Below are 288,358 nucleotides of genomic sequence, written 5' to 3'. Positions count from 1 at the left end.
ACAATCAGTGGAATTTGAAGTACAAACATCTGTGGCCAGAGGCCCAAAGGTGTCATCCTTTGGTAGAGAGTTGGCCTAACTAACTAGCTTAGCGCTCCAATTATCCAGCAACCATACAGGTCAAGAAGTAAAGTTTGGAGGATGTCTGCATCCACCTAAGTGTCCTCCAGACTTTTGGGGTGTCTCAGCTGGCTGCCCTGCCTGTGAGGTACCTGACCTGTGCTGGTGCTCACATGGGTGGCCTCACAACCTGAGGTAGCTACTGGCTTTCCCATCAAGGGTTCAAGGGGCCTCAAGATGCAGAAGGAAAACAGCCAGGAGAAATTTAGGTATGAACTTCCAACTTTATTCTGAGAAGGAGGATCTTATATAGCAAGCAGAACAAAGGACATTTTTCACATATGTCAGTGATCACAGGTTTTCAATAGGCCAGTACCTCTATGGTGGGAAGAGCTAAGGAATGATCAGAAATGATGAGATACAGAGAGGTCAAAGCCATGAGGCAAGAAATGTTAATTATCTAAAGGTGGTAGGAAAGACATGGCTGCTAAAACAGCAGAGTGAGATAAAGCAGAGAATGGCAGAGTATTGATGTAAGCCATGATAAACAAAGAACTAGGAAGTGGGGTGTGTGGAAGTCTTATTGTTATGTAACTGGCAAGGCAGTTTGTGGAGTATTCAAGCAGGCAACCATTTGGTTTTGCAGCAGAGGAATGAGTTAAATGTTAGAAGTTGCAGGCCTCTGTGAAATCTGGGAGGCTGATAAGAGGAAGCTGAGTCATGAAAAGCATTTCCCACCAAGCTCTATCCCTGAAAGGGAGAGACAGACAGGTGGGAGTGTCTTTCCAGACCTCCATCTCAAGGATGGGTGAGTTCTTCTAAGGTATACCATGCTTTCACATAATCCCACAGAAGTGGAACAGCAGTCAGGAAAGGTTTGTTCTTCCTGCAGGAGAGGACAGCTGAGCCTTAAAGAGTAGCTTGGTGGCTCAGGGGAACTTGATACAAGGTGTAGCCGTGCAGTGGTGCATCTCCTTTATGTCTGTCTGTCTGTCTAATCTCCCTTTCTCACTCCCTCAGTGTTTCCCTCTAAACTAAAGAAAAAGGGGCCAGGTGGTGGTGCACCTGGGTGGGAGCACATGTCACAGTGTGCAAGGATGCAGGTTCAAGCCCCTGGTCCCCACCTGCCGGGGGAAAGCTTCAAGAGTGATAAAGCAGAACTGCAGGTGTCTCTCTTCTCTACCTACCTCTTCCCTCTCAATTTATGCATACTTCTATCCACGAATAAACATAATTTAAATATATGTATATATACATTTAAAAAATGAAATAGAAGTCGAGAAATAGCATAAAGGCTATGGTGCTGAATTCACTAACTTCAAAAAATTTTGTAATATGAAAGGCAAAATGAACTGCATCCAAAAACAGTTACTAGGGGTAAGCAAAGAAGCTCAATTGATAGGGGGCCCAGTGTTGGTGCACATGGTGAAGCACATACACTACAGGGTACAAGGACTCAGGGTCAAGACTCCAGGGTTCAAGCAGTATGGGTATGGGGCCCAGATTCAGGCTTAGAGGGGATGGGACCCGGTTCAAGGCTAGCAGGGGTGGGAGTTTTGTTCAAGCCTTCAGAAGCAGGACCCAAATTAAACCCTCATGGGACCCAGGTTCAAGACTAACGGGAAGCAGGGGCCCCTCACAGGAAACAAGAGCCCCTCACAGGTCCTGCTCATGGGACCCTTGTTAAAGAGCAAAATCAAACCACCATCCACTGCAAGGAAGCAAAAGATGTTTATTAACGAATTCGAATCCGGACCGAGTGGCATCAGACAGCAGTCTGCCAGCTCGACCTCAAACAAAGCTCAAACCACACTATTTATAGGATTTCAGAGCTCACTCCAAGGGAGGGGGTCATGCATAACGAGGATTCTATAATATATCCAATGATACTCTATAGAAAACACGGGGTCCAATCATTTCAAACATTACAACACACTGAGCAACCTATAGAATTTGTCTAATTTCAAGCCTGTATGCAAAAAAGGGTTACCTCATTCTTTTGTCCTTTGCTGGGACCACCCAGCCATCTGTTGGCAATTTATCCGGCCATATGCTGTAACTTATTGGGTTACAGCATCCCTCAGACCCTATGCAAAGGCTCTGATAATGCTTGCCAGATGCAGGATCTTTCAGACAAAAATAACTGATGGCCCTCACTATCTAGGTTCTGTTTGATAAGGGAAAAGGGCAAGGAATTTTCCACCTCACTGGGCAGGAGGGCAGAAAGCAACCATACTTAAAACTTTAAAACTACTGCATGTAACAACCCTGAGGCAAGTGAAGGGACCCAGAGACCACTGACTTTACCACACTCCATTGGCATTAGCAGTAAAACCTGTGGCCAGAAGCCAGCTAGATTAAGGCCTAAGTTTAACACACATATCAGTGGAATTTTAGAAGTAGAAACATCTGTTTCCAGAGGCAAAAATGAGTCATTCCCTAATTCGTAGAGTGTTGGTCTATCTAGATAGCTAATCGTCCGATATCTAGTAACTATACAGGTCAAGAAGTAATCTTTGAAGGATGTCTGCATACACCTAAGAGTCCTCCAGACATTTGGGGTGTCTCAGGTGGCTGCCCTGCCTGAGAGGTACCTGACCAAGACTGGCAAGAATAGAAAGGCCTTCCTCTTCCTGTAGGAGAGGAAAATTGAGGTGAGCCTTAAAGAGCAGCTGGGTGGCCAAGGGAAATTCAATGGAAGATGTAGTACAGCAGTGGTGCATCTCCTTTCTGTCTAACTCTCTACTATGTCTTTCTCACTCCTTCCATGTTTCCCTCAAAACAAAGAATAATGGGGCCAAGTGCCGGTGCACCTGCTTGGGCGCACATGTTACAGTGAGCAAGGACCCAGGTTCTAGCCCCTGGTCCCCACCTTCAGTGGTGCAGCATGGCTGCAGGTGTCTATCTTCTCTGTTTCCCCATTGCCTCTAAATTTCTGCCTACTTCTATCCAATAAATAAATATACATATTTATACATTTAAAAAGAGGAATAGAGCTGGAGAGATAGCATAATGGCTGAGTTGATGAGTATATTAACTTAGCAAAATCATGTTTGTGTTATTAAAGGCTAAAAGAACTGCATAGAAAAAAGTGCCTAGGGGTGTGCAAAGTAGCTCACTTGTGGGGGGCCAGGTGTTGTGTCACCTAGTGAAGTACATACATTACAGAGTGCAAGGATTCAGGTTCAAGCCTCCCATTGTTCAAGCCTCTTAGGGGAGGGACCTGGATTCAACCATAGTGGGGGCAGGACCTGGGTTCAATGGTAGTTGGGACTGGACCAGTGATCAAGACTTTGAGTGTGCAGGACCCAAGTTCAAGCCTTGTGAGGAGTGGGACACAGGCTCAAGGCTCAAGGACTGGACCATTGATCAAGCCTTGAATGTGCAGGACCCAAGTTCAAGCCTTGAGGCAGCAGCACCCATGTTCTAGCCTCAAGGGACCAGGGTGCATCCTGGCAGGAAGCGGGGGCCCCTCACGGGACCCAGAAACCGCTCAGGGGACACAGAGGCTAATCATGGAACCCAGGGATGCCTGGCATTACCACACTCCATTTGCATTAGCAGTACAAGCTGTGGCCAGAAGCCACTAGACTAACACTCTGGGCCTAACACCCCCACCTGTGGAATTTGAAGTGGAAACAGCTGTGGCCAGAGGCCAAAAGGAGTCATCCTCTCATTGGTAGAGAGTTGGCCTAGCTAACAAGCTAGCCTTTCAAATAGCCAGCAACCATACAGGTGAAGAAGTAAGGTTTGAAGAATGCCTGCATCCACCTAAAAGCCCTCCAGACATTTGAGGTGTCTCAGGTGGCTGCCCTGACTGAGAGGTACCTGACCTGGACTAGCAAGAAGAGGAAGGGCTTCCTCTTCCTACAGGAGAGGAGAGTTGAGGTGAGCCTTAAAGAGCAGCTGGGTGGCCCGGGGAAAGTCAATGGGAGGTAGAACAGTGCAGTGTTGCAACTCTTTCCTGTCTGTCCATCTACTATGCCATTCTCACTCCCTCCATGTTTCCCTCTAAATTAAAGAATAAAGGGGCTGACAGGGCTCACATGTTACAGTGTGCAAAGACCCACTTTGGTGCCACTGGTCCCTACCTGCAGGGGCATAGCTTAACAAGTGGTAAAGCAGGGCTACAGGGCTCTCTCTCTTCTATCTCCCTATTCCCTGTGAATTACTGCCTGCCAATAAATAAATATAATTTAAAATATAGATATATTTTTTAAAAGGAATAGAGCTGGAGAGATAGCACAATGGCTAAGTTGCTGAGTGCAATATTTTAGCACATTACGTTTGTGTTATTAAAGGCAAAAAGAAGTACATAGAAAAAAGTTATTAGGGGTGAGCAAAGTAGCTCCCTTGAGGAGGGCCCGGTGTTGGTGTACCTGGTGAAGCATATACACTACAGAGTGCAAGGACTCAGGTTCAAGCCTCCCGAGTTCCATCCTAGTGGAGGCAGGGCCAGATTCAAGCCTAGCAGGGCTGGGACAGTGTTTCAAGCCTGGACGATGGGGTGGGCGGGGCCCATGTTCAAGCCACAAGGGAGCTGGACCTGAGTTCAAGCTTGCGGGGGGAGAACCAAGGTTTAAGCCTCATGGGGCAGGACAATAGTTCAAGCCTCACATAGCCAGGATCCAGGTTCAAGTCTGAGGGAACGGGACAGGAATTCAAGCCTCCCAGGTGCGGAACCAGGTTCAAGACTCGCTGGGGTTTGACTTGTGTTCAAACCTTGCAGGGGTGGAACACTTGTTTAAGCATCAAGTGAGCTGAGTCCGCGTTCAAGCCTCTTGGGGTTGGACTCAGTTTAAAGCCTCACAAAACCCAGGTTCAAGCTTCATGGGGACGTGACCCAGGATCCAGAGCCAGATTGTGGGGGCATTACCTGGGTTCAAGACTTTCAGGGGTTGGATCCTTATTCAAGCATGGAGGGCGCGCCTCTTGTGTTCAAGCCTGGCAGGAGCATGAGACAGTTTCAAGCCTCATGGGGACGGGGCCTTTGTTTAAGCCTCGGGGGCGGGACCTGGGATCAAGCCTCAAATGGGCTGTGCCTGGGTACAAGAACCATGGGGGCAGAACATGGGTTCAAGAGTAGCAGGTTCATGACCCAGGTTTAAGCCTCGAGGAGGCGAGACCCTTGCTCAAGCAAGGCTTGGTTTTAAGCTTCAAGGAGGCAATCCATGGTTCATTACTAGCTGAGGCAGGACCTTTTTCAAGCATTGAGAGAGCAGGCCCTGGTTCAAACATCCCAGGGGGGTGACCCAGGTTCAAGCCTCAAGGGGGCGGGGCATGGGTTCAAGCCTCAAGGGGTATTTTGAAGTAGAAACACCTGGGGCCAGTGGCCAAAGGAGTCATCCTCTAATTGGTAGACAGTTGGCCTAGGTAGCAAGCTTAGCACTCCAATTATCCAGGTCAAGATATAAAGTTTGAAGGATGTCCGCATCCACCTAAGTGCCCTCCAAGCTTTTGGGGTGTCTCAGGTGGCTGCCCTACCTGACCTTCACTGGCAGTCATGAGGGCTTCCTCTTCCTGCAGGAGATGAGAGTTGAGCTGAGCCTAAAGTGCAACTGGTGGCCTAGGGGCATCTGCTTCCTGACTGTCTACTCTCCCTTTCTCACTCCCTCCATGTTTCCGTCTAAACTAAACAATAATGGAGCCAAGTGGTGATGCACCTGCATGGCCGCACAAGCATCAAGTAAGCTGAGTCTGGGTTCAAGCCTCTTGGGGTGGGATTCAGGTTAAAGCCTCACAAAACCCATGTTCAAGCTTCATGGGTACGGGACCCATGATCCAGATCCAGATCCAGATTGTGGGGGCATTACCTGGGTTCAAGACTTTCAGGGACTTGATACTTGTTCAAACATGGAGGGTGCTCTGCTTGGGTTCAAGCCTGCTGGGTGCATGAGACGGTTTCAAGCCTTATGTGGATGGGGCCTCTTTCAAGCCTCGGGGGTGGTACCGTGGTTCAAGCCTCATATGGGCAGTACCCAGGTACAAGCCCCATGGGGGCAGAACCTGGGTACAAGACTAGTAGTTTCAGGAGACAGGGTCAAGCCTCGAGGGGGTGAGACACCTGTTTAAGCATTGAGGGGGCAGGCCGTTGTTCAAACATCCCAGGGGGGTGACCCAGGTTCAAGTCTCAGGGGGGCGGGGCCTGGGTCTAAGCCTCAAGGGGTTGTGTGTGACCTTTGTTCAAGCTTCTTCAAGTGGGGGGACCTGGATTCAGGCTTCAAGGGACATGAGTTCAAGCCTCGTGGGAAGTGGGGACCCCTCAAGGGACCCAGGAACCCATCATGGGACCTGGAGGCAAAAATCGGGGTGCCCCGACCAGCAGGGCGGTGAACGGAGGCTAGGAACCCAATGAGACCTGAAATTAAGGAACATGAGACACAAAGAATGACAGCAAGACAAGTTTCTGATTAAGCTGCAAATTTTTATTGTGTTCACAGGCATTAAAAGGCTTTGGGGAAGGAGAGGGAATGCTGGAGGAGGGGGGAGGGGGAGAAAACTTTAAAGTGGAATGTTCCTTGCAACAAATGGCGGGAACCAAACTGTGTGTTGACTCACTTGTGTTGACTCACTTGATTACTGATAAATGGTTTACCTAAGGGGAAATGGCCTGCCCAGGGGGGAATTAACACTTGTCTTGATGGGTTCCCTTGTCTCAAAGCTTATCATCTATCAAGCAGAGAAATGGCTCCTGGCATATCCTCCCTTTGTTATAATTTAAAATATAGGCAGGCAATGGTGGTGAGGAGCAGAGACCCTAACAGCATGTTTGGTGGGCGTAACCAGAGGAGGGAAGTATTGACCTGATTCCTCCCATGGGGTGGGTGCAAAACCAACCTTTCCGCATCTTATAAGGCTCTTGGTGTCTTTTGGGGAGGGGAGGCAGAGCCACAGTTTCTAGGGAAACAATTTTTGTTGCTGACACCAACCTCCATGCAAATCAGGTTTGCTTCACGGGGGACTCAGAGGCAGATTATAGGGTCCTCCCCCTGCAGTGCTTTGCCTTGCACCCCTTACTGGTGTCCTTGCCCTGCCATGGTTGGATGTCTCGATGCATAATTCTGAGTTTTATGCCATCCGAAAAGGGGGTCTGTCATCCTCAGGTTCAGCCAGGCCTCTGTCAGCCAAATCAAGTCTGTGATAATGTATTTGCAAAGGTTTTAATGCCAAGGAGTCAATCTGCCATTTTATAAAATCAGTAGTCTTATTAAAAATAAAGGATCCTAAGGTAATCATTAACAAAAGACTAATAAGGGTACCATAAGGGGCTCTGTAGTGACTCAAGTCTATTTGTGGTGGAGTCTATAACCTGTTGTAATTTGTCAAAAAATTCATGGGAGGAATATATAGAGTGTCCTAGCGTTCCACCAGCAAGTCTAAGGGAAGCAGTCAGTGGATGTGATGTCCAGGGGAAGAAACACAGCACGTCTGGTCTGGTCAGCGCCAACTGATGAAATTTTTCTTCTTCATAGAGGGTCAGCTGTGGAACAAGCAAAACTAGGAGGCAAGGACCAGGTAGAGAATAATTGGCATGAAAATATAGGATGGTGTTTACCAAAACACAGAGGAGGTGCATACACATTAGAAGTCAAGGTGAGGTTCCTTGAACATGAGGAATATTTTGAGAAAAGTGAGCAGTCAATAAACATGCAAAGATGAAGTCAGCAGTGGTAGGTAAGCAGAAAGAGAAGACTTGGATAGGCTGGTGAGGTTAGCTGGACTATATACTGCCATGGCGTCCTTTGTGGTAAGGACTTGCCATCAGGGACTCTGGATTTTGCGAGAGCAATAATGTCATCCACCATAATAAAAGGAAAACAAACATGGACATCCAGTGTTGAAAAAGAGAAAAAGGATATGTCTCTGTGACTGGAAAAGTGGGTGGCTTTGTCAATGAGGTACAATAAATGGACAATTTGAATTTTTGTAAATATAAAAAAGTTTAGTATGTTACTTCATTGACACTTTAGCCAACTGAATACTGGGGGGTGCATTCCCCTTCTGTTTTATTAATTAAGCTTAAGGGTTTTAGTTTTTCTTGTTTGAGCTGTAGCCCACATAAATTTAGAAAAAATATCAACTGAGAAAAAAAAATGTTTTTGTTTACTAAACATGGGCAGGTGAATTACATCAATGTGTCAGAGAGCATTGGCTTTTATCAATGGAGATTAATCTTAAAAGTCTGAATAGCAAGATCCTAATTAAACAATGCAGGAGCCAGTAAAGTGCTCTCACTATGGCAGGTCAAGCATTACAATTTTAAGAGGCTTATAAAAAATGAGAAAAATTTTAGGATATGAGTGACTTTAGGAGTCATCACACACCCATAAATAAAAAATTTAAAATGTTTAGTTTTAAAGCTTACCATATGAGCAGTCAGTTCTTCATGTGCAGATGTACCTATAATATTTACTTAGGGAGAGAACTTGTACCAACTTAATTGATGATCTAATGGTTAGAATTGGCTTGAGTTCTTTCATATGATTTTAGAAGGCTCTTTATTAGAATATACCAATATGTTATAGAAAATCAATACCTAATGTGTTGACACGATAAAATGTTTACCTTTTTTTGGCATTATTTTAAACTGATTAGACAGTTTAAGCACACTATTATACCTTTAGTTTACTAAGATCTTTACTCATCACAAGGCTATCATGAGTAAGCATAGATATAAATAGATTTTACTCTTTAGAACTCTAATATGGCACTTAAAAGGCTAAAATAAAACCTCATAGTTTAAATGTTCAAAATATTAATTTTGTTAAATCAGGATTTGCCAAAACAAATCTTTTATCAGACCAAAAACACAATGTATTACCTTAATTTATCAAGAATAAACCTCTGGCAGTGTCTTAAAACAAACCAGGTAATTTTTAAAAGCAGAAAGATATAAAGAGGAAAACCAGAGCAAAAGCCTCTGGCATGTAAATAATTAACATAACTATTGTGTTATCTTTTACTAACCCAAGCCAGTCTTAAAAACGATTTTAAGTAAAATGTTAAACTTTGTTTGCTAGGACCTTTGTTTATCGCAAAGCTATCACACCCTTAGTGTGATAAGTACCCATAGGTACTTATCACACTAAGGGTACCCACCTATGAACAAGGGTGGGTACACAACTTAATTGATCTTTCACTTTGGTTTGGATAGGTAACTTAAAAAGCTAAGATAAACCTCATAGCTGAAATGTTAAAATGAATTTTTACTGTTAACATTTCTTTTAGATGACCATTTTACACTAAATAATTTTGTTGAATCACATCTGTTGGAAAAAAAATTATCAGGCCTGGAATATGTTTAACCCTTTTTTTTCCTGGCAAGGCCACTGCTCTACACTGACTGGGTTAATAGAAAGCCATTTCAAGGATGGAATTAAATTAACAAACAGTGGCAGTTGATATTGAGGTGCTGGTAAGATTTATAATTTTTACAAGAGTGAGAGAGACTGTAGAGGTATTTTACCATGCCTAGATATCTCAGAAAATCTTTTAACTAATGAATTGATGTTGATATTAGCTATGAGAAGGATGAAACTGTCCTATATTTTACTCTGGTAAAGGTGTGCCAACTCTATGAGTCAGGATCTTTAAAACTACATTTAACTTAACGAAATCTTATTTAAAACTTAAAACAACCTTTAGTTACTTAGGGGTTAACACACATTAATGAAAACAAGGTTAGCACAGATTTAAAACATACATTCTTGGTGAAAGGAAAATTTTCCCTTTGAAAAACCGCTTTGGTTTTTGGATTCCTAACTCACAGACTATCTACCCAAGAGGGGCGTTAGTGGCTGGGGAATGATTGACTGCAGTCTTTGCCAATCTGTGGAGCAGGAGCTCTGTGCCGTGATTGGCTGTGCGGGCGGAACAGGCGGGCTTAGTTTACCACTGCAGCGCAGAGAAAAATCTTTGAATTTTTTTTTTTTTTAGGCTAAGGTACATATTACAGTTTTAAAGAAAGTGGTCTAATCAGTATTATTGGCCAAGTCAAGGACCGGAGCACAAAATGGAGGGGCGGTGGTGTAGGGAGGCAGTCTGGACAAGGAAGAGCGTAGAGGTTAGGGTTATCCAGTTTGAGCCTGGCTCTGAGTAACAGGGAAAGCCAAAACCGGTTTTGATTTGGATGGTTTAGTTTTAGTTTTAGGGATTGGGTTAAGGTTTTTTGGGGTTAGGTTTTTTGGTGAGGCTAAAAATGTAAGCTCTTCTGTAACTGCAGCTATTTGTTTCATTAATTGAAGCTGCTCTCTCCGGTCAGCAAGGACCTTGCCGAGGGTGGAAATTCCTGTAAAGGGCTCTTGAGCATGCCCGCCTGACAGAAGGATTGTCAAGGAGAAGGTCAGGCTGGAGAACAGGGGCATGGATATAGGGAGGGAAATTAAAGGGAGGAGGACACCAATCAGGATTGTACTATCTGGCAGCCTCTTTTTCTAGCAAAGCCTCATTCCCCATGGGAAGTGCTTCAGGAGAGGGGGGGTTGTAAAACTGGATAGAGTCAGGGGAAAGAATGCTGGGTTTTATCCTCATGTGAATTAGCAATAGGAGGGTCAATGGAGGGAACTTTAGTGAGTGAGGTGGAACCTGTAGGGAGGGGAAAGGGATATTACTTTCATCAGGTGCTGGGAGGCTTTTATTTTGACTGGGTACTGGGGGATCAAGATCAATAATCACAGAAGGGCATGGGGATGGGGCTTTGTCCTGGACGGCAGACTAGAAAGTTGCCAGAGGACCTTTTCACCCTCTGTAATAAGGTTTTTAATATCAGGGTGGTTATTATAGATTTTTAAGATATCATTAATTAAATTCAGGTAACAAAAGGAAGAAACAGGTACACGTTCAGGACCAAAAGACTGATAGTGATCGTTAAGACAGTCACCAATTCTCCTCCAACGCTTCTCATCTATAGTGCCTTCCTGGGGGAACCAGGGGCAAATATTTCCAATATAATCTAAAAACTTCTTTAATTCTTTCTTTTTAACCCTAGTTCCTCGTGTCTTGAGTGACTCTTTGAGTCCTTTAATGAATAAATAGTTTGCTAAATTCATGTCCCATGGTTTTGCTTACCTCAGCTGCTGTGACACTCTCCTCCAGATGCGACTCATGGTCGGGTATCTCCGTGGCGATCTATGCGAGTCTTTGCGTTACCCTATCGGCCGCGGTGACTCAGTGAATTCAGGTAGGCCTACCCTCTCGATCAGCGGAGTTTCTAGGTCCAGAAGGCTTCTTCGCCCCACGTTCCGAGAGCCAGAATGCCCCGACCAGCAGGGCGGTGAACAGGGGCTAGGAACCCAATGAGACCTGAAATTAAGGAACATGAGACACAAAGAATGACAGCAAGACAAGTTTCTGATCAAGCTGCAAATTTTTATTGTGTTCACAGGCATTATAAGTCTTTGGGGAAGGAGAGGGAATGCTGGAGGAGGGGGGAGGGGGAGAAAACTTTAAAGTGGAATGTTCCTTGCAACAAATGGCGGGAACCAAACTGTGTGTTGACTCACTTGTGTTGACTCACTTGATTACTGATAAATGGTTTACCTAAGGGGAAATGGCTTGCCCAGGGGGGAATTAACACTTGTCTTGATGGGTTCCCTTGTCTCAAAGCTTATCATCTATCAAGCAGAGAAATGGCTCCTGGCAACAGGGCCCAGAGTCCACTGACTTTACCTCCACTCTATTGGCATTAGCAATAAACCCTGTGTCCAGAAGCCAGATAGACTAAGGCCTGGGCCTAACACACCCATTAGTGGAATTGGAAGTAGAAACACCAGGGCCAGTGGCCAAAAGGAGTCATCCTCTAATTGGTGGAGAGGTGGCCTAGGGAGCAAGCTTAGCACTCTAATTATCCAGTAACCATACAGGTCAAGAAATAAAGTTTGAAGGAAGCCTGCATCCACCTAAGTGCCCTCCAATCTTTGGGGTGTCTCAGGTGGCTGCCCTACCTGAGAGGTACCTGACCTTCACAGGCAGTCAGGAAGGGCTTCCTCTTCCTGCAAGAGCTGAGAGCTGAGCTGAGCCTTAAAGGGCAACTGGGTGGCCTGAGGGAACTTGATGGAATGTGTAGTGTTACAGTGGTGCATCTCATTCCTGTCTGTCTGTGTACTCTCCATTTCTCCCTCCCTACATGTTTCCCTCTAAACTAAAGAATAATAAGGCCAAGTGGTGGTGCACCTGATTGGGCGCACATGTTACAATGAGCAAGGACCCAGGTTCTAGCCCCTGGTCCCCACCATCTGGGGGAACGCTTCACAAGTGGTGCAGCATGGCTGAAGGTGTCTATCTCCTCTATTTCCCCATTACCTCTAAATTTCTGCCTGCTTCTATCCAATAAATAAATATAATTTAAATATACATATTCATACATTTACAAAAGAGGAATAGAGCTGGAGAGATAGTGTAATGGCTGAGTTGCTGAGTATATTAACTTAGAAAAATTATGTTTGTGTTATTAAAGGCTAAAAGAACTGCATAGAAAAAAGTGCCTATGGGTGTGCAAAGTAGATCACATGCGGGGGGTTTGGTGTTGTGTCACCTGCTGAAGCAAGTACATTTCAGAGTGAAAGGATTGTTGTTCAAGCCTCCCGGGAGAGGTGGGGGGGGGGCTGTATTCAACAATAGCAGGGCCTGACCTGGATTCAGTGCTAGTGGGGACTGGACCATTGATGAAGCCTTAGAGTGTGCAGGACCCAAGTTCAAGCCTTGCGGGGGGCGGGACACAGGCTCAAGGCGCAAGGACTGGACCATTTATCAAGCCTTGAAGGTGCGGGACCCGAGTTCAAGCCTTGCTGAGGCGGCACTCAGGTTCTTGGCTCAAGGGACCAGGGTGCAGCCTCGAGGGAAGCGGGAGGACCCAGAAACTGCTCAGGGGACACAGAGTCTAATCATGGAATCCAGGGATGACTGGCTTTACCACACTGCATTTGCATTAGCAGTACAAGTTGTGGCCAGAAGCCAGCTAGACTAACACCCGGGGCCTAACACCCCCACCTGTGGAATTTGAAGTGGAAACATCTGTGGCCAGAGGCCAAAAGGAGTCATCCTCTAATTGGTAGAGAGTTAGCCTAGCTAGCGAGCTAGTGCTTCAAATATTCAGCAACCAGACATGTCAAGAAGTACGGTTTGAAGAATGCCTGCATCCACCTAGAGCCCTCCAGACATTTGGGGTGTCTCAGGTGGCTTCCCTGCCTGAGAGGTACCTGACCTGGACTGGTGAGAAGTGGAAGGCCTTTGTCTTCCTTCAGGAGAGGACAGTTGAGGTGAGCCTTAAAGAGCAGATGGGTGTCCCGGGGAAAGTCGATTGGAGGTGGAGCAGTGCAGTGTTGCAACTCCTTTATGTCTGCCTACTATGCCTTTCTCACTCCCCGCATGTTTCCCTCTAAACTAAAGAATAAAGGGGCCAGGTGGTGACACACCTGATTGGGGTCACATGATACAGTGTGCAAAGACCCTCTTTTGACCCCCTGGTCCCTACCTGCAGGGGGAAAGTTTCACGAGTGTTGAAGCAGGGCTGCAGGGGTCTCTCTCTTCTATCTCCCTATTCCCTGTCAATTACTGCCTGCCAATAAATAAATATAATTTAAAAATATACATATGTTTTTAAAAAGAAATAGAGCTGGAGAAATAGCACGATGGCTAAGTTGCTGAGTGCATTATTTTAAGAACATTGTGTTTGTGTTATTAAAGGCAAAAAGCACTACATAGAAAAAAAGTTACTAGGGGTGAGCAAAATAGCTCCCTTGAGGAGGGCCCGGTCTTGGTGTACCTGGTGAAGCGTATACACTACAGAGTGCAAGGACTCAGTTTCAAGCCTCCCGGGTTCCATCCTAGTGGATGTAGGGCCCAGATTCAAGCCTAGCAGGGCTGGGACAGTGTTTCAAGCATGGGAGATGGGGGGTAGGGACCCTTGTTCAAGCCTCAAGGGGGTGGGACCTGAATTCAAGCTGGGGGGGAAGTACCTGTGTTTAAGCCTTGTGGGGCAGGGCATTAATTCAAGCCTCAGGAGGGCAGGACCCAGGTTCAAGCCTGAGGGGACAGGACAGGAGTTTAAGCCTCCCAGGTTCAGAACTGAGTTCACGACTTGCTGGGCCTTGACTTGTGTTCAAGCCTTGCAGGGGTGAAACCCTTGTTCAAGCATCGAGTGGGCTGAGTCAGGGTTCAGGCCTCTTGGGGTGGGACACAGGATAAAGTCTCACAAAACACAGGTTCAAGCTTCATGGGGATGTGACCCAGGATCCAGACTGTGGTGCATTACCTGGGTTCAAGCATTTCGGGGGCTGGATCCTTGTTCAAGCATGGAGGACGCTCCGCTACGGTTAATGCTTCGTGGGTGCAGGAGCCACTTTCAATCCTCAGGGGAATGGGGCCTTTGTACATGCCTCTGGGGGCGGGGAGACCTGGGTTCTAACCTCATATGAGCAGTGCCCAGGTAGTAGCCCCATGGTGCTAGAACCCAGGTACAAGATTATCAGGTTTAGGACAGAGGTTCAAGCCTCGAGGGGGCAAGACCCTTGTTCAAGCATTGAGGGGGCAATGCTTGGTTTTAAGCTTCAAGGGGGCCATTCCTGGTTCAAGCCAGCTGGGGCAGGACCTTTTTTCAAGCATTGAGGGAGCAGGCCCTGGTTCAAACATACCAGGAGTGTGACCCAGGTTCAAACCTCATGAGGGCGGGGCCTGGTTTAAGCCTCAAGGGGTTGTGACCTGGGTTCAAGCTTCTTTGAGGGGGTTTGACCTGGATTCAGGCTTCAATGGACATGGGTTCAAGCCTTGTGGGAAGTGCGGACCCCTCAAGGGACACAGGAACCCATCATTGGACCTGGAGGCAAAAAAATGGGGCCCAGAGACCACTGAATTTACCCCCACTCTATTGGCATTAGCAGTAAACCCTGTGTCCAGAAGTCAGCTATACTAAGGCCTGGGCCATCAGTGGAATTGGAAGTAGAAACACCAGGGCCAGTGGCGAAAAGGAGTCATCCTCTAATTGGTGGAGAGGTGGCCTAGGGAGCAAGCTAAGCACTCCAATCTTCCAGTTCTTCTTCTAGCATTTGCCCTTCCGTAGCCAGTCAACAGCATCAGGTTGAGCCTGATGTAAAGTTTCAAGACCTTCTTTGAATCTGGAGAGGTGTTAGTCGTTGACTATGTGGGTCATAGTCTGTCTGTAGCCACAGAGGCAGTTCGGGTCATCTCTGGCTCCCCAGCGATGGAACATAGCGGCACTCCGGCCATGGCCTGTTCGATAGCGATTGAGGAGAGCCCAATCATAACGTGCTAGGTCAAAGCCGGGTTGATGCTTGCAGGGGTCTGTGATGAGGTGTTTGTTCTTTACCTCAGCTGACTGCCAACTCTATTTCCAAGAGACTGGCACAGAGAAGTTCAGTGTAGGCATAGGGGACCAGAATGGGTGATGAGACGTTAAGCGTTGGACAGAGTGGGCGAAGATATCCGCGTATATTGGCAGGTCCAGTCAGGCGTAGACGTGGGAAATGAACTTAGATGATGCCGCATCCCAACGAATATCTGGTGGGGCGATGTTGCTAAGAACTGGCAGCCATGGAACCGGGGTGGAATGGATGGTTCCAGAAATTATCCTCATGGATGAATATAATTTGGAATCGACCAAGTGGACATAGGGGCTACGGAACCATACTGGGGCACAGTATTCTGAAGTGGAATAGCATAATGCCAGAGATGATGATCGTAGTGTGGAAGCGCTCGCACCCCATGAGGAGCTGGCCAGTCTTGCAATGATGTTATTCCTCACGCCCAACTTTGCTGCAGTATTTATGAGATGTTTGTGAAATGACAGAGTGCGATCAAGAGTAACGCCAAGATAGACTGGCTGGGCTTCATGCCGGATTCTCGTATCGCCAAGCTGCACATTAAGCTCACACGAGGCCGAGGCATAGAACTGCATAGAAAAAAGTGCCTATGGGTGTGCAAAGTAGCTCACTTGCGGGGGGTCTGGTGTTGTGTCACCTGCTGAAGCAAGTACTTTCCAGAGTGCAAGGATTCTTTTTCAAGCCTCCCGGGTGGTGCATTGGGGGTGGGGGGACCTGGATTCAACAATAGCGGACCTGGGTTCAGTGGTAGTGGGGACTGGACCATTGATGAAGCCTTAGAGTGTGCAGGACCCAAGTTCAAGCCTTACGGAGGCGGCACTCAGGTTCTTGCCTCAAGGGACCAGGGTGCAGCCTTGAGGGAAGCGGGAGGACCCAGAAACTGCTCAGGGAACACAGATTCTAATCATGGAATCCAGGGATGACTGGCTTTACCAGGGATGACTGGCTTTACCTTTTTAAGGCCTGTGCCTAACACCCCCACCAGTGGAATTTGAATTGGAAACACCTGTGGCCAGAGGCCAAAAGGAGTCATCTTCTCATTGGTAGAGAGTTGGCCTAACTAGCGAGCTAGTGCTTCAAATATCCAGCAACCATACATGTCAAGAAGTAAGTTTAGAAGAATGCCTGCATCCACCTAGAGCCCTCCAGACATTTGGGGTGTCTCAGGTGGCTTCCCTGCATGAGAAGTACCTGACCTGTACTGGTGAGAAGTGGAAGGCCTTCGTCTTCCTTCAGGAGAGGACAGTTGAGGTGAGCCTTAAAGAGCAGATGGGTGGCCCGGGGAATGTCGACGGGAGGTGGAGCAGTGCAGTGTTGCAACTTCTGTCTGTCTGTCTACTATGCCTTTCTCACTCCCCACATGTTTCCCTCTAAACTAAAGAATAAAGGGGCCAGGTGGTGACACACCTGATTGGGCTCACATGATACAGTGTGCAAAGACCCTCTTTCGACCCCCTGGTCCCTACCTGCAGGGGGAAAGGTTCATGAGTGTTGAAGCAGGGCTGCAGGGGTCTCTCTCTCTTCTATCTCCCTATTCCCTGTCAGTTACTGCCTGCCAAAAAATAAATATAATTTAAAAATATAGATATGTTTTTAAAAAGAAATAGAGCTGGAGAAATAGCACTATGGCTAAGTTTCTGAGTGCATTATTTTTAGAATATTGTGTTTGTGTTATTAAAGGCAATAAGAACTACATAGAAAAAAAGTTACTAGGGGTGAGCAAAATAGCTCCTTTGAGGAGGGCCCGGTCTTGATGTACCTGGTGAAGCATATACAGTACAGAGTGCAAGGACTCTGTACGTATGTGCAAGCCTCCCGGGTTCCATCCTAGCAGAGGTAGGGCCCAGATTCAAGCCCTGCAAGGCTGGGACATGTTTCAAGCCTGGAGAATGGGGGAGCAGGACCCATGTTCTTGACTCAAGGGGGCAGGACATGAGTTCAAGCGTGGGGGAGCAGTACCCAGGTTTAAGCCTTTGGGGCAGGGCATTAATTCAAGCCTCACTTGGGCTGGACCCATGTTCAAGCCTGAGGGGACAGGACAGGAGTTCAAGCCTCCCAGGTGTGGAACCGGGTTTAACACTTGCTGGGGCTTGACTAGTGTTCAAGCCTTGCAGGGGAGGGAACCTTGTTCAAGCATTGAGGGGGCAATGCTTGGTGTTAAGCTTCAAGGGGGCAATCCCTGGTTCAAGCCTAGCTGGGGCAGGACCTTTGTTCAAGCATTGAGGGGGCCAGCCCTGGTTCAAACATCCCAAGGGGGTGACCCAGGTTCAAGCCTCATAGGAGCAGATTCTGGGTTCAAGCCTCAAGGGGTTGTGACCTGGGTTCATGCTTCCTCAAAGGGGTGGGACCTGGATTCAGGCTTCAAAGGGCATGTGTTCAAGCCTCGTGGGAAGTGGGGACTCCTCAATGGACCCAGGAACTCATCATGGGACCCGGAGGCAAAAAACAGGGCCCAGAGTCCACTGAATTTACCCCACTTTATTGGCATTAACAATAAACCAGTGTCCAGAAGCCAGCTAGACTAAGGCCTCTGCCTAACACACCCATCAGTGGAATTGGAAGTAGAAACACCAGGGGCCAGTGGCCAAATGGAGTCATCCTCCAATTGGTAGAGAGGTGGCCTAGGGAGCAAGCTTTGCACTCCAATTATCCAGTAACCATACAGGTCTAGAAATAAAGTTTGAAGGATGTCCGCATTCACCTAAGTGCCATCCAATCTTTTGGGGTGTCTCAGGTGGCTGCCCTACCTGAGAGGTACCTGACCTTCACTGGCAGTCAGGAAGGGCTTCCTCTTCCTGCAGGAGATGAGAGCTGAGCTGAGCCTTAAAGGGCAACTGGGTGGCCTGAGGGAACTTGATGGAATGTGTAGTGTTACAGTGGTGTATCTCCTTCCTGTCGGTCTGTCTACTCTTCCTTTCTTCCTCCCTACATGTTTCTGTCTAAACTAAAGAATAATAGGCCCAACTGGTGGTGCACCTACTTGGGTGCGCATGTTACTGTGAGCAAGGACCCAGTTTCTACCCCCTGGTCCCCACCATCAGGGGGAAAGCTTCACAAGTGTTAAAGCATGGCTGCAGGTGTCTACCTCCTCTATTTCCCCAATGCCTCTAAATTTCAGCCTGCTTCTTGTCCCGACCAGCAGGGCGGTGAACAGGGGCTAGGAACCTAAAAGATCTGGAATGAAAGGGACACGAGACATGAAAGAACGACAGCAAGACATGTTTCTGATCAAGCTGCAATATTTTATTGTGTTCACAGGCATTATAAGGCTTTGGGGAAGGAGAGGGAATGCTGGAGGGGGCCAGGGGGAGCAAACTTGAAAGCGGAATGTTCCTTGCAACAAATGGCCAAAACCATGTTTGTTATCACAACTGTGTGTTGACTCACTTGATTACTGATAAATGGTTTACCTGAGGGGAAATGGCCTGCCCAGGGGGGAATTAACACTTGTCTCGAGGGATTCCATTGTTTCAAAGCTTATCTATAAAGCAGAGAAATGGCTCCTGGCAGCTTCTACCTAATAAATCCATATTTATACATCTAAAAAGAGGAATAGAGCTGGAGAGATAGCATAATGGCTGAGTTGCTCAGTATATTAACTTAGGAAAATTATATTTATTAAAGGTTAAAGAACTCCAGAGACAAAAGTGCCTAGGGGTGTGCAAAGTATCTCACTTGCGGGGGGCCCGTGTTGTGGTACCTGGTGAAGCACATACATTACAGAGTGCAAGGATTCAGGTTCAAGCCTCCTGGGGGCGAGACCTGGATTCAACAATAGCAGGGCCGGACCTGGGTTCAGTGCTAATTGGGACTAGACCATTCATCAAGCCTTTGAGTGTGTGTAACCCATGTTCAAGCCCTGCAGGGGGCAGGACACAGGCTCAAGGCTTAAGGACTGGACCATTGATCAAGCCTTGAAGGTGCGTGACCCAAATTCAAGCCTTGAGGAGGTGGCACCCAGGTTCAGATCTCAAGGGATGAGGGTGCAGCCTCGCAGGAAGTGGAAGTCCCTCATGGGACCCAGAAACTGCTCAGGGGACACAGAATCTAATGGACCACTGCTACAACTGGCTTTACCACACTCCATTTGCATTAGCAGTACAAGCTGTGGCTAGAAGCCGGCTAGACTAAGGCCTGTGCCTCACACCCACACCTGTGGAATTTGAAGTGGAAACACCTGTGGCCAGAGGCCAAAAGGAGTCATCCTCTCATTGGTAGAGAGTTGGCCTAGCTAGCGAGCTAGTGCTTCAAATATCCAGCAACCAGACTGGTCAAGAAGTAATGTTGGAAGAATGCCTGAACCCACCTAAGAGCCCTCCAGACATTTGGCGTGTCTCAGGTGGCTGCCCTGCTGAGAGATACCCTACCTGGACTGGCAAGAAGAGGAAGGCCTTCCTCTTTCTGCAATAGAGGACAGTTGAGGTGAGCCTTAAAGAGCAGCTGGGTGGCCTGGGGAAAGTCGATTGGAGGTGGAGCAGTGCAGTGTTGCAACTCCTTTCTGTCTGTCTACTATGCCTTTCTCACTCCCTCCATGTTTCCCTCTAAAATAAAAAATAAAGGCGCCAGGTGGTGACACACCTGATTGGGCTCATATGATACAGTGTGCAAAGACCCACTTTCGAGCCCTTGGTCCCTACCTCTCAAGATTCCATCCCCTCTGCTCCTAAAGTCTTCCCTGATGGTGGAAAAAAGGGAGCTGCTGCCCTTATTTATTATCCAGACCAGCAATATCCCAAACCTCTCTTTACTGAGTTTCCTGATGATTCCCGTCAGTACAAAGAACTTTATGCTGTTTTTCTTGCATTAAAAGCCATACCAAAATCCTTTAACCTTTTTTATCACAGTGTGTATACTGTTAACTTACTTCCATGGCTTTCTTGTTCTTATGTGAGAATTGAGGACAACCCACTTTCCCCTCTTAATTCAAATTGCCTCTATGCTCTGTTCTCGAACCCAACCACTGTACGTTCAACACCTTTGTTCCCACAGCCCTCTTCCTTGTTGCCTATCTGAAGGGAATGCTGCAGCTGACCACCTCGCCTCCACAGGAATTCTCCAAGCCTCTCTCTAATCCTGCTGACTTTCATTCCCTAACCCATGTTAATCTTAAAGGCCTTCTAGCTCGATTTCCTGATGTTCCTTTAGCACAGTTGAAACATATTCTTGCTACATGTTCTTCCTGTGCAGGTCTGATAGAAACACCTGCTATTCAAACTCTTGGGGTTACCCCTGAGTCTTAAAAGCCAACGCTCTTTGGCAAATCGATGTCACCCACATACCCAACTTTGGTAAACAAAAATATGTGTTTGTTTCAATTGATACCTTTTCTAAATTTTTCTAAATTTCTAAATTTATGTGGGCTCAGATGAGAGAAAGCTCAAAAAGCTTATAAGCCTTATGCTCTCCTGTTTTGTTGTAATGGCGTTACCTCTTTAACTGAAAACTGACAATGGGTCTACATTTACCAGCAAACAATTTAAAGATTTTTGTTCCCTCTGGAACATTACTCATACCACAGGCATTCCCTATAATCCACAGGGTCAAAGCATTGTCGAGAGGGCCCATAAAACCCTTAAGGCTCAATTAAATAAAGATAATGGAGGAATGTACCCCCCCCCCAGTATCCAGCTAGCAAAAGCCTTAACTACATTAAAACTCTAATATTTACAAAAACTCGGGCCTACCTCCTATTATTCTTCATTGGAAAACACCATCCACTCTCCCAGCTATTAAGGTCAAATGGAAAGACCCACTTGATAAAATTTGGAAAGGGCCTGACCCCCTATTGACCATAGGGAGGGGTTTCACATTTGGTTTTCCACAGAATTACTCCAAACCTGTCAGGGTTCCTGCCCACCATGTCCGGGAGTAACCGTAGGATGGAGCTGCTATCCCTGAAGAACAAGAAATACTGCAAGAGGACTAGATGCAGTACGGATCCCAGAACCCATAATACAACAAGGCGTAATCTGAAAAGTCTGGTTCACAGAGCCCTCTCTCTTACCCCTTCTCTGGATATCTTCTGCTATGACTGGCCAGTTGTGTTTTATGACCAAAAATTTTTGTATGACCCATTTTTCTCAGAGTACTCTGAAACTTAATTGACTTTATATAAAAATGTTGGATGCAGCCAAAGTTTCTGAAGATGTCCAGAAACATTCCAAAAATTTTGTGTTTTTTTTCCTCTTTGGATTTTTTATATATGTCTTGGTATAAATATAAAGTGCTTAGTCTTTTTTTTATATATTTTATTTGTTTATTCCCTTTTTGTTGCCCTTATGGTTTTATTGTTGTAGTTATTATTGTTGTTGTTTTTGTTGGATAGGACAGGGAGAAATGGAGAGAGGAGGGGAAGACAGAGAGGAGGAGAGAAAGATAGACACCTGCAGGCCTGCTTCATCACCTGTGAAGCGACTCCCCTGTAGGTGGGGAGCTGGGGTTCAAACCGGGATCCTTATGCCGGTCCTTGTGCTTTTCACCACCTGCGCTTAACCCGCTGCGCTACAGCCCGACTCCCATAAAACAATATATATATATATATATATTAATTTATTTTATTTATTTATTCCCTTTTTGTTGCCCTTGTTGTTTTATTGTTGTAGTTATTATTGTTGTTGTTGTTGTTGGATAGGACAGAGGAATGGAGAAAGGAGGGGAAGACAGAGAGGAGGAGAGAAAGATAGACACCTGCAGACCTGCTTCACCACCTGTGAAGCTACTCCCCTGCAGGTGGGGAGCCGGGGTTCGAACCAGGATCCTTATGCCGGTCCTTGTGCTTTGCACCACATGCGCTTAACCCACTGCACTACAGCCCGACTCCCATAAAGTGCTTAGTCTTAAACTGTGTGAGTAAAGGCAGATCTAAATTCATTTTTAAAATGATATGTTTTTGTAACAAAAGTTTTTCACCTCCTGTGTGTTATAACTAAATATTTATGGGTATGTTTCAAGTTTGGTAAACATTTACTTAATGGTTAAAAGTGTAAGCTTGAAGCTACATTATTACCAGGCAAGGTCAAATTAATTTGCTAAAAGTAACTAACTATTTAAGGTAAAAGTCTAAATATTTAACGTGACAATACATCCCCAAAAGTAAAATACAAATTCTCTATACAGGACATCTTTGGAGGGCCCCCAAAAGTGCCCTGTAAGCTAATCTTGTGGAAATTAATCCACAACAGATCTGGCATCAGTCTAACACTGTAAATGTTAAAACCATTGTCACTAACATGCATTAACTCTCTAAGTTACCTGAGAGTTATCTGTTAATAGTCCAAAGTAAAAATAGTTTTAAAAAATTAATATATATATATTTTAACTAAAATTGGTCTGAAGATCCTGCTGTAGAGACTGCTACAGGAGGTCACATTAGATGACCTTTAAACGAAATTATAAAGATACTTAAAGCAATTATAATCACTGACTTATCAATTATAGTAAACTTCTAATTTGTCAAAAGTTTTTTTTTTCTACAAGTAATTGACTACAACTATGTCAAGGCCTTCACATAAAGAAGCATCTGCTCATATGGTAAGGCTATAAGAACTATAAGAAGTTCCTCCATGTACAACTTATGTGAATTAACAACATTCACATATTTTTCTACACTTAACTGGTGTGTCTCGTCTTGTCACTATTGGCCTGCCTTTGTCAGCCAACAATTTAAAGATGTTTCCCTTTATAACATCACCCATGCCACAGACGTCCCTTACTACCCCCAAAGTCAAATGGTTGTTGAGAAGGCCCACCAAACGCCTAGGCTCAATTAAGTAAAGAAAGAAATAAGGGGAGATACATCCCCCCAATATTTAGTTGGCTAAGGCACCAAACCTCTTTTTCTATAAAAAATTCGAATCAGATGCCCTGCTAACCACAGGAAGCAGATTATTTGTGTTTCTTTCACAGGAATCCCAAGAAAAACCATCTGGACCCCTGCACACTCTGACATCACACCCACTAGATGGCACGACTAGAGTGGCACCCCCCCAAAAACCCATGATATGACCTGACATGATCTGAAGAACCTGATTCACAGACTCCAAGGAAAGAACTTTCCTACTGCCTATCTGCCCTTTCTGCTTTTGCTTTGCCTGTCAGGTTTTGGCAGTTCCAGCTCACTTTCTATAGAAAAGCAGAATTCCAGTGGCTGACCTTCCCCATGGAGACAGACGTGCAGCGTTTCATCCCCTGGCATTTCTTCCCCTAGTCGCCTACTTTGGACTAAGACTTCTATTGGACTATCTGGTATACCCTTTGGATGCTTTACACAATTTTTTTTAATATTTATTTTATTCCCTTTTGTTGCCCTTGTTGTTTTATTGTTGTAGTTATTGTTGTTGTCATTGTTAGATAGGACAGAGAGAAATGGAGAGAGGAGGGGAAGACAAAGAGGAGGAGAGAAAGATAGACACCTGCAGGCCTGCTTCACCGCCTGTGAAGAGACTCCCATGCAGGTGGGGAGCCGGGGTTCGAACTGGGATCGTTATGCCGGTCCTTGTGCTTTGTGCCACCTGCGCTTAACCCACTGCGCTACAGCCCCACTCCCTTGCTTTACACAATTTTACAGCAGCTTCCTTCCCTTCATGCTGCTGGATTTTCAAAGACTGACCCAAAGTAGTTCATGGACTTTGCAGCCTGTTGCCTCGAGGAGTATACAATGCCAAATAGCTCCTCTGCTTGGCAGGCCATGCCCTGCCGCCTGCAGGTCCTGTCCTTTGAGGCAATAAACGCCTCCCCATTACTAGACCCTGCCCCCAGAGGCAGGAGATGCCCCTAGATTCAGGAGATGCCCCCAGAGACAGGGAACGCCCCCTTGCCCATAAGCCTTCCTTTGGTATCACACTGGCTCTTACTGCTCCCCTACTTGTCCCTTCCTGTTTTGTTTTAGCATTCAGGTTTATTCCCAAAAGGTTTCTGCTCACCTCTACACTACTATTCCTCTGTCACAGATGGAGTCTTTTACAGACATTGACCCATCTTAATTCGATGACTAGATAGAAAGATAGGGAAAGATGTAGAAAAATTGTGAGGAGATGGTGGAGCCTGGCAGAGCTTAACCTATGAGATGTGTCCTTCCAGGTAAGTCTCTCTCTCTACAGAGGGGTTGAGCACAGGGTGGACACATAAATCTCACAGGGTTGGCAGCCATGTAAGTCTTCCCTCCTCCACAAAAAATCCTACATCTTCCCACCTGAGCATGGCATTCCTTAAAAACATTTACGCCTGCTCCACTCTAAATTTCCTATACTGTGGCCATTAGATAAAAGGAGAGGGGGAGATGCTGAGAAATTGTGCAAATGCAGTCACAGCCACCATGTTGTCCCCTCAGGTTATTGCCAGTTCCCACGAGAGTTAGAGGATATTCTCAGAGTGCCTGTTCCCCCATGTTGTCCCTTCAGGTTATTGCCAGTTCCCACGAGAGTTAGACAATATTTTCGAAGTGCCTTTCACAACCAGTCCTGTCCCAACTCGTCACTCCTGGTTTTTGCCCAATAAATCCCTCCTGATTCTGTCTCTCTCGCTTGCCCACTTTTCACCTCGGTGCATGGATGCAGAGATGGGTGCTGCACGTAACGAGAGGTGGCCATTTTTGCTAGCTCCATGTGGCCCAAACTGCTGCACTCTCGCCCAACTCTGAGGTGCCTGTGCGAATAAAGAATTGTGTTCCCTCTCTGCTCCAGATCTCTCTCTCTCATCCACATCACAGCCTGACAGTTGGGCCCTGGGATTGAGCCTTGAGGGACCCGGATTCAAGCCTTGTGCAACTCAGTTTCAAGACTCATGTGACCTGGGTTCGAGCTTCATGGGACCCAGGTTCCAGCTTCGCAGTGCCTGGGTTCAAGATTTGCTGGGTCCGAGATCGAGCCTCACAGGAGCTGGGTTCGATCATCATGGGCCCTGGGATTGAGCCTCGAGAGACCTGGATTCAAGCCTCACAGGACTTGGGATAGAAATTCTCGGCACCAGCATTCAAGCCTTGTGGGACCTGATTTCAAGACTCACAAGGCCTGGGTTTGAGCCTAGATGGACCCAGGTTCCAGATTCATGGGGCCTGGTTTCAAGACTAATGGGTCTCACATTCAAGACATGTGAGACCCAGTTTCAAGTCTGAGAGGCCTGGGTTCAAAACTCACGGGACCTGGTTCAAGACTCATGGGACCCAGGTTCCAGCCTTGCATGACATGGGCTTGAGCACCCCGGGACCTGGTTTTGAGTCTCACAGAATCAAATTTCAGGCCTCATGGGACCCGCATTCAAGCCTTTCGAGACCCAGATTCAAGACTGGCAGGGCTCATGTTTGTGATTCACGGGATACAGGTTCCAGCCTCATGGTGCCCAGGTTCAAGCTTTGTGACCTCTCTAACAAGTGGGACACGGGTTCCAGCCTCGTAGGGCCCAGGTTCCAGCCTTACAGGACCCTAGTTCAAGCCTTAAAACTTGTAGGATCTAGGTTTGAGAGTCCACCTCACAAGATATCAGGATGCTGTGCTGTCCACTCAGCCATCACAGTTACAAAAGCCAGATCCAGAAGGCCCCAGGGCAGAGCTCAGGTGCTCACACTCAGCTGCTCACACCAGGGCACTCACCTCTGAGGGTGTAATCCAACAAACGGGGGACAGATTATATACCTGCCTGAACACTGATGTTACTATGTGCAAGAACCTGGGTTCAAGCCCCAGGTCCCCCCGTGGTTCTAGGGTAGGGTTGAGATTCAGGACCATGAAGCACTGCTGCAGGTGAAGCAGCTGTTACTCTCCCCCTCTCTCATGTCCCCTTGCCACTCAGCTTCTCTCAGTCTCTATCCAAAAAACAAATAAACTAAATAAAATAATAAATACTAAGTCTTTATAAAAATATAGAGCAAATAGATCCATCCATAACATTGGGAACATACACCATGTGGATAAAATTATACATATATTCGGGAGTCAGGCGGTAATGTAGTGAGTTAAGCACACATGGTGCAAATCACAAGGACCAGCCGAAGGATCCTGGTTTGAGCCCACATGCAGGGGAGTTGCTTCACAAGCGGTGAAGCAGGTCTGCAGATGTCTATCTTTCTCTCCTCTCTGTCTTCCTCTCCTCTCTCCATTTCTCTGTCCTATCCAACAATGACGACAACAATAATAACTACAACAACAAATCAACAAGGGCAATGAAAGGGAATAAATAAATAAATATTAAACATTAAAAAGATCGGTCTGATTTTGTAAAGAGGCCTTGGCCATACCAGAGACTGTTTCTTCCACACACTAGAAATGGAGCCAGTAAGGGTGCCCCAAGGGTGTAATAGCAAAAAAAGGAAGGAAGAGAAGAGAAGAGAAGAAAAAGTGCTGCTGGAATTGCAAGGACTGTTTCAAAGACACAGGAGCTATGAAGTTCATCAAAACACATTTCTGGGTCTGGGTGGTGGTGGTGCATCTGGTTAGTGCATATGTTACCATGCACAAGGACCCAGGTTCGAGGCCCCAGTTCCCACCTACAGTGTGCCATAGTGTAGGGTAAGGATGGGGGGCGTAAGGCCTTAGGTAAGAGGGCAGTGACATTCTGACAAGCTCAGGCCTCCTACAGCCAAGGGTCTTTATCATCCAGTTCTGGTGGTATTATAGGTCTCCTTAGGGAAAACACCCACCACCCCCTGCTCCCTGCACACATGTCAATGTAATATGCACTTCTTTGACATATGAACTTTACATATTAGGAGTAACATTCTGCTCATAACCCTACTACACTATCTTTACCATAATTATAGCAGGTAGATAACTCACATTTTACCTAGACTTTAAGCACAGTCCTTACCCCAAGAAAATGTAAAATCTCTTAATCCCCAAGTAATAATCTAATATGAAGCCTATACTATGAAAACCAAATACTCAGTTTAATTATATCACAAAAAATACATTAAAGAGTGCATAAAACTAAAATAAGATATTTTAAAATCTGTCTTGGAAGCCAGGCGGTAGTGCAGTGGGTTAAGTGTTCATGGCACAAAGTGCAATGACTGGCTTAAGGATCCTGGTTCCAGTCCCCAGCACCCAACCTGCACGGGGTTCCCTTCACAAGGGTGTGAAGCAGATCTGCAGGTGTCTATCTTTCCCTTTCCTCTCTGTCTTCCCCTCCTCTCTCCATTTCTCTCTGTCCTATCCTACAATGACATCAATCACAACAATAATGAAACAACAAGGGCAACAGATGAGAAAATAAATAAGTAAATGAATTAATAAATAAATGAATAGAAAAATTGTTTTAATGAGAGATATACAGAGGGAAACATCAGAACAATGTTTAGCTCTGGCTTATTTTGGTGTTGGGAGTTGAACCTTGGAACTTGAAAATAAATAAACAAATGAAGTAGTCTGGGAGATAGTGGATCATGCTTTGTACTCTAAAGCCTCTCCCCTCTCTCTTGTTAATGAATACTGTTATGCCTTAGTTATAGCAAAATGCTTATGCAAAAAGATTTCTATGCTGGAGGCTTTGAGCTTCCAGGTTCAATCCATGTCACCACTAACAGCTAGAGATGAGCAGTGCTCTGGACTTATCAGTTTCTTTTCTTGTATTTCTTACTAGCTCTTCCAGTAAAATAAATTAAATATTGGACAGAGAGTAGATAGCATATCGGTTATGCAAACAGACTCTCATGACTGAGGCTCCAAAGTCCCAGGTTCAATCCCTCCACCACCCTGCACCACCATAAGCCAGAGCTGAACAGCACTCTGGCAAAAAAATAAATATTAAAAAAATAACAAATAAATATTTTAACTATATAAAATAGCACCACATTCAAAGAGTTATGTAGCATATATTCTTCATAAGCCATTGTCTTTACCCCAGAATGATAAGGGTCATATAAAAATCCTAAACTCAAGTGTTTTAAAATAATTCATGATGAAGGAAAACAAGTGATTCTATTAATTGATGCATATTCCAAAACTTGAAGGAAAGCCCATTTGATATACTCACTCTTCAAATTAGGATTACAATAGCATTGCAGTAAGATATAGATTATGTTCAGGGCTTGACTAAACATCTATTCCAGAAATCAACAGCAAGTTCGAATAATGAATCTCCCTACTACTACTTTTTAAAATGTTATTTATTCATTGGATAGACAGGAAAAGAAACTAAGAGAAAGGCAGGACAGAGACCTACCATACTGACTCACCACGTATGAAGTTGCCAGCCTGCCTGTGGGGACTGGGGCTTGAAGCCAAATCCTTCCAGAGACTAACATGTTCTCAACCTAGTGAGTCACCAGCTGCCTTACCCCCAGTGTTTTTTCTGAAACTTTATTGCAAAGAATAATGCCATGAGCACATATTTCTTACTGATACCATGTTAGAAGTTTACCACAAATAACATCTTCATTTAGGTTTTCTTCCCATGTTGACAAAGGTTTATTAGCATATGTCCTATTAATAGAACTGAACAGATCCCTCCTCATAGACCATGGCATTCACCATCATTCTATATTTTCCTAGAAATTCTATTCAGAGTAATAAGGAAAAATTCACACAGTCTTACACATACACACACACACACACACACACACACACACAAACAAAACATAGCACTGGGAGTCAGGCGGTAGAACTGTGGGTTAAGCACACATGGCGCAAAGCACAAGAACTAGCATAAGGATCCCATCTCGGGCTCCTGGCTCCCCACCTGCAGGGGAGTCCCTTCACAGATGGTGAAGCAGGTTTGCAGGTGTCTATGTTTCTCTCACCCTCTGTGTCTTCCCCATTTCCCTCTGTCCTATCTAACAATGACATCAAAAAAACCAACAATAACTACAACAATAAAAAACAAGAGCAACAAAAGGGAAACTAAATAAATATAAAAAAAATTTTAAAAAGAAAACATAGAATTGCCTATTCACAGACCACTATCACACCATTTTAAATATCCTGCTAAAATTCAAGTTTATATGGAATGAACTAGGTAGAGATGACATGATTTTATTAAAGTGTAAACATTTGAAATCAAGACAACATAGATAAAAATATTTATTACAAAATTTATCAAATAATTAAGAGATCACTCTAATATATGAGCTACCAAGAATAAAACTTTGTAGTTCGGGAGTCAGGCGGTAGCGCAGTGGGTTTAGCGCACATGGAGTGAAGCACAAGTACCAGCACAAGGATCCCGGTTCGAGCCCCCGGCTCCCCTCTTGCAGGAGAGTCCTTTCACAGGCAGTGTCTGTCTTTCTCTCCCCCTCTGTCTTCTCCTCCTCTCTCCATTTCTCTCTGTCCTATCTAACAATGACAACATCAATGATAACAACAATAATAACTATAACAACAATAAAAAGGGCAACAAAAGGGAAAATAAATAAATATACAATTTTTAAAAACTTTGTACTTCACAAATTCAAAATACTTCTGTACCACTTTCCTGCACTTTCCTGAAATATATAGGATTCATATCCTAAAAATTATGAAATTCCTAAAGGAACCGTAATGATCCCTAAATAAATGTTAAGCCATTCATGCTTACTGAATGAAAAAAAAGTCCACAGTACATGATTAACATCTGCTGATTCATGATGATTCCTGTAAAACTTTCCAGTTTCTTGATTTAAAAAAGTAGAAAGAGATCTAAACAGTCACACTGAATATTAAGAGAACCAAAATAGAACAAAAAACTTATCTTGAACAACAAAATCAATCCAGGAGATACACACCTGCAAGGAATACAATATTAGCTACTGATGTGCTGTAAACCTAGGATGTATAGAAATCAATAGAAATTAACTAGTTAGGAAGATAGCAAGAAGAAGAAGAAGAAGAAGAAAAGGGAGAAAGAAAGAAAGAAAGAAAGAAAGAAAGAAAGAGAGAGAGAAAGAAAGAAAGAAAGAAAGAAAGAAAGAAAGAAAGAAAGAAAGAAAGAAAGAAAGAAAGAAAGAAAAAGGAAGGAAGGAAGGAAGGAAGGAAGGAAGGAAGGAAGGAAGGAAGGAAGGAAGGAAGGAAAGGAGGGAGGAAAATAGCCAAATCCACCCAGTGTCAATGATATGGGTAAAAAGAGCAGCATCCAGATGGTGTTTACAACAAGTTCCAACAACAGACAACGGACAAGCAAAGTACAGAGAAATGAAAGCAGAGCCTAAACGAATGGCATATGATTAATTCAAAATGGGTTAAGTGTTGTCTGGCTGGATAGCTTCCTGAGAATGTGAACTTGCTTTCTCATGGGCACAACCCAAGTTTGTGCCTAGTCCCTATCCCACTGAGGGTAGATCCATTGCTGTGCTGTTTTCCTCTCTTTCTATCTGGGGAAAAAATCGGCATGATAACTGTTTCTGACCTCGGAGTTCTAAACAGGTTAACATATGATGTAGGAATTATGGACAATCAGAGGAAAGATGCAATCTTCTTTTCTTATTGCCAACAAAGGGATTGCTGGTGCTGAGTACCGGCACTACAAATGCACCTCACTCACTGACCATATTTCCCTTTTTCTCTTCATTTTAATTAGACAGGATGGAGAGAAATTGAAAGAAGATGGGGTGAGAGGAGAGGAGAGAGACACCTGTGTACCTGCTTCACCAGTCTCAAAGCTGACCCACTGCAGGTGGGTCCCCATTAGCAGGGGAAAAGCTTCACAATCAGTTTTTCTTCTTCTTCTAGCATTTGCCCTTCTTCCGTAGCCAGTCAACAGCATCAGGTTGATGTCTGCTTGTTGCTGGCTTTGAAAGTGACTGGGACCCATGTGGATTCAGTCGGCTAGGAAGGATCGTCAGTTTCCCCAGTAAATGGGTACTCACGGGATGCACCACGAGACGGTCGATCCAATGCATCACAATCAGTAAAGTAGTGCTACAGGTGTCTGTCTGTCTCTATCTCCCCATCTCCTGTCTCTTCCAAATAAATATTTGTAAAAGAATAGAATAAAGAATAAAAAAAGAAATTAAGGAGCAGGGAAGGTGGTAAAGTTTGTGAAACCTGAGACTTACATCCAAAAGGGGGAAGCACACTGCTGTCTCTCCCTGCCTGTCCCTCCCTCACCCTTCACACTATTATACACTCTGAGGAGCACTGAGCTTGGGCTGGGAGACAGCACCAAGGCCCAGATAGATGCCCAGGTCCAAGTCCCTGGGTGTCATGCTGCACCACAGAGAAGAGAGAGAGACAGAGAGAGAGAGAGAGAGAGAGAGAGAGAGAGAGAGGAGATCTGGAGCGGAGAGGGAACACAATTCTTCATTCGCATGGGCACCTCAGAGTTGGGTGAGAGCAGTGGTTCGGGCCACATGGAGCTAGCCAAAATGGCTGCCTCACGCAGCACCCTTTTCTGTGTCTAACCACTGAGGTGAAAAACGGGCAAGAGAGAGAGGGGTGGAAGAATGGTTTTATAGGGCAAAACCCGGGAGTGACGAGCCGCGACAGGATAGGTTGGGAAGGGCACTTCGAGAATATTGTATTAACTCTCATGGGAACTGGCACTAGCCTGAGGGGACATCTGCACAGCAGCTGGGGTGGCACAGGCAGAGTGTAGGCCTTGCAAGTGGAGGCTCTGGGACACATCCTGCCACCTCCCAGGATGGAGGACACAGCTCTGATGCCTGTCCCTCCCCTGCTTTCTCACAACTACAGGACCTGATGGCAGAAAACAGGCTAGTGACTCCTGCCTGAGGCCTCTAGCCCATGGAGCCCTGCTCTGCTGTCCCCTCATACATGAGTCACAGAAACCAGAGCCAGGAGATCCCAGAGCAGAGCTGCTTCTTCAGACACTGCCTCTCTCAGCACCTCACAAGGTGGCTGGGTGCTCTGCTGTCCCCTCAGACCTGAGTCACAGAAACCAGAGCCAGGAGACCTCAGAGCAGAGCTCTCAGACGATGCCTCCCTCTGCACCTCACAAGACACCAGAAGTTCAGGTGCTAACATGAGGAGCTTCTGTATCAAACACAGCAAAGCACCAAGGATACAATCCACCAGGTCAGAGAAACACACTGAGAATCCACATGCTGCTCACCTTCCACAGACCAAGTTACCTGAAGCCATAGGAGAACTGAGAGGCCTGCGGATTAGGAGAGGACTGAAGCCTCAGCTGGGAGGCAGGAAAGCACATTCCTGGGACTTGCGCAGAGAGGGTCAGATCAGGGCACAGGTGCCTCCACTAGGACCTCATGAGATGGCCGGTACTCTGCTGATTCACTATCAGCAGAACACTCTACTCTGATGATGTAATCAAACAAATGGGGGGGGGGCAGGTTGTGCACATGCCTGAACACTGATGTTTCTTTGTGCAATGACCTGGGTTCAAGTCCCAGTCCCTAGAACCTGTGGTTCTAGGGGAGGGGTGAGCTTCAGGACCATGAAACAGTGCTGCAGGTGAAGCAGCTTTTTCTCTCCCCTCTCTAAGAGTCCAACACTTTATCCACTGTGCTACCTCCCAGGTCACATCCCTCTCTCTAGCACCCCCTTTCCACTCAGCTTCTCTCAGTCTCTAGCCAACAAATTTATATATATATATATATATATATATATATATATATATATATATACACATATATGTTATACTCTACTATACTAATTATATTGTATATTAATATAAATGAGTAAATCTTTAAAAATATAGAGACAGCACCATGGAGAAGCTTAGGGCCAGCACAACAGTGACAAGTGCACAGGGCAACCTCCCCTCAGCTGCTCTGTGTGCTGTGTGCTGGATGTCTGTAAGGCCTTTCTATAGAGACACTGGAAGCACCACCTAGATCCAGACTCCTCAGTGTGGCTTTTCCTCCTCTGCCATACAGCAGAGATGAAATTCAAAGTGACCACAGTTCCCACAAATGCTTGAGACCCCAGAGTCCCAGGCTGCTATGTAAACTCCTGAAAAGCTGAATTCACATACATCTGAGAGATATAGCCCTTGCCAGCACTCACAGGGACAAAGGACCTAATTTGCAGGGCTCCTCTGAACCCTACCCTATTACTCTCTTCTGTTTAATATTTTACTCTATTTTAATGAGAGAGATACAGAGAGAAGGACCAGAGCCCTGCTCAGTTCTGGCTGATGGTGGTGCTAGAGATTGGGTGACACTGGTCCCCTATGCATACACTGAACTTCTCTGTTCCAGTCTCTTAGAAACAGAGTTGGCAGTCAGCTGAGGTAAAGAACAAACACCTCATCACAGACCCCAGCAAGCATCAACCCGGCTTTGACCTAGCACGTTATGATTGGGCCCTCCTCAATCGCTATTGAACAGGCCATGGCCGGTGCGCCACTATGTTCCATCGCTGGGGAGCCAGAGAAGACCCGTACTGCCCCTGCGGCTCCAGACAGACTATGACCCACATAGTCAACGACTGCCACCTCTCCAGATTCAAAGGAGGTCTCGAAACTTTACATCAGGCTCAACCTGATGCTGTTGACTGGCTACGGAAGAAGGGCAAACGCTAGAAGAAAAAGGTGCTGGAGATTGAACTTTGAACCTTGAACTTCAGAGCCTCAGGCAGGAAAGTCTTTTGCATAGCTATCAGGCTGTCCCCACAGCACCCTGCCCTATCATTCTTAAATAACAAAACCTTAAAAGTTTCATGGTCCTGAGAAAATACTTAAAGGCAGCGCTAAAAATAATGGAATTTATTTGCCCAGAGAAGGCTTCTGCATTCTCTGTCTTAAAAAGATCAGTCTGATCTGTGAAGAGGCTTTGGCCATACCAGAGAATTTTTCTTACAGACACTAGATAGGAACCAGGTAAGGGTACCCCAATGCAGTAGCAAAAAAAAAAAAAATATATATATATATATATATATATATATATATATATATATATATATGGCATTGGGCGGTAGCACAGCGGGTTAAGCGCACATGGCACAAAGTTCAAGGACCAGCGAAAGGATCCCCAGTTTGAGCCCCCGGCTCCCCACCTGCAGGAGAGTCGCTTCACAAGTGGTGAAGCAGGTCTGCAGATGTCTGTCTTTCTCTCTCCCATATGTCTTCACCTCCTCTCTCATTTCTCTATGCCTTATCTAACAATGACAACAACATAACTACAACAACAAGGGCAACAAAAAGAAAAATAACTTTTAAAAAATGCTGTTGGAATTGCAGGGACTGTTCTGTGCCGGGGTAGCGTTGTGGGCGGGAGAGACAGATGACCAGGGACTCATGGCTGAGCTGGGAAGCAGTATCTATTTATTGACTAGTGGGGATGCAGTTTAACTATCAAATCCCTTCCAATCACAATACAGTTCTCTCCTGCATCTCTCCTGAGGCGAAAGAGACAAGAAAAAGGAAGTACATAGGATAGGGGGTGGGGAGAATTAAAAAAGCGTGAACCAGTGAGGATTAAACCAATGTCCCAGAGGCAGGAGGTGCTTAGTTAACAGTGGTTATGTAAATAGAACACAGTGCCAAGCATGGGGGACCAAACCAATGAAACAGAAGGTGTCTTAGAAGCATACATACAGTTCTGAAAGACACAGGAGCTATAAAGTTCATCAAAACACATTTCTGGAGCTGGGTGGTGGTACATCTGGCTGAGTGCACTTGTTACCATGCACAAGGACACAGATTCAAGCCTCCAGTCCCCACCTGAAGTGTGAAAGCTTCACAAGTGGTGAAGCAGGTCTGCAGGTGCCTCTCTGTCTCTCCCTCTTTCTCTCAATTTCTAGCTGTCTCTATCCAATAAATAAAGATAAATTTTTTTTAAAGCATGTCCATGTTTCAGGTCTTGTGGGACCCACGTTCAAGCCTCGCGAGAGCTGGGTTCAAGAGTGGTGGGGCCTGAGTTCATGATTCACGGGACACGGGTTCCAGCCTCATGGTGCCTGGGTTTGAGCTTTGCGAGACACGAGTTCCAGCCTCATGGGGCCTGGGTTCAAGCCTCACAGGACCCAGGTTCAAGCCTTGTGGGACCCTCGTTGAGCCTCACGGGACCCGCAATCAAGCCTCTTGGAACCTGGTTTCAAAACTTGCAGGACCCAGGTTAGAGACTTGCAGGACCTGGTTCTGAGCCTCCCAAGGCCCAGGATGGAGCCTTGTGGGGTCCTGGTTCGAGCCTTGTGGGGCTCAGGTTCGAACATCGCAGGACCCAGTTTTGAGCCTCACAGGCCCTGGGTTTGAGCTTCACATGACCCGGGTTCCAGTCTCGCAGAACCATGGTTTGAATCTCGTGGGACCCTCATTCAAGCCTTGCAGAACCCGGGTTTGAGCCTTGTGGGACCTGGGTTTGAGCAGGCCCCGGTTCCAGCTTGCCAGGCCCTGGTTAAAACCTTGTGGGGCACATGTTCGAGCCTTGCGAGGACCCAGGTCCGAGCCTGGTGGGACTCAGGTTCAAGCCTCCTGGTTCCGGGATGCTAGCCTTACCTCCCCTGGATTTGAGCCTCGCAGGACCCACATTTAAGCCTTGCGTTATCCAGTTTCAAGACACTCGAGGCTTAGTTTTGAGCCTCTCGGGCCCCGAGTTCCAGCTTCACAGTGCCCGAGTTCGAGCCTCGTGGGACCCAGGTTTGAACCTCACAGGACCCGGGTTCAAACTTCATGGGCCCCAGGTTCAAGCCTCGAGGGTCCCAGGTTTGAGCCTTCGGGCCCCAGGTTCGAGCCTTGAGGGACCTGGGATTGAGCCTAGAGGCACCCAGGTTTGAGTCTCACGGGCCCCAGGTTTGAGCCTCATGGGACCCAGGTTTGAGCCTCATAGGACCTGCATTCAAGCCCTGTGGGACATGATTTCAAGACTTGAGAGGCCTGGGTTTGAGACTCCCAGGGTCCGGTTTTGAGCCTCCCATGTCCTGGCTTCAAGCCTCCCATGGCGCGGGTTGGAGCTTTGTGGGGCCCTGGATTGAGCCTCATGGGGCTCGGGTTTGACCCTCGCAAGACCTGGATTCAAACCTCATAGGACCCTCATGGGTTCAAACCTCACAAGACCTGCGTTTGAGCCTCGAGGGGCATGGGTTTAAGCCTCATGGGGCCTGAGATTGAGGCTTACGGGTCCCAGGTTTGAGCCTCGCATGGCCTTGGTTGGAGCCTCCTGGGGCCCAGGTTCAAGCCTCACGAGGCCCAGGTTTGATCCTCTTGGAACCCGGATTTGAGCCTCACCAGACCCAGGTTTGAGCCTCAGAGGCCAAGGCTTCAAGCCTCATGGGTCCAAATCTCACAGGACCTGTGTTCAAGCCTTGTAGGGCCCAGTTTCCAGACTGGTGAGTCACAGGTTCAAGCCTAGCTGGTCCCGGATTCCAGATTCATAGGGCCTGGTTTTGAGACTCATGGAGCATGGGTTTGAGCTTTGCTGGGCCTGGGTTTGGGCTTTAAGGGACTAGGTTCGAGCTTTAAGGAACCGAGATCAACTATCATGGGACCCCTCTGACAATTGCTTTACTACTCCAATTGCAATTAGCAGTAAAACTGTGGACAGAAGTCAGCTAGACTTAAGACACACATCAGTAAAATTTGAAGAAGAAAAACCTGTGGCCAGAGGCCAAAAGGAGTCATCTCCTAAGTGATAGACAGTTGGCCTAGCTAAATTAATATATTCTAAACACTAGATATCCAATATGCCATAGCAAAAGACATAACAATGGTCTGAGAGTAATTTGGGCAAGTCACCTGTTAAAATCCACTGTGAAAAAAAGCCACATTACACAGAATGCTTAGAAACAACCAGATGGGGGCTGGGCACTAGCACAGTGAATTAAGCAAACTTGGAGTAAAGTGCAAGGACTGGCATAAGGATCCTGGTTTGAGCCCCAATTCCTCACCTGCCGGGTGGTTACTTCACAGGCAGTGAAGCAGGTGTGCAGATGTCTATCTTTCTCTCCCCCTCTGTCTTCCCCTCCTCTCTCTATTTCTCTCTGTCCTAGCCGATAAAAAGACAGCAATAGGAACAACAATAATAATAACAACAACAATAACAGCTATAAAAAACAAGGTCACCAAAGCAGGAAAAAAACTAGCTTCCAGGAGCAGTGGATAGATAGTGCATGCAGCAAGTCCCAGCAATAACCCTGGAAGCAAAAACAAAACAACAAACAAAGGAAAAAACATGGTGGTGTTTTGCTGCCACCTTGTGGATATGATGAAGAATGTATTGGACTAAGAAAAAGACTCGGTATCTTTAGATAATAATATATATGTTTACATGGGACCACATTGAAAAAAAAACTTTAAAATACGAGCTGTGAAGGGTCAGGAGGCAGCACACCTTGCTAAATGCACACACGAAAGTGCACAAGGACCCAAGTTAAAGTGTCACATAACCTGAGTTCAAGCCTCACAAAACCCAGGGGACCCTCAAGGGAAAAGGTTCAAGACTCATGGGACACAGGTTCCAGCCTCAAAAGACACAGGTTTGAGCATTAAGTGACCCAGTTTGAGTCTCGTGGTACCTGCATTCAAGCCTCACTGGACCCGGTCAAGACTCGAGGCCTGGGTTTGAACCTAGAGGGACCAGGGTAACAGCTTTGAGGATCCCAGGTTTGAACTTGGGTCTTGCACACTCAAAGGATTGGTGAATGGTCCAGTCCACACTAGCACTGAAGCCAGATGATGCCCCCGCTTGGTTGAATCCAGTTCCTACCCCAGTAGGCTTGAACCTGAGTCCTTGGACTCTGTAATAAATGTGCTTCAGAGGGGCCACAACAGCGCCCCCCCCCCCCCCCGCCAAGTGAGCTACTTTGCACATCCATAGGCACTGTTTTCTATGCAGTGCTTTTAGCCTTTAGTAACACAAACATAATTTTGCTAAGTTAATATACTCAGCAAATCAGCCATTAGACTATCCCTCCAGCTCTATTCCTCTTTTTAAATGTATAAATACGTATATTTAAATTATATTTATTCATTGGATAAAGCAGGTAGAAATTTAGAGCCAATGGGGAAATAGAGGAGATAGACACCTGCAGCCATGCTGCACCACTTGTGAAGCTTTCCCCAGTAGGTGGGGACCAGGGGCTAGAACCTGGGTCATTGCTTGCTGTAACATATGCGCCCAAGCAGGGGCACCACCACTGGCCACATTATTCTTTAGTTTAGAGGGAAACATAGAGGGAGTGAGAAAGGGAGAGTAGTCAGGCAGACAGAAAGGAGATGCACCACTGCACAACTACACCTTCCATCAAGTTCCCTCAGGCCACCTGCTTGCCCTTTAAGGCTCAGCTCAGCTCTCATCTCCTGCAGGAAGAGGAAGCCCTTCCTGACTGCCAGTGAAGGTCAGGTACCTCTCAGGTAGGGCAGCCACCTGAGACACTCCAAAAGATTGGATGGCACTTAGGTGAATGCAGACATCTTTCAAACTTTATTTCTTGACCTGTATGGTTACTGGATAATTGGAGTGCTAAACTTGCTCCCTAGGCCAACTCTCTACCAATTAGAGGATGACTCCTTTTGGCCACTGGCCCCAGGTGTTTCTACTTCCAATTCCACTGATGGGTGTGTTAGGCCCAGGCCTTAGTCTAGCTAGCTTCTGGACACAGGGGTTACTGCTAATGCCAATAGACTGGGGGTAAAGTCAGTGGACTCTGAGCCCCAATTTTGCCTCTAGGTCCCATGATGGGTTCCTGGGTCACTTGAGGGGTCCCCACTTCCCACGAGGCTTGAACCCATGTCCCTTGAAGCCTGAATCCAGGTCCCACCCCCTCGAAGAAGCTTGAACCCAGGTCACAACCCCTTGAGGCTTGAACCCAGGCCCAGCCCCCATGAGGCTTGAACCTGGGTCACCCCCCTGGGATGTTTGAACCAGGGCGTGCTCCCTCAATGCTTGAACAAAGGTCCTGCCCCAGCTAGGCTTGAACCAGGAATGGCCCCCTTGAAGCTTAAAACCAAGCATTGCCCCCTCAATGCTTGAACAAGGGTCTCGCCCCCTCGAGGCTTGAACCTGTGTCCTAAACCTGCTAGTCTTGTACCTGGGAACTGCTCATATGAGGTTAGAACCCAGGTCCCCCCCTCCCCCGAGGCATGTACAAAGGCCCCACGCCCCTGAGGCTTGAAAGTGGTTCCTGCACCCACCAAGCATGAACGGAGTGGAGCGTCCTCCATGCTTGAACAAGGCCCCTGAAATGCTTGAACCCAGGTAATGCCCCGCAGTCTGGATCCTGGGTCCCGTCCCCATGAAGCTTGAACCTGTGTTTTGTGAGGCTTTAACCTGTGTCCCACCCCAAGAGGCTTGAACCCTGACTCAGCCCACTTGATGCTGGAACAAGGGTCCCACCCCTGCAAGGCTTGAACAAAGTCAAGCCCCAGCGAGTCGTGAACCCGGTTCTGAACCTGGGAGGCTTGAACTCCTGTCCTGTCCCCTCAGGCTTGAATTAATGCCCTGGGTCCTGCCCTCCTGAGGCTTGAATTAATGCCCTGCCCCACGATTTTTAAACCCGGGTACTGCCCTCCCCATGCTGGAACTCAGGTCCTGCCCCCTTGAGTCTTGAACATGGGTCCCGCCCCCACACTCCCCAGGCTTGAAACACTGTCCCAGCACTGCTAGGCTTGAATCTGGGCCCTACCTCTGCTAGGATGGAACCCGGGAGCCTTGCATATACAATAGAGAGTCTTTGCACTCTGTAGTGTATATGCTTCACCAGGTACACCAATATCGGGCCCTCCTAAAGGGAGCTACTTGGCTCACCCCTAGTAACTTTTTTCTAGTAGTTCTTTTTTCCTTTAATAACACAAATGTCATATTGTTAAAATAATGCACTCAGCAACTTAGCCACTGTGCTTTCTCTCCAGCTCTATTCCTTTTTAAATATATATATCCCTCAGGTGTGGTTTGTCTTTCAGGGGTGCCCTAATGCCGGGGTGTCTTTAGGGTCGCACCCAGGTGTGGGGTGTCTGTCAAGGAAGTGTCCAGGTTTGGGGTGTCTTTCAAGGTAACCAGGAGGTGTGCGGTGTTTGTGAGGGGCAGGCATATGGTGTCTGTCAGGGTCACGTCCAGATGTGGAGTACCTATCAGGGTCGCTTCCACGTGCATAGTGTCTGTCAGGTTAGCACCCAGATGCGGAGTTTCTGTCAGGCGCTCCCAGGTGTGGAGTGTCTTTTAGGGTCACTCACAGGTTTTAGGTTTCTATCATGGAAACCCACTTGTGTAGGGTGTCTTTGAGGGGCACCCAGAAACAGGGTGTCTGTCGGTGTTGTGCCTAGGTGTGGGGTGTCTCTCAGTGTCCCCTCCAATTACAGGGTGTCTATCAGGGGATCACTGGTGGGAGGTGTCTGTAGGGTAGCCCTCAGGTGCCTGATGTCCGTCAAGGTGGACCCCAGGTTTGCGGTGTCTGTCAGGGGTGCCTAGGTGTCTGTCAGGGGTGTCTCTAAGGGTATCCCCAAGGCCAGGTTGCCTGTCAGTGGCACCCAGGCACGGGTTGTCTCTCAGGTTTGCGCCCAGTTTGGGGTGTATGTCTGGGTGTTCCATGGCACAGGGTGTCTTTCAGGGACGCCCAGGCATGGGGTGTCTGGCAGGATTGTGCCTAGGTGCTGGGTGTCTGTCAGGGTCGTGCTGCAATGCGGGCTGTGTGGGAGTTGAACCCAGGTGAATGGGGTGCCTGTCATGGTAGCACCCAAGTGTGGGCTGTCTGTCAGGGTCGCGCCCAGGTGCGAGGTGTCTGTCAAGATATCCCTGAGACACGCAGTGTAAGTCAGGGGCGTTCCCTGGTGCCGGATGTCTGTCAGGGGGAGTAGAGGAAAGATGTCTCTGTCTGGGTTGCTCCCAGGTGCAGGGTGTCTGTCATGTGCACACAGGTGCGGGGTGTCTGTCAGAATCATGTTGAGGTGTGATTTGTCTGTGTTGTTCGAACACAGGTACAAGGTGTCTGTCACGTGCTCCTGGACACAAGTTGTTGCTCAGAGTAGCACCCAGGTGTGGGGTGTCTGTCAGAATAGTGTCCAGATATGCGGTGTCTTGTGAAGGTATCCAGCAGGCGCACAGTGTTTTTGAGGGGCAGGAATATGTAGTCTGTGAGGCTCGCATCCAGGTGTGGAGTACCTACCAGGTTCGCTTCCATGTGCGTGGTGTCTGTCAGGTTAGAACACAATGCAGATTTTCTGACAGGTGCTCCCAGGTGTGGAGTGTCTTTTAGGGTCGCCCACAGGTTTCAGGTTTCTGTCATGGACACCCACTTGTGTAGGGTGTTTTTCAGGGGCACCCAGGAACAGGGTGCCTGTCGGTGTTGCGCCTAGGTGTGGGGTGTCTCTCAGTGTCCCCTCCAGGTACAGGGTGTCTATCAGGGGTGCACAGGTGCAGGGTGTCTGTAGGGTAGCCCTCAGGTGCCTGATGTCTGTCAAAGTGGCCCCCTTATGTTTGCGGTGTTTGTTTGGGGCGCCAAGGTGTGGGGTGTCTGTAAGGATATCCCTGAGGCCAGGTTGCCTGTCAGGACCGCCCTGGCATGGGTTGTCTCTCAGGCTTGCTCCCAGTTTCGAGATATCTGTCAGGGTCACCCCCCCCCAGTTCTGGGTGGCACCCAGATGTTGATGTCTGTAGGGTTGCTGTCAGGTGTGGGGTTCCTGTGAGGGTTGCATAAGTTGGGGTGTCTGTCAGCGTCGAGCTCAGGTGAATGGCATCTATCAGGGTTGCTTTCAGGTACAGGGTGTCTGTCAGGGTAGCCCCCAGGTGAGGGTTTTCTGTTAGGTGCACCGAAGTGCTGGATGTCAGGGTAGCCCCCACATGCTTGTTGTCTGTCTGGGCATCCCCCAGACACGGGGTGGTAATGAGTGGTGCAGTTTTTCACTGTCCACACTGAGATTCTCCAAGCTCTGCAGTGACTGTTTTCCAGACTATGGGAGAAATGACTGACTGCGCACAATGCAGGTCACAAGGAAACGGTTTCTGGTGAAATAGACTGGTACACCTGGGAACATCTCCCTGATTCACCCTCGGTTCACCCCCGGATTGGGGTGTGTGTTAGGGTATCCTCCATGTACTGGGTGTCTGTCAGGATCTCCTTAAGGTACGGGGTATCTGTCAGGTTCGGTTCTATGAGCGGGGTGTCTGTCATGGTACCCCCAGGTGTGGGGTCTGTCAGGGGCTACCAGGTATGCAGTGTGTGTCAGGACCACACCCCAGTTTGTGGTCTGGATGTCCCCTGGCACTGGGTGTCTTTCAGGAACGCCCAGGCACGGGGTGTCTGTCAGGGTTGTTCCTAGGTGCTGGGTGTCTGTCAGCGTCGTCCCCATGTGCAGGGTATCTATCAGGGTAGTCTCCAGGTTAAGGGTGACTGTCCATGTGTGCCCAGGTACGGGGTGTCTGTCAGGGTCATGCTGAGGTTCGGGCTGTCTGTGGTTGTTGAACCCAGGTGAGGGGGGTGCCTGTCAGGGTAGCACCCAGGTGTGGGCTGTCTTCAGGGTCACGCCCAGGTGCAAGGTGTCTGTCACGTTATCCCCGAGGCATGCGGTGTAAGTCAGTGCTACGCCACGGAACCGGAACTCTTTCAGGGGGAGTAGAGGAGAGATGTCTCTGTTTGGGTTACTCCCAGGTGCTGAATGTCTGTCAGAACTCTCAGGTGCAGGGTTTCTGTCCTGTGCATACATGTGCGGGGTGTTTGTCAGGGTCATGTTGAGGTGTGAGTTGTCTATGCGGTTTGAACACAGGTGCGAGGTGTCTGTCAGGGGTTCCCGGGCACAGGTAGTTGCTCAGAGTTGCACCCAGGTGTAGGGTGTCTGTCAGGGTATTGTCCAGATTTGGGGTGTCTGTCAAGGTATCTAGCAGGCGCACAGTGTTTGTGAGGGGCAGGCATATGTAGTCTGTGAGGGTCACGTCCAGTTGTGGGGTACCTATCAGGGTCGCTTCCACGTGCTTGGTGTCTGGCAGGTTAGCACCCAGATGTGAAGTTTCTGTCAGGCGCTCTCAGGTGTGGAGTGTCTTTTAGGGTCGCCCATAGGTTTCAAGTTTCTGTCATGGACATCCACTTGCATAGGGTGTCTTTCATGGGCACCCAGGAACAGGGTGTCGGTGTTGCGCCTAGGTGTGGGGAGTCTCTCAGTGTCCCCTCCAGTTATATGGTGTCTAACAGGTGCGCACAGGTGTGGAGTGTCTGTAGGGTAGCCCTGGGTGATGGATGTCTGTCAAGGTGGCCCCCAAGATTGCGGTGTCTGTCAGTGGCGCCTAGGTGCGGGGTGTCTGTCAGGGTATCCCTGAGGCCAGGGTGCCTGTCAGGCGTGCCAAGGCATGGGTTGTCTCTCATGTTTGCACCCAGTTGTGAGTTGTCTGTCAGGGTCCCCCCCCCCTAGTTCTGGGTGGCACCCAGGTGTTTATGACTGTAGGGTAGCCCTCAGGTGTGGGTAGCTTGTGAGGGTCAAACAAGTTGGGGTTTCTGTTAGCATCGAGCCCAGGTGCTTGGAATCTATCTATCAGGGTTGCTTTCAGGTACAGCGTGTCTGTCAGGGTAGCCCTTAGGCGAGGGTTGTCTGTTCGGTGTGCTGAAGTGCTGAGTGTCAGGGTAGCCCCCACATGTTTGGTGTCTGTCTGGGCATGACTGGCACAGTTTTTCACTGTCCACACTGAGATTTTTAAAGCTCTGTAGTGACTGTTTTCCAGACAATGGGAGAAATGACTGACTGCACACAATGCAGTTTACAAGGAAATGGTCTAGCGAAATAGACAGGTACAACTGGGAACATCTCCCTGATTCACCCTCGGTTCAACCCCAGATTGGATTGTGTGTGAGGGTATCCTAAATGTACTGGGTGTCTGTCAGGGTTATTCATGCACAGGGTGTCTGCTACCTTGACAGACATCCCGCACCTGAGGGCTACCATACAGACAGCTGTGCTCCCCTGATAGCCACCCTGTACCTGGAGGGGACACTGAGAGACACCCCACACCTAGGCATGACAGCGACAGACACCCTGTTCCTGGGTGCCCCTGAAAGACACCCTACACAAGTGGGTGTCCATGACAGAAACCTGAAACCTGTGGGTGACCCTAAAAGACACTCCATACCTGGGAGCGCCTGACAAACACTTCGCATCTGGGTGCTAACATGACAGACACCATGCTCATGGAAGCAACCTTGATAGGTACCCCACTCCAGGACGTGACCCTGACAGACACCATATTCCTCCCCCTGACAAACACCACGCACCTGCTGGATACCTTGACAGACACCACAAACCTGGACACTACTCTGACAGACACCCCGAACATGGGGGCTACCCTGAGAGACACCACGCAACTGAGGATGACCCTACAGACACCCAGCAGCTAGTAAGCCTTGACAGACTCCCCGAATGGGGGGGAAATACCTCACCTTGACCGAACCCTGATAGAGAACCCAAGCCTGGGCAGCCCTGATATACAACCTATGCCACGGGGATACCCTGACAGTCACCCCCGCCTGGGAGAATGCCCAGACAGACACCAGGCATGTGGGGGCTACCCTGACACCTAGTTCTTTGGCACACCGAACAGACAACCCTCGTCTGGGGGCTACCCTGACAGACACCCTGTACCTGAAAGCAACCCTGATAGATAAGATACCAGGCCCCTAGGCTTGACCCTGACTGTCACCCCACACTAGGGCACCCCAAACAGACACTAAAGAACTTGGTAACCCTACAGGAACCCCAGACCTGAGGGTGACCCTAAAGACACCAACACCTGGGTGCCACTGACAGACACGCTCGTGGAAGCAACCCTGATAGGAACCCCACTCCAGGACGTGACCCTGACAGACACCATACTCCTGCCCCTGACAAAACCGGGCACCTTGACAGACACCACAAACCTGGACACTATCCTGATGGACAGCCCACACCTGGGTGCGACCCTAAAGACACCCCGGCACCTGGGCACCACTGACAGACACAACACACCTGGGGGCTACACTGACAGACACCCTTCACTTTAGGAAGGTCCTACTGACAACCAGCACCTGGTCACCCCTGACAGACACCAAGAACAGGGTATGACAAGGACAGACACCCCACATCTAGGGGCAACTCGGAGCCACAACCTGTGCCCAGGAGCCCCCAACAGACACCGTGCACCTGGTTTCACAGAGGACAGACAACTTGCACCTCAACATAACCCTGACAGACACCCCGCACTTGTGCGCACATGACAGACACCCTGCACCTGGGGCCTACCCTGACAGACACGCAGCACCTGGGAGTGAACCAGATAGAGACATCACTCTTGGGTCACTCCCTGACAGACATCCCGCACCAGGGCGCAAACCTGACTTACACCGCGTGCCTTGGGGATAACGTGATAGACATCCCGCACCTGGGCGCGACCCTTACAGACAGCCCACACTTGGGTGCTATCCTGACAGGCTCCCCGCACACCTGGGTTCGACCCCCACAGACAGGGTTGCTTTCAGACACAGAGTGTCTGTCAGGGTAGCCCCCAGGCAAGGGTTGTCTGTTAGGTGCGCCGAAGTGCTGGGTGTCAGGTTAGCCCCCGTGAGCTTGGTGTCTGTCTGGGCATCCCCCAAGTTCGGGGTGGTAATGAGTGACACAGTTTTTCACTGTCCACACTGAGATTCTCCAAGCTCTGTAGTGACTTTTTTCCAGAATATGGGAGAAATGTCTGACTGTGGACAATATGTGTCACAAGGAAACAGTTTCTGGTGAAATAGACTGGTACACCTGGGAACATCTCCCTGATTCACCCTCGGTTCACCACCGGATTGGGGTGTGTGTTAGGGTATCCTCCATGTACTGGGTGTCTGTAAGGGTCACTCAGGTGCAGGGTGTCTGTCAGGGTCACCCCCGGGAGTGGGGTGTCTGTCAGTGTTGCGCCCTTTGTGGGGTGTTGTCAGGGTCACCCCCAGACACTGTCAGTGCAGTCAGGAACGGGGTGTCTATCAGGGTCACCACTAGGGGCGGGCTGTCTGTCACTGGCATGCAGGTGCACGCTGTATGTACAGTCACCCCCAGATGTGGGGTGTCTGTCAGTGGCTGTCAGGTTCGCTCCTCCACTTTGGGATGTCTGTCTGGGTGTCCCCTGGCACAGGTTGTCTTTCAGGGATGCCCTGCACACGGTGTCTCTAGGGTTGTGCTTAGGTTCTGGGTGTATCTCAGGGTCGTCCCCAGGTGCAGGGTATCTATCAGGGTAGTCTCCAGGTTAAGGGTGACTGTCCATGTGTGCCCAGGTACGGGGTGTCTGTCAGAGTCACGCTGAGGTGCGGGCTGTCCGTGGTGGTTGAACCCAGGTGAGCGGGGTACCCTGGGTCCTGTGAGGTTCAAACCTGGTCCCACGAGGCTCAAACTCGGGCACTGTGAAGCTGGAACTCGGGGCCCGAGAGGCTCAAAACCAAGCCTCGAGTGTCTTGAAACTGGATAATGCAAGTCTTAAATGTGGGTCCTGCGAGGCTCAAATCTAGGGTAGGTAAGGTGAGCATCCAGGTACCAGGAGGCTTGAACCTGAGTCCCACCAGGCTCGGACCTGGGTCCTCGCAAGGCTCGAACATGTGCCCCACAAGGTTTTAACCAGGGCCTGGCAAGCTGGAACCGGGGCCTGCTCAAACCCAGGTCCCACAAGGCTCAAACCCGGGTTCTGCAAGGCTTGAATGAGGGTCCCACGAGATTCAAACCATGGTTCTGCGAGGCTGGAACCCGGGTCGTGTGAAGCTCAAACCCAGGGCCTGTGAGGCTCAAAACTGGGTCCTGCGATGTTCGAACCTGAGCCCCACAAGGCTCGAATCAGGACCCCACAAGGCTCCATCCTGGGCCTTGGGAGGCTCAGAACCAGGTCCTGCGAGTCTCTAACCTGGGTCCTGCAAGTTTTGAAACCAGGTTCCAAGAGGCTTGATTGCGGGTCCCGTGAGGCTCAACGAGGGTCCCACAAGGCTTGAACCTGGGTCCTGTGAGGCTTGAACCCAGGCCCCATGAGGCTGGAACTCGTGTCTCGCAAAGCTCAAACCCAGGCACCATGAGGCTGGAACCCGTGTCCCGTGAATCATGAACTCAGGCCCCACCACTCTTGAACCCAGCTCTCGCGAGGCTTGAACGTGGGTCCCACAAGACCTGAAACATGGACATGCTTTAAAAAAAATTTATCTTTATTTATTGGATAGAGACAGCTAGAAATTGAGAGAAAGAGGGAGAGACAGAGAGGCACCTGCAGACCTGCTTCACCACTTGTGAAGCTTTCACACTTCAGGTGGGGACTGGAGGCTTGAATCTGTGTCCTTGTGCATGGTAACAAGTGCACTCAGCCAGATGTACCACCACCCAGCTCCAGAAATGTGTTTTGATGAACTTTATAGCTCCTGTGTCTTTCAGAACTGTATGTATGCTTCTAAGACACCTTCTGTTTCATTGGTTTGGTCCCCCATGCTTGGCACTGTGTTCTATTTACATAACCACTGTTAACTAAGCACCTCCTGCCTCTGGGACATTGGTTTAATCCTCACTGGTTCACGCTTTTTTAATTCTCCCCACCCCCTATCCTATGTACTTCCTTTTTCTTGTCTCTTTCGCCTCAGGAGAGATGCAGGAGAGAACTGTATTGTGATTGGAAGGGATTTGATAGTTAAACTGCATCCCCACTAGTCAATAAATAGATACTGCTTCCCAGCTCAGCCATGAGTCCCTGGTCATCTGTCTCTCCCGCCCACAACGCTACCCCGGCACAGAACAGTCCCTGCAATTCCAACAGCATTTTTTAAAAGTTATTTTTCTTTTTGTTGCCCTTGTTGTTGTAGTTATGTTGTTGTCATTGTTAGATAAGGCATAGAGAAATGAGAGAGGAGGTGAAGACATATGGGAGAGAGAAAGACAGACATCTGCAGACCTGCTTCACCACTTGTGAAGCGACTCTCCTGCAGGTGGGGAGCCGGGGGCTCAAACTGGGGATCCTTTCGCTGGTCCTTGAACTTTGTGCCATGTGCGCTTAACCCGCTGTGCTACCGCCCAATGCCATATATATATATATATATATATATATATATTTTTTTTTTTTTTTGCTACTGCATTGGGGTACCCTTACCTGGTTCCTATCTAGTGTCTGTAAGAAAAATTCTCTGGTATGGCCAAAGCCTCTTCACAGATCAGACTGATCTTTTTAAGACAGAGAATGCAGAAGCCTTCTCTGGGCAAATAAATTCCATTATTTTTAGCGCTGCCTTTAAGTATTTTCTCAGGACCATGAAACTTTTAAGGTTTTGTTATTTAAGAATGATAGGGCAGGGTGCTGTGGGGACAGCCTGATAGCTATGCAAAAGACTTTCCTGCCTGAGGCTCTGAAGTTCAAGGTTCAAAGTTCAATCTCCAGCACCTTTTTCTTCTAGCGTTTGCCCTTCTTCCGTAGCCAGTCAACAGCATCAGGTTGAGCCTGATGTAAAGTTTCGAGACCTCCTTTGAATCTGGAGAGGTGGCAGTCGTTGACTATGTGGGTCATAGTCTGTCTGGAGCCGCAGGGGCAGTACGGGTCTTCTCTGGCTCCCCAGCGATGGAACATAGTGGCGCACCGGCCATGGCCTGTTCAATAGCGATTGAGGAGGGCCCAATCATAACGTGCTAGGTCAAAGCCGGGTTGATGCTTGCTGGGGTCTGTGATGAGGTGTTTGTTCTTTACCTCAGCTGACTGCCAACTCTGTTTCTAAGAGACTGGAACAGAGAAGTTCAGTGTATGCATAGGGGACCAGTGTCACCCAATCTCTAGCACCACCATCAGCCAGAACTGAGCAGGGCTCTGGTCCTTCTCTCTGTATCTCTCTCATTAAAATAGAGTAAAATATTAAACAGAAGAGAGTAATAGGGTAGGGTTCAGAGGAGCCCTGCAAATTAGGTCCTTTGTCCCTGTGAGTGCTGGCAAGGGCTATATCTCTCAGATGTATGTGAATTCAGCTTTTCAGGAGTTTACATAGCAGCCTGGGACTCTGGGGTCTCAAGCATTTGTGGGAACTGTGGTCACTTTGAATTTCATCTCTGCTGTATGGCAGAGGAGGAAAAGCCACACTGAGGAGTCTGGATCTAGGTGGTGCTTCCAGTGTCTCTATAGAAAGGCCTTACAGACATCCAGCACACAGCACACAGAGCAGCTGAGGGGAGGTTGCCCTGTGCACTTGTCACTGTTGTGCTGGCCCTAAGCTTCTCCATGGTGCTGTCTCTATATTTTTAAAGATTTACTCATTTATATTAATATACAATATAATTAGTATAGTAGAGTATAACATATATGTGTATATATATATATATATATATATATATATATAAAATTTGTTGGCTAGAGACTGAGAGAAGCTGAGTGGAAAGGGGGTGCTAGAGAGAGGGATGTGACCTGGGAGGTAGCACAGTGGATAAAGTGTTGGACTCTTAGAGAGGGGAGAGAAAAAGCTGCTTCACCTGCAGCACTGTTTCATGGTCCTGAAGCTCACCCCTCCCCTAGAACCACAGGTTCTAGGGACTGGGACTTGAACCCAGGTCATTGCACAAAGAAACATCAGTGTTCAGGCATGTGCACAACCTGCCCCCCCCCATTTGTTTGATTACATCATCAGAGTAGAGTGTTCTGCTGATAGTTAATCAGCAGAGTACCGGCCATCTCATGAGGTCCTAGTGGAGGCACCTGTGCCCTGATCTGACCCTCTCTGCGCAAGTCCCAGGAATGTGCTTTCCTGCCTCCCAGCTGAGGCTTCAGTCCTCTCCTAATCCGCAGGCCTCTCAGTTCTCCTATGGCTTCAGGTAACTTGGTCTGTGGAAGGTGAGCAGCATGTGGATTCTCAGTGTGTTTCTCTGACCTGGTGGATTGTATCCTTGGTGCTTTGCTGTGTTTGATACAGAAGCTCCTCATGTTAGCACCTGAACTTCTGGTGTCTTGTGAGGTGCAGAGGGAGGCATCGTCTGAGAGCTCTGCTCTGAGGTCTCCTGGCTCTGGTTTCTGTGACTCAGGTCTGAGGGGACAGCAGAGCACCCAGCCACCTTGTGAGGTGCTGAGAGAGGCAGTGTCTGAAGAAGCAGCTCTGCTCTGGGATCTCCTGGCTCTGGTTTCTGTGACTCATGTATGAGGGGACAGCAGAGCAGGGCTCCATGGGCTAGAGGCCTCAGGCAGGAGTCACTAGCCTGTTTTCTGCCATCAGGTCCTGTAGTTGTGAGAAAGCAGGGGAGGGACAGGCATCAGAGCTGTGTCCTCCATCCTGGGAGGTGGCAGGATGTGTCCCAGAGCCTCCACTTGCAAGGCCTACACTCTGCCTGTGCCACCCCAGCTGCTGTGCAGATGTCCCCTCAGGCTAGTGCCAGTTCCCATGAGAGTTAATACAATATTCTCGAAGTGCCCTTCCCAACCTATCCTGTCGCGGCTCGTCACTCCCGGGTTTTGCCCTATAAAACCATTCTTCCACCCCTCTCTCTCTTGCCCGTTTTTCACCTCAGTGGTTAGACACAGAAAAGGGTGCTGCGTGAGGCAGCCATTTTGGCTAGCTCCATGTGGCCCGAACCACTGCTCTCACCCAACTCTGAGGTGCCCATGCGAATGAAGAATTGTGTTCCCTCTCCGCTCCAGATCTCCTCTCTCTCTCTCTCTCTCTCTCTCTCTCTCTCTCTCTCTCTCTCTCTTCTCTGTGGTGCAGCATGACACCCAGGGACTTGGACCTGGGCATCTATCTGGGCCTTGGTGCTGTCTCCCAGCCCAAGCTCAGTGCTCCTCAGAGTGTATAATAGTGTGAAGGGTGAGGGAGGGACAGGCAGGGAGAGACAGCAGTGTGCTTCCCCCTTTTGGATGTAAGTCTCAGGTTTCACAAACTTTACCACCTTCCCTGCTCCTTAATTTCTTTTTTTATTCTTTATTCTATTCTTTTACAAATATTTATTTGGAAGAGACAGGAAATGGGGAGATAGAGACAGACAGACACCTGTAGCACTACTTTACTGATTGTGATGCATTGGATCGACCGTCTCGTGGTGCATCCCGTGAGTACCCATTTACTGGGGAAACTGACGATCCTTCCTAGCCGACTGAATCCACATGGGTCCCAGTCACTTTCAAAGCCAGCAACAAGCAGACATCAACCTGATGCTGTTGACTGGCTACGGAAGAAGGGCAAATGCTAGAAGAAGAAGAAAAACTGATTGTGAAGCTTTTCCCCTGCTAATGGGGACCCACCTGCAGTGGGTCAGCTTTGAGACTGGTGAAGCAGGTACACAGGTGTCTCTCTCCTCTCCTCTCACCCCATCTTCTTTCAATTTCTCTCCATCCTGTCTAATTAAAATGAAGAGAAAAAGGGAAATATGGTCAGTGAGTGAGGTGCATTTGTAGTGCCGGTACTCAGCACCAGCAATCCCTTTGTTGGCAATAAGAAAAGAAGATTGCATCTTTCCTCTGATTGTCCATAATTCCTACATCATATGTTAACCTGTTTAGAACTCCGAGGTCAGAAGCAGTTATCATGCTTATTTTTTCCCCAGATAGAAAGAGAGGAAAACAGCACAGCAATGGATCTACCCTCAGTGGGATAGGGACTAGGCACAAACTTGGGTTGTGCCCATGAGAAAGCAAGTTCACATTCTCAGGAAGCTATCCAGCCAGACAACACTTAACCCATTTTGAATTAATCATATGCCATTCGTTTAGGCTCTGCTTTCATTTCTCTGTACTTTGCTTGTCCGTTGTCTGTTGTTGGAACTTGTTGTAAACACCATCTGGATGCTGCTCTTTTTACCCATATCATTAACACTGGGTGGATTTGGCTATTTTCCTCCCTTCCTTCCTTCCTTCCTTCCTTCCTTCCTTCCTTCCTTCCTTCCTTCCTTTTTCTTTCTTTCTTTCTTTCCTTCTTTCTTTCTTTCTTTCTCCCTTTTCTTCTTCTTCTTCTTCTTCTTGCTATCTTTCTAACTAGTTAATTTCTATTGATTTCTATACATCCTAGGTTTACAGCACGTCAGTAGCTAATATTGTATACCTTGCAGGTGTGTATCTCCTGGATTGATTTTGTTGTTCAAGATAAGTTTTTTGTTCTATTTTGGTTCTCTTAATATTCAGTGTGACTGTTTAGATCTCTTTCTACTTTTTTAAATCAAGAAACTGGAAAGTTTTACAGGAATCATCATGAATCAGCAGATGTTAATCATGTACTGTGGACTTTTTTTCATTCAGTAAGCATGAATGGCTTAACATTTATTTAGGGATCATTACGGTTCCTTTAGGAATTTCATAATTTTTAGGATATGAATCCTATATATTCCAGGAAAGTGCAGGAAAGTGGTACAGAAGTATTTTGAATTTGTGAAGTACAAAGTTTTTAAAAATTGTATATTTATTTATTTTCCCTTTTGTTGCCCTTTTTATTGTTGTTATAGTTATTATTGTTGTTATCATTGATGTTGTCATTGTTTGATAGGACAGAGAGAAATGGAGAGAGGAGTGGAAGACAGAGGGGGAGAGAAAGACAGACACCTCCCAGACCTGCTTCACTGCCTGTGAAAGGACTCCCCTGCAAGAGGGGAGCTGGGGACTCGAACCGGGATCCTTGTGCTGGTACATGTGCTTCACGCCATGTGCACTTAACCCACTGTGCTACCGCCTGACTCCCGAAGTACAAAGTTTTATTCTTGGTAGCTCATATATTAGAGTGAGGCTCTTAAGTATTTGATAAATTTTATAATAAATATTTTTATCTATGTTGTCTTGAGTCCAAATGTTTACACTTTATTAAAATCATGTCATCTCTACCTAGTGCACTCCATATAAACTTGAATTTTCACAGGATATTTAAGAGGTGTGATAGTGGTCTGTGAATAGGCAATGCTGTGTTTTCTTTAAAAATAATTTTTTTATTATTATTAAATTTTTTATATATTTATTTTATTTATTCCCTTTTGTTGCCCTTGTTGTTTTTATTGTTGTAGTTATTATTGTTGTTGTCATTGTTGGATAGGATAAAGAGAAATGGAGAGAGGGAGGGGAAGACAGAGAGCAGGAGAGAAAGATAGACACCTGCAGACCTGCTTCACCGCCTATGAATTGGCTCCCCTGCAGGTGGGGAGCTGGGGTTCGAACCGGGATCCCTATGCCGGTCCTTGTGCTTTGCACCACCTGTGCTTAGCCCGCTGCACTACAGCCCGACTCCCTTTTTTTTTTAATAAATTTTTTTATATTTACTTTATTTATTTATTCCCTTTTGTTGCCCTTGTTGTTTTTATTGTTGTAGTTATTATTGTTGTTACTTTTTTATATTTATTTATTTTCCCTTTTGTTGCCCTTGTTTTTTATTGTTGTAGTTATTGTTGGTTTTTTTTATGTCATTGTTAGATAGGACAGAGGGAGAAACATAGACACCTGCAAACCTGCTTCACTGCCTGTGAAGGGACTCCCCTGCAGGTGGGGAGCCAGGAGCCCGAGATGGGATCCTTATGCTAGTTCTTGTGCTTTGCGCCATGTGTGCTTAACCCACAGTTCTACCGCCTGACTCCCAGTGCTATGTTTTGTTTGTGTGTGTGTGTGTGTGTGTGTGTGTGTATGTGTAAGACTGTGAATTTTTCCTTATTACTCTGAATAGAATTTCTAGGAAAATATATAATGATGGTGAATGCCATGGTCTATGAGGAGGGATCTGTTTAGTTCTATTAATATAGGACATATGCTAATAAACCTTTGTCAACATGGGAAGAAAACTTAAATGAAGATGTTATTTGTGGTAAACTTCTAACATGGTATCAGTAAGAAATATGTGCTCATGGCATTATTCTTTGCAATGAAGTTTCAGAAAAAAAAACACTGGGGGTAGGGCAGCTGGTGACTCACTAGGTTGAGAACATGTTAGTCTCTGGAAGGATTTGGCTTCAAGCCCCAGTCCCCACAGGCAGGCTGGCAACTTCATACGTGGTGAGTCAGTGTGGTAGGTCTCTGTCCTGCCTTTCTCTTAGTTTCTTTTCCTGTCTATCCAATGAATAAATAACATTTTAAAAAGTAGTAGTAGGGAGATTCATTATTCTGAACTTGCTGTTGATTTCTGGAATAGAAGTTGAGTCAAGCCCTGAACATAATCTATATCTTACTGCAATGCTATTGTAATCCTAATTTGAAGAGTGAGTATATCAAATGGGCTTTCCTTCAAGTTTTGGAATATGCATCAATTAATAGAATCACTTGTTTTCCTTCATCATGTATTATTTTAAAACACTTGAGTTTAGGATTTTTATATGACCCTTATCATTCTGGGGTAAAGACAATGGCTTATGAAGAATATATGCTACATAACTCTTTGAATGTGGTGCTATTTTATATAGTTAAAATATTTATTTATGGTGGTGCAGGGTGGTGGAGGGATTGAACCTGGGACTTTGGAGCCTCAGTCATGACAGTCTGTTTGCATAACTGATATGCTATCTACCCTCTGCCCAATATTTAATTTATTTTACTGGAAGAGCTAGTAAGAAATACAAGAAAAGAAACCAATAAGGCCAGATTACTACTCATCTCTAGCTGTTAGTAATGACATGAATTGAAACTGGGAACTCAAAGCCTCAGGCATAGAAATCTTTTTGCATAAGCATTTTGCTATAACTAAGGCATAACAGTATTCATTAACAAGAGAGAAGGGAGAGGCTTTAGAGTACAAAGCATGATCCACTGCTTTATCTCCCAGACCACTTCATTTGTTTGTTTGTTTATTTATTTTCAAGTTCCAAGGTTCAACTCCCAACACCAAAATAAGCCAGAGCTAAATATTGTTCTGATGTTTCCCTCTGTATATCTCTCATTAAAACAAAGTTTTTCTATTCATTTATTTATTAATTCATTTACTTATTTATTTTCTTGTCTGTTGCCCTTATTGTTTCATTATTGTTGTTGTGATTGATGTCATTGTTGAATAGGACAGAGAGAAATGGAGAGAGGAGGGGAAGACAGAGAGGAAAGGGAAAGATAGACACCTGCAGATCTGCTTCACCCCCTGTGAAGGGAACCCCGTGCAGATGGGGAGCTGGGGGCTGGAACCAGGATCCTTAAGCCAGTCATTGCACATTGTGCCATATGCACTTAACCAAATGCACTACCACCTGGCTTCCAAAACATATTTTTAAAAAATCTTATTTTAGTTTTATGCACTCTTTAATGTATTTTTTGTGATATAATTAAACTGAGTATTTGGTTTTCATAGTATAGGCTACATGTTAGATTATTACTTGGGGATTAAGAGATTTTACATTTTCTTGGGGTAAGGACTGTGCTTAAAGTCTAGGTAAAATGTGAGTTATCTACCTGCTATAATTATGGTAAAGATAGTGTAGTAGGGTTATGAGCAGAATGTTACTCCTAATATGTAAAGTTCATATGTCAAAGAAGTGCATATTACATTAACGTGTACAGGGAGCAGGGGTAGTAGGTGTTTTCCCTAAGGTGACCTATAATACCACCAGAACTGGGTGATAAAGACCCTTGGCTGTAGGAGGCCTGAGCTTGTCATAATGTCACTACCCTCTTACATAAGGCCTTACCCCCCATCCTTACCCTATACCATGGAAATTCTTTAAAAATATCTTTTTATTGGTTAGATACAGCCAGAAATAGAGAGAAAGAGGGAGATAGGCACCTGCAGACATGCTTCACTACTTGTGGAGCTTTCACACTGTAGGTGGGAACTGGGGCCTTGAACCTGGGTCCTTGTGCATGGTAATATGTGCACTAACCAGATGCACCACTACCACCCAGACCCAGAAATGTGTTTTGATGAACTTCTTGTGTCTTTGAAACAGTCTTTGTGTCTTTGAAAACAGTCCTTGTGTCTTTGAAACAGTCCTTGCAATTCCAGCAGCACTTTCTTTTCCCTTCTCCTCTTCTCTTCTCTTCTCTTCTCTTCTCTTCTCTTCTCTTCTCTTCTCTTCTCTTCTCTTCTCTCCTCTCCTCTCCTCTCCTCTCCTCTCCTCTCCTCTCCTCTCCTCTTCTCCTCTCCTCTTCTCTTCTCTTCTTTCCTTTTCTGAACTTTCTTTCTTTTTTTGCTATTACACCCTTGGGGCACCCTTACTGGATCCCTATCTAGTGTCTGGAAGAAACAGTCTCTGGTATGGCCAAGGCCTCTTTACAAAATCTGACCGATCTTTTTAATGTTTAATATTTATTTATTTATTTATTTATTTATTCCCTTTCGTTGTCCTTGTTGATTTATTGTTGTCGTCATTGTTGGGTGGGACAGAGAAATGGAGAGAGGAGAGGAAGACAGAGAGGAGAGAAAGATAGACATCTGCAAACCTGCTTCACCACTTGTGAAGCAACTCCCCTGCAGGTGGGCAGCCGGAGGCTCAAACCAGGATCCTTAGGCTGGTCCTTGTGATTTGTACCATGTGTGCTTAACTCACTGCATTACCTCCTGACTCCCGAATATATGTATGATTTTATCCACATGGTGTATGTTCCCAATGTTATGGATGAATCTATTCGCACTATATTTTTATAAAGACTTAGTATTTATTATTTTATTTAGTTTATTTATTTTTTGGATAGAGACTGAGAGAAGCTGAGTGGCAAGGGGATGTTAGAGAGGGGGAGAGAAACAGCTGCTTCACCTGCAGCAGTGCTTCATGGTCCTGAATCTCACCCCTCCCCTAGAACCACGGGGGGACCTAGGGCTTGAACCCAGGTTCTTGCACAGAGTAACATCAGTGTTCAGGCAGATGTATAACCTGCCCCCCTGTTTGTTGGAATACACCCTCAGTGGTGAGTGCCCTGGTGTGAGCACCTGAGCTCTGCCCTAGGGCCTTCTGGACCTGGCTTCTGTAACTGTGATGGGTGAGTGGACAACACAGCACCCTTGTTGGTAACATGTGTAAGCCTGATAGAGCTTAGGGAGAACCACCCCTATCTTTGGATGGAGGTCTGAGAAGATAACCTCTTGGTAAGTCTCTCTCAACCGAGGTGAGCATAAGGGGGGAAACTCAGACTTGGTTCTTTCCTTCTTGACTCTCAGGCCCACAGATACCCCCGTACTTCCCTCCATTAACTGCAGGCCACATGGCCACAGATTCACTTATTCAAAGTCACCTTCTGTTCACAGAAGAACACACCTTATCATACACTTCATCACACACCTCAGACCCCAGACAAGAGAAATTCCAAACTATATGACTTTTGATATTCTCACCCTATGGGTTCAACCCCTATGCTTCTCTCAAATACCTTTGGATAATTAAGTTGCTTGTGTCATGGAAAATAACTGTCTTGTATCTCATCAATTCCTTTCATACCAACCCCCTACCTTAGGGGCATGCTGACTATTAAGAAACCTGTAATTTCTGTCATATTTCAACAATAATTAACTTCATTGCTTTTCTATTTAACTCATGTCCACTTTGCTAATAAACGGACTCTAGGATTCTGATATTCTAGGACTCAGATTCTAGGCATGCTAAGAGTCCCCTGGTGTCTTTTACTCTGTGTCACCCCTGTCGTGAGTGAGAAAGAACCAGCCCATTATCCTTCCCCTGGAGGCCACCCTGCCGGAGAAGGAGAGAGACACCCCGAAACACCCTGATATCTTGTGAGATGGACTCTCAAACCTGGATCCTACAAGTTTTAAAACCGGGTCCCATAAGGCTTGAACTAGGGTCCTGTGAGGCTGGAACATGGGCCCTTAGAGGCTGGAACCCGTGTCCCACTTGTTACAGAGGTCACAAAGCTTGAACCCAGGCACCATGAGGCTGGAACCCGTGTCCCGCGAATCACAAACATAAGCCTGGCCAGTCTTGAATCCAGGTTTCGCAAGGCTTGAATGCCGGTCCCATGAGGCCTGAAATTTGGTTCTGTGAGACTCATAACTGGGTCCTGGGATGCTCGAGCCCATGTCATGCAAGGCTGGAACCTGGGTCCCATGAGTCTTGAACCCAGGTCCCGTGAGTTTTGAACCCAGGCCACGCAAGACTTGAAACTGGGTTGTTGTTGTGGTGGTCTGGTGTTGGGCTGCACTGCGGAGAAGAGAGTGAACTTCCAGAGCAAAGGGGTACACAAATCTTTATTATAGGATGGGGGGGTTGGTTCAGACCACGTGGAGCCAGCCGGCAATACAAATGGCGCCCACGTGGACCTGACCTGCGCATCTCTCAAATTGAAGACAATTTGGCTACCTATGTACTATGGCCTTCTCTTCTGCTTGTGAAGAGATCTCCAAATGCCTCTGCTCTTTTGTCACGAGACTGTTTTGCTGTTTCTGGAACATTTATCTCTGGACCACTCTGTGGTTTCCACTCACTCGGGTGCACTCAGAACAGCCAGCGGAGTCAGGAGGAGCCAGCGGGCGGGAGGCGAGGCACGGAGCTGCCGTTTCCACCTGGTTGAACAGCCACCCAGCCAGCCAGACAGCCAGCCGGCCGTGCCCAGACAACCCCGCGCACCACGCCCACAGCCCCGCAGCCCCGCAGCCCGCACGAGCCCGACGCCAACATGCAGGAGCCTGATGCCAACACACTGGAGTCCGATGCCAACACTCAGGAGCCCGATGCCAGCATGCAGGCCAGCCCACAGGAGCTGGCTCTCCACCGCGTGGAGCAGGGCACTGGGCGCGGGATCCCTCCACGCTGCTCTGCCACTGCGAGCAGGACAGCAGACATGGCAGGGCCATGAGGCAGGGCCGCGGCGGCCTATCATGGCCACCACCCCTGGGCACCTCGGCCCGCGCCTTCTACAAGGCTGGCCCGCGCGCCCATGTGCTATGAATTCTATACAGATCCTGGACCTCCTGGACCCCTGGGGCTCCCTGCCGAAACTGGGCACCCTGGCTGAGATCTCCAGGTCCGGTCTGAAGGCAGACAAGCTGGAGTACGCAGAGATTTGTGCAGAGATCGCAACTCCTAGAAGTGGAGCTGTGCAGGAGGCCACCTCCAGATGGTGACCCCCCCAACAACTAAGACAGTACATATCTAAATTCGTGTTTAAAATGACATGTCTTCCTAACAAAGGTTTCTCTCCTTGTGTATTAATGACCATGTTTATGTGTGTGTTTAAAGTTTGGTAAACAGTAACTTTAAGGCTAAATTCTTACTAGACAAAGTTAAATGAAAAAGGTTTTCAACGTAATTCTCATAAAGATAAAATTAACTCACATTTAAAGTCTGAGGTAAAAATTAGTTAACAATCAATATATTTTAACTAAGTTGGTCTAAACAAAACCTGCGCACACCTAAGGTGTGTCTCCATCTTAAGTGGGTGTAACAAAAGGTTAAATAGACTTGTTGATATGTAAAACTCTCGATTACCTTCTCTATTAGAAATGGTAGATTACACAGTGGCTATGCTAATTATTCTCATGCCTGAGGTTTCCTTTCCTGTGCACACCTAGGGTGTGTCTCCATCTTAAATGGGTGTAACAAAAGGTTAAAAAGACGTTGTTAATATGTAAAAGTCTCAAATCCCTTCTCTATTAGAAATGTTAGATTGCGCTATGATTATGCTAATGACAAGTTTTGTTTCATAGTAAGTAAATTGCAGCTAGCTGGCTTTGGGATTCTAGGCTGTTCCCCACCCCCATGCAAATGCCTGTTGAGGCAAGTACGCCCCCCAGAGGCAAGAAATGTTTTTTTAAGCTGATAAAGTTTTGCCCACAGAGGCAAAAAAATGGCCCCCTCAGGCCTTCCCTTGGCAGCACACTTGTTCTTGTCACTCGCTTACATGTTTCTCCATGTTTGTGCCAGTTTCTTTTTTGAAAATGCCTATATGATATAGGTTTCTGTTCACCCCACACCCCTGATACTGTAGTCATTTAGTTAAAAAGAAAAGGGGGAATAGTTGTATGCTTTACATTGGGTTGTTCTAGCTCTCCCCCTGCCAAGAAAATTGGTTCAGTCCTGCTAGTTTCGTGGGCCCGCTTGTCCCTGCCCCAAGGAACACCGAGAGAGTTCCAGAGTTCCAGAGTTCGAGAGTTCTTGGCGCCGCCGCAGGGGAAGGAGGCAGCAGAGTTCTGTCTGGTGATTAGTTTGGTTTAGTTTTATGAATCGTTTTTCCTGAATAAAGAAATACAGCTTCCCAGCCCGGCCGTATTTCTCTGTTACCTGCCCGTGAAGCTAGCCCGGCCAGCTGGAGCCTTCCGAATTTAAACACTGGGTCTCACATGTCTTGAATGTGGGACCCATGAGTCTCAAAACCAGGCCCCGTGAATGAACGCGGGTCCTGGGAGGCTCAAATGTAAGTCCGGTGAAGATATAATCCAGGTCTAATGAGTCTCAAACCCGGGCACCACGAAGAAGGAAACTGGGTCCCAAAAGGCTTGTACCCAGGTCTCGTGAGTTTTGAAACCAGGACGCTCAAGTGTTAAATGTGGATCCTGCGAGGCTTGAACCAGAGGCCCGTGAGGCTCCAACATGGCTCCTTCGAGGCTCAGCCATTGCTCCACGAGGCTAGAACCTGGGCCCCATGAGTCTCAAACCCTAGCCCCACAAAGCTGGAACCTGGGTCCCAGAGGCTTGAACCCAGGCATTGTGAGTCTGGAAACCAGTGGTACAAGGCTTGAACATGGGTCCTGAGAATTTCGAACCATGATCCTACAATGCCAAAACCTGAATCCCGCAAGGCTCAAACCCTTGGCTTGTGATTCTCAAACCTGGGCCCCGAGATTCTTGAACCTGGGATCCACAAAGACGGAACCTGTGTCCCACGAGGCTCTAACCAAGGTCTCATGAATTTTGAAACCAGGTCACACAGGGCTTGAATGCGGGTCCCGCAAGACTCAAACCCAGGCCCAGCAAGGCTTGAACATGGGTCCCATGAGGCTTTAACCCTGGACCTGCAGTGCTGGAACACTGTCCTGCTAGGCTTGAACCCAGATATCATGATACTTGAAACCAGGTCCCATAAGTGTTGAACGTGGATCCTGGGAGGCTCAATTCCTGATCTCGTGAGGACCAAACATGGACCCCATGAGTCTTGAACATGGGCACAGCTAACCTGGCTCCTGTGAGGCTCTAATCCAGGTCTCTCAGTTTTGAAACTGGGTCCTACAGGGTTTGAATGCGGGGCCCGAGAGGCTAAAACCCAGGCCCAGCAAGGCTGGAACACAGGGCCCATGAAGCTGGAACTCAGGTCTCACGAGGCTCGAACACTGGCCCCAAGAGTCTTGATCCATGGCCCCACGAGTCTCAAACCCTGGCCCCATGAAGCTGGAACCCTGGTCCCAGAGGTTTGAACCCGGGCCTTGCAAGTCTGGAAACCAGGTCCTACAAGGCTTGAATGCAGGTCCCGCGAGATTTGAACCATGGTCTCAGTAGACCCGAAATTGAATCCCACGAGGCTCGAACCCTTGGCTTGTGATTCTCAAACCTGGGCACCAAGAGTCTTAGACCCGGGCTCTGCGAAGCTGGAACCTGGGTCCCACAAGGCTCTAATCCAGTTCTTGCAAGTTTTGAAACTGGGTCATGCAAGGCTTGAATACGGGTCCTGAGAGGCTTGAACCCAGGCCCAACAAGGCTCAAACCCGAGCCCCACGTGGCTTTAAACTGAGCCTTGCAGAGATGGAACCCTGTCTGTCTAGGCTCAAACCCGGATATTGTGAGAATTGAAACCAGGTCCCACAAGTCTTGAATGAGGTCCAGGGTCGCCAAGATCAATTCAGGTCCCTGAAGACGTGACCTCAGGCCCACGATGTTCGAACCCGGGTCCCACATGGCTCGAACCCAGGTCCCTGAGGCTCAATCACTGGTCCTGTGAGACTGGAACCCGGGTTCCACGAGACTTGAAGCCAGGACCCACGAGGCTTGAAACCGGGTCCTGTGAGTCTTGAACCCAGGTCCACGAGGCTCTAACAAGTGTCCTGCAGGTACTATCATGGGTCCTGTGAGTCCCAAACCCGAGTCCCGTGAGGCTCGAACCTGGGTCCCACCAAGCTCAAATTGGGTCCTGCGAGGCTCAACCTTGGGCCCTCAAGGCTCAAACTCAGGTCTTGCAATGCTCAAACCCATGTCCTGCAGGTCCTATCCCAGGTCCTGTGAGTCCCGAATCTGGCTGCCAAGAGGCTTGAACCCAGGTCACGTGAGGCTTAAACCCTGGTCCTGTGAGTCTCAAACCCGGGTCCCATGAGTCTCTTACCCTGATCCTGCAAGGCTTGAACCTGGATCCCACGAGGCTCGAACCCTGGTCCTGCAAGGCTTGAACCTGGGTCCCACAGGGATTGAAACCTGGATCTTGTGAGACTCGAAACCAGGTCCCATGATGCTCAAACCCGGGTTACATGAGGCTCAAACCTGGGTCCCACGTGGCTTGAACCCATGTTCTGTGAGTCTTGAACTCGGTCCTATGAGTCTTGGACCAGGATCCCACTAAGCTTGAACCCCAGTCCCTCAATCGCATGCTCGAAAAATGGCCCCAGACATAAACCCTGGTCCCATGAGGTTTGAACCTGAGTCCCGCGAGGCCGCGAGGCTCAAAACCTGGAAGAGCAAGGCTCTATCCTGGGTCAAGCAAGGCTCTAAGCCTTGTCCCATGAGGCTCGAACCCAGGTTCCACTAGACACAAATCCAGGTCCTGCAAGGCTTGAACCCAGGTCCCGTGAGTCTTGAACTCAGTCCCATGTGTGTTGGACCCGGGTCCCATGAAGCGTGAACACCGGTCCCTCAACCACATGCTCGGAAATGAGACCCAGAGGTTTAAACACTGGTCCTGTGAGGCTTGAACCCGAGTCCCTCGAGGCCCGAACTTGGGTCCCTTGAGGCTAAAACCCAGGTCCCATGAGGCTCAAACTCAGGTACCTCGAGGCTTGAACCCTGATCCCACACCATCTAACCCGGTTCCCTTGAAACATGAACTCACTGTGAGGCTCGAACCCGGGTCCTTCAAGGCTCATAGATGGGTCCCATGAGACTATAACACAGGCCCAAGAGGCTCGAACTCAAGTCCCACAAGACTTGAACCCAGGTCCTGCGAAGCTCAAACCCGGGTCACGCGAGGATCAAACCTGGGTCCCACGAGGAGTGAACCCAGATCCCATTAGACACAAATCCTGGAACCATGAGGCTTGAATCCAGGTCCCATGATTCTTGAACTTGGTCCCGTGAGTCTTGGACCAGGGTCCCAAAAAGCTTGGACCCCAGTCCCTCAACCTCATGCTCAAAACCAGGAGGCTTAAACCTTGGTCCCGTGAGGCTTGAACCCAAGGCCTGTGAGGCCCAAACCAGGTCCCTCAAGGCTAAAACTGGGTCCCAAAAGGCTTGAACTCAGCTCCTGTAAGGCTCAAACCCTGATCCCACAAGATCCATCTGCGGTCCCTTGAGGCTCAAACACGGGTTCCACGAGGCTCGAACCCTTATCCCGCAAGCTCTATCCAGGGTCCCTCAAGGCTCGAACCCTGGTCCTGCTGGGCTCAAACCCAGGTCCTGTGAGGCTTGAACTCGTCTCCTCCAGGCCCTATTCTGGGTCCTGTGAGTCCCAAACCCAGATCCCGCGATGCTGAATTCGGGTCCTGCTAGTCTTGACCCTGGGCCCATGAGGCTCGAACCTGGGTCTCAATAGAGACAAATCCAGGTCCCGCAAGGCTTGAACCAGGTCCTGCGAATTTTGAACTCGGTTCCATGAGTCTTGGACCTGGGTCCCATGAAGATTTAATCTCGGTCCCTCAACAACATGCTTAAAACTGGGACCCAGACGTTTAAACTGGGGTTCCGTGAGGCTTGAACCGAAGTCCTGCGAGGCTTGAATCCAGGTCCTTTGTGACTGAAACCCAGGTCCCACAAAGCTCTAACCCTGGTCCCATGAGGCTTGAACCCAGATGCCACGAGGCTTGAACCCTGGTCCTGTGAGGCTCGAACCCTGCTCCTCTGAGGCTTGAACCCAGGTCCCATGAGGCTCTAAACTGGGTTCCATGAGGCTCTAACCTGGGTCCCCTGAGTCTTGAACTCGGTTCCATGAGTCTTGGACCCGGGACCCATGAAACTTGAACCCCAGTCCCTCAACTGCGTGTTCAAAACCGTTAGTGGACTTAAACCCTGGTCCTGTAAGGCATGAACCCAAGTCACATGAGGCTCAAAAACTGGCCCCACGAGGCTCGAACCATTGTCCCACGAGGTTCGAAGCCTGGTCCTGCCAACATCAAATCAGGTTCCATGAGACTCAACCCACGAGGCTCGAACCATTGTCCCACGAGGTTCGAAGCCTGGTCCTGCCAACATCAAATCAGGTTCCATGAGACTCAACCCAGGCCCATGAGGCTAGAACTTGGGTCCCATAAGGCTAGAACCTCAGTCCTGTGAGGCTCAAACCCTTGTCCCACAAGGCTTGAACCCTGGTCCCAACAAGGTCAAATTGGGTCCCATGAGACTAGAACCTGGGCCCATGAGGCTAGAACTTGGGTCCCGCGAGGCTCAATTTGGGTCTCACAAGGCTCAAATCCTGATCGTGAGAGCCTCAAACCGAGATCCCACGAGGCTCGAACCATGGTCTCGTATGGCTAAAAACTGGGTCCCGTGAGGCTTGAAACTGGATCACATGAAGCTCAAACCCAGGTTCCAGCAAGCTCCAATAGGGTCCTGCAAGACTCGACTCTAGGCCCATGAGGCTCGAGCCTGAGGCCTGCGAGACTTTAACGGGGTCCCACAAGGATCGAACCTGGGTCCTGATAGACACAAATCCTGATCCCATGAGACTTGAATCCAGGTCCTGCGAGTCTTGAACTCCGTCACATGAGTCTTGGACCCGGGTCCCACAAAGCTGGGACCCCAGTCCCTCAACTACATGCAGGAAACCGGGACCAGGAGGCTTAAAACCTTGTACTGTGTGGCTTGAACCTGAGTCCCACGAGGCCTGAACTCTGGTCCCTAGAGGCTAAAACTAGGTTCCATGAGGCTAGAACTCAGCTCCCTCAAGGCTCTAACCCTAATACCACAAGATCCATCCCTGGTCCCTCGAGGCATGAACCCATGTCCTTGAGGCTCAAACCCCAGTCCTTTGAATATAAATTTGGGTCATGTGAGACTGGACACCGGGCCAATGATGCTAGAACTCTGGTCCCGTAAGGCTTGAACCAGAGTCTCGCGAGGATCAAAACTGGGTACTCTGAGACTCAAACACGGGTCCTGCGAGTCTAACTCTAACTGTAAACCTAACTCTAAATATAAACCATGAATCTTAACCCGGGTTCCATGAGGCTTGAACCAAGTCCCATGAGGCTCGATACCTGGGTCCCGTGAGTCTAAATTTGGGTCCCGTGACACTCGAACCCGGACCAACAAGGCTCAAACTCTAGTCCAGTGAGGCTCGATCCCAGGTCATGACAAGCTCATGTCATGTCCTGTGAGACTCAAACCTGGGCCATCGATACTCAAACCCAGGTCTGGCAAGGCTCAAACTCATGTCCTGCAGGCCATATCCTGGGTCCAGGGAGTCTCGATCTGGATCCCACTTAGATTTCAGGTCCCATGATGATCGAACCCAGGTACTGCAAAGCTCAAAAACGGGTCACATGAACCTCTATCCCAGAACTCACAAGTCTAAATATGAATCCGTTGAGGCTCAAAACCAAGTTCCACGAGGCTTGAACCCAGTTCCTGTGAGGCTAGAACCTGGGTTATGCTAGTCTAAATTTGGGTCCCACCAGACTTGACCCCTGGAACCACAAGGCCTGAACCAGGTGCCTGGGAGGCTCGATCCCGGTTCTGCGAGTCTGACCCTAACCCTAACTAACCCTAACCCTAAACCTAACCCTAACCCTAACCCTAACCATGACTCTCGAACCCGGGGGACAAGAGGCTCCTACAAAGTCCCATGAAGCTTCATCCCAGATCCCACGAGTCTAAATTTGGCTCCTGTGAGACCAGACCCAGGGCCAACGTGGCTAGAACTCAGGTCCCATGAGGCTTGAAACTGGGTCTCACGAGGATCAAAACTGGGTGATCTGAGGGCTCAAACATGGGACTCACAAAACTCGATACTGGGACCCACAAGTCTAAATTTGTGTCCTGTGAGGCTCAAACCCAAGTCGCAAGAGGATCAAACCCAGGTCCCATGAGTCTAAATTTTGGTCCCTTAAACTCGCCCATGGGCCTATGAGGCTCTAACCTGGTACCCGGGAAGCTCAAACACGGGTCCCACAAGGCTTGAACCCGGGTCCTGGGATTCTAAATCTCGGGTCATGCGAGTTTCAAACTCGGGTATTGCGAAGCACAAAAACGGGTACTGTGTAGATTGATCCCGGGTCACATGAGTCTAAATTTGGGTGTGTGAGGCTCGAACCCAAGTCCCAAGAGGCTGGAACCCTGGTCCCAAAAGACTTGATCTCAGGTCCCACAAGGCTCAGATCCTGGTACTCCGAGGCTCAAATTTGTGTCCTTCAAAGCACGATCCTGGGACACACTCTAAATTTGGGTCCCATGAGGCTCGTACCCACGTTCTGTAAGGCTCGAAACCAGGTCCCGTGAGGATAGAACACGGGTCCTGCTAGTCTAAATTTGGGTCCCAAAAGACTTGACCCCAGGCCCAGGAGGCTTGAACAAAATTCCTGGGAGGCGTGATCCCAGGCTGTGTAAGTCTAACCTTAACCCACAAGTCTCATACCCGGTAGATGTGAGGCTCCTACCAAGTCTCACGAGGCTCGATCCCAGGTCCCTCAAGTCTAAATTTGTGTCCCACAAGACTGGACCCTGGGCCAACTAGGCAAGAACTCAGATCCCGTGAGGCTTGAATCCGGGTCTCACAAGGATCAAAACTGGCTGCTCTGAGACTCAAACTTGGGTCCCGCAAAACTTGATCCCATGACTGGCGAGTCTAAATTTGTGCCCCGTGAGGCTCGAACCCAAGTTGTGTGAGGCTAGAACCCAGGTCCCATGAGTCTAAATTTTGGATTTGCAAAACTCACACCCAGGTTCATGATGCTCCAAACTGGTACCGGGGAGGCTCAAACACAGGTCCCACGTGGTTCGAACCCTGGACTGGTGAGGCTCGAACCTGTGACATGCGACTCTAAATTTGGATCCTGTGAGGCTGGAAACCAAGCCCCGCGAGCTTGATCTTGGGTCCTGAAAGCTAGAAACTGGTTACTCTGAGAATCAAACATGAGCCCTGCGAAGCATGATCCTGGGACTCAAGACTAAATTTGGGTATCATGAGGCTCGAAGCCAGGTCCATGAGGATAGAAACTGGGTCCTGCTAATCTAAATTCGGATCCCACATGACTCGACGTCAGGCACAGGAGTCTTGAACCAGGCTTCCAGGAGTCTTGATACTGGGTTCCGTGAGTATAACCCTAACCCTAACCCTACACCTACCCCTACCCCTACAACTACCCCTACTGCTAACCCTAACCCAAGAGTCTCTAACCCGGGTACCACAAGGTTTGAACCCAAGTCCCATGATGCTCAAACACAGGTCATGTGAGGATAGACCCCAGGTCCTGCTACTGTAAATCCGGGTCCCACCAGACTCCACCCTGGGCCCACTAGGCTTGACCCAGGTTCCTGGGAGGCTCGACCCAAGTTCCATGAGTCTAACCCTAACCCTAACACTAACACTAAACATAACCCTAACCCTAACCCACAAGTCTTAGACCCGGGAGATGTGAATCTCATACCATGTCCTCGAGGCTTGACCCGTGACCCTCGAATCTAAATTTGGATCCAATGAGACTGGACCCCGGGCCAACAATACTAGAACCCGGGTCCTGTGAGGCTTGAACCTGGGGTTCGCGAGGCTCATAACTGGGTACTCAGAGGTTCAAACACTGGTCCCGCGAAACTAAATCCTGGGATCAGCGAGTCTAAATTTGGGTCCCATGAGTCTCAAACACAAGTTGCATGAGGCTCGAACCTGGGTCCCACGAGTCTAAATTTGGGTTTGGCGAAACTAGCCCCTGGGCCCACAAGGCTCCAACCTGGTACCCGTGAGTCTTGAACATGGGTCCCATGAGGCTCGAACCCTGAACCAGCGAGGCTCAAACCCGGGTCCTGCCAATCTAAATTCGGGTCCCGTGATTCTCGTTCCTGTGTCCCACGACACATGATCTTGGGTCCCAGAGTCTCAAACACGGGTACTATGAAGCACAAAAACGGGTATTGCGAAGCTTGATCCCAGGACACACGAGACTAAATTTGGGTCCCATGAAGCTCAAACCCAAGTCCCCTAAGGCTCAAACCTGGGTCCCATGAGTATAGAACCCGGGTCCTGCTAGTCTAAAATTGGGTCCTATCAGACTTGACCCTGGGCATACGAGATTTGATCCAGGTTCCCAAGAGGTTCAATCCCAGGTTATGCGAGTCTAATCCTAACCCTAACACACGAGTCTCAATTTGGGTCCCATGAGACAGCTCCCTGGCTCCTGCCAGGATCAAACCAGGGTCCTGACAGTCTCAAAACCAGGTCCCACGAGGGTCGAACCCATGTCACCCAGGGATCTATTTGGGTCCCGCAATACTACTCCACAGACCCCGCTAAGCTCCTAACATAGTCCCACGGGGCTTGATTTGGCTGCTGAGAAGCTTGAACCCTGGTCATGCGAAGTGCAAACCTCAGTCCAGCAAGGCTCGATACCGGGTACCACGAGCCTCTAACCTGGGTCCCATGAGGATAGAAGCCAGGTTCTGCTAGTCTAAATTCGGGTCCCACCAGACACGACCCTGGGCCAAGGAGGCTTGAACCAGATTCCTGGGGCTCTTGATCCCAGGTTCTGTGAGTCTCATTTTGGGTCCAACTAGACTGCTCCTACTGCTGTCAGCATAGAACAAGGGTCCCACCAGCATCAAGAAAAGGTCCCACAAGGCTCAAAGCCTTGTCCCCAGGGTTCAATTTTGGTCCTGTGATAATACTCCCCGCATCCTAAGAGGCTCCTAACATGGTCCCACGGGGCTCAATTTGGGTGCCATGAGGCTCGAACCCTAGTCCTGTGAAGCACAAACCTGGGTCCCACGAGGCTCAATCCCGGGTCCCGTGAGTCTCAATTCAGGTCCCATGAGAATGCTCCCCAGGTCCTGCCAGGATTGACAGGGTCCTGGGAGCCTCAAGACCGGGTCCCACGAGGGTCAAACCCGTGTCCACCAGCACTCAATTTGGTTCTTGCAATACCACTACCCAGGTCCCACGAGGCTCCTAACATGGTCCCGTGGGGCTCAATTTGAGTGCCAACAGGCTCAAACCCTGGTCCCATGAAGCCCGAACCTGGGTCCCTCGAGGCTCCATAAAGGTCCCATGGGTTCAATTTGTGTGCAGAGAGGCTCAAAACCTAGTCCCATGAAGCACGAACCTGGGACCTACGAGGATCGAGTCTCAACGAGACTGCTCCCCAGGTCCTGCCAGTGTTGGTATGCTTCTAAATTCTGTTTCTAAGACCCCTTCTGTTTCATTGCTTTAATCCCCCCTGCTAAACACTGTATTCTATTTATATAACCACTGTTAACTAAGCACTGCCCTGCCTCCAGGGCATTGGTTTAATCCTCACTGTTTTGCACGGTTTTTCCTTCTCCCCACCCCCCATTCTACATACTTCCTCTTCAGACCTGACTCTTCCGTCTTAAGATATATTAGGACAAGATTGTGATTAGAGATGGCTTAGATTGTGCTGCGTTCCACATGAATAAAGACTGAACTGTGTACCACTCTGCCATTAGTCCCTGGTCGTCTCTCTCCCCCGCCTGTGAAGCTAGCCTGACATAATGGCACCTGAACAGGGACTGGCACCAACGTGGGACCTAACCTGCCCATCCCCCAGATAAGTAAACTTGGCTACACATCCACCATGGGCTGCCTTTCTACTTATGAAGAGATTTCCCAAAGCCTCTACTCCTTCATGAGACAGTTTCTCTGTCTCTGGAACATCTTGCTCTAGGCCACACTTTGGTTCCCTGACGGGAATTTTGGTTCCTTATGACCATGATTATAGATCTTGGGAGATGTGTAGAGATTTCCCCTGGGACTTTATGGACTTCTTTTCCCATGTTTCCTGTGGAGAAGGACTACTCTAACTTGAAGAGCATTCTCAAGTACCCTGGCAGTCCCCCAAAATGGAGACACGTGGTTAGCTCTACCCTCCTGATTTGATTCTTTCCACGATGGGAAGACATTTTTAAAAATGTGTGCCTGCAGCAGTGCAGCAGTAACTGTCAGAAGCACCCTAAATGGAATTTCAAAGAGCATTTTGGACTAGGACACCCTCCGGGGACTCATGATGCTACATGGTGATATCTAGATAATCTGGTTCAAGGTGAAAGAAGCACAAGCTGCCTACGGCTTTTCTCTCGATTCCCCCCTCATTGTTCTCTCTGAATATCTTAACTTTGCTGTATGCTTTCAGTTGTGTTTCATAAGAGAGTGATTTGAATGACTAAAATTTTGTGACATTGACTTTACAAAAAAAAAATGCTGGACGCAGCCATGATTTCTAGAGACATCCCAAAACAATCCAAAAATTGTTTTTTTCTCTTTTGATTTTTTTTTTTTTACGTCTTGGCATAAATGTGAAATGTTTAATCCTGAAAACTGTATGAATATGGGTGCGGTAGATAGCATAATGGTTATGCTAATGATTCTCGTGTCTGAGGCTTCTAACCGTGGTTCTTCTATTCAGCTTGTGCTGTTTAAACAACCTTAAAAAGTTTTGTTTTTGGGGTTGGGCGGTGGTGCAGTGGGTTGGGTGTATGTGGCACAGAGAGCAGGGACGGGCATAGGGATCACGGTTTGAGCCCCCGGCTCCCCACCTGCAGGGGAGTCTCTTCGCAGGTGGTGGAGCAGGTCTGCAGGTGTCTATCTTTCTCTCCTCCTCTCTGTCTTCCCCTCCTCTCTCCATTTCTCTCTATCCTATCCAACAATGAACATCAACAATGGTAATAATAATAGTAACCACAATGAGGCTACAACAGCAAGGGCAACAAAAGGGAGGAAAGATGGCCTCCAGGAGCAGTGGACTCATGGTGCAGGCAGCGAGCCCAGCGATAACCCTGGGTCCTGAGATAATACTCCCTGGGTCCTGCGAGGCTCCTAACATTGTCCTGCAGAGCTCAATATGGGTGCCGAGAGGCTCAAACCCTGGTCCCCGTGAAGTGAGACTGGGACCGGCGAGGCTCGATCCCGGGTCCCTCGAGTCTCAATTCGGGTCCCACTAGACTGTTCCCCAGGACCTGCCAGGAACGAAGCAGGGTTCCTCCAGTCTCAAGACAGGGTCCCACAAGACTCCAACCCATGTCCCCCATGGCTCAATTTGAGTCCTGCAAGGCTTGAACCCGGGTCCCACGAGTGTCAATTCATGTCCCATGATACTACTCCCTGGGTCACGTGAGGCTCCTGAAATACTCCTGCAGGGCTTGATTGGGGTGCCAAGAGATTCAAAACCTAGTGGTCCAGGAGGTGGCGCAGTGGCTAAGGCACTGGACTCTCAATCATGAGGTCCTGAGTTTGGTCCCTGGCAACACATGTACCAGAGTGATGTCTCTCTCTCCCCTATCTTTCTCATAAATAAATAAAATCTTTAAAAAAAAAAAAAAAAAACCTAGTCCCATGTAGAGCTATCCTGGGACATGCGAGGCTTGATCCAGGGCCCATGAGGTTTGAACTCAGGTCCTGTGAGTCTCATTTCATGTCCCATGAGACTGCTTTTGGGTCCGGCCAGGATCGAACCAGGGTCCTGCCAGCCTTGAGACCGGGTCCCACGAGGCTCAAACCCTTGTCCCACAGAACTCAAATTTGGTACCACAATAGCACTCCCTGGGTACTGTGAGGTTCCTAACATGGTCCTGCATGGTCCTGTGAGAACCTGGGTCTTGCAAGGCTCCTAAAAGGTCCCATGGGGCTCAATTTGGGTGCCAAGAGTCTCGAATCCTGGTCCCATGAAGCACGAATCTGGGTCCCACAAGGCTTGATCCCGGGTTCCAATAGTCTCAATTCAGGTCCCATGAGACTGCTCTCTGGGTTGCTGGGAAATTGTGCAGATGCAGTCACATCTGCCATGTTGTCCCCTCAGGCTATTGCTAGTTCCCGCGCGAGAGATGGGACATTCTCAGAGCGCCTGTTCTGCCATGTTGTGCTCTCAGGGCATTGTCTATTCCCTGCATCAAACCAATTCCACACCTTCCCGGTAAATGTGTCCCCCAATAGACAAAACCCTCAGGTGTGGCATCCATACTCCTCCAAAGAACTCACAGAACTCAGGCATGCAGTGAAGGAGGACAAAATTCATGCCCCATGGACCAAGTCCATTTTACGAGGCTTTTCCAGCACCTTAATACCACCCAAGATTGGAGGAATTTAGCTTGTGCTGTGCTCCCAGACCCCCTCTACCTGCAATGGGTGGCATGCTTTTGTGATGAATGCTCAAAACAATCCCAGAAAAATAGTCACAAACAGCTAGAATGGAATTTTAATGCATTGTTTGGAGTGGGAGAGTTTGAAATTGGAATTCAGCAGGCAGAAGCCAAGTTTCCAACCGGTTATTTTGAACAAGTACGCATCTGTGCAACACAAGCATGGGAGAGGTTAACCCCATCCACAGGAGAGGCCTCAGTCCCCATTAACTCCCTTCACCAAAAAACTGATGAATCCTTAGCTGACTTCATTTCCAGGGTGTGGTCAACCTTAGAGAGAAAGATTTGTAATCCTGAAGTCCATTCTCTCCTCCTGCGTTCTATTGTCTGGGATGGCATGATTCCAGCATTCCATCAGGCATGCCTCAGTCTTAAACACCAACACCCAGATAATTGGATTTAGTGACACAGGAACTTAGATCAGGCTCTTATGGGACACTCATTATGACACAGGCTTATGCTGTTACCCCACATAATCAAAACGGGGCCTGCTTTCAGTGTGGCTGCCAAGGGCATTGGCGTAACCAATGTCCAGATAAGCTGCAACCACGACTCCATTCAGGGCAACCACACCTCCAGTCAGGGCAACCCCGCCTTCAGTCAGGGAGCCAGAGGCCATGAACACCTTGTGCTAGATATCAGAAAGGTTTTCATTGGAAGAGAGCTTGTAGGTCTAAGTTTCATAAATATGGCATGCCCCTGAATGGTACAAATTTGGGGCCTGTGATTTTGTGGACCACTCCTGTTTTAGAACAAGGTCACCCTACTATGACAGTAAGGATTGGCAATATTCCTTTTAAATGTCTGATTGACATGGGAGCAGAAAAGAGGATTTTAAGGCAAGCAGATATTCCCTAAAATTGGGAACTCTGCCCAGGACCCCATTTACATGGAGTTGGAGGGTTGACCCAAGCCTTTCTAACACGAGATTCACTCATGTGGGAAGACCCTGAAGGGACTACCAGACACTTCCGCCCTTTGGTAGCTGATATTAGCACCAACCTACTGGGCAGGGATCTTCTGGAATGTTTTGATGTTAGAATATCTACAGATGCCTCTGCAGAGCGCAACACCCGCTCCTGCGAGACTAGATCTAATCAGCACCCCCAATACTAACTGCCACTGTTCGTAACCAAACTCCCTGCTTAGATTGGCTTTCTAATGAGCCTATCTGGGTGGAACAGTGGCCTTTGCCTAGGGATAAGCTAGAAATTTTAAAAGAGCTCGTCCAAGAGCAGTTGTCCTTGGGACACATTCGTCATTCTCAAAGCCCATGGAATACTCCTGTCTTTGTGATTAAAAGCGCTCAGGAAAATGGTGCCTCTTCCAAGATCTCTGTGCGGTAAATAACACCATGCAGGTCTAGGGCTCCCCCCAAAGGGTTTTGACTCTTGCTTCTGCAATTCCCATGGGAATTCCAATCATAGCTATCGATATACAAGATTGTTATTTTTCTATTCCCTTGCATCCGCAAGATTGTAAACATTTTGCCTTCTCTGTTCCTTCTATTAATAACGCTAGCCCTGCTGATAGATTTGAATGTGTGGTGCTGCCCCAGGGCATGGCCAATAGTCCTACAGTTTGTCAAGAGGCTGTTAAGTCTGCCCTTTTTCCATATATTCATAAGGGCCTTAATGTTTTTCACTACATGGATGACATCTTAATATGGGAGAATTAGATACTGATCTCTGTGCCGTATGTGATTTTCTTATTCCTGCCTTAAAGAAAACCGGCCTTAATGTAGCTCCTGAGAAGATACAGCTAATTGCTCCAATATATTTCTTAGGTTCAGAGATTTCTCTAATGCAAATTCTTCCCTTAAAACCTAGTGTTCCTTTTCCTTCTAACCTCACTCTTGCTTCTTTACAAAGTTTTCTTGGATATTTAAGTTGGTTTAGGCAGTATCTTTATCTGCCTACTAGCTGCCTCCAACCACTGTTTGACCTATTAAAAGGAAACAAACAGCCCTCCTCAAAATGTATGTTAACTCCCAAGGCCTCTTTGGCACTGGAAAGGGTTAACCAGGCCCTCCAGGACATGCACCTTGTTCGATTCTCCCCATCCTCTTCGGTAAACCTTCTAATCTTTAACTCCACCCCCACGGTACCCCCATTGTGGCAGAACCATGGGCTTCTCGAGTGGCTTCACACACCAGTAGGTAGAGCTCCAAGACTCCTTACTGAGATAGACGCATTAGCATTCGTGGTTTGCCAAGGAAGAAATAGGTCTGTGCAGGTCTTAGGGAAAGAACCGGATTTAATTATTCTTCACTTTTCTCTCACAGATACAGAGTGGCTCATACGCCATCATTCCCATTTTTTCATAAGCTTCATGGGGTTTCCAGGACAAATAGATAACCATTTTCCTTCTAATAAATTGATAGCTTCCTTACCTCTTTTGCCTCTAATAGCACCTAAACTTTTCTCTCGAGATCCCATCCCCTCTGCTCCTACAGTCTTCACAGATGGTGGAATAAAGGAAGCTGCTGCTCTTATATATTACCCAGACAAACAATCCCCTAAACCTTTCTTTACTGAGCTTCCTGAGAATTGCCCTCAGTACAAAGAACTTTATGCTGTTTTCCTTGCATTAAAAGCTGTACCAGAATCCTTAAACCTTTTTTCTTACAGTGTGTATACTGTTAACTTACTTCCATGGCTTGACTGTTAACTTACTTCCATGGCTTGCTTGTTCTTATGTGAGAATTGATGACAACCCACTTTCCCCTCTCTTGATTCAAATCGTCTCTATGCTCTGTTCTCGAACCCAACCACTGTATATTCAACACCTTCATTCCCACAGCCCTCTTCCTGATTCCCTGTCTGAAGGGAATGCTGCAGCTGACCGCCTTGCCTCCACAGGAACTCTCTTAGTCTCTGTCTCTGATCCTGCTGACTTTCATTCCCTAACCCATGTTAATCTTAAAGACTTCGAGCTCGATTTCCTGATGTTCCTTTACCACAGTTGAAACATATTCTTGATACATGTTCTTCCTGTGCAAGTCTCATAAAAACACCTGCTATTCAAACTCTTGGGGTTAACCCCCGAGGCTTAAAAGCCAATGCTCTTTGGCAAATCGATGTCACCCACATACCAAACTTTGGCAAACAAAAATATGTGTCTGTCTTAATTGATACCTTTCCTAATTTTATGTGGGCGACAGCTCAGACAGGAGAAAGCTCTAAAACGCTTATAAGCCATATGCTCTGCTGTTTTGCTGTAATGGGCTTACCTCTTCAACTGAAAACTGACAGTGGGTCTACATTTACCAGGAAACAATTTAAAGATTTTTGTTCCCTCTGGAACATTACTCATACCACAGACATTCCCTATAATCCACAGGGACAAGGCATTGTCGAGAGGGCCCATCAAATAAATTAAATAAAGATAAAGGAGGAATGTACCCCCCCAGTATCCAGCTAGCAAAAGCCTTAACTACATTAAAACTCTAATATTTACAAAAACTTGGACCTACCTCCTATTATTCTGCACTATCAAACACCTTCTACCCTCCCAGCTATTAAGGTCAAATGGAAAGACCCACTCGATAAAATTTGGAAAGGGCCTGACCCCCTATTGACCATGGGGAGGGGTTTTGCATGCGTTTTACCACAGAATTACTCTAAATCTGTCTGGGTTCTTGCCCACCATGCCCGACAATACCAGCATGACGGCACCGCTATCTCTGAAGAACAAGAAATACTACAAGAGGACTAGATGCAGGATACATCCCAGGATCCATAATACTCACAAAGCTCCTAACATGGTCCTGTGGGGCTCTATTAGGATGCAGAAAGGTTCAAACCCTGGTCCCATATAGTGTGCACTGGGACCTGCGAATCCCGGGTACATGATCCCGGGTAATGGAAGCCTAATTTTGGGTCCCGAGAGACTTGATCCTGGGGAAACGTGGCTCAAAGCTGGGTCCCACTGGTCTCATTTCTGGCCTCGCAATACTACTCCCCAGGTCCCATGAGGATCCTAACAGGGTCTTGTGGGGCTCACGTTGGGTGCCGAGAGTCTTGAAGCCTGGACACACAAGGCTGGATCCCAGGTCCTGTGAGGCTCCATACGGGTCCCACGAGACTGTTCCTCAGGTCCCACAAGGATTGAACCAGGGTCCTGTCAGCCTCAAAACCTGGTCACATGAGGGTTGAAACTATGTCACCCAGGGCTCAATTTGGGTCCTGCGTTACTACTCCCAGGGTTCTGCGAGGCTCCTAACATAGTCCTGCGGGGCTCAATTTGGGTGCCGAGAGGCTCAAAATCTGTTCCCATACAGCACGAACCTGGATCCCATGATGCTCGATCCCGGATCCTGTGAGTCTCAATTTGGGTCCCACAAGACTGCTCCCCAAGTCCTGCCAGGATCAAACCAAGGTTCCACCAGCCTCGAACCAGGTCCTGAGAGGGTCAAACCCATGTCACCCACAGCTCTATTTGGGTCACGGGATACTACTCCACGGACAGGACAAAACTCCTAACATGGTCCCATGGGGCTTGATTTGGGTGCTGAGAGGTTTGAACCCTGGTCCCGTAAAGCACAAACCTAGGTCCAGCAAGGCTCAATCCTAGGTCTGCAAGGCTTGAACTCGGGTCCTGTGAAGCTCAATTCAGGTCCATGAGACTGCTCCCCAGGTCCTGCCAGGATCAAACCAGTGTCGCGTCAGCCTCCAGACTGGGCCACACAAGGATTGAAACTGTGTTCCCAGGGCTCCATTTGGGTCCTGCGATACTACTCCCGTGATGCTCCTAACATGGTCCTGATGGGCTGAATATGGGTGCCGAGAGACTCAAACCCTTGTCCCATGAAGGGCAAGACTGGGACCCACGAGGATCGATCCCAGGTCCCATGAGTCTCATTTTGGGTCCCACAATACTACTCCCTGGGTCCCACAAGGCTTCTAACAGGGTCTTTTCAGGCTCACTTTGGGTGCTGAGAGGCTCGAATGCTGGTCCCATGAAGCACAATCATGGGAACCTCAAGGCTCAATGCCAGGTCCCATGAATCTCCATATGGGTCACACTAGAACTGCTCCCAGGGTTATGCATGGATTGAACCAGGGTTTTGCCAGCCTCAAAACCAGGTCCCGCGAGTCTCAATTTGGTTCCTATGAGACTGCTCCCTGGGTCCTCTCAGGATCAAATCAGGGTCCTGCCATCTTCAAAACCAGGTCCCACGAGGGTCAAACCCATGTCACCCAGGACTAAACTTGGGTCCCACGATTCTACTCCACAGAACCCACAGAGCTCCTAACATGATCCCACATGGCTTCATTTGGGTGCTGAGAGACTTGAACCCTGTTCCCATGTAGCACATGCCTGGGAAATGCGAGGACCATTCCAAGGTCCCACGAGGCTTGAAAGCAGGTGCTGGGAGTCTAATTTTGGGTCCCAAGAGACTTAATCCTGGGGACATGAGGCTCAAATCTGGGTGCCGCGTGTCTCATTTCAGGTCCGATGATATTACTCTGTCAGTCAAAGTTCAGGGCGCCAGTATGCTGGGCTAGATTCGCAGCGGGAGACAGACAAACAGGGACACATGGCTGAGCAGAGAAGCAGTATTTTATTCATGAGTGAATGGTTCAAAAAACTAATCTAATCTAATCACACATGATTCTGTCTTGTCTCTCTCTCCTCCGGTGGCAGCATCAGGAACCAAGGAAGTATGTAGGATTGGGGGCAGGGAGAAGAGAAAAGCATGAAAAGACAAGGACTAAACCAAAATCTCCCGGAGGCAGGGGGAGTGAGACCAAACCAATGTAACAGAATGATCATGTAAATATCACAGCCTCAAGCAATGTAACAGAAGGGATCCCAGAAGCATAACTAGAAGCATACCAACATTATTCCCCTGGTCCTGCAAGGCTCTAAACAGGGTCTGGTGGGTCTCACTTTGGGTGCCAAGAGGCTTAAACCCTGGTCTTGTGAAGCATGAACCTGGGACCCACGAGGCTTGATCGCTGGACTCATGAGGTTCGAACCCGGGTCCCGCAAGTCTGAATTCAGGTCCCACGAGACTGCTTCTTGGGTCCTGCCATGATCAAACCAGGGTCCTGCTAACCTCGAGACCGGGTCCCACGAGGCTCGAAACCATGTCTCCCAGGGCTCAAATTGGGTCCTACAAGGCTGAAACCTAGGTCCCTCAAGTGTCAATTCAGGTCCCACAATACTACTACCCGGGTCCCAGGAGGCTCCTAACATGGTCCCATGGGGCTCAATTTGGGTGCTGAGAGCCTCAAACCCTTGTCCCATGAAGCGAGAACCTGGGATCTGAGAGGCTCGATCCCGGGACTCGAGCAGTTTGAAGCCATGTCTCGTGAGTCTCAATTCGGATCCCATGATACTGCTCCCTGGTTCTGCCAGGATCAAACCAGGGTCCCACCAGCCTTGAGACCGGGTCCCACGAGGCTTGAACCCTTGTTCCCCAGGGCTAAATTACTGTCCCACGATACTACTTCCTGGGTCCTGTGAGGCTCCGAATATGGTCTCGCAGGGCTCAATTTGGGTGTTGAAAGGCTCGAAATCTGGTCCTGTGAAGCAAAAACCTTGGTCCCACATGGCTCAATTCCGATTCCTAAGAGTCTCAATACAAGTCCCATGAGAGTGCTCCCCAGGTCCTGCCAGGATTGAACTAGGGTCCCACCATACTCAAAACCAGGTCCCACGAGGGTCGAACCCATGTCATCCAGGGCTCAATTTGGATCCTGTTGTACTACTCCAGGTTCCACCAGAATCTTAACATGGTTGTGTGGGACTCAATTTGGTGCAGAGAGGCTCGAACCCTGATCCCGTAAAGCGTGAACCTGGATGTCGTGATGCTCGATCCCAGGTCCTACAGGTCTCAATTCAGGTCCCACTAGAATGCTCCCCAGGTCCTGCCAGGATCATCCCAGGTTCCTGCCAGTCTCAAAACCAGGTCCCACGAGGGTCGAACTCGTGTCACCCAGGGCTCTATTTGGGTCTTGCAATACTACTCCATGGCCGCTGCAAAGCTCCTAACATGGTCCCGTGCGGATTGATTTGGGTGCTGAGAAGCTTGAACCTTGGTCCCGTTAACCATAAACCTGGATCCAGCATGGCTCGATCCCAAGTCCCATGGGGCTTGATCCTGGGTCCAATGAAGCTCAATACGAGTCCATGAGACTGCTGCGCAGGTTGTGCCAGGATCGAACCAGGGCCCCGCCAGCCTCGAGACCAGGTCCTGTGAGGATCAAACCTGTGTCCCCTTGGGCTCAATTTGGATCCTGCAATTCTACTCACCATGTTCTGTGAGGCTCCTAACATGGTCCAGTGAGGGGCAATACGGGTGCCAAGATGCTCGAAACCTGGTCCCCTGAAGCACGAAACTGGGAGCCATAAGACTCGATATACAGGTTTCGCGAGTCTCATTTAGGGTCCCACAAGACTTTTCCCCATGTCCTGCCATTATGGAACTAGGGTCATGCCAGCTTCAAGACTGGGTCCTGAAAGGGTCGAACCCATGTCCACCAGGGCTCATTTTGGGTCCTGCAAGTTGCCAACCTGGACCCCCAAGTCTCATTTCGGTTCAAAAAGACTGCTCCCCAGGTCCTGCCAGGATAGATCGAGGGTCCCAGTAGCAACTAACCTGTGTCCCCCTGCCACACCTGTCTGGCCAGATAGGCAGGCCACGACCGTGGTGTGACAAAACAGTGCGGGTGACCTGGTTAGGGAACCGGACAGGGGCCTTACAAGCTCCTGTACGGTAGACCGTACCCAAGATAGGTGGTGGACAGAAGCCTGGATATTTGTGTGGACGGATCCCTGGGTCTCCCGGTTGGCGGAAAGGCCTTGGAGGGCTAGGTGGACTTGGTTTCGCTTCTGAAAGCTTACTGTTGTTGTTTATCATGCTTTATGCAGGCCACCCAGGGAATGTCCAGGAGACTCCGGAGACGCTTACAGTGCAACCCCCCAAGTCTAGTCTGGACATTCCAGATGGGACCCCACTGGATGAAAAGCCCCTTACAACAGTAAATCCCAGCACTTCAAGCCCCAATGACTTGGCTATCCAGGTTGAGCAAGGACTGAGCACTATTCTCAGAAATATTACATTCAATCATACAGACAATGGTCCTTTAGCTTTCCCAGGAAACATGTTACATAGCAACCCTGAAATGCACCTGCATATTGTCTTAGGTAGGTTACAGGAAAGTGAGCTTGGCTTAAGGATCAGAGCAAGGCGCCGTGTTCCCACTAGTGCCCCCCCCCCTATTCTGGGTATTAAGGTCCAGTGCTTGGAAGGAGAAAGAATAGCCCTTTGGATAAATGAGAGCAGTGAAAGCATTTAGTTCTTACTGATAAATTGACTTTTGTCTGAAACCAAAGGGATGTGGTTAATAACCCATGAAAGAACAGTATGGCTGTGCTTTCGTTTTGTTGGTAGTTGTATGCCTTCAGTTCCTCCTGTCTGTGTTACTTATAAAAAATGTACCCTGCGTACTTTGTGGTCAACTGACTTGGCCAGCTTTTGATTTATGCTTCTTTATTATGCTATTATAAAAAGAATCTCTATATCAGTAAAAGATTGCAGCAGCATTGAAACTCATGTGTCTCAGTGTTGTCTGTCGCGCCGAATCCACCTCCCACCTATAAGTCTCATTCTCCCTGGATCGGCCTGCTGAGCCCCCAGTTGGGTGGTCGGCGGCACCTGGCGCCTGGAACAGGGACTTGAAGACAGGTGAGTATATTGTCAGGAGGGGATCGGTTCCTGCCGGAGGGTGCTGCAGACCCGCCAGAAGTATTTGGTTAAGGGCAGGTAATCATTAACAGTATGGGATTGTCAGGATCAAAGGGAAAACGTATGTTCCTCTCAGTATTGCGGCACATGCTGTTAGAGCGTGGGCTCCGAGTGTCAGAAGACACTGCCGCAGAATTTTATGAATATATGATGAAGGCGGCCCCCTGGTTTCCACAGGAGGGAACATTGACTCTCCCAGATTGGAAAAGACTTGGGAAAGACTTAAAAAGGTATGCCACTGTGCATGAGGATACTCCTGTGCCCAAACAGATGTTTCCTATATGGTTACAAATCAGGGACGCATTGACAGAAAAGTCAGACTTGGAACTCCTTGCAGAGGAAGTAATGTCCCTCGAAGAGGGTCAGCCACTAATTGACTCAGAAGGTGAAAACAGGTACGGGACGGTTCTGGGAAAGGAAGAGAAGGGCAAGCACCCCACCGCGCCACTTTACACTGAGGTGTTTGATGATTGGGATGATCTAGCTGAGGAAGAACAGGAATATAATGACCAGCATTATCCTGATGAGAGGGATCATGAGGTGGTGGCGATGGTCCCATTACCCAGAAAAAGTAAACAGCCACCCGTACCTAAACCACGAAGGAAGCTACTTCCTCCTGTCGGGTTTCAGGCTGCTGTTCAGGAGGCTCGCAGGACAGGTGATCTTACTTTCAGTTTCCCTGTTGTTGCCCTTGATTTTAATGAGGACGGAGGGGAAGCTGAATGGGAACCATTGGCATTGAAAACCATAAAGGAGTTGCAAGCGGCCGTCAAAGCCTCAGGGCCGTCTGCGCCGTTTACATTGCAACTGGTAGATTTGGTGGCTAGCCAATGGCTAACCCCGAGTGACTGGCATCAAACAGCCAGATCAGTGCTTAGCCCAGGAGATTATGTTTTGTGGCGCACTGATTATGAGGAAAGATGTAAAGACTCAGTAAAAAAGAGCATATCAGGCAGGAGAGGTAAATCTCCCACAATGGACATGATGTTGGGTACAGGAGACTTCATAAAACAGCAGGCACAAGTAAAAATACCAAAACAGGTATTGAAGGAAATCACTACAAATGCTGTTTTGGCATGGAGAGCCATTCCACCTGCGGGAACAACAGGTACTGCCTTAGCAGGTATCCAGCAGTCACTTGAGGAACCTTATCAGAGTTTCATTGCTAGGTTAGAAGAAGCCATAAATAGGATGATGCCCCAAAGTGAAGGGACAGCCATATTATTAAAGCAATTGGCTTGGGAAAATGCCAATCAGCTGTGTCGGGACCTAATTCGTCCCATACGTAGGACAGGGTCCCTACAGGATTACATACGAGCCTGTGCTGATGCCTCACCTGCGGTGGTACAGGGAATGGCATATGCAGCTGCAATGCATCGTACCCCCATTACCAAATTTATCAAGACTACTTATGGGGGTGGGCGGTCAGACAAAGACCTGAACTGCTTTGGTTGCGGTAAGCCTGGTCATAAAAGAGCAGCATGTCCCAATAAAGGCCAGAACAGAGAGTCGGCCAGTAAGGGTGTGGCACCAGGAATATGTCCCCGATGTAATAAAGGGAGACATTGGAAAAATGAATGCAGGTCAAAGTTCCACAAAGATGGGACCACTTTAAAGGAAACAGAGACAAAAAACTAATTGAGGGGCTACCTCTCAGCTCCACGCCAAGAGAGGATCCAAAAGGGACAGAATGTCCAGACACAGGGACACAGATTGAGCCCCCCTCTAAAACTATTCATGACCTTCCTCGAGCCACCCCGGGTAGTGCAGGGCTTGATCTCGCAGCACAGAAGGACTATGTGTTGTCACCCCTGGATGGAATAGTGGTAATAGAGACTTGGGTTAAGGGCTCCTTACCATCAGGGCTGTTTGGGTTGATTTTAGGCAGAAGCTCTGGAAAGGACAAAGGTGTAGAAGTCATACCAGGAGTGATAGACGCAGATACCCGGGATGATATAAAAATTTTGTGTAGAGCCCTGAGAGAGGCTGTAATCATCAGAAAAGGACAAAGGATTGCACAGATCATATTGCTCCCCTATGTAAATTTGCCCAATCCAATTTTGATGCAGTCCAGAGAGGGGCAGTTTGGCTCCTCTGACGTTGTGGCATGGACTCAGGAAATTACTGCAGCAAGGCCGTTTCTTGAAATACACATTCAGGGAAAACCTATAAAAGGGTTGTTGGATACAGGAGCAGATAAAACCTGTATAGCAGGAAAAGACTGGCCTCAGGCATGGCCAGTCATCAGAACAGATTCAATCTTAATGGGTCTAGGGATGGCAGCTAATGTGGCCAAAAGCTCTGGGATCATTCCCTGGAGACATGGAAAAAAGACAGGGCATATACAGCCCTATGTAATTCCCTCATTGCCTTTTTCTTTGTGGGGGCGAGACATTATGCAGGACTTAAATCTCGCCCTGACCACTGACAATGTAGAGGACCAATATTTTTCATAGGGGCCATTGATAATTTATATGCAGATAGCATTCCATGGAAGTCATCTGAACCTGTATGGCAAAATCAATGGCCCCTCACCATGGAAAAAATAGAAGCCATACAACAAATTGTGAAAGAACAAGTGGATAAGGGACATTTGAAAGAAAGCAATAGTCCTTGGAATACACCGGTTTTTGTAATTAAAAAGAAATCAGGCAAATGGAGATTGCTGCAAGACTTAAGAGCAGTTAATGCCACTATGGAAGACATGGGAGCCCTGCAGCCGGGGCTTCCTTCTCCTGTGGCTATTCCTAGAAATTATCATATTATAGTTATAGACTTGCAAGATTGTTTCTTTACTATCAAATTAAATCCCATAGATTGTAAAAGGTTTGCATTCTCTGTTCCCTCAGTTAATCATAAAGAGCCTTGTAAAAGATATGAATGGCAGGTGTTGCCTCAAGGCATGAAAAACAGTCCTACGTTGTGCCAGAAATTTGTAGATATGGCTGTGTCCCCCCTTAGGCATGGATATCCAGAGGCATATATCATACATTTTATGGACGATATTTTGATTGGGCATGAAGACATTAATCAGGCTAGACAAATATTAAGAGAAATGACTGTGTCTCTAGAAAAGTTTGGGCTAAGTCTAGCCCCAGACAAGATACAAGAAAATAGACCAATTCAGTATTTGGGACACAAGATACATGAAGGATATTTAACGTCTCAGCATGCCCACATTCGTAGGGACAAATTAAATACTTTAAATGACTTCCAGAAATTGCTGGGAAACATTAATTGGGTTAGACCATATTTGAAAATCACAACCGGAGAATTAAGCCCCCTATTTGATATATTACATGGGGATTCACATCCTAAGTCAAAAAGACAGCTGACCCCTGAGGCCACAGCTGCACTACAATTGGTGGAGGAAAGGCTAGAACAGGCTAGACTGCATCAAGTGAATTACGCCATACCTTGGGCATTGCTCATAATGAAAACTGCTTATACACCCACAGGATGCCTGTGGCAAGATGCCCTGCTAGAATGGGTCCATCTGCCCCACTCTCCATCAAAAGGTCTCATCTCATATCCGAGCCTGGTAGCCCAATTGATAGTCAAGGGAAGGACAAGATCAAAAGAAATATTTGGAAGAGATATGCAAGAAATAGTAATTCCTTACTCTAGGTTACAATTTGAACAATTGTTACAAGAAAGTGATGATTGGGGTTTGGCCTTGATGGGATATACAGGACAGATTAAGTATCATCTGCCCAAGCACCCTATAATAGAATTTGTAAAAGAAACAACATTGATTTTTCCCCAGCAGTGTTCCATAGAACCGCTTACAGAAGCACAAACTATTTTTACTGATGGTTCTAGTAATGGAGTAGCGGTTGTCTGGACTGAAGGGGAACCCCCTATAATATCCCACACAGGAAAGACATCTGCTCAGCAGACGGAACTGGCGGCTGTCACGCTAGCCTTTCGACACTTCCCCCAGACATTTAACCTTTACACCGATTCTAAATATATAGTGAGCCTCTTTCCCACTATTGAAACTGCCCTCATCACGGGTAAGTCAACTATCAAAGAGCAGTTAAAAGTAATCCAGGATTTAATCCTGCAAAGAAAGCATAAGTTTTTTATAGGGCACATTAGAGGGCATACAAATTTGCCAGGGGCCTTGGCTTTTGGCAATGCCATGGCTGACCACTTCACAAGGGCCAACCTTTGCCTCACTATACAAGAGGCTGAGGACAGTCATGCTTTACATCATCAAAATGCTAATGCCTTAAGATATCAATTTAAAATTACTAGAGAACAAGCCAGGCACATTGTGCGGACCTGTGGGGCTTGTCCGCCCGCTAGGCAAGTACATAAAATGGGAGTAAATCCCAGAGGGCTAAAGCCAAATCACTTATGGCAAATGGATGTTACTCATGTCCCAGAATTTGGGAGGCTGTGCTATGTGCACATATGTGTTGATACCTTCTCACATGCTGTGCTAGCCACCGCTAGGACTGGAGAAGCCGTAAAGGATGTTATTCAACACATGGTTGCGGCCATGGCCGTCCTTGGACAGCCTCTGAGGGTGAAAACAGATAATGGTCCGGCCTACATTTCCAAACCGTTTGCCAAATTCTGCAATACCTGGAAAATTCGACATGTGACAGGGATACCATATAATCCTCAGGGACAGGCTATAATTGAGAGAACTCATCAGGATGTGAAAGCACAGATAAAGAAATTACGAGAAGCCAGCCCTTATTTAACCCCCCACCATGTTTTGTCTCATGCCTTGTTTACTCTTAACCATTTGAATCTCAATGACACAGGCCAGTCAAGAATGGAGAGACATTGGAATCCTTCCCAGGATAATCCCAAACCCTTGGTAAAATGGAAAGATCAACTTACAGGACTGTGGAAAGGGCCAGACCCTCTTATAACTTCAGGGCGAGGGTATGCTTGTGTCTTTCCACAGGATGGAGAATCTCCCATCTGGATCCCAGATCGACTCATCAGGCACGTCGCGACGCCACAACCGAAACCGAAAGAAGATGAAGCAGCTACGGAGGAAACTGCTGAAGTGCACACTGACGCCGCAGCCGATGGCGGGATCGCTCCCAACCATGAGCCAGATACAGCGGTTGATCCAAGTGGCCACGCAGGCAGTGCATGAGGAGGGGAAACCCCCTTCTATGGCTAACATTTTCCTTGCTTGCATGCTTTTACTTTCAGCAGTTCCAACACAAGGTGATTCGTATTGGGCATATGTTCCAAAACCTCCATTAATTCATCCCGTTACGTGGCAGGAAAGAAAGCATATAAAGGTTATGACTAATGTGTCTGATATTCTAGGGGGAACTCCAATATTCTCTGTGGGCCCAATAAAGTCTTCCACATTAACTTACGAGGGCAGAGCAGACTCCGCCCCTATATGCTTCAGCCTCTTAGGCTTCTCAATCTCTGGTTGCTTGCCAGTGGCATATAGGACTTTTGTGACTGACGCCCCGGAGTCTGTGGAAATACCAACACCTGAAAAAAGGTTGGTTTGGGAATTACAGATTAAAACTTTGGGATGGTATACAGAAAATGAGACTGCGAGTACCACAGAGATGTTACCCATCACTGACTGTCTGCATAAATATAAAAATCAAGACTCTCAGTGGATATATGATGATCAGACCCCTAATTGGCTCTCGTGTGGATTCCAGAAAAGGGGAATCCCCTATGTGGTTACAGGAACTAACACTACAGTATGGGACTTTTCGGTCTCATCTCCTAATTATAATCAAGCTGGTTATTTTAAAAATAATAGTGAAAAGTTTAATAATTATAACTCCAAAGACAAAGTTATTCATAGATTTTTTACAGCAGGCTTTGTGGAACCTGTTTGGATAACTAAGAACACCGACGGTTCCTCCTTAATGCAAATGGATCTGTTCAGATTGGCTGCTGCAGCAGATATGATTTTATGGACCAAACCAAAAGCTACACACCCTGAGCCAATAGGAGCTAGGGCATGTGTTGGGTATCCCTTTGGCATTTTGATGGCAAAACGCTCTTTCTTCTCAGTCTGCCCCATTTCAAGCAACTCATACCATATTAAATGTCTACAATGTGTTCTAACAAATTGCATGGAAAATGATTTTAAAAAGGAGTTTGATGTTATGCTGTTAGTAAAAAGACCTGCTTATGTTATGATGCCTGTAGACCTTAAACAGGAAGCATGGTTTGAGGATACAGGACTCATGGTTGTACAAAGACTAAATGAATTATTGCGGCCAAAAAGATTTGTGGCAGCACTTATCCTAGGAATTTCAGCCTTAATAGCTATCCTTACCTCTTTCGCCGTTTCGACAACAGCTTTAGTAAAAAACATCCAGACAGCCCATTTTGTGAATGACATGCATAGGAACATTTCCTTAATACTTGCTGAACAGCATATTATAGATAAAAAGTTAGAAGCAAAACTCAACGCTCTTGAGGAAGTGGTTATAGCCCTGGGGCAGGATGTAGCTAACATAAAAGCTAGAATGGCAACAAAGTGTCACGTCTCCTTTAAGTACATTTGTGTCACCCCAGCTAAATATAATGATACAGAAAATTGGAATAAGACAAAAGCACATTTACTAGGAATCTGGAAAGATAATGATTTTCAGGAGGTGCAAGATTATATCACTGCTACCAGCACTGCTCATTTAAATAATTTTGGATTCGAATCCCTAGCTCAGCAGCTCTATAAGAATGTCTCTGCTCTCAATCCTTTCACTTGGTGGCATTATGCAATAGTGGCAGCTGTTGCAATAATAATAATCATAGTGGTTTTCATGGTGTTTCCTTGTCTTTTCAGAGCTCTCCTATTGGCCATCAAAACCACCCGGAGGGACCTAGAGGAATTCCGTCTTAAAAACAAAAAACCGGGAACTGCCACACCTGTCTGGCCAGATAGGCAGGCCACGACCGCGGTGTGACAAAACAGTGCGGGTGACCTGGTTAGGGAACCGGACAGGGGCCTTACAAGCTCCTGTACGGTAGACCGTACCCAAGATAGGTGGTGGACAGAAGCCTGGATATTTGTGTGGACGGATCCCTGGGTCTCCCGGTTGGCGGAAAGGCCTTGGAGGGCTAGGTGGACTTGGTTTCGCTTCTGAAAGCTTACTGTTGTTGTTTATCATGCTTTATGCAGGCCACCCAGGGAATGTCCAGGAGACTCCGGAGACGCTTACAGTGCAACCCCCCAAGTCTAGTCTGGACATTCCAGATGGGACCCCACTGGATGAAAAGCCCCTTACAACAGTAAATCCCAGCACTTCAAGCCCCAATGACTTGGCTATCCAGGTTGAGCAAGGACTGAGCACTATTCTCAGAAATATTACATTCAATCATACAGACAATGGTCCTTTAGCTTTCCCAGGAAACATGTTACATAGCAACCCTGAAATGCACCTGCATATTGTCTTAGGTAGGTTACAGGAAAGTGAGCTTGGCTTAAGGATCAGAGCAAGGCGCCGTGTTCCCACTAGTGCCCCCCCCCTATTCTGGGTATTAAGGTCCAGTGCTTGGAAGGAGAAAGAATAGCCCTTTGGATAAATGAGAGCAGTGAAAGCATTTAGTTCTTACTGATAAATTGACTTTTGTCTGAAACCAAAGGGATGTGGTTAATAACCCATGAAAGAACAGTATGGCTGTGCTTTCGTTTTGTTGGTAGTTGTATGCCTTCAGTTCCTCCTGTCTGTGTTACTTATAAAAAATGTACCCTGCGTACTTTGTGGTCAACTGACTTGGCCAGCTTTTGATTTATGCTTCTTTATTATGCTATTATAAAAAGAATCTCTATATCAGTAAAAGATTGCAGCAGCATTGAAACTCATGTGTCTCAGTGTTGTCTGTCGCGCCGAATCCACCTCCCACCTATAAGTCTCATTCTCCCTGGATCGGCCTGCTGAGCCCCCAGTTGGGTGGTCGGCGGCATCCCCCAGGGCTCAATTTGGGTCTGGCCATACTACTCCCTGGGTCCCCCAAGACTCCTAACATGTCCCGCAAGGCTCAATATGGGGCCAAGAGGCTCAAACCCTGGTCCCATGAAGCAGCGAGGCTCTATCCCATGTCCCACAAGTCTGAAACCGGTTCCATGAGACTGCTCCCCGGGTCATGCCAGGATCGAACCAGGGTCCGTCCAGCTCTACAATGGGTCCTGCAAGGTCCGAAATCGTCTGCCCCAGGGCTCAGTTTGGGTCCTATCAGGCTCAAACACAGATCCTGCAAGTGTCAATTCAGGTATGACGATACTACTTCCCGAGTCCTGTGCGGTCCCTAACATGGTCCCACGGGGCCGTAAGGCTTGAACCCTGGCCCCCTGAAGCTCAAACCTGGGTCCCATATGTCACCTAAAAGGCCCCAAGAGGCTCAATTTGGGTGCCAAGAGGCTCGAAGCTTGGTCCCTTGAAGCACAAACCTGGGTCCCGCAAATATCAATTTGAGTCCCACGAGACTGCTCTCTGGGTCCTGCCAGGATTGAATCAGTGTCCTGCTATCCTCAAGAGAGAGAAGAAAAGACAGAGAGACACCTGCAGCCCTGCTTCACCACTCATGAAGCTTTCCCACTGCAAGTGGGGTCCAAGGGCTTGAACCTGGGTCCTAGAGCACTGTAAAGTGTGCACTTAACCAGGTGCACCACCATCCGGCCCCAGACATAGCATTTCAATGCCTTCACCTGCAACAACCTACTTTGAGTCAAGACTTTGGGTCCCATGAGGTTTGAAACCATCTCCCCCAGGGCTCAATTTGGGTCTTGCGAGGCTCAACCTTGGGTCCTGCAAGTGTCAATTCAGGTCCAGCGGTACTACTCCCAAAGTCCCACTCATCCCCTAACATGGTCCCACGGGGCTCAATTTAGTTGCCGAGAGGCTCAAACCCTGGTCCCATGAAGCTCGAACCTGGGTTCCCTGAGGCTCCTAAAAGGTGTTGGGCTCAATTTGGGTGCCAAGATGCTCAAATCCTGGTCCCGTGAAGTGTGAGACTGAGACCTGAGAGGCTTAATCCTGGGTCCTGTAAGGTTTGAACTGTGTCCTGCGAGTCTCAATTCGGGTCCAACAAGACTGCTCCCCGGCTCCTGCCAGGATCGAACTGGGGTCCCGTGAACGTCAATTCATTTCCTATGACACTACTCCGTGTCCAGCAAGGCTCCTAACATGGCCCCATGGGGGCTCAATTTGGGTGCTGAGAGGCTCAAAACCTGGTCCTGTGAAGTGCAAACATGGGTCCTGCGAGGCTCAATCCCGGGTCCCTGAAGTCTCAATTCGGGTCCCAGGAGACTGCTCCGGGGTCCTGCTAGGATTGAACCATGGTCCCGACAGTCTTGAGGCCAGGTCCCGCAAGGGTTGAACCTGTGTCCACCAGGGCTCAATTTGCGTCGCGCAAAGCCTGATACTGTGCTCTGTGAGTCGCGAACCCAGGTCCCCCAAGTCTCAATTCAGGACCTGCGATACTATTCTTCAGGTCCCGCGAGGCTCATAACATGGTCCCATGGGGCTCAATTTGGGTGCCAAGAGGCTCAAACCCTGTTCCCATGAAGCGCAAACATGGGTACGGCGAACTCATTCTCAGGTCCGGTGAATCTCAATTCGGTTCCCACGAGCCTGCTCCTCAGGTCCTACCAGGATCACACCAGAGTCCCACCTGCCTCGAAAACAGGTTGCGCGAGGCTATAACCCAGGTCCCGTGAGTGTCAACTCATTTCCCTTGATACTACTCCCCATGTCCCGCAAGGCTCTTAACATGGTCCCACGGGACTCAATTTGATTGCCGAGAAGCTCAAACCTGGACCCATGAAGCACAAACCTGGGTCGTGCGAGGCTCCTAAAAGGTCCAGTGGGGCTCAATTTTGGTGCTGAGAGCCTCAAAATCTGATCCCTTGAAGCACAAACCTGGGTCCACGGGGCTTGATCCTAGGTCCCTTGAGTCACAATTTGGGTCCCACAAGACTGCTCTGGGGTCCTGCGAAGATCAAACCATGGTCACGCCTGCTTTGAGACCAGGTCCCACGAGGGTCAAACCCATCTCCCCCAGGCTCAGTTTGGGTCCTGTGAGGTACACACATGGGTCCATTCATTACCTGTGATACTACTCTCCGTGTCCTGTGCTGCCCCTAACATGGTCCCATGGGGCTCAATTTGGTTGCCGTGAGGCTTGAACCTGGGTCCCATGAAACTCAAACCTGGGTCCCACAAGGCTCCTAAAAGGCCCCAAGGGGCTCAATTTGGGTGCCAAGAGGTTCGAAGCCTGGTCCCTTGAAGCGAAAACCTGGGTCCCACAAATATCAATTCGGGTCCCACGAGACTGCTCCCTGGGTCCTGCCAGAATCGAACTAGGGTCCCACCAGCTTCGAGACCGGGTCCAGCAAGGGTCTAACCCATGTCCACCAGGGCTCAAATTGGGTCCTGCGAGGCGCAAACCCAGATTCCTCAAGTCTCTATTCGGTTCCATGAGACTGCTCCCTGTGTCCTGCCAGGATCGATCGAGGGTCTCGCTAGACTCGAGACCAGGTTCCATGAGTAACGAACCTCTGTTCCCTGAGCTCAATTTGGGTCTGGAAATACTACTTGCTGGGTCCTGCGAGGCTCCTAACATATCCCGCGGGGCTCAATAAGGGGCTGAGAGGCTTGAAACCTGGTCCCATGAAGCACAAAACTGGGACCAGTGAGGCTCAATCTCATGTCCGGCGAGTCTAAATTCGGGTCCCCAGAGACTGCTCCCTGGATCGAACCAGGATCCTGCCAGCTTCGAGACCAGGTCCTGCAAGGGTCAAACTTGTGTCCCCCAGGGCTCAATTTGTGTCCATGATACTACACCCTGGGTCCCTTGAGGCTCCTATCAAGGTCCTGTGGGTCTCAATTTGGGTGCCGAGAGGCTTGAACCCTGGTCTCATGAAGCCCAAACCTTGGTCCAGCAAGGCTGGATCCCAGTTCCCATGAAGCTCAAACCAGAGTCCTAGAAATCTCAGTTCGTCTCCACGAAACTGCTCCCTGTGTCCTGCCAGGATCAAACCAGGGTCCCACCAGCCTCGAGACCAGATCCTGCAAGGAATGAACCTGTGTTCCCCAGGGCTCAATTTGGATCCCGTGACATTACTCCATGGGTTCCTCAAAACTCCTAACATGATCCCACAGGGCTCAATATATAGGTGACGAGAGGCTCAAACCCTGGTCCCATGAAGCACGAAATTGGGACCTGGGAGGCTTGATCCCATGTCCCACATGTCTCAATTAGGGTTCCATGAGACTGCTCCCCAGGTCCTGCCAGGATCGAAAAGGGTCATGCTGGCCTTGAGACCGGGTCCCACGAGGGTCAAATCCATCTCCCCTGGGCACAATTTGGGTTCTGTGAGATTCAAACACAGGTCCTGTGAGTGTCCATTCATTTCACGCGATACTACTCTCCCTGTCCTGCGCAGTGCCTAACATGGTCCCACAGGGCTCAATTTGGATGCTGTGAGGCTCAAATCCTGGTCCCATGAAGCGCAAACCTGGGTCCTACAAGTATCAGTTTGGGTCCCACGAATTGAGTCAGTATCTCACCATCCTCAAGACCGGGTCCCACAAGGTTTGATACTGTCTCCCCCAGGGCTCAATTTGGGTCTCGCGAGGCTCAAACCTGGGTCCCGCAAGTGTCAATTCAGGTCCCGCGATACTACTCCCGAAGTCCCACTCAGCCCCTAACATGTTCCTGTGGAGCTCAATTAGGTTGCTGAGAGGATCGAACCCTGGTCCTGTGAAACTCAAACATGGGTTCCATGATGTTCCTAACATGGTCCTGCGGGGCTCAATATGGGTGCCGAGATTCTCGAACCCTGGTCCTGTGAAGCATAAAACTGGGAGCTTGGAGGCTCTATCCCATGTCCCATGAGTCTCTATTAGGGTCCCATGAAACTGCTCCCTGGGTCCTGCCAGGATTGAATCAGTGTCCCACCATCCTCGAGACCGGGTCATGTGTGGTTTGAAACCATTTCTTCCAGGTTGCAATTTGGGTCTCGCGAAGTTCAAACCTGGGTCCAGCAAGTGTCAATTCAGGTCCCGCAATACTATTTCTCCAAGTCCCACTCGGCCCCAAACATGGTCCCATGGGACGCAATTTGGATGCTGAGAGGCTCAAATCCTGTTCCTGTGAAGCTTGAACCTGGGTTCCGTGAGGCTCCTAAAAGGTCTTGTGGGGCTCAATTTGATTGTGGAGAGGCTCGAAACCTGGTCCCGTGAAGTGCGAGACTGAGACCCCAAAGTCTCGATTCCAGGTTTTGTGAGGTTCGAACCGTGTCCTGCGAGTCTCAATTCGGGTCCCACAAGACTGCTCCCTGGGTCCTGCCAGGATCAAACCAGGGTCCCGCCAGCCTTCAGACCTGGTCCCGTTGTGAGTTTCAAACATGGGTCCCGCGAGTGTCAATTCATTTCCTATGATACTACTCCCAGTGTCCAGCGCGGCTCCTAACATGGTCCCACAGGGCTCAATTTAGGTGCTAGGAGGCTTGAAACCTGGTCCTCTGAAACACAAACATGGGTCCCGCAAGGCTCAATCCCGGGTCCCTCAAGTCTCAATATGGGTCCCAGGAGACTGCTCCAGGGTCCTGCCAGGATCAAACCATGGTCCTGCCAGCCTCGATACCAGGTCCTGCAAGGGTTGAACCCGTGTACACCAGGGCTCAATTTGGGTCGAACAAAGCCTGATACCATGTTCCATGAGTCATGAACCCAGGTCCCATGAGTCTCAATTCAGGATCCATGATACTGTTCCCCAGGTCCCATGAGGCTCCTAACATGGTCCTGTGGTGCTCAATTTGGGTGCCAAGAGGCTCGAACTGTGTTCCCATGAAACACAAACCTGGGTACCAGGAGGCTCATTCTCGGGTCCCGTGAGTCTCAATTTGGGTCCCATGAGACTGCGCCGGTGTCCTGCCAGGATCGAACCATGATTCTGCCACTCTTGAGACCAGGTTCCATGAGGGTCAAACCCGTGTCAACCTGGGTTCATTTTGGGTTCCATGAGGCCCGAACCTGTGTTCCATGAGGCTCGAACACAGGTCCCATGAGTCTCAATTCAGGACCTGCGATACTACTCCCCAAGTCCCACGAGGCTCCTAACATGGTCCTGTGGGGCTCAGTTTGGGTGCCAAGAGGCTCGAACCCTGTTCCCATGAAACGCAATCCTGGGTACTGCGAGGATCGTTCTCAGGTCCTGCGAGTCTCAATTTGGTTCCCATGAGACAGCTCCCAAGATGCTACCAGGATTGAAACAGAGTCCCGCCTGCCTTGAAACTAGGTCCCATGAGACTCGAACTGGGGTCCCAAGAGTGTCAATTCATTTCCCATGATACTACTCTTTGTGTGCCACAAGGCTCCTTACATGGTCCCAGGGGACTCAATTTGGTTGCTGAGATTCTTGAACCCTGGTCCTGTGAAGCATAAACCTGGGTCGCTCAAGGGTCCTAAAAGGCCCTGTGGGGCTCAGTTTGGGAGCAGAGTGCCTCAAAACCTGGCCCCTATTAGCACAAACCTGGGTCCTGTGAGGCTCGATCCCAGGTCCCACAAGTTACAAAACAGTTCCATGAGACTGCCCCACGTGTCCTGCCAGGATTGAAACAGGGTCCTGTGAGCCTCGAGACCTTGTCCTGCCAGGAATCAACCTGTGGCCCCCAGGGCTCAATTTGGGTCTCGCGATACTTCTCCCCAGGTCTGCGAGGCTCCTAACATGGTCCCGCAGGGCTCAATATGGGTGCCAAAATTCTCAAACCCTGGTCCTGTGAAGCATAAAACTGGGAGCTTGGAGGCTCAATTCCATGACCCATGAGTCTCAATTAGGGTCCTACGAGACTGTTCCCTGGGTCCTGCCAGGATTCAATCAGTTTCCTGCCATCCTCGAGACCGGGTCCTGAGAGTTTTGAAACCTTCTCCCCCAGGGCTCAATTTGGGTGCTGAGAGGCTCGAATCCTGGTCCCGTGAAGCACAAGACTGAGACCTGAGAGGCTCGATCCCGGGTCCTGTGAGGTTCGAACCGTGTCCTGTGAGTCTCAATTCGGGTAACACAAGACTGCTCCCCAGATCCTTTCAGGATCAAACCAGGGTTCTGCCAGCCTTCAGACCGGGTCCCTGAAGCTCGAACCCGGGTCCCATGAGTGTCAATTTGTTTCCTATGATACTCCCCGTGTGCGGCGAGGCTCCAACATGGTACCATGGGGCTCAATTTGGGTGCTAGGAGGCTCGAAACCGGGTCCTGTGAATCACAAACATGGGTGCAGCAAGGCTAAATCCTGGGTCAATCAAGTCTCATTTCGGGTCCCAGGAGACTGCTCCGGGGTCCTGCCAGGATCGAACCATGGTCCCGCCAGCCTGGAGACCGTGTCCTGCAATTTTGATCCTGTATCCACCAGGGCTCAATTTGGGTCATGCGAGTCACGAACCCAGATCCCGTCTCAATTCAGGACCTGCAATACTATTCCTGAGGCCCGCGAGGCTCCTAACATGGTCCTGTGGGCTCAATTTGGGTGCCAAGTGGCTCAAACCCTGTTCCCATTAAGCACAAACCTGGGTACCGCAAGGCTCCTTCTCGAGTCCTGTGAGTCTCAATTCTGGTCACATGAGACTACTCTGGAGTCCTACCAGGATCAAACCATGGTCCTGCCAGTCTCGAGACCATGTTCCACAAAGGTCGAACCCATGTTCACCAGGGCTCAGTTTGGGTCCTGTGAGGCCCCAAACCGTGTTCCATGAGACTCGAGCCCAGGTTCCATGAGTCTCAATTCAGGACCCGTGATACTACTCCCCAAGTATCGTGAGGTTCCCAACATGGTCCCATGGGGCCCGTGATACTACTCCCCAAGTATCCTGAGGTTCCCAACATGGTCCCATGGGACTCAATTTGAGTGCCAAGAGGCTTGAACCCTGTTCCCATGAAGCGCAATCCTGGGTACTGCGAGGATCATTCTCGGGTCCTGCGAGTCTCAATTTGGTTACCATGAGACAGCTCCCCAGATGCTACCAGGATCAAACCATAGCCCCGCCTGCCTTGAAACCAGGTCCCAAGAGGCTCAAACACTGGTCCCGTGAGTGTCAATTCATTTCCCATGATACTACTCTTCGTGTGCCACGAGGCTCCTTACATGGTCCCATGGAACTCAATTTGGTTGCTGAGATTCTCAAACCCTGGTCCCATGAAGCGCAAACCTGGGTCACTCAAGGGTCCTAAAAGGCCCCGCGGGGCTCAGTTTGGGTGCCGAGAGTCTCAAATCCTGGTCCCTTTTAGCACAAACCTGGGTCCTGCAAGGCTCGATCCCTGGTCCCACAGGTCACAATACGGTTCCACAAGACTGCCCCCCCCCCGTGTCCTGCCAGGAGTGAACCAGGGTCCTGCCAGCCTGGAGACCAAGTCCTGCGAGGAATGAACCTTTGAACCCCAGGGCTCAATTTGGGTCTTGTGCTACTACTCCCTGGGTCCTGCGAGGCTCCTAACATGGTCCGCAGGGCTCCATATGGTTGCCAAGATTCTCAAACCCTGGTCCCTTGAAGCATAAAATTGGGAGCTTGAAGGCTCTATCCCATGTTCCACAAGTCTCAATTAGGGTTCCATGAGACTGCTCCCTGGGAACTGCCAGGATTGAATCAGTGTCTCGCTATCCTCGAGACTGGGTCCAGTGAGGTTTGGAACCATCTCCCCCAGGGCTCAATTTGGGTCTTGCGAGGCTCACACCTGGGTGCTGCATGTGTCAATCAGGTCCCCCAATACTACTCCCCAAGTCCCACTCGGCCCCTAACATGGTCCCGTGGGGCTCAATTTGGATGCCGAGAGGCTTGAACCCTGGGCTTGTGAAGCTCGAACCTGGGTTCCATGAGGCTCCTAAAAGGGCTTGAGGGGCTCAATTTGCATGCAGAGAGGCTCCAATCCTGGTCCTGTGAAGCAAGAGACTGAGACCTGAGAGGCTCGATCCCGGGTCCTGTGAGGTTCGAACCGTGTCCTGTGAGTCTCAATTCGGGTCCCACAAGACTGCTCCCTGGGTCCTTTCAGGATTGAACCAGGGTCCTGCCAGCCTTCAGACCTGGTCCCGTGAGGATCGAACCCAGGTTGCATGAGAGTCAATTCATTTCCTATGATACTACTCCCAGTGTCCAGCAAGGCTCCTAACATGGTCCCACAGGGCTCAATTTGGGTGCTAGGAGGCTCAAAACCTGGTCCTGTGAAGCACAAACCTGGATCGTATAAGGCTCCTAAAAGGTCCTGCGGGGCTCAATTTGGTTGCTGAGAGCCTCAAAAACTGATCCCTTGAAACGCAAATGTGGGTCCCGCGAGGCTTGATCACAGGTCCCTCAAGTCACAATTCGGGTCCCACAAGACTGCTCTGGAGTCCTGCGAAGATCAAACCATGGTCCCGCATGCTTTAAGACCAGGTCCCACAAGGGTCCAACCCTTGTCCACCTGGGCACAATCTTGGTCCCACAAGGCACGAACCTGTGTCTCACAAGTCTCAATTCGTGACCCGTGATACTACTCCCCAGGTCCCACGAGGCTCTTAACATGGTCCCCAAGGGCTAAATTTTGTTGCTGAGAGGCTCAAGTCCTGTTCCCCTGAAGCACTAAACTGTTTACTATGAGGGTCTTTCTTGGGTCTTGCGAGTCTTAATTCGGTGCCCAGGAAACTGCTCCCCGGCTCCTGCCAGGATCAAACCAGGGTCCCATCAGCCTTGAAACCAGGTCCCACAAGGGTCAAACCTGTGTCACCCATGGCTAAATTTGGGTCCCACGATACTATTCCACAGAAACCCTGAAGCTACTAACATGGTTGCGTGGAACTATTTGGGTGCCAAGAGCCTCGAAACCTGGTCCCATGTAGCACACACCTTGGACCCGCGATGCTTGATCCTAGATCCTGCAAGTTTCTAACCTGGTTCTCATGAGGCTTGAACCCACATCCTGTGAGTCTAAATTCAGGTCAATCGAGTCTTGGCCCTGGACCCCCAAGGCCCGATCTCAGGTCATGCAAGGCTCAATAGGGATCCAGAGATACTCGAACCAGGACACACAAGGATCGAACACAGGTACCACGAGACTCGAAACTGGGTCCTGTGAGACTCGAAAACACGTCCACTGAATCTGAATTTGGGTACCAAGTCTCAACGATGGGCCCACGAGGCTCGATCTCGGCTCCCAAGAGGCTCATAGCAGCCTCCCACAGAACTCAAACTCAGGTCCCGTGAGACTTGAACACGTGTCCTCCAGGGCTCAATTTGGGTCCCGTGATACTACACCCTGGGTACTGTGAGGCTCCTACCAAGGTCCTGCGGGGCTCGATTTGGGTGCCGAGAGGCTTAAAACTTGGGAACTACACTGACAGACACCCTGCACCTGAGGGCAACCCTACTGACACCCAGCACCAGGTCGCCCATGACAGACACCAAGAACGGGGTGTGACCCTGACAGACACCCCACACCTAGGTGCAACTCTGAGCAACAACCTGTGCCCCGGAGTCCCTGACAGGCACTGAACACATTTGATCAAACCACACAGACAACTCGCACCTCAACATAACCCTGAAAGACACCCCAAATTTGTGCGCACATGACAGACACCCTGCATTTGGGGACTACCCTGACAGACACCCAGCACCTGGGAGTGACCCAGACAAAGACATCATTCCTAGGCTCTACCTGACAGACATCCCGCATAGGGTGCGCCCATGACTTACAGTGCGTACCTTGGGTATACCGTGACAAACAACCTGCACCTGGGTGCAGGGACCCTGACAGACAGCCCACACCTGGGTGCTACACTGACAGCCCGCACACCTGAGATCAACCCCCACAGACAGCCTGCACCTGAGTGTGACCCTGACAACACCCCATACATGGGCCCCCAGATAGTCATCCTGAACCTGGAGACTACCCTGATAGATACCCTACACCAGGGGACAACCGTGACAGACACCCAGCACCTAGACAGAACCCTGACAGACACCCCATGACTGGGTGTCACTGAAAGACACCCTGTTCCAGGGGACTCTGAGACAGACACCCAAAACAGGGGGGTGGTGAAAATGAGAGACCCTGCATACCTGGCAGCCCCTGACAGACACCCCACACCGGGGGCAACCATGACAGACACCCTGCACTTGGAAACGACCCTGACAGATACCCTGCACCTAGATGAGACCCTGACAGACAACCTGCACCTGGGTACCCCTTACAGTTACCCTGCACCTGCACACCCCTGACAGACACCCCGCCCATAGTGGTGACCCAGATAGACACCCCATCGCTGATTGCACTGACAATCAGTGCCGGGGGTGACCCTGACAACACCCCAAACAGGGCACAACACTGACAGACACTGCACTCCTGGGGGTGACCCGGACATATACCCCACGCCTGAGCCCATGACAGACACAGAAGTACATGGAGGATACCCGAAAACACACCCGTAACCAGGGGGGGAACGGGGATGAGTCAGGGAGATGTTCCCAGGTTTACCAGTCTATTTCACCAGAAACCATTTGCTTGTGACCCGCATTAAGTGCAGTCAGTCATTTCCCCCCATAGTCTAGAAAACAGTCACTACAGAGCTTGGAGAATCTCAAAGTATGGACAGTGAAAAACTGTGCCACTCACTACCACTTGGAAACTCATTGAGAACCTGCTGTCCGTTCTTCCTGGTGAAGAAGAAGCTAAGATTCATTCCCTGTTCTATGAACCCTGCATTCATTTTTGTAGACTGCAAATTGAATGCTAGGAATGAACAGTGCTGCAAAAGTGTGATCAAGCCTGCTACAGGGCAGTGTTCTTGATGTGTCTTTGAGCTCTCTGAGAGGAACTCAATCAGTGAGATGTTCCATGCTGTAACAGACTCTTCCAACAGACACTGCTTGTTTTTCTTACCAGCAAAGGTGAAAGAAACAGTAATTTCTCCTATCTTCTCAAAAGAAGTCACTATGGACCTTCGAGAATCTTCAAAATGCAGTCAGAGCCAAGGTAGGTGCTCCACACGTTACAACTTCACAACTCATTGGGGAGAATGTTCTGTTCTTTCTTGCTGCAAAAGAGGAAGCCAAGATTCAAACCCTGTTCAGTGAGCCCTGCGTTCACTTCTGCAGAGGTGTGATTTTGAAAGCTGCAAGTGAAGAGTCCTGCAAAGGGTGAGAAAGCGTGTCACAGGACAATGATCTTAGTGTCTCCTTGAGCTCTCTGAGGTAACTATCTAATCAGGGTGATGTACCAGTCTATTTCACCAGAAACTGTTTTCTTCTGACCCGCATTGGGTGCAGTCAGTCATTTCTCCCATAGTCTAGAGAACAGTCACTACAGAGCTTAGGTGTGCCCTGCTGTAACAGCCTCTTCCAACAGGCACTGTTTTTTGTTTGTTTGTTTCTCCCCTGCATGAGGTGAAATCAGTCAGTGCTCCCAGGAGCCCCTACCAGTCACCCCACACCTTGGGGCTATCTTGGTACACACATTGCGCCTGGAAGTGACCCTCACAGACACCCCGCACCCAGTGTCGATCCTGACAGACACCTTGCACGTGTGTGCACACTGATAGACTCCCCGTTTCTGTGTGCTCCTGACAGACACCCCACACTTGAGACCCCGATAGACCTCCCGCACCTGGACTCTACTCTGACAGACAACCCGAACATGGGGGCTACCCTGAGAGACACCACACAACTGAGGATGACCCTACAGACACCCAGCAGCTGGTCACCCCTGACAGACTCCCCGAATGGGGGGGACACACCTCACCTTTGCCGAAACCTGATAGACAACCCGTGCCAGGGAAGCCCCAGTAGACAACCTATGCCTCGAGGATACCTTGACAGGCACCCCATGCCTGGGGGATGCCCAGACAGACACCAGGCATGTGGGGGCTACCCTTGACACCTAGCACTTCAGTGCACCGATCAGACAACCCTCGCCTGGTGGCTACCCTGAAAGACAGACACCCTGTACCTGAAAGCAACGCTGATTGAGAGATACCACACACTTAGGCTTGTCCCTGAAACTCACCCCACACTAGGGCGCCCAAAACAGACACCAAGGAACTGGAGTAACCCTGACAGGCACCTTGACAGACACCACAAACCTGGACACTATCCTGACAGACACCCCACACCTGGGGTGTCTGTCTAAAGACACCCCGGCACCTAGGCACCACTGACAGACACAGCACACATGGGGGCTACACTGACAGACACCCTTCACTTTAGGAAGGTCCTACTGACAACCAGCACCTGGTCACCCCTGACAGACACCAAGAACAGGGTATGACAAGGACAGACACCCCACATCTAGGGGCAACTTGGAGCCACAACCTGTGCCCAGGAGCCCCCGACAGACACCACGCACCTGGTTTCACACCACACAGACAACTTGCACCTCAACATAACCCTGACAGACACCCTGCACTTGTGCGCACATGACAGACTCCCTGCACCTGGGGCCTACCTTGACAGACACCCAGCACCTGGGAGTGAAACAGACAGAGACATCACTCCTGGGTCACTCCCTGACAGACATCCAGCACCAGGGCGCGCCCATGACTTACACCACGTGTATCGGAAATAACGTAACAGACACCCTGTACCTGGGTGCGACCCTGACAGACAGCCCACACTTGGGTGCTCCCCACACACCTGGGTTCGACCCCCACAGACAGCCCACACCTCAGCATTACCCTGAAAGACACCCCATACCTGGGCGCACATGACAGTCACCCTGAACCTGGAGACTACCTGATAGATTACCCTGCACCTGGGGACGACCCTGACAGACACCCAGCACCTAGGCACAATGCTGATAGACCACCCCATGTCTGGACATGCCTGAAGGACACCCTCTGCCAGGGGACACCCAGACAAGACATCCCAAAATGAGGCTTGAATTAATGCCCTGCCCCACGATGCTTAAACCTGGGGACTGCCGCCCCCGATGCTTGAATGCAGTTCAGATCCCCTTGAGGCTTGATCATGGGTCCTGCCCTCCCATCCTCCACGCAGAAACAGTGTCCCAGCACTGTTAGGCTTGAATTTGGGCCCTACCTTTGCCAGGATGGAACCTGAGAGGCTTGATCCTGAGTCTTTGCACTCTGTATTGTATATACTTCACCCGGTACACCAACACCGGGCTCTCCTCAAGGGAGCTACTTTGCTCACCCCTAGTAACTTTTTTTCTATGTAGTTCTTTTTGCCTTTAATAACACAAACATAATGTTGCTAAAATAATGCACTCAGAAACTTAGCCATTGTGCTATCTCTCCAGCTCTATTCCACTTAAAAATATATCTATATTTTTAAATTATATATATTTATTGGCAGGCAGTAATTTAAAGGAGTAGGGAGATAGAAAAGAGAGACCCCTGCAGCTCTGCTTCAACACTCGTGAAGCTTTTCCCCTGCAGGTAGGGACTAGGGGCTCGAAAGTGGGTCTTTGCACACTGTAACATGTGAGCCCAGTCAGGTGTGTCACCACCTGGCCCCTTTTCTTTAGTTTAGTGGGAAACATGGAGGTAGTGAGAAAGGCATAGTAGAGAGACAGACATAAAGGAGTTGCAACACTGCACTGCTTCACCTCAAGTCAAGTATCCCCAGGGCCACCCAGCTGCTCCTTAAGGCTCTCCTCAACTGTCCTCTCTTGCAGAAGAGGAAGCCCTTCCTCTTCTTGCCACTCCAGGTCAGGTACCTCTCAGGCAGGGCAGCCACCTGAGACACTCCAAATGTCTGGAGGGCTCTTAGGTGGATGCAAGCATTCTTCCAACCTTACTTCTTGACCTGTATGGTTGCTGGATACTTGAAGCGCTAGCTCACTAGCTAGGCCAACTGTCTACCAATGAGAGGATGACACCTTTTGGCCTCTGGCCACAGGTGTTTCCACTTCAAATTCCATAAGTCAGGGTGTTAGGCACAGGCCTTAATCTAGCTGGATTCTGGCCAAAGCTTGTACTGGTAATGCAAATGGAGTGTGGTAAAGCCAGTTGTCCCTGGGTTCCATGATTAGCCTCTGTGTCCCCTGAGCAGTTTCTGGGTCCGTGAGGGGCCCCCGCTTACCATGAGGCTGCACCCTGGTCCCTAGCGCCTTGAACCTGGGTTCCACCCCCCAGAAAGCTTGACCTGAGGTCCTGCACATTCAAGGCTTGATGAATGGTCCAGTCCTTGAGCCTTGACCCTGGGTCCTGCCCCCCACAAGGCTTGAACTTGGGTCCTGCACACTCAAAGCATTGATCAATGGTCCAGTCCCCACCAGCACTGAAGCCAGATCATGCCCCCTCTATGGCTGAATCCAGGTCCTACCCCTAGATGGCTTGAACCCAAGGGGCTTGATCCTGAGTCCTTGCACTCTGTAATGTATGTGCTTCACCAGGTGCCACAACACTGGGCCTTCCACAAGTGAGCTACTTTGCACACCTCTAGGCACTTTTTCTATGCAGTTCTTTTAGCCTTTACTAACACAAACATAATTTTGCTAAGTTTATATACTCATCAACTCAGCCATTATGCTATCTCTCCAGCTCTATTCCTCTTTTTAAATGTATAAATATGTATATTTAAATTATATTTATTTATTGGATAGAAGCAGGCAGAAATTTAGAGGCAATGGGGAAATATAAGAGATAGACACCTGCAGCCATGCTGCACTACTTGTGAAGCTTTCCCCATGAAGGTGGGGAACATGGGTTAGAACCTGGGTCCTTGCTCACTGTAATATGTGTGGCCAAGCAGGTGCACCACCGCTTGGCTCCATCATTCTTTAGTTTAGAGGGTACCATGGAGGGAGTGAGAAATAGAGAGTAGACAGACAGGAAGGAGATGCACCACTGCACCACTACACCTTCCATCAGGTTCCCCCAGGCCAGCCGGTTGCACTTTAAGGCTCAGCTCAGCTTTCATCTCCTGCAGGAAGAGGAAGCCCTTCCTGACTGCCAGTTCTTCTTCTTCTAGCGTTTGCCCTTCTTCTGTAGCCAGTCAACAGCATCAGGTTGAGCCTGATGCAAAGCCTCGAGACCTCCTTTGAATCTGGAGAGGTGGCAGTCGTTGACTATGTGGGTCATAGTCTGTCTGGAGCCGCAGGGGCAGTTCGGGTCGTCTCTGGCTCCCCAGCGATGGAACATAGCGGCGCACCGGCCATGGCCTGTTCGATAGCGATTGAGGAGGGCCCAATCATAACGTGCTAGGTCAAAGCCGGGTTGACGCTTGCAGGGGTCTGTGATGAGGTGTTTGTTCTTTACCTCAGCTGACTGCCAACTCTGTTTCCAAGAGACTGGAACAGAGAAGTTCAGTGTAGGTTTAGGGGACCAGATTGGGTGACGAGACATCAAGCGTTGAACAGGGTGGGCGAAGATATCCGCGTATATTGGCAGGTCCGGTCGAGCGTAGACGTGGGAAATAAACTTAGATGATGCCGCATCCCGACGAATATCTGGCAGGGCAATGTTGCTAAGAACTGGCAGCCATGGAACCGGGGTGGAATGGATGGTTCCAGAAATTATCCTCATGGAGGAATATAATTTGGAATCGACCAAGTGGACATGGGGGCTATGGAACCATACTGGAGCACAGTATTCTGCAGTGGAATACCATAATGCCAGAGATGATGATAGTAGTGTGGAAGCGCTCGCGCCCCATGAGGAGCTGGCCAGTCTTACAATGATGTTTTTCCTCGTGCCCACCTTTGCTTCAGTTTTTATGAGATGTTTGTGAAATGACAGAGTGCGATTGAGAGTAATGCCAAGATAGACTGGCTGGGCTTCATGCCGGATTCTTGTATCGTCAAGCTGCACATTAAGCTCACGCGAGGCCAAGGCATGGTGTAGATGGAAAACAGATGATACCGTTTTTGCAGTGCTAGGGATTAGTCGCCATTTTTTACAGTAATCAGATATCAGAGACATGTCTTTCGTGAGTGTTTCCTCAAGGATGTCGAACTTGGATGCCTGAGTTGCACAGCAGATGTCATCTGCGTAGATGAACTTCCTTGAAGAAGTTTCTGGAAGGTCATTGATGTAAATATTAAATAGCGTAGGAGCCAGAACAGAGCCCTGGGGGAGGCCACTTGAGACAAGTCTCCATCTGCTAGACTTGTCACCCAGATGTACCCGGAATCTTCTGTTTTGGAGAAGAAACGATATAGTGTTGGCCACCCATGGAGGCAGGCATCTTGAGATCTTGACCAGGAGACCACGGTGCCAGACCGTGTCATAGGCTGCTGTGAGATCAACAAAGACAGCACCTATCTTTAAATTCTTCTGGAATCCATTTTCAATGTAAGTTGAGAGGGCCAGGGCTTGTTTGCAGGTAGATCTTCCTGGGCGGAAACCAGCCTGGGCGGGTGATAGGAATTTCTCTGTAAGATGAGAAATATGTGATAGAAGCAGCCTCTCAAGGAGTTTGTAACACACGGAGAGGAGAGAAATTGGTCTATAGCTGGCAACCAGTGTTGGGTCTTTCTTTGGTTTCAAAACCGCTATAATCTTCGCACGACGCCAAACTTTGGGCATAGACTCAGATTCCAAGATGTGGGACAGGAATGAAGCGAGCCACTTCTTTGCTGCAGGGTCCAGGTTAAGAATGAGTTCTGGGGTGATGTTATCATAGCCAGCAGCTGTTCTCGGTTTAACCCTCTTCAAAGCGTCTTCCAGTTCAGACAGTGTAAAGGGAGAGAGTTTTGGAGATGGACAAGATAACCGGAAGTGGGATGACCACTCATGGGAATTTCTCTTTTCCAGACTGGGTCGATCTTAGCACGTCCAACTTGAGTTAGGTGACTGGCCACTGAGTTTGGAGATACGGGAGGATGGGAGACGGGAGGGGGTTGGCTATCGGCACCCAGTCTGTGAAGAAGCTTCCAGGCCTTCCTACTTGAGTGGGTGAAGTTCAGACTTTCCGTGAGTTGTTGCCAGCGGGCTTGGCGTGCTGCATCCAGGGAGGTAATGAGATGGTCAGCCACATCTGGGTCGCCCAACTCATCATACTGCTTTAGTAGTTGCTCGCATTCGGCATCAAGACAAGGCGTATAGTTAGCACGTCTCCCACGAGGAATGGCTTGGGAAGCTGCTTTGAAGATGGCTTGGCGGAAGCGCCTGTAGGAATCTTCAGAGGGGATAGAGTTAATTGGAATTGCAGGAATAGATTTGTTGGTAAGATCACTGAACAGATGCCAGTTTGCTTTCCGAAAGTTCCATCTTAGTTTCTCCGAGCACAGAATCAGTGGGAGCTGGAGACCAATGTGGATGATAGCTGGGCGGTGATGACTGTGCAGGAAGATCTTGAGAACTTGTCTCGTAGTGGGAAAGGCTTGGTCGTTGACTGTGCTAATCCAGCACAGGTCGGGTGACGAGTCTTTATTCCATCTAGCACTGTGAAAAGAGCCTGGTTGTTTGGGATCGTATAATAGGGAGAGGTCATTCGCTGAAGCCCAGTCGGCTAAGATAGAGCCGTCAGCACGAGTGGAGGAATATCCCCAGTCTTGGTGATGACTATTAAAGTCTCCAACTTAAACGGCTGGGTGATTTGGGCTAGGCAGGACCTCGTTATCCCATGAGGCACTGGGAGGCTTATATACGTTGACAAGCTGAATAGTTCCAACACTAATGGAGTCGTAGAAGGTCGAAGAGGCCATATGGTAAACGTCCGCAAGACACGATTTGGCGTAGATGGCTCGGCCATGTTTATGATGGAGATTACAGCATATTAAATCGAATCCACTGATGGTGAATCGAGCAGCTTCATCGACTGCTATATGTGTTTCTTGTAGGCAGATAACATCTGCCTGATGCTGTATCACCAATTGACCAAAAAGAACGCGTTTGGCAGAGGACAGCCCCTCAACATTAAGTTGGAGGACTCGAAGAGCAGGACCAACAGCTTGAAAGCTTCACTGACTGCCAGTGAAGGTCAGGTACCTCTCAGGTAGGGCAGCCACCTGAGACACCCCAAAAGATTGGAAGGTACTTAGGTAGATACAGACATCCTTCAAACTTTATTTCTTGACCTGTATGGTTACTGGATAATTGGAGTGCTAAGCTTCCTACCTAGGCCATCTATCTACCAATTAGAGGATGGCTCCTTTGGGCCACTGGCCACAGGTGTTTCTACTTCCAGTTCCACTGATGGGTGTGTTAGGCCCAGGCCTTTGTCTAGCTGGCTTCTGGACACAGGGTTTACTGCTAATGCCAATAGAGTGGGGTAAAGTCAGTGGACTCAGGGCCCTGTGACTTTACTCCAGGTCCCATGATGGGTTCCTGGGTCCCTTGAGGGGATCCTGCTACTTGCAAGGCTTGAACCCATGTCCCTTGTGCTTGAATCCAGGTCCCGCCCCCTCGACGAAGCTTGAACCCAGGTCACAACACTTTGAGGCTTGAACCCAGGCTCCATTACCATGAGGCTTGAACCTGGGTCACCACCCCTGGGATGTTGGAACCAGGACCTGCTCCCTCAATTCTTGAACAAAGGTCCTGCCTTTGCTAGGCTTGAACCAGGGATTGACCCCGTGAAGCTTAAATGCGAGCCTTGCCCCCTCAAAGCTTGAACAAGGGTCTCACCCCCTTGGGGCTTAAACCAGGGTCCTGACTTTGCTAATATTGTACCCGGGTTCTGCCCCCTCAGGGCTTGTACACTGGCACTGCCCATATGATGCTCAAACCCAGGTCCTGCCCCTGATGGTTTAAGAAAGGCCCTGCCCCCAAGGCTTGAAACTGTCTCCTGCAATCACCAGGCTTGAAACCAAGCAGTGTGCCCTCCATGCTTGAACAAGGATCCAGACCCTAAAAGGCTTGAACCCAGGTAATGCCCCACAAACTGGATCCCGGGTCGCGTACCCATGAAGCTTGAACCTGGGTTTTGTGAGGCTTTAACCTGGGTCCCACCCCAAGAGGCTTGAACCCGGAATGAGCCCACTCGATGCTTGAACAAGGGTCCCACCCCAGCAAGGTTTGAACACAAGTCAAGCCCCAACGAGTCGTGAACCCGGGTCCGCACCTGGGAGGCTTGAACTCCTGTCCTGTCCCCTCAGGCTTGAACCTGGGTCCTGCCCACGTGAGGCTTGAATTAATGCCCTGCCCCAAGAGGCTTAAACCTGGGTACTGCCCCCACCAGAGGCTTGAACTCAGGTCCCGCCCCCTTGAGGATTGAACATGGGTCCTGCACCCCCATCCCCTAGGCTTAAAAAACTGTCCCAGCCCTGCTAAGCTTAAATCTGGGCCCTACCTCCACTAGGATGGAACCCGGGAGGCTTGAAACTGAGTCTTTGCACTCTGTAGTGTATATGCTTCACCAGGTACACCAACACCAGGCCCTCCTCAAGGGAGCTATTTTGCTCACCCCTAGTAACTTTTTTTCTATGTAGTTCTTTTTGCCTTAATAAAACAAACATAATTTTGCTAAAATAATGCACTCAGCAACTTAGCCATTGTGCTCTCTCCAGCTCTATTCCTTTTTAAAAATATATCTATATTTTTAAATTATATTTATTTATTGGTAGGTAGTAATTGACAGGGTATAGGGAGATAGAAGAGAGAGACCCCTGTAGCCCTGCTTCACCACTCGTGAAGCTTTCCCCCTGCAGGTTGGGTCCAGGGGCTCGAAAGTGGGTCTTTGCACACTGTAACATGTGAGCCCAGTCAGGTGTGTCACCACATGGTCCCTTTATTCTTTAGTTTAGAGGGAAACATGGAGGGAGTGAGAAAGGCATAGTAGACAGAAAGGAGTTGCAACACTGCACTGCTCCACCTCTCATCAACTTTCCCCGTGCCGCCCAGCTGCTCTTTAAGGCTCACCTCAACAGTCCTCTCCTACAGGAAGAGGAAACCATCCTCTTCTTGCCACACCAGGTCAGGTACCTCTCATGCAGGGCAGCCATTGAGACACCCCAAATGTCTGGAGGGCTCTTAGGTGGATGCAGGCATTCTTGAAACCTTACTTCTCGACCTATATAGTGGCTGGCTATTTGAAGCACTAGCTCTCTAGTTAAGCCAACTGTCTACCAATGAGAGGATGACTCCTTTTGGCCTCTGGCCACAGGTGTTTCCACTTCAAATTCCACAAGTGGGGGTGTTAGGCACAGGCCTTAGGCTAGCTGGCTTCTGGCCAAAGCTTGTACTGCTAATGCAAATGGAGTGTGGTAAAGCCAGTTGTCCCTGGGTTCCATGATCAGCCTCAGTGTCCCCTGAGCGGTTTCTGGGTCCGTGAGGGACCCCCGCTTCCCGCGAGGCTGTACCCTGATCCCTTGAGCCTTGAACCTTGGTCCCGCCCCCCACAAAGCTTCAACTTGTGTCCTGCACACTCAAAGGCTTGATCAATGGTCTAGTCCCCACTTGCATTGAACCCAGGTCTTTCCCCCACTATGGTTGAATCCAGGTCTGCACCCTGGAGGCTTGAACTCGGGAGGCTTGAACCTAAATCCTTGCACTCTGTAATGTATGTGCTTTAGCAGATACAACAACACTGACCCCCTCTCAAGTGAGCTACTTTGCATACCCCTAGGCACTTTGGTCTATGCAGTTCTTTTAGCCTTTAATAACACAAACATAATTTTGCTAAGTTTATATACTCATCAACTCAGCCATTATGCTATTTCTCCAGCTATATTCCTCTTTTTAAATGTATAAATATGTATATTTAAATTATGTTTATTTATTGTATAGAAGCAGGCAGAAATTTAGAGGCAATGGAGAAATAGAGGAGATAGACACCTGCAGCCATGCTGCACCACTTGTGAAGCATTCCCCCTGAAGGTGGGGACCAGGGGCTAAAAACTGGGTCCTTGCTCACTGTAACATGTGTGGCCAAGCAGGTGCACCACCACTTGACCCCATCATTCTTAAGTTTAGCGGGTAAAATGGAGGGAGTGAGAAAGGGAGAGTAGACAGACAGACAGGAAGGAGATGCAACACTGCACCACTAAACCTTCCATCAAGTTCTCCCAGGCCACCCAATGCACTTAAAGGCTCAGCTCAGCTCTCATCTCCTGCAGGAAGAGGAAGCCCTTCCTGAATGCCAGTGAAGGTCAGGTACTTCTCAGGTAGGGCAGCCACCTGAGATACCCCAAAAGATTGGAGGGCACTTAGGCAGATGCAGACATCCTTCAAACTTTATTTCTTGACCTGTATGGTTACTGGATAATTGGAGTGCTAAGCTTGCTACCTAGGCCAACTCTATACCAATTAGAGGATGACTCCTTTGGCCACTGGCCAAAGGTGTTTCTACTTCAAATTCCACTGATGGGTGTGTTAGGCCCAGGCCTTAGTCTAGCTGGCCTCTGGACACAGGGTTTACTGCTAATGCCAATAGAGTGGGGTAATGTCAGTGGACTCTGGGCTCTGTGACTTTCCTCCGGGTCCCATGATGGGTTCGTGGGTCCCTTGAGGGGTCCCCTCTTGCCACGAGGCTTGAACCCATGTCCCTTGAAGCTTGAATCCAGGTTTCATCCCCTTGAAGAAACTTGAACCCGGGTCCCAACCCCTTGAGGCTTGAACCTGGTACACACTCCTGGGATGTTTGAACTAGGCCTGCTCCCTCAATTCTTGAACAAAGGTCCTGCCCCAGCTAGGCTTGAACCAGGGATTGCCCACTTGATGCTTAAACCCAAGCATTGGCCCCCAATGTTTGAACAAGGGTCTCCCCCCTCGAGGCTTGAACATGTGCCCTGATTTGCTAGTCTTGTACCCGGGTTTTGCCCCAAGGGGATTGTACCCAGGCACTGCCCATATGAGGCTTGAACCCAGGTCCTGCCCCCGAGGCTTGAACAAAGGCCCTTTTCCCCTGAGGCTTGAAACTGGCTCCTGCAGTTGCCAGGCTTGAACCCAAGCGATGTGCCCTCCATGCTTGAACAAAGATCCAGCCCCTAAAATGCTTGAACCCAGGTAATGCCCCACAATCTGGATCCTGGGTGCCGTCCACATGAAGCTTGAACCCGGGTTTTGTGAATCTTTAACCTGGGTCCCACCCCAAGAGGCTTGAACCCAGAATCAGCCCACTCAATGCTTGAACAAGGTTCCTGCCCCTGCAGGGCTTGAACACAAGTCAAGCCCCAGTGAGTCTTGAACCCGGTTCTGGACCTGGGAGGCTTGAACTCCTGTCCCGTCCCCTCAGGTTTGAACCTGGGTCCACGTGAGGGTTGAATTAATGCCCTGCCCCATGAGGCTTTAACCTGGGTACTGCCCCCACCAGAGGCTTGAACTCAGGGCCCGCCCCCTTAAGGCTTGAATATGGGTCCCACTCCCCATCCCTCAGGCTTGAAACACAGTCCCAGCCCTGCTAGGCTTGAATCTGGGCCATATGTCCTCTAGGATGGAACCCAGGAGGCTTGAACATGAGTCCTTGCACTCCATAGTGTATATGCTTCACCAGGTACACCAACACTGGGGCCTCCTCAAGAGAGCTACTTTGCTCACCCCTAGTAACTTTTTTTCTATGTAGTTCTTTTTGCCTTTAATAACACAAACATAATGTTGCTAAAATAATGCACTCAGCAACTTAGCCATTGTGCTAGCTCTCCAGCTCTATTCCTTTTTAAAAATATATCTATATTTTTAATTATATTTATTTATTGGTAGGTAGTAACTGACAGGGAATAGGGAGACAGAAAAGAGAGACCCCTGCAGCCCTGCTTCATGACTCGTGAAGCTTTCCCCCTGCAGGTTGGGACCAGGGACTCGAAAGTGGGTCTTTGCACACTGTAACATGTGAGCCCAGTCAGGTGTGTCACCACCTGGCCCCATTATTCTTTAGTTTAGTGGGAAACATGGAAGTGAGAAAGGCATAGTAGACAGAAAGAAAGGAGTTGCAACACTGCACAGCTCCACCTCAAGTCGAGTTTCCCCCGACTACCCAGCTGCTCTTTAAGACTCACCTCAACTGTCCTCTCCTGCACAAAGAGGAAGCCCTTCCTCTTCTTGCCACTCCAGGTCAGGTACCTCTCAGGCAGGGCAGCCACCTGAGACACTCCAAATGTCTGGAGGGCTCTTAGGTGAATGCAGGCTTTCTTCAAACCTTACTTCTTGACCTGTATTGTTGCTGGATATTTGAAGCGCTAGCTCACTTCTAGGCCAACTCTCTGCCAATGAGAGGATGACTCCTTTTGGCCTCTGGCCACAGGTGTTTCCACTACAAATTCTGCAGTGTTAGGCACAGGCCTTAGTCTAGCTGGCTTCTGGCCACAGCTTGTACTGCTAATGCAAATGGAGTGTGGTAAAGCCAGTTGTCCCTGGGTTCCATGATTAGCCTCTGTGTCCCCTGAGTGGTTTCTGGGTCTGGGAGTGGCCCCCACTTCCCACTAGGCTGCACCCTGGTCCCTTGAGGCTAGATCCTGGGTGCCGCCTCCACAAGGCTTGAACTTGTGTCATGCACACTCAAAGGCTTGATCCATGGTTCAGTCCTTGAGCTTTGACCTTGATCCTGCCCCCGCAAGGCTTGAACTTGGGTCCTGCACACTCAAAGGATTGGTGAATGGTCCAGTCCACACTAGCACTGAAGCCAGATGATGCCCCCGCTTGGTTGAATCCAGTTCCTGCCCCCAGTAGGCTTGAACCCAGGAGGCTTGAACCTGAGCCCTTGACTCTGTAATGCATTGCTTCAGAGGGGACACAACACCGGGCCCCCCGCCAGGTGAGCTACTATGCACACCCATAGGCACTGTTTTCTATGCAGTGCTTTTAGCCTTTAGTAACACAAACATAATTTTGCTAAGTTAATATACTCATCAACTCAGCCATTAGGCTATCCCTCCAGCTCTATTCCTCTTATTAAATGTATAAATATGTATATTTAAATTATATTTATTTATTGGATAGAAGCAGGCAGAAATTTAGAGGGAATGGGTGAAATAGAGGAGATAGACAACTGCAGCCATGCTTCAACACTTGTGAAGCTTTCCCCCTGAAGGTGGGGACCAGGGGCTAGAACCTGGGTCCTTGCTCACTGTAACATGTGCTGCCAAGCAGGTGCACCACCACTTGGCCCCATCATTCTTTAGATTAGAAACATGGAGGGAGTGAGAAAGGAAGAGTAGACAGACAGACAGGAAGGAGATGCAACACTGCACCACTACACCTTCTATCAAGTTCCCCCAGGCCACCAGTGCACTTTAAGGCTCAGCTCAGCTCTCATCTCCTCCAGGTGAGGAAGCCCTTCCTGAATGCCAGTGAAGGTCAGGTACCTCTCAGGTAGGGCAGCCACCTGAGACACCCCAAAAGATTGGAGGACACTTAGGTGGATGCAGACATCCTTCAAACTTTATTTCTTGACCTGTATGGTTACTGGATAATTGGAGTGCTAAGCTTGCTACCTAGGCCAACTCTCTACCAATTAGAGGATGCCTCCTTATGGCCACTGGCCCCAGGTGTTTCTACTTCAAATTCCACTGATGGGTGTGTTAGGTCCAGGCCTTAGTCTAGCTGGCTTCTGGACACAGCGTTTACTGCTAATGCCAATAGAATGGGGTAAAGTCAGTGGACTCTGGGCCCCGTGACTTACCTCCAAGTCCCATGATGGGTTTGTGGGTCCGTTAAGGGGTCCCCGCTTGCCACGAGGCTTGAACCCATGTCCCTTGAAGTGTGAATCCAGGTCCTGTACCCTAGAAGAAGCTTGAACCCGGGTCACAACCCCTTGAGGCTTGAACCCAGGTTCTACCACCATGAGGTTTGAACCTGGGTCAACCCCCTGGGATGTAGGAACCAGGGCCTGCTCCCTCAATGCTTGAACAAAGGTCCTGACTGAGCTAGGCTTGAAGCAGGGATTGCCACCTTGAAGCTTAAATGCGAGCCTTACCCCTCAAAGCTTGAACAAGGGTCTCGCCACCTCAAGGCTTGAACCTGTGTCCTGACCCTGCTAGTCTTGTACCCGGGTTCTGCCCCCATGGGGCTTATACCCAGGCACTGCCCATATGAGGTTCCAACCCAGGTCCCACCCCCCAGGCTTGAAACTGACTCCTGCACCCGCCAGGCTTGAACCCAAGCAGCGCACGCTCCATGCTTGAACAAAGATCCAGACCCAGAAAGGCTTGAACCCAGGTAATGCCCCACAATCTGGATCCCGGATCCTGTATCCATGAAGCTTGAACCTGGGTTTTGTAAGGCTTTAACCTGGGTCCCAACCCAAGAGGCTTAAACCTGGATTCAGCCCACTGTTTGCTTGAACAAGGGTCCCGCCCCTGCAAGGCTTAAACACAAGTCAAGCACCAGCTAGTCTTGAACCTGGTTCCGCACATGGGAGGCTTGAACTCCTGTCCTGTCCCCTCAGGCATGAACCTGGGTCCTGCCCATGTGAGGCTTAAATTAATGCCCTGCCCCATGAGGCTTTAACCTGGGTATTGCACCCACCAGAGGCTTGAACTCAGGACCTGCCCCCTTAAGGCTTGAATATAGGTCCCACCCCTCCCCCCCATCCCTCAGGCTTGAAACACTGTCCCAGCCTTGCTAGGCTTGAATCTGGGCCCTACGTCCTCTAGGATGGAACCCAGGAGGCTTGAACATGAGTCCTTGCACTCTGTAGTGTATATGCTTCACCTGGTACAGCAACACTGGGCCCTCCTCAAGAGAGCTACTTTGCTCACCCCTAGTAACTTTTTTCTATGTAGTTCTTTTTGCCTTAATAACACAAACATAATTTTGCTAAAATAATGCACTCAGCAACTTAGCCATTGTGCTAGCTCTCCAGCTCTATTCCTTTTTAAAAATATATCTATATTTTTAATTATATTTATTTTTAATTATATTTATTTATTGGCAGGCAGTAATTGACAGGGAATAGGGAGATAGAAGAGAGAGACCCCTGCAGCCCTGCTTCACAACTCGTGAAGCTTTCCCCCTGCAGGTTGGGACCAGGGGCTCGAAAGTAGGTCTTTGCACACTGTAACATGTGAGCCCAGTCAGGTGTGTCACCACCTGGCCCCTTTATTCTTTAGTGGGAAACCTGGAAGGAGTGAGAAAGTCATAGTAGACAGATAGGCAGAACAGAGTTGCAACACTGCAGTGTTCTATCTCACGTTGAGTTTCCCCGGGCTACCCATCTGCTCTTTAAGGCTCACCTCAACTGTCTTCTCCTGCAGGAAGAGGAAGCCCTTCCTCTTCTTGCCAGTCCATGTCAGGTACCTCTCAGGCAGGGCAGCCACCTGAGACACCCCAAATGTCTGGAGGGCTCTTAGGTGGATGCAGGCATTCTTGAAACCTTACTTCTCGACCTGTATGGTTGCTGGGTATTTGAAGCACTAGCTCGCTAGTTAAGCCATCAATGAGAGGAGGACTCCTTTTGGTCTCTGGCCACAGGTGTTTCCATTTCTAATTCCACAGGTGGGGGTGTTAGGCACAGGCCTTAGTCTAGCTGGCTTCTGGCCACAGCTGGTACTGCTAATGCAAATAGAGTTTGGTAAAGCCAGTTGTCCCTGGGTTCCATGATTAGCCTCAGTGTATCATGAGAAGTTTCTGGGTCCGTGAGAGGTCCCCGATTCCCATGAGGCTGCATTCTGTTTCCTTGAGCCTTGAGCCTGGGTCCCCCCCCACCCCCGCAAAGCTTGAACTTCAGTCCCACACAATCAAAGGCTTGATCAATGGTCCAGTCCCCACTAGCACTGAACCCAGGTCTTGCTCCCACTATGGTTGAATCCAGGTCCTGCACCATGGAGGCTTGAAATTGGGAGGCTTGAACCTGAGTCCTTGCACTCTGTAATGAATGTTCTTCACCAGGTGGAACAACACTGGCCCCCTCTCAAGTGAGCTACTTTGTACACCCCTAGGCACTTTTTTCTATGCAGTTCCCTTAGCCTTTAATAACACAAACATAATTTTGCTAAGTTAATATACTCAGCAACTCAGCCATTATGCTATCTCTCCAGCTCTATTCCTCTTTTTAAATGTATAAATATGTATATTTAAATTATATTTATTTATTGGATAGAAGCAGGCAGAAATTTAGAGGCAATGGGGAAATAGAGGAGATAGACACTTGCATCCATGCTTCAACACCTGTGAAGCTTTCCCCCTGAAGGTGGGAACCATGGGCTAGAAACTGGGTCCTTGCTCACTGTAATATGTGCGGCCAAGCTGGCGCACCACCATTTAGCCCCATTATACTTTAGTTTAGAGGGAAACAATGAGGGAGTGAGAAAAGGAGAGTAGACAGACAGGAAGGAGATGCACCACTGCACCACTACACCTTCCATCAAGTTCCCCCAAGCCACCCAGTTGTGCTTTAAGGCTCAGCTCTCCTCTCATCAGGAAGCCCTTCCTGATGGCCAGAGAAGGTCAGGTTCATCTCAGGTAGGGCAGCCACCTGAGACACCCCAAAAGATTGGAGGGCACTTGGTGGATGCAGACTTTCTTCAAACTTCTTTTCTTGACCTGTATGGTTACTGGATAATTGGAGTGCTAAGCTTGCTACCTAGGCCAACTCTCTACCAATTAGAGGATGCCTCCTTATGGCCACTGGCCCCAGGTGTTTCTACTTCAAATTCCACTGATGGGTGTGTTAGGCCCAGGCCTTAGTCTAGCTGGATTCTGGACACAGCGTTTACTGCTAATGCGAATAGAGTGGGGTAAAGTCAGTGTACTCTGGGCCCCGTGACTTGCCTCCAGGTCCCATGATGGGTTCGTGGGTCCCTTGAGGGGTCCCCGCTTCTCGTGAGGCTTGAACTCATGTCTCTTGAAGCTTGAATCCAGGTCCCACCCCCTCGAAGATGCTTGAACCCGGTTCAAAACCCCTTGAGGCTTGAACCCAGGCCCTGCCCTCATGAGGCTTTTACCTGGGTCACTCCCCTGTGATGTTTGAACCAGGACCTGCTCCCTCAATGCTTGAACAAAGGTCCTGCCTTAGGTAGGCTCGATCCAGGGATTGCCCCCTTGAAGCTGAAACCCAAGCATTGCTCCCTCAATGTTTGACAAGGTCTCCCTCCTCGAGGCTTGAACCTGGGTCCTGAACCTGCTAGTCTTGTACCCGGATTCTGCCTCCATAGGGCTTGTACCCGGGCACTGCCCATATGAGGATTGAACCCAGGTCCTTCCCCCAAGGCTTGAACAAAGGCCCCATTCCCCTGTGGCTTGACACTGGCTCCTGCACCCGCCAGGCTTGAACCAAAGCGGTGTGCCCTCCATGCTTGAACAAGGATCCAGACCCTGAAAGGCTTGAATCCAGGTAATGCCTCAATCTGGATCTGGATCCCAGGTCCCATACCCATGAAGCTTGAACCTGGGTTTTGTGAGGCGTTAACCTGTGTCCCACCCTAAGAGGCTTGAACAGGGACTCAGCCCACTGGATGCTTGAACAAGGGTCCCGCCCCTGCAAGGCTTGAACACAAGTCAAGCCCGAGGGAGTTTTGAAACTGGTTCAGCACCTGGGAGGCTTAAACTCCTGTCCCGTCTGCTCAGGCTTGAACCTGGGTCCTGCCCACGTGAGGCTTAAATTAATGCCCTGTCCCACGAGGCTTAAACTGGGGTACTGATCTCTCAGATGCTTCAACTCAGGCCCCGCGCCTTAGAGGCTTGAACGTGGGTCCTCCCCCCCCCCCCCATCGCCCAGGCTTGAAAAACTGTCCCAGCCCTGCTAGGCTTGAATCTAGGATGGAACCCAGGAGGCTTGAACATGAGTCCTTGCACTCTGTAGTGTATATGCTTCACCAGGTACACCAACACTGGGCACTCCTCAAGAGAGCTACTTTGCTCAACCCTAGTAATTTTTTCCTATGTAGTTCTTTTTACCTTTAATAACACAAACCTAATTTTGCTAAAATAATGTAGTCAGCAACTTAGCCATTGTGCTATCTCTCCAGCTCTATTCCTTTTTAAAAATTTATCTATATTTCAAAATTATATTTATTTATTGGCAGGCAGTAATTGACAGGGAATAGGGAGATAGAAGAGAGAGACCCCTGCAACCCTGCTTCACCACTCGAGAAGTGGTTCTTTCACACTGTAACATGTGAGCCCAGTCAGGTGTGTCACCACCTGGCCCCTTTATTCTTTAGAGGCAAACTGGAGGGAGTGAGAAAGGCATAGTAGACAGACAGAAAGGAGTTGCGACACTGCACTCTTCCACCTCCCGTAGAGTTTCCCCAGGCCTCCCAGCTGCTCTTTAAGGCTCACCTCAACTATGCTCTCCTGCAATAAGAGGAAGCCCTTCCTCTTCTTGCCAGTCCAGGTCAGGTACCTCTCAGGCAGGGCAGCCACCTGAGACACTCCAAATGTCTGGAGGACTCTTAGGTGGATGCAGGCATTCTTCAAACCTTACTTCTTGACCTGTATTGTTGCTGGATATTTGAAGCGCTAGCTCACTTCTAGGCCAACTCTCTGCCAATGAGAGGATGACTCCTTTTGGCCTCTGGCCACAGGTGTTTCCACTTCAGTTTTACAGGTAGGGGTGTTAGGCACAGGCCTTAGTCTAGCTGGCTTCTGGCCACAGCTTATACTGCTAATGCAAATGGAGTGTGGTAAAGCCAGTCGTCCCTGGGTTCCATGATTAACCTCAGTGTCCCCTGAGCAGTTTCTGGGTCCCGTGAGGGGCCCCCGCTTCCCGCCAGACATCACCCTGGTTATCTTGAGGCTAGAACATGGGTGCCGCCTCCACAAGGCTTGAACATGGGTCCCGCGCATTCAAGGCTTGATGAATGGTCCAGTCCTTGAGCCTTGACCCTGGGTCCTGCCCTCCGCAAGGCTTGAACTTGGGTCCCACACACTCAAGATTTGGTCAATGGTCCAGTCCTCACTAGCACAGAACCCAGGTCCTGTCTCCACTATGGTTGAATCCTGGTCCTGCCCCAGGAGACTTGAACACAGGAGCCTTGAACCTGAGTCCTTGAACTCTGTAATGTATGTGCTTTACAGGTGCCACAACACTAGGCCCCCCTCAAGCGCTGCTTTGCACACGCATAGGCACTTTTTTCTATGCAGCTCACTCAGTCTTTAATAACAGAAATATTATTTTGCTAAGTTAATATACTCATCAACTCAGCCATTATGCTATCTCTCCAGCTCTATTCCTCTTTTTAAATGTATAAATATGTATATTTAAATTATATTTATTTATTGGAATAGAAGCAGGCAGAAATTTAGAGGCAATGGGGAAATAGAGGAGATAGATGCCTGCAGCCATACTGCACTACTTGTGAAGCTTTCCCCATGAAGGGGGGACCAGGGGCTAGAACCTGGGTCCCTGCTCACTGTAACTTGTGCGGCCAAGCAGGTGCACCACAATTTGACTCCATTATTCTTTAGTTTAGAGGGAAACATGGAGGGAGTGAGAAAGGGAGAGTAGACAGACAGGAAGGAGATGCACCACTGAATCACTACACCTTCCATCAAGTTCCCCCAGGCCACCCGGTTGCACTTTAAGGCTCAGCTCATCTCTCATCTGCTACAGTGAGAGGAAGCCCTTCATGACTGCCTATGATGGTCAGGTACCTCTCAGGTAGGGCAGCCACCTGAGACACCCCAAAAGATTGGAGGGCACTTAGGTGGATGCAGACTTCCTTCAAACTTCTTTTCTTGACCTGTATGGTTACTGGATAATTGGAGTGCTAAGCTTGCTACCTAGGCCAACTCTATACCAATTAGAGGATGACTCCTTTGGCCACTGGCCCCAGGTGTTTCTACTTCAAATTCCACTGATGGGTGTGTTAGGCCCTGGCCTTAGTCTAGCTGGCTTCTGGACACAGCATTTACTGCTAATGCCAATAGAGTGGGGTAAAGTCAGTGTACTCTGGGCCCTGTGACTTGCCTCCGGGTCCCACGATTGGTTCGTGGGTCCCTTGAGGGGTCCGGGGTCCCCACTTTCCACACGGGTTTAACCCATGTCCCTTAAAGCTTGAATCCCGGTCCCACTCCCTCGAAGAAGCTTGAACCAGGTCACAACCCCTTGAGGCTTGAACCCAGCCCCGCCCCCATGACGCTTGTACCTGGGTAACCCCCATGTGATGTTTGAACCTGGGCTTGATCCCTCAATGCTTGAACAAAGGTCCTGCCCCAGCTAGGCTTGTACCAGGGATTGCCCCCTTGAAGCTTAAAACTGAGCCTTGCCCCCTCAATGTTTGAACAAGGGTCTCGACCCCTCGAGGCTTGAACCTAGGTCCTGAACCTGCTAGTCTTATACCCAGGTTCTGCCTCCATGGGGCTTGTACCCGTATGGCTTGAACCCAGGTCCTGCCCTCGAGGCTTGAACAAAGGCCCAGCCCCCATGAGGCTTGAAACTGGCTCCTGCACCCACAGGCTTGAACCCAAGCTGTGTGCCCTCGATGCCTGAACAAGGATCCAGCCCCCGAAAGTCTTGAACCCAGGTAATGACTCCACAATCTGGATCTTTATCCTGGGTCGTGTCCCCATGAAGATTGAACCTGGGTTTTGTGAGGCTTTTAGCCTGAGTCCCACCCTAAGAGGCTTGAACCCAGACTCAGAACACTCGATGCTTGAACAAGGGTCCCATTCCAGCAGGGCTTGAACACAAGTCAAGCCTCAGCGAGTCTTGAACCCGGTTCCGCCCCTGGGAGGCTTGAACTCCTGTCCCGTCCCCTCAGGCTTGAACCTGGATCCTGCCAACTTGAGGCTTGAATTAATGCCCTGCCCCAAGAGGCTTAAACCCTGGTACTGCCCCCCCAAGCTTGAACTCAGGTCCCCCTCCCTTCAGGTGAACATGGGTACCACCGCTACCCCCCCATCGCCCAGGCATGAAACACTGTCCCAGCCCTGCCAGGCTAGAATCTGTGCCCTGCCTCTGCTAGGATGGAACCCAGGAGAATTGAACCTGAGTCCTTGCACTCTGTAGTATATATGCTTCACCTGGTACAGCAACACCGGGCCCTCCTCAAGGGAGCTACTTTGCTCACCCCTAGTAACTTTTTTTCTATGTAGTTCTTTTTGCCTTAATAACACAAACATAATTTTGCTAAAATATTGCACTCAGCAACTTAGCCATTGTGCTATCTCTCCAGCTCTATTCCTTTTTAAAATATATCTATATTTTTAAATTATATTTATTTATTGGCAGGCAGTAATTGACAGGGAATAGGGAGATAGAAGAGAGAGACCCCTGCAGCCCTGCTTCACCACTCGTGAAGGTTTTCCGCTGCAGGTAAGGACCAGGGGCTCGAAAGAGGGTCTTTGCACACTGTAACATGTGAGCCCAGTCAGGTATGTCACCACCTAGACCCTTTATTCTTTAGTTTAGAGGGAAACATGGAGGGAGTGAGAAAGGCATAGTAGACAGACAGACAGAAAATAGTTGCAACACTGCACTGCTGCACCTCCTGTCGAGTTACCCTGGGCCACCCAGCTGCTCTTTAAGGCTCACCTCAACTATCCTCTCCTGCACGAAGAGGAAGCCCTTCCTCTTCTTGCCAGTCCAGGTCAGGTACCTCTCAAGCAGGGCAGCCACCTGAGACACCCCAAATGTCTGGAGGGCTCGTAGGTGGATGCAGGCATTCTTCAAACCTTACTTCTTGACCTGTATGGTTGCTGGATATTTGAAGCACTAGCTCTCTAGCTAGGCCAATTCTCTACCAATGAGAGGATGACTCCTTTTGGCCTCTGGCCACAGGTGTTTCCACTTCAAATTCCACAGGTGGCGGTGGTAGGCACAGGCCTTAGTCTAGCTAGCTTCTGGCCACACCTTGTACAGTTAACGCAAATGGAGTGTGGTAAAGCCAGTTTTCCCTGGGTTCCCTGATTAACCTCTGTGTCCCCTGAGCGGTTTCTGGGTTCCGTGAGGGGCCCCTGCTTCCCATGAGGCTGCACCCAGGTCCCTTGAGGCTGGAACATGGGTGCCGCTGCCACAAGGCTTGAAATTGGGTCCCGCACATTCAAGGCTTGATGAAAGGTCCAGTCCTTGAGCCGTGAGCCAGGGTCCCGCCCCCCGCAAGGCTTGAACTTGGGTTCCACACACTCAAAGGGTTGATCAATGGTCCAATCCCAACTAGCACTGAACTCAGTTCTTGCCTCGCTATGGTTGAATCCAGGTCCTGCCCCCAGGAGGCTTGAACACGGGAGGCTTGAACCTGAGTCCTTGCACTCTGTAATATATGTGCTTCACCAGGTGCCACAACACCGGGCCCCCTGCTAGTGAGCTACTTTACATACCCCTAGGCACTTTGTTCTGTGCAGTTCTTTTAGCCTTCAATAACACAAACATAATTTTGCTAATATACTCAGCAACTCAGCCACTATGCTATCTCTCCAGCTCTATTCCTCTTTTTAAATGTATAAATATGTATATTTAAATTGTATGTATTTATTGGATAGAAGCAGGCAAAAATTTAGAGGCAATGGGGAAATAGAGGAGATAGACTCCTGCAGCCATGTTTTACCACTTGTGAAGCTTTCCCCCTGAATGTGGGGACCAGGGAATAGAACCTGACTCCCTGCTCACTGTAGCATATGCACCTAAGCACGTGTATCACCACTTGGTCCCATTATTCTTTAGTTTAGAGGGAAACATGCAGAGAGTGAGAATGGGGGAGTATACAGACAGAGAGAAAGGGGGAGTAGACAGACAGACAGGAAGGAGATGCACCACTGCACCACTACACCTTCCATCAAGTTTCCCCAGTCCACCCAGTGGCACTCAGCTCTCATCTCCTGCATGAAGAGGAAGCCTTTCCTGACTGCCAGTGAAGGTCAGGTACCTCTCAGGTAGGGCAGCCACCTGAGACACCCCAAAAGAATGGAGGGCACTTAGGGGGATGCTGACATACTTCAAACTTTATCTCTTGACCTGTATGGTTACTGGATAATTGGAGTTCTAATCTTGCTACCTAGGTCAACTCTCCCAATTAGAGGATGCCTCCTTATGGCCACTGGCCCCAGGTGTTCCTACTTCAAATTCTTCTGATGGCTATGTTAGGCCCAGGCCTTAGTCTAGCTGGATTCTGGACACAGGGTTTACTGCTAATGCCAATGGAGTGTGGAAAAGTCAGTGGACACTGGGCCTTGTGACTTGCCTACAGGTTCCATGATGGGTTCCTGGGACCCTTGAGGGGTCCTGTTTCCTGCGAGGCTTGAACCCATGTCCCTTGAAGCTTGAATCCCGGTCCAACCCCCTCGAAGAAGCTTGAACTTTGGTCACAACCCCTTGAGGCTTGAACCCAGAACCGCCCCCATGAGGCTTGAACCTGGGTCACCCCCCTGGGGTGTTTGAACCAGGTCCCGCTCCCTCAATGCTTGAAAAAGGTCCTGCCCCAGCTAGGCTTGAACCAGGGATTGCCCCCTAGAAGCTTAAACCTGAGCCTTGACCCCTCAAAGCATGAACAAGGGTCTCGCCCCCTCGAGGCTTGAACCTGGGTCCTGACCCTGTTTCCCCAAGTGGCTTGTACCCAGTCACTGCCCATATGAGGCTTGAACTCGGGTCCCGCCCCGCTGAGGCTTGAACCTGGCTCCTGTACCCACCAGGCTTAAACCCAAGCAATGAGACCTCGATGCTTGAACAAGGATCCAACCTCTGAAACGCTTGAACACAGGTACTGCCCCACAATCTGGATCCCGGGTTCATTCGCCATGAAGCTTGAACCCGGGTTTTGTGAAGCTTTAACCTGGGTCCCACCCCAAAAGGCTTGAACACAGACTAAGCCCACTCGGTGCTTAAACAAGGGTGCTGCCCCGGCAAGGCAACCAGGTATGCAGTGTCTGTCAGGTTCGCCCCCCCAGTTTGGGGTGTCTGTCTGGGATTTCCCCAGGCACAGGGAATCTTTCAGGGATGCCCAGGCAAGGGGCGTCTGTCAGGGTTGTGCCTAGTTTCTGGATGTCTGTCAGTGTTGTCCCCAGTTGTAGGGTATCTACCTGGGTAGTCTCCAGGTTCAGGGTGACTGTCATGTGTGCCCAGGTACGGGCTGTCTGTCAGGGTCACGCTGAGTTTCAGGCTGTCTGTGGGGGTTAAAACTATGTGTGGGGTGCCTGTCAGTATAGCACTGAGGTGTGAGATGTGTGACAGGGTCGTGCCCAGGTGCAACGTGTTTGTCAAGGTATCTCCGAGGCACTCAGTGTAAGTCAGAGGCGCGCCCTGGTGCGGGATGTCTGTCAGTGGGAGTGCAGGAATGATGTCTCTGTCTGGGTCACTCCCAGGTGCTGGGTGTCAGTAGGGTGACCCTCAGGTGTGGGGTGTCTGTCAAGGAAGTGTCCAGATTTGGGGTGTCTTTCAAGGTAACCAGGAGGTGTGCGGTGTTTGTGAGGGGCAGGCATATGGTGTCTGTCAGGGTCACGTCCAGGTGTGAGGTACCTACCAAGGTTGCTTCCACGTGCGTGGTGTCTGTCAGGTTAGCACCCAGATGTGGAGTTTCTGTCAGGCGCTCCCAGGTGTGGAGTGTCTTTTAGGGTCACCCACAGGTTTCAGGTTTCTGTCATGGAAACCCACTTGTGTAGGGTGTCTTTGAGGGGCACCCAGAAACAGGGTGTCTGTCGGTGTTGTGCCTAGTGGTGGGGTGTGTCTCAGTGTCCCCTCCAATTACAGGGTGTATATCAGGGGAGCACAGGTAGGAGATGTCAGTAAGGTAGCCCTCGGGTTCTGGATGTCTGTCAAGGTGGACCCAGGTTTGCGGTGTCTGTCAGGGGTGCCTAGGTACGGGGTGTCTGTAAGGGTATCCCCAAGGTGAGGTTGCCTGTCAGGGGCGCCCAGGCATGGGTTGTCTCTCAGGTTTGTGCCCAGTTTAGGTTGTATGTCTGGTTGGCCCATGGCACAGGGTGTCTTTCAGGGACACCCAGGCATGGAGTGTCTGGCAGGGTTGTGCCTAGGTGCTGGGTGTCTGTCAGGGTCGTGCCCAGGTGCAGGGTATCTATCAGGATAGTCTCCAGGTTAAAGGTGACTGTCATGTGTGCCCAGCTACGGGGTGTCTGTCAGAGTCATGCTGAGTGTGGTCTGTTTTGGGGGGTTGAACCCAGGTAAGCGGGGTGCCTGTCAGGGTAGCGCCCAGGTGCAGGGTGTCTGTCAAGGTATCCCCGAGGCACGTGGTGTAAGTCAGGGCTGCGCCCTGGTTTCGGAAGTCTATCAAGGGGAGTAGAAGAGAGATGTGTCTGTGTGGTTTACTCCCAGGTGCTGGGTGTCTGTCAGAACTCTCAGGTGCAGGGTGTCTGTCATGTGCGCACAGGTGTGTTGTGTCTGTCAGGGTCATGTTGAGGTGAGAGTTGTCTGTGAGGTTCGAACACAGGTGCACGGTGTTTGTCAGGGCTCTGGGCACAGGTTGTTGCTCAGATTTGCACCTAGGTGAGGGGTTTCTGTCAGGGTATTGTCTAGATTTGGACTGTCTGTCAAGGTATCCAGCAGGCACGTGGTGTTTGTGAGGGGCAGGCGTATGTAGTCTGTGAGGGTCACGTCCAGGTGTGGGGTACCTAACAGGGTCGCTTCCACTTGCGGGGTATCTGACAGGTTATCAACCAGATGTGGATATTCTGTCAGGTGCTCCCAGGTGTGGAATGTCTCTTAGGGTCGCCCACAGGTTTCAGGTTTCTGTCATGGACACCCACTTGTGTATGGTGTCTTTGAGGGGCACCCAGGAACAGGGTGTCTGTTGGTTTTGCCCCTAGGTGTAGGCTGTCTCTCAGTGTCTCCTCCAGGGCAAGGTGTCTATCAGGGGCGCACATGTGCGGGGTGTCTGTAGGGTAGCCCTCAGGTGCCGGATGTCTGTCAAGGTGCCCCCCAGGTTTGCAGTGTCTGTCAGGGGTGCCTAGGTGCGGGGTGTCTGTCAGGTTATCCCCGAGGCCAGGTTGCCTGTCAGGGGTGCTCAGGCATGGGTTGTCTCTCAGGTTTGCACCCAGTTGCGAATGTCTGTCATGGTCACTCCCCCCCCCCCAGTTCTGGGTGGCACCCAGGTGTTGATGTCTGTAGGGTCGCCCTCAGGTGTGGGTTGCCTGTGAGGGTTGAACAAGTTGGGGGTGTCTGTCAGCATTCAGCCCAGGTGCGTGGTATCTATGTATCAGGCTTGCTTTCAGACACAGGTTGTCTGTCAGGTTAGCCTGGAGGCGAGGGTTGTCTGTTAGGGGCGCCGAAGTGCTGTATGTCAGGTTAGCCCCCACAAGCTTGGTGTCTGTCTGGGCATCCCCCAGGCTCGGGGTGGTAATGAGTGGCACAGTTTTTCACTGTCCACACTGAGATTCTCCAAGCTCTGTAGTGATTTTTTTACAGACTATAGGAGAAATGACTGACTGAGCACAATGCAGGTCACAATGAAAGTTTCTGGTGAAATAGACTGGTACACCTGGGAACATCTCCCTGATTCACCCTCGGTTCACCGCCAGATTGGGGTTTGTGTTAGGGTATCCTCCATGTACTGGGTGTCTGTAAGGGTCACTCAGGTGCAGGGTGTCTATCAGGGTCACCACCGGGAGTGGGGTGTCTGTCAGTGTTGCGCCCTTTGTGGGGTGTTGTCAGGGTCACCCCCAGGCACTGACTGTCAGTGCAGTCAGGCACAGGGTATCTATCAGGGTAACCACTGGGGCGGGCTGTCTGACACTGGCATGGAGGTGCGTGGTGTCCCTACAGTTACACCCAGGTGCGGGGTGTCTGTCAGGGGCACCCAGGTGTGGGTTGTCTGTCAGGGTCTCAACCAGGTGCAGGATATCTGTCAGGGTTGGTTCCAGGTGCAGGATCTCTGTCATGGAAGACCCCAGGTGTGGGGTGTCTGTCAGGGGCTACCAGGTATGCAGTGTCTGTGAGGTTCGCTCCCCCACTTTGGGCTGTCTGTCTAGGTGTCCCCTGGCACTGGGTGTTTTTCAGGGATGCCCTGCATGGGGTGTCTGTCTGGGTTGTGCCCAGGTGCTGGGTGTCTGTAAGGGTCATCAGAGATGCAGGGTATGTGTCAGGGTAGTCTCCAGGTTAAGGGTGACTGTCCATGTGTGCCCAGGTACAGGGTGTCTGTCAGAGTCACGCTGAGTGTGGTCTGTTTTTGGTGGTTGAACCCAGGTGAGCGGGGTGCCTGTCAGGGTAGTACTTAGGTGTGGGCTGTCTGTCAAGGTCGCGCCCAGGTGCATGGTGTCTGTCAAGGTATTCCCAAGGCACGCGGTGTAATCAGGGCTGCGCCCTGGTTTCAGAAGTCTATCAAGGGGAGTAGAGGAGAGATGTGTCTGTGTGGTTTACTCCCAGGTGCTGGGTGTCTGTCAGAACTCTCAGGTGCAGGGTGTCTGTCATGTGCGCACAGGTGCGTTGTGACTGTCAGGATCATGTTGATGTGCGAGTTGTCTGTGTGGTTCGAACACAGGTGCACGGTGTTTGTCAGGGGCTCCGGGCACAGGTTGTTGCTCAGATTTGCACCCAGGTGTGGGGTGTCTGTCAGGGTATTGTCTAGATTTGGACTGTCTGTCAAGGTATCCAGCAGGCACGTGGTGTTTGTGAGGAGTAGGCGTATGTAGTCTGTGAGGGTCACGTCCAGGTGTTGGGTACCTATCAGGGTCACTTCTACTTGTGTGGTATCTGTCAGATTAGCAACCAGATGCGGATTTTCTGTCAGGCGCTCCCAGGTGTGGAGTGTCATTTAGGGTCGCCCACAGGTTTCAGGTTTCTGTCATGGACACCCACTTGCGAATGGGCACCCAGGAACAGGGTGTCTGTTGGTGTTGCGCCTAGGTGTAGGCTGTCTCTCAGTGTCCCCTCTAGGTACAGGGTGTCTATCAGGGGCGCACAGGTGCGGGGTGTCTGTAGGGTAGCCCTCAGGTGCCGGATGTCTGTCAAGGAGGCCCCCAGGTTTGTAGTGTCTGTCAGGGGTGCCTAGTTGTGGGGTGTCTGTCAGGGTATCCACTAGGCCAGGCTGCCTGTCAGGGGCGCCCAGGCATGGGTTGTCTCTCAGGTTTGCACCCAGTTGTGAATGTCTGTCAGGGTCACCCCCCCAGTTCTGGGTGACACCCAGGTGTTGATGTCTGTAGGGTCGCCCTCAGGTGTGGGTTGCCTGTGAGGGTTGAACAAGTTGGAGGTGTCTGTCAGCGTTCAGCCCAGGTGAGTGGTATCTATGTATCAGGGTTGCTTTCAGACACAGGGTGTCTCTCAGGGTAGCCCCCAGGCAAGGGTTGTCTGTTAGGTGCACTGAAGTGCTGGGTGTCAGGTTAGCCCCCATGAGCTTGGTATCTGTCTGGGCATCCCCCAGGATCGGGGTGGTAATGAGTGGCACAGTTTTTCACTGTCCACACTAAGATTCTCCAAGCTCTGTAGTGACTTTTTTACAGACTTGGGAGAAATGACTGACTGAGCACAATGTGGGTCACAATGAAAGTTTCTGGTGAAATAGACTGGTACACCTGGGAACATCTCCCTGATTCACCCTCGGTTCACCGCCAGATTGGGGTTTGTGTTAGGGTATCCTCCATGTACTGGGTGTCTGTAAGGGTCACTCAGGTGCAGGGTGTCTGTCAGGGTCACCACCAAGAGTGGGGTGTTTGCCAGTGTTGCGCCCTTTGTGGGTTATGTCAGGGTCACCCCCAGGCACTGACTGTCAGTGCAGTCAGACACAGGGTGTCTATCAAGGTCACCACTAGGGGCGGGCTGTCTGACACTGGCATGCAGGTGTGTGGTGTCTGTACAGTCACCCACAAGTGCGGGGTGTCTGTCAGGGCACCCAGGTGCGGGTTGTCTGTCAGGGTCTCATCCAGGTGCAGGGTATATGTCAGGGTTGGTTCCACATGCGGGGTGTCTGTCATGGAAGACCCCAGGTGTGGGGTGTCTGTCAGGTTCGCTCCCGCACTATGGGGTGTCTGTCTGGGTGTCCCCTGGAAAAGGGTGTCTTTCAGGGATGCCCTGCACGGGGTGTCTGTCAGGGTTGTGCCTAGTTTCTGGGTGTCTTGTCAGGGTCGTCCCCAGGTGCAGGGTATCTATCAGGGTAGTCTCCAGGTTAAGGGTGACTGTTCCATGTGTGCCCAGGCACGGGGTATCAGAGTCACAATGAGTGTGGTCTGTTTTGGGGGGTTGAACCCAGGTGAGCGGGGTGCCTGTCAGGGTAGCACTCAGGTGTGGGCTGTCTGTCAGGGTCATGCACAGGTGCATGGTGTCTGTCAAGGTATCCCCGAGGCACGCGGTGTAAGTCAGGGCTGCGTCTTTGTTTCGGAAGTCTATCAGTGGAAGGAGAGGAGAGATGTGTCTGTGTGGTTTACTCCCAGGTGCTGGGTGTCTGTCAGAACTCTCAAGTGCAGGGTGTCTGTCATGTGTGCACAGGTGCATTGTGTCTGTCAGGGTCATGTTGAGGTACGAGTTGTCTGTGTGGTTCAAACACAGGTGCGCGGTGTTTGTCAGAGACTCCGGGCACAGGTTTTTGCTCAGATTTGCACCCAGGTGTGGGGTGTCTGTCAGGGTATTGTGTAGATTTGGGGTGTCTGTCAAGGTATCCAGCAGTCAAGTGGTTTTTGTGAGGGGCAGGCATATGTAGTCTGTGAGTGTCACGTCCAGGTGTGGGGTACTTATCAGGGTCACTTCTACTTGTGTAGTATCTGTCAGGTTGTCAACCAGATGCGGATTTTCTGTATGGTTCTCCCAGGTGTGGAGTGTCTTTTAGGGTCGCCCACAGGTTTCAGGTTTCTGTCATGGACACCCACTTGTGTATGGTGTCTTTCAGGGGCAACTAGGAACACGGTGTCTGTTGGTGTTGCGCCTAGGTGTGGGCTGTCTCTCAGTGTCCCCTCCGGGTACAGGGTGTCTATCAGGGGCGCACATGTGCGGGGTGTCTGTAGGGTAGCCCTCAGGTGCCGGATGTCTGTCAAGGTGGCCCCCAGGTTTACAGTGTCTGTCAGGGGTGCCTAGGTGCGGGGTGTCTGTCAGGGTATCCCGGAGGCCAGATTGCCTGTCAGGGGTGCCCAGGCATGGGTTGTCTCTCAGGTTTGTACCCAGTGCGAATGCCTGTCAGGGTCATCTGTTCTGGGTGGCACCCAGGTGTTGATGTCTGTAGGGTCGCCCTCAGGTGTGGGTTGCCTGTGAGGTTTTGAACAAGTTGGGGATATATGTCAGCCTTGAGCTCAGGTGCATGGTATCTATGAATCAGGGTTGCTTTCAGACACAGAGTGTCTGTCAGGGTAACCCCCAGGCAAGGGTTGTCTGTTAGGCGCGCCGAAGTGCTGGGTTTCAGGGTAGCCCCCATGAGCTTCGTGTCTTTCTGTTCATCCCCGAGGCTCGGGGTGGTAATAAGTGGCACAGTTTTTCACTGTCCACACTGAGATTCTCCAAGCTCTGTAGTGACTTTTTTCCAGAATATGGAAGAAATGACTGACTGAGCACAATGCAGGTCACAATGAAAGTTTCTGGTGAAATAGACTGGTACACCTGGGAACATCTCCCTGATTCACCCTCGGTTCACCACCGGATTGGGGTGTGTGTTAGGGTATCCTCCATGTACTGGGTGTCTGTAAGGGTCACTCAGTAGCTGGGTGTCTGTCAGGGTCACTACCGGGAGTGGGGTGTCTGTCAGTGTCGCGCCCTTTGTGGGGTGTTGTCAGGGTTACCCCAAGGCACTGACTGTCAGTGCAGTCAGGCACAGGGTGTCTATCAGGGTCACCACTAGGGGCAGGCTGTCTGTCACTGGCATGCAGGTGCATGGTGTCTGTACAGTCACCCCCAGGTGTGGGTTGTCTGTCAGGGGCTACCAGGTATGCAGTGTCGTCAGGTTTGCTCCCCCACTTTGGGATGTCAGTCTGGGTGTCTTTCAGGGATGCCCTGCACAGGGTGTCTCTCAGGGTTGTGCTTAGGTGCTGGGTGTCTGTCAGGGTCGTCCCCAGGTGCAGGGTATCTATCAGGGTAGTCTCCAGGTTAAGGGTGACTGTCCATGTGTGCCCAGGTACGGGGTGTCCATCAGAGTCACGCTGAGGTGCGGGCTGTCCGTGGTGGTTGAACCCAAGTGAGCGGGGTGCCTGTCCGGGTAGCACCCAGGTGTGGGCTGTCTGTCAGATTCACACCCAGGTGCAGGGTGTCTGTCTAGGTATCCCTGAAGTACGTGGTGTAAGTCAGTACTGTGCCCTGGTTTCAGAAGTCTATCAGGGGGAGTAGAGGAGAGATGTGTCTGTGTGGTTTACTTCTAGGTGTTGGGCTTCTGTCAGAACTCTCAGGTGCAGGGTGTCTGTCATGTGCAGGTGCGTTGTGACTGTCAGGGTCATGTTGAGGTGCGAGTTGTCTGTGTGGTTCGAACACAGGTGCGCGGTGTTTATCAGGGGCTCCGGGCACAGGTTGTTGCTCAGATTTGCACCCAGGTGTGGGGTGTCTGTCAGGGTATTGTCTAGATTTGGGCTGTCTGTCAAGGTATCCAGCAGGCACGTGGTGTTTGTGAGGAGTAGGCGTATGTAGTCTGTGAGGGTCACATCCAGGTGTGGGGTACCTATCAGGGTCACTTCTACTTGCGTGGTATCTGTCAGATTAGCAACCAGATGCGGATTTTCTGTATGGCTCTCCCAGGTGTGGAGTGTCTTTTAGGGTCGCCCACAGATTTCAAGTTTGTGTCATGGACACCCACTTGCGTATGGTGTCTTTGAGGGGCAACCAGGAACAGGGTGTCTGTTGGTGTTGCGCCTAGGTGTGGGCTGTCTCTCAGTGTCCCCTCCAGGTACAGGGTGTCTATCAGGGGTGCACAGGTGCGGGGTGTCTGTAGGGTAGACCTCAGGTGCTGGATGTCTGTCAAAGTGGCCCCCAGGTTTGTAGTGTCTGTCAGGGGTGCCTAGGTGCGGGGTGTCTGTCAGGGTATACCTGAGGCCAGGTTGCCTGTCAGGAGCGCCCAGGCATGGGTTGTCCCTCAGGTTTGCACCCAGTTGCGAATGTCTGTCATGGTCACTCCCCCCCTGTTCTGGGTGGCACCCAGGTGTTGATGTCTGTAGGGTCGCCCTCAGGTGTGGGTTGCCTGTGAGGGTTGTACAAGTGGGGGGGTCTGTCAGCGTTGAGCCCAGGTGCATGGTATCTATGTATTAGGGTTGCTTTCAGACACAGGTGTCTGTCAGGGTAGCCTGGAGGTGCGCCAAAGTGCTGGGTGTCAGGGTAGCCCCACATGCTTGGTGTCTGTCTGGGCATCCCCCAGGCGCAGGGTGGTAATGAGTGGCACCGTTTTTCACTGTCCACACTGAGATTCTCCAAGTTCTGCAGTGACTGTTTTCCAGACTATGGGAGAAATGACTGACTGAGCACAATGTGGGTCACAAGGAAATGGTTTCTGGTGAAAAAGACTGGTACACCTGGGAACATCTTCCTGATTCATCCTCGGTTCACCGCCATATTGGGGTGTGTGTTAGGGTATCCTCCATGTACTGGATGTCTGTCAGGGTCACTCAGTCACAGGGTGTCTGTAGGGTTACCCCCAGGAGTGGGGTGTCTGTCAATGTTGCGCCCTGTGTGGGGTGTTGTCTGTGTCACCCCAGGCACTGATTATTGTCTGTGTATTCAAGTGCAGAATGTCTATCAGTGTCACCACTAGGGGACATTTTCTGTCAGGGTCACTTCCAGCCACAATGTGTGTACCAAGGTAGCCCCTATGTGCACGGTGTCTGTTAGGGGCTCCCAGGAGCATTGAATGATTTCACCTCATGCAGGTAAGGAAAAAACAAATAAAAAATTGAGTTAGAAAGGGAGAGTAGACAGACAGACAGGAAGGAGATGCACCACTGCACCACTACACCTTCCATCAGGTTCCCCCAGGCCACCCGGTTGCACTTAAAGGCTCAGCTCAACTCTCATCTACTGCAGGAAGAGGAAGCCCTTCCTGATTGCCAGTGATGGTTAAGTACCTGTCAGGTAGGACAGCCACCTGAGACACCCCAAAAGATTGTAGGGCACATAGGTGGATGCAGAAATCCTTCAAACTTTATTTCTTGACCTGTATGGTTACTGGATAATTGGAGTGCTAAGCTTGCTCCCTAGGCCACCTCTCTACCAATTAGAGGATGACTCCTTTTGGCCTCTGGCCAAAGGTGTTTCTACTTCAAATTCCACTGATGGGTGTGTTAGTCCCCAGGCCTTAGTCGAGCTGGCTTCTGGCCACAGTTTTTACTAATACCAATGGAGTGTGGCAAAGCCAGCAGTTCCCAGGCACCGTGACTTGCCTCCAGGTTCCATGAGCAGCTTCCAGGTCCTCTTTGGGGTCCCCTCTTCCTGCCATGCTTGAACCCAAGCATCACAGGCTTAACCCAGGACCCATGAGGCACAAACCTGCGTCCCCAAAGCTGGAACCCAGGACCCTTGAGCCTTATTCCTAGGCCTCTCAAGGCTTGAACCTGGGTCCCACAGGTCTCAAACCTGGGATCCTCGAAGCTGTTACCCGGGTCCCTCTAGGTTCAAACCCAGGCCTCGAGTCTTGACCGGGCCCAGTGAGGCTTGAATGCAGGTACCACGAGACTCAAACTGGGTCACTTAATGCTCAAACCTGTGTCTTTTGAGGCTGGAACCTGTGTCCCATGAGTCTTGAACCTTTTCGCTTGAGGGTCCCCTGGGTTTCCTGAGGCTTGAACTCAGGTTATGTGACACTTTAACTTGGGTCCTTGTGCACTTTCGTGTGTGCATTTAGCAAGGTGTGCTGCCTCCTGACCCTTCATAGCTCGTATTTTAAAGGTTGTTTTTTTTTTCAATGTGGTCCCATGTAAACATATATATTATTATCTAAACATACCGAGTCTTTTTCTTAGTCCAATACATTCTTCACCATATCCACAAGGTGGCAGCAAAACACCACCATGTTTTTGTTTTGTTTTGTTTTGTTTTGTTTTGTTTTGTTTTGTTTTGTTTTGTTTTGTTTTGTTTTTGCTTCCAGGGTTATTGCTGGGACTTGCTGCATGCACTGTCTATCCACTGCTCCTGGAAGCTAATTTTTTTCCTGCTTTGGTGACCTTGTTGTTTATCGCTGTCATTGTTGTTGTTATCATTATTGTTGTTCCTATTGCTGTCTTTTATCAGCTAGGACAGAGAGAAATAGAGAGAGGAGGGGAAGACAGAGGGGGAGAGAAAGATAGACATCTGCACACCTGCTTCACCGCCTGTGAAGTAACCACCCTGCAGGTGAGGAATCGGGGCTCAAACCAGGATCCTTATACCAGTCCTTGCACTTTGCTCCAAGTTTGCTTAATTCACTGTGCTAGTGCCCAGCCCCCATCTGGTTGTTTCTAAGCATTCTGTGTAGTGTGGCTTTTTTTCACAGTGGATTTTAACAGGTGAATTGCCCAAATTACTCTCAGACCATTGTTTTGTCTTTTGCTATGGCATATTGGATATCTGGTGTTTAGAATATATTAATTTAGCTAGGCCAACTGTCTACCACTTAGGAGATGACTGCTTTTGGCCTCTGGCCACAGGTTTTTTCTTCTTCAAATTTTACTGATGGATGTCTTAACTCTATCTGACTTCTGTCCACAGTTTTACTGCTAATTGCAATTGGAGTAGTAAAGCAAGTGTCAGAGGTGTCCCACGATAATTGATCTCGGTTCCCTAGAGGCTCGATCCCAGTCCCTCAAAGTCCAAACCCGGGCCCAGCAAGGCTCAAACCAATGCTCCACAAGTTTTACTGCAATTAGCAGTAAAACCGTGGACAGAAGTCAGCTAGACTTAAGACACCCATCAGTGGAATTTGAAGAAGAAAACCAGGCCCCATGAATCTGGAATCCAGGTCCAGCTAAGCTTGAACCTGGGCCTCGCAAGTCTAGAGACCGGGCCCTACAAGGCTTGAACGCAGGTCCTGTGAGATTTGGACCCATGAGGCTCGAATCCTTGGCCTCTGAGGCTCGAACCTGGGTCTGGTGAGGCTCAAATCCGGGTTCTAAGAGGCTCAAACCTGGGCCCCATGAGGCTTGAACCTGGGCCCCAGGAGGCTCCAACCAAGGCCATGTGAGACTCAAACCTGGGACCCGTAAACCTCAATCTCAGGCCCCATGAGGCTTAAACCCATGCCCCTCGAGGCTCAAACCCAGAGCCTGTGAGGTTTGAACCAGGGTCCCATGAGGTTTGAATCCAGGTCTTGTGAGGGTCGAACCCGAGCCCCGTGAGGCTCAATCCAGGGCCCCACAAGGCTCCAACCCAGGCCATGGGAGGCTTGAAACTGGGCCCTGGGAGTCTCAAACCCGGGCCTCTCGAGTCTTGAAATCAGGTCCCACAGGGCTTGAATGCAGGTCCTATGAGGCTTGAACCTGGGTCCCACGAGGCTCAAACCCAGGGCCCGTGAGACTCAAACCTGGGTGCCTCAAGTCTTGATCCCGGGACCCTCAAGGCTCTAACCTGAAGCCCGTGAGGCTGAAACCTGGGTCCTTCGATGCTCTAACCTGGGGCCCATGAAGTTCAAACCCGGGTCCTGTGAAGCTCAAACCTGGGTCCCACGAAGCTCGAACTCGGGCACTGTGAAGCTGGAACTCAGGGCCCGAGAGGCTCAAAATCAAGCCTCGAGTGTCTTGAAACTGGATCACGCAAGGCTTAAATGTGGGTCCTGTGAGGCTCAAATCCAGGGCAGGTAAGGCTAGCATCCAGGTACCAGGAGACTTGAACCTGAGTCCCACCAGGCTCAGACCCAGGCCCTCACAAGGCTCAAACATGTGCCCCACCAGGTTTTAACCAGGGCCTGGCAAGCTGGAACCGGTGCCTGCTCGAACCCGGGTCCCACAAGGCTCAAACCCGGGTTCTGCAAGGCTTGAATGAGGGTCCCATGAGATTCAAACCATGGTTCTGTGAGGCTGGAACCCGGGTCCGGTGAAGCTCGAACCCAGGGCCTGTGAGGCTCAAAACTGGGTCCTACGATGTTCGAACCTGAGCCCTGCAAGGCTCAAACCAGGGCCCCACAAGGCTGCATCCTGAGCATTGGGAGGCTCAGAACCAGGTCCTGCGAGTCTCTAACCTGGGTCCTGCAAGTTTTGAAACCAGGTTCCAAGAGGCTTGAATGCGGGTCCTGTGAGGCTCAATGAGGGTCCCACAAGGCTTGAAACCAGGCCCCAAGAGGCTGGAACTCGTGTCTCGCAAAGCTCAAACCCAGGCACCGTGAGACTGGAACCCGTGTCCCATGAATCAGGAACTCAGGCCCCGCCACTCTTGAACCGGGCTCTCGCGAGGCTTGAATGTGGGTCCCACAAGGCCTGAAACATGGACATGCTTTAAAAAAAATTTTATCTTTATTTATTGGATAGAGACAGCTAGAAATTGAGAGAAAGAGGTAGAGACAGAGAGGCATCTGCAGACCTGCTTCACCACTTGTGAAGCTTTCATACTTCAGGTGGGGACTGGAGGCTTGAATCTGTGTCCTTGTGCATGGTAACATGTGCACTCAGCCAGATGTACCACCACCCAGCTCCAGAAATGTGTTTTGATGAACTTTGTAGCTCCTGTGTCTTTCAGAACTGTTGGTATGCTTCTAAGACACCTTCTGTTTCATTGGTTTGGTCCCCCATGCTTGGCACTGTGTTCTGTTACCTAACCACTGTTACCTAAGCACCTCCTGCCTCCGAGACATTGGTTTAATCCTCACTGGTTCACGCTTTTTTAATTCTCCCCGCCCCCTATCCTATGTACTTCCTTTTTCTTGACTCTTTCACCTCAGGAGAGATGCAGGAGAGAACTGTGTTGTGATTGGAAGAGATTTGATAGTTGAACTGCATCCCCACTAGTCAATAAATAGATACTGCTTCCCAGCTCAGCCATGAGTCCCTGGTCATCTGTCTCTCCCGCCCACAACGCTATCCCGGCACAGAACAGTCCCTGCAATTCCAACAGCATTTTTTAAAATTTATTTTTCTTTTTGTTGCCCTTGTTGTTGTAGTTATGTTGTTGTCATTGTTAGATAAGGCATAGAGAAATGAGAGAGGAGGTGAAGACATACGGGAGAGAGAAAGACAGACACCTGCAGACCTGCTTCACCGCTTGTGAAGCGACTCTCCTGCAGGTGGGGAGCCGGGGGCTCAAACTGGGGATCCTTTCAATGGTCCTTGAACTTTGTGCCATGTGCGCTTAACCCATTGTGCTACCGCTCAATGCCCTACTTTTTTTTTTTTTTTTGCTACTGCATTGGGTACCCTTACCTGGTTCCTATCTAGTGTCTGTAAGAAAAATTCTCTGGTATGGCCAAAGCCTCTTCACAGATCAGACTGATCTTTTTAAGACAGAGAATGCAAAAGCCTCCTCTGGGCAAATTCCATTATTTTTAGAGCTGCCTTTAAGTATTTTTTCAGGACCATGAAACTTTTAAGGTTTTGTCATTTAAGAATGATAGGGCAGGGTGCTGTGGGCACAGCCTGATAGCTATGCAAAAGACTTTCCTGCCTGAGGCTCTGAAGTTCAAGGTTCAAAGTTCAATCTCCAGCACCATCATCAGCCAGAACTGAGCAGGGCTCTGGTCCTTCTCTCTGTATCTCTCTCATTAAAATAGAGTAAAATATTAAACAGAAGAGAGTAATAAGGTAGGGTTCAGAGGAGCCCTGTAAATTAGGTCCTTTGTCCCTGTGAGTGCTGGGAAGGGCTATATCTCTCAGATGTATGTGAATTCAGCTTTTCAGGAGTTTACATAGCAGCCTGGGACTCTGGGGTCTCAAGCATTTGTGGGAACTGTGGTCACTTTGAATTTCATCTCTGCTACATGGCAGAGGAGGAAAAGCCACACTGTGGAGTCTGGATCTAGATGGTGCTTCCAGTGTCTGTATAGAAAGGCCTTACAGACATCCAGCACACAGAGCAGCTGAGGGGAGGTTGCCCTGTGCACCTGTCACTGTTGTGCTGGCCCTAAGCTTCTCCATGGTGCTGTCTCTATATTTTTATAAAGATTTCCTCATTTATAATAATATATAACTAGGATAGTATAGTATAACATATATATATATATATATATATATATATATATATATATATATATATATATAATTTGTTGGCTAGAGACTGAGAGAAGCTGAGTGCAAAGGGGGTGCTAGAGAGAGGGATGTGACCTGGGAGGTAGCACAATGGATAAAGTGTTGAACTCTTAGAGAGGGAAGAGAAAAAGCTGCTTCACCTGCAGCACTGTTTCATGGTCCTGAAGCTCACCCCTCCCCTAGAACCACAGGTTCTAGGGACTGGGACTTGAACCCAGGTCCTTGCACAAAGAAACATCAGTGTTCAGGCATGTGCAGAACCTGCCCCCTCCATTTGTTTGATTACATCATCAGAGTAGAGTGCTCCAGTGATAGTTAATCAGCAGAGTACTGGCCATCTCGTGAGGTCCTAGTGGAGGCACCTGTGCCCTGATCTGACCCTCTCTGCGCAAGTCCCAGGAATGTGCTTTCCTGCCTCCCAGCTGAGGCTTCAGTCCTCTCCTAAGCAACAGGTCTCTCAGTTCTCCTGTGGCTTCAGGTAACTTGCTCTGTGGAAGATGAGCAGCATGTGGATTCTCAGTGTGTTTCTCTGACCTGGTGGATTGTATCCTTGGTCCTTTGCTGTGTTTGATACAGAAGCTCCTCATGTTAGTCAGCACCTAAACTTCTGGTGTCTTGTGAGGTGCAGGAGGGGGGCATCGTCTGAGAGCTCTGCTCTGAGGTCTCCTGGCTCTGGTTTCTGTGACTCAGGACTGAGGGGACAGCAGAGCACCCAGCCACCTTGTGGGTGCTGAGAGAGGCAGTGTCTGAGGAAGCAGCTCTGCTCTGGGATCTCTTGGCTCTGGTTTCTGTGACTCATGTGTGAGGGGACAGCAGAGCAGGGCTCCATGGGCCAGAGGCCTCAGGCAGGAGTCCCTAGCCTGTTTTCTGCCATCAGGTCCTGTAGTTGTGAGAAAGCAGAGGAGGGACAGGCATCAGAGCTGTGTCCGCCATCCTGGGAGGCTCCAGGATGTGACCCAGAGCCTCCACATGCAAGGCCTACACTCTGCCTGTGTCACCCCAGGTGCTGTGCAGATGTCCCTTCAGGCTAGTGCCAGTTCCCATGAAGGTTAGGACATTCTCAGAGCGCGTGTTCTGCCATGTTGTCCCCTCAGGCTAGTGCCAGTTCCCATGAGAGTTAATACAATATTCTCGAAGTGCCCTTCCCAACCAATCCTGTCGTGGCTCATCACCCCTGGGTTTTGCTCTACAAAACCATTCTTCCACCCCTCTCTCTCTTGCCCGTTTTTCACCTCAGTGGTTAGACATAGAAAAGGGTGCTGCGTGAGGCAGCCATTTTGGCTAGCTCCATGTGGCCCAAACCACTGCTCTCACCCAACTCTGAGATGCCCGTGCGAATAAAGAATTGTGTTCCCTCTCTGCTCCGGATCTCCTCTCTCTCTCTCTCTCTCTCTCTCTCTCTCTCTCTCTCTCTCTTCTGTGGTGCAGCACGACACCCAGGGACTTGGACCTGGACATCTATCTGGGCCTTGGTGCTATCTCCCAGCCCAAGCTCAGTGCTCCTCAGAGTGTATAATAGTGTGAAGGGTGAGGGAGGGACAGGCAGGGAGAGACACCAGTGTGCTTCCCCCTTTTGGATGTAAGTCTCAGGTTTCACAAACTTTACCACCTTCCCTGCTCCTTAATTTCTTTTTTTTATTCTTTATTCTATTCTTTTACAAATATTTATTTGGAAGAGACAAGAATTGGGGAGATAGAGACAGACAGACATCTGTAGCACTACTTTACTGATTGTGAAGCTTTTCTCACCAAACAAAAAAGAGAGAAGACTCAAATTAATAGAATTGTAAACGATGGAGGAGATATCACAACTGACACCACAGAAATCCAGAGAATCCTACAAAACTTCTATAAAGAACTATACACCACCAAGCTAGAGAATCTGGAAGAAATGGAACAATTCCTAGAAGCATATGCCCTTCCAAAACTGAACCAAGAAGAACTACAAAATCTAAATGCACCAATCACAGACAAAGAAATTGAAACCATTATTAAGAACCTCCCCAACAACAAAAGTCTTGGACCAGATGGCTTCACAAATGAATTCTACAAAACTTTCAGGAAACAGTTAGTACCCATACTTCTGAAGCTTTTCCATAAGATTGAAGACACAGGAATACTCCCTTCCACCTTCTATGAAGCCAACATCACCCTGATACCAAAAGCTGATAGGGACAAAACAAAAAAAGGAAAACTATAGACCAATATCTCTGATGAACATAGATGCCAAAATATTAAACAAGATCTTGGCCAACCAGATACAGCAACAAATCAAAAAGATTGTTCATCACGACCAAGTGGGATTCCTCCCAGGAATGCAAGGTTGGTTCAACATCCATAAGTCAATCGATGTCATTCACCACATCAATAAAAGCAAAGCCAAAAACCACATGATTATCTCAATAGATGCAGAGAAAGCCTTTGACAAAATCCAACACCCATTCATGCTCAAAACTCTACAAAAAATGGGAATAGATGGGAAATTCCTCAAGATAGTGGAGTCTATATATATCAAACCTACAGCCAACATCATACTCAATGGACAGAAGCTGAAAGCATTCCCCCTCAGATCGGAGACTAGACACAGCTGTCCACTGTCACCGTTACTCTTCAACATAGTATTGGAAATTCTTGCCATAGCAATCAGGCAAGAGAAAGGAATCAAAGGAATACAGATTGGAAGGGAAGAAGTCAAGCTCTCACTATTTGCAGATGATATGATAGTATACATAGAAAAACCTAAAGAATCCAGCAGAAAACTAGTGGAAGTTATTAGGCAATATAGCAAGGTGTCAGGCTACAAAATCAATGTACAAAAATCAGTGGCATTTCTTTATGCAAACACTAAATCTGAAGAAGAAGACATCCAGAAATCACTCCCATTTACTATTTCAGCAAAATCAATCAAATATCTAGGAATAAAGTTGACCAAAGAAGTGAAAGACTTGTATACTGAAAACTATGAGTCGCTACTCAAGGAAATAGAAACTGATACCAAGAAATGGAAAGATATCCCATGCTCATGGATTGGAAGAATAAATATCATCAAAATGAATATTCTCCCCAGAGCCATGTACAAATTTAATGCAATACCCATCAAAGTTCCACCAAGCTTCTTTAAGAGAATAGAACAAATACTACAATCATTTATCTGGAACATGAAAACACCTAGAATTGCCAAAACCATCTTAAGGAAAAGAAACAGAAATGGAGGCATCACACTCCCAGACCTTAAACTATATTATAAAGCCATCATCACCAAAACAGCATGGTACTGGAACAAAAATAGGAACATAGACCAGTGGAACAGAATTGAAAGCCCAGAAAGAAATCCCCACACCTATGGACATCTAATCTTTGATAAGGGGGCCCAAATGATTAAAGGGAAAAAGGAGGCTCTCTTCAATAAATGGTGCTGGGGAAACTGGGTTGTAACATGCAGAAGAATGAAATTGAACCACTTTATCTCACCGGAAACAAAAATTAACTCCAAGTGGATCAAAGACCTAGATGTCAGACCAGAAACAGTCAAATACTTAGAGGAAAAATTGGTAAAACACTTTCCCACCTACACCTCAAGGACATCTTTGATGAATCAAACCCAATTGCAAGGAAGACTAAAGCAGAAACAAACCAATGGGACTACATCAAATTGAAAAGCTTCTGCACATCCAAAGAAACTATTAAACAAAGAAACCCCTCACAGAATGGGAGAAGATCTTCACATGCCAGACATCAGACAAGAAACTAATCACCAAAATATATAAAGAGCTTAGCAAACTTAGCACCAAAAAAGCAAATGACCCCGTCCAAAAATGGGCAGAGGATATGAACAAAACATTCACTACAGAGGAGATCCAAAAAGCTAAGAAACATATGAAAAACTGCTCTAGGTCACTGATTGTCAGAGAAATGCAAATTAAGACAATGCTAAGATACCACCTCACTCCTGAATGGCATACATCAAAAAGGACAGCAGCAACAAATGCTGGAGAGGTTGTGGGGACAGAGGAACCCTTTTACATTGCTGGTGGGAATGTAAATTGGTACAGCCTCTGTGGAGAGCAGTCCGGAAAACTCTCAGAAGGCTAGACATGGACCTTCCATATGATCCAGTAATTCCTCTCCTGGGGTTATACCCCAAGGACTCCATAACACCCAACCAAAAAGAGGTGTGTACTCCTATGTTCATAGCAGCACAATTCATAATAGCTAAAACCTGGAAGCAACCCAGGTGCCCAACAACAGATGAGTGGCTGAGAAAGCTGTGGTATATATACACAATGGAATACTATGCAGCTGTCAAGAACAATGAACCCACCTTCGCTGACCCATCTTGGACAGAGCTAGAAGGAATTATGTTAAGTGAGCTAAGTCAGAAAGATAAAGATGAGTATGGGATGATCCCACTCATCAACAGAAGTTGAGTAAGAAGATCTGAAAGGGAAATTAAAAGCAGGACCTCACCAAATTGTAAGTAGGGCACCAAAGTAAATAGATAGTTATATTGATTGTCTTTTTGAACCCTAAGACAGCAGGAACCTCACATCTCCACTATAGAGCCTCTACTTCCCCCAGTCCTGGAACCATTGGATAGGGCCCACTCTCCCGTATGCCTCTCCCAATCCATATCAAATAATATTGCATCTGCCGATCACAACCTAACCAACACAACGATTGCCACCTCAACATGCTTCACTTCAGACTGTGTCCAGAGACTTCACGTGTGGAATGACAACCCTTCAGCTTCATTACTCGGGTGAGACCTTTCCTTTCATAGTATACTCTAATTCCATCTCAGGTGGTTCACTTTCTAACAAAGTCCCAAAACGTAGATATACACCAGGTTCTGTGAGAGAGAGCATATCTTCACACGTATCTATAACTACTGCAAAATATATACCTGAAAGCAGAAGTACAGTAGAGTTTGCAGTGAGTACCTCCCTAACACTTCCTCTCCACTAATTCAAGATTTGGGTCCATGATTGCTCAACAATTTGTTTGGCTTCGTATGTAACTCTCTTTTCAGTCACCAGGTTCCAGATGCCATCAGGATGCTGGCCGGGCTTCCCTAGATTGAAGACCCCACCAATGTGTCCTGGAGCTCAGCATCCCCAGAGACACACCCTACTAGGGAAAGAGAGAGGCAGACTGGGAGTATGGACCGACCAGTCAACGCCCATGTTCAGCAGGGAAGCAATTACAGAAGCCAGACCTTCTACCTTCTGCAACCCATAGTGATACTGGGTCCATGCTCCCAGAGGGATGGAGAATGGGAAAGCTATCAGGGGAGGGGGTGGGATATGGAGATTGGGTGGTGGGAATTGTGTGGAGTTGTACCCCTCCTACCCTATGGTTTTGTTAATTAATCCTTTCTTAAATAAAAATAAAAAAATTAAATAAAATAAAACAATAAATAAATAAATAAATAAAATTTTAAAAATGTATTGTAAAAATGAAGGGAAAGGGAAGATGATGGGGATAGCACCACACAGTTCCACCATATAGAGAGCTATTCAGCTGCCTTCCATGGTGTTTCCTAGTAGTACTGGAGTTCAAACCCAGTTCTTTATATATGATAAAGTAAGTTCTCTCCTGGGTTAACTGTTTACCACCAAAAAGATTGACATGATTCATTATTTTACTGATGAGATAGTAGTTTGTGGAATCATCATCACAGGGATATATATATTTCCACATTTTACTAAACCATCCTAACTCTAGATTTGCCATTTTTTAGATTAACTGTCAAATCCTCCATACTACCCAGTATTTATATATTTGGTTTTTGTAATTTCTTTATTGTGGGGTTAATATCTTACAGTGGACAATAAAATACAATAGTTTGTACAGGTGTAACATTTCACAGTTTTCTACATAATAATTCAACCCCCACTAGGCCATCATGTTTCGGTACATGAACTCCTACCCACACTCCAGAGTTTTTTACTTTGGAGCAATACCCCAACTCCAGTCCAAGTTCTGCTTAATCTTTTCCCTTCTGATCTTGTTTTCTAATTTCTATGAGTGAAATCATCCCATAATTATCCCATATTTGTCCTTTAGTTTCTGACTTATCTCACTCAACATAATTCCTTTAATTTCCACCCAAGACGGGGTGAGGAAGGTAAACTCACCATTTTTAATAGCTGAGTTGTATTCCATTGTGTGTGTGTGTGTGTGTGTGTGTGTGTGTATACTGATGCTCTGACCATTAAGTAATGTTCATCCCTACATTTATTGCTTTTTATACTTTAAAGTCAATTGTGTCAGATATGAGAATAGCAGTTCCTGCTCTTTTTTATGTTCCATTGGTTTGTATAATAGTTTTCCATCCTTTCACTTTGAGTCTGTGTTTGTCTTGTTGAGTTAGGTAGAATTCTTTCAGACAACATACAGTTGGGTTGTGTTTTCTGATCCATCTTCTTACTCTATGACTTTTAATGTGTGATTTCAGGCCACTTGCATAAGAAAACAAACATGTCTGTGTGTGGAGATAGGGGTTACATTCATACCAGGTATCTTATGAGAAAATGTAGGAGTTTTTAGAATTCCTGTCAGAGATTCCTATGGTTGGAGTCAGTTTGAGTGCATGGATAGATGGGATGCAGACCCACAACTTTTGAGGAAAAAAAAGATATTTTCTTAGCAGCCAAAACATATCACCTGGACAGCTCACCTCTTTTGCTATGTGGAAACCAGGTTTGAGTCTCACTGCCACTGCATTGGAGGAATAATCTTTAGTATCATGCCATTTTCCTCCTCCCCAGCCTCATAACTCTATAGCTTTCTATCCAAAAAAGGTCAGTCCATATTTAACTACTTTTTCAAAGAGGAAATCAAGGAAGAAATTAAAAGGTTCATATAATATAATGAAAATGAAAACACAAGCTATCGAAATATTTGGAACACAACTAAAGCAGTATTTAGAGGGAAATTCACAGGCTCACATTAAGAAATAAGCAACCAGAATGACTAACATAGCCAAATTTGGGGAAGAAATATATAACATTAATAATAAGAGAGCTATACAAAATATCAATTGTGTGATGATGTGAAAGCATGGTAGAGCATAGGGGAACTCCCCCATCCTAAAGATGGAGGTCTGAAAAGGCACCCCACCTGTCAGCCTCTCCCTTCCAAGGATGGATCTTGGAGGGAAAAGTTTTCCTGACTCAGTTCCCCCTTATCAGTCTCCCAGGCTTCACAAAGGCCTACACCCTGTAACACTTAACCCATTCCCCTGCTACAAGCCAAATGGTTGCCTGCTTGAAAGTTCACTTAAAGTTCACTATCAGCTCACCATTTTTGATCACTTACAAACCATACTCCACCACCCTGCCTTGTCAGTAACTTAACAGTGAGATCCACACATTATTTCCTCATTCTTTGATCATTACATCTTACATCAATATTCTGCTCTTCTCTGTTTATCTCACTCTGCTGGTTTAACTACCAAGTTTTTCTTAATACCTTTAGTTAATTAGCACCCTTGCCTCATGGTAACTAACCATGCTGACCTTTTCAATACCCCTATCAATTCTCATCATTCCTGGCTCTCCCATCATAGGGGTACTGACCTTTTGGAAATCCATGATTATTGACATATGTGAAAAATGTTCTTTGTTCCACTCTGCTATATATACCCTGTATTTTTCTGAATACAATGGATTGTTCATACCTGAATTTTCCCCTGAAGTTCCCTTCTGTTTGTGCAGTCCCTTGAACTGGTAACAGGGAAGCCAGCAGCTTACCTCAATTAGCTGTGAGTTAGTTGTGAGGCCACCAGCATGAGCGCCAGAAATCAATGAAGCTAAATATTGGTTCTTCAAGAGTAAACAAAATGAACAAACCATTGGCAAGACTCACTAAAAACTAAGGGAGATTGGGGACCAGCAGGTGATGCACTCTTTTAAACTCACATATTACCAAGTGCAAGGACCTAGGTTTGATCCCCTGAACCCCCCCCCCCGCAGGGGGTTTGCTTCACAAACAGTGAAGCAGGTCCGCAGGTGTCTATCTTTCTCTCACTCTCTCTGTATCCCTGTCATCTCTCAATATCTCTCTGTAAAATCTAATAAAAATTAGGGGGAAATGTCACTGGGAGTGATGGATTCATAGTGCCAGCTCCTAGCCCCAGTGATAAACCTGACAGCAACAAAAAAGAAGAAGACTCAAATCAATAGGATGTAAATGAAAGAAGAGATATCACAATAAACACCACAGAAATTCAGAGTGTTTTGAGAGGTTTCTATGAACAACTATATGCCACCAACCAAGTAGAGAACCTGGAAGAAAATGAATGATTTCTTACATATGTACAAACTTCCAAAATTAAATAAAGGGTAACTAGGAAAGCATGAACAGGCCAATCACAGCCAAAAGAAAATTTTCTAACAGTTACCAAGAACCTTCCAAACAACAAATGTTCAGGACCAGATAGTTTTACTAATGAATTCTACAAAACCTTCAAGGAAGAGTTAATACCTCTACTTTCAAAGCTCTTCCAAAAGATTGAAGATACTGGCCAACATCTAAGTCCTTGATCCATTTGAAGTTCACTTTTGTGTGTGATGAAATGTTGTGTTTCAGTTTTATTCTTCTTCACATTTCGACCCAATTTCCCAGTACCATTTGCTAAAGGGACTTTTCTTTGTCCACTTAACAGCTTATGCCTCCTTGTCAAAAAATAGATGTCCATATGTAAGAAGACTTATTTCTGGGCTCTCAATCTATTCCACTAGTCAGTGTTTCTACTTTTGTTCTAGTACCAGGCAGTGTTTATTACAATATCCCTATAATATATCTCTTGCTCTCTCACTCTTGTCTCTCTATTCCTCCTGGGGACAACATTGAATTTCACTTTAATGTCCTTGTTCAAGTCAATGGGAAGAGTGGGACTTTCATCAAGAAATGTTTAGAAATCTGACTGATTATCATTTCTGTGAACTGTCATCAAAATGAGTAGATTTCTCTCCATAGCTGTTCTTTATAATCACTTTGAAGCAAAGTGATTATAAAAAAAGTCCCATCCAGAGATAGGACAGTGGAAGCTCCATGATTTCTACTAGAGAACCATTTAAGAATATTTTATTTTGCAAACATACAAAAGGAGAACCTTTACAAGTGATGGCAAATGATACTCAGAAGGAGGGTTATAAGACTATCTGTGGACAAGTGGTAGAAAGGACAAAATAGGAATTAATAATTCCTGACCCTTTCACATGCTGGACTCAGCAGGATCACTCTGTTCCCTTAATGCTAGCAAAGATCCCAGAGACCTCAACCAACCCCATTCACATTGGCACATATGCCTTGCCAGTCACCCAGGGTAAAGGTGGTTGAACCAATATGTCTTCAACTCCAATGTCTATGTACTCTATAAAGCAGTTTGAAGATACACTCAACAAAAAAATGTGTTGAGATAAGTGGATATTTCTGACTGTTGAGAGGTCATGTACAAACTCAAGACTTTTTACTGAACTTATAAATTCAAGGCTTCTTGACTCCAAATACTAACTTTGACTAGCTGAAGAGCCATTCAGAAACTATGGTAAAAAATGTTCTAAAAAAAACCTCAAGGTTACCTAAGACCCAGCTAAAATCTACCCCTCCCTAATTTCACGCCAGACTCTGTAACCCTAATACAGATCTGGATACAATAAATGATATTTAAGGCTTTAACAACTGGAAAAAAGTCTAAGCTCATGAAACAAAGAACAGACTTCAAAATCTAGAAAAAGGCAAGAGACTGGCTTACTTAGTGATGGTCATTTTGACCAATACAAGGTTGTCTTATCACATGGGGTCCTAGTCATGAAATTCTTGGATTTACCCATAGATACTAAGAGTCTAGACCTCTAACTGATGTCACTGTGAACTAGCCATTGTAAGGACTGCTCCATTCTTCCAAAGGAAGGCTGTGTCATACTACTCTGCCACTCAAGGAAAAATGACCCTGAAATGAGTGCAGCCTAGAATGTTCCCAGCTGTGACCATGGACTGTAAGCTCAGAATGACAGGAACTTGGAGTTACACAGGCTCATGTGCTATTTTTTTTTCAAGTTGGGAGCTAATCTCTAGTCTGGCTTTCTAGTTCTATTCTCGAGTTTGACACCATCTCCCCAGACAATATCCGTAGTCCACCTCTACATTAGCTATCAAGCTCAAGCAAAGATTACTAAAGTCCTGTGATCTTAGGAGCATGCCTAAAATAGAATCCTAGGTTCTTTCCACCTTAATGTGCCTATTCTCATCTGCTCTATTCCTACTGTTTGATTTATGTTTATTAAACATTTTCGCCTGCTTAATATCTCAATGCCTTTCAGCCAGCAAGTTGAAAATGTTTCTATCCTGAGCTCTTAGGGTAGATGACCTCACCATTGTGTCCTGGAACCTCACCTATCCAGAGCCCTACTAGGCAAAGATAGATACAGGGAGGGTGGGGTATGTATTGACCTGCTGATTTCTATGACCAGGAAAGAAGCTATTACAGAAGCCAGAACACCCACCTTCTGTACTCACTCCAGAAGTACATACTCCATACTCCAAAGGGGAGAAATTCTAGGGAAGATGACTTTAGGGCTCTGATCTCCTATTTCACCAGGACTCAGAACATTTATCACCAGGAATCTTTGTTTTGATACCATCCCTAAAAGAAGCAAATTTGAAAAATACCAGAAGAAGCCAGGCACTGTTTTCCTTATCTGAGGAAAAAGAGAAAAAAAATGAAGGACTCTCAGGTTATGAAGCAGTCTCCCCCTTCATGTGCAGGGAGACAAAATTTATTTCCTATTTCCAGAGAGATATATTTCTGGGAAAAGTATCATTCTTGGATCCACATTCTCTCAACTACCTTCATTTCTGAATAGGCAATATGCAACTTTGGTTATTCCAGGGAAATTTGTCCTGTGTCCTAATATATCCTAACAACACTGTATTATAACTGTAAAGTTTGGAGATTACAGTATAGACTAACTAAATCAGAAATATGTTCTAATAGCAGACAGAAAATGTTGGTTGACTCCTGCTCTAATATAAGACATCCTGTAAAAGGTTGTAAAATCTTCTTATAGTAAGTACTACTAAGATTTACTGAACTACCCTCCAACCACAAACTGAAGTTCCTTAATTTGAAACATGATTACAAAATGCATAGTTCATTTTCCTCTGGGAAAAGCAAGTGCCTCCTGGCACATCCTTTTTTGATTAACTGGTTTACTGTTTCCTCATAGAGCAGTACTCTCTCTCACGGAGTCTCCTCAGTGCATTAGTCAGAGGTCCTGTCTTGTTCAGCACTAGCTGAATCTTGCAACTCCCTATTGGTTTGCAAAAATTCCTTATAAGCCAAAGAACTTTTTCTACAATTTGACATAAGGGTGTGCCTCATCTTAATATATCAGGGAGACTCCCAGGAAAACCTATAGATACCAAGGGCCTTTCAGGTCAGGTATCCGTGGCTGGTTCATTCTTTTTGGGCACAGCACTTTATTTCTTCCCATCTATCATCTACCTGAAACACTGCTCTCAGAAGCCCAGCCATGCCTTACTTCTATCGGACCTCAGGGCCTAAGGATCTCACAACTCCCAAGGACACACACATCACCCACTCTTCAGGCCTAAATTTTGAGCAGCTAAGGCAGGAGTGCTTGAAGAAGGCCATCCTGTTTGAGGATGCAGACTTTCCAGCCAATAGCTCCTCTCTTTTCTACAGTGAAATGCCCCAGATCCCCATCGTGTGGAAACGGCCAGGGGTGAGTACAGTAAGAAGGGTGGAAGCAACTATTGGAGACTGAAAAGGTTCAATGAGACAGCAGCAAGAAAACTTGTATTGGTTGGGGAGGGATTTCACTGACCATCTGCCCAGTCTACTGTTAGGATTCCACACTATTTGTAAATAATATACAAAAAGCACATAATATCAAGCAGAAGCTGTTCAGGGGGTAACCAGGGTATCTAGGGTATCCAATTTTATGACTCCTACTGAAGCTCGAGCATAGAGTCAGAGAAGGTTATAGTAGACAGTACAGGTAAAAGTACATATAAAAGTTTTATATAGAGGGCCAGGCAGTTGTGCAGTGGGTTAAGTGCACGTGGCATGAAGCACTTAAGGACTGGCCTAAGGATTCAAGCCCCAGCTCTCCACCTGCAGGGGGTCACTTCACAAGCAGTGAAGTAGGTCTGCAGGTTTCTGTCTTTCTCTCTGTCTTCCCCTCCTTTCTCCATTTCTCAATAGAAATGGTAAAAAAAAAAAAAAAAAATGGCTTCCAGGAGCAGTGGATTCACAGTGCTGGCACCGAGCCCCAGCAATAACCCTGGAGGCAAAAATAAATGAATAAATAAAATTTTAAAAATTATCTAAGACAAGTAATAGTCTCATGTACCAGGGGCCAGGATCCAAGTACCAAAATGAAGAAGGAATAAGATGCAGCATCACTGGTGTGCACAAGCTTAGGAAGTGTATATACAGTATTCAGTAATTTCTGGCAGAAATGAATGTTCAGAATGAGTACTCATGGATGCTCACTAAATGCTTAAAAATATATGATAGATGGAATTCAACTGAAATAAATACTCTTTCCACAAATTATGCATTTCTTTTCCTGGATGGAGCCAACATTTCTGCCACTCCACCCCCAATAAACTATAGATGGTGAACCCTGGACTGACTACCAGGTGGTTACTGGGACAAGGAGTCAATATTTGCTGAATTAGATTAGTTAATGTTTGACCTCTGACTAGAAGGGGTGGCACCCATTCTCAGGTGGGAAGATACCTGAGAATGGCACCTGTGAGGAAAGGTTGGAGAATGCAAGCAGGGTTGTACTTGTTGGTGAGCTCATATGTGTTGGCCCCTTCATTCATTTATTCTGTGATTTAACTCCCTCAAGCCTCAGTCTCCTTACCTGTAAAGTTTGAGCAATAGTGACCAGTGTAGCTAAATATATTCAGTAAATGTCAGTTGTTATCAGTACTATTGTTGGGGTAACTATTATCATTGTGAATCTCAACATATCTATGAGCTAAGTATTCACAGTATCTCCCTGCTTTCTATCTTCCTACACTCACGTGGCATCAAAATTTTAAGTACATAACTTGTCTATTAAAAACAGAAGACAAAATAAAATCTTCTGTCATTTCAGTGTAAAAACACATTAAGTTGTGTGGTGGTAAGCTATTTACTGCTATTTTCTGATGTAGGGTGTGCATGTGCCTGTGTCTGTGTGTGTATCTTATTATCTGTGTTTATATTGCCTTCATATCCTTCCACCCTAATTTGCATATAAGCTGCTTTAGATTGCCGAGTATTTTGCTAACTCTAACATGTCTATCACAAAATGACTGTATCCTCTGAGCTATTTCAGCAATGTCCTTTTCAAATTATCCATGCTATTATCTCTAATAAAATCCCCTGCTCAATGCCCTCAATTGAGTTACTTGCTCCCTATACATTAGCCTCAGGACTAGATGACTCCATGACTTCTTTTGCTTCTCTACCTCCTCTGGAAGGATTAATGCTGCACCCCTTCTCCTCCCATGAATCCTTATAGGATTATTGTGAGGATTGAATATGTTAATACATTTAGAGCAAGTGGAAAATATACAGGCAAGTAAATAAGAAGCATACATTATTTTCTACCACCATAATTGTAGGGCATACTATCACCTACTCATTCTAAGACTGTTACTATCTACACTACCACTTCTTCTTAACAGTGTTATTTGGTAACTAAAAACTTACCTTTTTAAAGGCAAGATAGGTAGAGTACACCAGAAGCATGGTTTCATTGCTCATGAAGCTTCCCCCATTGCAGGTGGGGATCAGGAACTTGAACCAGGGACCTTACATATGTTCACTCTACTGAATGTTCCACCACTTAACTCCAGCAACTAACCTTCTGTTTTCCAAAGTTGAAAAGTCTCTGAGACAAAAGCTGAACACACAAACCAGTGGGGAAGTGTCTTTGATCCTACTTCCAGAGGTCTCACTCTTAGAATGAATACTAGCAGGACAGTTTCCCCAACCTTACAAGAAATGTTAGAGTTTCAGTTCTCAATTCTAGGCAGTGGTTATCTTCATGACTGATCTCTCATTGTTGACCCCAAATTATGAGTGAGGTCTTTATCCACCTATTACACTCACTTCTTTTCACTCTTCTTACAGAGTTGAGCAATCTTTTCATTTACTTTATTTATTGATTACCTCTCTATTTAAATTTACTGTGATGCCATCTTTGTAAATTAATTTTCATAATCTTCTCTTTGTTTTATCTGCAGATGAAATTGTTCCCTCCATCCACTCTTGTCCCCAGAAACACCTCTGTACCATACTCAGATGGACTTGGTTTACATTGTATGTTAGAGACTTAAAATCTGGAGGAAGTTTCTGGGAATAAGAAATGTAGTTCCTCTTGTAGGACAGAGGCTTAATCCCTGGAATTAGAATTGGAATGAATGTTAGAGAACATTAGGGAAATGTAAGAATTACCAGTGTTACTTCAGAAGCCCTCTGTGGTCTGGGTGCTGTATGCATTTCTACTCAACACTTATAGATATAGATCTAGTTAGCAATTAAAAAATTTGCCCAGATGATGAAGTAAGCTACATCCTCAGCACCACCTCCTTGTCAAATATACCCATGCCTTGGGTGGAGACATGGTGCACAAGAACAGTCAAACTCAATAAAAAATTAAGGAGATATCAAAAGGGTAACTTGCCCACCAAGAAACCTGAGTGACAATAGATTGAAGTCCTGTGCTGGGACCACAGGTTCAACTTAGAGAGGGCATATCACCTACTAGAGGTGTTATATAAGTGAGGTTGGAGTGGATTTCAGGTGACAGTGCCCCATTCTAAAGGGTAGCAGCTCAGCCACAAAATCCAGCTGACTCTTGGTTTCCTCTCATTACCAGGTTGTATTCCTGAGACCAACTACTGCTTTCCATGTAATGTCTTCCATCATATCTTAGTTGGAAACAGACACCTATTCCTTGAAGACATCCATTAGTCCATACTGATGGATTTCTGACAGACTGTTTATACACATGTCCATAGCCTCCCTGCACAGTGATCTTCACCAATCACTTGAGCATTCTTTGGCTGTTCCAGGACCTCTTTTTCCCTGCACACCTCCACAGCCATAAGCACACAGTGGGGATTGGCTTTCATGAGGCCCAGAACTTGGTATAATTTTTTGGCTGAGGATCTTTCATCCTCAGAGTCCATTTTATGAATGAGTAACACTATCAGTGGAATGATTGCTTATTAGAGCCAAAGCACAATTCTTTCTGTCATGGGTGCAGAGTTCCAGGGTTCCCCAGGGTGCTCTTTGGGTCAAGGGCACTTTTTTATTTTTTAATTTCTTTAATTTTTTAATTTTTTTTTATTTTTCCTTTTGTTGCTCTTGTTGTTTTCATTGTTGTAGTAGTTATTATTGTTGTTATTGATGTCGTCATTGTTGGATAGGACAGAGAGAAATGGAGAAAGGAGGGGAAGACAGAGAGGAGGAGAGGAAGATGGATACCTGTAGACCTGCTTCACCACCTGTGAAGTGACTCCCCTGCAGGTAGGGAGCCAGGGGCTCGAACTGGGATCCTTACTCCAGTCCTTATGCTTTGCGCCACGTACACTTAACCTGCTGAGCTACTACCTGACTCCCTAATTTTTTTATTTATAAAAATGAAACATTGACAAAACCATAAGATAAGAGGGGTACAACTCCACACAATTCCCACTAGATCTCTGTATCCCATCCCATCCCCTGATAGCTTTCCTATTCTTTCTTTCTTTCTTTTTTTTTTTTTTTAACCAGAACACTGCTTAGTTCTAGCTTATGGTGGTGTGGGGGATTCAACCTGGGACAATGTGTTGGGAACATGTGTAAGCCTGATAGAGCTTAGGGAGAACCACCCCTATCTTTGGATGGAGGTCTGAGAAGATAACCTCTTGGTAAGTCTCTCTCAACTGAGGTGAGCATAAGGGGGGAAACTCAGACTTGGTTCTTTCCTTCTTGACTCTCAGGCCCACAGATACCCCAGTACTTCCCTCCATTAACTGCAGGCCACATGACCACAGATTCACTTATTCAAAGTCACCTTCTGATCATAGAAGAACATACCTTATCACACACTTCATCACACACCTCAGACCCCAGACAAGAGAAATTCCAAACTATATGGCCTTTTGATATTTGTCTTCTCTCTGTCTCACCCTATGGGTTCAACCCCTATGCTTCTCTCAAATACCTTTGGATAATTAAGTTGCTTGTGTCATGGAAAATAACTGTCTTGTATCTCATCAATTCCTGTCATACCAGTCCCCTACCTTAGGGGCATGCTGACTGTTAAGAAACCTGTAATTTCTGACATATTTCAATAATAATTACCTCCATTGCTTTTCTATTTAACTCATGTCCCCTTTGCTAATAAATGGACTCTAGGATTCTGGGACTCGAGGACTCAGATTCTAGGCATGCTAAGAGTCCCCTGGTGTCTTTTACTTCGTGTCACCCCTGTCATGAGCCCGTTACCTTTCCCCTGGAGACTGCCCCGCTGGAGAGGGAGAGAGATACCCTGAAAACAATGGAGTCTCAGGCATGAGAGTATGTTTGCATAACCATTATGCTATCTACCCTCCTCAGCTTTCCTATTTTTTTACTTTCTGGGAGTATGGACCCAACATTATTGAGGGATACAGAAGGTTGAAGGTCTGGCTTCTGTAATTGCTTCCCCACTGAACATAGGTGTTGACTGGTCAGTCCATACTCCCAGCCTGCCTCTCTCTTTCCCTAGTAGGGTGGGGCTCTGGGGAAGCGGAGCTCCAGAACACTTTGGTGGGGTTGTCTGTTCGGGGAAGTCTGGTTGGCATCATGCTAGCATCTGGAACCTGGTGGCTGGAAAGAGAGTTAACATACAAAGCCAAACAAATTGTTGACCAATCATGGACCTAAAGGCTGGAATAGTGCAGATAAAGAGTTGGGGAATCTCCATTTTGTAGATAGCTAGTAGGCATATTTTAGTTATATTCCAAAGGGCCTGTGGCTATACTAGTTTTTTTGTTTGTTTGTTTTGGGTTTTTTTTCCCCCCTGAGCCTGAAATCTGATATGTAGGTGGATCCAAGTTATTGTCTGGGGAGGTGATGTCATGACAGGAAAAGGAACAGAAAGCTGGATCAGGGAAGAGAGTAGCTCCCTAATATGGGAAAGAAGTATAGATATTATTGACTGTAAACCCTATAAATTTGATTTGGTCTGGGGCCCATATTCAGCTTAGGAGCCTAAATGACATCCCTGTAGATCTGAGCTCACATTCTGTGGTCATGGGTAGGAACATTCCAAGCTGCCCCAATATCGACCCATTTTCCTCAGATGTAGCATAGAGTATGTTGTCCGTCCTCCGAACATTCTCTACCATTGTTGATCCAAGTTGAGGGCAAGGTCCTATGGGGGCCCACAAAGGGGTCTGCTTTTTTTGTTCCTGATAGAGATGACCAGTAATAATGGAGAGGGATTTATTTGAGGTCTAGGCCCATCATGTCTGTTTGGGAATCTCAGGACTATACCCAGCTGATGGAGTGGCCTGATAGTGACTAAAGAATCATCGTTAAAGTATGCCAGTCTCTTGCCCTTATTCAGCTTTTGCAGCCTCAAGGGCACTTTTAAATATTCTGTAATGAGTCCAGAACAACAAAGGTTGAGGGGATAGGTATTTAGCTCATGTGACATATAGGAGTAAGTCTTAGAGAAATTGGATATCTTTTTTCTGAAGACCCGCTACTGATCACACAGGGCTTGCTGTCACCACTATAAAGTCCCTGGTTTGTAATTCCCCACTTCCAGGGCATCAAACCACCTAAATATACTATTAATAAAGGCCAAAGAAAAGAGAAGGTATTGTTTAATTCATTCTATAGGAGGACAACTTTCATGGGAAAGCCCAACTGTCACAAAGGAACTGTTTGCTTTATTTTCAGCTGCCTTCCGTGTCATTTTGGAGATGAGGGTAATAATGACTACATGATGTTTATGACAGAAATGAGAGAAACTGGCCTTGAGGATACTAGTTAGACCTATATCAGACCTGGGTTTGTAGTGTGCCAACAGCACAGGAGACTCCAGAAGTTCTTCTGGTCAAGTTTGCTTGAAATGTGTTCTCTAAAATTTAAAATTATGCAGTACTCTGAACAGAGAATTCTACTAAGCTGGTGTATCCAGTGGAATTCAATGTGGATACAATTACTATTTTTTAAACAATTTTTATCTATTATTCATAGTTTGTTACAAGATTATAGATTACAATATACAACACACCTACAATGAAAGTTTCCAGACTTTAGGTTCATGATTAGTCAACAATTTGTTTGGCTTTATATGTTAACTCTCTTTTCAGCCACCAGGTTCCAGGTGCTAGCATGATGTCAACCAGGCTTCCGTGAACAGACAACCCCACCAAAGTGTCCTGGAGCTCCGATTCCTCAGAGCCCCACCCTACCAGGGAAAGAGAGAGGCAGGCTGGGAGTATGGATTGACCAGTCAGCACCTATGTTCAGTGGGGAAGCAATTACAGAAACCAGACCTTCCACCTTCTGCATCCCATAATGACCTTGGGTCCACGCTCCCAGAGGGATAAAGAATAGAAAACTATCAGGGGAGGGTATGGGGTACAGAGTTCTGGTGGTGGGAATTATGTGGAGTTGGGCCTCTCTTATCCTATGCTTTTGTCAGTGTTTCCTTTATATAAAAAAGAAAAAAAAGAGAAAAAGTTTCCTATGCTACCCTTCAACCTCTAGATATAGCCACATAGTTTTCATTAGTCTTTTAAGTAGTTTGCTTGCTTCTGTTTTGTTTGGATTATTATTTTTTGGAAAGTTTATGAAAATCAGATCTCTAGTTTTAACATATGAGTAAAACCATCTGGTAGTTGTCTTTACTTATTTCACTAAGCATAATTACCTCTAGTTTCATCTATTTTGTCCCAAAAGACAAAATATCATCCTTTTTTATTTCAAAGTAGCATTCCATGGAATTTATATCCCATAACTTCTTTCACTAGTCATCTGTTGCTGGGCATTCTGGTTACTTCCATCTTCAGCTATTGTGAATAATGCAGCTATGAACATAGGGGTGCCTGTGTATATTCTAATTAGTATTTGAGTGTCCTCTGGATAAATCCTTAAGAGTGGTATTGCTGAGTCATAATGTACTTCCATTTTTATTTAAAAACTCTCTATACAGTCTTCCAAGGGGCTGAACCAGTTTGCATTTACACCACCAATGTAGCAGACTTCCATTTGTTCCCCAGCCAATTCAACAGCTGCCATATCCTGTTTTGTTGAATTGAGCCATTCTCTCAGGTGTGAGATGGTATCTCAATGTAATTTAAATTTGCATTTCTCTGAAGTGGAATATTTATTCATCTGTCTGTAGGCTATGTGTATATGTCCTTTAGAAAACTGTTTAGTTCTCTGACTTACTTTTTTATTGGGTTACATTTTTCTTATTTTGTAAATATGTACCAGTTCTGTGTACATGTTTGATTTGATTGATATGTGATGTGCAAATACCTTCTTCCATCTCTGGGTTACCTGGTTATCCTTATGCAGTTTGCTTTTGCTGTGTAGAAGCTTTTTAGTTCCATGCAATCCCATTTTTTTACTCTTGTTTACATGTCCTATGCCCAGGGGGGTGAGTCTCCAAATGCATCTTTGATGTGAAGGTCCTGCAACGTTTCAACAATATTTTCTTCTAGAAATTTTAGAGTTTCTGGCCTAACAGCTAGATTTGTAATCCATTTTTATTTGATGTTGGTGTATGGTGTTAGGTGATGATCGAGTTCCTCTTTTCTACATAGGGCTGTCCAATTTTTTCCATCACCATGTTGAAGATCCTTCTTTAACCTATTAAATTATTTTGGCCCCTCTTTCATATATGATGTGGTTGTATATGTATGGGCTCATTTCTGAGTTTTCCATTCTGCTCTGTTGATCTAATTATCTATTTTTTAAATTTATCTATTTTTTATTTATTTAAAAAAGGAGACATTAGCAAAACCATAGGATAAGAGGGGTACAACTCCACACAATTCCCACCACCAGTATTCTGTATCCCATCCCCTCCCCTGATAACTTTCCTATTCTTTATATCTCTGGGAGTATGGACCCAGGGTCATTGTGGGATGCAGAAGGTGGAAAGTCTGGCTTCTGTAATTGCTTCCCTGTTGAACATGGGCATTGAATGGTCGCTCCATACTCCAAGCCTGCCTCTCTCTTTTCCTAGTAGGGTGGGTCTCTGGGGAAATGGAGCTTTCAGGCTCAGAGAAAAAAAATTGTCCATTTTTATTACTTATTCCTTTGTAGTATAAACTGAATTTGGGGAGCATGATACCTCCATGTGTTTCCTTTTTTCTCAGAAGTGTTTTGGAAATTTGTGGCCTTTTTTGGTTCAATAACATTTTTTTGGACAAGCTGTTCAATTTGTTTAAAAAATGCCATAGTAGTGGGGGTTGAATTGTTATGTAGAAAGCTAAGAAATGCTACACATGTACAATCTATTGTATTTTACTATTGGCTGTGAATCATTAATCCCCCAATCAAGAATTTTTTTAAAAATGCCATCCGAATTTTGATAGGGATTGCAATGAAATTTTAGACTGATTTTGGTAGAATGGCCATTTTAATAGTGTTTATTCTTCCAATCTAGAAATAAGGAGTGTTCTTTCATTTTTGTGTATGCTCTATTTCTTTAAGTAATGTCCTATAGTTTTTGTTATAAAGACTTTTCACATCCTTCGTGATGGTTACCTTTTGGGGGTAAATTGTAAATAGGATTGAGTCTTTTATTTCCATTTTCAGAATCCTTGTTTGTATACAAAAGTTTCACAGATTTATATGTATTAATTTTTGTATCCTGCTACTTTGCTAAATTTGTTATTGCCAGTAGTGTTGGATAGTATGCCAGCTCCCCCTGGCTTCTGCTTAACCATATGCCTATATAGGGATTTATTGATCCCATTCAAAGCTTTGGTCTATTTACATAAATCACTTTTACATTTACATAAAGCACTCCCTCCAGGGCATTGGTGGTTCAGTGATAGGATTCTCACCTGCTCCGCCCCCTCCTTGTCACACTCTGATCTTCACCAGTCACTTTCTCTCCACCCTCTCTATATCACATCCTGTTTCCACCCTACTTGGAGAGTATAAAAACAGCTGCTCTTCTGATTAAAGACACTTGGAAATTGCTTTCCGGCTCCGAGAGTTCCAGAGTGTATCTCCTGCAAAGTTAGTGTGGCACGAGTTCCTGATCGCTCTCCCACGCAGCAGCCTAGATCGGCTCCAGTTGAGTTCTCTCCAACCCAGAGAGCACTAGCTCGGGAAGAAGTACCCTCAGGCTATCCTGGCACAGTAGTTTTTTGGTGGAGTGTTTGGGTTCTCTGAATATAGTATCATTTCATCCACAAATAGTGATAGTTTTTGGATGGGTCATTTGTTTTGATGTTGTGGACTTTGATGAGCTCTTTATTTATTTGGCTTATTAGACTCTTTTCTGATGTATGGTATGTAAAGATATTCTCCCATTCTGTTGGAGGTCTCTTTGGGTAGAGATTTTTGCTGAGCAGAAACTTTGTAATTTGATGTAGTCTTATTGGTTTAATTTTTTTAGTCTTCTTTGTAATTGGATTTATTTCAATGTTTTTAAGATTTAGATGGAAAAGAGTTCTGCCAATATTTTCCTATAAGTATTTAACAATTTCTGGACTAACTTACAAGATCTTGTGTTGGTGTTCTACTTTTGTGTTTGGTCAGTTATAGTGATTCAGTTTCATTCTTCTGCCTGTTTCAATTTTTCCAACACCATTTGTTGAAGAGTCTCTCCTTTCCCCATTTAATAGTCTGGGCACCTTTGTCAAAGATATCCATAGGTTTGAAGGCTTAATTCTGGGCACTCAATTCTATTCCACTGGTCAGTGTATAACTTTATGTTCCAGTAACAAGCAGATTTAATCACAGTGGCACTACAGTACAGTTTGAGATCTGGGAGAGTGATTCCTCCAGTTCTGTTCTTTCTTCTCAAGATTGTTATGGTAATTCTAGGTATTTTTTTGGTTCCAGATAAACATTTGTATCATTTGCTCTATTCCCCCCCAAAATTGGTTGGGATCTTGATGGGGATTGCATTATATTTGTAGATATCTCTAGGTAGTATATTCATTTTGATGATGTTAATTCTTCCAATCCCTGAACATGAAATATCTCCACTTCTTTGTGTCTTTTTCTATTTCCTTTAATAGTGACTCATAATTTTCAGTATACAAGTCTTTCACTTATTTTGTTAGGTTTATTACTAGATGTTTTATTGTTGCTATAGTAAAAGGAATTGATTTCAGAATTTCTTCTTTTTTATAATTAATTTATTATTATTTTCCCTTTTGTTGCCCTTGTTTTATTTTTTTAATTGTTGTTGTGGATATTATTGTTGTTGTTATTGATGTCATCATTGTTAGGACAGAGAGAAATGGAGAGAGGAGGAGAAGACAGAAAAGGGGAGAGAAAGGCACCTGCAGACCTGCTTCACCACCTGTGAAGTGACTGCCCTGTAGGTGGGGAGCTGGGGGGTTCTAACCGGGACCCTTAAGCCGGTCCTTGCACTTCATGAATTTCTTCTTCTAATTTATTGTTTGCATAAAGGAACACCACTTACTTTTCTATGTTAATTTTGTAGCCTGACATCTTACTATATTGCCTGATAATTTCCTAAAGCTTCTTTCTGGATTCTTTAGACTTTTTAAAATTAGTTATTTATTTATTTCCTTTTGTTGCCTTGATTGTTTTGTTGTTGTAGTTATTTTTATTGATGTCATCATTGTTGGATAGGACAGAGAGAAATAGAGAGAGGAGGGGAAGACAAAGAGGGGGAAAGAAAAATAGACACCTGCAGACCTACTTCACCTGTGAAGCGACTCCCCTGAAGGTGGGGAGCCAGGGGCTTGAACTGGGATCCTTAAGCCGGTCCTTGTGCTTTGTGCCACGTGCGCTTAACCCACTGTGCTACAGCCCTATTCCCTCTTTAGGTTTTTCTATGTATACTATCATGTCATCTGTAAATAGTAAGAGTTTGACTTCTCATCCAATCTGTATCCCTTCAATTCCTTGCTCTTGCCTGATTGCTATGGTATGAATTTCCAGCATTATATTAAACAGTTATGGTGATAGTGGGTAGCCCTGTCTAGTACCTGGTCTAAGGGGGGAATACTTCCAGTTTTTCACCATTGGCTATGATGTTGGCTGTAGGTTTGCTATATAAAGAATCGACCATTCTGAGAGATTTTCCATCTATTCCCACTTTAAAAAAAAAAAAAACTTCATTGATTTTTTTTTATGGTTCTATGGATGGTATTTACTTCTGCCCTGATTTTAATTATTTAAGTCCTTCTGAGTGTTTTAGGTGCTTTAGTGTTCCTTTGTACCTTTTCTTCTAAGTCATTAAGGCATAAAGTAAGTTTACTTGAGATTCCTCCCTGCCCCAGTGTGCATTTGTATGGCTACAAATTTCCGTCTTTAGTGATGTCCCAAATATTTTGATACTTTATATATTAATTTTCTTTTGATTCTAGGAACACTTTAATTTTTTCCTTGAGTTCTTCTTTGATCCAGTAGTTGTTAAATAGTATGTTGTTGAGTTTCCATATGTTGGGACTTGTGCTAATTTTCTCTTTGTTGTTCAGTGTTAGATTAGCTCCACTGTAGTATTAGAAGATGCTTGAGATGACTTCAGTGCTCTAGAATTTGTTGACACTGTCTTTGTGGCCTAACATATGTTCTTTCTTTGAGAATGTTCCATGTGGATTCAAAAAGAATATGTATTCCAATTTCTTGGGGTGTAAAATTCCAAAAATGTCCAGGAGGTTTAGTCTATCCATTTATCCAATTAATCTTCTTGTTTCTTTGTTGATTCTTTGCTTAGGGGATCTATCTATGTGTGAGAGTGGGGTGTTGAAATCTACTATTATTGAGTTACTATTGATGCATTTTTGTTGCTTTTTTCAGTATTTGGTGCATTTAGATGGGCCTTCATTGGGTGTGTATATGTTAATAATTGTTATGTCCTCTTGGTTGACTAATCCTCTGAGCAATATGTAATGTCCATGCTTATCTTTTATTACTTTATTTTAAAGTTTACTGTGTCAGAAATGGGAGTAGCTATTCCTGCCCCTTTTTGTGGTCCATTAGCTTATATGATAGTTTTTCATCCTTTCACTTTGAGTCTGTGTTTGTCTTATTGAGTTAGATAGGATTCCTGCAGATAGCATATGGTTGGGATGTGTTTTCTGATCCATATCCCTACTCTGTGACTTTTATGGGTGCATTTAGGCCATTCACATTTATTGATATTATGAATTTAAGGTATTTCAATGCCATTATTCAACACATTTTTGAGTGTTCTGATATATGTAAAGTTTTTTGGTGATTAAACATTAGTTTAAAGGAGTCCTTTTAGAACCTTTTTCAGGGCTGGTGTGGTGATAGTTCACTCCTATAACTTTTGCTTGTCTGAAAATATTTTTATATCTCCATTTATTTTGAATGGTAGTCTAGCAGGATATACTATTGTTGGTTGAAAGCCTTTTTCATTGAGAACTTGATAGATATCTTGTCATTCTCTTCTGGTTTTTATAACATGGTGGAAAAGTCTACTATTAGTCTTATAGGTTTTCCTCTGTATATGACTTTTTGTTTTATTCTTGTAGCCTTCAGTATCCTTTCTTTACCCTTCTTTCATTTGTAACTGTGATATATCTTTTTTTTAAGTTCTTCATTGGGGAATTAAGGTTTATATTCAACAGTAAATACAATAGTTTGTACATACATAACATTTTCCAGTTTTCCATATAACAATACAACCCCCACTAGGTCCTCTGTCATCCATCTTGGATCTGTGTCCTCCCCACCCACCCACCTCAGAGTCTTACTTTGGAGCAATACGCCAATTCCAGTTCAGGTACTACTTGTGTTTTCTTTTTCTAATTTTTAAATTTTTATTTAAGAAAGGAAACATTAACAAAACCATAGGATAAGAGGGGTACAGTTCCACACAATTCCCACCACCTGATCTCCATATCCCATACCCTCCCCTAATAGCTTTCCCCTTCTCTATCTCTCTGGGAGTATGGACCCAGGGTCATTGTGGGTTGCAGAAGGTGGAAGGTCTGGCTTCTGTAATTGCTTCCATGCTGAACATGGGTGTTGACTGGTTGATCCATACTCCCAGTCTGCCTCTCTCTTTCCCTATTAAGGTGTGTCCCTGGGTAAGTGGAGCTCCAGTACACATTGGTGGAGTCGTCTGTCCAGGGAAGTCTGGTCGGCATCGTGCTGGCATCCTGAACCTGGTGGCTGAAAAGAGAGTTAACATACAAAACCAAACAAATTGTTAAACAACCATGGACCTAAAGACTGGAATAGTGCAGATGAAGTGTTGGGGGGGGGGGTCTAGTCTCTGTTAGTCTCTGCATCCTCCACATCCAGCGTGGAGACAAGTTGAACGGTCATGAAAGGAACTAGAGCTGTAGGATAGGGAGGGCATATGCCAAAGACACAGCAGAGACTGGCATGGCATAGCAAACTTTATTTAGGATAACACATGTATTTATACTTCACATCATCAGTTAAAGAATAAGCAAGCAGTTACAATAGTTCGGGCTGTTCTCATTATCAGCAAGCCGCCTCTATTATCAGCTAGCAAAAAGCCAAGGTTAAGTCTAGATACATTTGCTAGAGTTAGTGACGCAAATGGCCACAATCAGGGATGATATGGGTACAACAGAAGGCCATGGTATTCTTTTCCCATGTCACTCCTGGCATGCTTGAACAAGGGCCTAATGAAGTGTTGCCTTTTACTGTCTCCTACTGTCTCCTTCCTGCAGGTTTCCCTAGTTTATGGACACATGTGAACATATGCTCTATCTCAGGGGACCTGAACTATATCTAGGTTTGGGGACTTTATTGGGGAGTGGAACACCTGGAATGGAATTAGAGCATGCTATGAAAGGAAAGGTCTCACCCGAGTAATGAAGCTAAAGGGTTGTCATTCCATACCTGAAGTCTCTGGACACAGTCTGAAGTGAAGCATGCTGGGGTAACACTCATTGCATTGATTAGGTTGCAATCAACGGATGCAATATTATTTGATTTGGATTGAGAGAAGCATGCAGGAAAGTGGGCCTCACCCTAAGGTTCCAGGACTGGGGGAAATATAGGCTCTATAGTGGAAATGTGAGGTTCCTGCTGTCTTAGGGTTCAATAAGACAATGGATAGTTAATTGTTATCATCACATTGTTTGGTAATTGGGTTAACTTTGAAAAGTCCCTTTGTTAGGGTTTGGGGTATAATACCCAGTATCTTGTATATAGCTGTGCTACCAGTTGCTTCTGTTCTCCCTGGTCTAGGCTTTTGAGGGAGTCAACATATCAAAGACAGCCTATGTATTAAAAAGACTCAGTCTGTGTTTTAAGAAGTTCTAGACATATGATCAATTTTTCCACTCTCATATTAATTAAACAATGGTTTATATGTCTACACTTTAATAGGAGTGTACATAAACACCATTCCCACCACCAAAAGACTGTGTCCCATCCCATCCACCCACCCCCCAGTCCCCTAACCTCCCGCCATGCCTGGAAGCCCAATGGCCACCCTCCCCTTCACCACAGGGTTTTTACTTTGGTGCCCTGCTCTACTATTTGTGTTTTCTTTCTGATCTTGTTTTTCAACTTCTGCCTGAGAGTGAGATCATCCCATATTCTTCCTTCTGTTTCTGACTTATTTCACTTAACATGAATTTTTCAAGGTCCATCAAAGATCAGCTGAAAACGGTGATGTCACCATTTTTTATACCTGAGAGGTATTCATATATATATATATATATATATATACCACAACTTGCTCAGCCACTCATCTGTTGTTGGACACCTGGGTTGCTTCCAGGCTTTGGCTACTACAAATTGTGCTGTTAAGAACATAGGTGTACACAGATCTTTTTGCATGGATATGTTGGGTTCCTTAGGATATATCCCCAGGAGAAAATTGTAGGATCATAGATGGGGTAGGTCCATTTCTAGCCTTCCGAGAGTTCCCCAGAATGTTCTTCACAGAAGTTGGAACAATTTACATTCCCACTAGCAGTGCAGGAGGGTTCCTTTGACCCCACAACCTCTCCAGCATTTGTTGCTGTTACCTTTTCTGATGTATGACATTCTCACAGGAGTGAAGTGGTATCTCATTGTTGTCTTTATTTGCATTTCTCTGACAATCAGAGACTTTTTTCAATCAGAGAATTTTTTCATGCGTTTCTCGGCCTTTTGGATCTCTTCTGTGGTGAATATTCTGTCCATGTCCTCCCCCCATTTTTGGATGGGGTTATTTGATGTACTGTTGAGATTTGCAAGTTCTTTATATATTCTGGTTATTAGCCTCTTGTCTGATGTATGGCATGTAAAGATCTTCTCCCATTCTGGGAGGGGTCTCTTGGTTTGGGTAGTAGTTTCTTTAGCTGTGCAGAAGCTTTTTAATTTTATGTAGTCCCATAGGTTTATGCTTGTCTCAGTCTTCTTTGTAATTGGATTCGTTTCACTGAGGATGTCTTTAAAATTTATGTGTAAAAGAGTTCTGCCAGTATTTTCCTCTAAGGATCTGATAGTTTCTGGTCTAACATCCAAGTCCTTGATCCACTTGGAATTTACTTTTGTATTTGGTGAAATATAGTGTTTCAGTTTCATTCTTCTGCATGCTTCAACCCATTGTTTCCAACATCATTTGTTGAAGAGACTCATCTTTCCCCATTTAATAGTCTGGGCACCTTTGTCAAAGATTAGATGTCCATAGGTGTGGGGGCTTCCTTCTGGTCTCCCAGTTCTATTACACTGGCAGTTTAGATGACAATGGCCCTATAATACAATTTGAGATCTGGGAGCGTGATGCCTTCAGTTCTGTTCTTTTTTCTGAAGATTGTTTTGGCAATTCTAGGTCTTCTCTAGTTCCAGATAAACATTTGTAGCATTTGTTCTATTCTCCTAAAAAATGTGCTTGGGATCTTGAAGGGGATAGCATAAAATTTGTAGATAGCCCTGGGTAGTATATTCATTTTGATGATGTTAACTCTTCCATCCGTTGAACATGGAACTATCTTTCTACTTCTTTGTGTCTTTTTCAATTTCCTTGACTCATAATTTTCAGTATACAAGTTTTTCACTTCCTTGGTTAGGTTTTGTTGGTATGCTTCTAATTCTGCTTCTGGGATCCCTTCTGTTACATTGCTTGACGTTGTGGTCTATTTACATGGTCATTCTGTTACATTGGTTTGGACTCACTCCCCCACCTCTGGGAGATTTTGGTTTAGTCTTTGCCTTTTTGCACTTCTTGCTTCTCCCTGCCCCCTATCCTAGGTACTTCCATGGTTCCTGACGCTGCCGCAGGAGGAGAGAGAGGCAGAACAGATTAGAGTTGTGACTAGATTAGATTAGTTTTTGAACCGTTCGCTCCTGAATAAAGAAATACTGCTTCTCCACTCAGCCATGTGTCCCTGATCATCTGTCTCCCACTGCAAAGCTAGCCCGGCATACCAAACTCTGAATTTTGACGACATATGGCTCAACAATGCGGGACCTGACCTGCCCATCCCCCAGATAAGTGAAGACATTTGGCTATCTATCCACTATGGGCTGCCTTTCTACCTATGGAGAGGTTTCCAAAGACCTCTGCCCTTTCTTCATGAGATAGTTTCTCTGTTTCTGGAACATTTCACTCTGGGCCACACTCTGGTTTCCACCTGCCGCCAGCCCGCAGAAGCCTGCTCACCACCGCGGCGAGGGGCAGGGCTTGGAGACGCGCTGCCACCGCCATTGCCAGCACAGCTGCCGCAGCCTCGAGAGCTGGAAGCAGGGCAGCGGCCCATCCTGGCACCTGCCCCAGGGCGCCTCGGCCCATGCCTTCTGCACGGCCAGCCTGCCCGCACTCCTGCTATGAAGTCTGGGCAAATCCTGGACCACCCGGAGACCGCGGGCTCCCTACCGGCACTGGACCCCCTGGCCAAGATCCCCAGCTCGGCTCTGATGGCAGAGGAGCTAGAATACACAGCCGCCGGACAACGCACACCACAAACAACTAAAACAGTACAGATCTAAACTTGTCTTTAAAATGACATGTCTTCGAACAAAAGTTTTTCTCCTTGTGTATTGAAGACCATGTTTATGTGTGTGTTTAAAGTTTGGTAAACATTAACTTTAAGGTTAGAAATGTAACTTTTAGGCTACATTCTTACCAGGCAAAGTTAAATTTAAAAGTTTTCAATGTAATTTTCATAAAGGTAAAATTAACTTACATTTAAAGTCTGAGGTAAAAATTAGTTAAAAATAAATATATTTTAACTAACTTGGTCTAAAAAACCTGAGCACACCAAGGGTGTGTCTCCATCTTATACGGGTGTAACAAAAGGTTAAATAAGATGTTATTGATATGTAAAACTCTCAAATACCTTCTCATTTAGAGGTAGAACCAGCCCAGGCATAACATAGATTGCACAATGGTTATGCTAATGATTCTCATGCCTGAGGCTCTAGCAGTGGTTCTTTGCCTTACCATTGGTTTAATCCCCACTGGTTCATGATGTCTTTTTGCTCTGCCCCCTCTCCTTGTCACACCCTGATATCACCAATCTCTTTTCGCTCCACCCTCTCTATGTCACATCCTGTTTCCACCCTACTTGGTGAGTATATATATAAGGACAAGATTGTGATTAGGAATAGCTTAGCTTAGATTGCAATGCATTCCGCATGAATAAAGACTGATCTGCATACCACTCAGCTATGAGTCCCTGGTTGTCTGTCTCTTGCCCATGAAGCTAGTCCGGCATAATGGCGCCCTGAAACAGGGACAGGAATCTCGGATCCACACACATGCAGCAGACCAAAGAAGACCAGATAAGTAAAGCTGCCATGGCCTGCCTTTCTACTTATGAAGAGGTTTTCCAAAGCTTCTACTCTTTCTTCATGTGACAGTTTCTCTGTCTATGGAACATTTTGCTCTGGGCCACACTTTGGTTCCCTGACCGGGAACTTTGGTGGTTTCTTAAGACTGTGATCATAGAGTTTGGGAGATGCATGAAAATTTCTCCTTGCACTTTTTGGACTTCCTCTCACATGCTTCCCATGGAGAAGGACTACTCTAACTTGAAGAGCATTCTCGAGTACCTTGGCAGTCCCCAAGAATGGAGAAATGTGGTTAGTTCTACCCTCCTGATTCAATTCTTTCTTCGATGGGAAGGCGCTTTTAAAAATAGTAGTCTGCAATCCTGCAGGAACAGTCAGAAACACCATAAATGGAATTTCGAGGAGCTTTTTGGAGTAGGACATCCTACGGGGACTCATGATGATACATGGTGAGATCTGGATAATCTGGTTCAAGGTGAAAGAAGCAAAAACTGCCTAACACTTTTTTCTCAATTCCACCCTCATTGTTGTCTCTGAATATCTTAAGTTTGCTGTCTGATTTCAGTTGCATTTTACAAGACAGTGATTTGAATGACTGAATTTTTGTATAACATTGACTTAAAAAAATGCGGGACCCAGCCATGATTTCTAGAGACATCCAGAAACAATCCAAAAAATTGTTTTTACCTCCTTTGATTTTTTTTTTACATCTTGGCATAAATCTGAAATGTTTAATCCTGAAAACTGTATGAGTTATGGGTGGGGCAGATAGTGCAATGATTATGTTAATGATTCTCATGCCTGAGACTTCTACCCATGGTTATTCTGTTTACCTTTCCACATTTTATTGAGTTTAAACTGTTTAAACAACCTTAAAATCATACTAGAAAGGACTTCCAATTATAATGGAGTTATCAATTATAGTAAACTTCTAATCTGCTACAAGATTTGTTTGACAAGTAAGTGAATTTCAGCTGTCAAGTCATGAGAAAACATCTGCTCAAATGAAATCCCCGGAAATCCATTTGGACCCCTGTTCTCCTGACATCACCCACAAGATGGCATGACTACAGCAGCCCCCCCCCCTCGAAACCAATGATGTGACCTGGCACGACCTGAAGAAACAGATTCACAGACTCCAAAGCTCACTTTCTACAGAAAAGCGGAATTCCAGTGGCTGATATTCCCAATTGAGACAGACATGCAGCATTTCATCCCCTGGCATTTCTTTTGTGGTCATCTGCTTCTGACTGACACTTCCATTGGACTTACTGGTACACCTCTTGGACACTTTACACAACTTTACAGCAGTTTCCCTTTACACTGCTGGGCTTCTCAAAGACTGACAGCAGCAGTGCATGGTCTTTGCAGCCAGAGCCTTGGGACTCTATAGGCCATGACCCCTCGCCTGCAGGCCCTGCTCCCAGAGGCTTGAAACCTCCCTCTCCTTACTAGGTCCTGCCCTCAGAGGCAGGAAATGCCCTTTGAGGCAGGAAACACCCCCCAGAGGCAAGAGATGCCCACAGAGGCAGGAAATGCCTGTTGAGGCAAGAGATGCCCCCACAGGTAAGAAATGCCCTTTCGCCTGCTAGGCACTGCTCTTTGAGGCAGGAAATGCCCCCCTCAGACTGCCCCTTTTCATCACACTGGTTCTTGCTGCTCTCTTACTTGTTCCTCCATATTTTCTGCCAGTTCTTTTGAAAATTCCTGTACGATATAGGTTTCTGTTCACCCCACACTCCTGATACTATGGCCATTAGTTATAAAGAAAGGGGGAATTGTTGGTATGCTTCTAAGACCCCTTCTGTTTCATTGGTTTAATCCCCCTGCTTAACACTGTATTCTATTTACATAACCATTGTTAACTAAGCACTACCCTGCCTGCAGGGCATTGGTTTAATCCCCACTGTTCACGATGTCTTTTTGCTCCGCCCCCTCTCCTTGTCTCACCCTGATTTTCACCAGTCTCTTTTTGCTCCACCCTCTCCATGTCACATCCTGTTTCCACCCTATTTGGCAAGTGTATATATATATATATATATATATATGGACAAGATTGTGATTAGGGATAGCTTAGCTTAGATTGTGCTGCATTCCACTTGAATAAAGACTGAACTACCACTCAGCCATGAGTCTCTGGTCATCTCTGTCTCCCACCCGCAAAGCTAGCCATCCCAGCAACATTGATAGATTTACATATACTAAACCAATTTTGCATGACTGGGATAAGCACCACTTGGTCATGATGAACAATCTTTTTAATATTCTGCTGTATCTGGTTGGCTAGAATTTTGTTCAATATTTTTGCATCTATGTTCATCAGAGATATTGGTCTCTAGTTTTCTTTTTTAGTTGCTTCCCTGTCTGCTTTTGGTATGAGAGTGATGTTGGCTTCATAGAAGCTGGAAGTGAGTATTCCAGTGTCAGGCTGCAACACGGAGGAGAAAGAGGAGATCTGTAGTGAAGAGAGAACACAAATCTTTATTCATGTGGGCATCTCAGAGTTGGGTGAGAGTGCGGCAGTTCAGGCCACGTGGAGCTAGCAAAATGGCTACCTCCCACTACATGCAGCACCTTTCCCTGCGTCCAGTCACTGAGGTGAAAAGCAGGCAAGAGAGAGAGGTGGAAGCAGGAGGGCTTTATAGGGCAAAAACTGGAAGTGATGAGTTGGGACAGGATTGGTTGGGAAAGGCACTCCGGGAATATCGTTTCAACTCTCAAGGGAATTGACAATGCCCTGAGGGGACATTGTGGGACAAGGCACTCCTGGATTAGATTTACAGCTCTCACAGGAACGGACTATACCCTGAGGGGACAACATGGTGGATGTTACCTCATCTGCACAATTTCCCACCATTCCAGTGCCTTCAATCTTCTGGAAGACTTTTGAAAGTAGAGGTATTAGTTCTTCTTTGAAGGTTTTGTAGAATTCATTTGTAAAACCATCTGGTCCAAGACTTTTATTTTTGGGAATATTTTTGATAACTGTTTCAATTTCATTAGCTGTGATGGGCCTGTTCATGTTATCTACTTCCTCTTTACTTAGTTTTGGAAGTTGGTAGGTATCTAGGAAATCATCCATTTCTTCCAGGTTCTCTAGCTTGGTGGCATATATTTGTTCATAGAAGCCTCGCATGATATGTTGAATTTCTGTGGTGTCTTTTGTGATATCTCCTCTTTCATTTACTATCCAATCTATTTGAGTCTTTTCCCTTTTTTGTTTTGTGAGTTTGCCTAAAGGTTTGTTGATTTTGTTCACTCTTTCGAAAAAGCAACACTTACTTTCATTGATCTTTTGTATGGTTTTCTTATTTTCAATGTTACTGATTTCTGCCCTAACTTTAGTGATCTGTCCTTCTGGTTGCTTTAGGGTTCCTTTGTTCTTCTTCTTCTAGGTCTTTAAGATGTGCAATCAAGCTGTTTATTTTGTGCTTTTTCTTGTTTTCTAATGTGTTTCTTGTATTGCTATGAACTTTCCTCTCATTACTGCCTTAGCTGTGTCCCAAATATTTTGATAGCTTGTGTCTTCATTTTCATTGAACTCTCGAAACATTTTGATATCTTCCTTTAATTCCTCTTTTACCCAGAAGTTGTTAATGTAACTGTGATATATCTTGATGTTTTTCAGTTCTTGGTTGATTCTGTTTGGGACTCTCTAGGATTATTTAATGTTAGTGTCTTTTTGGTTGTCTAGGGTGGGGGAGTTTTCTTCTATTATTTTCTCTATAATACTTTCTTCCCTTTCTTTCTTCCTCTGGTTCATGAATAATATATATGTTACTTCTTTTGAGATCATCCCATATGTCTTGTTTTCAGTGTTTTTAAATCTCTTTCTTTTACTTTATTCTTAATTTTCTCTAATTCATCCTTTTCTGGCTACTTCTGCTTTATGCTTCTGTTATTCTGCTCTCCTTTTCCCCAGCTTCATTCTTCAATTCAGCTATTATTATTTTTTATCTTGTTTAGTTACATGACGTTAGCTTGTTCTGCTAGCTGGACTTGCAGCTCAGCTATTTCAGTTTTCTGTTCTCTAATTACCTTGGCATTGCTCATGTTCCTTTTCAAAATCTCATTGGTTATTTACCTTTTTCTGATAGTATTTTCCTCAAAAGCTTTCCTCACTCCTGTGACTAATGCATCAATTAATGTTTGGATATTTTTGTCATTCTTAGTTGTCTTTGGCTTGTTTGGAATTTTTTTCTGGACTCCTGCTCCTATTCATTGCTATAACAGATATTTTTTATTTAATAATTTTTTCTGTATTTTGTAGTTTGTATACTGGCTATTGCTGGTCAGTTTTATTGTGTGGTGTGACTTCTAATCTGGATTCCCAAAATACTGAAAACCTTGTGGTCTGATTCTGGAATTGCTGGGGCTGTTGTTCTAATTGCAACTACCTTGGGAATATGGATGACATGAAGTTTCTCTTGTGTTCAAATTGAAGAGGGGGATATATGACTGAAACACCAAAAAAGAGGGGGGAACCACAGCAAACCAATATCTTCCTACAAATATAATAACAAACAAATCTCAGTAAATACAACAAAAGCAAAGATTGATCAAACTAGAGTGAGTAAAAAAAGCTAAATAAAGAAAAACAGAAGTAGAGTAAAATGAAAAAGAAGCAAAGATGGACAAAAAAATTCCCCAGTAAAACCAAGATAATCCCCTCCCACAGAAGAGAATACAGTCTGCCACCAGGCAATACAACAACTTCAAGAAAAATAAAAGCAAAAACAGTAGGTTGATCAAGCCAGAGAGAGGAAGAAAAGAGAGAGAGAGAGGAGGTAAAGCCACAACAAAATTCCTCTCACAAATAAAATCACAAACATCAACAAATACAATAACAATAACAACAAGAGCAAAGAACTACCAAACAAGAGAGAAAAAAAATAAAGAAAAACAAAGACAAAACAGCAAAACCAAACCAAGTGCCTCCCACAAAAGAGAACCAAATCAACCACCATCCAATACAACAATCACTAGATTGATCAAACCAGAGAGAAGGAAGTAAGAAAAAATGGGGGACAGCAAAACCACACCAAAACAAATTCCTCATAAGTGGAAATCACAAAGAAATCTCAGCCAACAACAAACTAACCGACATTCTGTAAATCAAGTCAAAATAAGGGAATATAGAATCCACCCTACCCAAACTGTGCTTTGGTACTGTCTGTAGCTCAGATTCAGTAAGGCAGTTTTGGAGGGCTCCCCACTGAGTTCTGACAAAAGGTTCAGCCTTGAAATCTTGCATGATGAGTTTAACTCCATGGATTATCTTTTTCTCTAGCTGTCCTATTTTCCTGAACAGGCCAAATCTGGCCTGGAGTATGGGCTTGGGGTTTGAAAAACCCATTGTTTGCTCTTCCTTTTTCCTTTTCAGTGGCTTTTGCCAGTTTGTAGGTGAGTAATAATATTCTCTTGTGGTTCCTTTTGGACCCCTCATCTATAGTTTATCTCCTACAGGCCTGGAAATTCTGCTCCTACTTGCAATTCCCAGAATTTGAAAGTTTTTTTGTGGATGTGGAGAATCTGTCTAGTTGCTGTCTTCAAACAACCATCTTGACTCTGACCCCAGAAAATGAAGAATTTGAAGCTTTCAGAAGGCATAATTTTCACAAAAGTGTAGTTATGATTTGGACTAACAGCCCAATACTTATCCCAAATTTTAAGTGGGATGAGAATCCTTAGTTCTGGGACTACATTGGACTTTGAGTCAGGTAAAAGTGAATTCTCATCCTAGAGCAACACATACCCCTCAAAGTAGTGGGTTGATTTACCAGAGACAGCTGACATTCATTGCATGTGAGTTTATATGCCTTGTACACCACCATGGAAAGAATAATCAACTGAAAATAAAAACTACTCAAAAAAAATAGGGTCTCACTTTAATAATACTCTTGCCTTTTCAGGAAATTGTGAAAAACCCAGCATTCATTATTGGAGGAGCCACCAGGATTGACATCTGCCAAGGGGAGCTTGGTAAGTAGGAGAATACAATCATAAAGAGGCAGAGGTTTGACAGAATTCCCTGTGGAATTAGTGGGATGGGATTACTAAACTGATACCATGGCTGGAGTAGTTTAAGTTCCAGGAAACTCCATAGACACAGGAGTTGGAGGAGCCTCAAAGTTGCCACCTTCCCTTCCCTGCCTCAGTCCTCTTCATTATGCCATATGCTTTCTTATAAATGGCTCCAATAGATTTTTTTTAAAAACCTTCATTTCACACCTTGGAGTGCATGTATCTGTGGTTCTGGGGTCCCAGTACAGGCAATTGCATAGAAGTACTGACCACATTTATTAAATTAATCACCTGATGAACTCTTTCCTAAGCACACACATTGGCTCATTTTATCTTTCCAACTACCATCCAAAACCAGCACTGAGGAGAACTGGGTTATCAGAAGTCATAAGAATGACAGGCAGAATCAGTATTCAAATATTCTCTTATCCCTTATTTCATACTACTTCTAAGAGCTTCATACTTTGGGGAATTCATCACAACCCAACTTCTCCCAACAGTGTATTTGAGAGAGACCCACAAGTTAGTTAAATGGGAGACTGAATTTCAGGTTTTGTTTCAAATTGACCTGGATTTACCTTATTCTTTATATGAAAAAAAATAGATAACTCTTAAGACATACCAGTGGATTATTGCAGCAAAGCATAGGATTCTGGAGAAAGAGGGCAGTAGAAGGGTTGGGGAAGGGTTTGAAATTTTGGTACATGGCAATGTAAGTTGGAGTGAGGGTGTTTTGCAGACACCTATCATAGGGAGATGACAAACCCAATAAAATTATAAAAGGTATAAAAGAAAAAGAAAGACCAGTGAAATCTGTAAAAACAAAATAACAACCACTGTCAGTTTTCGAAGAATCTTATTTCCTATTTGCTGAAGTTATCTCTATGATCTAATAGCTAAAGTTATCCTGGAATTTCTAATCATAGAAAATAGATGCATAGATGCATGACTGAATTACCTTAAACATTGAACCTAATGTCACAAACCTAGAGTTATAATTGTCAGATGATATATACATATAGAGATGCATATATACATATGTAATATGTAACGTATTGTTGATAGATAATACACACATGTGTATATATACATAATAGTATATACATATATAGTCATATATATATACATATGGGATAGATGATACAGTTTTGGATATTATTACAGATATAATTTCTACTTTTCAAAAAATATATTTGAGATGATTTTCATTTAAAGAGACTAAGCTTCCCAGAATATTTTCCTTATTCATTTCAATATCCCTCTTATTTCTCTACCTTAATCTCCTAATTTCCTTCAGCCTGATAACATTATGAAATCATTAAATGTACTTCTTGCTTTTCAAAATGTATGGCTTGTAATTTTGATGTAAACATTTATTTGGAATTATAAACTTACATTTAATTTTAGCTGGTGGTTTATCTCAAATATTATTTTTGATTATACATATATAAAATATTAAAATAGGTGGTTGTGAGCCTGCATCTAGGGTAGGAGCGAGAGCATCACCAACACAATTGACTGCTCTTCCCCATTAGTTGCCCTCTGTGTTCAGTTATTGTCCTATAAACAGATATTCATAGGTTCTTTTTCCTGAGCACTACACTGGGGTTGTTAATTCCATTTATTAGAACAAGTCCAGCAGAGATATAATAATATTGCTTTGTTTATTTTTTTCTCCCTTGTTTAAAATAGTATAAGTATCTTTCCTAAAAAATAGTGTCTTTCTTTTAAGAAACTTAATGCATTTCTGGCTGAAAAGACATAAAGTATTGGTCCCTCAAGGAAAAACTTTCTTTCTTATTATTGTTTTATGCATTAATTTTTGTATAAAGACAGAGAGAAATTGAATAGGAAGGGTGAGGGAGAGAGGGACAGAGAAGGAGAGATACCTTAGGCATTTCTCTACTGATGAAACTCCCCCCTCCCCCCTGCTTAACTCTGGGTTCTTGCGCAAAGTAATATGAATGCTCAATCTGGTATACCACCACCACCATGAGGCTCCCCAAAAAGACATTTTTTTCAACTCTGGGCAAAGTCAAAAGTGGGCAAGAAAAATGGAGGTCTGCTTCACTTTGGCCTGCCCAATCTGTTCTCAGGAAAAAGCAGGATATATTAGCAAACATTTCTGGAGACAAAGCCCTGAAAACCTCCAGTATGGTTCAGATGCCACTTTAGTCTAATTGACTTCTCTACTGTACCAGAGACTGTTGCAGATAGTAGGATGTGCCCTATTGATGTCACCCTACAGAAAGCCAGAAGCAGAGTCACTCAAAGTATTGTTCCTGATTCCTAGTCCTCTGTATATGTACTGCTGAAGTGAGCACTGATTCCTGGTGCTCTGTAAGTCCTTTTTCTGGTATAACAACAAGAATAATGTAACCATATCCTAAGCTCAATAGTAGATAATAATTCCATAAATGTGAATGCCCAGGAAGCCAAAAATTAAATCAGTGGGGTATTAGGTACCCTGACAGGTGCCTATACAATGACTTCATTACTTACAGTGAATATTTTCCCTGTTTCTTTCATAGAGGGTAAGAATACAGACAGTGGGAGAGAGAAAGAAAAAGAAGGAGAAATACATGTAGCACAGATTTACCACACATGAAGCTTCCCCTCTATAGGTGTGGATTGGGGTGTGAATTCAGGTCTTCACAATAATGCTACAAGTTGTGCCACCAATTATCTCTACCCTTCTTTAAAAATAGAGAAGATATGACATCTGGAATATTCCACATTTCCTTCTATCATAACGTTTTCCCACTTAGAATGAATTGCAGTAAAATTTCTAATTTACAGCTTTCCATTCTGCAGGGGACTGCTGGCTGTTAGCTGCAATTGCATCCTTGACACTTAATGAAAAAGCACTTGCTAGAGTCATTCCCCAGGATCAAAGTTTTGGCCCTGGCTATGCTGGGATATTCCATTTCCAGGTAAGAGTTGTCTCTGGTGCTCAGGTGACAATGACAACATGCCACTCAACTGTGAAGTAATCCTTCCAGGGATATGTCTCTATCTGTGTGAGAGCTTCAGCCTAATTTATGCTCAAACCATACTTTGTCACAAAGTTGTCTTTAAATGTATTAGAGGAACATGACAGTCATTTCATAGCAAATTCTTTTGAAAAGATTACAATAAAAATTGAAGTGTTGTTTTACCAAATATATAGGTCTGTTTTTTCAGGATTTCATCATTTAGACTTTTTTTGTGCTTTAACCATATATGGTCTAAAGTAATTATAGTTGTACATCAATTAAAAATAGGGATATATTATTAATTTATTTTGATTAATTTTAATTAAACAATGTCATGTGAAAATTAGTGTACTTACACAAAACTTGATTGCCACTTAGGATACATGAGGTAGCCACTTTTTTTTCTTTATTGGGGGATTAATGTTTTAGAGTCAACAGTAAATACAATAGTTTGTACATGCATAACATTTCTCATTTTTCCACACAATAATACAATCCCCTCTAGGTCTTCTGCCATCTTGTTCCAGAACTTGAACTCCTCCCTCCCCCCACGAACCCACCCCAGAGTCTTTTACTTTGGTGCAATACACCAACTCCAGTCCAAGTTCTGCTAACTGTTTTCTCTTCTGATCTTGTTTGTCAACTTCTGCCTGTGAATGAGATCATCCCATATTCATCCTTCTGTTTCTGACTAATTTCACTTAACATGTTAAGCTTCTTAACATGTTAAGCTTCTTAACATGTTAAGCTTCTTCAAGCTCCATCCAAGTTGGGCTGAAAATGGTGAAATCACCATTTTTACTCTGAAAATATCCAATAGTTCTAGTTTATCTCTTCATTTAGCTCCTTCGTTTCGTTGTTGATTTTCTGCCTGGATGATCTGTCAAGTTGAAAGAAAGGGGTGTTTAAGTCCTCTACTATTACTGTGTTGCTGCTAATATATTGCTGTAGCTCTTTCAGAGTTGTGGTCTCTGGATGCTCTGGTGATTGATGAGTTCCCAAAGTAGTTCTAGTTTTGTCTTCTTGCACTCCCATGTGTTCTTCTTTGATATTCCCAAGTGTATCACTTTGAAATAGATTATTTTTCTAAACTGAGAATCTGTCCTATTGGAATATTATATATTTGAGACATTAGTACACTTAAAGAATAAAAGCTAAGAAAAACATCAGAATCTCACAGACTGGGGCCTCAAAAGATGCCACAAAAAGATACTTTGTGACCTACAACTTAGTCACAAGAAGGGTGAAGTTTACCCAGGAGTTTCTTTTGTGTTTTCTGACCTTCATTTTTATTCATCTTGAACAGAGTTTGAAAAGATATTGAAAAAAGCTCCATTGTGCTATCTGGTCAAATGGAGGTGGCTCTGTTGGGTGCTGTCAGTCCATCATCTCCCCTCCATTGTCTCCTGGGAAATGGGGCACACCATTCTGTTCTCAGCCATCACCTAGGCTTTCAGGGGGTCACTAAGGCCCTCTGGGTCATTGTGTCATCTTTTCTGTCATACCATAAGGACTTCTTAGTTCTCCCCTAGAAGACTTTCTCTGACTGGCTTCTGACCCTCAACCTCACATCAGCTTCAGGGAGACTGAAATTGGGTTTGGTATCTAAAGGCCTACCGCAACAGTGCCTCTGTGGAAAACGAGCTCATCAAAGCCTCCAAGTCAGCCCCATTAGATTTGTATTGGGAAGATGAAGTCCCAGAGAGGGACCTCAGCTAGGGTAAGTGGCAGAATCTCCACACTTAGCTCTTCTGTACATACCAGTGAGGACCCATTACTGAGACTTCCGGAGTACTAATCCCTGAACAACAACTTCAGTGAGGTGCTGGGCAGGTACAATCTGACTATATTGAATTAATGACACCTGGTATGGCCTAGAAAGGAATATTCTAAATAAATGGCTCCCAAAGTCTCCATTTGATGATATATTTCTTCTTAGATCAGAATCTCAGACCAGCTAAATAAGAAAGATTACACACATGCATGAAAACACATATTTATGCTCACATTCAAGTATGAACACATCCATTTTATACACCTATGCATGGGATATCTGTATAAGCATTAAAGAGCATACACATATGTACACAACATATGCACTGCCATCATATTAAGAATATTTGACACAAAACCAAGTGTGTGTGTGTGTGTGTGTGTGTAAATGATGCAAAAGTCAATGTTAGAGGCTCTGTCTCTTGGCAAGAAGGAAAAAATGGGGAATAGAATCTGAAATTGGGCAGTCCAGCTGTGTGAGAGTAGGGCAAGTGCTACACCACCTTCTTTTAAATTTATTTTTAAATTAATGATTTAATATTGATTTACAACATTACAAGATAACAAAGGTATAATTCTACACCATTCCCACCACCAGAGTTCTGTGTTCCCATTCCCTCCCCTAGAAACTGCACTAGTTCTGTCAAGATCACAGATAAGGGTTGAATATAATTTCTGTGACTGTATCTGTATTTAGCCATTTTTTCCTATGATCTTGCCTTCTTTTCCTTTATAAGTCATACATACTACTTCTGAGAGTCTTTCATTTTTTCCCTCTTCTCTCTCTGGGTCCTGATAGAATTAGAATTTAGAGCCCTCTTGTCATCTTTCCTTAGCATTTATCCCCTTCTGGGAATATGTACCAAAATTCTTTGTGGAGTGCAGAAAGTGGGAGGTATGGGTACTGTAATTGCTTCTATGCTAGACATGGCTGTTGGTATGTCAGTCCATACCCCCCAGACTATTTCTATCTTTCCTCAGAGGGGTATAGCTCTGGAGAGGTGAGGTTTACAATGCTATGAAACACCCAGATATGACTCTTGGGTTTTTGCTTGTTTGTTTTTGGTTTTTTGCTCTACATCTAATGAGGCTACACAGCCTTTCAGGAGATGCTATGGTGGGGTTGGGCATTTAGCACTTGAATTAAACTTAGTGCTTCAGTTGGTCCCATCTTGGATCTCACATGTGATTTACCTCAAGAACTAAGGCAGAAAAAAAGCTAAGTAACAAACATTTACAAGGGCTCTGGAACTCTCCTGTGACTTACCACATAATTTCTGTCTCCACCCTGGGGTAACAGTTCTGGCAACACAGTGAATGGCTGGATGTGGTGATTGATGACCGACTGCCTACCTTCAGAGATCGCTTAATCTTTCTCCATTCTGCTGATCACAATGAATTCTGGAGTGCCTTGCTGGAAAAAGCTTATGCCAAGTGAGTGCTGGTTCCTCACTGCAGAAATGTTTCAGCATTAAGAAATTAGGGTTCCCTGTTGAATGTAAAACATTAATTCCCCAATTAAAAAATCAGAAAAGGAAAAAAAAAGAAATTAGGGTTCCACTCCTCAAGGTCTTTTCAGAGATCTATGGAGGCTAAAACTCACACCTGATTTCACAAATATTTCTGCTTGGGTACTCAGGGCTAGAGATGGAAAAGTAGTCATTAGCAATATTCTCTGACATAGGAGTGACATATTTCATTCCCTTTTTCCCCATACATAATAGATGAGACCTCAGGAAGTGCCAGGAGCGTAAAGTAAGGGGTATCTGGAGGTGTTGACAATATTTTTTTTCCAATAAGATAGTGTCAAAGCTGAAAGATCCACCTATACACACTTCAAAATTCTTCCTTTTACTATTTAAATATTTAGTGGTAAAATAAATTTTTATTTATAAAAAGGAAACACTGACAAAAACCATAGGATAAGAGGGGTACAACTTCACACAGTTCCCACCACCAGAACTCCGTATTCCATCTCATCCCCTGATAACTTTCCTTTTTTAAAAAACAAAAAATTTAATTCGCTTTTTCCCCATTTTGTTGCCCTTGTTGTTTTATTGTTGCTTCAGATGTTGCTGTTATTGATGTTGTTGTTGTTGTATAGGACAGAGAAATGGAGAAAGCCTGCTTCACTGCCTGTGAAGCAACTCCTTTGAAGGTGGGGAGCCAGGAGCTAGAACCAGGAACCTTATGCCGGTCTTTCTGTTTTGCGCCACGTGTACATAACCCACTGCTACTGTCCAACACCCAGCTTTCCTATTCTTTATCCTACTGGGTGTATGGACCCAGGATCATTATGGGGTGCAGAAGATGGAAGATCTAGCTTCTGTAATTGTTTCTCCACTGGACATGGCTGTTGACAGTCGATCCATACTCCCAGCTTGTCTCTCTTTCCCTAGTGGGGTGGGGCCCTAGGGAAAAGGGGTTCCAGGACACATTGATGGGGTTGTCTGCCCATTTATAATGTGCAGTTCAATGTTAGTTTATAACATTCATATTGCCTGTAACCTTCAACAACATGCATCTCTAGACGATTTTTGTCATTAGGATTTTTTTTAGATTTTTTTATTTATAAAATGGAAACACCAACAAAACCATAGGATAAAATGGGTACAATTACACACAACTCTCACAAGAACACTGTATCCCATCCCCTCCCTTGATAGTTTTCTTATTCTTTATACCTCTGGAAGTATGGACCCAGAATCGTTATGGGATGCAGAAGGTGGAAGGTCTCACTTCTGTAATTGGTTCCCCACTAAACATGGGTGTTGACAGGTCAATCCATACTCCCAGCCTGTCTTTCTCCCTAGTGAGGCAGAGCTCTGGGGAAGCAGAGCTCCAGGACATATTGGTGTGATTGTCTTCCCAGGGAAATCCAGTTGGCATCATGTTAGCATCTGGACCTGGTGGCTGAAAAAGAGCTAAGATATAAAGCAGAACAAATTGTTGACTAATCATGAACCTAAAGGCTAGAATATTGCAGATGAAGATTTGGGTTCTCCGTTTTTGAAAAAGCTATTATGTCTGTTTTAGGGGCCCATGACTACTATTTTTTGTCTGACCCTAACAAATGATATGTTGGTGGACCCAAGTTATTGTCTGGGGAGATGATGTCATGGCTGGAAAAAGGGCTAGAAAACTGGATAGAAAGTAGTTCCCAAATATGGGGAAAGTGTATAAATACTCTTGACTGTAAAACCCATCAGTTTGATCTGTGGCTCATATTCAGCATAGGGGCCTATGTAATCTCTGCATCCTTGTAGGACTGAACTCACATTCTGTGGTCACGAGTAGGAATTCTGCCCATATCAAATGCTAGCTGTCATGTGACAATAAACAACAATATGGTGAACTAAGGGGTAGGATATGCTAAAATCCCAGCACCCCATTCTAATCCTATTATTCTATACAATGTAAAACATGGAGAAAGAGAGAGAGAAGAGTTGTTGGCATCACTATTGATCACTTACAGATCCTTGATATATCTCTACAAGTGGTAGTTGCAATCAAATTGGAATTCAGTTTCCTGGATGTGGAGGTACATTTACTCTTCCTGCTCTACACTTGCCAGGCTGGCTTTGTGGGCAGGAGACAGATTACCATTAACATAATCGTTGCACTATCTGCCCCACCCATAACTCATACAGTTTTGTTGTTGAGCCAGATCTTGTTGAGTGCGGGCCGCAGAGATGAGGGAGAGGAGGTCCGGAGCGAAGAGGAAACACAAATCTTTATTTGCGCTGGCACCTCAGAGTTGGGTGCTAGAGAAGCAGGTTGGGCCACGTGGAGGTAGCAAAAATGGCTGCCTCACACAGTAACCTTTCCTGCTTCTGAACACCAGAGTGAAGCACTGGCAAGAGCGAGAGGTGCAGAAAATGAAGGGTTTTTATAGGAGTAGCTTTCACGAGAATGGGAAGGGGGAGGAGTAACCACAGCACTCCAGGATAGGATGATAACTCTCGTGAGAATGGGAGGGGGGAGGAGTGACCAAAGCACTCCAGATATCGCGGGGATATAGACAATACCCTGAGGGCATAACATGGCGGAACAGGCACCCCCAGAATGTCCCAACTCTCATGGGAACTAGTAGCCTGAGGGGAAAGCATGGCAGATGTGAATGCATCTGCACAATTTCCCAGCACAGTTTTCAGGATTAAACGTTTCAGATTTATGCCAAGATGTAAAAAAAAAAAATCAAAGGAAGAAAAAACAATTTTTTGGATTGTTTCTGGATGTCTCTATAAATCATGGCTGCATCCAGCATTTTTTTAAGTCAATATCATACAAAAATTCAGTCATTCAAATCACTCTCTTATAAAATGCAACTGAAAGCAGACAGCAGACTTAAGATATTCAGAGAGACCAACGAGAGGGAATCAAGAGAAAAACAGTAGGCAGTTTTTGCTTCTTTCACCTTGAACCAGATTATCCAGATCTCACCATGTAGCATCATGAGTCCCCAGAGGGCATCCTAGTCCAAAAATCTCCTCAAAATTCCATTTAGGGTGCTTCTGACTGTTCCTGCTGGATTGCTATAGGCACCCATTTTTAAAACGTCTTCCCATTGAAGAAAGAATTGAATCAGGAGGGTATAACTAACACATTTCTCCATTCTTGGGGACTGCCACAGTACTCGAGAATGCTCTTCAAGTTAGAGTAGTCCTTTTCCACGGGAAACATGCGAGAGGAAGTCCAAAAAGTGCAAGGAGAAATTTTCGTGCATCTCCCAAGCTCTTATGATCACAATCATAAGGAACCAAAGTGTGGCCCGGAGCAAAATGTAGTCCTTCTCCTCGGGAAACATGGGAGAGGGAATCCAGAAAGTCCAAGGAGAAATCTCCGTGCATTTTCCATGCTCTATGATCACAGTCATAAGGAACCAAAGTTCCCAGTCAGGGAACCAAAGTGTGGCCCAGAGAAAAATGTTCCAGAGACAGAGAAACTGTCTCATGAAGAAAGAGTAGAAGTTTTGTAAAACCTCTTCATAAATAGAAAGGCAGGCCATGGTGGCTTTACTGATCTGGTCTTCTTTGGTCTGCTGCATGTGTGTGGATCCGAGATTCCTGTCCCTTGTTTCAGGGTGCCATTATGCAGGGATGGCTTAGCAGGCAGGAGACAGATGACCAGAGACTCATGGCTGAGCTGTATGCATTATCTCTTTATTCATGTGGAACGCAGAGCAATCTAAGCTAAAACTATACCTAATCACAATCCTGACCTTATATATATTTGCCAAGTAGGGTGGAAACAGGATGTGACACAGAGAGGGTGGAGTGAAAAGACAGTGGTGGAAATCAGGGTGACTACGAGTGGGGGCAGAGCAAAAAGACATCATGAACAGTGGGGATTAAATCAATGCCCTGCAGGCAGGGCAGTACTTATTTATGTAAATAGAATACAGTGTTAAGCAGGGGGGATTAAACCAATGAAACAGAAGGGGTCTTAGAAGCATGCCAACATACACTCTGCTTGCTGGATGCTGACCCCTAAGCCTACCACTCTAGGGATATATAAAATGTGAAGTCATAGATGCACTTTTCTGGAGCTCCAGGGGATATCATAGAAGAATGAAAATTCCATAGTAACACACCCTTGAGATTATTCTGTCCTCACAGTCCTCAGACCCTTTTCTTGGCTTGCCCTAGATTTCTATGCAAAGCTAGGCAGTGAAGTTGCAATTCAGTGATGCAGAACACCACACAGGTTGAAACACAGGATGAGTTCTTCACAAATAATTAAACATAATGAGATAGTGAGAAGACAAGAAATGATTCATGTTGTTAGATCACAATAGAAACCCCTCAAATTAAATAAGTATGTATAGACTCTCTAAGTAAAACATCAGAAGTATAGTTCTAAGGGAATTTACTGCAATGTAATGTTCAGTGGAAGGAGACTAATACATTCAGAGAAGGTATGAGAGAAGTTATAACAGATATCAGAGATATAAAATGAAGTAGTTTAGCTAAAAGAAATAAATTAGAGTTCTGCCATCAGAAAGATAGAGGCTAGAGATTAAATTGATGAGCTGAAGGGTGGGGTAGGAGAAATCATCAAGAAAATCCATAGAAGAAAATACACTTAAGAATATTTCCAGAGGCATGACCATGGAGTAGCAGCTGCTTCATATTAGTCTTCTGATCATGCAATAAAAAACTATCTGAACACTTGTCAAATTACAACTGGAATTTCTTTCTTATTTCTTCCTTCATTTTTTATTTGTGATTAATATTAGGTTACAAAATTTTTAAATTATAGTGTATAGTTCCACACCACACCCACCACCAAAGTTCTGTGTCCTCACCCTTCCACCTCCCAAAGATAACCACTATAGTTCTCTCAAGTCTATGAAACAGTTTGGTTGCACTGCCATTATTCAACAGGGTTTTTTTTTTATTATTTTCTGTGATATCTGGCAAGTTTTTTTTGTTGATGTTCTTGTTTATAGAAGGTCTTTTAGAACCTCTTTCAGGGCAGTCTCAGTTATAGTTGCCTCCTTTAACTGTTACTTATCTGAGAAGGGTTTTTATTTTTTATCCTTCCATCTAGTATGAGTAAAAGTCTAGCAGAATATACTATTTGGGAGCTACTATCTTCCCTGATCCAGCTTTCTGGTCCTTTTTCCAGCCATGACATCATCTCCCCAAACAGTAACTTGGATCCACCTGCATTTCAGATTTCAGGCAGATCAGGGAAAAAAAAAAAAACTAGTATAACCCTTTGGAATATAACTAAAATATGCCTAGTAGCTATCTACAAAACGGAGACCCAACTCTTCATCTGCACTATTCCATACTTTAGGTTCATGATTAGTCAACAACTTGTTTGGCTTTGTATGTTAACTCTCTTTTCAGACACCAGGTTCCAGATGCTAGCATGATGCTGACCAGACTTCCCTGGACAGACAACCCCACTAATATGTCCTGGAGCTCCAGTTCCCCAGAGCCCTGCACCACCAGGAAAAGAGAGGGGCAGGCTGGGAGTATGGATTGACCTGCCAACGGCCATGTTCAGCAGGGAAACAATTACAGAAGCCAGACCTTCCACCTTTTGCATCCCACAATGGCCTTGGGTCCATACTCCCAGAGGGTTAAAGAATAGGAAAGCTATCAAGGGAGAGCATGGGATATGGAGTTGTGGTGGTGGGAATTGTTTGGAGTTATACCCCTCTTATCCTGTGGTTATGTCAATGTTTCCGTTATATAAACAAAATAAAATTATATGTAAACCTTTTCAAGAATACAGGTCCTGGACCAGATGGCTTTACAAATGAATTCCATAAAACCTTCAAGGAAAAGTTAATACCTCTACTTTTAAAACTCTTCTAAAAGATTGAAGACACAGGAATACTCCCTTCTAGCTTCTATAAAGCCAACATCACCCTTATATCAAAAGCAGACAGGGACAGAACAACAAAAAAGAAAAATACCACTATCTCTGATGAACATTGATGCTAAAATATTGAACAAAATTCTAGCCAACCAGATACAGCAGTATATTAAAAATATTGTTCTATTGTTCATAATGACCAAGTTGGGTTTGTCCCAGGTATACAAGGAGTTTGGCTTAATACACATAAATCAATCAACGTGATCCACCACATCAATAAAAGCAAGGACAAAAACCACAGGTTATATCAATGGATGCAGAGGAAGCCTTGACAAAATCCAACATCCCTTTATGATCAAAACACTACAAAAAAATGGGAATAGATGGAAAATTCCTCAAGATAGTGGAGTCCATATACAGCAAACCTACAGCCAACATCATACTCAATGGTGAAAAACTGGAAGCATTTCCCTTCAGATCAGGTACTAGGCGGGGCTGCCCACTATCACCATTACTATTCAACATTGTGTTGGAAGTTCTTGCCATAGCAGTCAGGCAGGAGCAAGGAATTAAAAGGATACAGATTGGAAGAGAAGTCAAACTCTACCTATTTGCAGATGACATGATAGTATACCTAAAAAAAAAAAAAAACCTAAAGGGGCAAGGGGTAAATAGCATAATTGCTATGGAAAGAGATTGTCATGCCTGAGGCTCCAAAGTCCTAGGTACAATCCCCCACACCATCATAAGCCAGAGCTGGGCAGTGTTCTGGTGTTTCTTTCTATCTATTTCTATCTCTCTATCTCTATCTCTACCTCTAGCTCTCTCAAAAATTAATAAATAAATAAATTAAATACTTTAAAAAATAAAGAAAAAGAAAAACCTAAAGAATCCAGCAAGAAGCTTTTGGAAATCATCAGGCAATACAGTAAGTTGTCAGGCTACAAAATTAACATACAAATGTCAGCGGTGTTCCTTTAAGCAAATAATAAGTTAGAAGAAGAAATCCAGAAATCAATACCTTTGACTATAACAACAAAAACAATAAAATATCTAGGAATAAACATAACCAAAGAAGTGAAAGACTTGTATACTGAAAATTATGTGTCACTATTCAAAGAAATAGAAAAAGACACAAAGAAATGGAAAGATATTCCATGTTCATGGGTTGGAAGAATAAAATAAATATAATACCCAGAGCCATATACAAATTTAATGCAATCCCCATCAAGATTCCACCAAATTTTTTAGGAGAATAGAGCAAATGCTACAGTTGTTTATCTAGAATTGCCAAATCAATCTTGAGAAGAAAGAACAGAACTGAAGGCATCACACTCCCAGATCTCAGATTGTATTATATGGCCACTGTAATCAAAACTGCTTAGTACTGTAACATGAATACTGTAACATGAATACTACTCTTCATTCAACAAAGATGATATTGTGCCATTTGGATAAAATGGATGAAACTGGAGGTGAGCACCTGCTGGCCTTCCTAGTTTCCTGCATCAGTTTTCTGAGCTTTGTTGTTTTCCTCCAGGCTATATGGGAGCTACGAGGCTCTGAAAGGGGGCAGTGCCATTGAGGCCATGGAAGACTTCACTGGAGGTGTATCTGAGATCTTCACAACTAAAGATTCTCCAGAGAACTTCTATCAGATTTTAGATAAGGCCTTGAAGAGGGGTTCTCTGGTGAGCTGCTCCATTGATGTAAGTCATCCACTTGCACATGTTGCTCAGTGCTGGGAACAGAGATGTGAGTAGAGGCTCTGGCTACACACCAAAAATAATGTAATTACTGAGAGTGAGTTTAGAGATATCAATTCTTTCATTTTTTATGTAAAATAAAAGTTTTACTTTAGCATTCTTTATTTCAAAATAGGCAAATTTTCATCTGGCTCCTTTAGTTACATTCCTGAGATGTTTTTCCTTGATTATACAAGAAAATAGTACATGTATGCATATAATTTTACTAAGTGGAGTCTTACTGTAATACTTTCTTGAAACCTGTATTTCACTTTTTTTGTCACTGAAGCTTCACTCCTTTGAGTTTTTTTTCAGTTGGCGACAGAGGGAAAGGGAGGAATACTCTAGTACTGAAGCTTCCTCTAGTGTAATAGGGGGTAGGCTCAAACCTAAGTGGCATGCATATCAAAGTAGGTGCACTATCCAAGTAAGTTATCTTGCTCTTGAATCACTTAAGTCATAAAAAAACAGATCATATAATTAAATTTATTCAAACATTTTCTTTATTTTATTCATACAAATACAGATAACTTTACCTCATCCAATTGTGAAACTTATTCAAGTTTTCTATTTCTTCTTGGATTAACCTTGGGTTATTTTTTTTTTCCATGGGGTTATCACTGGGGCTCAGTGCCTACACACTTTGCTGCTGGAAGGGAGATATAGAGAGGAAAAGAGAAAGAGAGATACCTGCAGCATTTGCTTCACTCCTCATGAAGTTTCCCTTGCAGATGGGGACCAGTTTTCTACCTGGTGTTCCACCTTCATAATTTCTTGATACTAAATTATCCATTTCCTCTGTTTTTTTAATTTTATGACATAGAGTTGTATACAATACTGTTATTTGCTTTTTATAATCTGTTCAATACATGTAATTGTGTATCTCTCTTGAGTTATAATTGCTGTTTAGCATATTTTCTCAGAAGTCAAAAAGTAAAATTTACTAGAGTTCAAATTGGGACTGGGATAGAAGAGATAGATTGTAACCCTGGGAAGAAATTAAGTACTGCTATATGAGACTACTGACTACGTTGTGGGTGTTCTGTGTACATTTATATGTCATAGGCATGAGGTCCTCACCTGGTGAGGAACAACAGAGATTGGGTAAGACACACAAATGCTCTGGCCAGGTATGGAGGTTTGGATTACACAATTGGCCCTACACTACTCTTTTCATTGTTTCAGATAAAAATTGCTACAGAATCTGAAGCCCGGACACCTTTTGGTCTTATTAAGGGCCATGCCTATACAGTGACGGGAATTGACCAGGTAGGTGACATGAGTTCCTGTTGACTTTAAGGGCTATACTTGACGTTTCTAGTGCCTCTTTTTGTTTAGTCCATCATAGTTTAAATTGTACTTTCAAACATCCCAGAAAAAGTCTCTTCTATAGGATACAAACTTGAATTCAAAATAGTACAATAAGATATAAAGAATAAATGATTCTCCCACAGTTCCAAATTTATTTAGGAAGTGATGTGTGTCTGATTATGTATGTAATAAATATATATATAACTATAAGTAATTATTATCATATTATCATGGTGAGTGAGAATTTCTGTCTTCCACCACCTGTTGCATGGAGGCTGAGGAAAAATTTTGATGCAGTTTCAGTCCAAGTTCCAAGAGAACCAGAAGAATCAATGATTAAATCTCAGTTCAAGATAAGAAAAAGAGCAAAACTCCAGCTAAGATTTCATGCAGAAAGAGAAAATTCTTTCTTCCTCTTTTTTTGTTCTAGTCTGACATTCAACTGATTAGATGGGGCCCAACCACAGTGGGGAGGATCACTTGGTTCAACTGGTTTAAGTCTACTTACTCAAACTGGAAGATTCACCTATAGTGAAATCCAAAGGACTATATGCCTAAACCACAATTCCCCCATTTATAGAGAATAAAAGTGCTTCTGGCCTCCACTGTTGCAACCCATATTTTGGGGCAATATTGCAAGTGAGTGGGGAGTAGAGTGCAAAAGGAAGTCTCTTTACTTCCACTCTGAGCAAAAAATTCAATGTAGAAGACATATTTTGGATTTCTGGAATTTTATTTATTTGTGCTGGTCCAAAAGGAAACCTTTCTATCCTTCCCATAATGCCTTGAATAGGCATGTATTTTGTTGCTCATTTTGACTGAGCTAGAGTTTCACCACAACAGGCTGCTTTTTTTAAATTCAGATGATAAATAGATAAGATAGGTAATAGATGAGATAGGTAGGTTGATGGATAGATAATAGAATAGTTAATAGATGATGATAGATACGTAGATAGATGATAGATATAGATAGAGAGATAGATAGATAGATAGATAGATAGATAGATAGATAGATAGGATGGCACCAGGGCATCCATTGGTACCATACCAACTCCCGTGAATTACCAGATTTATCAAACATGTGTCATATGAATGGCAAAGTATCCACTCTAACCTTTGTTTTACTTCTGGCCCAGCCTGACATTATTAATATAGTCCTTCCAAACAGTATTCCAACTACCAACAGAAACTTTCCATTGTTGCTGTTCTTTTGCTCTGTCTCCATCTATTTGCCTTTTCCAAATTCCAAAGAATTTGCCTTTTGCTTACATTTCAATTAATGAATCTCTTAAATAGTGACTGGAAAGTCTTACCTTGGAATTCTTGAAGGGCTCTACTGACTTGTTTTACACATTAGAAACACAACTTAGGCCAAATGCATGAAGATAAATTGTTCTGAAACCTCATGTTTCTAGTTAAATGATTAATAGATATTCCCACTCTCATTCAAAATTCTTCTAAAATTCATTAATCTTGACTTCAAATTCAGGACAGATATTAAAAGGCATAACTGAATCATCTTTATTTACTGGTTCAAAGGTTACTAATGCAGATACTCTCCTATGGTACTTTAAAGACAGAGAGGTTTAGAAGTGGTTCTTATTTATTGCTGCTATCTAAGTTCTCAGAATGTATTTATATGGCTATCATTCATCTGTTAGTAAGAAGCTAAGGACAAAGAAACTTCAGCACTTATGAGAACTATTATTTACCTTTCCTGTGTTAGAACCTGAGAATATACAGATAAACAAATATAGGCACCTGAACCAGGAAAGACTCCAGTCTAGACAGAAATGTCACCCATTTGAAGATTCATGTGGACTAGTGTCTTGTTAATTTCATTTCCTTTTTATTTCCCAGATGCAAAAATAGTCATTCTGAGGTAACTAACATAATGTAGTTGACATGCCAGTAATCATGTTCAATAGGAATTGGAAAATTCCATGAGTGAGTTAGGTATGAGTAAGTTTTTTTTTTTTTTTTATCTTTTTGCCTCCAGGGTCATTGCTGAACCTCGGTGCCTACACTATGAATCCATTGCTCCTATGGCTATTTTTTCAATTTTTTTAAATAAGACAGAGAGAAATTGAGAAGATTGGGGAAGATAGAGAGGGAGAGAGAAAGATAGATAACTGCAGGCCTGCTTCATGGGGAACCAGGGGCTTGAACTGGGATCCTTGTGTGGTTCCTTGCACTTCATATTATGTGCGCTTAACTGGGTCTGCCACCACCTGGCCCCTGGTATGAGTAAGTTTTGACATGTTTTTTGGTTTGTTTGTTTGTTTGTTTGTTTGTGAGTACAACATGCACTTTATTCTCAGTATTCATTGGGTATACCTTTTTTATTTTTTTAATTTTTTTATTTAAAAAAGGAGACATTAACAAAACCATAGAATAAAAGGGGAGCAACTCCACACAGTTCCCACAACCAGATCTCCATATCCCATCTCCTCCCAACATAGCTTTCCTATTCTTTAACCCTCTGGGAGTATGGACCCAAGGTCATAGTGGGATGCAGAAGGCGGAAGGTCTGGCTTCTGCAATGGCTTCCCCCATTGAACGTGAGCATTGACTGGTCAATCCATACTCCTGGAAGCAACCCAGGTGCCCAACAACAGATGAGTGACTGAGAAAGCTGTGGTATATATACACAATGGAATACTATGCAGCTATCAAGAACAATGAACCCACCTTCTCTGACCCATCTTAGACAGAGCTAGAAGGAATTATGTTAAGTGAGCTAAGTCAGAAAGATAAAGATGAGTATGGGATGATCCCACTCATCAACAGAAGTTGAGTAAGAAGATCTGAAAGGGAAACTAAAAGCAGGACCTGACCAAATTGTAAGTAGGGCATCAAAGTAAAAACCCTGTGGTGAGGGGTAGACATGCAACTTCCTGGTCCAGTGGGGGTTGGGAGTGGGTGGGAGGGATGGGTCACAGTCTTTTGGTGGTGGGAATGGTGTTTATGTACACTCCTAGTAAAATGTATTTATATAAATCACTAGTTAATTAATATGAGAGGGGGGAAATTAATTGTATGTCTCGAAGTTTTTCAAAACACAAACTGAATCTTTTCAATATATAGGCTGTGTAATTGATACGCAGACTCTCTCAAAAGCCTAGACCAAGTAGATCAGAAGCAACCAATAGCACAGCTAGATACAAGATACTGGGTACTGTACAGCAAACCCTAACAAAAGGACTTTTCAAAGTTAACCCAATTACCAAATAATGTGATGATAACATTAACTATCTTTTTTGAACCCTAAGACAGCAGGAACCTCACATCTCCACTATAGAGCCTCTACTTCCCCAAGTCCTGGAACCCTTGGATAGGGTCCACTTTCCCGTATGCCTCTCCCAATCCATATCAAATAATATTGCATCTGCTGGTCACAACCTAACCAACACAACGATTGCCACCTCAACATGCTTCACTTCAGACTGTGTCCAGAGACTTCACGTGTGGAATGACAACCCTTCAGCTTCATTACTCGGGTGAGACCTTTCCTTTCATAGTATACTCTAATTCCATCTCAGGTGGTTCACTTTCTAACAGAGTCCCAAAACATAGATATACACCAGGTTCTGTGAGAGAGAGGATATGTTCACATGTATCCATAAACTACTGCAAAATATATACCTGAAAGCAGAAGTACAGTAGAGTTTGCAGTGAGTACCTCCCTAACACTTCCTCTCCACTATTCTAAGCTTTGGGTCCATGATTGCTCAACAATTTGTTTGGCTTCATATGTTAACTCTCTTTTCAGTCACCAGGTTCCAGATGTCATCAGGATGCCAGCCAGGCTTCCCTATACTGAAGACCCCACCAATGTGTCCTGGAGCTCCGCTTCCCCAGAGACACACCCTACTAGAGAAAGAGAGAGGCAGACTGGGAGTATGGAACGACCAGTCAACGCCCATGTTCAGCGGGGAAGCAATTACAGAAGCCAGACCTTCTACCTTCTGCCACCCACAATGACCCTGGGTCCATGCTCCCAGAGGGATAGAGAATGGGAAGGTTATCAGGGGAGGGGGTGGGATATGGAGATTGGGTGGTGGGAATTGTGTGGAATTGTACCCCTCCTACCCTATGGTTTTGTTAATCCTTTCTTAAATAAAAAATAAAAAAGGAGACATTAACAAAACCATAGAATAAAAGGGGAGCAACTCCACACAGATCCCATAACCAGATCTCCGTATCCCATCTCCTCCCAAGATAGCTTTCCTATTCTTTATCCCTCTGGGAGTATGGACCCAAGGTCATAGTGGGATGCAGAAGGCAGAAAGTCTGGCTTCTGCAATGGCTTCCCCCATTGAACATGAGTATTGACTGGTCGATCCATACTCCCAGCCTGCTTCTCTCTTTCTCTGGTAGGTTGGGGCTCTGGGAAAGCGGAGCTCCAGGACACTTTGGTGAGGTCATCTGTCCAGGGAAGTCTGGTTGGCATCATGCTAGCATTTGGAACCTAGTGGTTGAAAATAGTTAACATACAAAGCCAAACAAATTGTTGGCAATCATGGATCTAAAGGCTGGAATAGTGCAGATGTAGTGTTGGGGGTTACTCACTGCAGACTATTGTGTACTTTTGCTTTCAGGTATATATTTTGTCCTAGTTCATGGATATGTGTGAACATATGCTCTATATCATGGGGCCTGGTCTATATCTAGGTTTTGGGTCTTTGTTAAGAAGTGAACCACCTGGAATGGAATTAGAGAATACTATGAAAGGAAAGGTCTCACCCGAGTAATGTAGCTGAAGGGTGTCATTCCACACCTCAAGTCTCTGGACACAATCTGAAGTGAAGCATGCTGAGGTGGTACTCGTTGCGTTGATTAGGTTGGGATCACCAGATGCAATATTATTTGGTATGAATTGAGAGAGCATGCAGAAAAGTGCACTCCACCCTAAGGTTCCAGGACTGGGGGAAACGCAGGATTTATAGTGGAAATGTGAGTTTCCTGCTGTCTTAGGGTTCAAGAAGACAATAGTTATTGTTATAGTCACATTGTTTGGTAATTGGGTTAACCTTGAAAAATCCCTTTGTTAGGATTTGCTATATAATAGCCAACATCACCATAATTTATGTCCTTAGACATTATTTGTATATAGCTGTGCCACTGTTTGTTTCTGTTCTCCCGAGTCTAGGCTTTTGAGTGTCACCATATCAAAGACTCAGCCTATGTATTAAAAAGACTCAGTCTGTGCTTTTAAAAGTTTGAGACATACAATAAATTTCCCCAATAATATTAATAAAATAGTGATTTATATGACTGCAAATTAATAGGAGTGTACATAAACACCATTCCCACCACCAAAATACTGTGTCCCATCCCACCCACCACCCACCGCCCCGGGAAGCCGAATATACACCCTCACCCTCACCCAGGGTTTTTACATTGGTGGCCTACTCCAGATTGAGTCAAATCCTGATTTTAGTTTCCCTTTCTGTTCTTCTTTCTCAACTTCTGTTGATGAGTTTGATCATCCCATACTCATCTTTATCTTTCTGACTTAGCTCACTTAACATAATTCCTTCTAGCTCCATCGAAGATGGGTCAGAGAAGGTAGGTTCACTGTTATTAATAGCTGCATAGTATTCCATTATATATATATATATATATCAAAGGTTTTTCAGCCGCTCATATGTTGTTGGGCACCTGGGTTGCTTCCAGGTTTTAGCTATTAGGAATTGTGCTGCTATGAACATAGGTGTACAAATATCTTTATGGTTGGAGGTTATAGAGTCCTTGGGGTATATCCCCAAGAAAGGAATTACTGGGTCATATGGAAGGTCCATATCTAGCCTTGTGAGAGTTCTCCAGACTGCTCTCTCCACAGAGACTGGACCAACTTACATTTCCACCAGCAGTACAGAAGGGTTCCTCTGTCCCCACAGCCACTCCAGCATTTGTTGATGCTGTCCTTTTTGATGTATGCCATTCTCACAGGAGTGAGGTGGTATCTCAATGTTGTCTTTATTTGAATTTCTCTGACAATCAGTGACCTGGAGCAAATTTACATGTGTTTGTTAGCCTTTTGAATCTCTTCTGTAGGAGTGTTCTGTTCATATCTTCTGTCCATTTTTGGATAGGGTCATTTGCCTTTTTGTTGCTAAATTTGTTGAGCTTTTTGTATATTTGGTTACTAGTCTCTTGTCTGATGTATGACACGTGAAGATCTTCTCCCATTCTGTGAGGGGTCTCCTTGTTTGTATGATAGTTTCTTTGGCTGTGCAGAAGCTTTTCAATTTGATGGAGTCCCATTGATTTGTTTCTGATTTAATCTTCCGTGCAACTGGGTTTGTATCATCAAAGATGTCCTTGAGGTTTAGATAGGAAAGTGTTCCACCAATGTTTTCCTCTAAGTATTTGATAGTTTCTGGTAACATCCATGTCCTTGATCCATTTGGAGTTGATTTTTGTTTCTGGTAAGATAAGGTTGTTCAGTTTCATTCTTCTGCATATTTCAACCCAGTTTTCACAGCACCATGTAATACTTTGGGCCTCCTTATCAAAGATTAGATGTCTATAGGTGTGAGGTTTAGTTCCAGACTGTCAATTCTTTTCCACTGGTCTGTGTACCTATTTTTATTCCAGTAGCAGGCTGTTTTGATAATGATGGCCTTATAATACAGTTTGAGATCTGGGAGTGTGATGCCTCCATTTCTGTTTCTTTTCCTCAAAATTGTTTTAGCAATTCTGGAAGTTTTCTGGTTCCATATAAATGATTGCAGTTTATGTTCTATTCTCTTAAAGAAGCTTGGTGTAACTTTGATGGGTATTGTGTTAAATTTGTATATGGCTCTGGGGAGAATAATCATTTTGATGATATTTATTCTTCCAATCCATGAGCATGGGATGTCTTTCCAGTTTTGGGTATAAATTTCTATTTCCTTGAATAACAACTCATAGTTTTCAATATATTAGTCTTTTTCTTCTTTGATCAGGTTTATTCCTAGGTATTTTGTTGATTTTGCTGCAACAGTGAATGGGAGTGATTTCTGGATATCTTCTTCAGATTTAGTGTTTGCATAAAGAAATACCACTGATTTTTGTACATTGATTTTGTAGCCTGACACCTTGCTATATTGCCTAATAACTTCCACTAGTTTTCTGCTGGATTCTTTAGGTTTTTCTATGTATACTATCATATCATATACAAAGAGTGAGATCTTGACTTCTTCCCTTCCAATCTGTATTCCTTTGATTTCTTTCTCTTGCCTGATTACTATGACAAGAACTTCCAATACTATGTTGAAGAGTAATGGTGATAGTGGACAGCTCTGTATAGTCCCCGATCTGAGGGGGGATGCTCTCAGCTTCTGTCCATTGAGTATGATGTTGGCTGTAGGTCTGGTATATATGGATTCCACTAACTTGAGGAATTTCCCATCTATTCCCATTTTTTATAGTGTTTTGAGCATGAACAGGTGTTGGATTTTGTCAAAGGCTTTCTCTGCATCTATTGAGACAATCATGTGGTTTTTGGCTTTGGCTTTTTAATTTATTTTTTATTTAAGAAAGGATAAATTAACAAAACCATAGGGTAGGAAGGGTACGACTCCACACAATTCCCGCCACCCAATCTCCATATCCCATCCCCTCCCCTGATAGCTTTCCCATTCTCTATCCCTTGGGAGCATGGACCCAGGGTCATTGTGGGTTGCAGAAGGTGAAGGTCTGGCTTCTGTAATTGCTTCCCCGCTGAACACGGACGTTGACTGGTCGGTCCATACTCCCAGTCTGCCTCTCTCTTTCCCTAGTAGGGTGGGTCTCTGGGGAAGACCTCCAGGACATATTGGTGGGGTCTTCAGTCCAGGGAAGCCTGGCCGGCATCCTGATGGCATCTGGAACCTGGTGGCTGAAAAGAAAGTTAACATACAAAGCCAAACAAATTGTTGGGCAATCATAGACCCAAAGGTTGGAATAGTGGAGAGGAACCCTGTTGCATTGCTGGTGGGAATGTAAATTGGTCCAGCCTCTGTGGAGAGCAGTCTGGAAAACTCTCACAAGGCTAGACATGGACCTTCCATATGACCCAGTAATTCCTCTCCTGGGGTTATACCCCAAGGACTCCATAACACCCAACCAAAAAGAGGTGTGTGCTCCTATGTTCATAGCAGCACAATTCATAATAGCTAAAACCTGGAAGCAACCCAGGTGCCCAACAATAGATGAGTGGCTTAGAAAGCTGTGGTATATATACACAATGGAATACTATACAGCTATCAAGAACAATGAACCCACCTTCTCTGACCCATCTTGGACAGAGCTAGAAGTGAGCTAAGTCAGAAAGATAAAGATGAGTATGGGATTATCCCACTCATCAACAGAAGTTGAGTAAGAAGATCTGAAAGGGAAACTAGAAGCAGGATCTGACTAAATTGGCTTTGCTTTTATTGATGTGGTGAATGACATGGATTGACTTACGTATGTTGAACCAGCCTTGCATTCCTCGGATAAATCCCACTTGGTCATGATGAACAATCTTTTTCATATACTGCTGTATCCAGTTGGCCAGGATCTTGTTTAGTATTTTGGCATCTATGTTCATTAGAGATATTGGTCTGTAGTTTTCCCTTTTTGTGTGTCTTTATCTGCTTTTGGTATCAGGGTGATGTTGGCTTCATAGAAGATGGGAGTGTTCCTGTTTCTTCGATCTTGTGGAAGACCTTTAGAAGTATAGGTATAGGTATTAGCTGTTTCCTGAAAGTTTTGTAGAATTCATTTGTGAAGCCATCGGGTCCAGGACTTTTTTGTTGGGGAGATTCTTAATAACTGTTTTGGTTTCTTTGTTATTGGTTCATTTAGGTTTTGTAGTTCTTCTTGGTTCAGTTTTGGAAGGATGTATGTTTCCAGGAATTCTTCCATTTCTTCCAGATTTTCTAGTGGTGGCATATAGTTCTTCATAGAAGTTTCACATGATTTTCTGGATTTCTGTTGTGTCAGTTGTGATATCTCCTCTCTTGCTTACAATCCTTGTGATATCTCCTCTCTCGCTTACAATCCTATTTATTTGGGTCTTGTCCCCTTTTTATTAGTCTGGCTAGGGGTTTGTCAATCTTGTTTAATTTTTCAAAGAACCAACATTTGGCTTCATTGATCTTTTGTATGGTTCTCTTTTTTTTTCTATGTTTATTTCTGCTTGAATTTTAGTGATGTCCATCCTTCTGGTTGCTCTTAGGGTCCCTTTGTTCTTCTTCCTCTAAGTCCTTAAGGTACACAGTAAGGTTATTTATTTGAGCTTTTTCTTGTTCTCTAATATGTGATTGTATGGCTATGATTTTCCCTCTCAATACTGCTTTAGCTGTGTCCCAAATATTTTGATAAGCTTGTATCTTCGTTTTCATTTGTTTCCAGGAACATTTGAATTTCTTGCTTGAATGCCTCTCTGACCCAGCGGTTCTCAAGCAGTATGTTGTTGAGTTTCCAAATTCTGTGACTTTTAGTAATTTTCTGTTTATTGTTAAATGTTAGCTTTACTCCACTGTGGTCTGAGAAGATACTTGGGATGATTTCAATGATCTTGAATTTGTTGATACTATCTTTGTGGCCTAGCATGTGGTCTATCCTTGATGGTGTGCTGTATGGATTTGAAAAAAATGTGTATTCCAGTTTTTTTGGGGTGAAGGACTTTGAAAATGTGCAGGAAATCTAGTCTGTAAATCTCTTCATTTAATTCTCTTGTTTCTTTATTGATTATCTGTCTCGTTGATCTGTCTAAGTGTGAGAATGGCATGTTGAAGTCTCCCACTATTATTGCTTTGCTATTGATGTATTTTTGTAGTTCTTTCAGTAGGTGTTTGATGTATTTAGGTGGCCCCTCATTGGGTGCATAGTGTTAATAATTGTTAAATCTTCTTGGTTGATTGATACTCTAATCATTATGTAATGGCCTTGCCTATATTTTATTACTTTTTTAAATTTAAAGTATATGGTGTCAGAGATGAGAATGACTATTCCTGCCCCTTTTTGTGGTCCATTAACCTGTATGATAATTTTCCATTGTTTTACTTTAAGTCTGTTTTTGTCTTGTTAGGTCAGGTGGGATACTTGCAAGCAGCATATGGTTGGGTTGTGTTCTGATCCATCTTCCCACTCTGTGCCTTTAAATGGGTGAATTTAATCCATTGACATTTATTGATATTATGGATTTAATGTATTCTAGTGTCATTATTCAACAATTCTTTATTTGCTCTGACATATTGTAAGTATTATAGTGATATTCTTGTTTATAAGAGGTTTTATAGAAACTCTTTCAGGGCAGCCTTGGTGATGGTTACCTCCTTTAACTGTTGTCTATCTGAGAAGGTTTTGATCCCTCCATCTAGCTTGAATGAAAGTCTAGCAAGATATATTATCCTTGGTTGAAACCCTTTTTCACTGAGGGCTCAATATATATCTTGCCATTCTCTTCTGGCTTTTAGAGTTTGAGTGGAGAAGTCTGCTGATAATTTTATGGGTTTCCCCCTGTATGTGACTTTTTGTTTTTCTCTTGCAGTCTGTAGGATCCCTTCTTTATCCTTACTTCTTTTCATTGTAACTATGCTGTGTCTTTGTGTCTTCAAGTCTGGGTTGATTCTGTTTGGGATTCTCTGGGCCTCTTGAATCTTAATATCCTTTCTGTTGTTTAGGCTTGGGAAGTTTTCTTCCATTATTTCCTCTAGAATATTTACTTTCCCTTCCTATCTTTCTTCCTCTGGCAGGCCAATTATCTTTCTGACTTAGCTCACTTAACATAATTCTAATCTAATCACGACCCCATTTTGTTCTGCCTCTCTCTCCTCCGGTGGAAGTGTTCGGAACCAAGGAAGTACCTAGGATAGGGGGCAGGGAGAAGCAAGAAGCATGAAAAGGCAAGGACTAAACCAAAATCTCCCAGAGGCAGGGGGAGTGAGAGCAAACCAATGTAACAGAATGACCATGTAAATAGACCACAACATCAAGTAATGTAACAGAAGGGATCCCAGAAGCAGAACTAGAAGCATACCAACAATTCCCCCTTTTCTTTTTAACTAATTGACCATAGTATCAGGAGTGTGGGGTGAACAGAAACCTATATCGTACAGGCATTTTCAAAAAAGAAACTGGCACAAACATGGAGGAAAAGGTAAGCAAGTAACAAGAACCAGTGTGATGCCAAGGGAAGGCCTGGGGGGCGTTGCTTGCCTCTGTGGGCTTCTCTTATCAAGCTAAAGGACACATCTTGCCTCTGTGGGCTTCTCTTGCCTCGATGGGCGTTTTCTGCCTCTGTGGGCATTACCTAGCAAGGAGGGGGGATATGTCCTATAGAGTCCCAAGGCAGATGGCTGCAGTCAGTCTTTGAGAAACCCAACAGCATAAAGGGAAACTGCTGCAGAGTTGTGCAAAGTGTCCAAGAGGTGTACCAGTGAGTCCAATAGAAGTGCCAGTCCAAAGCAGATGTCCACAGAAGAATTGCCAGGGGGTGAAATGTTGCATGAGGAAGGTCAGCCGCTGGAATTTTGCATTTCTGTAGAGAACTTGAGAGCTGCAATTCACTTACTAGTGAAACAAAACTTGTAGCAGGTTAGAAGTTTACCACAATTAATAACTCCATTATAATTGGAAGTCCTTTCTAGTATGATTTTAAGGTTGTTTAAACAGTTTAAACAATAAAATGTGGAAAGGTAAACAGAAGAACCATGGTTAAAAGCCTCAGGCATGAGAATCATTAACATAACCATTGTGCAATCTATTATTCCTAATTGAGAAGGTATCTGAGAACTTTACATATCAATAACATCTTTTTTAACCTTTTGTTATACCCGTATAAGATGGAGACACACCCTAGGTGTGTGCAGAATTTTCAGACCAAATTTAGTTAAAATATATTGATTTTTAACTAATTTTTACCTCAGACTTTAAATGTAAGTTAATTTTACCTTTATGAGAATTATGTTGGAAACCTTTTTCATTTAACTTTGCCTGGTAAGAATGTAGCCTTAAAGTTACATTTCTAACCTTAAAGTTAATGTTTACCAAACTTCAAACACATACATAAACATGGTCTTCAATACACAAGGAGAAAAACTTTTGTTATGAAGACATGTCATTTTAAACATGAGTTTAGTCTGTACTGTCTTAGTTGTTCGGGGGTGCATTGTCTAGTGGTGCCCTTTTGCCCAACTTCACCTCCAGGAAGTGCAGGGTGCAATCACTGCACGGAAGTCTGCATATTCTAACTCCTCTGCCATCAGAGCCGAGCTGGGAATCTCAGCCAAGGGGCCCAGTCCCAGCAGGGAGCCCGTGGTCTCCTGGTGGTTTGGGATCTGCCCAGACACCATAACAGGAGGGCGGGTGGGCTGGCCATGCAGAAGGTGCGGGGCGAGGTGCCCTGGGGTGGGGGCCAGGATGGACCACCGCCCTGCCCCCAGCAGGTGAGCAGCATGTGGGGAGCCCGCACCCAGCGCCCCACATCCTGAAGTGGCAAGCAGGCTCTGGCAGGCAGGCGGTGGGCAGAAACCAAAGTGTGGCCCAGAGCAAAATGTTCCAGAGACAGAGAAACTGTCTCATGAAGGAAGGGCAGAGGGCTTTGGAAACCTCTTCATAAGTAGAAAAGCAGCCCATAGTGGATAGGTAGCCAAACGTCTTCACTTATCTGGGGGATGGGCAGGTTAGGCCCCACATTGGGAGCCATATGTCAGTCAAATTCAGGGTGCCAGTATGCTGGGCTAGCTTCGTCGTGGTGGAAGACAGACAACCAGGGACACATGGCTGAGCAGAAAAGCAGTATTTCTTTATTCATGAGCGAACGGTTCAAAAAACTAATCTAATCTAATCACGACCCCATTTTGTCCTCCCTCTCTCTCCTCTGGTGGAAGAGTCCGGAACCAAGGAAGTACCTAAGATAGAGGGTGGGGAAAAGCAAGAAGTGCGAAAAGGCAAGGACTAAACCAAAATCTCCCGGAGGCAGGGGGAGTGAGACCAAACCAATGTAACAGACCAAACCAATGTAACAATGTAAATAGAACATCAAGCAATGTAATAGAAGGGATCCCAGAAGCAGGGTGGTGAGCTCAGAAATAATCAAAGGATTTTCCTTGTCCCCCTGACCTCCAAGAGGTCAGCCCAAGAAAGAGTTATGGGACTGTATTTTGTTGACACTCTGACCAGCCTGTGTTCACCCTCCTACAGACAGCCCAGTATCCTACCTTATGCAGAGGATTCCGGGTTGCAAGCTGCTGCCTCTTGGAGCTCAAGGCAGCTGTGGCTCCTAAGTCACCATCTCGGCTCCACCACCACCTCCCCAAACATTTTTTTTATTTGTCTTTGTTGAGAGAATTAAAGTGAATTTAAATTTAAGTGAATTAAATCCTAGCTGGTAATGAACTATTCAAGTCTTTATACACAAATATATTATTTTACATTTCTAGATGGTTTTGCCTTCTAGGTAAACTTCCAAGATAAGAAAACTGAGCTCATCAGAATCCGGAATCCTTGGGGCCAGGTCGAGTGGAATGGGTCCTGGAGTGACAGGTAACCCCCCTACCATAGCTTTCCAGCTGATTCTGGGTCACCCTCTATGACCAGTCTTCCATTTCTTGCTGTTTATGAACCTTGAGGAAACAGCTCCCTTGTGCAGATGTGTGAAGGAGGAGCTGTTTGTCTACAGTTCTCTTCTGCCATCTGTGTGACTTTACTTCCTTTCCTTTCAATCCCTGGGACCACTTTCAGACAAATTTGACATCCTCCTCCCTTTTGGCTTACTTTTCTTTTTCTTTTTTTCAGAGCCAGGACCAATTTAACTGCTACTGGCCATGTTTTCATTCAGGTAGAGAGACAGTGAAAATACTACCAATTTCTCTAGTATTGTAGCACATTCTTTAAAAAAAAATTTTATATTTATTTATTTATTCCCTTTTGTTTCCCTTGTTGTTTTATTGTTGTAATCATTGTTGGCTAGGACAGAGAGAAGTGGAGAGAGGATGGGAAGACAGAGAGAGGAAGAGAAAGAGAGACACCTGCAGACCTGCTTCACTGCCTGTGAAGCGAGTCCCACGAAGGTGGGGAGCCAGGGGCCCGAACCAGGACCCTTATGCTGGTCCTTGTGCTTTGCACCACCTGCGCTTAACCTGCTGCTCTACTGCCTGACTCCCAGCACCTTTTTTCTTTTAAACTTTTTTTAAACATTTATTTATTCTCTTTTGTTGCCCTTATTGTTTTTTATTGTTGTAGTTATTATTGCTGTCATTGTTGCACAGTACACAGAGAAATGGAGAGAGGAGGGAAAGACAGACATGGGGAGAGAAAGATAGACACCTGAAGACCTGCTTCACTGCTTGTGAAGTGACTCCCCTGCAGGTGGGGAGCTGGGGGCTCAAACCAGGATCTTTATACAGGTCCTTGCACTTTGTGCCACTTGTGTTTAAGCCCCAGCACCTTCTATATGACACTGGAACTTGAATCTGGGTTACATACATGGCAAAGGAATACACCTTATCCAGGGAGCTGCCTTTTCACCCAGAACTTGATTCTTTTATTTTTTTTATTATCTTTATTTACTTATTGGATAGAGACAGCCAGAAATCAAGAGGGCAGGGTTGGATAGAGAGTAAGAAAGACATAGAGACACCTGCAGCACTGCTTCACCACACATGAAACTTTACCCCTGAAGGTGGGGTCCAGGGACTCAAAACTGGGTTCTTGAGCATTGTAACATTCACTCAAACAGATGCACCACCACCTGTCCCTCGATTCTTTTCTTTAACTTATATATAATTGTGTTTATGTTAATACAACATGCAATTTCTCATGGAGATGTTTTCTATCTACTACTATACTAAAAACATTTTATCTCCAGTTATAAATAGTACCAATAAGGTGTGTGGTAGTGGTGTGGTATGTGTGTGTTTGTGAGTGTGTATCTTGGATGGAAGTGGAAATGGCAAAGAGTATTTTGGATGCTAGAAACAAATATTGGCAAACAGTGTTCTCTCTGGATAAATCATTAACCACTGTGGAGATACAGTGCCTGAGTAGAGAAACAGGAAGTAAAATAGGAAATTCATCCATTACAGAGAAATTAAAAGGGGTTATTAATTCAGTCCCAAAGTATAAAAAAAGAATATCTGCTGTATGTCCTCTTTGATGAGAAATGGCCTAAGGTTACTGGATATTTAGGCATGTACAGCAAGTGTACATCTGGAACCTGGTAGCTGAAAATGAGTTATGATATAAAGCAAAACAAATTGTTGACTAATCATGAACTTAAAGGCTGGAATATTGCAGATGAAGATTTGGAGTCTCTGTTTTGGAAGAAGCTAGCAGGTCTGTTTTAGGTATATTCCAAAGGGCCCATGACTTTACTATTTTTTGCCTGAGCTTGACATCTGATATGCTGGTGGACCTGAATTATTGTCTGGGGAGATGATATCATGGCTAGAAATATGGCTAGTAAGCTGGGTCAGGGAAGAGAGTAGCTCCCAGATATGGGGAAAGTGTATAAATACTGTTGACTGTAAAGCCCATTGATTTGAACTAGGGGCCCATATTCAGCATAGGAGCCTATGTAACTCTGCATCCTTCTAGGTCCGAGCTCACATTCTGTGGTCATGAGTAGTGTTGGTCATTACGCCAGATCCCCTGCATTGCTTGATGCTGTGGTCTATTTACATAACCATTGTTTTGCCTGAGACCCGCCCTGCCTGCCGTGTATTGGTTTATCCTGTTGGTTAGAACCTTCGCAACAGCTGCTATGGAAGCTTTTTACCTTTGCGTTCTTTTCTTTTCTCCACCACCTCTCCTAGCCATTTCCTTTTCCTACCTGCCACTTCTATTTCAAAAGATATAAAGGCATTTTCTCTGATCAATAAAGGCATTGCATTGTGTTCCCAATCAACCAGTCTTTCTCGCCCACAATGCTAGCCCAGAAGAGTAGGAATGTTCCAGGTTGCACCAGTTTCAGGACCCGTCTTCCTGAGGTGGTAGGTAGAGTCTGTTATCCAACTTCCCTTCTGAGAATGGAACACTTTCTACCATTGTTGATCCACATTGAAGGTAATGTCCTATGGGGGCCCCCCAAGGGGTCAATTATGTTGTTCCTAAAGGAAATGACCAATGATGATGGCAAGAGAGATTGATTCAAGGTCTAGGCCACTAATGTCTATGTGGGAATCCCAGGACTCCCTGACTAGGGCCCCATGTGATGGGGTGGCCTGGTAGTGACTAAAGAGTTGTCATTAAAGTATGCCTATCTCTTGCCCTTATCCAACTTTTGTAGTCCTTACTTTGTCTTACAAGGTTGCTTTGGAGTGCTTGAGGGAAGTGTAATAGGAGGTAGGTATCTAGGTCTAAGTAGAAACTATTTCATTAGGTACTTTAAGGTGTCTTTTTAGTTCTTTCTACTTGCTTGCTGCACTTATTGACGCACTGCAAACTATTTTGCACTTTCACTTTAAGATATATATTTTGCCCTAATTTATGGATACATTTGTACATCTGTCCTATCTCATGAGACCTGGTCTATAATCTAGATTTTGGCGCTTTGTTAGGAAGTGGACCACCTAAAGTGGAATTAAGGAGTCATGAGAAAGGAAAGGTTTCTCCTGAGTAATGAGGCTGAAGGGTTGACATTCCACACCTGACATCTATGGACACAGTTCAATGTGAAGCATGCCAAGGTAGTACTGGTTGCACTGATTAGGTTGGGATCAGCAGATGCAATGTCAGTACATTTTGTATACTTTCTTAGCCACTCATCTGTTGTTGAACACCGAGTTTACTCTAATGTTTTGGCTATTGTAAATTGTGCTGCTATGAACATAGGTATACACAGATGTTTTTGGATAGATGAGTTTGATTCCTTAGAATATATCCTCAGGAGAGAAAATACTGGTCCATTTCTAGCCTTCAGAGAGTTCTCCAGACTGTCCTCCAATTAACATTCCCAAAGCAGTGCAGGAGAGCTCCTTGCCCATACAAACTCTCCAGCATTTGTTATTTCTATCCGTTCTGATGAATGACAGTGTCAGAGGAGTAAAATGTATATCATTGTATTTATTTGTATTCTCTGATAATCAGTAACTTGACATTTTATTCATGTTTATTGGCATTTTGCATCTCTTTGGTGTCTATTCTGTGCATATGCTTTCCCCATTTTAGAAGGGGTCGTTTTTGTTGTGGTTATTGCTGAGTTTGGCAAGCTCTTTGTATATTTTGATTATTAGGTATTTGTCTAATATATGCCATGTAAAGTTCATCTCCCATTCTTTAGGAGTCTCTGTTTTTATGGTGGTATCTTTTGCTGTGTAGAAGCTTTTCCATTTGATGTAGTTCCATTGGTTTTTGTCTTCCTCACAACTGAACTTGGGTCATTGAAGATGCCTATAATAAAATTTATATATAAAGAGTTCTGTGAATATTTTCCTCTTGTATGAAAGTTTTTGGCCTAATATCCAAGTCCTTTATCCATTGGAAGTTTACATTTGTGTGATACTGTCAGGTTGTGTCACAGGGGAGAGAGAAGAGACCAGGAATTTGTGGCGGTCTGGGAACACAAATCTTTATTCACATGGACGCCTCAGAGTTGGGTGAGAGCACAGAGGTTCAGGCCACATGGAGCTAGCAAAATGGCCACCTCCCACTATACGCAGCAGCCCTTCTCCAGGTCTGCTCACAGAAGAGAGAAGAGCAAAAAAAGGGGGGCGAACCCGGAACAGCAGCTGGCTTTATAGTGTAATAACCATAAGTGGCAAGTTGGGATGGGATTGGCTAGAAAAAAAGGGTGGATAAAACAAGCCACTCTGGGAAGCTAGGGTTTCAGCTTTCGTGGGAATGGGCGATACCCTGAGGGGGCAATGTGGTGAATATCTATAAATAAAACTTGCATGGATATATAATATTTTGTGGGCCCTGCCAATGTTCTACCACATCTGCACAATATGCCAACATGAGATGAAATGGAGAGGTTTAATTTCCTTCCTCTACATGTTTCAACATAATTTTCCTAATACTACTTGTTGAAACGTCTCCCCTTTCTATATATAATAAATAAATTAGTTCAGGTCCCCTGATAAAAAATTAGATGTCCATAGGTGTGTGCTCTCAATTCTATGCTGCTGTTTAGTGTGTCTATTTTTTTCAAGTAGAAGGTTGCTTTGACTACAAAACACTATAATGTAGTTTAAGATCTTGGAGTGTGTTGCCTCCAGTTCTTTTTTTTTTTTTTTTCCTCAGGATTGTTTTGGTGACTCTAGGCATTTTCCAGTTCTAGATAAATGTCTGTAGCTCTTGTTCTATTCTCTTAATAGATTGGGTGAACCTGGATGGGGATTGCATTAAATTTATGTATGGCTCTGGGGAGGTGAAGTTGCAGGACATATTGGGGAGATCATCTTTCCAGGCAAGTCAAGATGGTGTCATAGTAGAATCTGCAACTTGGTGGCTGAAAGGCAGTAAGATATAAATCAGGAACCCAAAGTTAAGAATAGAGCAAATGGGGTGGCAGGGGGTGGGGGGTAGGGCCAATATGGCAGTGTGACAACATCTCCTGACTTTCTCTCTGCAAAGAAGCTGCTTGAAATTGGGAAATTCTGAGTGAGGGCAGTAGTGAATGAAGTATACAGGAGAGGTCAGAGTGGAGCCAAGGAAGAGAGCCGCAGATCACATATAGGCTAGAACGGGCTACAGAAAGGACATGGTACATTGAGTGAAGTTTTTGTGAGTTTAAAATTGGCCCTCTGTTCGACCCCCCCCCCACCCCCTTCCCACTCCAGAAGGGTAAGGGAACCAGCCACAGACAAAGAGGCCTCCTGTGCAGACAACCTCATTCTCAAGATTCCAGGATCAGCCAGGAGCCATCAAAAGGAATTTATTTTTTCCCTATTTCCTCAAGGGGGCTGGAACTCTTTCTGATTGGTTAAATTCTTTGACCATCTGGTGGTGGGAATTGTGCAAAGTTGTACCCCTCTTATCCTATGGTTTAGTCAATGTTTACTTTTTATAAATAAAAAATAAATCCTTTGACCAATCTTTTGCCTTTTCTGGGTCTGTGAGAATATTCTGCCCTAGCTATCTTTCTTTCTTCCCTCTAGCTCTTTAGTTATGTTGCTTTTTGCAAATGTATTTTCATTGTTTAGGAAGGCAGGGAGGTTTTGGATAGCCAATTTGGAATAGTTTTAACTGCAGACTGATTTTTGGGTTTTTGTTGTTGTTGTTGTTTTGTTTGTTTGCTTGCTTTGGTTTGGCTTTTTTTCTTTTTATTAGTCAGTTTTTTTTTATTGCTATTAGTTTATTTTCCCTTCTCATTCCTCTGACCAAAATCAGTATTGGTTGTTGGTGCATTGCATTTACTGGTTGTGCTCTCTATTGTGGTAGTAACTTTTTTTCTCTACTCTCTTTCTCCCACATTTTTTTTCTGTCCTTCTGATTTGAAAAATCTTAGCCTTTTCTCCTGTATTTTCTGTATTAACTTGTGCATACCTGTGACCTACCTTGTGCAAGAAGACTGACATGGTAAGTTTTTTCTTTATCTCTCATTCTCTCTCTTCCTTTATTTCCTCTCCATTCCCACAATCTCTTAAATTTATGTTTGCTAGTGTATTTTTGTAATTGTTTCTTCTTGCTTTGTATTTTTTCCCAGCAATTGTTGTTTTGGTTTTTGCTTTTGGTTTGTTTTGTTTTTGGTGGGGAGAGTTTTTGTACCTAACAAGTTTTGGTTGAACTGCATGAATCATCCTTGTTGTTGTTGTTGTTGTTGTTGTTGTATTTGCTGAAGTTTGTGATCTCAGTTGTAAGAGGCCTTTGGTTTAGTGAGACTTTTCCTCACTCAACACAACAACTGAATGAAAATAGCCAACGCAGGGACTGGGTGGTGGTACACATGGTTTACAATGTTACAATACACAAAGACCCAGGTTTGAGCCCCCTGTCCCCACCTGCAGGAGAAAAGCTTTGCAAGTGATGAATCAGTGCTGTTGTCTCTCTCCCTCTCTGTCACCCTTCCCCCTCTCAATTTCTGACTGTCTCTATCCAGTAAATAAAGATAATAAAAAATTTAAAAACAAGGAAATAGCCAATGCAAAAAAAAAAATACAAAACACACTAATAAAAAAATATGGTCAGATTGGGGGCTGGGCAGTGGCACAGTGGGTTAAGCACACATGCGCAAAGTGAAAGGACCAGAGTAATGATCCCGGTTCGAGCCCCATGTCCCCTCCTGCAGGGGGGGTCACTTCAAAGGTGGTGAAGCAGGTATGCAGGTGTCTATCTTTCTCTCATGTCTTCCCCTCCTCTCTAGATTTTTCTCTGTCCTATCCAACAATAATGACATCAATAACAACAGCAATGATAAACAACAAGGGCAACAAAAAGGAAAAAATAGCATTCAGGAGCAGTGGATTCATAGTGCAGGCACTGAGTACCAATGATAACCCTGGAGGCTATATATATTCAAATCGAAAGCAACTAAACCAACTACAGTAATGAATCAGGACAGAAGCCCAGAAAAAAATTCCAAATAAGCCAGAAGGAACTACAAATAAGGATAATATCTAAATATTAATTGACCTATTAATCACAGAAGTTAGGAAAGATATGGAAGAAAAGGCTATCAAAAATAGGGAAACAGCAGATGATACTCTCAATGAAAATACTAGCTACTTTGAGGTGATTAGAGAACTGAAAGCTGAAATAGCTTAGCTACAAAGTCAACTAACAGAACAAGCTAATACTGTACTGAGCAAGATAAAAAAAAAATAGCTGAAGAAGGAAAATGAGGGAAGGGAAAACAAATTAACAGAAACAGAAAACAGAGTTAGCCAGAGAGAATGAGTTAGAGAAAACTAAGGAGGTAAAAGAGCTTGTTGATATGGTGCATTACCTTGATTGACTTGCAGATGTTAAACCATTCCTGTTTCCCAGGGATGAATCCCTCTTAGTTGGTGGATTATTTTTTTATTCATTTATTTTGGTTGGTGGATTATTATCTTAATATGTTGTTGGATTCGGTTAGCCAAGATTTAGTTGAGGATCTTTGTATCAATACTCATCAAGGATGTAGTTCAATAGTTGGGTTTTTTTTTTTGTTGTTGTTGTTGTTGTTTTGGTGATGTCCTTTCCTGCTTTGGGGGTTGGAGTGATGTTAGCCTCATAAAATGTGTTTGGGATTGCTCCCTCTTTTTCTATTTTCTGAGTTTGAAGAGGATGGATGTTAGTTCTTCTTTGAGTGGTTTATGTAGATAAAACTACCAGCCTCAGTTGGTGAATTTTATTAAATTGTAAAGTTAGAGACATTTATTGTTTGGGAGAACAATCTAATCTGGTAGCTGTTATTCCATGGCCATGTCTTGAAGAAGTCCCTTTGTTTCTTCTTTTATTCACTGAATAGAGACTTATAGTTTTTAGTATACACGTATTTCAGTTTTTTGTTAGGTTTATTCCAAGATATCATTTTTTGCTGCTATAGTGAAATGGACTCACTTCTGGATTTCTACTTCTGACTTAGTTTGCATAAATAAATTATACCTATTTTTGTATGTTAGTTTTGCTTTGTATCCTGTATTACTTGATAATTTCTAAGAGCTTCCTGCTGGATTCTTTAGGTTTTTCTTTTTCTTTTTTTAAATTTTTTATTATCTTTATTTATTGGGTAAGGACAGCCAGAAATCAAGAGGGAAGGAGGAGACAGAGAGGGAAAGAGACAGAGAGACACCTGCAACCCTGCTTCACCACTTGCAAAGTTTTCCCCCTGCAAATGGGGACTGGGGTCTCAAACCTGGGTCCTTGTACACTGTAACATGTGTGCTCAACCAGGTGCACCACCACCCGGTCCCTCTTTAGGGTTTTCTATGAATACTATCATATCATCTGCAAATAGTGGCAGTTTGACTTCTTTTTAAATCTTTATCCCCTTAATTCCTTGTTCATGTCTGATTGCTGTAACAATAAATTCTTCTTCTTCTTCTTCTTCTTCTTCTTCTTCTTCTTCTTCTTCTTCTCCTCCTCCTCCTCCTCCTCCTCCTCCTCCTCCTCCTCCTCCTCCTCCTTCTTTTCCTCCTCCTTCTTTTCCTCCTCCTTCTCCTCTTCCTCCTTCTTCTCCTTCTCCTTCTTCTTCTCCTCTTTCTCTTCCTCTTTCTTCTCCTCTTCCTCCTCCTTCTCCTTCTCCTTTTTCTCTTTCTTCTCCTTTTTTTGACTCTTTCCTATTTTTTTTGGTTAGTGACTTAATAATTAACCCCAAGATTATGGTATGAGAGGAGTACAGTTCCATACAATTCCCAAAACCAGAGTTACATATCCCATCCCCTACATTGGAAGGTCCCTATTCTTTTTGCCTCTGGGAATATGGACCAAAAAACTTAGTGGGGTGCAGAAGGTGGGAGGTCTGGCTTCTATAATTGCTTCTCCACTGGACATGGGCATTCACAGGCTGATCCATACTCCCAGACTGTTTCCATTTTTCTGTAGTGGGGTAGGGCTCTGGAAAGGTGGGGTTCTAGGACTCTTTGGTGAGGTCATCTGCCCAGGAAAATCAGCTTAGCCTCATGGTAGCATCTGCAACTTGGTGGCTAAAAAGCATTAAGATATAAAGCAGAACAAATTGTTTAATAATCAGGAACCTAAAGGTAAGAATAGAACTGATGATAGTTGGGGTCTTCACATTGGAAGAAATTAGGAAGTTTATTTTAGGTATATCTCAAGGGGCCCATAACTTTACTGATTTTTTGTCTGAGCAAAATACTTTCAGTTGTGTGTCATTGAATATCATGGTGGCTATAGGTTTGCTGTATATGGACTCCACTATGGTGGAATTTTCCATCTATTTCCATTTTTGTAGTAGTTTTATCGTGAAGGGGTGTTGGATTTAGTCAAAGACTTTTTCTGCATCTATTGAGATAGTTGTGTGGTTTTTATTTTTCTTTTATTGGTGTGGTGGACATTGATTTATATATGTATATTAAACCAGCATTGTATCCCTGGGATAAATCTCATTTGTATGTGCTTTACAATCTTTTAAATATACTCTGTATCCAGTTGGCTGGAGTTTTTGTTCATTATTTTAGCATCCATCTTCATCAGAGATTTGGTCTGTAGTCTTTATGTTTTGTGTATGTCCCTATCAGTTTTTGGTATCATGGTGAAGTAAGTTTCACAGAAAGAGAATATTTCTGTGTTTTCAGTATTGTGGAAGAGTTTTAAAAGTATAGGTATTAACTCTTCCTTGAAAGTTTTGTAGAATTTATTTGTAAAAACTTCTTTGCCTGGACTTTTATTGTTGGGAAGGTTCTTGATGACTGTTGCAATTTCTTTGGCTGTAATTGATCTGTCCACATTTTCTAGTTGCTCTTGGTTCAATTTGGAAAGTTACATGTTTCTAGGAACTTTTCCATTTCTTGTATGTCCATATTCCCAGCCTCTCCCTATCTTTCCCTACTGGGGATGGGCTCTGGAGATGTGGGGCTCCAGAGTATATTGGTGAGGTCATCTGTCCAACCAAGTCAGGTTGATATCATGGTAGCATCTGCAACTTGGTGCTTGGGACATGTATTCCTTTGCTTCCTCCTTTCTTGTGGGACTTGGTTCAGTAGATCTTGTAAGGTGGGGTTGATTGTGGCAAATTCCTTTAGTTCTTGAATATTTGAGAAAACCTTTATTTCTTCCTCATATTTGAAGGATAGTTTTGCAGGATACAATATTTGTGGCTGGAATTCCCTCTCTTTTAGTACTTTGAATATGTCATTCCACTCTCTCCTGGCCTCTAGAGTTTGTAAAGAGAAATCTGATGGAAGTCTTGTAGCTCTACCTTTGCATGTAACTTCTTTCCTTTCCCTAGCAGCCAGCAAATTTTTTTCCTTGTCGTTGACTTTTGATAGTTTTATAATAATGTGCCTTGGTGTTGATCTTTTTGTACTTATAAATCTGGGTGATCAGTCTGCCTCTTGGATGAGAATGTTTTGATGGTTTCCTAAGTGAGGGAAGTTCTCAGCTAAAATTGCTCTGAAAATGGACTCTGGGCCTTTGGCCTTATCATTCTCTTCAGATATGCCTATCACTCTTATATTCAATCGTTTAATAGAGTCTGCAATCTCATAGAGAGTTGCTTCAGTCTTTCTAAACCATTCCTCTCCTTAATCTTTGAATTGAAAGAGTGGCCTGGCCATATCTTCTGGACTGGAGATTATTTTTTCTGAATGTGTGGGTCTATTTGCTAAGCCTTCTACCTGGGCATGGTTGCAGTTAGAGTGTCTTTTACTCCCTGGAATTCTGACTGAAGTTCTTCCTTCAGGATTTGATAATTTTTTAAGATCTCTGTTATGTTACTCTTTCATGTGTTTTAATTCAATAGTAACATGCTCATTTAATTCTTGCTTAATTTCTTGGATATTCCTCATAATGAGCTCTGTGTTATCTGTCTCTGAGATTCTCTCTAAATCTGTAATTCCTTGAATTTCCTGTTTAATTTCTGTCTGGTGGATATGGTATAGTTGGCTGCTTAGTTCTGTTTCTTTGCTTGCACATTTTTTATATTTATTTATTTATTCCCTTTTGTTGCCTTTGTTGTTTTTTTATTGTTGTAGTTATTATTGCTGTTGTTATTAATGTCATTGTTGTTGGATAGGACAGAGATAAATGGAGAGAGGAGGGGAATACAGAGGTGGGGGAAGAATGATAGACACCTATAGACCTGCTTCACCGCTTGTGAAGTGACACCACTGCAGGTGGGGAGCTGGAGGCTCAAGCGGGATCCTAATACTGGTCTTTATGCTTTGCTCTTAACCTGTTGTGCTACTACCAGACTCCCTCTTGCATATTTTTTATGATGGTTATTGATGGCCAGCAGGTGGTGCTATTGTGATCTCTAAGTTTCTCTTGTTTGTATGCTCTGCAGTGTGGGATGGGGTGGGGGTGAGGTGGTTGCTTTGGGCTATCTTGTGGTCACAAATGCCCTGTTTTATTTTGTGTCCTTGGCTTAAATTCAGAAGGCTAAAGCCTCCCTGATTCAAAGACTGAGAGGTTTTAAGCCCCTGTGTCTTTTCTTCTGGTACTAGGAACAATGTTACTTGCTTGCTGTGCTTCAAGTGAAGTCGCCAAAATGGTGCAGCTCAGTGAGCCTGCTCTGCCCAGAGCTCTGATTTGACTTTGCTGTTCTTCAACTGTCACCTGCTCCCCTTTTCTCTTCAACCAGACATGAGCACCCACCTGAGGCTGCAGAACTTTCAGCTGTAGATTATGACTTCAGTTGGGTATCTTGTTGTATTTATTTGTTGTCTTGGGAGGAGAGGTGATTTGGTCCCAGTTATTCCATGGCCATGCCTCCCAGAAGTCCTTGTTCTATTGTGTTTGATGTTACTTATTTCTGTCATAATCTTAGTTATTTCACTCCTTCTGCTTGTATTAGGGCCCCTTTGTCTTTCTAGGTCCTTAAGGTGTTTAGTGAGGTTTTTCTTTGAGTTTTGTCTTGTTTCCTAATGTATCCCTGTGTGGCTACAAATTTCCTTCTAGTACTGCCCTTAGCTATGTTCCAAATATTTTGATAGCTTATATCTTTCTCTTTCTTTTTTTATATTTATTTATTTTCCCTTTTTTTTGCCCTTGTTCTTTAATGTTGTTGTAGTTATTATTGTTGTTGTTATTGTTCTGTAATTGCTTCTCCACTGAACATGGGTGTTGGCTGGTCGATCCATTCTCCCAGCCTGTTTCTATCATTCCCTAGTGGGGCAGGGACTTGCCATAAAAAACAAACAAAATTGTTGTATAATGGCAATGCTATACCTCAAATCCATAATATCAACAAATGTCAATTGCTTAAATTCATCCATTAAAAGGCACAGAATAGGAGGATGGATCAGAAAATACAGCCCAACTATATGCTGCTTGCAAGAATTCCATATGACCCAACAGGACAAACACAGACTCAAAGTGAAAGGATAGAAAACTGTCATACAAGTTAATTCACCATAGAAAGGGTAGGACAAGCTATTCTCATTTCTGACACAATAGACTTTAAAATAAATAAAGTAATAAAAGATAGGTATGATCCCCATACCTATGGAATCTAATCTTTGATAAGGGGACCCAAAGCATTAAATGGAAGAAGGAGGCTCTTTTCAATAAATGGTGCTGGGAAAACTGGGTTGTAACATGCAGAAGAATGAAATTGAACCACTTTATCTCACCAGAAACAAAAATCAGCTCCAAATGGATCAAGGACCTGGGTGTTAGATGAGAAACTATCAAATACTTAGAGGAAAACATTGGTAAAACACTTTCCCACCTACACCTCAAGGATATCTTTGATGAAATAAACCCAATTGCAAGAAAGACTAAAGCAGAAACAAACCAATGGGACTACATCAAATTGAAAAGCTTCTGCACATCCAAAGAAACTATTAAAGAAACAAAGAGACCCCTCACAGAATGGGAGATCTTCACATGCCAGACATCAGACAAGAAACTAATCATCAAAATATATAAAGAGCTCAGCAAACTTAGCACCAAAAAAGCAAATGACCCCATCCAAAAATGGGCAGAGGATATGAACAAAACATTCACCTCAGAGGAGATCCAAAAGGCTAACAAACATATGAAAAACTGCTCTAGGTCACTGATTGTCTGAGAAATGCAAATTAAGACAACATTGAGCTACCACCTCACTCCTGTAAGAATGGCATACATCAAAAAGGACAACAGCAACAAATGCTGGAGAGACTATGGGGACAGAGGAACCCTTTTGCACTGCTGGTGGGAATTTAAATTGGTCCAGCCTCTGTGGAGAGCAGTCTGGAAAACTCTCAGAAGGCTAGACATGGACCTTCCATATGATCCAGTAATTCCTCTGCTGGGGATCTACCCCAAGGACTCCATAACACCCTACCAAAATGATGTGTGTACTCCTATGTTCATAGCAGAACAATTCATAATAGCTAAAACCTGGAAGCAACCCATGTGCCCAACAACAGATGAGTGACTGAGAAAGCTGTGGTATATATACACAATGGAATACTATACAGCTATCAAGAACAGTGAACCCCCCTTCTCTGTCCCACCATCTTGGACAGAGCTAGAAGGAATTATGTTAAGTGAGTTAAGTCAGAAAGATAAAGATTAGTATGGGATGATCCCACTCATCAACAGAAGTTGAGAAAGAAGATCTGAAAGGGAAACTAAAAGCAGGATCTGACTAAATTGAAAGTAGGGCACCAAAGTAAAAACCCTGTGGTGAGGGGTAGACATGCAGCTTCCTGGGCCAGTGGGGGTTGGGAGTGGGTGGGAGGGATGGGTCACAGTCTTTTGGGGGTGGGAATGGTGTTTATGTACACTCCTAGTAAAATGTCATATAAATCACTAGTTAATTAATATGAGAGGGGGGAAATTAATTATATGTCTCAAAGTTTTTAAAACACAGACTGAGGCTTTTTAATATATAGGCTGTGTATTTGATATGTGGACTCTCTCAGAAGCCTAGACCAAGTAGATCAGAAGCTACCAACGGCACAGCTATATACAAGATACTGGGTACTGTACAGTAAACCCTAACAAAAGGATTTTTCAAAGTTAACCCAATTACCAAATAATGTGATGATAACATTAACTATCCATTGTCTTTTTGAACACTAAGACAGCAGGAACCTCACATCTCCACTATAGAGCCTCTACTTCCCCCAGTCCTGGAACCCTTGGATAGGGTCCACTTTCCCATATGCCTCTCCCAATCCATATCAAATAATACTGCATCTGCCGGTCACAACCTAACCAACACAATGATTGCCACCTCAACATGCTTCACTTCAGACTGTGTCCAGAGACTTCACGTGTGGAATGACAACCCTTCAGCTTCATTACTCGGGTGAGACTTTTCCTTTCATAGTATACTCTAATTCCATCCCAGGTGGTTCACTTTCTAACAAAGTTCCAAAACCTAGATATAGACCAGGTTCTGTGAGAGAGAGCATATGTTCACATATATCCATAAACTACTGCAAAATATATACCTGAAAGCAGAAGTACAGTAGAGTTTGCAGTGAGTACCCCCCTAACACTTCCTCTCCACTATTCCAAGCTTTGGGTCCATGATTGCTCAACAATTTGTTTGGCTTTGTATGTTAACTCTCTTTTCAGCCACCAGGTTCCAGATGCCATCAGGATGCTGGCCAGGCTTCCCTGGACTGCAGACCCCACCAATGTGTCCTGGAGCTCTGCTTCCCCAGAGACCCACCCTATTAGGGAAAGATAGAGGCAGACTGGGAGTATGGACTGACCAGTCAACGGCCATGTTCAGCGGGGAAGCAATTACAGAAGCCAGACCTTCCACCTTCTGCAACCCACAACAACCCTGGGTCCATGCTCCCAGAGGGATAGAGAATGGGAAAGCTATCAGGGGAAGGGATGGGATATGGAGATTGGGTGGTGGGAATTGTGTGGAGTTGTACCCCTCCTACCCTGTGGTTTTGTTAATTTATCCTTTCTTAAATAAAAAATAAATTTAAAAAAGATAGATATAAGCATTACATATTACTCAGAGGATCAATTAACCAAGAAGATTTAATAATTATTAACTTATATGCATCTAATGAGGGCCTATCTAAATATAATCAAACACTTACTGAAAGAGCTATAAAAATACATCAATAGTAAAAAAAAAAAAAAAGAGCTATAAAATACAACAATAGAAAGACAGCTATAAAAATACATCAATAGTAAGACAGTAAGCACCCACTCTCACACTTATGGATATATGTGCGCCCACTCTCACACTTATGGATACATATCAATGTGCTGTGGCTTTGTTAGGAAGTTCACTAACCCAAAATGGAGTTAAGGAGTCCTATGAGTTAGGAAAGGTCTCATCATAGTACTGGAGCTGAAGGATTGATATCACAGGCCTGTCTTCTGTAGATACAGACCACAGTGAAACATGAAGAGGTAGTACAAGTTGCACTGATTAAGTTGGGATCAGCAGATGAAGTATTAATTGATATAGGTCAAAAGGTATACACGTATTTTTCTGGATGGGTGTTTTCATCATAAAGGATGTTGTATTTTGTCAAAGGCTTTCTCTGCATCCATTGATGTGACCATGTGATTTTTGGTCTTGCTTTTATTGATGTGGTGGATCAAGTTGATTGATTTACATATATTAAACCAACCTTGCATGTCTGGGATAAACCCCACTTGGTCATAATGACAATCTTTTTAATATACTGCTGTATCCGGTTGGCTAGAATTTTGTTCAATATTTTCACATCTATGTTCATCAGAGATATTGGTCTGTAGTTTTCTTTTTTGGTTGTGTCCCTGTCTGCTTTTGGTATCAAAGTGATGTTGGCTTCATAGAAGCTGGAAGGGAGTATTCCAGTGTCTTCAATCTTCTGGAAGACTTTTGAAAGTAGAGGTGTTAGTTCTTCTTTGAAGGTTTTATAAAATTCATTTGTAAAACCATCTGTCCAGAACTTTTATTCTGGGAGAGGTTTCTGATAACTGTTTCAATTTTGTTAGCTGTGATGGGCCTGTTCATGTTATCTAGTTCCTCTTTACTTAATTTTGTAAGTTGGTAGGTATCTAGGAAATCATCCATTTCTTCCAGGTTCTCTAGCTTGGTGACATATATTTGTTCATAAAAGCCTCGCATGATACGTTGAATTTCTGTGGTGTCTCTTGTGATATCTCTTCTTTCATTTACTATCCAATCTATTTGAATCTTTTCCCTTTTTTGTTTTGTGAGTTTGCCTAAAGGTTTGTTGATTTTGTTCACTCTTTCGAAAAAGCAACACTTACTTTCATTGATCTTTTGTATGGTTTTCTTATTTTCAACGTTACTGATTTCTGCCCTAATTTTAGTGATTTCTGTCCTGGTTGCTTTAGGATTCCTTTGTTCTTCTTCTTCCAGGTCTCTAAGATATGCAGTCAAGCTGTTTACTTGTGCTTTTTCTTGTTTCCTAATGTGTGCTTGTATGGCTATGAACTTCCCTCTCAGTACTGCCTTAGCTGTGTCCCAAGTATTTTGATAGCTTGTGTCTTCATTTTCATTGGACTCTCAAAACATTTTGATTTCTTCCTTAATTTCCTCTTTGAACCAGTAGTTGTTAAGGAGTGTACTGTTGAGCTTCCACATTTTGGGACTATTACTAATCTTTTGTTGATTGTTCAGTGTTAGTTTAATTCCACTGTGGTCTGAGAAGATGCTTGGGATGATTCCAATGCTCTTGAATTTTCTGGTGCTGTCTTTACAGCCTAACATATGGTCTATCCTTGAGAATGACCCATGTGGACTTGAGTAGAATGTGTATTCCAGTTTCTTGGGATGAATGACTCTGAAAATATCCAATAGTTCTAGCTTATCTATCTCTTCATTTAGCTCCCTTATGTCTTTATTGATTTTCTGCCTGGAAGATCTCTCAGGCTGAGAGTGGGGTGTTGAAGTCCCCTACTATGACTGTGTTGCTGTTAACGTATTGCTGTAGCTCTTTCAGTAGATGTTTGATGTATTTTAGATGGCTTCTCATTGGGTGCATAAATGTTAATAATTGTTGTCCTCTTGATTGACTAATCCTCTGAGCATTAAATAGTGTCCTTCCCTATCTTTTTAAATTTTATTTACTTTAAAATCTATCATGTCAGATATGAGAATAGCTGTTCCTGCCTTTTTTTGTGGGCCATTGGCCTGTATGATAGTTTTCCATCCTTTCACTTTAAGTCTGTGTTTGTCTTGTTGAGTTAGGTGGGTTTCCTGTAAACAACATATTGTTGGGTTGTGTTTTCTGATCCATCTTCCTACTCTATGTCTTTTAATAGGTGAATTCAGGCCATTGACATTTATTGATATCAAGGAAGTAAGATATTTTAACACCATTCCCATAGAGTTTTAGAGTGTAATGATTTATGGCCTACTTATACAGAGACCTTTCAGAACTTCTTTAAGGCCAGGCTTGGTGATAGTTGATTCCTTCAACTGTTGCTTGTCTGAGAAGGATTTATGCCTACATCTAGTCTGAATTACAGTCTAGCAGGATACAGTATGCTTGATTGAAAGCCTATTTTCATTGAGTACTCAATAGATATCTTGTCATTCTCTTCAGGCCTGTGTGTTTGTGGAGGAGTCTGCTGCTAATCTTATGGGTTTTCCTCTGTAGGTGACACTTTGTTTTTCTCTTGCAGCCTTCAGGATTGTTTCTTTATCCTTATTCCTTTCCATTCTAAATATGATGTGTCTTGGTGTCTTTAAGTCTGGGTTAATTCTATTTGGGACCCTCTGAGCTTCTTGAACCTTTATGTCTTTTATGTTGTCTAGATTAGGGAAGTTCTCAGCTATTATGGCCTGAAGAACGTTTTCTTCCCCACCCTCTCTTTCTTCCTCTGGTAAGTCAATAATGAGTATATTATTTCTTTTGAAGTCATCCCATAGGTCTCTGTTGTTGTTCTCAGTATCTCTTAATCTCTTTTGAGATCTCTTTCTTCTTTTTTAGTTGTCTCTAATTCATCCTCAATCTTGCTTGTTCTGTCTTTAGCCTCATTTATCCTATTCTCTCTCCCCTCTATTTTTTTCTGGAGTTCATCTATTTCATTACCCTGTTCTGATACTGTTTTAGCTTGTTCAGCTAGTTGTGTTTTAGCTTAGTTATTTCAGCTTTCAGCTCTCTAATAACCTTGAGATCAATAGTTTTTTCTTCCAGAGTCTCATTGGTTGTTTCTGTATTACTGATGACAATTCTTTCAAACTCTTTACTCACTCCTGTGATTATTTCCTTAGCTAGTGTTTGGATTTTGCCCTCATTATTTTGTGCTTCACCCTTTGGGGGGCTTCTAGCTGGACTCTTGTCCTGGTTCATTTCCCCAATATTTCTTCTTTGTTGGTTTAACCATTTTATTTTTTTTCCTTTTTTTTAATTTAAGAAAGGATTAATTAACAAAACCATAGGGTAGGAGGGGTACTATTCTACACAATTCCCACCACCCAATATCCATATCCCACCCCCTCCCCTGATAGCTTTCCCATTCTCTATCCCTGTGGGAGCATGGACCCAGGGTCATTGTGGGTGGCAGAAGGTAGAAGGTCTGGCTTCTGTAATTGCTTCCCCGCTGAACACGGGCATTGACTGGTCGGTCCATACTCCCAGTCTGCCTCTCTCTTTCCCTAGTAGGATGGGTCTCTGGGGAAGCGGAGCTCTAGGACACATTGGTGGGGTCTGCAGTCCAGGGAAGCCTGGCCGGCATCCTGATGACATCTGGAACCTGGTGGCTGAAAAGAGAGTTAACATACAAAGCCAAACAAATTGTTGAGCAATCATGGACCCAAAGCTTGGAATAGTGGAGAGGAAGTGTTAGGGGGGTACTCACTGCAAACTCTACTGTACTTCTGCTTTCAGGTATATATTTTGCAGTAGTTTATGGATACGTGTGAACATATGCTCTCTCTCACAGAACCTGGTGTATATCCACGTTTCGGGACTTTGTTAGAAAGTGAATCACCTGAGATGGAATTAGAGTATACTATGAAAGGAAAGGTCTCACCCGAGTAATGAAGCTGAAGGGTTGTCATTCCACACGTGAAGTCTCTGGACACAGTCTGAAGTGAAGCATGTTGAGGTGGCAATCGTTGCATTGATTAGGTTGTGACCGGCAGATGCAGTATTATTTGATATGGATTGGGAGAGGCATACGGGAAAGTGGACCCTATCCAAGGGTTCCAGGACTGGGGGAAGTAGAGGCTCTATAGTGGAGATGTGAGGTTCCTGCTGTCTTAGTGTTCAAAAAGACAATGGATAGTTAATGTTATCATCACATTATTTGGTAATTGGGTTAACTTTGAAAAATCCTTTTGTTAGGGTTTACTGTACAGTACCCAGTATCTTGTATATAGCTGTGCCGTTTGTTGCTTCTGATCTACTTGGTCTAGGCTTTTGAGAGAGTCTGCATATCAATTACACAGCCTATATATTAAAAAGATTCAGCTTGTGTTTTGAAAAACTTTGAGACATACAATTAATTTTCCCCCTCTCGTATTAATTAACTAGTGATTTATATGAATACATTTTACTAGGAGTGTACATAAACACCATTCCCACCACCAAAAGACTGTGACCCATCCCTCCCACCCACTCCCACCCTTCACTGGCCCAGGAAGCTGCATGTCTACCTCTCACCACAGGGTTTTTACTTTGGTGCCCTACTTACAATTTGGTCAGGTCCTGCTTTTAGTTTCCCTTTCAGATCTTCTTACTCAACTTCTGTTGATGAGTGGGATCATCCCATACTAATCTTTATCTTTCTGACTTAGCTCACTTAACATAATTCCTTCTAGCTCTGTCCAAGCTGAATAAGAGAGGGTGGGTTCATTGATCTTGATAGCTGCATAGGGTTTAACCATTTTATATAGTATGTAATGAAGTCCCTCTCTCGGTACTTTTCAAATTACTGGTCACTCTTGCCTGGATTGACTTGTGTTAAGTAAGGTTATTAAAGGGTTCACTGTTGCGGAAATTGACAGTTGTTTCAATAGTATTTTAATCTCTGAGTTGGAGTACAGTGCCTTAAAATCCTCTTTTTTTCTTTTTCTTCCCTGTAGGATATAGGAGCCTGAGGGCTTTTAAACTATAATAGGCTTCTTAGCTTAATCACTGATTCCTGACCAAGAGATAAAGCAGGGTGGGTCAGAGATAATCCAGTGGTTATGCAAAGAGACTCTCAGAGCCTCGCCACTAGGACATCAAAGTAGAGATCTTCTCCTGAGTGTCCTTGTTACTTTTCTGTCCCCTGGTGTCAGCACAGGGCCTCCCCTCCGCTGCTCTCATTTTGGAGGTCAGTAACTATGGAGACTCACAGTTGCATTAGGTGAGTCTTAGGGGAGTCCTCTCCTCCCTTAAGCCGTCTTTTTGTTTGTGAAAGAGACTGGAGGTGGTGTCTCAACTGGTAAACTGCCAGGCTGTTAGCAGCCACTTAATTTCTCCCTAGGCTCCTCTTTGTCCATGAGCAACATGTGTTTGCACTCACCAGTGATTTGGCGGGTTCCTGAATCATTCTAGTCCTGTCTTGTTTCAGTCCCAGGTGGTCTCTATAAGTAGGTTTTTTAGCTTAATCACTCACTCCTGATCAAGAGATAAAGCAGGGTGGGGGAGAGCTAGCACAATGGTTATGCAAAGTGTCTCTCATAACCCAAGGATCCATAGCTCCAGGCTCAATTCAGCTTCTCTGCCAAGTCAGGCAGCACTGCTGGGCCCTATGTGTTTCTAAACAAGTCCTATTTATAGTCTGTAGGTTCTGAGGCAATTATTCACCATGTTCTTATAAGGAGAACAATGTGGAAAGGCTCCCACTATACAGCCTCACAGCTAGAACACTGGGGTGTAGTTCTTCTCCTGAGTTTCCTAGTCAGTTCTCTGCCCCTCAGCCCCACCATGTCAGCCCAGGGAAATAGCTAGGCTAAAAGGCCAGCTAGAAGAACAAGCTAATACTGTAACTGAACCAGTTAAAAAAAAAAAAAAAAAAGCTGAACTAAATAAGGAAGTGGTGGAAAGGGAGAACTGAATAACAGAAGCAGAGAAAAGAATTGTCCAAACTGGGTATTAATTAGAGAAAACTGTTTTTGATTTAACCACACTTTTTTTTTTTGGGGGGTGGGTGTTTTGTAGTTTTGTGCACTGGATGTTTCTGTTCAGTTAGGGGAAAGCCATTCTAAACAAAAGTCCTCTCACTAATGGTATTTGAATATCAGCAAATGGAACAAAATCAGTGATGAATAAAACCAGAAAGCAGGCACAAAAGGAATAATAATAATGACAATAATAATAAGATTAAAAGGAAGAAAAGAATAAAATAGAAACAAAAACAAAATATCCCAGCTAGACCCATTCAAATTCTTTTTTTTAATTTATTTTATTAGTGATTTAATAATGATAGACAAGATAGGGAGATAAAAGAGGAAATTCATACAATTCCCAGCACCAGAGTTCTGTGTCCCATCCCTTCTGTTGGAAGTTTCCTTATTCTTTATCCCTTTGGGAGTATGGACAAAGATCTTTATAGGATGCAGAAGGCGGAAGGTCTGGCTTCTGTAATTGCTTCTCTATGAGATGTGGGAATTGGCAGGTTGATCCATATCCCCAGCCTATTTCTTTTTTAATTTTCTATTTATAAAAAGGAAACATTGACTAAACCATAGGATAAGAGGGGTACAACTTCACACAATTCCCACCACCGGAACTCTGTATCTCATCCCCTCCCCTAATAGCTTTCCTATTCTTTAACACTCTGGGAGTATGGACCCAAGGTCATTGTGGGATGCAGAAGGTGGAAGGTCTGGCTTCTGTAATTGCTTTCCCGCTAAACATGGGCATTGACAGGTCAATCCATACTCCCAGCCTATCTCTCTTTTTCCCTAGTGAGGAAGGGCTCTGGGGAAGTGGGTTTCCAGGACACATTGATGGGGTCATCTGTCCAGAGAAGTCTGGTAGGCATCATGCTATCATCTGGAACCTGGTTGAAAATAGACTTAACATACAAAGCCAAACAAACTGTTGACCAATCATGGATATAAGGGCTGGAATAGTGCAAAGGAAGAGTTGGGGGGGAGGGCTCTCCATTTTGTAGGCGTATTTTAAAATTTGCGTAGGCATATTTTAGCTATGTTCCAAAGGGCCTGTGGCTATACTAATGCTTTTCTCCCTCTCTCTCTCTCTCTCTCTCTTTTTTCCCCTGAGCCTGAAATCTGATATGCAGGTAGATCCGAGTTATTGTCTGGGGAGATGATGTCATAGCTGGAAAAGGAACAGAAAGCTGGATCAGGGAAGAGAGTAGCTCCCTAATATGGGAAAGGGGTATAAATATTGTTGACTGTAAACCCCATAGATTTGATGTGATCTGGGGCCCATAATCAGCTTAGGAGACTATGTGACCTCTACATCCCTGTAGATCTGAGCACACATTCTGTGGTCATGAGTAGGAACATTCCAGGCTGCCTCAATATTGACCCATCTTTCTCAGGTGTAGCATAGAGTATACTGTCTAGCTTCCCTTCAGAGGATGGAACATTCTCTACCATTGTTGATCCAAGTTGAGGGCAATGTCCTATGGGGGCCCACAAAGGGGTCTGTTTTGTTGTTCCTGATAGAAATGACCAGTAACAATGTGCCCCGGCCAGCAGGGCGGTGAGCAGGGGCTAGGAACCTAAAAGACCTGGAATGACAGGGACAAGAGACACGAAAGAATGACAGCAAGACAAGTTTCTGATCAAGCTGCAAAATTTTATTGTGTACACAGGCATTATAAGGCTTTGGGGAAGGGGGGGAAGTGCTGGAGGAGGAGGAGGAGGGGGAGTAATCTTCAAAGGGGAATGTTCCTTGCAACATACAATGGATGAAATCATGTTTGCTACCACAACTATGTGTTGTGTCACTATTTCTGATAAATGGTCTACCTGAGGGGAAAATGGCCTGCCCAGGGGGGAGAATGAAACTTGTCTCGAGGGCTTCCATTGTTTCAAAGCTTATCATCTATCAAGCAGAGAAATGGTTCCTGGCAACAATGAAGAGACAAATCTATTCAAGGTCTAGGCCCATCATGTCTGTTTGGGAATCTCAGGACTCCCCGAATAGGGCCACAGCTAATGGAGTGGCCTGATAGTGACTAAAGAGTCATCCTTAAAGTATACCAGTCTCTTGCCCTTATTCAGCTTTTGCAGTCCTTGCTTTGATAAGGTTAGCTTTGGCGTGAGTGAGAGAACTGTAATAGGAAGTAGGTGAGGAGTATATCTACGTCTAAGCAGACACTATTTCATTATGAACTTGATACTCACTTCTTCTTCTTCTAGCGTTTGCCCTTCTTCCGTAGTCAGTCAACAGCGTCAGGTTGAAAGCTGTCAGGAGCTGCTTGTTGCTGGCTTTGAAAGTGACTGGGATCCATGTGGATTCAGTCGGCTAGGAAGGATCGTCAGTTTCCCCAATGAATGGGTACTCACGGATGCACCACGAGAAGGTCGATCCAATGCATCCCTATACTGACTCACTACAGACTATTGTGTATTTTAGCTTTCAGGTATATATTTTGCCCTAATTTATGGATACATGTGAACATATGCTATATCTTATGGGACCTGGTCTATATCTAGGTTTTGGGACTTTGATAGGAAGTGAACCTCCTGAAATAGAATTAGAGAGTACTATAAAAGGAAAGGTCTCACCCGAGTAGTGAGGGTGAAGGGTTGACATTCCATGCCTGATGTCTCTGGACACAGTCTGAAGTGATGCATGCTGAAGGGGTACTTATTGCATTGGTTAGGTTGGGATTAGTGGATGCAATATTATTTGGTATGAATTGAGAGAAGCATGCAGAAAAGTGAGTCCCACTGAAGAGAACATCGTCCACCACCAGCCAATGCAACAAATGCATCTACAAAATTTTAATCAAGCTAGCGAGAAGGCAGCAAAAAAAGTGTTATGATAACAAAGGCATACCACACCAGATTTCCCTCACATATGAAATCACAGACAAAACTCAATAAATATAACAACAATGATAGCAACAAAGTCACAGATTGGTCAAAACCAGAGAGAGAAAAAAAGTCAATAATAAAAATAAAAGAGCAGCTCCAAGCCAAAGACTTCTCCAAAAGACAACCAAATCAATCTCTTATTCAATATAATAACCACAACTAAGGTGAAAGGAAACATTTATCAAACCAGAGCAAAATACATAAAAGAAAGAGAAAGGGGGGAAAAAGAAGAAGAAAGAAAAGTAAGACAATAAAAGGGAAGGGTGGTAAAAATCAACACAGACGCCTCTCACAGGTGAAATCAAAAAAAAAAAAAAAAAAACCCTTCAGCCAATATCCAACAGTGACCTAACAGGCTAACAAGTGAACAAATAACAAACAGAGAGAGCCTGTAAGTCAAGTCAGACTAGCGGGAGAAAAATACCCACTGGAACTACCCCTTAGTTATCTGGAATGCAGTGGGGCAGCTTTAGATTACTCCCCACTGATTTCTGACAAGAGGTTCCACTTTGGTGATTTTTAACTCCACAGGTGGGCAGGCCTGTTACTCTCTGCCCTATTTCCCCAAACCATCCACCCAATGCTGGGTGTTGGTTGATTCACAATTATGCTTCCTTTGTCCTTTAAGCTTCTTTTTGCTGGCTTATGATGACTTATGATTTTCTACTGTGGTTCCTTTTTGACCCTACTTTATAATTGATCTCCTATCAGAACTGTTTCTAGTTAGAACTCCCAGTGTTTGAGACTTTTTTTTTTTTTTTTTTGGAGAGTCTGTCTCCTTGCTGCTTTCAGGTCTCCGTCTTGGGAGTTTTACAAATTTTATATTTGTTGCTAAATGTTTGAGTTCTGCTGTAGTCTGAGTGGGATGATTTCAATGTTCTTGAATTTTTTGACCGCCTTTTTAGCCAACATATCCCCATGTCAACTCATAAAGATATTGTATTTTAGTTATTTGGGGTGAAGGGCTTTGAAAATATCCAATAAGTCTAGTCTATCTCTTTATTTAACTCTCTGGTTTCCTTATTAACTGTCTTACTGATCTGTCCATTTGGACAGTGGAGTTTTGAAGTCTGCTATTACTGTTTCACTGTGATCTATTTTCATAGCTCTCTCTGCAGGTGTTTGATGCATTTTGATGTTTCCTCACTGGGTGTATTAATGTTGATAATTGTTAAGTCCTCTTGGTTGGCTGATCCACTAAGAATTATGTAGTGTCTTTTTTAATATAATTTTTTATTATCTTTATTTAGTTATTGGATAGAGGCAGCCATAAATCAAGAGGGAAGGGGGATATAGAGGAGAGAGACAGAGAGACACCTGCAGCCCTGTTTCACTACTTGTGAAGCTTTCCCTCTGCAGGTGGGGACCGGGGGCTCAAACCTGGGTCCTTGTGCACATGAGCACCCAACCAGGTGTGCCACCACCTAACCCCAGAATTATGTAATGTGTTGGGGTACAGTTATCCAAGGAAAAACACCAAGAGACCAGAATGATATAAAGACAAAGAGCGTTTAATATTCTAGGCAGGCTAGGGCCGAAAACCAAGTGGCTGTCACAGCAGCTCTCTAGTCTTCGACCCCCTACCTAGGTTCTACTATGGTATATATGGGATTCAGAATACATGGCATATGTGACACAACTCATTACAGTCTTACATTTGAAGTTATTCATTATCCATGTGAAGGGTGGGTGAAGGGTGATTGAGGGTTTTTTTTTTTTTTTTTTTTTTTCAACCCTGTGGTTATCACTTTTCCTGTCTCCTGACTGGTTATCTCTTTTCCTGCCTCCAGACTCAGAAGATGTCTCCATAAGATCTACCTTGAATTCCAAGAATTGCTTTCTCCAATTTCTTTGTCCAGTGGCATTCAGATTGCCGAAGTCCAGGCCTACCTGTCTTTCAATTACCAATTTACCTTTATTAATTCTAGCTCAATTTCCACAAATTTTTACCCCTATCTTTTATTACTTTATTTATTTTAAAGTCTATTGTATCAGATATGAGAATAGCTGTTGCTGCCTTTTTTTGTGCTCCATTAGCTTGTGTGATAATTTTCCATCCTTTCACTTTGAGTCTGTGTTTGTCCTGTTGAGTTAGGTGGGATTCCTGCAGACAACATATGTTTTTTTATCCATCTCCCTGCTTTGTGCCTTTTAATGGGGGAATTCAGAGTATTTACATTAATTGATATTATGTATTTCATATATTTAAATGCCATTATTCTAAACATTTTTATTGTGCTGGTATATGGCATTGTTTTGGTGCTTTTATCATCATTTATAGGAGACCATTTAGAACTTCATGCAGTGAAAGTCTAGTGATAGCTGATTTCTCAATTGTTACTTATATGAGAAGGTTTTTATTCCTCCATCTAGTCTTAAAGACAGCCTAGCAAAATAAAGTATTCTTGGCTGAAAGACTTTAGTACCAAGCACTTGATTAAAAAAAAAGGGGGGGGGGGAGTGAAAATCACAGGAAGTTCACACAGAGAAAAAATTAACAAACTAACAGAACATGTATATTCTCACTAAGAGAGACAAACAGAAAATACACAAAACAATAATAGAAAGAAAAAGAAGCAGGCAAAAAGAAAATAGAAAACTGGGGAGTCGGGCTGTAGCGCAGCGGGTTAAGCGCTGGTGGCGCAAAGCACAAGGACCGGCATAAGGATCCCGGTTCAAACCCCGGCTCCCCACCTGCAGGGGAGTCGCTTCACAGGCGGTGAAGCAGGTCTGCAGGTGTCTATCTTTCTCTCCTCCTCTCTGTCTTCCCGTCCTCTCTCCATTTCTCTCTGTCCTATCCAACAACAACAACAATAACTACAACAATAAAACAAGGGCAACAAAAGGGAATAAATAAATAAAAATTTTAAAAAAGAAAATAGAAAACTGAAAAAAAAAAAGGAAATAGGTGTGTATATACATGCACTCAGCACACCTGATGGTGATAGTGTGGGTGCTAGTTTGTAGATAGCTTGTTCATAGGTTGGTGTCAAACTTCTTTCCTTATTTCCAATTGAGGAGAGCCTTGGTCTTATGAAGCTTCTCCAAGTTCCCACAGTACCTATTTTGGTAGTTCCAGCTGCAATGATGAGTGGGAGAGGCCATAGGTCTAGACTGAAGGGGTGGCTACCTGATTGTTTCATTGGCAGACTAATCAGCCTGCCAAATTGCTTCCAGCCTACCTGAACTTCAGTTACAGTCAAGGAAGGTTACAGGCTGCTACAGTAAAGTCCTACCAGACATTAAGACTAACTTGAAGGCAGGCTGACCCTTCAGAGAGTTCCTTCTCTGGATCTGGTAGACAGGACTAGGGTAGGTTACATAGGATTCACTCTCTGGAAAGTTCGGTCCTGTAGCTTCAGGCAGCCACACTGCAGCAAAGGTGGTCGCAAGGAATAACATCATTACAAGACTGGCCAGCTCCTCATGGGGCGCGAGTGCTTCCACACTACGATCATCATCTCTGGCATTATGCTATTCCACTGCAGAATACTGTGCCCCAGTATGGTTCCGTAGCCCCCATGTCCACTTGGTCGATTCCAAATTACACTCCTCCATGAGGATAATTTCTGGAACCATCCGTTCCACCCCGGTTCCATGGCTACCAGTTCTTAGCAACATCGCCCTGCCAGATATTCGTCGGGATGCGGCATCATCTAAGTTCATTTCCCATGTCTACGCTCCACCGGACCTGCCAATATACGCGGATATCTTCGCCCACCGTCCAACGCTTGACGTGTCACCCAATCTGGTCCCCTACGCCTACACTGAACTTCTCTGTTCCAGACTCTTGGAAACAGAGTTGGCAGTCAGCTGAGATCAAGAACAAACACCTCATCACAGACCCCTGCAAGCGTCAACCCGGCTTTGACCTAGCACGTTATGATTGGGCCCTCCTCAATCGCTATCGAACAGGCCATGGCTGGTGCGCCGCTATGTTCCATCGCTGGGGAGCCAGAGACGACCCGAACTGCCCCTGCAGCTCCAGACAGACTATGACCCACATAGTCAACGACTGCCACCTCTCCAGATTCAAAGGAGGTCTCGAAACTTTACATCAGGCTCAACCTGATGCTGTTGACTGGCTACGGAAGAAGGGCAAATGCTAGAAGAAGAAGAAGGCAGCCACAAGTTCAAAGCAATTTACTCCTCAGACCTGTCTGCAATTCATCTCCCAAAGATTTCTCCAGGAACAGAGAGATGCTGACTGGCAATACTCTCTCTCCTGACAGCCTATTTCTTATGTTTGAAAGAAGTGTTTGGATATCTTTTTTTTTTTGTGCTGAAAAATCAGCTGGTTGCAGCACAGCTGTGACCTCCTTTGCTGTTGTCAATAGTCTCAGATACAGTTGAGCCAGGTTTTTTACTGAAAGCATGCTTGGAATCTGACCAGACAAGTTTCATTCTCTTTTAGGGGCCTTTGCCTCAAGAATTCAGAAGATTAGCCACTTCCCAAATAAGTCACTTCTGGTCTTGGGGTTGGTGTGGTGGGGGGGGGCTACTGGAGCTTTCCCCTAGTATCATGGTACTTTACAGGTGATTATGGTTCTCAAACTTGAACTGTATCACATAACAAGGGACTGTTCAACCAGGTAGCTGTCACTTTGACATGGAAGGTTAAACACCTATAACCCGGTAGTTACTTCAAGGTCTAACATGTTTTGTTTCATTTTACACCCAGGGCTTCACGCTTTCTTTATTCCACCACTTCAGGTAGAAAGAACTATGAGAGAGAGAGAGAGAGAGAGGGGGCTATTTGAAAGAGAGAACCAAGCACTACTCTGGCATTTATGATGCCAGGTATGAAACTCATGCTTGAAAGTCAAACACTTTACTGCAACAACTCCCAGGCAACATATATTATCATTTTCCAAGATGTCATCTTATAAATATAGAAAGGAAGTCGAGTAGTTTAGGTCATACATTTCAAATCCATTGTGGTTTTCAGTTGAACTTTTTTTGTTAACCCAGGTGTTGTTCTCTACCTATGATCAAATCATTATAATCTCCTATGGAGGGAGTTTCAATGTTCATGGGAGATTTTTTTTTCTTCAGTCACATTTGAAGTCCTTTTTCATAAGCCTTTAAACTCCCTGACACATTGGGTGTCACTGACAACACACTCTGGTTCCTAGGAATGGATTTTACTCCATCCCAAATCTAATGTTGTTTCAGCTCCTACTCCTTACCTAATTGTTGAATTTGTTTGCACCTAGTTCTTCTGAGTGGCATTCTGTCAACCCTGCTGAACAAAAACGCCTGTGCTACACTGCATTGGATGATGGGGAATTCTGGTATAGTACTTGCATATTTTCATTTCTGTCTTAACTGCATAACAGGTATGAGCATGCCTAATGACTTAATTTTTTAGTAAATCTAACATAGCTGTTTCAAATCACTTCTGTTCACCCAGTTTAGCAGAAATTGTAGTTGTCTCTTTTTAAGAGGTGGGGGGAATGTTATCTTTAGTCCATTCTCCCTTCCAGATCTGAGTTAGCCATTATCTAAGTTTACATAATTAATGTGAGGGCAGTAAACTAGTGCTCACAGAGACCACTCTCTCCACATCCAGTGTCACATAGGAACTCTTAAAAACAGCTGTCTTGGAAGCATCTAAACTTATAGAACTAGTAAGAAAGGAAACAAACCTCATCAAAATTATCCACCATATTAAGTTCCATTGACTAACTAAATTATTTTTTCTTTAAACACAACTTTCCTTGTGTTTCATTTTGTTATTGAATTATCATTGTATTGTAACACTAACAGATATTGGGTGTGTATCATTGAAAATCTACAAGAATATCTGCTTAGTCTAGATTTATCTTCTCCCCTCACCCTCCAGCCTCTGAGTCTTCCCTTTCCTTTATGGTAACAATAACTGGTCTTAAAATTCAAAAGTTCCTCTTTGTTTTATTTAATTAATTTGTTTGTTTTCTTTTTAAATTAGTTTTTATCATTTTATTATGTAATTAATGTTTTTAAAAATATTTATTTCCTTTTGTTGCCCTAGTTGTTTTATTGTTGTAGTTATTATTGTTGTCATCATTGTTGGATAGGACAGAAAGAAATGGAGAGAGGAGGGGAAGACAGAGAGAGGGAAAGAAAGATAGACACCTACAGACCTGCTTCACCGCTTGTGAAGTGATTCCCCTGTAGTAGGGGGAGCTGAGGGCTCTAACTGGGATCCTTACACCCATCCTTGCTCTTGGAGCCATGTGTGCTTAACCCGCTGCGCTACCGCTCGACTCCCAGGAATTAATGGTTTATAGAGCAGCTGTTGACACATGGATACAATCTCTTATCTTCCCATGAAGGAAAAAAAAAGCTTGGAAAAGCTCTCTGCCACAACTTAGATCATTTCCATCATTAGGCAGCAAGACTGCAAAGCTTTCTTCAACTCCTACTCCCCCCACCCTCAGTTTATTTGGTGCAATAGCCCTCACCAAGTCCAAGTTTCACTTTGTGTGTTCTCTCTCTGTCCTTATTTTTTAAGTTCTACCTATAAGTGAAATCATTCGGTATTTATCTTTCTTTGGGCTTATCTCACTTAACATAATGCATTCAAGCTCCATTCAAGATGGGGCAAAAGCAACTACTTCATTTTAACAGCTGAGTAGCATTCTATCCTATACTTCTTGGTCACTCATCTGTCATTGGACATCTCAGTTGCTTACAAGTTTGTGCTATTATGAATTATGCCTCTATGAATATTGGTATACATACATCTCTTTGGATAGGTGCTTTGTTTCCTTGGGGTAATTTCCCCAGGAGAGAAATTGCTTGGGACATGGTGGGCTGGGGGATGATGTTGAGAGGGGTGGGAACACAGAACTTTGGTGCTGGGAATGTTGTGAAGTTATTTTCTTATGATTTTGTAAGTAATTATTAAATCACTAATAAAAATACATTTTAAAAATAAGTTATTGGATATATACTCTATGGAATACTATGCTGCAATCAAAAAGATAATAAGTTCTTTGGGATACAATGTATGGAACTGGGAGTGATTATAAATGAAAAAATAAAAATAAAATAGAATTCCCTCTAGGACTATTTTTGCTACATTCCACAGGGTCTTGTCTCCATTTACTTTATATTTTAAATATTTTTATTTTATTTTAATTATATATAGAGAGAGGGGGGGAGAAAGAAAGAAAGGGGGGATTCAAGAATTTCTCAATTCTGTGTGCTCAGTTCTTAGGTGCTGGGAATTAAATATGAGATCTCCGAGTCTCAGACATGAAAGTCTTTTGCATAAACATTATGCTCTGTCCTGGCTCCACACTATTTTTTAAGCAAACAATTTTAAATTTCTCATTTGGCTTCATCAGTGACCCAGGTGTTATTCAGAAATATGTTACACCTACATTTGGGGGTGTTTCAGTTGTTTATTATCAACAGGCTTCACTTCTCCAAGCTGATATATATATACGGAGAGAGAGAGGGAGAGGGAGAAGGAGAAGGATGAGGATACAGAGCAAGAGGAGGAGGGGAAGGAGGAGAACCTATACTCCCACCAATGCAATAGGGGTTGGGTTTGTACTTATGCCACAAATACAGCAGAGCATTATTCAGGTGAGTCTCCTTTTTTACATTTAAAATTTTTTATTAGTAATTTAATAATAATTAACAAGATTGTAACATAACAGGGGTACAATTTCATATAGTTCCCACTACCAGAGTTCTGTGTCCCAACCCCTCCATTGAAAGCATCCCTATTTTTTTATTTTTTTTAGTGATTAGCACTGATTTACAAAATTACATTTCAACAGGGGTATGATTTCATTCAGTTCCCACCAACAGAGTTCTGAATCCCCAATCCTTCCATTGCAAGCCACAGCAGTTTTCTATTTATTGTTAACTTTATTCCACAGTGGTCTGAGAAGATACTTGGCATGATTTCAGTACTCTTGAATTTGTTGATACTGTCTTTGTGGCCTAACATGTGGTCTGTCCTTTAGGATGTTCTGTGTGGATTTGAAAACAATGTGTATTCCAATTTCTTGGGGTGAAGAATTATGAAAATGTCCTGAAGATTTATTCTCTCCATTTCTTCAATTAGTGCTCTTGTTTCTTTGTTGATTCTCTGCTTAGATGATCCAAGTATGAGAGTGGGGTGTTGAAGTCTCCTACTATTACTGTATTATTACTGATGTATTTTTGTACCTCTTTCAGTAAGTGTTTGATGTATTTAGATAGGCCTTCATTAGGTGCATATAAGTTAATAATTAGGTTACTGAAATCTTTCATCTTTGGGCCTCTGCTAGATTGCCAAGCTAATGGGCTAAGTTGATTAGAAAATGTATAATACCTTCCTTAGGCATTTCAACTAGGTATCCAGGTTTATTAAGTCTAAGTCTAATTGCAAAGGACTATTTAGCACTTTTACTTTGATTTACATAATTTCCCCTTGCATATGGATACATGTACACAGTACCCAATACTCTAAACCCTAGCATATATATCTAGTATCTTTAACTTTGTTAGATGATGTGCCATCATGTAAGTAGTCCCATGTGTTAGGAATGATCTCACCAGTTTTGAAGAGTTTTGAGGATGACATCACAGGCTTTGTATCTCTGGCTGCAGTTCACAGTATGAATTTAGTAGCCGCATAATGTGGGATGGCAGCACTAGTAGAAATTTGGTTGCAGTCAACACAGGTAGTATGGCAATAAGGAATCAGAGAGAAGAAATATCAAATATGGGCATATCCTAGAGGTTCCAGGACTAGAAAAAATAAGAATCTTAAAGAGAATGTAAGGGGTTTCTTTTAGTCTTAGAAAGAGTTTAAATTAGCAATAATTAGTTAATAATTATTATTATAACCAGGTTAGTAGGGGGTTTATTTTCTTTGATATTCCAATAGTTAGCACCCACAGTAATATACTTGACCCTAATGTGCTTTGTGCCACTTAGTAGTATCTGAAAATCTCTGTATTTTAGATACTGATAGAGCCAAATGGTTTTGATCTATCTAGTCTAAAGTTATGATTAATTTAGGTGTTTAAATAGCTGTATATACAGATATATTTTTAGAGCACCTTGAAAAATTTGAGCCCAGTGTCAGTTTGATCATCTTACAAATCTGAAATATTAAATACTTAGGCTAAAGAAAAAATTTATACTTATATATTTAAATATTTATATATTTATACTTATATGTTTATATTTATACTTAGTGCTATGTTAGACAGGTAACTTGAAGTGTTAAATCTATTTTCCCCTGACATCTTACATTAATAGTGATTTATGGGAGTCAGGCGGTAGTGCAGCAGGTTAAGTGCACATGGCACAAAGCACAAGGATCGGCATAAGGACCCTGGTTTGAGCCCCCAGCTCTCCACCTGCAGGGGGGGTCGCTCCACAAGTGTGAAGCAGGTGTGCATGTGTCTATCATTCTCTCTCCCTCTCTGTCTTCCCCTCCTCTCTCCATTTCTCTCTGTCCTATCCAACAATGATAACATCAATAACAACAACAACAATAAATACAACAACAATAAAAAACAACAAGGGCAACAAAAGGGAAAATAAATAAATACAAAAAATTTTTTAAATAGTGATTTATGAGTAAATAGAGCATAATTTCACATCTATCCTACCACCAAAGGTCTGTTCCCTCCTCCCCCATCCCAACCCCTCTAGGTAACCACTATAGTTTTGTACAATCTAAATATGGGTTGGCTTTTTGTTTGTTTCAAGTTTATGTGTTCAGTTCTCTTAATTCCATATGAGTGAAAACAATCCTGTAGTTGTCTTTTACCTCCTTGCTTACTTTACTAAGCATAATATCCTCAGTTTTTATCCATTTTATCTCAAAGGACACAAAGTCATATTCTTATTGCTGAGTAGTACTCCACTGAGTTTATGCCCCATAACATTTTTATCCAGTCATCTGTCAAAGGGCATTTTTGTTACTGAGTCATTGTGTTCAACCATCACTACTACTCCAGTAACCACTTAGCAGATTCTCTAGGGGCCCCTATGATGCCTTACTTGCTTAAACTTTCTGTTTCACCTCAGCAGGGAACCCTAAGCTACCTGAAATGTGACCCGTTCAATCATGCTGGCCCTATGGTATTTAGTTGATACATAGTGCTCAACCAAGCCCTGCCTACTCCAACTCTATCTCAGAAAATTCACCATGCTGGTGACCCTAAACAAAAGGTGTCATGCCTGACTTCAACTTTCTGTTTTACCTCTCCTGTGAGGCCTAGAGCTACCTAAAAGTTGACTGTTTACTCAGCCCATTCTTATGAAATTTTGCTGATTCATGGTGCTCAGTCCAGCCCTGCCAACCTCAGGTACCCCTCAGCAGATAGGCCACACTGGTTGGCCACACTCTACTTTCTGTTTCACTTCAGCTGAGAGCCCAAAAGCTACTTGTAATCTGAGTGCTCACTCAGCCTGGCACTATGGTTTTGCAAAGTAATGGTGTTCAGCCCCACCAACTGCTGCTACCCCTCATCAGATATGATAGGGGGCACCTGGTGCTCTGGCTGGCTTAAACCTTTCTGTTTCACCTCTGCTGCAAGCCCCAAAGCTACATTTAAGCTGACTGTTCACTCAGACTGACCCTATGGCATTTTGCTGAGTCACAGTGCTTGCCCCTACCCTTCCCTCCCCAGGTACCCCTCAGTAGATTCGCCATGCCTAGTTCGCTCCATGCACTTGGCAACCTGTCTGGCTTAAACTTTCCATTTTACATCTGCTGTGAGCCTTAGCGCTAGCTACCTGAAACCTCAGGGTTCACACAACCTGGCCCTGTGACATTTTGCTGAGTCATGGTTCCCAGCCCAGCCACACTCATGCCAGCTACCTCTCAGCAGATTCATTATCCTGGTTGGCAATGACCAAATAGTGAGGTGACTGGTGTAACTTGCTGTTTCTCTTAAGCTATAAATCCTAAAGATCCGTGTAAGCTGAATGTTCAGTAGCCTGGCCCTATGGTATTTTGATTAGTCATGTTGATGAGCCACCTCAGCTACAATTCAGCAGACTCAGGAGGGGCCCACCTGGTGCACTGATTGCCTTAAATTTTCTGTTTCACCTCTGCTGGAACTCCCTGGAGCTAAATATAAACTGACTGTTCATTCAGCCCGAGTTTATGGCATTTTATTGAGCCATGGTGCTCCATTTTTCTTCTTTTTCCTCAGGAGTGCTTTTGCTATTCATGTTTGCTTAATATCCCACATGAATTTTTGAATTAGATGCTCAATTTCCTTAAAATGTGTCATTGGGATTGTAATGGGGATTACATTGAATCTGTAGATTGTTTTTGGCAAAACTGCCATTTTAATGACCTTCCAATCCAGGAACAGGGGATGTTCTTCCATTTCTTTGTGTCATCTTCTATTTCTTTGAACAGTGTCTTATAGTTTTCCTTGAAATGGTCTTTCATGTCCTTTGTTAGATTTATTCCTAGGTGTTTAATCTTTTTGGATCCAATTGTAAATGGCATTGCTTTCTTTGCTTTTGTTTCCTTTGGCCCACCTTTTGTGTAGAGAAATGCCACATATTTGGGGGTGTTTTTTCCATAACCTGCTACTTTACTGAATTTATTGATAGTTTCCAGTAGTTTTTTGGCAAAGTTTCTGGGGTCCTCTAGTTATATCAACATGTCATCTGCAAATAATGATAGGTTAACTTCAATGTTTCCAATCTAAATTCCTTTGATATCTCTTTCTTGCTTGATTGTGCTGGTGAGGACTTCTAGGACTGTGTTGAATAGAAGTGATAAGAGTGGGCATCCTTGTCTAGTTCCTGATTTTAGGGGAAAAGCTTTCAATTTTTCCCCATTGACTGTGATGTTAGCCATAGGTTTGTAATATATATATATATATATATATATATATATATATATAGCCTTTATTATATTGATGACTTTTCCTTCCTCTCCCATTTTCTTGAGGGCCTTTATCATACATAGATGTTGGACTTTGTTGAATGATTTTTCTACACCAATTGATAAATATTTGTATCTTTCTTTTTTGTTGATATGGTGGACTGCATTATTGACTTGCAAATGTTGAACCATCCTGGGGCTCCTGGGGATGAATCCTACTTAGTGTTGGTGGATTATTCTCTTAATATGTTGTTGGATTCAATTAGCCAAGATTTAGTTGAGGATCTTTACATCAGTGTTCATCAGGGTTATTGGTCTATACTTTTGTTTTTTAGTAGGGTCCTTTCCTGCTTTGGGGTGTTGGGGTGATGTTAGCCTCATAAAGTGTGTTTGGGAGTGGTCCTTCCGTTTTTCTGGGAGAGACTGAGGAGGATGTGTGTTAGTTTTTCTTTGAATATTTCATAGAATTTGTTAGTATAGCCATCTGGACCTGGGATTTTATTCTTGGGGAGGCTTTTGATTATTGTTTCAGTTTTTTTTATTAGCGATTGATTTGTTAAGTTTATCTACTTCCTCTTGTCAAGATTGGCAGTTGATAAAACTCTAAGAATGTGTCCATTTCTTCTAAGTTGTGAAATTTAGTTCCATACATATGTCTGTAATATTCTCACATAATCCTCATGTTGTAATATCTCCTCTCTCATTTCTGAGCAATTTTACCATAGCATTATCTATTTTTCTCTAGGTGAGTATAGCTAGTGGTTTATCTATTTTATTTATCCTTTCAAAGAAACAACTTAGTTTCATCAGTTTTCCGAATGGTCATTTTGTTTTCTATTTCATTGATTTCTGCTCTGATTTTATCTATTTTCTGTCTCCTGCTGATTATTACCCCTCTTTGAAGCTCCACTTCTAGTGGATTCAGGTGGGTTATTAGTGGTTTACTACTGATTTCTTTTTTTTGGTAATGTGGGTCAGTATTGCTATGAACTTCCCCTTGAGGACAATTGCTATAAACTTCCCCCTGAGGATAGCTTTTGCTGGATTCCACAGGGCATTGTGGTTAGGTTCTTAATTACAATTCTTAAATTTTAAAAATTTCTTTATTGGGGAATTAATGTTTTGCACTCAACAGTAAATACAATACATAACATGCATAACATTTCCCAGTTTTCCATATAACAATACAACCCCCCTAGGTCCTCTGTCATACTTCTTGGATATGCATTCTCCCCAACCACACACCCCAGAGTCTTTTACTTTGGTGCAATATGCCAATTCCAGTTCAGGTTCTACTTGTGTTTTCTCTTCTGATCATGCTTTTCAACTTCTGCCTGAGAGTGAGATCATCCCATATTCATCCTTCTGTTTCTGACTTATTTCACTTAACAAGAATTTTTCAAGGTCCATCCAAGATCAGCTGAAAATGGTGAAGTCACCATTTTTTACAGCTGAGAGGTATTCCATTATATATATATACCATAACTTGCTCAGCCACTCATCTGTTGTTGGACACCTGGGTTGCTTCCAGGTTTTAACTACTACAGATTTTGCTGCCAAGAACATATGTGTACACAGATCTTTTTGGATGGATGTGTTGGGTTCCTTAGGATATATCCCAAGGAGAGGAAATGCAGGTCCATTTCTAACCTTCTGAGAGTTCTCCAGACTGTTCTCCACAGAGGTTGGATGAATTGACATTTCCACCAGCAGTACAGGAGGGTTCATTTGATCCCACAACCTCTCCAGCATTTGCTGCTGTTACCTTTTCTGATGTATGACATTCTCACAGGAGTGAAGTGATATCTCATTGTTGTCTTGATTTGCATTTCTCTGACAGAGACTTGGAGCATTTTTTCATGTGTTTCTCGGCCTTTTGGATCTCTTCTGTGATGAATATTAGGTCCATGTCCTCCCCCCATTTTTGGATGGGGTTATTTGATGTCTTGTTGTTGAGAAATGCAAGTTCTTTATATATTCTGGTTATTAGCCTCTTGTCTGATATATGGTATATAATCTCCCATTCTGGGAAGGGTCTCTTGGCTTGGATAGTAGTTTCTTTTGCTGTGCAGAAGCTTTTTAATTTGATGTAGTCCCATAGGTTTATGTTTGCCTTAGTCTTCTTTGTAATTGGATTCATTTCATTGAAGATGTCTTTAAAATTTATGTGTAAAAGAGTTCTGCCAGTATTTTCCTCTAAGGATCTGATAATTTGTGGTCTAATATCCAAGTCCTTGATCCATTTGGAATTTACTTTTGTATTTGATGAAATATAGTGATTCAGTTTCATTCTTCTGCATGTATCAACCCATTTAATCCAACACCATTTGAGGAAGAGACTCATCTTTCCCCATTTAATTGTCTGGGCACCTTTGTCAAAGATTAGATGTCCATAGGTATAGGGGCTTCCTTCTGGGCTCTCAATTCTATTCCACTGGTCAGTATGTCTATTCATGTTCCAGTACCACGCAGTTTTGCTACAATGGCCCTATAATACAATCTGAGATCTGGGAGTGTGATGCCTTCGGTTCTATTCTTTTTTCTGAAGGTTGTTTTGGCAATTCTAGGTCTTTTCTGGTTCCAGGTAAACATTTGTAGCATTTGTTCTATTCTCCTAAAAAATGTGGTTAGGATCTTGATGGGGATAGAATTAAATTTGTAGATGGCTCTGGGTAGTATCTTCATTTTGATGATGTTAATTCTACCAACCCATGAACATGGAATATCTTTCCATTTCTTTGTGTCTTTTTCAGTTTCCTTGAGTAGTGACTCATAATTTTCAGTATGCAAATATTTCAGTTCTTTGGTTAGGTTTACTACTAGATATTTTATTGTCTTTGTTGCTATAGTAAAAGGAATTGCTTTCTAGATTTCAACTTCTTCTAACTTAGTGTTTGCATAGAGGAATGCCACTGACTTTTGAATGTTAATTTTGTAGCCTGACACCTTACTATATTGCCTGATGATATCCAAAAGCTTCTTGCTGGATTCCTTAGATTTTCCTATGTATACTATCATGTCATCTGCAAATAGGAAGAGTTTAACCTCTTCTATTCCAATCTGTATCCCTTTAATTCCTGATTGATATGGCAAGAATTTCCAACACTATGTTAAATAGTAATGTTGATAGTGGGCATCCCTGTCTAGTACCTGATCTGAGTGGAAATGCTTCCAGTTTTTCACCATTGAGTATGATGTTGGCTGTAGGTTTGCTATATATAGACTCCACTATCTTCAGGAATTTTCAATTTATTCCCATTTTTATAGTGTTTTGGTCATAAAAGGATGTTGTACTTTGTCAAAGGCATTCTCTGCATCTATTGATATGACCATGTGGTTTTTGGTTTTGCTTTTGTTGATGTGGTAGATAACACTGATTGATTTACATATATTAAACCAACTTTCCATGCCTGGGATAAACCCCACTTGGTCATGATAAACAATCTTTTTAATATACTGCTGTATCCGGTTGGCTAGAATTTTGTTCAATATTTTCGCATCTATGTTCATCAGAGATATTGGTCTGTAGTTTTCTTTTTTGGTTGTGTCCCTGTCTGCTTTGGTATCAAAGTGATTTTGGCTTCATAGAAGCTGGAAGGAGTATTCCAGTGTCTTCAATCTTCTGGAAGACTTTGAAAAGTAGAGGTATTGGTTCTTCTTTGAAGGTTTTGTGGAATTCATTTATAAAGCCATCTGGTCCAGGACTTTTATTTTTGGGAAGATTTTTGATAACTGTTTCAATTACATTAGCTGTGATGGGCCTGTTCATGTTATATAGTTCCTCTTTACTTAATTTTGGAAGTTGGTGGGTATCTAGGAAATCATCCATTTCTTCCAGGTTCTCTAGCTTGGTGGCATATAGTTGTTCATAGAAGCCTCGCATGGTATGTTAAATTACTTATTTTTTTTATTTATTTTCCTTTTTGTTGCCCTTGTTTTTTATTATTGTTGTAGTTATTGTTATTGATGTTATTGTTGTTGGATAGGACAGAGAGAAATGGAGAGAGGAGAGGAAGACAGAGAGGGGAGAGAAAGACAGACACCTGCAGACCTGCTTCACCACTTGTGAAGTGGCTCCCCTGCAGATGGGGAGCTGGGGGTATCCTTTGTCAGTCCACACGCTTAGAGCCACCTGCACTTAACCCACTGTGCTACCGCCCGACTCCCGATATGTTGAATTTCTGCAGTGTCTGTTGTGATATCTCCTCTTTCTTTTACTATCCGATTTATTTGGGTCTTCTCCCTTTTTTGTTTTGTGAGTCTGGCTAAAGGTTTGTCAATTTTGTTCACTCTTTCAAATAACCAACATTTACTTTCATTGATCTTTTGTATGGTTTTCTTATTTTCAATGTTACTGATTTCTGCCCTAACTTTAGTGATTTCTGTCCTTCTGGTTGCTTTAGGATTCCTTTTTTCTTCTTCTTCCAGGTCTTTAAGATATAAGATCAGGCTGTTTATTTGTGCTTTTTCTTGTTTCCCAATGTGTGCTTGTATGGCTATGAACTCCCCTCTCAGTACTGCCTTAGTTGTGTCCCAAGTGTTTTGATAACTTGTGACTTCATTTTCATTGAACTCTTGAAACATTTTGATTTCTTCCTTAATTTCCTCTTTGACCCAGTAGTTGTTAAGGAGTGTACTGTTGAGCTTCCACATTTTGGTACTATTGCTAATCTTTTGTTGATTGTTCAGTGTTAGTTTAATTCCACTGTGGTCTGAGAAGATGCTTGGGATTATTTCAATGCTCTTGAATTTGCTGATGCTGTCTTTGTGGCCTAACATATGGTCTATCCTTGAGAATGACCCATGTGGACTTGAGTAGAATGTGTATTCCAGTTTATTGGAAAATATCCAATAGTTCTAGCTTATCTATCTCCTCATATAGCTCCCTCATGTCTTTGTTGATTTTCTGCCTGGAAGATCTCTCAAGTTGAGAGAGTGGGGTGTTAAAGCCCCCTACTATTACTATGTTGCTGTTAATATATTCTGTAGTGTGTTTTTTGGTCTCCAGATTTAGGGCAATTTCAATTTTGTTTGGTTTCTAATTCATGCCTGAGAAGATGCATTTTATAATTTTAATATTTACCTATTTGTTTAGGTTGTCTTTGTGGACTAGCATATAATCAATCCTTGTGAATGTTCCATGTGTACTTAAGAGTGTGCAATCATATCTTTGGGGATTGAAAATTCCCAATTCATTCCTATTTCATCTATGGTTTCACCTATTCATTCCATTTCATCTATGGTTTTACTCAAGACCACTATCTCTCTATTGATTTTTTTGTACAGATAATCTGTGAATGATGTGTTAAAATCTCCTTTTATTATTGATATCAATGTCTCCCTTAAGTTCATTAAATATATTTTTAATATTTTGTACACCTGTTTGGGTATTATATATGATATATATATCATATATTTTATTATATATTTTATATATAATATAAAATATATATATTTTATATTATATATTATATAATATAATATATAATATATTTTATATATATTTTTTATTTTACTACTCCTTTGACCAATATGTAGTGTTCCTATCTCTGCTTAACTTCTTTACCTGAAAATCTGTTTTATCAGAGAACAGAATAGCTGTCCATGCCCCTTTTTGTGATTTATTAGCTTGAAATATCTTGCTCCAGCCCTTCACATTACTTTCCTCTTGTCTTTTCTTTGAATGTGTGTTTCCCAAAGCCATATAAATGAACAGATCCTGTTATTTAATCCACTTAGTTACTCTAAGTCTTTTGAGAGGTGAATTAATGTCATTAACATTTAGGGTGATTATTGATATATGTGGTTTACTTATATCCATTCTGATTTTTATTTGAGTTTGTTTTGAATTGTTGATTATTTTCCTATTTGTTACTATCTGTCCTTTTATGCAGATGAGTTTCTGTGATGAGTGCAGATGAGATTCTGATTCTTTTGTACTTTCTGTAAATCTGTTTTTTTTGTATTGCATTGTAGTTACCATATGTGAAATAACTAATATTGTGTATCTAATAAAGTTTTATAGAACTGCTTTGTCCTTTAATTCCTTCTACTTTACTGCTTTATTGTTCTTTCCTATTTTTTAATGACTTTATTTATTAATGAGAAATTTAGGAAGAAAGAACTAGATGTCACTCTAGAACATATGCTGCCAAGGATTGAACTCAGGACCTTAAGCTTGAGAGTCCACTACCATCTCCCAAATCACATTCTTTCCTATTTTTATTGTGTTCTTGGTTCTAATCTATTGATGTTCACCTTGCTTAGAATGTGTATTCTTTTGTTTCCTCCTTTTGTGTGGTACTCTGTTCAGTAATTCTTACAAGGTAGGGTTGATTATGGAAAATTCATTTAGCTTTTGGATATTTGAAAAGACCTTTAATTCTGCCTCATATTTGAAGGATAATTTTGCATGATACAAAATTTGTGGCTGTAATTACCTCTTATTTAGTACTTTGAATATGTCATTCCACTGTCTCCTTGTCTCTAGGGTTTCTGAAAGCTTGATAACTCTACCTTTGTATGCAACTTCTTTCCATTCCCTAGAAGCCTGCAAAATGTTTTCCTTGTCATAGAGTTTTGATAGTTTTACAATAATGTGCCTTGATGTTGGTCATTTTGCAGTTATGAACTTAGGTGAGTGGCTTGCCTCTTGAATAATTATGTTCTGAGGATTGTCTAAGTGAGGGCAATTCTCCGCTAAAATTCCTCTCAAAATTGTCTCTGGTCCTTTGACCCCCATCCCCATCCTTAGATAGTCCTATAACTCTTACATTAGACCTTGTCTTGAAGCCTGAAATTTCGTGGAGAGTTGTGTCATTCTTTCTAAACCTTTCCTCTCCCTCATCTTTAATTGAAACAGTTAACTAATGTTCTAGATTGGAAATTCTTTCTTCTACATATGTGAGTCTAATTCCTAAGCCTTCTATCTGAGCCACACTTTCACTCTCTGCAGCTCTATTTGAAGTTTTTATTTCATGCTTCCTAACTAGTTATTTCTGATTGATGTTCTTCTTTCAGTCTTTGTAGTTTCTTAGAAAATTCTTTTGAGCTCCTCTTCTGTGTTTCTTAATTCCATAGTAAAGTGTTCTTTCAAGTCTTGAGTATGTTTCTCCATACTATGCTTAGTTTCTTGGAGAGTCTTCATAATGAGTCTGTCTCTGATAGTCTCTCTATATCTACAATTTCTTGAAATACCTCTGTTTCATTTCTGACTGATATGGCATGCTTATTTGCTTGTTTTTGATATTTCTCTGCTTACATATGTATTGTGCTTGTTATTGCTGACCAGCAGGCAGTGCTATTGTTGTCATCACTAGCCTTCTCTTTGTTTATGTGTCGAATAGCATAAGGGATGAGTGCTTGGCTTGGTTTAAGGGCTTTTATTTTAATCGTACTTTTTCTTGTGTTGCGTGTATATAATTACTTGGTATCATTTTGATATTTAATTATGCCTCAGAAGGTTACTGCTGGGCTTATGCTGTCTTCATATAAGCAGGACAAATAGCTGTTTAACCATTTGGCAGTTTGTCAATGCCAGCTGCTGCTAATTACCTTTAAGTTTTGGAGACAGACTGAAATCTTATGGTGGCAAATGTTCCCCTTTTTTGGGCATGTCTTTGCATGAAATTCAGAAGACTATTACTTTTGAGTCAAGGATTAAAATGTAACAAGCTCCTTTCTCTTACAACCAGCTTGCTGTAAGTAGAGGAAAATGGTGTTGCTCAGTGCTACCCAGAGTGGAAAATTTCTGTGTTTATCTATAAACCCACACCCTTTCTTGCCCCAGTCATGTACTTGAGCATCCACTGTTGGGTGCAGATGTCTCAGGTGTAGTTGGTGGATTTAGTAAGGTCTATCACTGTGAATACTTGTTGTTGTTGTTTGTGGGGGTTACTCCATGGCCACACCTCCCAGAAGTTATTTTTTATTTTCATAGTTGATTTTTAAAATTTATTATTGGATAGAGACAGAGAAAAATTGAGAGGGGGAGGAGGAAATAGAGAGGGAGAGGAACACCAGAAGCCGGGGACTTGAACCCAGGTCCTTGTGCGCTATAATGTGTGCACTTAACCAGGTGCTCCATGACCTGGCCCTTTCCTAGTTTATTTCTAGCCTCATATCATCATGTTCAAAAAAGACACTTTTTATGATTACTATACTCATGTATTTATTAAGACTGCCTATGTCACAATTTTCAATCCTTGAGAATGTTTTATGTGTATTTAAGTGTATTTTTATTTTTATATGTAATTATGTGTATTAACTTCTCTTGGGATAGGACATTCTTTACAGGTTGGTTAAGAACATCTTATCTATGAATTCATTTGAGTCCATTTTTTTCTTGCTGTTTTTTAGTCATTATCTCTCTCCTGCTGTGAATAGTGTGTTAAGATCTCTTTATTATTTTGCTACTGTCAATGTATCACTTGAGGTAGTTTAATACATTTTATATACATGAGATTATTTTCTTAGCTGAGTGTAGGACTCTGAGTAGCTCCCTTGCCCATTTTCTATCCACTGACCATGCATATCTGCACCCTCTTGTGACTAAGTAAGTTTCTTAAGAAACCTTTGTTTTAATTTTCCCAGGTTTCAGGTAATATTTTAGTTGATTTAAGTAGGTGATAGGAGAGCAGAAGTGCAACAGCTGCCACTCCGCTGGCCATACCAGTAAAAGTTGACCAAGATTTATTTTCCTAAGCTGCTAAGGCCTGAGTAGACTGCAAAGATTTAGTTATCATCCAAGTTTTTTCCTTAAACACTGGTGATATCTTGTGTGCAATTCACTATCTTGCTCCTGTGTTCATAGGTTAAGCACCCAGATCCACCAACAATGTGCTCTAATATGTAACTTCCAAAATTGTTCCAGGTATTATTAAACATGATTTCTTAAGTTCTGAGAATTTCTCTCTGACTACATGTGCCTGCACCCACCTGTATCTTAATGATCTTCTGAAAAATCCCCATTGTAATTTAACAATGTCAGGAAGCTGCTACTCTATGGCCATGTTGCTGAAAGTCTCCCACCTAATTAGTTTTTTTTAAGTTTTTATTTATAAAATGGAAACACTGACAAGACCATAGAATAAGAGGGGTACAATTCCACAAAACTCCTGCCACTGGAAATCCATATCCCATTCCCTCTCCTGATAGCTTTCCTATTCTTTAACGCTCTGGGAGCATGGACCCAGGGTCATTATGGGGTGCAGAAGGTGGAAGGTCTGGCTTCTGTAATTGCTTCCCCATTGACAGGATGATTCATATTCCCAGCCTGTCTCTCTTTCCCAAGTGCAGCAGGTTTCTGGGGAGGTGGGGCTCCAGGACATGGTGGAGCTGGCATCTGGAACCTGGTGGCTGAAAAAGAGTTATGATAGAAAGCAGAACAAATTGTTGAATAATCATGAACCTTAAGGCAAGAATATTGCAGATGGAGATTTGGGGTCTCTGTTTTGGAAAAAGGTAGTAGGTCAATTTTAGGTATATTCCAGGGGCCCATGACTCAACTAGTTTTTGCCTGCACCTGACATCTAATGTGCAGGCTACCTAAGCTATTGTTTGGGGGGATGGTGTCATAGTTGGAAAAAGGACCAGAAAGCTGAATCAGGGAAGACAGTAGCTCCCAAACATGTGGAAAGTATATATTGTTAACTGTAAACCCCACTGATCTGATCTGGGGCCCATATTCAGCACAGGAGCCTATGTAACCTCTGCATCCCTGTAGGTCTGAGCTCATATTCTGTGGTCATGGCTAGGAACACTTCAGGATGCACCAATTTCAGGATGCATCATCCTCGGGTGACAGGCAAAGTGTGCTATCCACCTCCCATCAGAGATGGGAAGATTCCCTACTATTGTTGATTCACAGTGAGGGCCAGGTCCAATAGGGGCCCACAGTTATGTTATATTGTTCCTGATGGATATGAGTAGTGACAGTGGTGAGAGGGATCTGTTAGAGGTCTAGGCCCAACATGTCTGGGAATCCCAAGACTGCCTGACTAGGGTCCCACCATGTCATTATTTTTAAAGATAACCTGGTTTGGAGTTTCCAAATCCAATTCCAACATTAGTGTGTATGAAGCTTTCCCCACACAACAAAATATGTCTCAGATAAAGTAGGATGTTGAAGAATTCAACTCAAATCAGCTCAGTTCCAACATTATCTACAAGGAGTTGCCATTAGATCCCCAGATTAAAAACAAATATCCCAAGACTGCCCACAAATTAGGCTATTTCTTGTTATTCTGATCAGATAGTTACATTTTGGGGGCACTCACAACTCCCCCCTCAGGTTTCAGGTGCCAGCGACAAACTCAGAGTATTACCTGTACTTCTATAAATCAGACATTCCCACAAAGCTCACTTTCAATTCAATTCATTTTCTAAAGCAGCTTACAGCTCAGGGATTGCATTTATTCAGTAGATCACCATTTTATTACAAAGGACATATATATATAAAGGATATAAAAATCAATAGACATATGAAAGGGTGCCGGGATAGCCTGAGGGTACTTCTTCCCGAGCTAGTGCTCTCTGGGTTGGAGAGAACTCAACTGGAGCCGATCTAGGCTGCTGTGTGGGAGAGGGATCAGGAATTCGTGCCGCACCAACTTTGCAGGAGATACACTCTGGAACTCTTGGAGCCGGAAAGCAATTTCCAAGTGTCTTTAATCAAAAGAGCAGCTGTTTTTATACTCTCCAAGTAGGGTGGAAACAGGATGTGATATAGAGAGGGTGGAGAGAAAAGTGACTGGTGAAGATCAGAGTGTGACAAGGAGGGGGCGGAGCAGGCGAGAATCCTATCACTGAACCACCAATGCCCTGGAGGGAGTGCTTTATGTAAATGTAAAAGTGACTTATGTAAATAGACCAAAGCTTTGAATGGGATCAATAAATCCCTATATAGGCATATGGTTAAGCAGAAGCCAGGGGGAGCTGGCATACTACCCAACAAAAGGGTATATTGGGAAAGATTCTATAGAAAGTATATCCTGCCCTCATGGTGATTAATATACAGTTAGATGGTATATAGAAGTGATAGGGGGCTGGGCGGTAGTATAGCGGGTTAAGTGCACATGGTGCAAAGCTCAAGGAGGGCTGTAAGGATGCCAATTCCAGACCCCGGCTCCCCACCTGCGGGGGTGGGTGGGGCCACTTCACAAGTGGTAAAGCTCATCTGCAGGTGTCTGTCTTTCTCTCCCCCTCTCTGTCTTCCCCTCCTCTCTCAATTTCTCTCTGTCCTATCCAACAATAATGACAGCAATAACAACAACAATAATAACAGTAGCAACAATGATAAACAACAAGGGCAGCAAAAGGGAAAAATATGACCTCTAAGAACAGTGGATTCGTAGTGTAGGCACTGAGCCCCAGCTAAAACCCTGGAGACCAAAAAATTTAAAAATTAAGAAAAAAAAATGACAGAAGTGCTGTGATTCACCAGCTTGGAAGCTCTTTGAAGCTTCTCCTTTGGGTATTATGAAAGCTTTGTGACATTGGCATTATTGAATAATTTGTTAATTATTGACAATGATTCAACTTCTAATTCCTCTTCCTTCCTTCATGAGACTGGAAGTTCTCAATATCTAATAGCTTATCATTTCATTGGTTTTCTAGGCAGCCAGTCCCTAGTAGTAGGCATTTCCAAAAGTTACCTCATTCACATAATAAAAAGCACCTTTACCACTCTCAATCCTAGGGAAATTCCAAGGATGTGGAAAACTGAATCAGGAACTACAATCACTTGAATGTCCAAATACATATTTAGTATAAATCACAATATCCCACAGTCTTCCCATTGATAAATCCCAGATTTATTTCTTTCTCCTAGAACTCTGACTCCATAGACTCTTTTAAAACAACTTTTATTAGTGATTTAATATTTATTCACAAAATTACATTTCAACAGGGGTATAAATCCACTTCATTCTCATCACCAGGATTCTGAATCTTCAGTCACCCCACTGCAAGCCACCACATGTGCCAGCCATCATATTAACAACTCTCTGTCTACATTTATATATAATTCCCCCTTTTTTAAGCCAGACGTCCAACCTTCTACACCCCATAATGATCCTGGGTCTATACTCCCAGAGGGATAAAGAATAGGAAAGCTATCAAGGGAGGGGATTTAATACGGAGTTCTAATAGTGGGGATTATATGGAATTGTATCTTTCTTTTTTTTTTTTAAATATTTATTCCTTTTTGTTGCCCTTGTTTTGTTGTAGTTATTATTGTTATTGTTATTGATGTTGTTTTTGTTGGATAGAACAGAGAGAAATGGAGATGAGGAAGGAAAGAAAGATAGACACCTGCAGACCTGCATCAACACTTGTGAAGTGACTCCCCTGCAGGTGGGGAGCCAGCGGCTTGAACCAGGATCCTTAGGCCGGTCCTTGTGCTTTGTGCCACGTGGCTTAACCCACTGCGCTACTGCCCGACTCCCAGAATTGTACCTTTCTTATCCTAAGTATTCTCAATACTTCCATTTTAAAAATAAATAATAAAGAAGTCGGCAGTAGAGCAGCGGGTTAAACGCAGGTGGCACAAAGCACAAAGACTGGCTTATGGATCCTGGTTCGATTCCCTGGCTCCCCACCTGCAGGGGAGTCGCTTCACAAGTGGTGAAGCAGGTCTTCAGGTGTCTTTCTCTCCTCCTCTCTTTCTTCCCCTCCTCTCTCTATTTCTCTCTGTCCTATCCAACGACAACTACAACAATAAAACAAGGGCAACAAAAGAGAATAAATAAATACTTTAAAATAAATTATTTATTTATAATAAATAATAAAATTTATTTATTAATTAAAAATCACTCATCTGAATCATCATCTTCTTGGAACACCAGAGAACCACTTTGTTCATACTCTGTGCAGCAATTGTTCATTTTCTCACAATACCTTCTTTTTTACCCATGTTTAAAATATCCACTTATAACCTGCACACTACTTTGTTTTTCTATTTAGTACATAAATGTAATGAATTTATATTTTGTCTTTTGTTTTATTTTTACCTTTCTGAACCTTTTATTAACCTTTATTTTGCATTTATGGCATAGTTCCTGTCTTCCTATACCTGAAATCTCCCCACTCTGAGTGTAGAAGTAGGCTTTTGATAGTGATTTATCTGGTGACTAAATGAATTACCACTCCAAAGAATATGTCTCTCCACTTTATTTCAGGATGGCATTTAAGGACTTCAGGGTCCATTTTGACAAAGTTGAGATCTGTAATCTCACTCCAGATGCCCTAGAGGAGAATACTCTTCACAAATGGGAGGTGACAGTCCACCAAGGAAGTTGGGTTCGGGGCTCCACAGCTGGTGGTTGCCGCAATTTCTTGGGTTGGTAATTTCCCGTCACTCCCTCTGTAATTCTCAGTTCATTCTAAACTGGGGACATCTGTGGGTTAGGGTCATAACTGGAAAAAAGGTGAAATGGGAATACAGAAGAATTTCAATTATGATTGAGAAAAGAGGGTTGAAGAGATTTAGTAAAACACCAAATAAAATTATTCAGGGAGGGAGCTGGGTGGTAGCGCAGTGGGTTAAGCACACATGGTGCAAAGTGCAAGGACCTGTGTAAGGATCCCAGTTCAAGCCCCAGCTCCCCACCTGCGGGGGGGGGGGGGTCACTTCACAAGTGATAAAGCAGGTCTGCAGGTATCTCTATCTTTCTCTCCCCATCTCTGTCTTCCCATCTTCTCTGGATTTCTCTCTGTCCTTTCCAACAACAATGGACAGGAGAGCGAATATCAGAATCCATGGTTTCCAAATGTAATCATTTATTCACATGCTCAGTAAGAGCTAAGAGTAATTAAACAAATGGCCTCAATTTCCCTCTGAGTATTCACTGATCTAACAAAGCTTGATTAGTGTTGTTGATTGATTGATTGATTGATTAACTTTGTTCCAATTGTCAGTGACAAAAAGAACTAACCCAGAACGATGAAGCCAGGAGTCAGGCTGACTTTGCTCTAATTGACAATTACAAGTGCTCTACATTCTCCTTTGAAAAGAGAGAGAGATGGAATATTATCGTCAACTAGATCAAAAAGTTGCCCTTGAGGGGGCCAGGTGGTGGCTCAGTGGGTTGAAAGCACATGGCGCAAAGCACAGGGACTGGAGTAAGGATCCCAGTTCCAGCCCCTGGCTCCCCACCTGCAGGAGGTCGCTTCATAGGCAGAGAAGCAGGTCTACAGGTGTCTATCTTTCTCTCCCCCTCTCTGTCTTCCCCTCCTCTCTCCATTTCTCTCTGTCCTGTCCAGCAACAACAACAACAACAATAACAACAAAAACAATAAGGGAGACAACAAGGGCAACAAAATGGGAAAGATGACCTCCAGGAGTGGTGGATTCATGGTGCAGGCACCAAGCCCCAGTGATAACCCTAGAGGCAAAAAAAAAAAAATTGTCCTTAAGAGCAGTATGGGAAATGATACAAAAGAAGGTAAGAATGCATGGAAGAACACTTTGCATCCTTACAAAGAAGTCATTCTCTTAATAATGTACTTACAAATAATTCTTACAGAGGAAAAAAATAAAAGGCAATCAGGATAGGGAGAAAATAAATTGTTTTCTAAGATTTTTTCGTGTACAATAGGTTTGTGTATGTGTATGCATGTATGTGTGTTTTTTCTGTGTGTGTGTGTGTGTGTGTGTGTGTGTGTGTGTGTGTGTGTGTGTGTGTGTGTGTGTTAAATAACAGTAAATTAATATGCCTCTTTCAAATGGCAGATACCTTCTGGACCAATCCACAAATAAAATTATCCTTGACTGAAAAAGATGATGGGCAGGAAGAAAGCACTTTTCTTGTAGCTCTAATGCAGAAAGATCGAAGGAAACTCAAGCGTTTTGGTGCCAATGTGCTGACTATTGGCTATGCCATTTACCAGGTGGGTGGAAGCCAAATGACCTTTCAGAGTCCACTAACTGAACTCTCAATTCTCAGTTCCTCCTCAGTCTTATGCCTGAAAATCAAAGGCCAGTATTCAAAATGTATCTGATTATTCAAAAGTCTTCCTTAGGAAAACAATCCCACTTGCTTTCCCATTGCAGTGTCCCAAGAAAGATGAACACCTGAACAAAGACTACTTTAGATACCATGTTTCCCAGGCTAGAAGCAAAACATTCATCAATTTGAGAGAAGTCTCTGACCGGTTCCAGCTGCCCCCTGGGGAATACATCCTGATCCCTAGCACTTTTGAGCCCCATCAGGAAGCTGATTTCTGCCTGAGAATCTTTTCAGAGAAGAAAGTCATTACCCAGTGAGTATTGGTTATGAGAATACTTCCTCATTTAGTGCTTAACTCACAGAGAAGTTACCATGGTATTGTTGGAGCCATAACTCATCCTACCCTCCTTTTTTCCTTTATATAATCTGCTTTAAAAACCACACAAGAGGATTTTGTAGTAAAATAGCAAAGCAGGGTGTATTTCCAGTTTTATTTTGTTTTTCTCTTCCCTCAAAAAACCATTAAAAAGTTGCTCTCTCATTTTACTGAAAATATAACACTTGGATAATGTGCTGCTTTGCCATGTCTGTCACCCAGGCCTCCTCAAATAGTAGTAGTGAAGCCCTAGAGATGACAAAAAGCTGAAAGTTGCTTTTTCCGCCTGATTCCAGAACTATAAATTAAAGGCCTCTTTGACGGAGCATTGCATTTTTCAGATTTTATTATTAAAAATCTACTTAAGACAGTCTGTCTAATCTTTAAATCCTAACAGAGTAAGATAACACTTCTAGAACATGGAGCAGTTGTTTTGTTTTTTGGTTTTTTTTGGTTTTTGGTTTTCTGGTTTGTTTTTTTGTTTTGTTTTGTTTTTCCTCCAGGGTTATTTCCAGGGCTTGGTTCCTGCACAATGAATCCACTGCTCCTGGGGCCATTTTTTTCCATTTGTTGTTGTTGTTGTTCTTGTTGTTGTTGTATAGTACAAAGAGAAATTGAGAGAGGAGGGGAAGATAGATAGGGAGAGAGATAGAAACCTGCAGACCTGCTTTACCATTTGTGAACCAGCATGTGAGAGCTGGTGCCTTGAACTAGGATCCTTGTGCTTTATACTATGCCACCACCCAACTCCCTTGACAGTTCCTTTAGAAAGACATTGAAGTGTTCACTTAAGCAGCACATAGGTATCCACTAAATATAAATTTTAAAAACACATTTTTATCTTAGTCTCATTGTCCTACCCCCTCATTGTTTGTAATTGGTCAGATTATATTCAAACCATTGACTGTAACCTGCTTAGTACACATGAAGGTGGGAGGCAGTTCTTCCTCTGTTTCTTTTCTGTCTAACTGGCCTGCTTCAGTATAAATTATCATGGAAATAAAAGGTCAATATCTGGATCTGCAGACCCTGTATAATGTAGAAGACATTAGAAAAGAAGAACTTCAATGATACAGAGTCTTAGTGGATCCTATAACTTCAGAGTCTGGGAGAGAAGATGACCTGCTGTTATTGTATTTTGTCTCCACAGGGATATGGATAGAAATGTGAACATTGACCTTCCTAAGGTAAGCCTTCTACTATGAAGGGTGGGTTTTGGTGACTGGATGCTCACTTTTTTTGTATTTATTTATTTATTCCCTTTTGTTACCCTTGTTGTTTTATTGTTGTAGTTATTATTGTTGTCGTTACTGATGTTGTTGTCGTTGGATAGGACAGAGAGAAATGGAGAGAGGAGGGGAAGACAGAGAAGGGGAGAGAAAGATAGACACCTGCAGACCTGTTTCACTGCTTGTGAAGCGACTCCACTACAGGTGGGGAGCTGGGGGCTCGAACCGGGATCCTTCCGCTGGTTCTTGTGCTTTGCGCCACATGCGCTTAACCCGCTGTGCTACTGCCCGACTCCCTGGATGCTCACTTTTAACTGTGGGTTTTGTTTTGTCTTATTTTATTTTATTTTATCTTATTTTTACAATGATGTATCTTAGTGTAGACCTGTTTGGATTCAGGAATTTTGGAGTTCTCTTTCCCAGACCTCCTATTCTTCCCATTCTGATTCAAGAAATGGGAACTTTGATGTGAGGTCAAAGCCACTTTTAATATTTTTAAAATTATGATTCTTGGATAGACACAGAGAGAAACTGAGAGGGGAGGAGGATGTAGAGAGGGACACCTGCAGCCCTACTTCATCACTCATGAAGCTTTTTCTCTGCAGGCAGGGAAAGTCACATTTCTTGTCTGACCTCATTCACCAGGGTTGCTATGGCATCTGGGACATCTTGGAGTTTGACTTGTTTCCATGATGCCACAAGGGTACTGTGTTTAATTCCCTGGTTCTCCCAGATGACCCCTGGGGCTCACTCTAGAGCCTGTGATTTCTACAACTCTGAACCATAGTGCTGAGCTCCTTTTCTTTCTTTTTTAAAATTTTCATTAGTGATTTAATAATGATTAATAATATTTTAAGATAATAAGGGTGTAATTCCATGTGGTTTCCACCACCAGAGTTCTTTTTTTTTTCCTTTATAAAGGGATTAATGTTTTACATTTGACAGTGAATGCAATAGTTTGCACATGCATAAAATTTCTCAGTTTTCCACATAACAATACAACCTCCACTAGGTCCTTTTGTCATCCTTTTCCAGGACCAGTACTCCCCCCACCCCCACCTATCCCAGAGATTTTTACTTTGGTGCAATACACCAACTCCAGTTCAGGTTCTGCTTGTGTTTTCTCTTCTGATCTTGTTTTTCAACTTCTGCCTGAGAGTGAGATCATCCCTTTCTGTTTCTGACTTATTTCACTTAACATGGTTTTTTTTTCAAGTTTCATCCAAGATTGGCTGAAAACAGTTTGATGGCTAGCCTAAAGTTGGATAAAAACATTGTCTGATAAAATGGTGTCAGAGTAGAGAAAAGGACTACAGAGTTGAATTAGGGCAGTGAGTAGCTCCCACTCTTGAAACTTTTGTGTGTATAAAATTAACTATTTAGCTCCATCCACCTGACCCAGGGCACATATGTATATATTTATATTTAGCACCAGAGCCTGTGTATCATCTGAGTCCCTTTTGGTCTGAGCTCACAGTTTATTGTCACATCTGTGAACATTGTAGGCTGCACTCATTGCAGGACCAGTCTTCCTCTAGTGGCAGGGCAGGACACTCCATTCTCCCTTTGGAGACTGGGGCTATCCCTTACATCACTGCTTTATGGTAAGGAAAAAGGACTTGGATGGCTCACAAGATGGCTTATGATGCCATTCCTGATGGAAGTGACCAATCGTGTTGGAGAGAGGGATCCATTAGAGGTATAGGTCCATTATATTTGTGTGGTAATCCAAGGATTCCCTAACTAGGGCCCCAGATGATGAGGTGGTATGATATTGACCAAAAGGGCCATTGTTAAGTGGGCCAGTCTCTTGCCCTTATCCAACTTTTGTAGTCCTCTCTTTATCTGATGACCTTACACTTTCTCCCTGTTGTTTAAGCATTGAATGTCATTTATTGAGCCCAACCAGACTTAGGTTTTTAGGATCTTTATTCTTTGGGCCTTTCTGCTAAGCTGTCTAGCTAATTTGGTCTAAATCTAATCAACTAAAGAATTTATGATGCATTCTTTAGGCATTTCAACTATTATTGAGCCCTTTAACTTTGAGTTATATAATTGCCCATTGCTTATTGATACATGTACACCTGTATCCAGTACCCTAAACCCTAGCCTATTATCTAGTACCTGTTACTTAGTTAAATGATCTGCCATCTAACATGGATGTAGGCAGTCCCATGTGTTAGGAAAGATCTCATCAGATTTTAAGATTTGTGAAGTTGACATCTTAGATTCAGTATCTCTAGTTACAGTCCACAGTAAGAATTCACTAGTAGCAAAATGTGTGTTGGAAGCACCAGAAGTGACCTAGTTAAAGTCAACAGAGGTTGTATGGTGGTAAGGAATCATAAAGAAGAAATATAAAGAAGTATGAGCATATTTCTAGAAATACCAGGACTAGGAGAAATGAGGATCTTAAAGAATATGTAAGGGGTTTCTTTTAGTCTTAGAAAGAGTTCAGGGGCTGGGTGGTGGTGCACCTGGTTGAGCGCACATGCTACAGTGGAAGAGGACCCAGGTTCGAGCCCCCAGTTCCCACCTGTAGGGGAGGAAGCTTTGCAAGTGATAAAGCAGGTCTGCAGGTGTCTCTCTGTCTCTTTGCCTCTCTAGCTTCCTTCCTCCTCTCAATTTCTGGCTGTCTCCATCCAATAAATAAAGATGATAAATAAAATTTTAAAAAATAAATAAATAAAAATTAAAAAAAGAAAGAGCTTAGAATATCGATAATTGATTATTATAATCAGGTTAGTTGTGGGTTTGTTTTCTTTTTTTTTTTTTTTTTTAATTTTTTATTTAAGAAAGGATTAGTGAACAAAAGCATAAGGTAGGAGGGGTACAACTCCACACAATTCCCAACACCCAATCCCCATAACCCACCCCCTCCCCTGATAGCTTTCCCATTCTCTATCCCTCTGGGAGCATGGACCCAGGGTCGTTGAGGGATGCAGAAGGTAGAAGGTCTGGCTTCTGTAATTGCTTCCCCGCTGAACATGGGCGTTGACTGGTCGGTCCATACCCCCAGTCTGCCTCTCTCTTTCCCTAGTAGGGTGTGACTCTGGGGAAGCTGAGCTCCAGGACACATTGGTTTTCTATGATAATACAATGGCTAGTATAAATATTTATATACTTGACTTCACTATACTTTGTACCCTTTTAATGGTATCTGAACATCTTTGTATTTTAAATACTTACAGAGCCAAGTGGTCTTCATCTGTCTGGCCTAAAACTATACTTGACTTAGATGTTTAAACAACTATATTTACAGATATATGTTTAGAGTTCCCTGAACAATTTAAGCCCAGTGTCAATAGTTTGATCATCTTGCATATCTAATATATTAAATATTTAGGCTAAAGCAAATATTTGTGCTTAGGGCTATTATCCATTCAGTTTGCATCCTTAGAGACAACTACTGCTTTCCAATTACATTTTTTAAAAATGATTGATAAGTAGAATTATATGGCTAATTTCATCTCTAATTTGGGGGGAATGTCTTATTTACATCCTACTTTGTGTGTTGGAGACATCATTGAATTAGTTTAATGTTTGTCCAATCCTGTAACACTTCTTTTTTTACTTTTATATTTTTCTTTATAAAAAGGAAACACTGACGAAACCATAGGAAAAGAGGGGTCCAACTCCACACAATTCCCACCACAGGAACTCCGTACCCCACCCCTTCCCTGATAGCTTTCCTATTCTTTATCCCTCTGTGAATATGGACCCAAGGTCATTATGGAATGCAAAAGGTGGAAGGTCTGGCTTCTGTAATTGCTTCCCCGCTGAATATGGGCATTGATAGGTCGATCCATACTCCCAGCCTGCATCTCTCTTTCCCTAGTGGGGAAGGGCTCTGAGGAAGCGGGTCTCCAGGACACATCGGTGGGGTTCTCTGTCCAGGGAAGTCTGGTTGGCATCACGTTAGCATCTGGAACCTGGTGGCTGAAATGAGAGTTAACATAGAAAGCCAAACAATTTGTTGACTAACCATGAACCTAAAGGCTGGAATAGTGCAGATGAAGAGTTGGGGGTGTCTCCATTTTGTAAATGGCTAGTAGGCATATTATAGCTATATTCCAAAGGGTCCATGACTGTACTAGCTTTTTGTTGTTTTTTTTTCCCTGAGCCTGAAATCTGATATGCAGGTGGATCCAAGTTATTGTTTGGGGAAAGATGATGTCATGGCTGGAAAAAGGACCAGAAAGCTGGATCAGGGAAGAGAGTATCACCCAAATATGGGAAAAGTATATAAATATTGTTGACTGTAAACTCCATCGGTTTGATGTGATCTGGGGCCCATATTCAGCTTAGGACCTATAACACTTCTAAGAGGTGTTGTAGTTTGCCCAAATGTCTAATATCATTCCAAGTCAGCAATGAGAAGTTCTTAGGGGGGAACTTATTCTTCCTTTATGCCCTCTCTGGGTTGCAGCTCATTAATAGGGCCAAAATAAAGCAAAGAAAAACAGAATATCTACTAAACATTCCCAATGCACTAGTGTTCATACTAGAAAAAGAATCTTTCCTTCAAAGATGAGAAGTTGTACCCATGTGTCAACAGCTGTGTTATAAATACTGTATATCATTAACCCTCCAATAAAGTGGTAAAACTAGTTTTTATGTAACCAAAAAATATTACCAATAGTCAACAAAATTATGAGAGAAAAGAAAATAAGAGACATCGTATTATCTGCCTTATAAGCATACTACAAAACTATAGTAATAAAGCAATGGTGTGGTACTGGAACAAAGGCAGGTACTAATGGAACAGGATAGTCCTGAAATAAAACCACACACATGGAAACCTAATATACTATAAAGTAGTCAAAACCATTTGATTATGAAAGGAAATGTTAAGAGGAAGAAAGTATTCCTTTTTTTTTTCTGACCCTCCTTAGTCAGAATAAAAGAAATATATCTATATTCTTGTGACTAAAACAGAAACCTGGATTTCATTGTTTTGTTTCCCAATTTATTTTCACAAGTCCAAATTCTCTAATGAGCCATTACAAGAAATGAAGACTATTATTCCTATAGCCACAGCCAATTTTAAGCCCCACTATGTGTACAGTTTCATACAGTTGACACAAGGGCCTCCAACTTCTCCCAAGAACATTATCTCCAGTCCAAGGCTCTTCATTCTTGTCATTTATTTGAAAAAAGCAAATGAAAATATTCTTTTTCCTGGGTCCAATGTAAGGTTTTCTGGTTAATTTTTTAGCCTCAGAAGTTGGATCCACCTGAACAAGAGACAGAAGAGGAGCTGCAGTTCCGAGCCCTTTTTCAACAAGTTGCTTGTGAGGTAGGACTTGATCTGGTGGTCTTGGTCTCATCAGTGTTGATCAGTTCAAATTTTTCTTCTATGGAAGACATTACATTTCCTACAGGCATGGGGACAGAGGCATGGTAGAACTTGTGGCAAAAAGGAAGCAGCCTTTATCACTTGAGATTCTCTACTGATAGTCTTCTCTTCCACATCTCTCTTGCCAGTCTGCCAAAAAGCATCTCTCAAGTTCACTGGTTAGATTCCAGAACTGCTATTCTTCTGAGTATTCAGATTACTTGGACATATTACTCTATCCCTCAGTTCTCATTAGGGCTGAACATCTCAAATCCTCATTCCTCAGGTCTCAGGGGTCCCAAGGGAAGAAGTTGGGTGAATGTGTGTGAAAAAATGTTCTACAGGTGATGGTGTTTCACACTGTTTTCAAAATCATGGACAAAAGAGTCCTAGGTCAGTGATATTAGACTATTATATGTGCAAATATCACCTGGAAATCCTGGGAAAGCACAGACTTTCCTGTCAATATGTCTGATGTAGCCCTGAAACTCTGTAGTTCTAACAAACTTCCAAGTGCTGTGGGATTTAGTGTTTGTCTTAGATTAGTGGTTCTGAAATCCATTCTTACAGATTTTAAAGATAACTAATAGTTCTTCCAGTTAAAATGGTCCCTGTGGTAAGCCCCCAATATGAGTTTTTAAAAATGTTTTACAGGTGAGTCTGTTGTGTCAGAGGCTTGGGAACTCAGATCCAAATGTCCTTCTAACACAGAAATCATCTGAAGAGTTTTGATTTTGAGACTAGGTAATATTGCCAAGACCATTCTTCTCAGCTTTGCTGCATGGTCCTTGGGTCTTTGAGAGGTGGTGTGTCTACAGTTACACATGGACTACAGAAACATGTTTCTACAGCAAGGTCCCAAGGGTTAGGCTGTCACTGGAGTCCTGCCAAGTGTAGAACTTGAAATTGAAACAAAAAAAGATGTGAAAAGTCATAAAGACAGTTGTCTCTTTTTCAACAGGAAATGGAGGTGACAGCAAAGGAACTTGAATATGTTTTAAATGCTGTACTACAAAAGAGTAAGTGCCTATGCCAGCCCAAGAGAGGACTCTCATGGAGAGAAACACTTGACAGGCACACTTCCTTTCTCTTCTCAATCACTGCCCCCTCTCCCCCCTCTCTCTGAAGCTGCTCACTCCAGGGCTAAACTAGATATACTTTAATATAACTCTAGAGGACCAGAGAGATGGTTCAGTGGTAGAATATATAACTTAAATGTGAAGTCATAAATTTAATCTCTGGCAACACCAGAGAATAACAGAGAGAAAATAAGTGTAACTCCATGGATGGTGGAACAGTACTTTGTTTCCCACTCTCTGTCATAAATTACCTGGTAATAAAAATAAAATCTTAATTTGTTACTCTATGCATCAGTCTTAAAACTAGGATAAATTGATAGAATATTCCCCCTTTTAAGGCACTTTTTTATTTTGAAATTTTCCTACTCAGGAACCATGTCAACTTCTACTCTTACCAGCACTGTGAAAGAGTAATTACCACTCCATAGCACTACCCAGGTCACCATGGATTTAACCACACCTGGGACTAGGCTTACCTTATTGGACATCAACTGAATTCTGCCTTTGTATGTGATTTCAGAAAAGAACATCAAATTCACAAAACTAAGCTGGATTTCCTGTAAAAACATCATTTCCTTAATGGATGTATCCTTCTTAATATGTTATAAATGTTCTGTATTTTTTTTTCTATATCATAAAAACTTCATGGAACTCTTAACTTATATAGTCTTCACAGTGAATAACAAAAGAAAGGAAGACCCCTGCTGCTAGAGTTGGAACAGAATCAGGAAGCACAGGCTGTCCATGGACAAATGCTTTTGAGGACACATTGGGGGGCTTGTTGCCATTTGGGGGTTTCCTCCCCCCCAATCTCCTCTCATTATAGTAAACATTCTGGTACCATCAGTATCTACCATGTCCCCTTCAGATATAATGTCTAATCATTAAGTCACTTCCTTGATCTGTGTCACACATGATAGCAAATTACCTCTCCTCTTCAAAAGCCCAAGGTTTGAGTCCAAGGAGACTTAAATTAAAACACTACCCATATCTTCTTCCTTAATGTACTTTTCACAGACCAATGGTAATGGTAAACTGGAGTTTGATGAATTCAAAGTGTTCTGGAACAAACTGAAGAAGTGGACTGTATGTTATTTGCCAGTACATAACTATTAATGGATTGTGAAAACTTAGTATAAAGGGGGAATTTTAAAAGGTCCAGTAACTGTAAGTTAGAAAATTTATATTCAGAAAGGAAAGAAAGAAATTATGATGAAATTCAAAATTATTGTAACCAAAAGGAAAGGGGCTAATTTCTTATGGAAGACCCAACCCGGTAATTGCTTCTTCAGGCCGTTGGAAAGAGCCTCTCCTGCCATGTTGACAGTTATTGCAATTATATTGCCTTCTAGGTGCTCTCCTTCACCATGTCTCTGCTCTACTTCCCACAGAATCTTTTCCTTCAGTTTGATGCTGACAAATCTGGCACCATGTCTTCTTATGAACTACGGACTGCCCTGAAAGCTGCAGGTAAAAGAAAGCTTGGGACATTAGATGTGGGTTGTGTGTGATATATTGCATATATATATATATATGCCAGTTGCATTTATGCCTACTGAAAGTATTTAACCTGAGAAGTTGCTTTTTAAGATTTATCTTATTAATGACTTAGTAATGATTTATAAGATTACAGAGGCATAGTTCTACACCTCACCAACCATAAAACATCTGTACCCTCCACCCACCTACCCCCTGCTATTCTCCTACCCCCAAGGATAACCATCATAGTTATCATAAAGTTTTAGCGACTGTATTATTATTTTTTTACAAACTCATGTGCTTTGATTACTTATATTGCAAATATACAATCTTATAACTGTCTTTCAGAGAAATAAAAGTCATTTTTAACACATATAAATGATAGCAATAACTTTGAACTCATGAAAAAAAAAAGAAAGAAAAAGAAAACTCTTTACCTGCCCCCCTCCAACATTTTTTAATGCAGAGTTAGGGGAGTGGAGATAGTTGTATCATTATGCAAAAGATTTTCATACTTGAGACTCCTAAATTTCAGGTGAAATCCCAAGCACTACCATAAGCCAGAGATAAAAAGTATCAGTGATACCACTGAACTGTCTCTTGAACTTGTTTTTTTTTTCCCTTTTTTTCTTTTTATTTAGTAAGAGAAGAATAAAAATAGAGAGGGAAGGAACAGTGGAAATACCAAAGCACTGCTGTATGATCCATGGAGCTATCCTGGTGCCTTCCATTGCATTCCCTGATAGTACCAGGGTTTAAAACTTTACTTGGTAAGCAACTGTACTATTGAGTAAACTGCCCCATCCACTCCTACTACCAACATGAAGTCATTCTTATAAGTTTGTCCCAGAAAAACTATCTCATTCAAATGTAAATAATACAAGATAATATGTATTATATGTATATGTACATGTGTATGTATTATAGTACTATGTATTATAAGAAAAAAGGCAACAATCTCTAACATGTGAATAAAGCTAACTAGAAAAAAAACTTGCTACAAAGTGGATGAAATATAATACACATATTTCAAAACGAATTTTAATTCATATAAGAAGAAACTTAGCAAATAAAAATATGCAGGCAAAAAGAAAACATAGGCAGATATCTGGACATTGTTGTTCTAAATTAGAAATGGTACTGGCTAAATTAGAAATGGTACTGGTAGAATATGGCAACTTCGAGATAACACCTGGCATGAGCTCTGCAAGGAGGCAGCTTTAAAGCTGGGAATCCCAGGTGAGGGTAGGACTTCTGGGCCAACGGTGGTGGAGGAGGAGTGTAGGGTGGGTCAGGGTGGAACCAAGGAAGAGCTGTATAATCTACCCTTAGGCTAGCAAACAGAGACCAAAATTGACTAAGGAATCAGGGATTCAGCCAGGAGTTTTTCATTTGTCTGTTTCTCTCTGCACTCCTCCTGCCCCATGACCAACTGCTACACCAGCTGCTTCAGGCAGGCCTCCTACGGGGCTAATTTATTTATCAAGATTCCGGGATAAGCAGGAGTGTCATCCAAAGAGGGGGAATATTTCCCTCAATTAAAGGCTTTTTTGTTTTTTCTTTTACCTCCAGGGTATTGCTGGGACGCAGTGCCTACACTATATGATTCCACTGCCCCTGGAAGCCATTTTTTCCCTTTTATTGCCCTTGTTGTTTATCACTGTTGTTGTTATTATTATTGTTATTGCTGTCATTGTTGACAGATAGGATAGAGAGAAATCAAGAGAGGAAGGGAAAACAGAGAAGGAGAGAGACAGATACCTACAGACCTACTTTACTACTTGTGAAGCAACCCCCCTGCAGGTGGGGAACCAGAGGCTCGAACCAGGATCCTTATACCAGTCTTTGCACTTCATGCCATGTGCTTGACCTGCTGCGCTACTGCCAGCCCTCTTTTTTTCTTTCTGAAGGGGGCTGGAACTCTATCTGAGTGACAGAATACCTGACCAATGAGGGCCTCGGTATTGCTTGGGTTAGATTACCTGTCTTTCTTCCCTCTTCCTCTTGAGTTTATTTGATAATTGCTTCTTGTAATTATTTGGTTTTGACTGGTTTAATTGTTTTTGATTGGGGACGAGGCTATGTACTCATACTCTGGAGTGGTTTAATCTGCAAACTGACTGTTAGGGTTTTTTGTTTTATTCTATTTTATTATAATTATTATTTGCACCTGTCTATTTTCCCTCCTCTCCAGGTTGACCTAAATTAGCTATTGTTGCTTGTTCTATTGATAGGTGATTGGGTGTGCTGTCCATTGTGGGAGAAACTTACTTCTCTCTCTCTCTTGTTTCTCTGCTTTTCTTACTCTTTCCTCCTAGTGAATACAAATGGTTTTCCTTTCTTTAATTCTCTCTCTCTTTCTATATTCTCTGTCCCCACAATCTCTTAAATCTATGCTTGATATTGCATTTTAGTAATTGCTTGTTCTTGCTATGTATTTTTTTCTGATATTGATATATCAGCTGCTAATCATGACAACAGCAAGTACATAAACTTAAAAGATCAATCACTAGTAAAAAAAAAAAAAAAAAAACTGAAACTATAATCAAAAGCTTCCCCAAGAATAAATCCCAGGTCCAGTTGGCTATACTAATGAATTTTATGAAATATTCATAGAGGAACTAACACACATCCTCCTCAATCTCTCCCAGAAAAATAGAAGAAGGACCACTCCCAAACACACTTTATGAGGCTAACATACCCCAACACCCCAAAGCAGGAAAGGACCCTACTAATAAACAAAAGTATAGACCAATAACCCTGATGAACACTGATGTAAAGATCCTCAACTAAATCTTGGTTAATTGAATCCAACAACATATTAAGAGAATAATCCACCAAGACTAAGTGGGATTCATCGCCAGGAACCTCAGGATGGTTCAATATTTGCAAGTCAATCAATGCAGTCCACCATATCAATAAAAAAGAAAGATAAAAATCTTTTATCAATTGATGTAGAAAAATCATTCAACAAGGTCCATCATCTATTTATGATAAAAGCCCTCAAGGAAATGGGAGAGGAAGGAAAATTCATCAATATAATAAAGGCTATATATATGACAAACCTATGGTTAACATCACAGCCAATGGGGGAAAAATTGAAAGCTATTCCCCTAAAATCAGGAACTAGACAAGGATGCCCACTCTCACCACTTCTATTCAACACAGTAATATGCTGTGACTTACGTGGGGTGGCTCCAGCCAGGAGGTAAGCCACCGATTCTTCCCTCACTACTAGCTCAAGGGCTCAGGGATTCAGAAAGGAAGATTCAGGGAGCATTATGGTACAAACACTCATTTATTGGAACGTGGGTTTGGGTATATATAGAAAGTTAAACAAAGAACATTTTTCAAATACGTCAGAAATTACAGGTTTCTTAAAGGTCAGCTTCCCCTATGGTTGGGGGCTGGTATGACAAGAATTGATGCGATACATAAAGGTCTAGATAGTTAGTCTCCATGATGCAGGTAAGTTAATTATCCAAAGTCATTTGAGAGAAGCATAGGGGTTAAACCAGTAAGGTGAGATAGAGAGAAGAAAAACAAGGTGTGATGTAAATCATAGATATCAAAAAGCACAAGTAAATAAGATTTTGGGGGTTTCTCTGTCTGGTGTTGGGGAGGTGTATGATAGAATGTGTTTTCCTATCATAAGGTCAAAAGGTGAAGTGGATGTGTGAACTTTGAGTGACTATCATGAACTTTGAATGAACCTTAAAGCAGGAAGCCATGTGGCCTGCTGTTAGCAGGGAGAACTAAGTGTGAGAGGCCTGTAGGATTTCTGTGGGCCTGAGAGACTAACAAGGAGAAACTGAGTCTGGGAGACTTTTCCCTCTTGGCTTATCTCTATGAAGAGAGAAGCTAACAAGTGGGGTGTCTTTCCAGACCTCCATCCAAGGATGGGAGAGCTTCCCTAAGCTCTACCAAGCTTTCACATAGTCCTACAGTCCTAAAAATCCTCACCAGCACAATCAGGCAAGAAAGAGATATAAAAGGAATCCATATTGGAAACATTGAAGTTAACCTATCATTATTTGTAGATGACATGTTGATATAACTAGAGGACCTCAGAAACTTTGCCAAAAAACTACTGGAAACTGTCAGTAAATTTAGTAAAGTAGCAGGTTATAGAAAAAACACCCCCAAATATGTGGCATTTCTCTACACAAAAGGTGGGCCAAAGTAAACAAAAGCAAAGAAACCAATGCCATTTACAATTGGATCCAAAAAGGGGAGTCGGGCTGTAGCACAGCGGGTTAAGCGCAGGTGGTGCAAAGCACAAGGACCGGCATAAAGATCCCGGTTCGAACCCCGGCTCCCCACCTGCAGGGGAGTCGCTTCACAGGCGGTGAAGCAGGTCTGCAGGTGTCTATCTTTCTCTCCTCCTCTCTGTCTTCCTCTCCTCTCTCCATTTCTCTTTGTCCTATCCAACAACGACGACAACAACAATAATAACTACAACAATAAAAAATAAAAAAAAAAAACAAACAATTGGATCCAAAAAGATTAAATACCTAGGAATAAATCTAACAAAGGACATGAAAGACCATTTCAAGGAAAACTATAAGACACTGTACAAAGAAATAGAAGATGACACAAAGAAATGGAAGAACATCCCCTGTTCCTGGATTGGAAGGTCATTAAAATGGCAGTTTTGCCAAAAACAATCTACAGATTCAATGTAATCCCCATTACAATCCCAATGACACATTTTAAGGAAATTGAGCATCTAATTCAAAAATTCATGTGAGATATTAAGCAAACATGAATAGCAAAAGCACTCCTGAGGAAAAAGAAAAAAAATGGAGGCATCATAATGCCCAATTTTAGGTTATACTACAAAACAGTATTAGTTGAAACATTGTGGTATTGGGACAAAAATGGACATATGGACCAATGGAATAGGGTAGAGAGGCCAGAACCTAACCCACACATGTAACCTCATATATGTTATGGCAAAGGGGCCAAGTTTGTCCAATGTAGAAAAAGTCTCTTTACCAACTGGTGTTAAAAGAGTTGGACATGCCACATGTAGATAAATGAAACTAGACCACCAATTAACACCATACATTAAAATTAGCTCATAATGATCAGAGGGATATAATTATTTTAGACCTGAAAGTACAAAATACATAGAAGAATATATTGGTAAAATATTTCTTTTTTTATTTATTTAAGAAAGGAGACATTAACAAAATTATAGAATGGGGGGGTACAACTCCATGCAATTCCCACCACCCAATTTCTATATCCCATCCCCTCTCCAATTCTTCTTCTAGCATTTGCCCTTCTTCCGTAGCCAGTCAACAAGGTCAGGTTGAAAGCTGTCAGGAGTTGCTTGTTGCTGGCTTTGAAAGTGACTGGGATCCATGTGGATTCAGTCAGCTAGGAAGGATCGTCAGTTTCCCCAATAAATGGGTACTCACAGGATGCACCACGAGAAGGTCGATTCAATGCATCCCAATAGCTTTCCCATTCTCTATCCCTCTGGGAGCATGGACCCAGGATCATTGTGGGTTGCAGAAGGTGGGAGGTCTGGCTTCTGTATTGCTTCCCCACTGAACATGGGCATTGACTGGTCGATCCATACTCCCAGTCTGCCTCTCTCTTTCTCTACTAGGGTAAGTCTCTGGGGAAGCGGAGCTCCAGGACACATTGGTGGGGTCTGCAGTCCAGGGAAGCCTGGCTGACATCCTGATGGCATCTGGAACCTGGTGGCTGAAAAGAGAGTTAACATACAAAACCAAATAAATTGTTGAAAAATAATGGACCCAAAGGTTGGAATAGTGGAGATGAAGTGTTGGGGGGTACTCACTGCAAACTCTAGTGTACTACTGCTTTCAGGTATATATTTGCCATAGTTCATGGATACCTGTGAACATATGCTCTATCTCCTGGAACCTGGTCTATATCTAGGTTTTGGGACTTTGTTAGGAAGTGAACCACCTGGGATGGAATTACAGAATACTATGAAAGGAAAGGTCTCACCCAAGTAATGAAGCTGAAAGGTTGTCATTCCACACATGAAGTCTCTGGACACAGTCTGAAGTGAAGCATGCTGGGGTTGCACTTGTTGAGTTGATTAGGTTGCAATCAGCTGATGCAATATTATTTGATAAGAATTGGGAGAAGCATACGGGAAAGTGGGACCTACTTTAGGGTCCCAGAACTGGGGGAAGTTTAGGCTCTATAGTGGAGATGTGAGGTTCCTGCTGTCTTATAAGGGTTCAAGAAGACAATAGATAGTTACTGTTATCATCACATTATTTGGTATTTGGGTTAACTTTGAAAAGTCCCTTTGTTAGACATATAATCAATTTTCCCCCTCTCATATTAATTAGTGATTTATATGACTACAATTTAATAAGTGTGTACATAAACACCATTCCCATCACCAAAAGTTTGTGTCCCATCCCACCCCTCCCCACCCCCTCACCAGCCCAGGAAGCCGCATATCCTCTGACTTTCAATTTAGTCAGATCCTTCTTTTAGTTTCCCTTTCTGATCTTCTTTCTCAACTTCTGTAGATTAGTGGGATCATCCCATACTCATCTTTATCTTTCTGACTTAGCTCACTTAACATAATTCCTTCTAGCTCTGTCCAATAAATGGTGCTGGGAAAACTGGGTTGAAACATGCAGAAGAATGAAACTGAACCACTTTATCTCACCAGAAACAAAAATCAACTCCAAATGGATTAAAGACCTGGATGTTAGACCAGAAACAATCAAATACTTAGAGGAAAAATTGGTAAAACACTTTCCCACCTAAACCTCAAGGACATCTTTCATGAATCAAACCCAATTGCAAGGAAAACTAAAGCAGAAACAAATGGGTAAAATATTTCTTGACATTAACATCAGAGATGTTTTAGGAGAGGTGGGGGGTCCAGGGTACATTGGTGAGGTCAAGGGAAGTCATGTTGGCATCATGGTAGCATCTGCAACTTGGTTGCTGAAAAAACATTAAGATATAAAGCAGAAAAAAATTGTTTAATAGCAAGAACATAGCTGATGAGATTTGGGATCTCCATTTTGGAAAAATCTAGTAGGTCTATTTTAGGAATATTGCAGGGGGTCCATGACTTTACTAATTTTTGCCTGAACCTGATAGCTAATATTCAGGTGGACCAGAGGTATTGTCTGGGGAGATGGTGTCAGAATTGGAAATAGGACTAGAAAGTGTGATCAGGGCAGAGAGTACCTCCCAAATATAGTAAAGGTATGTAAGTATCATTTTATGATGTCTTTTTTTTTTTTAGGTCTTTCTACTTCTTTGCTATTTTGGGTCACTGCAAACTACTTTTGATTTAAGGTGTATATTTTCCCCTGTATTATGAGTACATGTGTACATGTACTATGCCTCATGGGCCTTGGTCTATATCTAAATTCTGTGGCTTTGTTAGGAGGTGCAACAATCCAATATGGAATTGAGAAGTCCTATGAGCTAGTAATAGTCTCAAAAGAGTGCTAGAGCTGAAGGGTTGACATTCCATTACTGGTATCTCTGGACACAGTCCAAAGTGAAACATGTAGAGGTGGTACTGTACACATTGTTTTGTCTGAGTTCAGCAGATGCAGTATCAAATGGTATGGATACAGTGAAGTGCACAGGAAGATAGCCATGCCCCAAAGTTTCCAGGACTGGGAGAAATAATGGGTTTTATAGAGAATGGGGAAGGTTCCTGCTGTCTTGGAGTTTAAGAAGGCAATAGGTAATTATTATTGTAACCAAGTTATTAGGGAATTTGGTTTGTTTTGAAAATCCCATGGTTAGGATTTGCTGTATCATACAAGACCTTACCATGGTTTATGCCAGTTAATGCTATTTACCTATAGCTGTAAATTATATAGTGACACAAGCAATTGATTCTAATCTCCCTGGTCTAAGACTATGGGGGATTTAATATTTCATTTAAGCAGTCATTATGAGAAATGTATTAAAAATTTGAGCCCACTGTTAAAATTCAATCAGCTTACCAATTTAAAACCTTAAGTGCAGAAGGAATATATATATATATATATACACACTCAGATCTGGGGTCAGCAAATTAAAAAGTTTGAGAGTTTCAATCTGTTTCTTCCCTCACATATTGATTAGTGATTTATAAGATTGTAAGTTAATAGGAATGTATATTAACACTGTTCAAACCACCAAAAGAATGTGTCCCCACCCTCATACCCTATAGTGAAGCTAAAAATCTATCTTCCCCCCAACCTCCAGAATTTTTTACTTTGGCGCAACACTAAAATCAGTCAAATTCTACTTTGTTTTTCCCTGTCTGTTCTTTCTCAATTTCTGTTTATGAGTGGGATCATCCCATACTTTTCTTTCTCTTTCTCACTTACTTCACTTAGCATGATTCCTTCTAGCTCTATCCAAGATGGGTCAGAGAAGGTGGGTTCTTTATTCTTAATAGCTAAGTAGTATTCCATTGAGTATATATAACATAAATTTCCCAGCCATTCATCTGTTGTTGGGAACCTTCTGGATTGCTTCCAAGCTTTGGCTATTATGAATTGTGCTGCTATGAAGGTAGGTGTACATATATCTTTTTGGATGGGTGTGACTTTATCTTTAGGATATATCATTAAGAGAGAAATTACTAGGTCATATGGTCCATTTCAAGCCATTTCAAGACTTGTGAAGGTTCTCCAGACTTCTCTCCACAGAGGTTAGACCAATTGACATTCCCAGCAGCAGTGTAGGAGGATTCCTTTGTTATAACACCCTCTCCAGCATTTGTTGCTACTGTCCTTTTTTATGTAAGACATTCTCACAGGGGTGAGGTGGTTTGTCATTGTTGTCTTTATTTGCATTTCCCTGATAATCAGTGACCTGGAGCAATTCTTCATATGTCTGTTGGCCTTTTGTATCTCCTCTATAGTGAATATTCTGTTCATATCCTCTCCCTATTTTTGGATTGGGTCATTTGCTGTTTTGATGCTGAGTTGCATGAGCTCTTTATATATTTTAGTTACTAGCCTCTTGTCTGATGTGTGGCATGTGAAGATTTTCTCCCATTCTGTGAGGGGTCTTTTTGTTTGGGTGGTGATTTCTTTTGCTGTGCAGGAACTTTTCAATTTGATGAAGTCCCATTGATTTGTTTTTGAATGTGCCTTCCTTGCACTTGGGTTTGTGTCATCAAAGATGTCCTTGAGGTTTAGATAGGAGAGTGTTCTGCCAATATTTTCCTCTAAATATTTGATAGTTTCTGGTCTAACATCAAGGTCCTTGATCATTTGGAATTGACTTTTGTTTCTGGTGAGATAAAGTGGTTCAGTTTGATTCTTCTACATGTTTCAACAAAGTTTTCCCAGCACCATTTACTGAAGAGACTGTCCTTCCTCAATTTAACAGTTTGGGTTCCCTTATAAAAAATTAGATGTCCATAGATGTAGGGGTTTATTTCTGGGCTTTCAATTCTGTTACACTGGTCTGTGTATCTATTTTTGTTCCAGTACCAGGCTGTTTGTATTATGATAGCTTTATAATATAGCTTGAGATTTGGGAGTTGTGATACTTGCATTTCTGTTTCTTTTCCTCAAGATTGTTTTGGTGATTCTAGGTGATTTCTGATTCCAGATAAATTATTATAGTTTGTTCTATTCTCTTAAGCAAACTTGGTGGGACTTTGATGAGTATCACATTAAATTTGTATATGCCTCTAGGGAGAATATTCATTTTGATTATGTTAATCCTTTCAATCCATGAGCATAAGATATCTTTCCATTTCTTTGTATCATTTTCTATTTCCTAGAATAGTGGCTCATAGTTTTAAGTATGCATGTCTTTCACTTCTTTGGTCAGGTTTATTCCTAGATATTTTATTTATTTTGCTGCAATAGTGAATCAGAGTGAATTCTGGATATCTTCTTCTTCTGACTTAGTGTTTACATAAATGAATTCCTCTGCTTTTTGTACACTGATTCTATGGACAGGATAGCCTGACACCTTGCATTATTGCTTAATAATTTCCAAAAGCTTTCCATTGGGTTCTTTAGGTTTTTCTGTGTATACTATCATATCATCTGCAAATAGTGCAGTTTGACCTTTTCCCTTCCAATCTGTATTCCCTTGGTTCCTTCCTCTCACCTGATTGCTATGGTGAACACTTCCAATGCTATGCTGAAGAGTAATGGTGACCGTGGACAACCCTGTCTAGTCCCTGATCTGAGGGAGAATGCTTTCACCTTCTGCCCATTGAGTATGATGTTGCCTGTAGGTTTGCTGTATATGTACTCCACTATCTCGAGGAATTTCCCATCTCTTCCCTTTTTTTGTAGTGTTCTGAGCATGAAAGGATGTTGAATTTTGTCAAAGGCTTTTTCTGCATCTATTGAGATACTCATATGGTTTTGGGATTTGCTTTTATTGATATGGTGAATCACTGTGTTTGATTTACATATAATGAACAAGCCTTACATTCCTAGGATAAATCTCACTGGGTCATGTTGAACAATCATTTTTTTTTTATCATTGTTGTGGTTATTATTATTGTTGTTGATGATGTCATTGTTGTTGGATAGGACAGAGTGAAATGGAGAGAGGAGAGGAAGACAAAGAGGGGGAGAGAAAGACAGACACCTGCAGACCTGCTTCACCTCCTATGAAGCAACTCCCCTGCAGGTAGGGAGTGGGGGCTCAAACCAGGATCCTTTCACCAGTCCTTGCCATTCGTGCCATGTGCCCTTAACCTGCTGTGAAACCACCTGACCCCTTGAACAATCTTTCTTTTTAATATTTTATTTTTTATTATTGAGAAAGATAGGGAGAGAGAGAGAGAGAGAGAGAAAGAACCAGATATCACTCTGGTACATGTGCTGCCCGGGATTTAACTCGGGACCTCATGCTTGAGAATCCAATGCTTTATCCACTGTGCCACCTCCTGAACCACATGAACAATCTTTTTAATATACTGCTGTATCAGGTTGGATAGGATTTTGTTTAGTGCTTTAGCATCTATGTTCATCAAAGATATTGTTCTGTAGTTTTCTTTTTTTGTTGTGTCCCTATCTGCTTTTGGTATCATTTGGTATCAGGATGATGTCGGCTTCATAGAAGGTAGACAGGAGTGTTCTTGTGTCTTCAATTTTTTGGAAGAAAATTTTTTTAAATGTTCTTTTTTTATATTTATTAATTCATTTTCCCTTTTTGTTGCCCTTGTTGTCTTATTGTTGTAGTTATTATTGTTTTTGTTGTTATTGATGTCATCATTGTTGGATAGGACAGAGAGATATGGAGAGAGGAGGGGAAGACAAAGAGGGGGAGGAGAGACTTGTGAAGACTTGTCAAGGGGGAGAGACTTGTGAAGCGACTTCCCTGCAGGTGGGGAGCCGGGGGCTCGAACCGGGATCCTTAGGCCAGTCCTTGTGCTTTGCACCACCTGTGCTTAACCACTGCACTACCACCCGACTCCCCGGAAGAATTTTAATAGTATAGTTTTTAACTGTTTCCTGGTTGTTTTGTAGAATCATTTGTAGAGCCATCTGATCTTGGACTTTTACTGTTGAGGAAGCTCTTAATAACTGTTTTGGTTTCTTTGCCTGTGATTGGTTCATTTATGTTCTGTAGTATTTCTTCTTGTTTCAGTTTTGAAAGGCTCTACGTTTCTAGGAATTCTTCCATTTCTTCCAGATTCTCTAGCTTGGTGGTATATAGCTGTTCATAGAAGCTTCACATGTTTTTTTTTTATTTCTGTGGTGTCTATTTTGATATCTCCCCTATCATTTGCAGTTCTATTCATTTAAGTCTTCTCTATTTTATGTGTGGCTACGGGTTTGTCAATTTTGTTTAATTTTTCAAAGAACCAACATTTGGATTCATTGATTTTTTTGTATGGTTCTCTTTTTAATATTGTTTATTTCTCCTCTAATTTTAGTGATTTCAGTCCTTCTGGTTACTCTAGGATTCCTTTGTCCTCCTCTTGTAATTCTTTTTTTTTTTATTTTTTTTAATATTTATTTTATTTATTCCCTTTTGTTGCCCTTGTTGTTGTTTTTTTTATTGCTGTAGTTATTATTGTTGTTGTCGTTGTTGGATAGGACAGAGAGAAATGGAGAGAGGACGGGAAGACAGAGAGGAGGAGAGAAAGATAGACACCTGCAGACCTGCTTCACCGCCTGTGAAGCGACTCCCCTGCAGGTGGGGAGCTGGGGTTCGAACCGGGATCCTTATGCTGGTCCTTGTGCTTTGCGCCACCTGTGCTTAACCCGCTGCGCTACAGCCCGACTCCCCTCTTGTAATTCTTGAAGGTGTGCAGTTAGGTTGTTTACTTGAGTTTTTCTTGTTCTCCAAAGTGAGCTTGTTTGACTATGAGTTTCCCTCTAAGTACTGCTTTAGCAGTATCCCAAATATTTTAATAGCTCATGTCTTCGTTTTCATTTCAATCTAGGAACATTTGAATTTCTTGCTTGAGTTCCTCTTTGACCTAGTGGTTATTAAGCAGTGTTGTTGAGTTTCCAAACTTTGAGACTTATAGTAATTTTCTGTTTGTTGTGAAGTATTAGCTTTACTCCACTGTGGTCTGAGTAAATGCTTGTCATAATTTCAATGTTCTTGAATTTGTTGATATTGTCTTCATGGCCTAACATGTGGTCCATCCATGAGGATGTTCTGTGTCAATTCAAAAATAATGTGTATTCCAATTTCTCGGGGCTAAGCACTCTAAATATGTCCAAGAAATATATTCTATCCATTTCTTCAATTAATTGTCTTGTTTCTTTGTTGATTCTCTAAGTGTGAGAGTGGAGTGTTAAAGTTTTCTACTATTACTGTGTTACTATTGATGTATTCTTGTGGCTCTTTCAGTAAGTATTTGGATGGGCCTTCATTAGGTGCATATAAGTTAATAATTGTTAAATCTTCTTGGTTAATTGATTCACTGAGTAATACATAGTGCCCATACCTATCTTTATTACTTTATTTATTTTAAAATCTATTGTGTCAGAGATGAGAATAGCTGTTCTTGCCTTTTTTATGGTGCATTAACTTGGACCATAAAAAAGTTTTCCATCCTTTCACTTTGAGTCTGTGTTTATCTCATTGAGTCAGGTGGGATTCTTGCATATAGCATATGGTTGGGTTGTGTTTTCTGATCCATCCTCCTAGTCTGTGTCTTTTAATGGGTGAATTTAAACAATTGACATTTATTGATATTATGGATTTAAGTTATTACAGTGTCATAATTCAACAATTTTGTTTGTTTGTTCTGATATATGGCAAGTGTTTTTGGTGATGATGTTCCTGCTTATAGGAAGTCTTTTAGAACTTCTTTCAGGGAAGGCTCAGTGATAGTTGCCTTCTTTAACTGTTACTTTTCTGAGAAGGTTTTTATCCCTCCATCTAATCTGAATGACAGTCTAGCAGGATATACTATCCGTAGTCTTGTGAGTTAGGGACTGGGGTCTGTGGAGAGTGAAGTGATGCACTGTTATAGTCTCAGATGTCCCATAAATAGAACCCTAGTCTGGAGAGGGGGGCAAAAGGGATCCCAGTAATCCCCCCATATTATTTTCTGAAAATAAAAACTTTTCTAAAACACATTTTTACAGGGGGTAGGTTGTTTACAATACAGTCATTGAGATATGAGAACAATTTCATCTCTCTGTGAAAGTTCTCTGTAAAATATTCTCACCCTATAACCTATGTCCTTTCACATCATTATGTACCAAGGCCCCAAGATTTTCTTCCTTGCCCAGAGTCCTTTGCTTGATGCAATACACCATGCCCAGCCCACATTTTACTTTGTGCTTGGAGGTCAAAATCAGTTTTCTTCTTGCAGGTAATTCTGACCCCATTGACTAGGGCCTCTGTGGCAGCTGAAGTGCCCTAGACATTGGTTGACTTCCTGCTACTACCAAGGTACAGTGTTCAGTACCCTAGTTTCCCTGAATTGTTCCCTGGATGTTGCTCAAGTGTCTTAGCTTCTAGAGCTCTGAACAGCAGTCCTGAAGTCCTTTTTTCTAAATCATTCTATTTCATGTGGGCCTTTTAAATTTGCTATGTGGGTCTGAAGCATTTGGAAATGTGGTTCCCAGCAGCAATGCAGTGTTTCTTTTATTTTTTTTAAATGTTTTTTAAATATTTATTTAGTTTCCCTTTTGTTGCCCTTGTTTTTTTATTGTTGTAGTTATTATTGTTGTTGTCATTGTTGGATAGGACAGAGAGAAATGGAGAGAGGAGGGGAAGACAGAGAGAGAAAGAGAAAGATAGACACCTGCAGACCTGCTTCACCTTCTGTGAAGTGACTCCCCTGCAGGTGGGGAGCCAGGGGCTTAAACCAGGATTCTTGCGGGTCCTTGCGCTTTGTGCCACCTGCCCTTAACCCACTGCACTACCACCCAACTCCCACAGTGTTTTTTTCCTTTCTTCTTCCCCTCGTGTTTCCACTGTCCACACATAATCACTAACCTTTAGATAGTGATGTTTCTCTCTACCAGAAATCTCAGCTGTGCTCTGATAAAATATTTAGTTATAATATTTGTTTTCTGGGAGACAATTTCCCAAGACTAAGTCACCATAGCTCTTCCCCAGAAGTTACCCCAACTGGGCTGTTGCATCTTAAGGACACAATGTTTTTAATAGCAGACTTAAGCCTCAGACATGTGTCATCATGTCAGGACCTATGTTTTAAACCACAGTGCAATATTATTTGGAGTTATTTTGTCAGGTAAGGATGAACTTAGCTTGGCCCCCTAACAGACTCTCTGGCTAAGTTTTCTGGCCAAGTAAACACTTTGGTTATAAGCTAAAGGGCTTCTAAACCTCCTTTCTGCCTTCAGAAGGTGCATATCACAGATGGGCACGACATACTCAACACTGTTGTTTGGGGGTCAAGATAGAGTTTATAGAATTTATTACCTCTCTGTCACTTGTGGCCCTGTCCCAGGCTTTGCTTATTCAGTCATAATTTATACCCTGTCCCCTATACAAAGGATGGGCTCCAGGTGACATTCTTAACCCATTGTCCATGTTACTGACATGGTAGTCTGATTCTGTAGGGCTCAGATATAGAGAGCCAGAGCCCACAGCTCTTACTAAACTGTCTAGTATTTCTTGTAAAGCTGAGTCATGAGCCTACATACATCTGGGCCCTACCAAAATCTATAATCCTGTTCTCTCTGTTCTGGAAACACTGACAACTTCTTGAAGATCACATACAAATCAGGACAGTTTAGGGTACTATGTAAGAGAAATGAAAAGAAATTCAGCTAAAATGTAGAGCATGCCATGGGTCAGAAAGGCCTAATTATCTGAGAGACTGGCCACTTCATTTTGAGGGTAGAAGGGCAGAATAACAAAGAGAACCCTTTAGAGAGGAGAGATGTGACTATGTCTTTCCTATTCTGACTTGGAAAGTATCACCATACTTCCTTCCTCTGGCTGCATTGTGAGCTAACTCTGATTCTTGGCATCGACAGTAGCCACACCACAATATGAAGTTGAGAATCTGGTCTCCTCCATTTGAAATTGAAGCTCAGGAGGTGATAGCACATCCAGGGGCTTCTAATCAATACCTAGACTAAATGTATACTAAAATAAAAGCAAGAAAATTTCATTGTTAGGGATGTTGGTTAAAACTCAAAGGATAAATATTGGGCCTAGAAGACACTTTACGTTGTCTTAGGCCCTCATTTGACCAGTGAAGAAGCTGAATTCCCAGGAAATGAGGAAAAATGCCCCTCATCTAAGCAGCACCCTTTTCACATCCAGGTCCCTGGATCCAGCTCATTTTTCAATGCATCAATATGAATAAATCCCCTTCATTGAGTCATTCATTGTGGGTAACACTATTTCTAAAGTCTTAACAGAACTTTGGGGGAAAATGTCATGGTAAAATATCCACTTACTCAGCCAGAGCTAGCTGAAAATCATGTAGAGATGAGTACAAACACTAACTGGAGGAGTATAATCTTCAGAATAAGAGTAAAACTCAGATCCAGGCCAGCATTTGGCTCCCTCATGCAAAGCTTCTTAAAAGTTAGCACCATTAAAAATGTACCATGAGTACATCTCCCTAATATCAACAATAATTCAAAACTATAGTTTCCATCATTTCTGCTAAGAGAAAGGTTTGCTTTTATTTTTATTGTAAGGATGAAACAATACAGGAGGTGTAGGCCTTGTCTTTGAAATCATCTCCTCTTTCTAACTGCTACATGGCTATGCTTTTAAGTTCTCTGGATTGGGAGCTCAAAGCTAGGTAGCAAAGCTGCAGATCAGATGAATTTTCCAGTTATCTCTGTGACTGCAGATCAGGTGTTTGGCACCTGTTTTCTTCAATGGGCTGACAGGGGAGTTTCTCCAGGTATGCTTTTCCAGTGCTTCCATGATTTCTTCCTAAGAATTATTAATCTTTTCTTTGTTCTGTCCATTAGAGTTATTTAACCATAAAAGTCAACACTCAACGAACCCAGCTTAACTCAGAAGGAACAGCTGGGAATTCACCTGCACTACCCCCTACAGAGATACACACTGCCAAATTGTGTTTAAACTCAGGGCTGCAGGCCCCACTGGGTCTGGGGGCTCCTTTTCTTTCATTTACCCCTAGGTCAACTGCTCGTTCTCCAGAATTGTACTCCTTGAGGTGAGCACAACTTTTCACTCATTCCCTCAGGCTTCCAGCTGGGTAGTCACCTCCTGCAGCTGATTGTTCTCAGGTATGCAGATGAGAACCTGCAACTGGGCTTTGATGACTTCCTCAACTGCCTGGTCAGGCTGGAAAATGCAAGCAGTAAGTATTTATGGGGCTGCAGTCTCAGGGAAATTCATCTCCCCTTGAGTCCTCTCCAAGAAGTTTCTGCATCATAACTAATGAAAAATTTTATTTCAGGTCAAATTCTACCACAGAGCAGAGAATCAGAAGAGTAGTTCTGCCTCTCTCATTCTTCCTCTCTCTCACCTTCCCCTTTATAAGCCATAAAACACTGACCAAGTTATCTCAAACAGGATTTGGTTTTTTCTTTCTTTCTTTCTTTTTTTAAATATTTATTTATTTATTCCCTTTCATTGCCCTGATTGTTTTATTGTTTTTGTTATTGATGTCGTTGTTGGATAGGACAGAGAGAAATGGAGAAAGGAGGGGAAGACAGAGAGGGGGGAGAGAAAGATAGACTCCTGCAGACCCGCTTCACTGCTTGTGAAGCGACTCCCCTGCAGGTGGGAGCCTGGGAGTCGAACCAGGATCCTTATGCCGGTCCTTGTGCTTTGCGTCACGTGCATAAGCGCTGCACTATTGCCCGACTCCCAGGTTTTTTCTTTTTTAAAAAAATATTTGTTTTTATTTACTTATTGGATGTAGACTGCCAAAAATTGAAAGGAAGGGAGGAGAGAGAGAGAGAGATACCTGCAACACTGGTTCACCACTTGTGAAGCTTTCCCTTTGCAGGTGGGAAACGGGCTAGAACCTGGATCCTTGTACTCAGCCAGGTGTACCACCACCCAGCCCCTCAAATGGGATCTGTTTATCCATGAAAAGAGAAATTAGTTGGCATTTACAATTTGAAATTTATTGTCATATTTATTCCACCTCTCAGATTGGTCACAAAATTTAAACTGAATAAAGCATGGGCAGGGTCCTACAACTCAGCACTATTGGATTTGTCATGGAGTGTGATTGGTGCATAGGCACAAAGCCCTCATATGAATAAGGATACTCATTTTGATTTACCACTTTGTGCCATCATCTTGAATGTTAATAACTTTTTAACAAGTCATCATACTTTCATATTGCATTAAGGCTGACAAATTATGAAACTAGCCCTGCTTGACATTATCTTTTTTTTTTTCTTTTTCCTTTCTTCCTGTTTCTTTTTTCTTTTTTTTTTTTTTTCTTTTTTCTTTTTGCCAGAAGGGTTATCACTGGGGCTTTATACCTACAAGATGATGCCACTGCTCCTAGTGACTATATGTTCCTTTTTTCTCCCTTCCTTTCATTTGTAAGGGCAAAGAAAATTGGGAGGGGAAGGGGACACTTTAAAAATACCAAAGCAAGGGACTGAGGATGTGGCTTAGTCGTAAACACATGCCTTAAATTTGTGAGACCCTGGGTTTAGGTTCTGGTACTGTTAGAAGGTGTCCCAGTTGAATAAATAAATTTAAAAAAAAAAAGTGGAACAGTGATAAGGCTTTGGATCTTGGGCATGAGGTCCCAAGTTCGGTCCCCAGCATCATATGTACCAGAGTGATGTCTGGTTCTTTCTCTCTCTCTCTTCTACAATTTCTCATGAATAAATAAATTTAAAAAAATAATTTTTAAAAAAAAGGTGTCCCAGACACCTAAGTTATTAGGGGCCCCTTCTTCTGTCAGTAAAGAAATTGCTATTAAAGGATATAAATATTGTTGAGTTGGAAAGGGGACTTTATCATCTGAAATTAGAGACAGTGAAGAATAGTTGGGAAAGAATGTCTATGTCAACTGCTTCTTCTCCTCCATCATTGCTCCTCTAGTTTCTGCTGTTCCTCCTCCTCCTCCAGGTTTTTCAGCTGTCATTTGTCTGCAAGCTTTTATGGCAGTGTCCAGGTTTCTCTCTTGTCCATGGAATTTTGGGAAATAGTTTTTCTGTATTTATTTACACATTTTAATTCTTATTTTAAATTTTGTTATTTATGAAAAGGAAACACTGACTAAACCATAGGATAAGAGGGGTACAACTTCACACAATTCCCACTACCAGAACTGTATCCCATCCTCTCCCCTAATAGCTTTCCTATTCTTTAACCCTCTGGGAGTATGGACCCAAGGTCATTGTGGGATGCAGAAAGTGGAAGGTCTGGCTTCTGTCATTGCTTCCCTGCTGAACATGGGCGTTGACAGGTCGATCCATACTCCCAGCCTGTCTCTCTCTTTCCCTCGTGGGGAAGGGCTCTGGGTAAGCGGGTCTCCAGGACACATTGGTGGGGTCATCTGTCCAGGGAAGTCTGGTTGGCATCATGCTAGCATCTGGAACCTGGTGGTTGAAAATAGAGTTAATATACAAAGCCAAATAAATTGTTGACCAATCGTGGACCTAAGGGCTGGAATAGTGCAGATGAAGAGTTGGGGGGGGGTCTTCCATTTTGTAGATAGCTAATAGGCATATTTTAGTTATATTCCAAAGAGCCTGTGGCTATACTAGCTGGTTTTTTTGTTTTGTTTTGTTTCTTTTTCTTTTTTCCCTTGAGCCTGAAATCTGATATGCTAGTGGATCCAAGTTATTATCTGTGGAGATGATGTCATGGCTGGAAAAAGGAACAGAAAGCTGGATCAGGGAAGAGAGTAGCTCCCTAATATGGGAAAGGTGTATAAATATTGTTGACTGTAAACCCCATCAATTTGATGTGGTCTGGAGCCCATAATCAGCTTAGGAGCCTATGTAACCTCTGCATCCCTATAGATCTAGCTCACATTCTGTAGTCATGAGTAGGAGCATTCCAGGCTGCCCCAATATCGACCCATCTTCCTCAGGTGCAGCATAGAGAATGTTGTCCATCCTCCCTGTGGAGGATAGAACATTCTCTACTATTGTTGATCCAAGTTGAGGGCACACACATTTTAATTCTTGTGAAACTAAGATAACAGCTTAATAGTAGTCTATAACAGTATTACATCAAAATAAGAAAGATAAATAGAGTGATGGCTTAGCACTCATAAATGGTAGATCTCCCCTCCTCTCTCTCTCTCTGTCTCCAAAGCAAGGACTTTGGCCCAGGATTATTTAACAGTATAGTCTAAAATTTTTAAATCACACTCTTCAGTATAGACTAGTACTCAGTCCCATGTGCTTTACAATAGTTCTTCTAAACTTAGCCACACATTACAACTCTTGGGAGAAAGTTACAAATTTTGATTATGAAACTACACTATGAATCAATCAAATTAGAATCCAGGTATCACAGAGATCCAGTATTTATCAAAGTTCTCCATGTATCTCCAGTACTTCACAGTCTCAACAATTACCATTTTATTCATTTTTTCATGTTACTCCTAAAACATATTTATTACTTAATTAACTAGTTAATAAAAGAGTTTTAAAAGTTAAATCCTTCTATCTATAAATATCTAAATATAAATATAATAGTTTAAATTGGTTTTGGCATTACCATCACATCATTAGCACACCAAACAAAACTGTCAATAAATTCTCAACATCTAAAACCTGGTCCATGCTAAAATCCCCAGGTCATCCTTGAACATTGCCTCAGGGTCCACTAACTACATTTAAATTGGGGCCCACCTCTTTTGTTCTATAACAGTCCCCTTCTCTTTCTGTTATGTTTTTAAAAATTCATGAGTGAGTCTTGGGTGTAAGCATTGGTGGCTGGTTTAATCATTTTATTAATATTGGGAAACTGTGGTCTAGATAGGAAAGTAACCCTCTCAGGTTTTTCATTCAGTAGGTATGACAACATGCTCTGATTAGATCTCTCTTCTATCCTGGCTACTCCTCCATATGAAAGACCAGCAAAATAGAAATTGCAGAGCTTCTAAGAGTCTTGTAAAAGTGTGTGTGCATGTTTCCACCCCTATAGCCACCACACCCAACCTTCTGTGAAATGGTCCATAGATTACAAAGGCACTGCAACTCCCCACCAAAAAACATGAGGTAGAGGAAATGTTCGGGATTCAAGAACTAGCTTGCTGGCTGGTATATTTAGACAACAGCAGGAATTCCACAAGCACAGGAATTCCAAAGGCCTTCACGACATATGAGAAATTTCCCTTCAGTGGGTTTGAGTATAACCTGCTTCTAAAGATTCTTGTTTACTACCAAAGAGAACAGATTCACCATAGTTGTCCCATAAAGTCACTCAGAAAAGAAGTAATTAAACCTGATGAGGAGACTATTCCTTCAATGATGGATTTCTCATGATTCTCTTATTAGGAGTGTTCCAGGCTCTCAGTATGAAAAACAAGGACTTCATTCATCTGAATATAAATGAGGTATGACTAAGCTAAACCTTATGTTCAAAAATCCAGTCAGGGTTAGGCAGATATTTGCTAACTTTAAATCAGTCACTATGACTACAAGTGAGAGTTAACTGTGTTGTCAATAAAAAAAAAAAAGGTTTCTTTAAATTTATTTTTTATTTAAGAAAGGATAAATTAACAAAACCATAGGGTAGGAGGGGGTACAACTCCACACAATTCCCACCACCCAATCTCCATACCCCATCCCCTCCCCTGATAGCTTTCCCATTCTCTATCCCTCTGGGAGCATGGACCCAGGGTCATTGTGGGTTGCAGAAGGTGGGAGGTCTAGCTTCTGTAATTGCTTCCCCGCTGAACATGGACATTGACTGGTCAGTCCATACTCCCAGTCTGCCTCTCTCTTTCCCTAGTAGGGTGGGGCTCTGGGGAAGCAGAGCTCGAGGACACATTGGTGGGGTCTGCAGTCCAGGGAAGCCTGGCCGGCATCCTGATGGCATCTGGAACCTGGTGGCTGAAAAGAGAGTTAACATACAAAGCCAAACAAATTGTTGAGCAATCATGGACCCAAAGCTTGGAATAGTGGAGAGGAAGTGTTGGGGGGTACTCACTGCAAACTCTACTGTACTTCTGCTTTCAGGTATATATTTTCCACTAGTTTATGGAACCTGGTCTATATCTAGGTTTTGGGACCTAGTCTATATCTAGGTTTTGGGACATTGTTAGAAAGTGAACCACCTGGGATAGAATTAGAGTATACTATGAAAGGAAAGGTCTCACGCAAGTAATGAAGCTGAAGGGTTGTCATTCCACACGTGAAGTCTCTGGACACAGTCTGAGCTGAAGCATGTTGAGGTGGCAATTGTTGTGTTGATTAGGTTGTGATTAGCTGATGTAATATTGATATGGATTGGGAGAGGCATGCGGGAAAGTGGGCCCTATCCTAAGGTTCCAGGACTGGGGGAAATATAGGCTCTATAGTGGAGATGTGAGGTTCCTGCTGTCTTAGGGTTCAAAAAGACAATGGATAGTTAATGTTATCATCACATTATTTGGTAATTCGGTTAACTTTGAAAAGTCCTTTTGTTAGGGTTTGCTGTATAGAACCCAGTATCTTGTATATAGCTGTGCCACTTGTTGCTTCTGATCTACTTGGTCTAGGCTTTTGAGAGAGTCTGCATATCAAATACACAGCCTATATATTAAAAAGACTCAGTCTGTGTTTTAAAAACTTTGAGACATACAGTTAATTTTCCCCCTCTCATATTAATTAACTACTGATTTATATGACTACACTTTACTAGGAGTGTACATAAACACCATTCCCACCACCAAAAGAAAAACAGGTTTTTTTTAATCCTTGTTTTAAAATCCTTTTGAGATGTTATTCATTTAACAATCTTTGTGAGTTTTGTAAATTAAAAGAATTAAGCTTAAGACAAATGTTCTTTTTTTTTTCAGAGATAAAAACTGAGGCATGAGAGGAAGGAAATGTTAGAGGAACCAGAGGGTTCTGTACTCCAATTCCATCAGGACCCAGAAAGAGAAGAAGGAAAAATAAAAAGGAAGGACACTCAAAAGTAGTAGTAGGTGTGACATAGAAAGGAAGAAAAGGCAGGACCATAGAAAAACATGCGCAAATATATATAAGCACAGATAGATAGTTATAGAAATAATAGTCAACCCATATTTGTTATCACGGGAGAACTAATACAGTGTGTAGAATCATACCCTTGTTACCTTATAATTTTGTAAATCAATATTAAATCACTAATAAAAAATACTAAATGAACACTTAAAAAAAAGTGAGGCATGTAGGTTAGTCATCTGAAACAGAGAGTAAATAAACCCTGCTTTATTGTCCTTCTCTTCCTTCCTCCATATAAGCTTCTTAGTCAACTTTCCTTCTAATTCCCAATTTGTTTATTCACCCTTATTGTGTTCAATACAGTCCTCAAAATCTCTTAACAGTACATATAGTTTATATAAGCTACCAGTATTGACCACAGAAAAAAACAACATGGATTGAAGTCTCTTCAGAGACTTGCAAGTGCCATATGGTGTAAGCCCTCTCCTCACAATCCAGAGTATGGTATTGAGTCAGTGGTAGGAGTATGATCTGGGGCAGCTTATTTGAAATTCAGAGTACCACAAAGTATTAATAGTCAACAATGCTGTTATAAACTTCAAAGCTTCAAATAAAATAGATCTTAATTGTTCTCACCACAAAAATAAAATAAGAAGCATGTCAATTGATGAAGGTGTTAGCTAAAACCATAGTGATAAACATATTGTAATTGTGCCAGACCAACACTTTAAACTTGTCAAATGTCTAAGTCAATTAATTTCAGTAAATATGTAATCAAATAAAAACAAAAATAAATGAAGTTTCAGGCCCCACCCACCATACTTAATGAAATTTGTCTTATTTTAGCAGTTGTTCCTAATTACCTTAATGTTTGAAAATGCTCCTGAGGTATTCTCCTGCCCTGTGGGAGAAACCTCATGACTTTCTTTCCCCATTTTCCTTCTCTCTGTACAACTCTGCTTTCCCTTGGAACTAGTGGGAAGTTAGAAAAGTCAGACAAACAGTATCTCTCTTTTAAAATGATTATGCTTATTTATTTATTTATTTATTTATTTATTTATTTATTTATTGGATATAGATAGTCAGATACATCTTGCTCTTTCACTTGGATCTTTACTCTGCCCTTCACTGTGTGTGTGTGTGTGTGTGTGTGTGTGTGTGTGTGTGTGTGTGTGTGTGTGTGTGTGTGTGTTTTGGAGTCTCTGCCATCTGGGGTCCAGGTGTCTTTTGGGAGCTATGACTTAGGAGCTACCTCATCTTTAATTGGGGCTAATGATGCCTCTATAACAACATTTTTTCATAATCTTCTTAATTATTTTCTTCTTTTTTAGGCTGCTGTGTTTTTTTTTTTTTGCTTCCTACTAAAAAGACAAACATAGTTTTATTCATCTGTCACTGGGGCACCCCCTCATCATAATAGTGGGTCACCTCTTTCCTTATCAAAGAGGAAAATGCATTACCCTATCCATGGTGCTTCAACAGGGAAGAAACACATTTTATACTCTCACTTAAGTTCACTTAGAAAGGACTCAGAAAAACTTAAAAGTGATGAAACTTTATTTTTCTTTTTATCTCCCCTACCCCAAGTTCTTTATTTTTGTGTTTCCCCTTCTGTCTTTATTTCTCAGTTTCTATGAGGAGATTAACCCATATTCATCCTTCTCTTTCTGCCTTATCTCACTTAATATGATTTATTCATGTCGATTTTTTTTTTACTTGAGGCAAAAGTTCCTTTTAGCAGGCAAAATGATCATATAATGCAGTTCCTCTGACATAAATTAGAGCTGAGTTTATACTATTTCTAATATTGATAGAAAAATGGAAGGATAATCAACCTTTAAAATATTCTCTCTTTTTTGTTTCTAGTTTATCAACTTGACAATGAACATTTGAGCCTTCTTTGGTGTGAATTCAGCCTGCCTGAATCTTGACATTTGGACCATGAATTTCAGACATCTGGTGTAACCCAGGACTCTCATCTTTTTCATTGTCTGACTCTCTTCTCTCCATTCCATTTCTCAGCACCATCCTGATCTCAGAAGAATCAAATGGACTGACTCATTTAGATTCAAGTTCAGAGATTGCTAACAACACTTACTTAACATATTCCACCTCCTCCCATTACTGATTACTCAAGTCAATGTACAGAATCCTGACTTCAACCATTGTCTCAAACATCCTTTACAGGACAATGTTTTTAATAAAACATATGCAGTCTAAGGTGATAAAAGAAGGCTTAGGATTATACTGAAATGTTTTCTATATCATAGGTCTCCTTACTGGGGCAAAATTTATAGAATTCTAGATGCTTACTAGTAACAATACAAGATCATAAAGATCCTTTCCTTCTCCGATACTCCAAGTTTTGAGGTTTGGACAAAAATTCTCAGAAGGTGGAAGATCTGGCTTCCACCTTCTAATTGTTTCTCCACTGGACATGGATGTTGGCTGATCAATCCATACCCCCCAGCTTGTTTTTATGTTTCCCTAGTGGGATAGGCTCTGGAGAGGTAAAACTTCAGGACATAATCATGAAGTCATCTACCCAGAGAAGTTAGAGTAGAATCATGATAACATCTGCAACTTTGTGGCTGAAAGGCAGTAAGATATAAAGCAGGAAAAATTGTTTAATAAACAATAACCAAAAGGTAGGAATAGAGCAGATAAAATTAGAGGTCTTTATGTGGGAAGAAGCTAGAAAGTTTATTTTAGGTATGTTCCCAGAGGCCCATGACTTTAGTGATTTTTGCCTGAGCCTGATAGCTAACATGCAAGTGGACTAAAAATATTGTCTGGGAAGATGGTATCAGAGTTGAGAATAGGGCTAGAAAGCTGGATTACAGCAGAGAGTATTTCCCAAACATGAGGAAAGTATATAAATACTTCCTTAACTGTTAACTTTGTTGATATGACCTAGGGCCCATATATTTACTATCTAGCACAGGAGCCTGTGTAACCTCTGCATTTGTCAGTCTGAGCTAGCATTCTATGGTCACAGCTATGGAACATTCTAGGCTGTACTAATTTCAGGACCAGTCTTCCTAAAGTGGCAGAGTAAGTTAATCCAGCCTCCCTTTGAAAAGTGGGGCAGTCCCTACCATTGCTGCTC

General features: G+C 44.2%; 1 protein-coding gene across 3 annotated transcripts; it reads left to right on the top strand.

Annotated features, from left to right (window-relative positions):
* Positions 1-149,410: 149,410 nt before the first annotated feature.
* On the top strand, positions 149,411-287,419 carry CAPN9 (calpain 9). 3 transcript variants are annotated; one of them, XM_060192017.1, is made up of 20 exons: positions 149,416-149,628; positions 173,765-173,834; positions 176,691-176,809; positions 179,925-180,058; positions 187,497-187,665; positions 188,887-188,970; positions 202,430-202,515; positions 231,673-231,750; positions 251,483-251,643; positions 253,036-253,193; positions 253,357-253,565; positions 254,779-254,815; positions 260,076-260,156; positions 261,157-261,214; positions 261,795-261,859; positions 262,292-262,360; positions 262,666-262,744; positions 279,372-279,488; positions 283,618-283,676; positions 287,116-287,419. In XM_060192017.1, exons 1-20 carry the CDS (start codon positions 149,416-149,418, stop codon positions 287,140-287,142), a joined length of 2,073 nt encoding a protein of 690 aa, XP_060048000.1. In that variant the 3' UTR covers positions 287,143-287,419. The 3 variants fall into 3 exon arrangements, with proteins under 3 accessions (XP_060048001.1, XP_060048000.1, XP_060048002.1); XM_060192018.1 differs by lacking the exon at positions 231,673-231,750 and having other exon boundaries at positions 149,411-149,628; XM_060192019.1 differs by lacking the exons at positions 173,765-173,834; positions 176,691-176,809.
* The last annotated feature ends 939 nt before the right edge of the window (positions 287,420-288,358 follow it).

The sequence above is a fragment of the Erinaceus europaeus genome, chromosome 6, assembly GCF_950295315.1.
Source record: "Erinaceus europaeus chromosome 6, mEriEur2.1, whole genome shotgun sequence".
In the NCBI taxonomy this organism is placed as follows: Eukaryota; Metazoa; Chordata; class Mammalia; order Eulipotyphla; family Erinaceidae; genus Erinaceus; species Erinaceus europaeus.
The sequence above is the reverse complement of the archived record's forward strand: the minus strand, read 5'-3'. Positions and strand labels throughout refer to the sequence as shown.

Excerpts from the sequence above, each read along its gene's own strand:
- CAPN9 (XM_060192017.1), top strand. The coding sequence starts at position 149,416 with ATGCCTTACTTCTATCGGACCTCAGGGCCTAAGGATCTCACAACTCCC. Across the intron at positions 187,666-188,886 it reads TGGTGAGCTGCTCCATTGAT|ATAAAAATTGCTACAGAATC; the intron begins GTAAGTCATCCA and ends TCATTGTTTCAG. Across the intron at positions 260,157-261,156 it reads TTCAACAAGTTGCTTGTGAG|GAAATGGAGGTGACAGCAAA; the intron begins GTAGGACTTGAT and ends CTTTTTCAACAG.